Source organism: Carcharodon carcharias, chromosome 17 (genome assembly GCF_017639515.1).
Source record: "Carcharodon carcharias isolate sCarCar2 chromosome 17, sCarCar2.pri, whole genome shotgun sequence".
NCBI lineage: Eukaryota > Metazoa > Chordata > Chondrichthyes > Lamniformes > Lamnidae > Carcharodon > Carcharodon carcharias.
In genome coordinates, this window is record NC_054483.1 from 45,783,215 (window position 1) to 46,026,486 (window position 243,272).

Here is a 243,272-nt window from a genome sequence, read left to right on the forward strand (position 1 = left end):
TTCCGCCAGGGCCGCTCAGCTCCTGAGATCATTACAGCCTTTGTTCAACCATGGATGAAAGAGCTGAACTCCGGAGGTGAGGTGAGAGTGACTGCCCTTGACATCAAGTCAGTATTTGACCGTGTGTGGCATCAAGGAGCCCCAGCAATATTAGAGTCAATGGGAATCAGATGGAAAACTCTTCACTAATTTGAATCATACCCAGCACAAAGGAAGATGGTTGTGTTGCTGGATGTCAATCATCTCAGCTCCAGGGCATCACTTCAGGACTTCCTCAGGGTAGCGTACTTGATCCAGCCATCTTCAGCTGCTTCATCAATGACCTTCCTTCCATCATAAGGTCAGAGTGGGGATGTTCACTGACAATTGCACAATGTTCAGCACCATTCTCGACTCCTCAGATGCTGAAGCGTCCATGTCCAAATGCAGCAAGACCTAGACAATGTCCAGGCTTGGGCTGACAATTGGCAAATAACATTCACCCCACACAAGTGCAAGGCAATGACCATCTCCAGCAAGAGAGAATCTAACCATCGCCCCGTGACATTCAATGGCATTACCATCACTGAATCCCCCACTATCAACATCCTGGGGGTTACCATTGACCAGAAACTGAACTGGACTAGCAATATAAATACTGTGGCTATAAGAGCAGGTCAGAGGCTAGGAATCCTGCGGCGAGTAATTCACCTCCTGACTGCCTAAAGCCTGTCCACCATCATCAAGGCGCAAGTCCACTTGCCTGGATGGGTGCAGCTCCAACAACATTCAAGAAGTTTTACACCATCCAGGACAAAACAGCCCACTTGATTGGCACCCCAACCACACTCACTCCCTCCACCACCAACAGACAGTGGCAGCAGTGTGTACCATCTACAAGATGCGCTGCAAAAACTCACCAAAGCTCCTTAGGCAGCACCTTCCAAGCTCACGACCACTACCGTCTGGAAGGATAAGGGCAGCAAATACACAGGAACACAACCACCTGGAAGTTGCCCTCCAAGCCACTCATCATCCTGACTTGGAAATATATTGGCTGTTCCTGCATTGTCGGTGGGTCAAAATCCTGGAATGCCCTCCCTAACAGCACTGTGGGTGTACCTACACCACATGGATTGCAGCGGTTCAAGAAGTAGCTCACCACCACCTTCTCAAGGACAGTTAGAGATGGGCAATAAATGCTGACCAAGCCAGCGAAGCCCACATCCCATAAATGAATAATAATAAAAAATAATAAAACCAGAAAACACCGGAAATGCTCAGGAGGTCTGTCAAGAGAGAGGGGGAAAAAATAAGTTTAAAATTCAGGTCAATGATAGGGTTACCAACCCTCCAGGTTTGGCCTGGAATCTCCAGGAACTGAAGATCAATCTCTGCTATGTGCATCTCTGGAGAAAAATTTTTAAAAAACATTTCCTTTGAACTTTTCTCTTTACCAGTTATAATAATATTGAAAATGGGGGAAAAAGGCTGTTTGGCTGACAGTCAAGCATCATCCAATTGGATAATGAGTCTTTTTGCTTTCCAATTGGTGTAGGAAGGCAGTACATCACAAGGATGGATGTGTTGGCCAATGAATGGCTGGAGCATAGGGGCATAATCATGTGATGAAACTGCCAGGGATACATTTAATCACAGTTGGCAACCCTCGTCAACGACCTTTCATTAGAACTGGGCAAAGTTAGAAATGTTACAGGTTTTGAGCAAGTGAAAAGGGGAAGGTGAAAAAGGGGGATGGTCTCTGGGAGGCAGGAGTTTTTAAATGACAAAAGGGTTAGTGGTGCAAGACCAAAGGGAAAGGTAACAGAACAAGTAAGAAAGAAAAGATGTGTTGAGAGGAGGTGTGAATGGCCGAATGATGAACAGCTGCCTTCTGAAAGCGAAAAAAAGGAAACAAGAGAGCAAAGTCAAAACCAGCAAAGGGAAAGGAACAACATTGGGGCAGACGTTACAGTTTGTAATTGTTGAACTCAATGTTGAGCCAGGAACGGTATAAAATGCTTAATTGGAATGTAGAGAAGACCACATATACTATACGAAATTGAAAGAAGGATTTTAAATTGCTCTTTCACTTCGAAGGAGTGCTGAGGCTTTGGGGCAGTGAGGAGTGTGGAAAGGGGAGAGGGTGTTGATTGAAGAGTATACCAGGGTATGACGGAGGGAATAGTGCCTTCCCCATTCTGAAGTGGAGGGGAGATGAACGTGTCTGGTGATGGAATCATGCTGGAGGTGGTACAAATGGCAGAGGATGATCCATTGAATATGGAGGTTGCTGGGTGGAAGGTGAGGGCACATAATGTACACTGGGTGGGGGATTTCAACATCCATCACTAGAGTGGCTCGGTAGTACCACTACTGACTGAGCTGGCCAAATCCCATATGTACCAGACTGGGTCTGTGGTAGATAGTGAGAGGACCAGCAGGAAGGAAAAACCAACATGAACTCACCCTCACCATTCTACCTCTCACAGATGCATCTGTCCCTAACAGTTTTGATAGGAGTGACCACCGTACAGTCCTTGTGGAGACAAAGTTCCATCTTCACAATGAGGACACGCTCCATCATGTTGTGTGGCACAATCATTGTGCTAAATGGGATGGATCGAAAACAGCTCTAGCAACTCAAAACTGGGCATACATGAGGCACTATGGGCCATCAGCAGCATCAGAATTGTATTTTGTAACCTCATGGCCTGGCATATCCCCCACTCTACTATTACCATCAAACTAGGGAAACAACAGTGGTTCAATGAGGAGTGCAGGAGGGCATGCCAGGAGTAGCACCAGGCATACCTAAAAATGAGATAGCAACCTGGTGAAGCTATAGCGCAGGATTATAAGCATGTTTGACAGAAGAAATGGCATGCTATAGCCAGAGCTAAGTGACCCCACAACCAACAGATTAGATCAAAACTCTGCAGTCCTGCCACATCCAGTTGTGATCAGTGTTGGACAATTAAACAACTCACTGGAATGATCGTTAATGATGTGAGAGCTCACCAAGTCAGTGCAAAAGACAAGGCACAAGCATTTGCAATCATCTTCAACCCGAAGTGCCGAGTGGATGGTCCATCTTGGCCTTCTCCTGAGGTCCCCAGCATCATAGATGCCGGTCTTCAGCTAATCTGATTTGCTCCACGTGATATCAAGAAGACTGTATTCGGTGATGCTGCAAATGCATAGGACGCATCTCCCATTCATGTGTAGTTGCAGTGCCTGTGTAAATGATATAGCCCACATACCTTAATATATCACACAATAAATACTATGTTTAAACTCCAATAATAGCCTTTCTCCATTACATTTAATCAACAAATTAATTCATTCATGTGTGCTCTGCCTGAAGGCTGGTCCTTGGCTCATTGTCTGATGATGCTTCATCCTGGGTTGTTTACTTAGCCATTTTGTCAGTTTTTCCACTCACAGGGGCAAGGCTAGGATGCAGATCCCAAGTCCACCTCAGCTGGAACTGGAATTGAACCCATACGGTTGATATCATTCTAAACCACATGCAGACCATCTAACCAACTGAGCTAATCAGCCTCCCAATCACCAAATACTGCCTTTAAATAATATTTGGAATCGCATTGCTGAAAAGTAGCAGCTCAGATCCTAAACACAGGACCCCCAGGCCTGGGAGGTAGTGACAGTGAAATCTGCCACCCTCACCCCAGGTCCATCCACATTGAACCCAGAGCTGCTGATGCCAGAGCTCGCACTGACAATCTCCCTGCGGAACTGGTGGTCCAGTTCCAGCTGCGACTTCTGTTTTCAATGGGCCTGAAAAGCTCTGCCAGCAGTACTGAGCGGTCCAGTGGCATCAGCCCAGCCATTGGGAGGCATCAACAAGGCCCAGGTAATATGCAGTCAACCAATTGGGAAAACTGCATATGCACAGCTGGATGCAGGTAAGTATGCATGTGCATATTTGGCTCCAGGAGATACAGTGTATGTACAGTCTCCATCTGTGTGACTGGCTATAGCAGCTCTGGGTTCAATGTGGATGGACCTGGGGTGAGGGTGGCAAAGTTCACTGTCACTGCCTCCCAGAGCCGGGGGTCCTGTGGTTAGGATCTGAATTGCTACTTTTCAACATTGAGATTCAAAACATTATTTAAAGACAGTATTTGGTGACTTAGCTTTAAAAACGATATAATCCCATTGACCATCAGGAGGTTGAGCTATGTATTGGGGAGGGACATGCAGGAAAGTGAAGGCTTCAGACTAAATATTCAATGGCAACATAATATTTTCCTTCATTTTTATTTAACACGTAACCGTTCATAAATAGCATCAAAAATGCTGATTGCTAGGTAAGCGCAATAGTGGAAAAATGCTCAAGAAGTCACTTAAAACAATTTATAGCTACATTCTCGAGTTAAAGATGTTTTCCCTTCCCTGGACTCTTTTGGAGGAGCATCTGACTCAAAAGGTTTAAAGGTTGTGCACTAAATGAAGGCAAGTATGTGTCACCAGGTAAGTAAAGTCATGACACACAATCAAAACTGCACATGCAAGGAATTTGGATGACTTGCACATGTGAGAACTCAGCCTGGTGGCCAAAGGAGAACACTTTTGGATGATGTCACAGAGGTGAATGGTACTGCATATGCACAGCTAACTAGTGAAATTTGGCTGACACATGCATGCAGGAAGTTTCGCTTAAGCAAAATATGTTTCAGTTTGTTGGCGCAGAAGCCAATGAACTGAAACTTTGTTTAAGGATTGAACCATAGGTTGTGATGATGGTGGAGGGGTCATATTTGGATGGAAACTTGTAAAACACCTGCCCAGCAACAGTGAAGAGTGTTTTTTTGACTAGCTTGTGGTAAATACAATGCATGTACTTCACTCATTGCATGTGCCTAGTTTTGTTTTCTCACATGCATATTCTGAGCTAATATGGGGCTGCAGCACTTTACCATTCATTTTGTTTGATTGGGACTTTTATAATGAAAGCCAAGAAATGTCTAAAAAATGGCCTTGTAGAGAAAACTTCAACAGCAAATGGAATTATTAAAAAAAGATCCTGATCAAGTATTCAGGACTTTTCATTAGAATCACCCTCTGACCTGGACGATAGGCGAGCACTTCCCATGGCTTAAACAAAAACAAAATTTGCTGGAACTCAGCAGGTCTGACTCAGCAGGTCTGACAGCATCTGTGGAGAGAAAGACAGAGTTAACGCTTCAAGTCCGTATGACTCTTCTCCAGAACTAAAGAGAATTATAAATGTGGTGTAATATATTCTGTTTAAGGGGGGGACAGGTGAAGCTGGATAGAAGGCCAGTGATAGGTGGAGGCAAAGGAGAGATTGCAAAAGATGTCATAAACAAAAGGTTGAAGGGGTGTTGATGGTGGTGATCCTGGCTAAAGGAGGTGCTCATGGTGACATTAAGAGTAGAAAGCAGGATGTGCAAATGATAGATGGTCCTAGTGGGGATGGGGTGGGGTGGGGTGGGGTGGGGGAAGGGGACAGTATGGAAAAAAGATTGAAATAGGCTAAAAGGTAGGGATAAAACAATGAATGGAAATACATTTTAAAAATAATAATAGAAATGGGTGTGGAAAAAAATATATATAAAAATTAAAAATAAACTTCCCAGAGCTTGGCAGTCTTTACATACATCTTCCGTTTACCTGATTACTTCGGAATTCTGAAACTGAGGAAATACAGCTAAAGCAGCCATTTAGAATGCACTACAAAAAAAACTCTCATATGTTCCGTTTGGTTTCTGTCAGCACCACTTGACTCCTGGCCTTATTTCAGCCTTGATCGAGACATGGAGATAGGCTGGATTTCAAAGTGAAGGTGCCTGCCCCTGACAACTGAGAAACATTTAACCAGTGCAGCCGAAGGAGCCGAAACTGAATCCAGTGGCAACTGGGGGAAAAATCTCTCCTGTAACACTAAGTTGCTGGATGCAATCATTTTCGCCGCAGAACATCACAGCAGGAGTTCCTCAGGTCAGTGGCCGAGACTCAACTAACTTAGCTGCTTTCTCAATGACTTTCTCACTATAAAGTCAAAAGTGTGGCTGCTCACTGATGACCAGCCCATTGCTGGGCACAGCCCTATATCTCTGCAGGAGAAAGGGCAGCAGCAGAGAGGTGCAGCTCACAGGAGCTGCTGTGAATCAGGATTTGTGTCAGCTCTAAATTTGTAGCAAAGCCTACACTATTTTGAGATTGACACAATGCCTGTCAATCTGATAGTTGTGAGACTCTGGCCTATGATTTATGCATCTGCCGGTCAATGCTATTGAGTTTGGATAAATGGAGAAGACTTGAATTTATATATTGCCTTTCACTTGATGCCCCAAAGTGTTTTACAGCCAATTAAGTACTTTCTTGAAGTACAGCCACTGTTCTAATATAGGGAAATACAGCAGCAAATTTGTGCACAGCAATCTCCCACAAAAAGCAAAGACATAATGACCAGAATCTCTTTTCATGTGTTGAGGAATAATTATTGGCCAGGACACCAGGATAACTCTCCTGTTCTTCTTCGAAATAGTGCCATGGGATTTATACCATTTACTTTAGGGTAGACAGAGCCTCAGTTTAACATCTCATCTGTAGATAGCACCTCAGCCAGTACAGCACTCCCACAATGCTGCACTGGAGTTCAGGCTAGATTGTTGTGCTCAAGCCTGGACTGGGATTTGATTCCACAACCTTCTGACTGAGGCAGGAGTGCTAGCAACTGAGCCATGGCTGATATTCAAACACTATGTCCCTCTTGCTCTGTTTGACTTAGATTGGAAAGGTGTCACAACCTTGGGATCTATGTGGAACTAACTACTTCTGCTGTCCTGCACAGTGAAACATGCCAGCTACAGTGCTGAAGACTTATGCTCCAGTTAGCCTTGTGCCAAGCCAAGCTGTTACACTACAGCACCTTTCCCAGAGTGTTTGAGGGCAGATGGAGCTTTACTTAGTATGTTGCCCATTCTATACCTGCCCTGGAAGGGACAGTGTAGAGGGAGCAAAAAGGGTGCAGCTGACTAACTGAGTGAAGACCTGGAGTTTGGTGAGAGGGGAGTTTTAAGTGTTAATTTTGTTCTAAAATTTTGCTCTTAAAATCTAATTAGCAGGAATGGAAGGTACTGTGGAAGCAGACTAAGTTCTTTCTTTCCTGTAACTCTTTTGAGTACAAACACGTTTCCATCTGTTCCTATTCAGATGAAGTTACATTGTTTCATAGTTTGCCATTGTGAGATTTGAACTCTTGATACTCTTTCGAGTACAAACCTGTTTCCATCTGTTTCAGATGAAATCACGTTGTTCGCCATTGTGAGATTTGAACTCTTGATACTCTTTTGAGGATGTAACTCTTTCGAGTACAAACCCGTTTCCATCTGTTTCAGATGAAGTTACATTGTTTCATTGTTTTGCCATTGTGAGATTTGAACTCTTGATCTTGGGGTTACAAGCCCAGTACCATAACCACTTGGCTATTTAGGCCAAGCTAAAGGTACATTATTTCATAGTTTGCCATTGTGAGATTTGAACTCTTGATCTTGGGGTTATAAGCCCAGTACTATAACCACTTGGCTATTTAGGCCAAGCTTTCTTTCTTGTAATTCAGGCAGGGTAAATTCACTCTCAGCTGTAGGAGCTGAGTAATTAATTAGCTAACTGGTTAAATCTGGTTACTGTAGCCCCAGTTCAGTTGACTATAAATTCAGGGTTCTTTAGTGCAGCCTTGGCAAATGGAGTGAAGCCTTGGAGTTTGGTGAGAGGGGAGTTGGGATTTGTTCATTTCCTCTTTCTCACCCCATAGAAATTGGTTCTTGCTCCACTACAGGCAAAGGAGCTGGCTGTTTGGTGAGTATCTGGTAACTGGATAAGTTTTATTCTATCCCTAAAGTTTAAAATAGTACACAATTGTGGTACAGTTAATAAAACAAAAAAGAAAGCAACATAAATAAGTGATTAGGTAATTATTTAAAACACATCAAGGATGGCAGGACAAGTGATGTGTCGAGGCTGCAGCATGTGGGAGTCCCTGGATAACATTGTGATCCAGGGAAAACACGTCTGCAGTGTGTGTGGCTTGAGGAACTTTGGCTCAGAGTCATTGAGCTGGAGGCTGAGCTGCACTCTGCGACACACTGGGGAGGGGGAAAGTTATCTGGATGCTCTATACCAGGAGGCAGTCACACCACTTAGGATAGGGTCTTCTGATTTGGTCAGTGGCCAGGGACAGGAGGGTGTGACTGTAAGTGAGGCAGGTAAGGGGACCCAGAGGGCAGGAGTGTGGGCCTCTGCAATTGTCCAACAAGTTTGAGGTTCTCTTAACTTGTTTGGATGAGAGTGGGGGCTGCAGGGTGGATGAACAAACTGACTATGACACCGTGGTACAGGAAACCATCCAAGTGGGAGGATCAAAGGGAATGTAGTGGTAGTAGGGGACAGTATAGTGAGGGGGATTGACACTGTTCTCTGTAGCAAAAAGTGAGAGTCCAGACAGCTTTGTTGCCTGCCTGGGGCCAGGGTTCAGGGCATCTGATCAGGGCTGGAGAGGAACTTGCAGTGGCAGGGGGAGGATCTAGTGGTTGTGGTCCATGTAGGTACCAAAGACATAGGCAGAATGAGGAAGAAGGCTCTGCATAGTCAGTATGATGAGCTAGGTACCAAATTAAGCAGAACCTCAAAGGTAGTAATTTCTGAATTATTACTTGAGCCATGTGCAAATTGGCATAGGACAAACAAGATTAGAGAAATGAATGCTTGGCTGAAAGACTGGTGTGAGAGAAGTGGGTTCCTGTTTGTGGGGCACTGGCACCAGTATTGGGGAAAGTGGGATTTGTACCTTTGGGACGGCCTACACCTGAACCATCCTGGGGCTGGTGTCCTTGTGAGCCACTTAACTAGGGAAGTAGGGAGGGTTTTAAACTGAATAGCGGGGGAAAGGGATCAAATTTGGGAAGATACAGTAAACAAAATAGTAGAGGCAAGAGAGTTGAGTATTACTATGGGAAATGATAAACCAACTGTAACAGGAAGGGACAAAGTACAAATCTAATAGTAAATTAGCAGATAAGGCCAAACATTACAAAAATAATAAAAGGACAAAACTAAAAGCTCTATCTAAATGCATGTAGCTTTTGAAACAAAACAGATGAACTGAGTGCAAATAGCCATTACAGAGACATGGTCACAGGATGACATAGATTGGGACCTGAATATTGAAGGGTATGCAACATGTAGGAAGGACAGGAAGTTAGGAACAAATGGAGGGGTGGCTCTGTAAATTAACGATGGTATTAGCACATTAGAGGGATGACCTGATTTCAGGAAACCAAGATGTAGAAATGGTTTGCATTGAGATGAGGAACGATAAAGGCAAGAAGTCACTTGTGGGAGTGGTGTGCAGGCCCTCTAATTGTAACTTCATAGTAGGACAGAGTATAAGAGATAATGGGAGCTTGCCAGAAAGGTACAGCAATAATCACGGGGGAATCTTAATCTACATGTAGACTAGAGAAATCAGAAGGGCAAAGGTAGCGTAGATGAGGGGGAGAATTTTCTGGTTGGGAGCGGGCGTGGAGCCGATTGCTGCCCGCAATCTGCTGCGTGCCACCATTTTACATGGGCGGGCTAATTAAGGCCTGTGCATGCCTGGTAGTGCTCAGTGCTACCTGTGCAGGAAGAGGGAGAGTCGGGGTCTGCTCGCTTTGGCATGCAGCAATCTGAGGCAGCTCCATGCCCACAGAATTAAGTGCAGTTGTAAAGGTGGAAAAAATAAAAATATAAAATTATTCAGATATATCCCCTCATGTGATGGTGTCACAAGATGGGACATGTTTATGAATTTTCATAATTTTTATTTAATTTATAAACCCTTCATGAAACCTCATCCCACCTGGGATGAAGGCCGCCTGGGCTCTTCAGGTTGGACGGGCAGCCCTAACAATTACGTTAATTAGTTTATTAATGGCCTTAACAGGCCTTTGACAGTTTGGCGGATGGGATACACAGCCGACTCCAGTGCGCGCCAAACGAAAGATCGGAATGATGCGCGGTGACATCGGGACACACACCCGCGTCACTACGCATCATTTTACGCATTTCATGATTCTGCCCGAGGAGTTCATAGAATGCTTTCATGATAGTTTCTTAGGACAGCACGTTCTGGAGCCAGAGAGCAGGCTATACTAGACCTGGTTTTGAGCAATAAGAAAGGATTAATTGATAACCTCCTAGCAAAGGCACCCCTAGGTAGCAGCGATCATAATATGATTTAATTTTACATTAATTTTGAGGGAGAAACTAGTGCACCCAAGGCTAGTATTTTAAACTTAAGGGCAATTGAGGGCATGAAAGCAGAGCTAGCTAAAATGAATTGGCAAATGAAGTTGAGGAATATGGCAATAGAAGTTCAGTGGCAGACATTTAAAGGGATATTTCACTATACACAGAATATATACATTCCAATGGCGGGGGGGGGGGGGGTGGAATTCTAAGGGGAGGGCCCACCATCTGTGGTTAACTAATAAAATTAGACAGTATCACACAAAGAAAAAGCATATAATTACGCAAAGACAGGTGGCAGGTCAGAAGGTTGGAAAGAATATAAAGAGCAGCAGAAATGACAGATTAATAAGGAGGGAAAAATTAAGAGAAAGCTAGCTAGTAATATAAAGACGAATAGTAAGAGCTTCTATAGATATTTAAATAAGAGTCAACAAGTGAGTGTGGTTCCTATAGAGTGCGCGTCTGTTGCTTTGGTCTTCACTATAGAGGACACAAGTAAGATCCAGGGAATATTTGTAAATCAGGAGTTGGAAGGGAGGGAGGAATTCGGGAAAATTCCAATCACCAGGAAAGTGGTATTGAGCAAATTGTTGGAGCTGAGGGCTGACAAATCCCTGTGTCTTCACCGTAAGGTCTTGAAAGATGTGGCTGGTGAGATAGTTGATGCACTGGTTTTAATTTTCCAAAATTCCCTAGATTCTGGGAAGGCTCCATTAGATTGGAAAAAGCAAATATAACTCCTTTTCTCAAAGGGAGGGAAACAGAAAGCAGTAAACTATAGGCCAGTTAGCCTAACATCTGTCATAGGGAAAATTTTAGAAGCTATTATTAAAGATGTTTTAACAGGGCACTTAGAAAAATTCAAGGAAATCAGGCAGAGTTAACATGGTTTTGTAAAAGGGAAATCATATTTAACCGATTTATTGGAGTTCTTTGAAAGAGTCACGTGTTCTGGATAAAGGGGGACTGGTGGATGTACTGTACTTAATTTCCAGAAGGCATTTTATAAGGTGCCACATCAAACGTTATTGCAGAAAATAAAAACTCATGGTGTAGGGGGTAACATTGGCATGGATAGAAGATTGGCTAGCTAACAGGAAGCAGAGTTGACGTAAATGGGTCTCATTCTGGTTGGCGGGATGTAACGAGTGGTGTGCCACAGGGATCAATGCTGTGGCCTCAGCTTTACAATTTGTAAATGACTTGGATGAAGGGACCAAAGGAATGGTTGCTAAATTTGCTGATGACGCACATAAATTGTGAAGAGGACGTGAGGAGGCTATAAAGTGACATAGGTAGGTTGAGTGGGCAAAGATCTGGCAAGTGGAGTATAATGTGGGCAAACGTGAAATCATTCATTTTGCAGGAAGAATAAAAAAGATTATCTAAATGGTGAGAGATTGCAGAGCTCCGACATTCAGAGGGATCTGCTTGGCCTCGTGCATGAATCACAAAAGGTTAGTATGCAGGTAATTAGGAAAGCTAATTGAATATTATAATTTAAGGGGAATTGGTTATAAAAGTAGGGAGGTTATGCTTCAGGTGTACAGGGCATTGGTGAGACATCTGGAGTATCGTGTACAGTACTAGTATCCTTATTTAAAGAAAGATGTAAATGCATTAGCAGTTCAGAGAAGTCTACTAGACTAATACCAGGAATGGGTGGGTTGTCTTATGAGGAAAGACTGGACAGGTTAGGCCTGTATCCACTGGAATTTAGAAGAGTAAGAGGAGACTTAATTGAAACCTTTAAGATCCTGAGGGGTCTTGGCAGGGTGGGTGTGGAGAGGATGTTTCCTTTTGTGGAAGAATCTAGAACTAGGGGTCACTTTAAAAATAAGGATCCATAACCTCCTACCCCTTGCTTATTTCCTATTTCCAATTTGTGGATGATACATTTGCTATATTTGAATCTACATTTGCATGTACAATTTCCTTAGACACCTTGTGGGCTCCATCTTTGAAATCGAGCAGTCAAATGACCTCCCTTTCTTCGATGTGCTAGTTGAGAAATCTGTCAATGGGTTCCCTCCTACTGTCTTATCGTAAGCCTACCTCTTCACTGGTCAATATACGCATTGGGATTCACACAGTTCCAAAAGCTATAAGTTTGGCCTTATCGGCAACCTCAATTAGGGCCCGAGACACTTGCTCACCAGCAAACTTGATGCTGAAACAGGGTGCATCAAAGCCACCCTGTGGAATAATGGCTACCCTGGTCAGACTATTCCTCACTGTATATTGTGCAAACTCATGAATGGGCCTAAGGCTACTGCTTTCGGTCCTGATAAGTGCCCAATCTACCTGGATTATCCTGGAAGCGTAAAGTGTCTCACATTTGAGCAACAAGTGAAGCTAGCTGTTTCACACTGCTACTATGCAGTAGCCACATGAATGCGATCAGCCAAAGAGGTGCTGTTTGATACGATTCACTAGTCTTTGAGATGTATGGCCTACAAACCTGGCATCACATTGGCACTGAAATTCATATACCACATTACTGATTTGTGTGGTGAGCAGGGTGTCTTTTTGGTTTGACTGCAACATCTTATTAGTGGAAAACATTAACTCGTGTTTCACAAAATCACCATAATTGGTGGCCTCACTGTCACATTGATCCCAGGACAGTCTTGCTCTGCTTTTGGCCATTGCTTTCCTGGGACAAGTCCTCCACTGCCACCTTTACCAGGGAACACATGCAAGACTGGAAACTGAAGAGGATGCATTTGCTGAATATGATGTCATGGAAAAACAGCTAGAACTGTGCATGGGGGTGGGGGGAATGTTTGCTCCCTGCAATTTAGTTGGCACTAGATGCAACCTTCGTCAAAATCTAAAGCTTGCTCAATTATGGAATGAAGTGGTACATCCCATTTTCAACCAAAATGCAGAGAAATTAATGAAATCACCATTATAGTCCAACAGCTTTTGTTACATGCTATTATAGATTATATTTCTAAAATGCTTGGGAAAGAAAAAAGAGATTTGGGTTAATTTAACCAACTATGTTCCACACATTCAATTTCTGTTGTATCTTTGCAAACATTTTAGATAAATACAGTGGCTAACAACAAATGGCTTACAGACTTACCAAAATTATACATATTTTAATGTACTAACATTCTGCAACAGGTTCTTCTATATAATGAAAGAAACTGAATGGTATCAATAGAAAATGGTAAACTATCAACTGCAGAGGAAATGGCTGCACCTCAGAACCAAACTAATGGTGTCTCAGCGTAGCAAGGTAGCTCTTCAGAGGAAATTTCAATTAATGAATCTAAAGCCAAATAATTTATGAAGGAGATTTATTGCAATATATTATCCTTTCAAATACATCATAAAAGAGAAGCACAGAGAACAGAGACTGTGTTATATGGAACAAGAACAAGCTTTTGAAATTTAGTTTAAATTAGCAGAACACTTCCATTAATCACAGTATTCCAACAGTCCTTTTTAATCTCAAAAAGCATTTGCTTTGTAAAAGTTTGCAAATTCAAATCTTAGGATGTTAAATGCATAAAAAAATTCAAGACCTAAAACTTTTAAGTATGAAATTGTTTTTGTATCTGAAAACAAGTCACCTTCTAATAACCTCTCCTTATAAAAGTAGTTTGAATACACTAATCATTCGGTATGTACAAAGGACAGAGAAATAATTTGAACACCGTACTGCAAAATAACAGAGCAGATGTAGCCTATGTTCTATACATCAAACTTTGTTGACCATAAATCAGATCATGCTACAAAATTTCTTCAATGATATCGATGAGGATTGTTATGCAGGTAGTGATCCATGGCACTGTCAGTCCCAAGAATCAACATAAGAAACTTGAAGCACCACTATGCAAATGACTTCTCCCCCTGAGCGCGCCCCCCACCCCCCCCCGCCCCGCCCCCCCCCCACCCCCCCCTCAATATTCCAGGGTAAACCAGATTGGACTAGGCAGCAGCGGCCTCTGTTGTTTCTCAGCTGAAGAACAAAAAGAACATAACATACGGATCTAAACCTGCTACAGTGCTGCATTACCTTGAGATAACTGAGGTTAGCAAAGTTTTTCTCTCCCACATCAGTCAAAGCCAAGACTAGCACAATGGAAAGCATTTATAGTCTTATTTTACCAAACTTTTTAATTGTTGGAGGTTTTTAACCATGCTTCTCTTTTTAATTTCCCCCACCTCCCCCTTCCCCAATAAAAACTAGCTAGAGTTTTACACATTTGAAGAACAGTGAGCGGTATCTCTGGAAATCAGAGTACAAAATAAAAAGGCAATTTATGCCATATAAAAAAAAACATTGAGATAAACAATTCCAGATGTGTCAAAATGTCAGTGCCCCAGATATGGATGGGGCAAGGAGAGAAATTTGTCTCCAAGCCAAATTTTAGTTTAGTTCTTGTAGAGTGCAAAAATAAGTCAAAATTTTTAGCTCTTTCACTGAAGGGGATCATTACAAAACAAAACCCTTTACCAACTTCTAACATCCTCAGCTAGATTTTAATTCTTACAATTTTTTAGCAAAATGTAATACACCCATTTTAATGTTTAAACAAAGATTTCTTCTATATGCCAGACTGTACTTACACTATTTATTTGGCAGAATATAGAATCAGTCGACCAACACATTATAAAGGACCTATTTAATAAAACATTTGTGTAAAAAAAAATTGCATAATTCATATCTGGCAGGTTATTTAAGATTTCATTAAACTGCTCTGCTTATTATTTGCAATTAACAATAGGTCAAAAAATTTAAAGAAAATAATTTAGCCTTCCAATACAATGGGGAGTCAGAATGTAGGCACTTCAGCAGGAACTAGAGCTCAGTCTTACTTCAGTGTTCCATCTTCAATTCTGCAATGGTGTCCAAACACTTCAGTTATTAAAATTACACATTTTACATCTCATTTCCACAGGAAGAAAATGCAAGGAACGACATGAATCTGCTACGTACCAAACCTGGAACCAGGTCTGCGCAGAACTGGCACCAAGAGCAAACCCTACAAATCTCTATAAGGCTACATAGTGTAAAAATGTTCTTAAATCCACTCAACTTGAGTATGCCTCAAAAGTACTTACCAGCTTCTAATATACAGCTTAAACTCAATGAAAAATAGTAACCTTGGTGTATAAATTAGCTGCCAGCTCATCTCATAGAAAACATTATAACTACTGTTTCATGAGAGAAGATACAAACTGGAAAAACAAAATGTGATATGCTTCAACAAACCACCCACTGCTCTAAAATAAATTCTGCAACAGAGCTTCTTAAACTTCTGTTGCAGCTCTAGTCATTGAGATTTCCTGCTGTTCTTTGGTCTTTTTACCTGTTCCCTTTTATCCTTTTCAGCAATTAAATGGCTTTTGAACAAGCACACACAAAAATATGTACAGAACATTCATTTTAGCTTCTGAAGAACTGTATTAAATAGCTGTACATCTCAAAGCATTTAAATCAAAATGGAAAAAAAACTAAAACAAAGTGAAACATTTTGGCAGGGAAGAGACTCTCTGCCCCCCGCCATAAAAATAAAAGTTTACATTAAAGGCAATGCCAATGAACTCAGTATTAAATGGTTGTCCAAATATGCAAGATTCGTATTTGGTAGATGTACCATATTCAGTGAAAAGTAGCTAATAAAGGTCATCTAGTGTTTTCAGTGTATGATAGACTGAATAGGAAGTTTCAGACTGAAGTTCTGCATGATCATTACCAGCCATTGTATGTCCAGGACAGCTCACTGGCTATAAAAATTGTCCTAAAAGTGGTTAATGCTGGTGGATAGCGTAACATAACAGAATCATGCAATTGTGCCTCTTACTCCAAGGGATTAGTATCTTCACATTCACCTTGCATGGTGGGATTTTCAACTGATTCACTCAACACATCGCCATCTCCAAAATGCTCACTCTCAGTCCCAAAGTATGGAGTTCTACCATCCTCCTCTAGCTCATGATAAAATTCTTCAACATCACTCTCCTCTTCTCCGTCACCAACACTTCTGCTGCTACAGGACTCATTGTCACTGTTGCCAGAAGATGAAGCCTCATCTCCCTCAGAGTCTGAGTAGACTTCGGCACCGTGGAAAATGTAGCGATTGGGTGCCAAAAACAGATACTGGGAATCTGAAAATGGAGAAATTTACATGCATTAAGGCCATTTTAGTACAATAGTCAGTTAATCACCATCCAACACCTCTATCTGCAATGTAAAATCTTCAAAGTTTAGAACTGAATGTATGGGCTCCATAATTATATCTGGGTTCTGTAGTTGAATGAGTAACATAAACAACTGGATAACAGTGCACAATGCCCTTTATTACTTTCTTAAATCCCATTACACTGACCAAATGGCAGGAATTAGATATGAAGAAGCAAATGAAGAAACCTGCCCATTTCCTGTACCCAAAAACATTTTACAGATACACAATCCAGCTCATCATTCAAATAACCTTCATCTTTGAATCTGGGAGTTCCTTCAGTAAGTTTTCCCCTTTATTTCGATTTAAGGCTCACTGAATCAACAGGCCGTGTTTAAATATATGGTCTGTTTTACAGTGTCAGCTGTGGCTCAGCGAATAGGACTTGTATGTCACAAGACCAACACCACAAACTCAAGCAGACTGAAAACGCTTCAGTACTGAGGGAGTGGTACATTGCTGGAGGTGCCACCTTTTGGATTAGTTGATAAATTGAGGATCCATATACCAATCAGGAGATAAAAAAATCCGCTGACACTAGTTCGAAAAGTGATGGGGAGGTGGGGTTAGGGATTCCCTTCACTGTACTGGACCATGTTTATTCCTCAACCAGCCTCACTGAAGATTATCTGGTTATTATCATGGAACTGTTTGTGGGAACGTGCTGTGCACAAATTGGCCAGCTGTTTTGTCCTCCATCTCCCCCGCCTTGGCACAAACTAGCCGCCCCATGCCCCTGCGCAAACCGGCCGTCCCGTCCCCACCTCAGCACAAACTGGCTGGCCCAACCCACTCCCCACCTCAGTACAAGCTGGCTGTCCTGTCTCTCCTCGCCACCACCACCCCTCCTACACACCACTGCCTCGGCGCAAACTGGTCGAACTCAACCACCCCGTCCCCAGCACAAACGGGTCGTCCCATGCTCCATCCTCCCCATACCCACCTTGGCACAAACCAGCAAGCCCACCACCACCCACTCCCCCCCTCAATCTCAGTACAAACTGACCATCAATCCTGCACACCCCCGCCTTGGCAAAAACTGGCCGTCCAACCCCCCCGGCACAAGCCAGCCATCTCATGCACCTCGCAACCACCCCCCACCGCCTCCCCCCCACCCCCAACCTTGGCAAACTGGCTGGCCCACCTTGCTGCAGGTCAGTGAGTCCACAATGACACAAGCTACCACACCATAGATAAGTGCAACACAGAAGGAGGCCATGCAGCGCAGCAAGTGTGCACCAACTATTTCAGAGACAAATCTGGTTAGCCCCTCTCCATTGTTTTTTCCCCGTAATCATACAATTTTTGCTGCTTCAAGTATTTATTGAATTTTTTGAAAGCTATCGGATCTTCTAACATTAGCAAATTGTGAGATGTTACTACGTGAGAACAGATATTCCATGTGTGGATTTCTCAGTCGCTTTGTTTAGAGACACAAGAATGATGATGACTTTCCATGAGCATCAGATATCCATTTACCAAAAACCATGCAGCAAAAGGGACCACTCAGCTTTACAAAAAACCTCATTCCAGACAATGGCTGCAGGCTTGCTTTCTCCCTATTAGCAGAGAGTTTTTTAAATCTCCTACACCAGGCAGTTTGTAATCATGATTGTTCTTCCTATCTAACAGTCTCTTTGTAGCAGCGAAAGTTCTTCCCACCAGCTTCTTAGTGGTAGGTTGGTAAAGCTGGCATATAACTGGGCCACACACACCGGCCAGTAGTTATTACAATTGGCACCAGCTGGGTTAAGAGTGGGGCAGGAGAGGTAACAAGGATGAATTCCACCCCTGATTGCTATCCAGTGCTGGGAGTGAGGGACTGGATTTGGTTGTCATGGTTCAAACAGTCTACCAACGGTTAATGTCTATGCCCATGTATATACTATGAGGAACTTGGACAAGATACATAGGAACAAAGGGCTTAGGTGCAGGAGTAGGCCATTCAGCCCTTCGAACCTACTCTGTCATTCAACAAGATCATGGTTGATCTGGTTATTGCCTCAACTCCATTTTGCCTTATGCCCCCAGCCGCCACAAAACCCTTGTCTCCCTTGTCTATCAAAAATCTAATTCTGCCTGCAATAAATTCAGTGACCCAGCTTCCACTGCTTTCTGGGGAAGAGAATTCCACATACTAACGACCCTTCGTGAGAAAAAATTTCTCATCTCCATTTTAAACGGTAGACCACTTATTCTTAAACTGTATCCGCTGGTTCTAGTCTCTCCAGCAAACGGAAACATTCTCACAGTATCCACACTATCAATACCCTCAGGATCTTGTGTTTCAATAAGATTACCTCTCACCCTTATACATGCCAATGGGTATAGGCCCAACCTCCCAGAAGTGAGCCTTCCTGAACTGCTTCCAATGCAATTATAACTTTTTTTCAAATAGGGAGGCTAAAAGTGTACACAGTATTCCAGATGTGGTCTCACCAACACCCTGTACAGTTGTAGTAAAACTTCCCTAATTTTACATCCAATTCCCCTTGCAATGAATGCCAACATTCCACTGGCCTTCCTTTTAACTTGTTGTACCTATATTCTAGTGTTTTGTGATTCATGTACCAGAACACCCTCTGTACCTCTGAGTTCTGCAATCTCTCTCTAAGTAGTATGCTGCTTTTCTATTCTTCCTGCCAAAGTGGACAAGTTCACATTTTCCCACATTATACTCCATTTGCCAAATTTTTGCCCCCTCACTTTATGTGTCTATATTCCTTTGCAGGCTCTCTACCTCCTCTTGGCAACTTACTTTCCTATTTGTCTTGGTGTCATTGGCAAATTTAGCTATTATACATTCAGACCCTTAATCCAAATCATTATGTCCATTGTAAATAGTTGAGGCCCCAGAAATGATCCTTGTGGCACTCCACTTGTCAAGCTTGACCCATTTATCCCTACTCTGCTTACTGTTAGCCAACCAATCCTTTATCCATGCCAATATGTTGCCTCCTACACCATGTCATAATCTTTGATGTGGCGCCAGAAGGTAATCACCAGCAAGGGACAACAAAGAGGGAAACACTGGCATTTTATGCATTTGTTCATTGATCTCTATTGGTGGGTCGCTGGTCAACCTAGCCTTGGTCACTAGCCATTGTTGGTCGTTACATAGAATACATCAACACTCAAGAATGCACACAGATCTAAAAACAGGGCAATCGTCTACTAGCATGACTTACCAACCAATCGCTTGCTGATTTGCTCTTTTGGATATTTACTGCCCCAGCTTTTTTTTAGCGTTTCCTTAGCATGTTTTATATCACTTGGAACACAGTGTTCAGTATTTGGACAACTACCTTCAACAGGTTGGGTGACATGTAAATTGCTGGTACAATTTCCAGAACTTTCTGCCACAGGGGTCTTACTCTCCAGTTCCTTTTCATAAAAAATTCTTTCCATCTCCGATTCCTCTGGAATTTCTTTTGCACAACTGGTAGTGGATTCTGCAATGGGTTCATAACTTTTAACTGTAGAACCTTTTCTGGTTATCAGTTTGTGAGACTCCATTTCTTGTTCACACGAACTAGAATCTTCTGTTAAAACAGGAGGAGTGGGAGGGAGATCAAATGACAGACGTTTCGATTCTTTTTGCAATCGTGGGGGTTTTTCTGTGATTTCTGTCAGTTTTACTGGAATGCTGCAAAGTTCTTCAAACTCTCCACCCAAACGATGAAATAGTTCATTAATGACAACATCACAATCACCCAGCAGTTCCACATCAAAGTTAAGGTGATTCAGGGGCTCCCTATTAATCAGCACCTGAGGTACATGGTGTGGTATAGAGCCTGTATTAAAATCAATTAACAGAGTGAGGGTTATATTACAAGAAAAGTACACAATTACACAATGGCATTAGCTGGAAACTCTGACCAAAGGTGTGTAACTGAGTTCTGATGAAGGGGCCACAACTGAAGTTTCAATTTGCTTCTTCTTTCCACAAATGCTGACTGACTCTCTAGATGTTTCCAGTTTTTTCCATTTGCCTTCCAAAATTTCCTGCTTCTGCAGTTTTTTTTCTTTATACTTAAAAATGGGATTTCGAAATACATTTGTAATTTCAAACCATTAAATATAAATCAAAGCTGCGGGAGTATACAAACTATATTGTTGTTCCTGGAATTCCCTTCCTAACAGCACCGTAGGTGTACCCCACACCACATGGACTGCAGCAGTTCAAGAAGGCAGCTCACCACCACCTTCTCAAGGGCAATCAAGGATGGACATCAACCCCCTCCTACGGCACCACCCCATGCCCACGCAAAAGATGCAACACCTGCCCCTTCACTTCCTCTCTCCTCACCATCCAAGGACCCAAACACTCCTTTCAAGTGAAGCAGCATTTCACTTGCATTTCCCCCAACTTAGTCTACTGCATTCGTTGCTCCCAATGTGGTCTCCTCTACATTGGAGAGACCAAACGTAAACTGGGCGACCGCTTTGCAGAACACCTGCGGTCTGTCTGCAAGAATGACCCAAACCTCCCTGTCGCTTGCCATTTTAACACTCCACCCTGCTCTCTTGCCCACATGTCTGTCCTTGGCTTGCTGCATTGTTCCAGTGAAGCCCAACGTAAACTGGAGGAACAACACCTCATCTTCCAACTAGGGACTTTACAGCCTTCCGGACTGAATATTGAATTCAACAACTTTAGGTCGTGAGCTCCCTCCCCCATCCCCACCCCCTTTCTGTTTCCCCCTTCCTTTTTTTGCCAATAAATTATAAAGATTTTCCTTTTCCCACCTATTTCCATTGTATAAAAAAAAACCCACTAGAGCTATACCTTGAGTGCCCTACCATCCATTCTTAATTAGCACATTCGATTAGATAATATCACCAACTTTAACTTTAACACCTATGTGTTCTATTGTACTATTGTCATTGACATCTTTTGATGATCTGCTTCTATCACTGCTTGTTTGTCCCTACAACCACACCCCCACCTCTCTTTCTCTCTCTATCTCTCCGCCCCCCACACACACACACCTTAAACCAGCTTATATTTCAACTCTTTCTTGGACTCAAACTCAAGTTCTGTCGAAGGGTCATGAGGACTCGAAACGTCAACTCTTTTCTTCTCCGCCGATGCTGCCAGACCTGCTGAGTTTTTCCAGGTAATTCTGTTTTTGTTATGGACAACAAATGCTGACCTACCCAGTGATGCTCACATCCCATAAAATAAGAAAAGGCTTTATTTTGAAGTTAAAATAAGATGTAGCCCAGTTTTTTTTCTGATGGCCCCTTAATATGGCACAGAGCTGTGCATAGCCAGAAATCCTTACTCCGCAGTAAATGGGTTGGGCAGCTGCTGGAAATTAGTTTGTCTCGTTTCAACTGGGCTGGGTCAAAGTGCAGAAGGCCAATAATAAACGGAACTTTATACACTGGAAACTCTTGCTGACAGTGTGCGCTTGGGGAGGTTGCGACATGTTTCATCTTCAGCTGTGGTAATCCCCAGCGACCAATGGCCCAACATGCACTGCTCACACTTCCAAAAATAGCAACCATTGCTCATGGAACTGATCTACAAAATGAGTCATTGCATTCAGAAAAGCAAAGACTTTTAAATCACAACTCCACCAACTGCACATGCCAACTACAATCAAGAACACAGAGCAACTTCAGATGCAACTTGTGGTAATTACAAGTAGACATCAGGCAGTATTAATGTCAAAAACGAGAAGTAGGTGGATATCTTGCACAGGTATACTACCTCCCACTCTTTAACATTACGAACTGAGACAGATTTCCAATTAGCAATTCATGTAAACAATGTCAAGTTGCTTCTGCTGATTTCTGCTTTGGACATACTTTTGGATTTTCGCAATTTATGTGGATTCAGTATCCCAAACCTGCAAAATAAATTTCCCTTCACCCTGCATTAACAACATTCCTTAGTCTCAGTGTTCAGAACAGCACGAGTGTGACATTATCTCCATTTCCCACACTTCTCTGTGAGGCGCTTTTCCCTTCTGATATTAGAAATTAAGGGTACAAATCAGTGTGACTATACCTTTCTAGAAAGCTGGCTTGAGATTATCAAAACTCATTTCATGCAAACCCCTTATGGTCAAAGTTCAGAAGGCACTTTTATCCAATCAGTTTAGGTAGAAATCCCAATTTCCAGAGTCCAAAGACCAGTGCCTGGTCATCAGTACCAGCATCCTTAGACTAAGAATTTGACACAAGAAGTTGATAAAAACAGAACACACGACTTACTCCTGTTTCAAAAACTTATGCAAAGAGCTTCAGTTCACAGACTAAGTATGTAAAGGTTGCAAAAACGCATGTAATGTGGTACAAATTGAATGCACCATAGGAAGAACGTTAGTGAATGAGAATCTTAGATCGAAGATTAAGCTGTGGACTCTGTTTGGATGGATCTAAGAAACAATAAGGAGCAGCAAACTTTGGCAGTCGTTTACAGGCCACAAAACAGTAGCGGTAATGCAGGGCACAGTGTAAATCAGGTAATTAGAGATGCATGTAACAAGGATAATATTCACGAGGAACTTCAATCTTCGTAGAGACTGGATACACCTAGTTAGCATGAAAGGTCAAATTCCTAGAATGAATATGAGTTCGTTCCCTAGTATGTTGAAGAACCAACTAGAGAATGGGCTTTTTTAGATCTAGTATTGTGCATCAGAAAGGGCTAATTAATAAGCTTGCTGCAAAGGAGCCTCTCAGGACAGCAACCATAATTTTAGAATTTTACATTAACTTTCAAAATCAACAAGTTAAATCCGAAACTAAGGCCTCAAATTTAATGAAAGGAAACTATAAATGTACCAGGGGCAAACTGTCTGTGGTAGATTGGAAAACTACATTAAAAGGTATGACAGGAGATAGGTAATGACTAGCATTTAAAGAATGAATTAATACATGGGATACTTGCTTTTATTAGTCAAGGCATAGAATATAAGAGCAGGGAGGTTATGTTGGAGCTGTATAAAACGCTAGTTAGGCCACAACTGGAGTACTGTGTGCAGTTCTGGCTGTCGCACTATAGGAAGGATGTGATTGCACTGGAGAGGGTGCAGAGGAGACTCACCAGGATGTTGCCTGGGCTGGAGTGTTTCAGCTACGAAGAGAGGCTGGATAGGCTAGGGTTGTTTTCCTTAGAGCAGAGGAAGCTGAGGGGGACCTGATAGAGGTTTACAAAATTATGAGGGGCATAGATAGGGTAGATAGGAAGAAACTTTTCCCCTTAGTGGCGGTGCCAATAACCAGGGGGCATAGATTTAAGGTAAGGGGCAGGAGGTTTAGAGGGGATTTGAGGAAAAATGTTTCACCCAGAGGGTGGTTGGAATCTGGAACACACTGCCTGAGGGGGTGGTAGAGGCAGGAACCCTCACAACATTTAAGAAGTATTTAGATGAGCACTTGAAACACCACAGCATACAGGGCTACGGGCCAAGTGCTGGAAAATAGGATTAGAATAGATAGGTGCTTGATGGCTGGCATGGACACGATGGGCTGAAGGGCCTGTTTCTGTTCTGTATAATTTTATGACTCTATTGCATGGTTTTCAACAAATTTACATTCCTTGAGACACAAAAACTCAGCAGGGAACATGATCCAATCATGGCTAACAAGTTAAAGATTGTATTAGTTCAAAGGAAGAGGCTTATAAAGTTGCCAAAAAAGTAGTAAGCCTGAGGATTGGGGGCATTTCAGAATTCAGCAAAGGAGGACCAACAAACTGATAAATAAAAAAGAAAAGTAAACCAGCAAGAAACATAAAAATGGAAAAGATTATGTAAAAAGGAAAAGATTAGCAGAGACAAATGTGGGCCACCACAGACAGGAGAATTTATAATGGGGAATAAGGAAATGACAGAGAAAGTCAACAAATATTTTGTGTGTGTCTCCATGAAGTAAGATACAAAAAGCCATCCAGGAATACCAGAGAACCAAGGGACTGGGGAAAATGAGGAACTGAAAGAAACTATTTGTAAAACTGGAGAAATTAATAGGACTGAAAGTTAATAAAATCTCTGGACCCGATGATCTACATCCCAGAGTGTTGATTATCTTCTTTAGAATGATTCCTGTAGGTTGGAAGGTAACAAATGTAACCACACTATTTAAGGAGGGGGATAGAAAATGGGGAACTACGGGCCTGTTAGCCTGACATCAGTGGTCAGGAAAATGCTAGAATTTATTACAAAGGATGTGATAACTGGACACTTAGAAAATGATGGTAGGATTGGGCAAAATCAACATGGAGTTATGAAAGGGAAACCATGTTTGACAAAACTATTGAGATGTAGCTAGCAGAATAGATAAGGAGCAACCAGTGGATGAGGTGTGTTTGGATTTTCAGAAGGCTTTCGAACAGGCCCCAAACAGCTGGTTAGTAAGCAAAATTAGAGCACATGGGATTGGGGGTAACATACTGGCATGGATTGAGAACTGGTTAACGGACAGAAAACAGAGAGTAGGAATAAATGGGTCATTTTCAGGATAGCAGGCTGTGACTAGTGGGGTACTGCAAGGATCAGTGCTTGGGCCCCCGCTATTCACAATCTATATCAATGATTTGGATGTGGGAACCAAATGTAATATTTCCAAGTTTGATGATGACATAAAACTAGGTGGGAATGACAGTTGAGAGGAGGTGCAAAGGGGCTTCAAGGGGGATTTAAACAGGCTAAGTGAATGGGCAAGAATGTGGCAGATGGAATTATGTGGAAAAATATGAGGTTACCACTTTGGTAGGAAAAACAGAAATGCAGAGTATTTCTTAAATGGAGAGAGATTGAGAAGTGTTGCTGTCCAAAATGGCCTGAGTGTCCTTGTTCATAAGTCACTGAAAGCTAACATACAAGTGCAGCAAGCATGGTAGGTTGGCCTTTATTGCAAGAGGATTTGAGTATGGGAGTAAAGATTCTTGTTGCAATTGTATAGAACATTGGTGAGACCACACCTGGAGTATTGTGTACTGTTTTGGTCTACTTATTTAAGGAAGGATATACTTGCCATAGAGGAGGGTGCAACAAAGGTTAATCAGACTGATCCCTGGGATGGTGGAATTATCCTGTGAGGAGAGATTGAGGAGATTGGGCCTACATTCCCTAGAGATTAGAAGAATGAGAGGTGATCTCATTGATGGGCACAAAATTCTTATAGGGCTCGACAGGGTAGATGCAGGAAAGGTGTTTCCCCTGGCTGGGGGTGGGTCTAGAACCAGGGGACAGTGTCAAAATAAGGGGTAAGCTATTTAGGACTGAAGTGAGGAGGAGTTTTTTCACTCAGAGGGTGGTGAATTTTTGGCATTCTCTCCCCTAGAGGACTGTGGAGGCTCAGTCATTGAGTATGTTCAAGACAGGGGTTGATAGATTTCTAGATATTAAAGATATCAAGGGATATGGGGATAGTGCAGGAAAAGGTCATTGAGGTAGGAGATCAGCCATGCCCTAGCTGAATGGCAGAGCAGGCTCAAGGGGCTGAATGGTCTTCTCCTGCACCTTCCTATGTTCCTAACTCCAGCCTCAAGTGCAAGTTTAAAAATGCACCAAGAGCTAAACACCTACAGGAAACAATGGAGAGTCCAAGTCACCAGTGTATTGTAAATATAAAGGGTTGGTTCGGTGTCAAATCTAGACAGCCCATTCTTTAATGTATTACACTGTTGGAATTGTTTTGAATGTAGACTGTCACCTTCATGTATTTCAAATAAAAACAGAAAATAATGGAAACACTTAGCAAGTCAGGGAGCATCTGTGGATAAAGGAAAGAGAAGTAGTGTTTCAGCTCAATGACCTCTGGCTTTCAAGATTTCAAGCTTTACTTCCTTTTTCCACCTCTATCAACCATCTCTGTGATAGACCCTGAGCAGCACACGCAGTCTATCGGCATAATTAATGGATTTCTTACTTGGTATGAGAGCCACTGGCCGCACTTTTAAGGAAGATCCAATCACAATTAGGAGATCAACCTCATCTTTGTCATATTTCATACTCCTGTGAAATTGCTCTGGTAAGTTTTCTCCAAAGAACACTATATCTGGCTTCATAATGGCAAGAGGAACATCAGGAGGACATCTCGGGCACTGGGGCACTACCTGGTAAGGAACAGAATACACAAATTAATTCCACGCTACAAACCATTCTGCTCATATAGACACACACATTTCTCAACAAGCATATATTGGTTTACAATTGGTCCTGGTACAAAAAATTCAGACAATCTTAGTGGTACAGCATATTGGTATACTGTGCCAGGGAAGGTAGAATGTGGATAGTAGCAGCTGTCAAGTCTCCACATTCAAATAATTCCTTAGGCAGAGGAAAAACTGGGTTGACTTAACAACCAAAACACAGGTATGTATGCCTGCCACTGGTTAGCACAAGAGCTACATAGTGTGTGACTCGAAAACAGGTAGCCTGCTCAGGCTCCTGGGCAGGGAAAAACCTGGTGCCAATGCATCGCTTCTTCATCAGAGTGTGAAGGAAAGGCAGGCCTGATTACATAACCAAGAGACTGTTGATTTCAATAATTTCACTCCAAAGACCGAATAAAACAAATCTTCAACAAGAACAAACTCAGCTTCCTTCTTACCTGATTGAAAACATCTTTTCTAATTGCTTCACAATCGACCTTATATTTGCACATTAGACAAGAAGCCATCGCAAATGAGCCTAGAGAAAAATTTCAGAAAACAAAGCAACATTTTGTCTACAATTCAACATCAAAAATTTCTTACAAAAATATATTAGTAGATAGAATAGTGTGTGGATGCTTAGCCTGGAAACTATAGCAAATCCAAAGCTACAAATAGATCCAAGTTAATGGCTCCCTTAACACGATGTTAGAACAAAGGAGTCCAACATTTCACATACAGAATTTACATTATTACTCAGCAATATACAAGAAAATCTTTCTCCAAGTAACAATTTTAGATTTAAAATCACAAAAATCAATCATCTTAGTTTTGACCTTTCCTGGTCTCTGGCTCTCCTCCAGTGAGCTACAAACTCGATTGTGTTTATCTTGGTCGGAGAAGGGAACACCAGACAAGGTCAGCATTTCTTGTCCCACTCCCCAAAACCAAACAAAGAGGTTGGCCCCACACACGATCCTATCATCTGCCAGGCCAAGTGAGAAATGACAGAAATGATGGCATGACGCCAAAATGATACGGAATGCTAGGCTTCAAATTCAAGCCACTAAATGGAGCCGTGTAACTTTGTACTTGAAATGCAAGGTCACAGAGACCATGGGTTTAACAGGAGCTTGACACATTCGTCAACTTGAATTTTTCAGATAGACCTCTGAGCTGCTTTGACTATTATATTTAGCTCTCACGCAGGAAATACAAATTAAAGTGCCTTCTGCTTGTGAAAGTGTGCAATGGCTGGGGTGGGAGGAGGCAGGGGATGGTGGTGCAAGACTCATTCAGTAAATTTAGTACCTAGTTAAGAGATTATCCTCAACTAACCATGACACTCGACAATCCTGCGAATGCCAGCAACCTGCTCCAGGGTATCTATGTTCTGGGTGTAATTCCGCAGCAGCCTCTCTTGCTTATCCAGCAAGGCTATAAATTTGTGACAAAGAGATGGCTGGAACTGACCAGGATAAATCTCCTGTGTAATAAAAACACATGGAATTACCTTCAACTTTAAGAATTTGATATCAATATCTAACTGATCAAATTACAAATACTGTATGCACAATTTCATCAGTAGTAAATTTTTAATCTTGCAGACTTCTGAAAAGACTGATTCCACTGGGTATGCTAACTTAAAATGTGAAAGTGTTGAAGCAGTCAGTTCCCTCCTCTTTAAATTGATTTTCCACATTTCATTTCTACAGCAAATTTCCCTTCCATTTAATAAGGACAGAGCTTGCACTGGTTTGGTGAAAGATTAGAGTCAGAGACAGCACAGAAACAGGTCCTTCGGCCCATCATGTCCAAGCCGGCCATCAAGCACCTATATATTTTAATCCCATTTTCCAGCACTTGGCCCGTAGCCCTGTATGCAATGGCATTTCAAGTGCTCATCTAAATACTTCTTAAATGTTGTGAGGGTTCCTGCCTCTATCACCCCCTCAGGCAGTGTGTTCCAGATTCCAACCACCCTCTGGATGAAACATTTTTCCTCAAATCCCCTCTAAACCTCCTGGCCCTCACCTTAAATTTATGCCCCCTGGTTATTGACACCTCCACTGAGGGGAAAAGTTTCTTCCTATCTACCCTATCTATGCCCCTCATAATTCTGTAAACCTCTATCAGGCCCCCCTTAGCCTTCTCTGCTCTAAGGAAAACAACCCTAGCCTATCCAGTCTCTCTTCATAGCTGAAACACTCCAGCCCAGGCAACATCCCGTTGAGTTTCCTCTGCAACCTCTCTAGTGCGATCACATCCTTCCTATAGTGTGGCAACCAGAATGCCACACTATAGGAAATGCTCAAGTTGTGGCCTAACCAGCGTTATATACAGCTCCAACATAACCTCCCTGCTCTTATATTCTATGCCTCAGCTAATAAAGGCAAGTATCCTATATGCCTTATCATCTACCTATGCTGCTGCCTTCAAGGATCTATGGACATGCACACCAAGGTCCTTCTGATCCTCTGTACTTTCTAGAGTCCTACTGTTCATTGTGTATTCCCTTGCTGTATTAGTCCTCCCAAAATGCATCACATCACACTTCTCAGGATTAAATTCCATTTGCCACTGCTCTGCCCATCTATACAGTCCTGCAATCTAAGGCTTTCCTCCTCAATATTTACGACACCAATTTTCATGTCATCTGCAAACTTACTGATCATACCTCCTATATTCACGTCTAAAACATTAAAATATACTACAAACAGCAAGGGTCCCAGCACCGATCCCTGTCGTACACTACTTGTCACAGGCTTCAAATCACAAAAACAACCTTCAACCATCACCCTCTGCTTCCTGCCACTAAGCCAATTTTGGATCCAATTTGCCAAATTGTCTTGGATTCCATGGGCTCTTACCTTCTTCACTAGTCTCCCATGCAGGTCCTTTTCAAAAGCCTTACTGAAGTCCATGTAGACTACATCAACTGCACTACCCTCAGCTACACAATTAGTCATCACCTCGAAATATTCAACCAAATTTGTTAGACATGATCTCCCTCCGACAAAGTCATGCTGACTATCCCTGATTAATCCCTGCCTCTCCAAGTGGAGGTTAATCCTGTCCCTCAGAATTTTTTTCCAATAGTTTCCCTACCACTGATGTTAGGCTCACTGGCCTTACCAGGTAATTACCTGGTTTATCCCTACTAATAGCCAGTAAAGCAGCAATTAAACTACCACAAGATCATGGCAAGCCTTCTGGTTCCATATTACTAATGGGTAGCTCATGGAGAGCAGTGAAACGCTGACTGGATCACACCATTCTGCAACAAATCAAGCCAGTCAAAGTAGCTAACATGAGGCAGTTTGTATTTCTATAGTAGTCATTATATACAAAGCGTTGATGCAGAGTGCTTTATATAGCAGTGGACAGCAATTAAGGGTCTAAACAGGGGAAAGTGAAAACAGAAAGAGGGTCAGCAGATGGCTAAAGGATGACTGAAGTTCAGGGTCTTGAGGTTCTTTATAGGAAGAGAGAGAGAAGTCAAGGAACAGATGGCAAAGAATTCCAAAGCTCGGGAGAAAAGCAGCATCTCCGATGGCTGAACGAAGGCAGCAGGGATATGAGAAGTAGGCCTGTTATTGGATGTCCACAGTATACAGAGCTGGAAGAGATAATGGAAGAAACACAGAAACATAGAAAATAGGAGTAGGTCATTCGGCCCCTCGAACCTCCTCCGCCATTCAATATGATCATGGCTAATCCTCTATCTCAACACTGTATTCCCGTGTTCTCCCCATATCCCTAGACACCTTTGGAGTCCAGAAATCAATTTCCTTCTTAAACATATTCAGTGACTTGGCTCTGTGGTAGAGAATTCCACAGAAACTTCTTCATTCACCCTCTGAGTGAAGAGGATTCCCCTCATCTCAGTCCTTAATGGCCTCCCCCATACCCAGAGGAAACATCATTCCTGCATCCAGTTGTCCATCCCTGTCAGAATTTTGTACATTTGAATAAAGTCCCCTCTCATTCTTCTAAACTCCAGTGAATACAGGCCTAGACTGCCCTATCTCTGCTCAGACAACAATCCTGAAGTAGGGAGGTTCAAGAAAATGCAGGCATATGCAGGTGACAAAGAAAATGCAGGCAAATGCAGGTGACAATGAGTCAACCAGGGGTGAGAGTGGATGAAGACAAAAAGAGCTGAATTTTTTTTGACAAGGAATCATATACCTAACATAGTACAAAGCACTGCAGCATGAGGAGCTGGAAAATTATAGCACTTTTTATGATTGTTAGTGAAATAGGCCACTTCAAATGGGTGAAATTATCAAATTTAAAGTGAGTTGAAACATTACTTTCCCCTTTGTTTCCCTTCTGTTACCATCAAAACTGTGGACAAATGCATTGTATCTAAACACCAAAGTGACCTCAGTATTTCAGCATTCAATGCAGCTAATGCATGTAATATAGGATGAAGTCCATACTAACAACAGAACATGGCCTTGCTGGATTATGTACAAGCAAAGTGAAGCAAAGGACTATACAGAGAGGAGGTAGAAGTCGGAAAGACAGATCAAAGGTGTAACTCAGATCAAAAAGACAAATTTTTCATCCTTGATCAACTCCGGGAGACAGGAATCCAGTAGAGATGGAGACATGGATCTTAATGCAAATGGAAACTTGGGCCATGAGAGGCTAGAAAGGAGAGCATTGGGGATAATGGTGTTGCTTAGGATTTGGATGGAGAATGGAAAGAGTTGAAAGAGGCTGGCATTTTGTGGAAGTGAAACAGAATAGACATGTAAAGATGAAGGGAAAGCTGTGCTCAAGTTTCCGTGTTATACAATGCTCCACATCTCTGGGCGAAGCATGTGCTAACAGCCAAGATGGAGATTAATTCAAATCTGCAGGGGTGTAGGTTTTGGTTCTGGTTGTGCCAGCATAAAGCTGAAGGGAGCTTTAGTTCTTCTGTATCTTAATGCTAATAGGCAGCTGAAGATGGTGGCAAATGCTGTAGGGTTGATTGAGATGATGGAGAGGGAGAGCTGGGTGCTATCAACGTACATGAAGCTGACCCCATGCTCCTGGATAACATCACAAAGTAATGAGCAGGGATGACCATGCAGAATCAACAGAAGACTCCACTTAAGGAGGTGCAAATCAAATATCTTGGAGATAACTGGAAGAGATATGTATGAAGAGAATGCAGCAGACAATACCATCAATGCTAATAAAAAAGTCATGGAGGAACGAAGAGCCATTTATACGCACAAGCACCATTCTGTTCATGTTCATAAATGATCTACAGAGTAAAATTTATAAGTTTACACTTATAAATGGTATTGGGTGACAGCGTCGCTGTGTATTGGTCTCAGTCTGTCTTTCTGCTCCAACCTTGTTGCCTTGATCTCGCTTGCTCTTTCTGACCCTCTCTCCCTCTCTGCATCACACCTTTTAGATTAATGCCGATATTTTTTGCAGCAAGTTTTCTTTTATAATTTCTGAAGTGTAATGTTTACCTTTGCAAACTTAAAAAACGGTCTGGGGTCTTTTCTAAAGTATTCAATGTCAAACATGGCATGAGGATCTGGAAGGTCTGGAAAGTCTACTGCTAATCGAGCATAAATCCCATCTCTTGACCTGAAGTCCGGTATCCCACATGAAACAGAAACCTGGAAAGTGTATCAAACCCAAAAATATATTGATCAGCTTGAAGATAAAGTAAAGAGATGTTCAATTTATTTTGCTTCACTATCATTTCAACTGCAGGGATTCAATAATTTAATTAGATATTTTAAACCGTGTCAATTTATAAAGTTGACATTTTATAAATAAACAATAAACTTCAATTCTCATATCCTTGCCCATATTTTGGGTATTGGAAAGATAACACACCAGCTTCGCCAGTATAATATAATATTTAAATATGAATCTTACTAATAGGAACTGATGTCTTACAATGCTGAACTAAATTGGTGAACAATGCACTGGCATTAAAAAACTGAAGAGATACTGGCATATCCAAAGACACTGCAAAACAAAATACACACTTACCAAAAAATTAAAGGTTTTGCTTTGTCTCCAATCAGTTGCTCATTTCTTTCCACGTATGGTATCATTAATTCCACCAAGCAAAGCTGGGATTAATATACATTTCTTCCTTGTTGCTCTTGTCATGTAACCAAATGTTCCCGTTAAAAAGCACAATGCAGGGCAGTGTCTGGAACATTTTTCAGCAAGGGCTCAATCCAAACTTTAGGGAACCAAGGGTATCAATCTGCACGCATTGATTTTCCCATGGCAAACAAAGCTCTCCTAATTACAGACCTGGTTAGACTAACCACTAGAAACTAAGCTCAGACTGATCAGCATTGATTTCACAATAGCAGAGGGGGAAGGCATTCAGTTCTCCATTGCTTGGATTCAAACTCAGAATCCAGAGAAACCACCACATCCTCCCAATCTGGAAGTATAATACTCATACAATGGCAGAAAGGTCAGAAAGATTAGCTTTATAAAAATGATTACAAGTCCATACTTGTTAAAAAAACATTCTCAAACATTACCAGAATCTGATCTGTGAAAAACAAGTTTGATTTGATAATAAACCTACAGCTGTTCATTAGCATTTACAACAGTTAAAAGGATCATTAAATTGTGGTATTTAAATAATTATTCAACACTTTCCTTAACACTTACCCCAGCTCCAGTGAGGACCATGATTTTCTTGCTCTCTTTCAAGATCCTCACCACGTCCTCTAGGGTGTTAATATCTTTGCGCTTCTTCCGTTTTGGTGGCTCTGACAAAATGTTGAGCACAATCTGCCACAATGTCATGTCATCGAGGTCGGGTGGAGGACTGCTCCCTCGCAACAGATCCTTCAGGATAGACCGTGGGTCTGTACCCAGCATAAGATGTTGCTGGACAAAACTATAAGGACCTAGTTGGAAAGGGAAAAGTTAGGCATTTAAAAAGAAAAGCATTTGAAAGATAGTTTGAATATAGCATAAGCATTCTTAGCTCAACTGCTGACTACAAATTCTTACACGTGATCATTAACCCCAACTCCTTGCTGGAAGTACATACCTGTGAACATCATGTGAAAATGTAGCTCATCTGTTAGGCTTCCATAGTTGAATAGCCTGCCACTCTCTCTGTTAAAGCTTACCGGTGACTGGTGATCTGAGCAAGATACTGAAAGCTTGTGAAATAGAAAATTATGAAGAGGAAAAATAGAAAAGCAGAATATTTAGGTGGAGAGCGGCTGGGGAATGTTGGTATTCAGAGGGACCTGTGCCCCTGCATACAAATCACGAAGTCAACATGCAGGTATTGCAAATAATTAGGAAACTGAATGGTGTGTTTGCCTTTATTACAAAATGATCATGGAATCACAAAATGGTTACAGCACTGAAAGAGGCCATTTGTTCTGTAATATCCATGTTGGCTATCTGCAAGAGCAACTCACCTAGGCCCATGCCCTGTCTTTTCCTCATACCCTTGCAGATTTTTTCCTCTTCATAAATTATCCAATTCCCATTTCAAAGCCATTAGTGAACCTGCCCCCATTAAACTCCCAGGTAGTGCATTCCAAATCCTAAACACTCGCTGCGTAAGAAAAGTTTTCCTTTGTGTCACCATTACTTTTTTTGTCAATCACCTTAATTCAGCGCCCTCTGGTTCTCGTCCCTTCTGCCAATGGAAACAGTTTCTCTCTATCTACTCTGTCCAGACCCCTCAGATTTTGAAAATCTCCTATCAAATCTCCTCTCAACCTTCACTTATCCAAGTAGAACAGTCCCAACTTCTCCAATCTATCCACATAACTGAAGTTCCACACCTCTGGAACTGTTTCATGAATCTTTTCTGCACCCTCTCTAATGACTTCACATTCTTTCTGAAGTGCAATGCCCAGAACTGGAAACAATACTCAGATTGACACCAAACCAGTATTTTCCACAGGTTTATCATAATTTCTTTGCTTTTATATTTGTATGTCCTATTTTTAAAGTCCAGGATTCCATATGTTTTATTAACCGCTTTCTCAACCTGCCCTGCAACCTTCAATGATTTGTAACATAAACCCTCAGGTTCCTCTGCCCCTACATCCCATTTAGAATTGTACCCTTTACTTATATTGGTTTTTTGAATCACTTCACATTTTTACATTGGAGTATACAGTAACAAAAGTCTTACTACAATTGTATAGTGCCTTGGTGAGATCACAACTGTAGTTGCGTACACAGTTTTGGTTACCTAAGGAAGGATATTCTAGCCCGAGGGGGTCGCAACAAAAATTCACCAGACTTATTCCTGGGATGAAGGGATTGTCCCGTGAGGAGAGATTGAGTAAACTAGGCCAATATTGCCTAGAATTTAAAGGATTGAAAGGTGATCTCATTGAAACATATACAAAGGGCTTGACAGGGTCAGTTCTTGGGACAACATTTCCCCTCACTGGTGAATCTAGAGTTTGAAGTCTCAGTTTCATCATAAGGGGTTGACTATTTATGACTGAGATAAGGAGATATTTCTTCACTTAGACGGTTGTGAATCTTCAGAATTGTTAGGAAACAGAGATAGTTTAAATAAGTTATATTGGTATTTGTGGGTGTTAGGAATGAGTTTTAACTTTGATGTTTAGGTTTGATCTGTATTTCTGTATCTGTGTTAAGAAGGTCAAGTTGAGTTTTAATTTCACTTTAAAAGATACCTGCTTTTCTAATGAGAATTTTATGACTGTTGCAGCTTAGTAAAGCAAACAAAAGAGTAAAGAAACTGGGCTGTTGCCCAGTAACAGAGGTCCAGAGAGGCAGGACCCTCCCATAGACACACACAAGAAACTTGAAACAGCTAAAAACAAAAAACTGCGGATGCTAGAAATCCAAAACAAAAAGAGAATTACCTGGAAAAACTCAGCAGGTCTGGCAGCATCGGCGGAGAAGAAAAGAGTTGATGTTTCAAGTCCTCATGACCCTTCAACAGAACTGAGTGAATCTTAGGAAAGGGGTGAAATATAAGCTGGTTTAAGATGGTGGTGGGGGGGGATGGGGGGGTGGTGGTGTGGTTGTAGGGACAAGCAAGCAGTGATAGAAGCAGATAATCAAAAGATGTCACAGACAAAAGAACACAGAGGTGTTGAAGGTGGTGATATTATCTAAATGAATGTGCTAATTAAGAATGGATGGTAGGGCACTCAAGGTGCCTAAATAGCCAAGTGGTTATGGTACTGGGCTTATAACCCCAAGATCAAGAGTTCAAATCTCACCATGGCAAACTATGAAACGATGTAACTTCATCTGAATAGGAACAGATGGAAATGTGTTTGTACTCGAAAGAGTTACATCACCACTTTGCTGTGAGGCAAAAACAGCACAGATTTGTGCTTGGCCTAAATAGCCAAGTGGTTATGGTACTGGGCTTGTAACCCCAAGATCAAGAGTTCAAATCTCACAATGGCAAACTATGAAACAATGTAACTTCATCTGAATAGGAACAGATGGAAACGTGTTTGTACTCGAAAGAGTTACAGCTCTAGTGGGGTGGGGTGGAAAGGCTAGCAGGGCATAAAAGATTTAAAAATAATGGAAATAGGTGGGAAAAGAAAAATCTATATAAATTATTGGGGAAAAAAAAGGAAGGGGCAAGAAACAGAAAGGGGGTGGGGATGGAGTTCAAGACCTAAAGTTGTTGAATTCAATATTCAGTCCGGAAGGCTGTAAAGTGCCTAGTCGGAAGATGAGTTGCTGTTCCTCCAGTTTGCGTTGGGCTTCACTGGAACAATGCAGCAAGCCAAGGACAGAAATGTGGGCAAGAGAGCAGGGTGGAGTGTTAAAATGGCAAGCGACAGGGAGGTTTGGGTCATTCTTGCGGACAGACCGCAGGTGTTCTGCAAAGCGGTTGCCCAGTTTACGTTTGGTCTCTCCAATGTAGAGGAGACCGCATTGGGAGCAACGAATGCAGTAGACTAAGTTGGGGGAAATGCAAGTGAAATGCTGCTTCACTTGAAAGGAGTGTTTGGGCCCTTGGACGATGAGGAGAGAGGAAGTGAAGGGGCAGGTGTTGCATCTTTTGCGTGGGCATGGGGAGGTGCCATAGGTGGGGGTTGAGGAGTAGGGGGTGATGGAGGAATGGACCAGTGTGTCCTGGAGGGAACGATCCCTACGGAATGCCGCCAGGGGGGGGGGGGGGGGGGGGGGGGGGGGGGGGTAAAGGGAAGATGTGTTTGGTGGTGGCATCATGCTGGAGTTGGCGGAAATGGCGGAGGATGATCCTTTGAATGCGGAGGCTGGTGGGGTGATAAGTGAGGACAAGGGGGACCTTATCATGTTCCTGGGAGGGAGGAGAAGGTGTGAGGGTGGATGCGCGGGAGATGGGCTGGACACGGTTGAGGGCCCTGTCAACGACCATGGGTGGAAAACCTCGGTTAAGGAAGAAGGAGGACATGTCAGAGGAATTGTTTTTGAAGGTAGCATCATCGGAACAGATGCGACGGAGGCGAAGGAACTGAGAGAATAGGATGGAGTCCTTACAGGAAGCGGGATGTGAGGAGCTGTAGTTGAGGTAGCTGTGGGAGTCAGTAGGCTTGTAATGGATATTGGTGGACAGTCTATCACCAGAGATTGAGACAAAGAGGTCAAGGAAGGGAAGGGAAGTGTCAGAGATGGACCATGTGAAAATGATGGAGGGGTGGAGATTGGAAGCAAAATTAATAAATTTTTCCAAGTCCCGACAAGAACATGAAGCAGCACCGAAGTAATCATCGATGTACCGGAGAAAGGGCTGTGGAAGGGGGCCGGAGTAGGACTGGAACAAGGAATGTTCCACGTACCCCATACAGAGACAGGCATAGCTGGGGCCCATGCGGGTACCCATAGCCACACCTTTTATTTGGAGGTAGTGAGAGGAGTTGAAGAAGAAATGGTTCAGTGTGAGAACAAGTTCAGCCAGACGGAGAGTAGTGGTGGATGGGGATTATTTGGGCCTCTGTTTGAGGAAGAAGCTAAGGGCCCTCAGACCATCCTGGTGGGGGATGGAGGTGTAGAGGGATTGGACGTCCATGGTGAATAGGAAGCGGTTGGGGCCAGGGAACTGGAAATTGTTGATGTGACGTAAGGGTGTCAGAGGAATCACGGATGTAGGTGGGAAGGGACTGGACAAGGGGAGAGAGAAGGGAGTCAAGTTAACGAGAAATGAGTTCCGTGGGGCAGGAGCAAGCTGACACGATCGGTCTACCGGGACAGTTCTGTTTCTGGATTTTGGGTAGGAGGTCCGAGGTTGGGCGACTATCAGGTTGGAAGCTGTGGGAGGAAGATCTCCAGAGGAGATGAGGTCAGTGAGTCCTGGAAACAATGCCTTGTCCAGTCCCTTCCCACCTACATCCGTGATTCCTCTGACATCTTACGTCATATCAACAATTTCCAGTTCCCTGGCTCCAACCGCTTCCTATTCAGCATGGACGTCCAATCCATCTACACCTCCATCCACCACCAGGATGGTCTGAGGGCCCTTAGCTTCTTCCTCGAACAGAGGCCCGAACAATCCCAATCCACCACTACTCTCCTCCGTCTGGCTGAACTTGTACTCACACTGAACAATTTCTCCTTCAACTCCTCTCACTTCCTCCAAATAAAAGGTGTGGCTATGGGTACCCACATGGGCCCCAGCTATGCCTGTCTCTTTATGGGTTATGTGGAACATTCCTTGCTCCAGTCCTACTCCAGCCTCCTTCCACAACTCTTTCTCCGGTACATCGATCATTACTTCGGTGCTGCTTCATGCTCTTGTTGGGACTTGGAAAAATTTATTAATTTTGCTTCCAATCTCTACCCCTCCATCATTTTCACATGGTCCCTCTCTGACACTTCCCTTCCCTTCCTTGACCTCTCTGTCTCAATCTCTGGTGATAGACTGTCCACCAATATCCATCACAAGCCTACCGACTCCCACAGCTACCTCAACTACAGCTCCTCACACCCCGCTTCCTGTAAGGACTCCATCCCTTTCTCTCAGTTCCTTCGCCTCCATCGCATCTGTTCTGATGATGCTACCTTCAAAAACAGTTCCTCTGACATGTCCTCCTTCTTCCTTAACCGAGGTTTTCCACCCACGGTCGTTGACAGGGCCCTCAACCGTGTCCGGCCCATCTCCTGCGCATCCACCCTCACGCCTTCTCCTCCCTTCCAGAAACATGATAGGGTCCCCCTTGTTCTCACTTATCACCCCACCGGCCTCCGCATTCAAAGGATCATCCTCCGCCATTTCCGCCAACTCCAGCATGATGCCACCACCAAACACACCTTCCCTTCACCCCCTCGGCGGCATTCCGTAGGGATCGTCCCCTCCAGGATACCCTGGTCCACTCCTCCATCACCCCCTACTCCTTAACCCCCACCTATGGCACCTCCCCATGCCCACGCAAAAGATGCAACACCTGCCCCTTCACTTCCTCTCTCCTCATCGTCCAAGGGCCCAAACACTCCTTTCAAGTGAAGCAGCATTTCACTTGTATTTCCCCCAACTTAGTCTACTGCATTCGTTGCTCCCAATGTGGTCTCCTCTACATTGGAGAGACCAAACGTAAACTGGGCGACCGCTTTGCAGAACACCTGCGGTCTGTCCGCAAGAATGACCCAAACCTCCCTGTCGCTTGCCATTTTAACACTCCACCCTGCTCTCTTGCCCACATGTCTGTCCTTGGCTTGCTACATTGTTCCAGTGAAGCCCAACGCAAACTGGAGGAACAGCAACTCATCTTCCGAGTAGGCACTTTACAGCCTTCCGGACTGAATATTGAATTCAACAACTTTAGATCTTGAACTGCCTCCTCCATCCCCACCCCCTTTCTGTTTCTTCCCCCTTCCTTTTTTTTCCCAATAATTTATATAGATTTTTCTTTTCCCACCTATTTCCATTATTTTTAAATCTTTTATGACCTGCTAGCCTTTCCACCCCACCCCCACTAGAGCTGTACCTTGAGTGCCCTACCATCCATTCTTAATTAGCACATTCGTTTAGATAATATCACCACCTTCAACGCCTCTGTGTTCTTTGTTCTTTTGTCTGTGACATCTTTTGATTATCTGCTCCTATCACTGCTTGCTTGTCCCTACAACCACACCACCCCCCCTCCCCCACCCCCCACCTTAAACCAGCTTATATTTCACCCCTTTCCTAAGATTCACTCAATTCTGTTGAAGGGTCACGAGGACTCGAAACGTCAACACTTGAAACAGCAGTTTGACTTGGAAGCTGTTCAGTTGGTTTTGAAAGCAGCTGCCAGGAGAGACTGGAGCAAAAGGGACAGATTGACAGTCCCAAGCTAAAGAAAAGACCCCAAAATCCAGGGAAGCAGAACAGGAGAGAGTCCCAAGCAGACCTTCTAGTCAAAGGAAGAACAGGAACCTGGGAAAAGATCTTGTTAAGTGAAGTTAAGAGTGAGGGGCAGAGAAAGGCTCCAAGCTTAAAGAGATAAAAGCTTGCAAGAGGCCAGAAGATCCAAAGAGACAACTGAGGGTCTGTAGCTCTTTGTTATGGGCATGTGAAGCAGTGGTGTACTGTTGACAGCTGAGTCGGTGAAAGAGAGTACATGGAAGACAGCTTGAATGCATGTGGTGACCCAGGGGAGATGAAAAAAAGGAGGAGAGTTCAAAAACCTGGAAGTGAACCCTTGCAGAAGGCGTCTGAGAGAAAGTGCCAGTTTGGGAGAAGATTCCAAAATGAGTCCTTGGGGATCAGAGACCCTCGTGTGAAAGACAGAGTTCGGCGATACCAGTTGGCTCATGGTGTGACAAGCGCTGGGGGGAGTTGAGGAGAGTTCCGTAGCATCTCTGTGGGTAGCATCTATCACTTGGTTTCAGAGTGTGCTATGTCTAGTCACAGGGCGCCAAGTGGTTTACAAGGACTGTGTACTCACTGTAAACATTAGAGTATAAGATAACTTTTTTAACTTGTGTTATCCTTACAAATCTTATATATCTGTATACCTGTATAAATGTTGTATTCTTTTGTTAAAAGTTTATCAGCTGACTTCTGTGACTCCGGTTAGTAGCTACTTTCCACGTATCTAAACAAACAAATGAAAAGTTAGGATCTATCAAGCTGGGTTCCTCCCTGGGATCAGGCTTGTCCAGGGGTAATCTCAGCTAAGATCATAACAGAATTGTCTCCCCCCAGAGAGCAGTGGATGCCAGTTGTTGAGTATATTCAAAACAAGAGATCAATAGGTTTTTGGATACTGAAGGAATCAAGGGATACGGGATAGGCTGGTTGGTGGAGTTGAGGTAGGTCATCAGCCATCAGCCTAATAAACGACGTGTCAGGTTCGAAGCGTCAAATGGCCTACTCCAGCTCCTATTTCATATGTTCTTAACGCTATAAAAAAAATCGATGACTTCAAGAGGGGTGAGAATTGGCAACAAAACTAAGGTAGAGGACTAATTTTTCTCCATTATTGAATGATATCAACAACAAGCTGCATTTATATTGCGCCTTTAACATAGAACTATCATCTCAAGGCACTTCACAGGAGTACTGCCAGACAAAATTTGATAGGTGGCAATAGCTTGGTCAAAGAGGCAGCTTTTAAGGAGCGATTCAGACGAGGAGAAGAGAGAGGGTTTGAGAGGCAGAGGGGTTTACGGAGGGAATTTTTGAACTTAGGATCATGGCAACTGAAGACATGCCCGCCATTGGTGAAATTATTAGAATTGGGAACGTGCAAGAAGTCAACATTGGAGAAATAGAGAAAGCTTGGAGGATTGCAGAACTACAGGAGATTACAGAGATAGGAAGTGATGAGGATAAAGAGGGGTTTGAACATTAAGATGAGAGTTTTAAAATTGAAGTGCTGCTAGACCAGGAGCCAGTGTAGGTCAGCTAACACAGGGCTGACAGAGGTGGTCAGTGCCAATACTGTACACAAGAGGTTGGCCACCAGTGCAGAAAACAGATGAATGATCTCATCCATGCCGCCAGGGCTCAATGATATGCAGATGTATTACACTGAAGTTCCTGGCATCTGGCAGCAGGAAAGGTGACCACCATTGACAGGCAGAGCGGATGGTCATAAACTGGTTTCACGAATGTGAAACCGATTTTTGGCCTTCTCCGCATATTGTCCACTCACGCCCGCCATGATGCCTGACGCTAGCAGGCACAGAAAATTTCGCCGTTGGTGAGAGTTAGGATATGACCAGAAGAACTTTGAATGGGCTCAAGTTTCTGGAGGATGAGAGGTAGGAGGTTAACCAGGAAAGCTATAGAAGAGTCAAGTTTGGAGGTTCCAAATGCATGGATCAAGATTTCAGCAACAGATGGGCTGAGGCAGGGTGGAGAGCCGTGACAATACAGAGTTGGATGCAGGCAGTCTTGCTGAAAAGGAGGATATGGGGTCAGAAGCTCAATCAGGGTCATGTCAGACATCAAGGTTGCAAGGTCTTGCTCGGCCTTGGATAGTGGCCAGGGAAGGGGATGGGGTTGGCAGCAGTAATCAAAGACAATGGCTTCAGTCACCCCAAAACTTCACTTCAGGATATTTCAGCTCACCTAATACAGGATGACTGAAAGGCAGAAATCAGAGGAAGTGGATGGACCAGGAGTGGTAGTCTAGAGGTACAGCTGTGTGTTTCCCCGTACATGTAGAATCTGATATGTTTTCAGTTGATGTCATCTAGGGGCACCATGTAGATAAGAAATGAGAGCACACCAAGGACAGATCGTTGAAGGACTCCAGAGGTAATGGTACAGGGGAAGAAAGAGAAACCATTACAAAGATTTTCTTTTCTTTTTTTTATTCATTCACAGGACGTGGGCGTCACTGGCTAGGCCACCATTTATTGCCCATCCCTAGTTGCCCTTGAGAAGATGGTGGTGAGCTGCCTTCTTGAACTGCTGCAGTCCATGTGGTGTAGGTGCACCCACTGTGCTGTTAGGAAGGGAGTTCCAGGATTTTGACTCACAGACAGTGAAAGAATGGCGATATATTTCCAAGTCAGGATGGTGAGTGACTTGGAGGAGAACTTCCAGGCGGTGGTGTTCCTTGTCCTTCTAGAGGTAGTGGTCGAGGGTTTGGAAGGTGCTGACTAAGGAGCCTTGGTGAATTCCTGCAGTGCACCTTGTAGATGTGAAACATTGCTACTGTGCATCGATGGTGGAGGGATTGAATGTTTCTGGATGCAGTGCCAAATAAGTAGGCTGCTTTGTCCTGGAAGGTGTCAAGCTTGAATGTTGTGAGAGCTGCACTCGTCCAGGCAAGTGGGGAGTATTCCATCACACTCCTGACTTGTGCCTTGTAAATGATGGCCAGGCTTTGGGGAGTCAGGAGCCGAGTTACCCATCACAGGATACTTGGCCTCTGACCTACTCTTGTGGCCACAGTATTTATATGAGTAGTCCAGTTCAGTTTCTGGTCAATGGTAAATCATCACCCCCACCCCCCCCACCCCCCCCCCCGCATGTTAACAGTGGGGATTCATGATGGTGATGTCATTGAACGTCAAGGGGCGATGGTTAGATTCTGTCTTGTTGGAGATAGTCATTACCTGGCATTTGTGTGGCACGAATGTTACTTGCCGCTGGTTAGCCCAAGCCTGGATATTGTCCAAGTCTCGCTGCATTTGGACATGGATTGCTTCAGTATCTGAGGAATCATTAGCAGTGAGAGAACGAGAAGAGTAGCAGGGCCATTAACAGTGAGAGAATGCGAGAAGCAGCAAGGCCATTAACATTGAGAGAGCGAGGGGAGCAGTGTGGCCTTTAAGTGAGACAGTGCGAGAAACAACAGGCCATTAATAGTGAGAGAGTGCGAGAAGCAGCGTTGTCACTAACAGTGAGTGCGCGAGAAGCAGCGGGGCCATTAACAGTGAGGGAGTGCGAGAAGAATGAGAGATCATTAAAGAGCATGGGGAGAGAGGCAAGAGACCATTAAAGAGGGCGGAGAGCAGCTGATTGGTGAGGAGGACTTGTGAGTATGTCTAGTCTTTAAAGTAAAAGTAAGGTCTTTAGTTTGTGTTTAGATCTCTAGATTTTTTTCTTTTTTTCTCTTTTCTTAAAAATAGCTTAAGTATAAAATCTGTACTGACGTGTAAAAAATTACAATAAAGTGTAAAGAGCGGGGAATTCAAATATAAAGAGCAGGAATACTAGAGTACTTAAGTAATTAAATAAAACATGATCGTGATGGCAGGACGGGCAATGTGTTGCTGCTGCAGCATGTGAGAGCTGCTGGACACCAAGATGATACAGAGTGAACACACCTGTAGTAAGTGTTTGCAGCTCGAGGAACTTCGGACCCGAGTTGAGGAGCTAGAGTTCAAACTGCAGACATTGCGCCTGATCAGGCAGGGGGAAAGTTACCTGGACATTTTGCTCCAGGAGGCGTCACATCCCTCAGATTAAGTCATTCAAATTTGGTCTCTGATCAGGGACAGGAGGGTGCAGGTGAGGCAGGTATGGGGACCTGGGGGTAGTGTTCAAGGAAGCTCGGTCCCTGCAACTGTCTAACAGCTATGAGGTTCTTGCACGGTGTGTAGACAACAGCAGGGACTGCAGGGAGGATGAGCAAACTGACCACGGCACCATGGTACAGCGAGCCATTCAAATGGGGGGAGGGAATTGAAATGTAGTAATGGGTAGGGGACAATTAGGGGGATAGATACTGTTCTCTGCAGGCCATGAGCATGAGTTCCAAAGGCTGTGTTGCCTGCCCAGTGGCAGGGTTAAGGGCATCTCCTCAGGGCTGGAGAGGAACTTGGAGTGGGAGGGGAGGGATTCGGTTGTCGTCATCCACTATGGCACCAACAACATTGATAGGACTAGAAAGGAGGGTCTGCTGAAAGAATTTGAACAGTTAGGAGCTAAATTAAAAAGCAGAACCTCTAAGGTATTAATCTCAAAATTACTGACTGAGCCATGAGCAAACTGGCATAGGGTAAATAAAGTCAAGGAGTTCAATGCGTGGCTCAAAGATTGGTGTGGGAGGAATGGGTTTCAGTTCATGGGGCACTGGCATCAGTACTGGGGTAGAAGTGAGCTGTTCTAGTGGGATTGCTTCACTTGAACCGTGCTGGGAGCAGAGCCCTGGTGAACTGAATAACTAATGCTGTAGAGAGGGCTTTAAATGCAATAGCTTGCGGGGGGGGTGGTGTTCTGAATAGGGGATACATACGCTTACAAAGCAAAAGGATATAGCAGCTTAACAGGGCAGCTATTTAGGTATTGATTCCCAGAGTGTGGCAGGAAGGGACAGAGTGTACAAACATTAAAAAAAACTGCAAATAGGATCAAAGGGGGAAAAATTGGTAAAAAGGAAAAATTATTGACTCTTTCATTAAACATATGTAGTATTTGGAACACGATAAATGAATTAACAACACAAATAGAGGTTAATGGGTATGATCTTATAGCCATTAGGGAGACATGGTTACAAGGAGCTCAAAGCTGGGAACTAATTATTCAGGGTTATGTGGCTTTTTGAAAGGACAAGCAGAAAGGAAAGGGTGGTGGGGTAGCTTTGTTAGCACGATATGGAATAAGTATGATAGCAAGAAATGATCTTGAGTCAGAAGATATAGAATCCATGTGGGTGGAGGTAAGAAATAACAAGGGGGAGACGACACTGGCGCGAGTAGTCTTTAGGCCCCCTAACAATAGCTTTAATGTAGGACAGAGAATAAATCAGGAGATAATGAAAGCATGCAAAAAAGGCAGTATATTAATCATGGGTGACTTTAATCTTCAAGTAGATTGGGAAAATCAAATTGGCAGAGGTAGCCATGAGCAAGAATTCATACAGTATATTCAGGACAGTTTCCTAGAACAATATGTTATGGATCCAATCAGGGATCAGGCTATTTTGGATCTGGTAATGTGTTGTGAGGCAGGTTTAATAAATGATCTCAGAGTAAAAGATCCCCTAGGAAACAGTGACCGTAACATGATAGAATTTAGCATTCAGTTTGAGAGTGAGAAACTTGGGTCAGAAACTACTGTGCTAAACTTAAATAAGGGTAAACAGAAAGGAATGAGGGCAGAGTTGGCTGCAGTGGATTGGGAAAGGGGTTTATCAAAAAAGACGGTTGATGAACAATGGCAGATGTTTAGAAAATAGTTCATGACTCACAACAAAGATATATGCCAGTGAGGGAGAAGGATTCTAGGAAGGGAATAAACCAACCATGGTTAACCAAGGAAGTTAAGGATAGTATCAAATTGAAAGAAAAAACATAAAATGTGGCAAAGATTAGTGGTGAGCCAGAGGATTAGGAAAGTTTTAAAAACCAACAAAAGATGACCAAGGAAATAATAAAGAGGGAAAAAATAAACTTTGAGGGTAAACTAGCAAGTAATATAAAAACGGACAGCAAGAGCTTCTTTAAATATATAAAAAGGAAGAGAGAAGCCAAAGTGAACACAGGCCCCTTAGAGAATGAGGCTGGGGAAAAAATTATGGGGAATCAGGAAATAGCAGAGGAGTTGAATAAATACTTTGCATCAGTCTTCACGGTAGATGATGCTAATAGCATTCCAAAAATACTAAATAATCCAGGAGCAAAACGGGGGAGGAAATAAATACAATAACTATCACTAGAGAAAAAGTACTAGGAAAACTAATGGAGCTAAAGGCCAATAAGTCCTGGACATGATGGGTTGCTTCCTAGGATATAAAAGGAAGTAGCTACATAAATAGTGGATGCATTGGTAGTAATCTTGCAAGACACCTTAGGTTCTGGAAAAGTCTCAGAAGACTGGAAAATTGCCAATGCCTTATTCAAAAAGGGAGACAAAAACATGTAACTAAAGGCCAGTTACCTTAACATCTGTCTTTGGAAAAATTTTAGAGTTTAGTATAAAGAATGTAACAGCAGAGCATTTAGAAGTGCATAATATAATCAAGTAGAGTCAGCTTGGATTCATGAAGGGGAATCATGCCTGCCAAATTTAGAAAAATTCTTTCAGGAGGTGACAAGCAGGATAGATACAGGGGAACCAGTAGATGTAATACATTTGGATTTTCAAAAGGCATTTGATGAGGTACTGTACATAAGACTACTTAATAAGATAAAAGCCCATGGGTGTTAGGGGTAGTATATTAGCATGGATAAAGGATTGGCCAACTAATAAAAGGCAGAGGACTGGGATAAGGGGGGCATTTTCAGGATGGCAGCCTGTAACTAGTGGAGTGCCACAGGGATCAGTGCTGAGGCCACAATTATTTACAATTTATATTAATGACATAAATGAGGGAAGTGAATGTACTATCACCTAGTTTGTGGATGACACAGGTGGGAAGGCAAGTGGTGAGGATGGCACAGGGTCTACAGAGGGATATAGACAGGTTGTGAGTGGGCAAAAACTTGGAAATGGAATATAATGTGGGAAAATGACGGGTTTTGCATTTTGACAGGAAGAATCGAGGAGCTGAATTTTATTTACATGGAGAACGACTGCAGAAAGTTACAGCACAGAGGGATTTGGGAGCCCTCGTGCATGAATTCCAAAAAGCTAACATACAAGTTCAGCAGGTAATAGGAAAGGCAAATGGAATGTTGGCCTTTATTTCAAAGGGAATGGGGTATAAAAATAGGCAAGTCTTGCTAAAGCTAGTTCGACCACACTTAGAATACTGTGAAGATTTGGTCCTCTTACCTAAGGGAAGACATACTGTCTTTGGAAGAAGTCCAAAGAAGGTTCACTAGGTTGATCCCAGGTATGGAGGGACTTTCTTATGAGGAGAGGTTGAGTAGATTGGGCCTGTATTCATTGGAGTTTAGAAGAATGAGAGGCGACCTTATTGAAACATAAGATTCTTAGTTGGCTTGACGGGTAGATGCTGAGAGGTGGTTTTCCCTTGTGTGAGAGTCTAGGACCAGAGGGTATAATCTCAGAGTAAGAGGTTGCCCATTTAAGACAGAGATGAGCAGGAATTTCTCCTCTTGAAGGTAGTGAATCTGTGGAATTCTTTACTGCGGACTGCTGTAGAGGCTGGGTCTTTAAGTATATTCAAGGCTAAGATAGACAGATTTTTAATCAGTGAGGGAATCAAGGGCTATAGGGAAAAGTGGAGTTGATCAGATCAGCCACGGTCTCATTGAATGGTGGAGCAGACACGATGGGCCGAATGGCCTCCTTCTGCTCCAATGTCTTAGGTCTGATGGAGTTGCAAATGGTGCTGAATGTTGTGCAATCATCAGCAAACATCCCCACTTCCGACCTTATGATGGAATCATTGATGAAGCAGTTGAAGACGGTTGGGCCGAGAACACTACACTGAGGAACTCACGCAGTGATGTCCTGGAGCTGAGATGACTGACCTCCAACAACAACCATCTTTGTGCTAGGTATAACTCCAACCAGTATAGAGTTTTCCCAGATTCTCACTGACTCCAGTATTGCCAGGGCTTCTTGATGCCACACTTGGTAAACGTAGTCTTGATGTCAAGGGCAATCACTCTCACCTCACCTCGGGATTTCAGCTCTTTTGTCCATGTTTGAACCAAGGCTGTAATGAAGTCAGGAGCTGAGTGGCCCTGGCGGAATCCAAACTGGGCGTCGGTGAGCAGGTTATTGCTAAGCAAGTGCCACTTGATAGCACTGTTGATGACCCCTTCCATTACTAAACTAATGATGGAAAGTAGACTGATGGGGTGGCAACTGGCTGGGTTGGATTTGTCATGTTTTTTGTGTTCAAGAAATACCTGGGCAATTTTCCACATAGCCAGGTAGATGCCAGCGTTGTAGCTATACTGGAACAGCATTGCTAGGGGCGCGGCAAGTTCTGGAGCACAAGTCTTCAGCACCATTGTTGGTATATTGTCAGGGTCCATAGCCTTTGCACTGTCTAGTGCCTTCAGCCGTTTCTCGATATCACGTGGACAGAGTCGAATTGGCTGGAGACTGGCATCTGTGATGCGGGGGACCTCCAGAGGCAGAGATGGATTATCCACTTGGCACTTCTGGCTGAAGATTGTAGCAAATGCTTTAGCTTTATCTTTTGCTCTGATGTGCTGGACTCCCCCATCTTTGAGGATGGGGATAATTGTGGAGCTTCCTCCTCCAATGAGTTGTTTAATTGTCCACCACCATTTGTGAAGATGTGGAAGGGCTGCAGAGCTTAGTTCTGATCCGTTGATTGTGGGATCGCTTAGTTCTATCTATCACTTGCTACTTACGCTGTTGGGAATGCAAGTAGTCCTGTGTTATAGCTTCACCAGGTTGATGCCTCATTTTTATGTATGCCTGGTGCTGCTCCTGGCATGCCCTCCTGTACTCTTCACTGAACCAGGGTTGATCTCCTGGCTTGATGGTAAAGGTAAAGTGAGGGATATGCTGGGCAATGAGGTTACAGATTACGTTTGAGAACAATTCTGCTGCTGCTGATGGCCCACAGCGCCTCATGGATGCCCAGTCTTGAATTGCTAGATCTGTTTGAAATCTATCCCATTTAGCATGGTGGTAGTGCCACACAACGTGACGGAGGGTATCCTTAATGTGAAGGTGGGATTTCATCTCCACAACGACTGTTCACTCCTACCAATATTGTGATGGACAGATGCATCTGCGGCAGGCAGGTTGATGAAGACTGGATCAAGTATGTTTTTCCCTCTTGTTGGATCCCTCGCCACCTGCCACAGACCCTGTTGAGCAGCTATGTCCTTTAGGACTTGGCCAGTTTGGTCAGTGCTACCGAGCCATTCTTGGTGGTGGACATTGAAGTCCAGAATACATTCTGCACCTTTGCCACCCTCACTGCTTGTTCCAAGTGGTGTTCAATATGGCGGAGCACTGATTCATCAGCTGAGGGAGGGCGGTATGTGGTAATCATGAGGTTTGCTTGCCCATGTTTGCGCTGATATCATGAGACTTCATGGGATCGGGAGTTGATGTTGAGGACTCCTAGAGAAACTCCCTGCCAACTGTATACCACTGTGCTGCCATCTCTGCTGGGTCTGTCCTGCTGGGGGATGGTGATGGTGGTGTCTGGGACAACACCTTGTAAGGTATGATTCTGTGAGGATGACTATTTCAGATTGTTGCTTGACTTGTCTGTGAGACTAGTCTCCCAATTTTGGCACCAGATGTTAGCAAGGAGGACTTTGCAGGACCAACGGGGCTGGGATTGCCGATGTCGTTTCTGGTGCCTAGGTCGATGCCGGATGGTTCGTCCGGTTTTATTTCTTGTTTTAGACTTTGTAACTGTTTGATACAACTGAGTGGTTGGCTCTTAAATGCCCTCTGAAATGCCCTTGTAACACCTAAGAACATGAGTAATTTTTTATGCATTCACGGGATGTGGGCTTTATCTGCTGGGCCAGCATTTTTATTGCCCATCCCTAGTTGCCCTTGAGGTGGTGGTGGTGAGCTGCCTTCTTGAACCACTGCAGTCCATGTGGTGTAGGTACGCACACAGTGCTGTTAGGAAGGGAGTTCCTGGATTTTGACCCAGCGACAGTGAAGGAACGGCGATATATTTCCAAGTCAGGATGGTGAGTGACTTGGAGGGGGACTTCCAGGTGGTGGCCCTTGCCCTTCTAGGTGGTAGTGGTCGTGGCTTTGAAGGTGCTGTCTAAGGAGCCTAGGTGAATTTCTGAAACCGAATGGAATGCTAAGCCATTTCAGAGAGCATTTAAGAGTCAGTCACACTGCTGTGGTTCTGGAGTCACATGTAGGCCAGACCAGGCAAGGGCCTTCCCTAAAGGACATTCATGAACCACATGTGCTTTTACAACAATCGACAATAGTCATTAGACTTTTAATTCCAGATTTTAAAAAAAATTCAAATTCCACCATCTGCTGTGGCAGGATTTGACTCCAGGTCCCCAGAGCATTACCCTGGGTCTTTGGATTACTAGTCCAGCAACAATATCACTACGCCAGCGCCTCCCCCTGACTATGACTGGGTAGATAAGAATGGAACCAGGCAATGGCAGCCTCAGCTATGCTAGAAAACATCTGTACCAAAAGATCCATCAACAACTCCCCAGAGGCATGGAATTCACAGCATGAGCAACAGAATCGGCATACCAAAACTATATCCCACCACCTGTACAATTTCTCCAGCAAACACCAAAACTATATTCGCACAAAGGGCTTTAAATTCAGCCACAGTAATATGTGTTGAAGTTCACAATATAAAAACTACACATCTTAAAGAAACTACATAAATTGGACTTTTGAACAGGATTGAGACAGAATGGCCAACACACTTTGGCACAAAACAGTCAGGTATGGGTGTGTACCCACAATTCCCACCTAGCCACATCACTGTGGGTGGATTATCTAGAGGGACGGACAGTAAGGTGGGCCTCGCTCCACACCACCTAGTGGATGGTTTCATTGCAAAACTAGAGGAGGATAATTCTCCCAGCTGTGCTTGTGGAGGCTGAAAAAAATCTGAAAAGTATTATATAGAGGCTGTCTTAAAATGATTAGTCTATAATGGAAAGGAGACTGCGAAAGTCCAGCATATTCACCACTTGTACTCAGCAGAGCTGCTATTCATATACTTCAGGTTGTGTACAGAGGGAGCACCATTAAACCCATCATCTCTGAAATTAGTGCACTTAAAATGGTTAATGGCATGCCTGTATTTAACTGGAGGCATGGGGTGTAGTCGCGAGATATGCTCGCTGGTTAAGAAGGAACACGGAGTGCAGTCAGACATAGTCCTGCAGTTGACTCCAGAGCAGTTTTTAAAACATGCTGCTTTTTTTTAATGACGCTTGAAACATGAAGGATCATCAAACAGCTTCATTGCACTAAGCAGCATGTTATAAATCAGGGAGCTTCAGAAGAAAATTCTAGAGTGCATGGCCACGGATCCTGCAGTGGAGTCCACCGAGACTGCCTACATTCAAATCTACTGAGGAAGAATAATAGGCATAACAGCAAGGGAAAGAATCACACTGACTCCCGAGGAGTGTACTATTGCATGCCAGTGACATCATTCTAATATAGTGTGCAGGGAAAAAAAAAGAAACTTGTGTAAGAATTAATACCATTTGAGCTTCCGCCCCAACAAATGAAATAATCCATCAATTATGTATTAACCTGTACCTATCCGGGTACGTGGAGTCCAGTCACTTGAGCTAGCATGCGAGGTTTTGTCATCTTCATCACTTTCCCATGAACGAATTCCATTTGGAACAATTTCCTCTGAAGCAGCATTTACCACATGTCCCACAGGTAAGTTGGCTAAAATAAAAAAAAATACTGTAAAACAGCAATACTGCAGTTAATGGAAGTCAATATTTATGTGAGAAAACGGTCAACGGGACATTGGAATCTTATACGAAGGGCGGATTACATTAAATCATCCGGTGCCTACTTGTGGCTTAGATTTACTAAGCTTTACTACTCATTTCTGACAGTTTTTTTTAAGGGAAACATTGTGGGAGCTTTTCATCTGGTTCCCCACCCTCAACTGTCATTATTAGGATCTCCTACTGGAACCCCACATTTGGACAGGTGCATTCCTAAACATGGAAATAGATAATTCAATATGAATGCCCTGGAAAGGTTGGGCATCAGGTGCCCACGACTGTTAGTGCAGCTGAGAGGATGTTACAATCAGACAGGCAGCTGCTTCTCACCGTACGATCACAGAACAATTGAATCCTCCAAGCCCTGTGCTTATTTGAGAAAAACAAATTGCACAAAAACTGCAACGAACGTAACGTATGCCCAGCACAGGCATGTTTGGCCAACTGGTCATCTTCTGTGTTGAATGATTCGATGTAAAACATTGTGTGCTATATATAGTAAGTAACGCAGAAATTCCAAAGCCATCCTAAACTTCTGCCAAGGTGCGTGACCCATTGAGGCCGTAAACCCAAATGGGTGCCCAGCACATTAATTATAAATTACATTGATCCAATAAGTCCACTGAGGTGAATGCAGGAAGAAAAGCCACTACTAATCTAACAAGATTCACACTGGATAGGGAAGTCTGATCCTTTCTAGTGTAAGCATTTGCTGTAAGTCCCATACAGATAAATGAAAATTATTCTTTAGAAAAGTTTAATTGCTGACCCACAGTGGAAAAATTTAACACTAAAATACATCAGTCTGCATTAGTGATTGAATATTTTGATGACTGTTATGAGCTATCCCTACGTCTTAATGTTCATTCGAACATTTCAGTAACTCTGCTACTCAACTAAACAACTAAAAAGAAAATAAAGAGCTGTGTTTATCAAGTGCGCTTCATGATCTCAGGATGTCCCAAACTGTCTAACAATTAAGTACTTTTTGAAATGTTATAACGTAGGAAACATGGCAGCCAGTTTAAATAGAGCATATAGGTCCACAAAAAACTTGTGGTAATGTCCATAATTTATTTATTATCTTCCAGTGATGGGTAAGGGACAATGCAGGTACTGCTCAGGATTCTCTGCAGCTACAATCTGTGGGAAATCTGATGTCCATCTAACTGGATGGTTTAACATCTAATGACGGACATCAGCTTAGGCTCTCTGCTCAAGTCACTTGAGATAAACATGAACCCAGAGCCATCTGGTGAAGAATTTAGTCACATACTAGCAGATAACATGCATGACTGTGCTCGGCTTTAAAATGCAAACACTTCACTCCACTTTCAATATCTTTCTATAGCTTCAGTTGCTGTATTTCCTGCAAATAGAACAACCTGCTCCCCTAAAACTGGCTTCATTACACCCGCCCCACCTCTGTTCCTCTATTGATGGTAGAGTTTTCAGCTACTTAGATTCTACATCCTGGAACGTCCTCCACCTAGATTCCTCCCTCCCCATTTTAAAATTTGTTTTAAAATCTACATATTCAATCATGTGTTTCTCCATTTAACTGGAGATTTTAACCATTTAACTGCTTCAGCAACTTTGGATCCACTTGCTGTGCATCCTTGGATATTACGCATCATCACTTGGCAAACACCCAATTTGTTCCCCTGCGCCCTGCCCTTCCCCTTTCCCCATAGCTTGCTGTCTCCTCACTGACCCCATCTTGCACTTGCGATGCCATGGCATACAAGGCTTTGGGCCTAGTGCTGGAAAATGGGATTAGAATAGTAGGTACTTGTTTGACTGGCGCAGGCTCGATGGGCCTAAGGGCCTTTTTCTGTGCTGTAGACCTCTATGACTCTATCTTCGGCTCTCCCCCCTACCCCGCAGCTTCACCTCTCCACACACCCACCCCCCTCGAATCTTCTGCTCCCTTCTCCCCCGCAGCTTCCCCTCTTCCTACTTCCCCCTCCCCCAGCAGCTTCCCTTCCACACCCCAGCTTCCGCTACCCCACTCCCTCCAGCTTCTCCTCCTCCCACTTCCCCCTCCCCCAACTTCCCAACCCCTCACACCCCCTCCAGCTTCCCCTCTCCCCACATCCCAGCTTCTACTGCCCCACTACACCCAGCTTCCGTTCCCCCTCACCTTCCCCTCCCCGCAACCTCCCACCATCTTCCCCTCCCGCCCCCAGCTTCCCCTCCTCCACTTACCCCCACCTCTTCCCCTCTCCTGCTACCACCCACCTCACCCCCAATTCACTTCTTCCCTACCCCAAGTTACCCACTCCTGCCCATTAACCCCGCCCTCCTCCTCCCATACCCCTTCCCTGGTTCCCCAGGGCCACATCCCCACCTCCTCCACAATTGCCCCCTCTGACCCGTTCCCACATCCCACACTTACCCCTCCGTTCCCCATCTCAGTTCCACCCTCCCGTTTCACCTCCCCCATTACACCCCCACACTCCCAGTTTGCCCTTCCTGTTACACCCCATTCTGCCTCCCCCAATCCACATTACACCTCACCAACTGATCAATTCAACCCTCTCTGAATTCTCTCCCCCAACACGCCCACCCCGAGTTCTCATTCCTAAACCCAACCGTCTCACCAAGAGTTCTCCCGCCAACCAACCGCCCAATTCGACCCCCAGAGGTCTCACCCCCCAGCCCAAGATCCCTCCCTGCTCAATGCCCCCACCCCCCAAAAATTCTATCCTTCCCAAACCCAACTGGGTTCACTATCCCAGCAACCTCAGCTTGTGTTCTCTCCCCCCAACTCCCCACCCCATGTTCTCTCCACCCCAACGCTGAGTTCTCCCCCACTGTCGAAGTTCTCTCACCACCGACCCCCGCCCCAACTGAGTACCCTCACTCCCAAACTGCATCCCACCAACCGAGTTCTCTCGTCCCCAAACCAAACTCCCCCACTGAGATCTCTCCCCCCAACCGTCCCCTGCTGAGTTCTCTCCCCAACACGGCAACTCCCCTCACCCCACCATGCCCCAAGCCCAACAATCGCAGATCATTCGCCACAACCCTACCCCCAAACCCCCTACGTCTTTTCTCCTCATCCCACCGAACCCTGGGTCTCAGCTCACCCCACCCCCCAAATCCCAGACCACCCCCACCCATTGCCAGACCAGCTCAAACCCAAACCAGACCAACACCCCCTTCCCCACCTCTGCACCCCCAGATCCTCCCCCAAAATCCCACCCCCAGGCCATCCGCCACAATTCCAGCCCCCAGCTCCCCACCTACCCCCAGACTATACCCCACCTCTACCCTGGGATCACCCTTAACCCACACCCGGATCACACCCCACATGGACCATCCCCCACCACACCCACCCCCCAGGCCATCCCTCACACCAAATTCTCTCTCCATCAATCCTTGCCTCAAGTTCTCTCCTCCACAAACTCCCCTCACCTTCCACACCATGGGTCTCTTTGCCCCACCCCACCCAACCCAAGGTCTGTTTTCCCTACCCCCCTCCCATAGTTCTCTGCTCACCCCCCCAACCCCCAGATCATCCCCACCGATGGCCACACCATCCTCTTCCCCCTCCAGACCATACCCCACAGGCCACACCCTATCCAGCTTCCTTAGATGATCCTCCACCAAGCCCCACACACCGCACCCTCAGATCATCCCCCCACCCTACCCCCAAATCAACCCCGCCCAACTACTCTACCCCAGGCCATCCGCCACCCCCCCCACCCCACCCCCAGAACAACACCAGCCCCAAACTACCCCCAGACCACCCGCCACCCCCACCCTACCCCCAGACCATCCCCACCCGAGCCCAGACAATCCCCACTCCCCAACCTATCCCTAGACCATTCCCTACTCCCAACTTACCCCCAGGACATCCCACCTTGGCAGACTGCCCCCCCACCCGCCAAAGTCCTCTCCCCTTGAATCCCCCGCCCCATGTTCTCTGCCCCTAACCCCAAGTTCTCTCCCCTACAATGCCCTCCCCCTGCCTGAGTTCTCTCCCCCCCAACCCCGTGTTCTCTCTTCTCTCTCCCCTGCAAGCCCTGGGCCTATTCACCCCCACCCCGCCAAATCTTCTCCTCAACCCACCCAACCCTGGGTTTTAGCTTGGCCCCTCCACCCCATGTGTCTCTGCTCACCCCACCACCCACAGCTCACCATCCCCCAACCCCTCCAGACCACACCCCCTTCCAGACTATCCCCCACCGACCCCCAAATCATCACCCTTAACCCATCCCCCCCCAAGTTCTCCCTCACAACTAATCCCCACCCCAAGTTCTCTCTCCCCCTCCCCCACCCCCCGAACAACCACCCTACCTGGAGTTCTCTCTCCGCCACCCCCCCCAACCACCCCCACCCTGAGTTCACCCCCACCAATCTCTCTCCCCCGCCCGCCCCTCCCCCAAGTTCTCTCCCCTCCAACCTGCCCACCTGCCCGAGTTTTCTCCCCCCCCCCAACACCCCCACTCCATGCCGCCCACCCCCCCGAACCATTCCCCAACCCCCCAAACTCCCACAGGCCATCCCATGCCCCCCAGGTATATCCCACTCCCCAGCCACCCAGGCCATCCCCCCACCGCCCCCAAATAAATCCCCCACCCACGCATCTATCCCCAGGCCATCTCCCACCCACCTCTACACCATCCCCCACCTCCCTATAAACCCCCAGACATCCCCCCCCACCTCCCCATCTACCCTCAGACATTCCTCCAACTCCCCATCTACCCCCAGACTATCCCCCACCTCGCACCACCCCCAGTCCATCCCCAACCCGCCATCTACCCCAGACCTTCCAACACCCCTCCATATTCTGCCAAACCTTCCCCCAGGCCAGCCCCAACATCCCCACACCATCCCCCACTCTCCACTGATGCCCAGACCATCCCCAGCCCTCCACCTACCCCCAGACCTTCCCCCAACCCCCACACACCCCCAGACCTCTCACACACACCCCCAGGTTCTCTCGTCTACAACACCCTGCCCCGAGTTCTCTCCCCCCACTAAACCCCAGCAAGTTCTCTCTCCCACAATGCCCCACCTGCCGAGTTCTCTCTCCTCCCCAATCCCGATTTCTCTCTCCCTGCCTCCCCCCGTCAGCACCCAGCTCTCGCTGGCTCTCCCCACGCCAGCACCCAGCTCTCACTCGCTCTCCCCCTGCCAGCACCCAGCACCCAGCTCGCTCTCCCCCCGCCAGCACCCAGCTCGCGCTCGCTCTCCCCCGCCAGCACCCAGCTCGCCTCTCTCTCCCCGCACCCAGCTCGCCTCTCTCTCCCCGCACCCAGCTCTCGCTCTCTCTCCCCCGCCAACTCCGAGCTCTCGCTCTCTCTCCCCCCGCCAACTCCAAGCTCTCGCTCTCTCTCCCCCTGCCAACTCCAAGCTCTCGCTCTCTCCCCCGCCAACTCCGAGCTCTCGCTCTCTCCCCCCGCCAACTCCGAGCTCTCGCTCTCTCTCCCCCGCCAACTCCAAGCTCTCGCTCTCTCTCCCCCGCCAACTCCGAGCTCTCGCTCTCTCTCCCCCGCCAACTCCGAGCTCTCACTCTCTCTCCCCCGCCAACTCCAAGCTCTCGCTCTCTCCCCTGCCAACTCCGAGCTCGAGCTCTCTCCCCCCGCCAACTCCGAGCTCTCTCTCTCTCTCCCCCGCCAACTCCAAGCTCTCGCTCTCTCTCCCCCCGCCAACTCCGAGCTCTCGCTCTCTCTCCCCCCGCCAACTATGAGCTCTCACTCTCTCTCTCCCCGCCAACTCCGGGCTCTCGCACTCTCTCCCCCGCCAACTCTGAGCTCTCGCTCTCTCTTTCCCCCACCTAGCTTCGAGCTCTCGCTCTCACTCCCTACCCAACTCCAAGCTCCCCCCCACCCCAACTGCGAGCTCTCTCCCCCCACCCAGCTCCAAGCTCTCGTTCTCTCCCCACAGTTCCGAGCTCTCTCTCCTGCCCCAACTCCGAGCTCGCTCTAACCCCATAACCCCGAATTTTGTGTCTCCCCCTTACCCCCGGTTTCTTCTCCTCTCTACCCAATCTGGCTCTCAGCTCACCCCACGCCCCCTTGCATGGATATCTTCTCACATCCACATCCACTCCAGACCACCACCCCAAAACCATCCCCCTACCCTCCACCCCTAGATCATGCCCACCAACACTCCCCACAGTCCATGCCCACCAACACTCCCCCCAGGACCATGTCCTCCCACCCACCTGACCATGCCTCTCAGACAACTCCCCACACCCCCAGGCCATCCCCCCCACACCCCCAGGCCGATTCCCCCCACACCCCCTATCCGCAGGCCATCTCACCCACCCCTCCTGGCCAAACCCCGCACCCCCCTTCCCCCCCACCCACTCCCAGGCCATTCCCAACTCCCCCCCTACCCCCAGGCCATCACCCCCAACCCCAACCCCCACTACCCCCAGGCCATCCCCCCTCCCCACCAAGTCCACCCCCCGGGCCATCCCCCCCTACCCCACCAGGCCATCCCCCCACCCCCAGGCCATTCCCCCCACCACCCCTCCCCCACCCACAGGCCATCCCCCCACCACCCTATACCCAGACCACTCCCCTACCCCCAGGCCACCCCATCCCCCACCCCCAGGCTATCCCCCTACCCCCAGGCCAACCCCCCCACACCCCCTATCCCCCCCGGCCATCCCCCCTACACCCAGGCCATCCCTCTACCCTCCAGCCATCCCCCCTACCCTCCGGCCATCCCCCTCCAGCCCCCCTACCCAAGACCATCTCCCCTACCCCCTGGCCATCCCCCCCACCCCCCTACCCCCAGACCATCCCCCCTACCCCTAGACCACCCCCCTACCCCTAGATCATGCCCCCTACGCCCAGACCATCCCCCCTACCCCACTACCATCCCCCCTAACCCCAGACCATACCCCCTACTCCTCCTACCCCCAGACCATCCCCCCTCCCCCTAGACCATCCCTCCTACCCCCTCTACCGCAGACCATCCCCACTATCCCCAGATCATCCCCCCCACCCACCCCCAGATCATCCCCCCCACCCCACCCCCAGATCATCCCCCCTTCCCCCCACTACCACCAGACCACCCCCCTACCCCCAGACCATCCCCAGACCACCCCCCACTACCCCCAGACCATCCCCCTCTACCCACAGGCCCCCCACCTAACCTCCAACCAGCCCCCAAACCATTCCCACTCCAAATCCCCATCCCAAACCCCAATGACCACCATCCCCACGACCATCTCCCCATCTTCCTGACGGCCGCCCCTCGAACATCCCCCCCCAAACATCCCCTCAATGGCCATCCCGCTACGCCCCGACCACCCCCCGCATCAACTGCCTCTCCCCACGCCCCCCTCCCCGTACCTGCCCCCGGTGCCGCCCCGCTCTCCGGATTATAGCATCCCCCTGGCCCGCAGTCCTGGCGCTCGGCCCCAGCCGCTCGCCTCCTCCGCGCTTCCTCGGCCGGCTCCTCGGCCCTGGTGTGGGTGTCGGTCCGGCCTGCTCCAGCCTCCAGCCGGGCTTTCTTGCTGAGCTGCTCCCCGGCCTCGGCCTCAGCCTCCGCCGAATCCGCCATCTTGCAGCACCGGAAACTCACGCCACGTGACCCCGCAGGTCAAAGGGCGGAGCCCGGCCGCACATGCGCAGAGATATTATTAGGTATCAGCTCCATCAGGTGGACGTTCGGAGAGAGGATGGGAGGCCTGGTGGGGCACTGTGTAGGAGGCAGGGCTGGGGGGGCCTAGGTGGGCCGTGGGGCACTGGGCAGGGGATATGGCTAGGGGCCTGGTGGGGCACTGGGCAGGGGATATGGCTAGGGGCCTGGTGGGGCACTGGGCAGTGTTGGGGGCCTAGTGGGGCACAGGACTGGAGATCTGCTGGGCACTGGGCATGGTTGGGCGTCTGCTGGGGCACTGGGTGGGGGCATGGTTGAGGGCCTGCTGGGGCACTGGGTAGGATTGGGGGCCTGCTGGGGCACTGGGTAGGATTGGGGGCCTGGTGGGGATACTGGGAAGGGGGTAGGGCTGGGGATGAGACTGAGGGCTGGGGGCAGGAGGCCAGGTGTAGGACATGGACTGGGGCTAGGGGGCTGGGTCTGGGAGGAAAGCTGGCTGTCTCTACTTGGATATTAACACAGAAAATATCATAGAATCAGTAAAATTTACAGCACGGAGGAAGGCCATTCAGCCCATAACTGCCTGCTGAGTTTTTCCAGGTATTTTTGTTGTTGTTTTGGATTTCCAGCATCCGCAGTTTTTTGCTTTTATCTTAGTGTTTAATTGACTACCACTTCTCTTCAAGGAATGCCTACCTTGAAGAAGTATTGCTCTTCTCTCCGTCAGGATTTTCATATCTCTCTTTTGCCTTGTTCACCTTCGTTGCTTTCCATTTCTCTCCTCGTGTTTGACAAGGTGTTTACTAAAATCCGCTTTCTCAGCCATATTTCCTTCCTCAGTGACTGTCTCCGACTTACCCCACATGGATTTCAACTGAAGTTCCATCCCTCATGTTTCGAACCCACCCAGGATTACAGGTATCTCTGGGACATACAACGCTCCTTGGACTGCTGTTCACGTCGCATTCTGAGATCCACACTCAGTGCCATGTGCCGCCATATGAACACAGTCGACCTCTCCCTCCAGCAGCACCGCCGCACCCTTTTTCAAACCTGCGCGTGCCCCCAGTTTCATTTTATTCTTCGTCTCATCCGGTGCCTCAACAAGAAACTTTGTCTCTTTCTTTCAGGTGCAAAGGAATGCAAGCTCCAATAACTCATCGACACCAACATCTATCCAGGTCCCTCCAACCCTGCCTGTCCCTCTGACCCCATCCCGTCTTCCAATCGCAGCCCCGGCTGTGTATTCACCATACCCCCTCACCTTCCCCTCTCCAACGCTGAACGTTCAGTGCTCAGCAAAGGACTTAGCTATGTACCCTTCTGCCCTCATCTCAATGAATTTCGGGCTCAGCACGATGCTGAACTCTTCTTCCACTGCCTTCGTCTCGTGCTCACTTCTTTGGGCAGGAGTCCTCTCCCCGTTCAACACATCCTTTTACCCACCTCCAATATTCTCCCTCCACCTGGACCCCTCCCTCTGGATTCTTACCTTCTCTTGATCTTTTCATTGAGAACTGTCGGCGTGGCATTAGTCATCTCAATTTCTCTGCTCCTCTCACCCACTCTAACCTGCCTCTCTCTGAACTTGCTGCACTCTGTTCTCTCAGGTACAACCCTGACATTGTCATCAAACCCGCTAACAAGGGTGGTGCTATTGTTGTCTGGCCCACTGACCTCTACCTCGCAGAGGCTGAGCGTCAACTTGCAGACACTTCCTCATACCTCTCCCTGGACCATGACCCCACCACTGAACATCAAGCCATTATTTTCAGGACTGTTACTGACCTCATCTCTTCTGGAGATCTTCCTTCCACAGCTTCCAGCTTGATAGCCTCCCAACCTCGGACGGCCCACTTCTACCTCCTACCCAGGACTGTCCCGGCAGACCGATCGTGTTGGCCTGTTCCTGCCTCACAGAACGCATTTCTTGCTATCTTGACTCCATTCTCTCTCCCTGTGTCCAGTCCCTTGCCACCTACATCCGTGATTCCTTTTGACACACTACATCATATCAACAATTTCCAGTTCCCTCCAACCGCATCCTCTTCGCCATGGATGTCCAATCCCACTACAGCTCCATCTCCCACCAGGCCCGAAAAATCCCCATCCATCACTACTCTCCTCTGTCTGGCTGAACTTGTTCACACTTCCTCCAAGTAAAAGGTGTGGCTATGGGTACCCGCATGGGCCCCAGCTATGTCTGTCTCTTTATGGGGTATGTGGAACATTCCTTGTTCCAGTCCTACTCCGGCCCCTTCCCACAACTCTTTCTCCAGTACATCGATGATTACTTCGGTGCTGCTTCATGCTCTCATCTGGATTTGGAAAAATTTATTAATTTTGCTTCCAATTTCCACCCCTCCATCATTTTCACATGGTTCATCTCTGACACCTTCCTTCCCTTCCTTGACCTCTCAGTCTCAATTTCTGGTGATAGACTGGCCACCAATATCCATTACAAGTCTACCGACTCCCACAGCTACCTCGACTACAGCTCCTCACATCCCGCTTCCTGTAAGGACTCCATTCCATTCTCTCAGTTCCTTCACCTCTGTCGCATCTGTTCTGATGATGCCACTTTCAAAAACAGTTCCTCTGACATGTCCTACTTCTTCCTTAACCGAGGTTTTCCACCCACGGTCGTTGACAGGGCCCTCAACCACGTCCGGTCCATCTCCCGTGCATCCGCCCTCACACCTTCTCCCTCCAGAAACATGATAAGGTCCCCCTTGTCCTCACTTATCACCCCACCAGCCTCCTCATTCAAAGGATCATCCTCCGCCATTTCCGCCAACTCCAGCATGATGCCACCACCAAACACATCTTCCCTTCACCCCCCCGGCGGCATTCTGCAGGGATCGTTCCCTCTGGGACACCCTGGTCCACTTCTCCATCACCCCCTACACCTCAACCCCCTCCCACGGCACCTTCCCATGCAACCGCAGAAGGTGCAACAGCTGCCCCTTTACTTCCCCTCTCCTCACTGTCCAAGGGCCCAAACACTCCTTTCAAGTGAAGCAGCATTTCACTTACACTTCCCTCGATTTAGTCTACGGCATTCGTTGCTCCCAATGCGGTTTCCTCTACATTGGAGAGACCAAACGCAGACTGGGTGACCGCTTTGCAGAACACCTTCGGTCTGTCCACAAGCATCACTCAGACCTCCCTGTCACTTACCATTTTAACACTCCACCCTGTTCTCATGCCCACATGTCCGTCCTTGGCTTGCTGCATTGTTCCAGTGAAGCTCAAGGCAAACTGGAAGAACAGCACCTCATCTTCCGACTAGGCACTTTACAGCCTTCCAGGCTGAATATTGAGTTCAACAATTTTAGATCATGAACTCTCTCCTCCCTTTCCGATTTCCCCCCCCCCCTTTTTTCCAATAATTTATATAGATTTTTCTTTTCCAACCTACTTCCATTATTTTTAAATGTATTTTTATCCATTGTTTTATCTCTACCTTTTAGCCTTTTTTGAATCCTTCATCCCACCCCACCCCTACTAGGGCTATCTGTACCTTGCTTGTCCTGCTTTCTACCCTTATTTAGCACATTCCTTAGATAATATCACCACCTTCAACACCTCTTTGTCTTTTTGTCTGTGACATCTTTTGGTTATCTCCACCTATCACTGGCCCTCTATCCAGCTCTACTTGTCCCACCCCCCCTTAAACCAGCTTATATTTCACCTCTCTTCTATTTTTACGTAGTTCTGTTGAAGGGTCATTCAGACTCGAAACGTTAACTGTGCTCCTCTCCGCAGATGCTGCCAGACAGCTGAGTTTTTCCAGGTATTTTTGTTTTCATTCAGCCCATCAAGTCAGTATGGGCCAAAAGGTAGTGATTTAACCTAATCCCCCTTTTCAGCACTCACCTTGTAAGTTATGACACTTCAAGTGTATATCCAAGTATTTTTTAAACATTATGAGGGTTTCTGCCTTTTCAGGTTGTGAATCCACTGTATCTAGATCCCTCATAATTTCATACACTTCAATTAGGCCTTCCCTCATCCTCCCCTGTTCCAAAGAAAAAAACCCTCACCGATTCAGTCTTTCCTCATAACTCAAATTCTCCAGTCTAGGAAACATCCTCTGTACCCTCTAGTACAATCATGTCTTTGGTGACTGGAACTGCACAGTGCACACAGTACTCCATCTGTGAACTAACTCATGTTTTTTACAGCTCTAGAATAACTTCCCAGCTCTTCTTTGCCTCAGCTAATAAAAATATATCTTCTTGACCACCTGGACAAAATATTGTAGAAGTGGTGATGGTGGCATGGGTGGCAGAGGTAACGGGTGGGGTGAAAATTGAGAGGCAGGAAGTACTGGAGAGGCTGGCTATGCTTAGAGTGGATGAGTCACCTGGTACGGAAGGCTTGCATCCAGGTTGCTAAAGGAAGTTGGGGTGGAGATAACAGAGGGGCTTGCTGTAATCTTTCAATCTTCCTTAGATACAGGGAGGTACCAGAGGATTGGAGAGTGGTAAATGTCACACCCTTATTCCAGAAAAGCCGTAAGGACATTCCTAGTTACTTTAACATCCATGGCGGGTAAGGTTTTGGAAACAATAATCGGAGTAAAAAATCAACAGGCACTTGGGGAGGTTTGAGTTAAGTAAGGAGAGCCACCACAAATTTATAACAGGCAGATTGTTCTTAACTAATCTAATTGAATTTTTTGATGAAATAATAGCCTGATGAAGGGAATGAAGTGGATATTGTCTATATGGATTTTAAGAAAGTGATAAAGTGCCAAAGAAAAGGTTGGTTGAAATAGGAGGTCAGTGTCAGCTTGGATAAAAAATTGGGTTAAGGACAGAAAACAAAGAGTTGTGATGAATGGTTAGGAGGATGGTGGACAGGTTTACTTAGATGTTGGAATACAGAGTAAAATTTCAAAATTTGCTTATGTTACCAATCTTGGAGGAGTGGCAAACAGTGAGGATGAAACAAATCAAATCAATAGGCTAGTAGAACGGGCAGATGGTTTTTAATACTGTCCCGGGCAGAAGCCAGGAAGGAAAATATATATATATGTTATTTATATATATATATATATATATATATATATATATTACATATATATAATAAGTAAGTTTATAAAGAAACCAGGATGATATAGATATATATCTATATATATACATATATATATCATCCTGGTTTCTTTATAAACTTATTTTTTAAAAAATGGACAAATGACTGGGCTGATAAAATGGCTGCAGCTGATCACATGGAAGTTTCTGAGCAGTTTGAAAATGAACAAAGGCTAACACATCAAATCTCCTGGAATGTAACACGCCATGCATTGTATAAACATTCCAGCCAAGCCAACACAAAGGATAGTTTTTTAAAAATTATTCATTCATGGGATGTGGGCATCACTGGCTAGGCAAGCATTTATTGCCCATCCTGAATTGCCCTTGTTAAGAGGGCTTTTAAGAGTCAACCACATAGATGATATACCTGTACTAGCTAGCTATGGACAAAAGTAGAGTTATTTGTAACTCCTAATCTCCAATGCTGTGCAAATGGTCCCACTGTTACCTGTGCCTAAACACAATGGGTTTCAACCAAGGGCCTCGTTAGTTGAATAGCTCGACCTGAAACCACCCTGACACATGACTAAGACTTGAGCTGTTGAGTTCCTTTAATTAGACAGTTCTTGAATTTTATCTTCAGTTACGGTTTAACTTCTGAAGAGAACCGGACTCCAGGCTAGCAGCCTGTCTTTGACCTCCATCTCCTTGAGTCTGATCTCCAGAAGTTGCTCTGTATTTCGCTACAGAGTAAAAATACCCAGGATACTAGAATACTTTGCTGCATCTTTAGCAGACTCAACCTGCAACCAAGTTCCTAGGACCAAGACCTGGAATTCTGCCAGATAAAGCCACCTGAAAGATCCTCCTTTGGGCTTTGATTCTGGATTCTGTATTCACTTGAAACCATAATTCTTATTTTTATCGTGATCTTTGCCCTGAACCTCTCTCTGTCCGTTATCCCTCTTTTATTGTATGAATGCAAAAGGGGCAGATGTTGCGAAACCTCATGTTTTGTGTGTTTGTGTAAAATAAGCTACTCCTCTTATTTTACTTTATCTCAAGTTTGCTGTGGGGTTATTAATAGAAGATTGGATAACTCCAATTCTGAAGGGTTGAGGAAAATAGGCTACCACTTATAAAGGGGGAAATCAAAAATCAAAAACACCTTTCCACTTATGGATGAGCAGTGAGTGGAGAAATCAGGGCCGTTTGAATTAACCTCCCTCCTGTCCGTAACAATACAGAGAAGTGTGAGGTGACATTTTTTCAGAAGGAATAAAATGATGCAATATAGACCTAATGGTACAATTCTAAAGTGTACGCAGGAACAAAGGGACTTGGGGAGCTTTTGCATAGACCTTTGAAGGTGGCAGGTCAGATTGAGAGAGTTAGTAAATTACATGGAATTTTGGCCTTCATAACTAGAGGCATTGAGTACAAACGCAGTGAAGTTCTGCCGAATCTGTATGAAGCTCTGGTTAGGCTGCAACTAGAATCTTGCATCCAGTTCTGGCCACCACATTTTAGCAAAGATTTGAGAATCGTTGAGAGGGTGCTGAGGAGATTTACCATAATGGTTCCTGTGTACAAAGAGAAGCACATATATCTGCATATGAGCTCTCTGGTATATCTACAGCATGAACTATGTATACATGAATATGGGCACATATAACAACAGAGAATACTTGTACTTGTAAATGTGACCCAGAAATATCTACCTAGAGATCTACGTATATAGAGCACAAGTGTGGCTTTCTTATATTTGAAACGGTGCTGCTGGAATTTCTTCACTCCAGGTATCCACCTCTAAGTGGTACACATTGTGTAACTGTATTCTCAATTTTAAAATAGGAGGGGATCGATGATAAACCTATGCAGGTAAATGAATATATCTAAAATGTAGAGTCCATTGTCAAATTTTCATGAAATGAGAAATTCAATCCCCAATGCTCCGGTAAAGATCCCTGGAGGTTTCATCACATGACTTGCCCCCACACTCTAGCTATTAGTCGGCCAACACATCCATCCTTGTAACGCACTGCCCAATTACGCCAATTAGAAAGCAAAAAGACTCATTACCCAATTGGATGACACTGGCCTGTCAGCCAAACAGCCATTTTTACCCCCAATTTCAATATTTTTACATTTGGTAAAGAGACATGTTCAAAGAAAATGACAAAAAAAGTAATCTTTTTCAAAGTCCTGATGATTTTTCTCCAGTATTGCACACAGCTGTGACCTGGGGCAAGATATTGAGGTCGGCAAGTAGGGGGTGGGGCCCGCTAGCTGACACGTAACATGATGCAGGATGACCTCAGGTGGAACTCCCGACGTCATTTAAAGTTTCAGGTCAGCGGAGGCGCAGCTGAATCAGCTGTGCACCCACTGACCTGTTAATGGCCTATTGAGGCCATTTAAAAAGTAATTAAACTAGTTAAAGGACCTGCCCATCCAACCTTAAGGTTGGCGGGCAGGTCAGGAGCCCTAGCAGGCTTCAGAAAAAGCACGAAACCTCATCCACGGGCAGGATGAGGTTTCATGTAGGTTTTTAAAAATTTAATAAAAGTTTAATTAAAAGTGATGGACATGTCCCAACTCATGACACTGTCACATAAGGGGACTTGTCAGGGAAGTTTTATTTTTCTACATTTAACATTTTTAAATATGGCGCCGATCTCCCTGAGGCAGCACTTAGCCTCAGGGAGATGAGTGCAATCTTTCGTGCGCGTACGTGAAAGAACGCACTCTTAGCTTAGGGACCACACCCCCCCCCCCCCCCCCCCCCCCCCCCCCCCCCCCCCCACCCGCATAGGGCTTCCTGGCAGACATCATGCTGGGCGGACCTTAATTGGCCCGCCCACATAAAATGCCGGCGCACCCCCAATTGTGGGAGCCGATTGGAGGCACTCCCACTCCTGAGCTTCCCCCTCCCCCCCCCACAACAGAGGGAAAATTCTGCCCTTGGAGATTGGGAAATGAAGACCAGAGACTCCAGGCCAATCCTGGAGGCTTAGCAACCCTAGTCAGCAAACTTGTAAGTCACGGGGAATAAATTTCTTTTCGAGAGAAGGGAGAGGAGGCAGAGTTAGGGGAAAGGTTGACTTTCCTTTGGGGCTTGGGGGAGCACTCCCGTTTCTCCTGCCCCCCACCCTCCCCCACCAAGAGGAAGGTTTTGAACCTAATTTTTAGGCTTCTTCATCCTTCCTGACAGCCAATGATCTGTTTGTATCTGGCGTAAAAGGCACAGAACTGTTTAATAGGTGGATATCCATTTACCAAATCAGGCAGCAGAAGACATTCTGTGAATCACAACTGTTTTATTGTTAAACTATAGTTCAGTACAAATACCAGTTTCCACTCTCCCCTTCTGGATCCTTTCCCAGTCCAAAAGCAAAAACCCCCTTACTGGGAGTACAGGCTTCAATGGGCATCACCTGCTCTCAATTCACTCTGTCTTGGTTTACTCTTAAAGAAAGCTGCATTTCTAATATTATCAAGCACCTTCCCTACACATGCTCGGGTTAAAATCCAATAAGGATCCATAGAATGGTTACAGCACAAGAAGGAGGTCATTCAGCCCGTTATGTCTGTGCCGGTTCTCTGCAAGAGCAATTCGCCTAATGCCACTCCCCTGCCTTTTCCCTGTAGCCCTGCAAATAAAACCGTGTCTAGCAATCCAACTAAAATTTAAAGCACCCCTCAAATCTTCGAATAACGTAGCCATAAAACTGCAAATAGGTCAGTGTAGTTTAGACTTAAAGCCCAAATAATCTCCAGTTAACTCTCCAAGTGTCAACTATAACCACCCACCATCCTGTCCACAAGGGCACGCAGGCAATTGAATACTCCGTGACCATGATTTATACTTTTACAAAACAGAGATTTTAAAACTTAAGTCACAGCAGGCTTAAAGCAAATAGATCAAATCTGACTCCCCCTCATTGTTCCTGTCATTATTAGCCTTCACAACTGAACACATAGATTCAAAGTCAATATGCTCGGAAGAATAAACACCAAATTTATGAGGAAAATTGTGTTCAAGTCTAACTGAGCACTTAATTGTTGTGAAGTGAACTTTAGTTGATGCCAGTCTCCTGAACATACCAGACGCGGATATTAAACTTCTACCTATTTGGGTAGGACACAGAAAATACGAAGAACAAAGCAACAATTTTCCGGTGTGAAGTTGCATGCCAGCACTCCCAAGAAAGTGTGGTATAGTTATGTCATCTTGCCGTAGAAAGCTTCCGTTATTGGAAATGCTTACAGAATCAAATGACTGAAAGATAAACCTAGGTAATATTGCCCACCCAAGTAATCCTTTGCAGTTAAAATTACAACCATGACTAGCTCAAATTAACCGATATTTCTAATTTGCAAGTTTAGCATCATGTTACTGGACTCTTGACACACAAACCAGCTTTGCTGTGTTCCTCTTCACTCTTCCTTTGTTCTTGTATGACTTGGTACAGAAGACTTCAACCCTCAAAAGCAGATTCATTGCATCTCTCCCTCATCAGCCCGTTGCTCTGAACTTCTGCCAATGCACTCCTTGGGGAACTCTTCATCTGTACTGGCTACCTCATTGTCTGTTGCTTTAGTGATTTCCTCCTATCCAAACCTCTTCATCTTGAAGATCTTTTATCTTAACCTGCCCATCAAGATATCTGTGTTGTTTCATGTTCATTCTGGTTGACTTCCACACTAGTTATCTACAGGCCACAGTCCTTCACAATTTCAATATATTTCAATACTTTCTTTAAAATGAACACTGCACCGGGTCCAATGTCAGCAGGCTTTTATTCTGCATCTAATTATAAAGAAATAGCTTCCTATAGAAAGGAAAGGAGATTGCCTTATGTATTGACTTTGATGTACCTCAGGATATCCCAAAGTGCTTTAGAGCCAAATTTAACATGCAGTCACTGTTGTAATGTAGCTATATTCCAATTTACAGAAATTTATGAAGCCCCCCCCAGCTATTTTAAATGGTAGGTGTTAGGAAAGGGCCAAGGTCTGATTGAGTCACTAGCCTGCTCAGTTCTAAGTCCCCATCTTCTTGATTTCTACCAGATAGGAAGGGTTAACATTGGCACCATCATTTGTTGTGCTGTGTAATAGGTTGCAGTTAGAAAACTAACCCATCTCATCTGGCGTAATCCTAATATGCAGAACCCTCGCAGTGGCTTAGAAAGCTGGGACTGGCTCTCTGGTAAAACAGGTATCCCACAGAAATATACTCCATTGAATTTAAACAAAAGGCAATGGGTGTCTTCAGTTTAGTAACTTTTAACCTCATCTCATTGGGTAATAGTTATTTACAGAAATCTGACTTTCTTTTAGCAATATCAAATGGATAGCCAACTGTTTACAAGTCTGTATTGAAGGCAATGGATCTGGCCATTTACATTGTTAACATCTTAGGCCATTAATTTATCAATACAGTGATTTCCATTTAAATGTTAATTATTTCCACAGAATATTGGACAGAGTCCTCAAAGTACCAATAAAAATTGCAGAATACTATGCAATAAAACTGACCTTTACAGTCACTGTAAGTCCTGCCCCATGTGGCATTTTCACAGACGCTTTAAAAGGTGTTTCCCCAAAGTCACCCATGAGCAGTGTATGTTTGTGAGTGTGTGCATTTTCTTCCCTGTGGAATGAGAAATTCTAATTAAAATAACTCAGCAGCAAAGCCTTTTTACTAAAAAAAGGAAAGGTGACGTTTCTATTGTTCTGTAAGTTATTTAAGAAATAATATAATTACTAACACATATACACACAAAGATAAGTCATAAATGAAGATAAAATTATACTTACAAAAATTGGAACAATTTAGTCCTGATATTTTTGAAGTTGAGATGTTGCATGGTCTGAAGTTTTTCAGATTGTCTCTGCAGCTACAGTGGCTTCCACTGCCCAAATGCCAGAGATTGCTTTAACAGATGAGCTAAACTTTATATTCCAGATTTATTAGTTGAATTTAAATTCCACCAGCTGTCATGGTGGGATTTGAACCCATGTCCCTAGACCATTAGCCTGGGCCATGGGATTACTAGTCTATCAATATTGCCACCATGCCAGTATCTGCCATATGCTAATGAAAGCAATGTTGTTGGTGTGGTATATATGTATCTCCAAAAAGTGTTTGCTAAAATATTACACAACAGGCTTGTCAGCAAAGTTGAAGCCCATGGAATAAAAGAGACAGTGGCAGCACTGAAATTGACTGATTGACAGGAAACAAAGCAGTTGTAAATGTTTGTTTTTTTGGACTGGAGGAAAGTGGAGTTCCCCAAGTGTTGGTGTTAAGACCACTGCTTTTCTTGGTCTATATTAATGACCTAGACTTGGGGTCCTGGGCACAATTTCAAAATTTGCAGGTAACACAAAACTTGGAAGTATTGTGAACTGTGAGGAGGATAATGTTAAACTTCCAGAGGAATAGGCAGGCTGATGGGATGGGTGGGAATTTATTGCAGAGAAGTGTGAAGTGATGCATTTTGGTTGGAAGAATGAGGAGAGACAATATAAACTAAAGGATACAATTCTAAAGGAGGTTCAGGAGCAGTGGGACATGAGGGCATATCTGCACAAATTGGTGAAGGTGGCAGAGCAGGTTGTCAAAGTGGTTAAAAAGGCATATGGGATCCTGGGCTTTATAAACAGAGGCAAGAGCTTAAAAGCAAGGGGGCTATGATGAACCTGTATAAAGCACCTTTTATAATTGTGCAGCCTTGCATCTTGTTTGCACCATGGTGGTCAACTCTGTGTTAAGCATCACCTGGTGTCTGTCAGGAGCCCCACTCCGCCATAGCAGTCTGTGCCGCATTTGCTGCAGAAGAAGACATTGGGCTGCGAAGGAGCACAATTCGCGAGTTTCTGTATTCTCTGAGCTCTTCTCTAGACCAGCTGAGTTTTGTTTGCTGTTCACCTCTTCCAAAGCTCTTCCAAACAGTCAGCCTCCAGAGGTCGCAGCCGGCAGTGACTATCTCCCAGTTGTCAGTGCCGGTGTCTGCCATCTTCATATCTCGCTTGCAGATGTCCTTGCAGTGGAGAAATAGACACCTCAGAAGGTCATGACCCAGTGGCCAGGTCTTTGGCTATACAGCCGTCATCCATCTGATGAATGTGGCCAAGTCAGTGCAGAAGTAGCAATGTGACACAGCGCAGATGGGCTTAGCAATGGGTGTATGCTGATGGAATTAGCTTTCCCAGGGACGTTTGAGTTGGTGATCTTGTCCTGCCAAGAGATGCCAAGGATACGTCTGACACAGTGAAGATGGAAACTGTTCAGCTTTTTCTCCTGCCCAGCATGTGGTGTCCAGGTCTCACCACTGTAGAAGAGTGCACTGAGGACATAAACTTGGTAGACTCACAGTTTGGTGCTCTCAGTTAGGTTGCTGCTTTTCCACACTCTCTTACTCAGCTTGGACATAACAGCTGCAGCTTTTGTGATACGTGTGTTCATTTCAGCATCAAGTGACATATTGCTGGTGATTGTGGTAGATAGGTGAAGCTATTAACAACTTCCAGTGTCACATTGCCAATGCTGATAGATGGCAGTATAGCAACATCTTGGACCATGACATTTGTCTTCCTGTTGCTCATGGTCAAACTAAACTATTTAAAGGAGCCAAACGTAAACTGGGCGACCGCTTTGCAGAACACCTGCGGTCTGTCCGCAAGAATGACCCAAACCTCCCTGTCGCTTGCCATTTCAACACTCCACCCTGCTCTCTTGCCCACATGTCTGTCCTTGGCTTGCTGCATTGTTCCAGTGAAGCCCAACGCAAACTGGAGGAACAACACCTCATCTTCCGACTAGGGACTTTACAGCCTTCCGGACTGAATATTGAATTCAACAACTTTAGGTCGTAAGCTCCCTCCCCCATCCCCACCCCCTTTCTGTTTCCCCCTTCCCTTTTTTTCCCAATAAATTATAAAGATTTTCCTTTTCCCACCTATTTCCATTATATAAAAAAAAAACCCCACTAGAGCTATACCTTGAGTGCCCTACCATCCATTCTTAATTAGCACATTCGTTTAGATAATATCACCAACTTTAATTTTAACACCTATGTGTTCTATTGTACTATTGTCGTTGACATCTTTTGATGATCTGCTTCTATCACTGCTTGTTTGTCCCTACAACCACACCCCCCCCCCACCTCTTTGTCTCTCTATCTCTCCGCCCCCCACACACACACCTTAAACCAGCTTATATTTCAACTCTTTCTTGGACTCGAATGCAAGTTCTGTCGAAGGGTCATGAGGACTCGAAACGTTAACTCTTTTCTTCTCCGCCGATGCTGCCAGACCTGCTGAGTTTTTCCAGGTAATTCTGTTTTTGTTTTGGATTTCCAGCATCCGCAGTTTTTTTGTTTTTATTTAAAGGAGTGAGAGTGTCTGTTAATTTGCTGCTGAGGGTGTTCCTCAGTATGGAATGCTGGTGCGGAATGGTGAGCATACAGCAGCTTTCTAATGAGGACTTGGCGCAACTATCTCTTGGATCTCAAGTGAGCAAGGCTGAACAGCTTTATAAAGCACAGTTTGGCCTTAACTGGAGTATTGTGTTCAATTCTAGGCACCACACTTTAGGAAGGCTTTAGAGAGAGTGCAGAAAAGATTTAGAAATGGTTCCAGCGATGAGAAACGTCAGTTATTTGGATGGATTAGTGAAGCTGGGACAGCTCTTCTTAAAGAAGGGAATGTTGAGAGGAGGTTGGATAGAGGTATTCAAAATCATGAAGGGGTCGGACAGAGTAGATTAGGAGAAACAGTTCCCATTGGTGGAAAGGTCAAGAGCAAAGTGTGCAAGGTTTAAGGTGATTGGCAAAAGAACCAACAGTGACATGAGGAAAACCTTTTTTATGTAGCAAGTGGTTAGGGTTTGGAATGCACTGCCTGAGAGTGTGATGGAGGGGGATTCAATTGAAGCCTTCAAAAGGGAATTGGATAAGCATCTGGAGAGAAAAGATTTGCAGGTCAAGGGGGAAAGGCTGGGGAGTGGAACTAGCTAAATTGTTCTTAGGGAGAGCTGGTAAACGCTTGATGGGTTGAATTGTCTCCTGTGTTGTAACCAATTTATGATTCTATAAATACAGGGAATAGACAACATAAAGAGCATGTGCTGAAGTTAAATAGGAAAACAGATGTATATACATATACACAGATAGAGATAAATACATACCCAATCACCAGTAGAGACCCTGAAATTAATATAATTGCAGAATTTCAGACAAATGCTGTAATTCTTAGAAGAAATTTTAAAAGAAATGTCTTGTTCCTATACGATTCCCTCACATAGAGACTGCAAAGAGGGACACATGCAGCTTTCCCTATCTCTCCATATAGCCTCACATCTCCCTATCTCTGTAACCTCCTACTACCCCACAACCCTCTCAGATGTCTGAGCTCCTCCAATTAATTTGTGCGTCTTTCACACCTCCAATTTTCAACTTCTGCTGCTTAAAACCTATTTCTTTGACCAAGTTTCCTGATGTGAGTCATTGTCAAATTCTGTCTGATTAGTCAAATGCCTTGGGACACTTCATTCCTTTAACGGTGCTATATGAACACAAATTGGTGTTGTTTAGGAATTCAGCTCCTTGTCTTCTTGAAACTTGCTTCAGTTCTGAATTAGTCCAGATTCCTTCAGTTGGAGCTGCTATATAAAATTGCTGGACTGTAAACAGCATCTTGGAATTCAGAGAGAACAGTCTGCAGAGAGCAATGACGGAGGCCGCCTACTTGTGGCTCTTCAGAACTACAAGCCCAAAGACACTGACATTGTCTCTCAGTGTGTGGGTGTCACTGACAGACAGGAACACGGCGAATGGGCGATATACCCACTTGGGTCTGTTTATAAAAGGAGCCAGTTCAGCGACTGAGCGCTGGTTTATCGGGCTGGAGCGAAGAGCAGGCAGAGGCAGAGCAGTGCTGGGGCAGATTACTCCAGATGGACGGGATACTGAATCATACAGCCGAGGATTCCGAGGATTATTACCGGCTGCTGGGCTGCGACGAGCTGTCCACGGTGAGAAAGATCCGCGCTGACAGCTGCTTTCTCCACTCGGGTTACAGCATTAAACTGGGTCAGAGCCTAGCTTTGTACCACAGTGCTGACCAATTAGTATTTTAGTACTGACCAGTTAGTATTTTAGTACCGACCAGTTTGCATTTTAACTAACCAGTTTGAATTTTAGTGCTGACCAGTTAATATTTTAATACTGAGATAAAAACAAAAAAACTGCGGATGCTGGAAATCCAAAACAAAAACAAAAACAGAATTACCCGGAAAAACTCAGCAGGTCTGGCAGCATCGGCGGAGAAGAAAAGAGTTGACGTTTCGAGTCCTCATGACCCTTCGAAAGAACTTGAGTTCGAGTCCAAGAAAGAGTTGAAATATAAGCTGGTTTAAGGTGTGTGTGTGGGGGGCGGAGAGAGAGAGAGAGAGGTGGAGTGGGGGCGTGGTTGTAGGGACAAACAAACAGATCATCAAAAGATGTCAACAACAATAGTACAAAAGAACACATAGGTGTAAAAGTTAAAGTTGGTGATATTATCTAAACGAATGTGCTAATTAAGAATGGATGGTAGGGCACTCAAGGTATAGCTCTAGTGGGGGTGGGGAGAGCATAAAAGATGTAAAAAAAAAATTTTTTTTTTAAATAATGGAAATAGGTGGGAAAAGGAAAATCTATATAATTTATTGGAAAAAAAAAGAAAAGGAAGGGGGAAACAGAAAGGGGGTGGGGATGGGGGAGGGAGCTCAAGACCTAAAGTTGTTGAATTCAATATTCAGTCCGGATGGCTGTAAAGTGCCTAGTCGGAAGATGAGGTGTTGTTCCTCCAGTTTGCGTTGGGCTTCACTGGAACAATGCAGCAAGCCAAGGACAGACATGTGGGCAAGAGAGCAGGGTGGAGTGTTAAAATGGCAAGCAACAGGGAGGTTTGGGTCATTCTTGCGGACAGACCGCAGGTGTTCTGCAAAGCGGTCGCCCAGTTTACGTTTGGTCTCTCCAATGTAGAAGAGACCACATTGGGAGCAACGAATGCAGTAGACCAAGTTGGGGGAAATGCAAGTGAAATGCTGCTTCACTTGAAAGGAGTGTTTGGGTCCTTGACCAGCTTATATTTCAACTCTTTCTTGGACTCGAACTCAAGTTCTGTCGAAGGGTCATGAGGACTCGAAACATCAACTCTTTTCTTCTCCGCCGATGCTGCCAGACCTGCTGAGTTTTTCCAGGTAATTCTGTTTTTGTTATTATTTTAATACTGACAAGTTTGAATTTTAGTACTGACCAATTTGCATTTTAACTGACCAGTTTGAATTTTAGTGCTGACCAACTTGTATTTTAGTACTAACCACTTTGAATTTTAGTGCTAGCCAGTTTGAATTTTAGTGATGACCTGTTTGAATTTTAGTGCTGACCTGTTAGCATCTTAGTACTGACCACTTTGTATTTTAGTACTGACCACTTTGTATTTTAGTGCTGACCATTTTGAATTTTAGTACTGACCAGTTTGAAATTTAGTACTGACCAGTTTGAATTTTAGTACTGACCAGTTTGTATTTTAACTGACCAATTAGTATTTTATGACCAACATGTGAATAAGGAGCAGGAGTAGGCCATTCGGTCCCTTGAGCCTGCTCCATTATTTAATAAGATCATGGCTGATATAATAGTAACCTCAAATCTGCATCCCGTGTACTCCCTATAACCTATCACCCCCTTGCTTACCAAGAACCTATCCCCCTCTGCCTTAAAAATACCCAAAGACTCTGCTTCCACCGGCTTTTCAGGAAGAGAGTTCCAAAGACTCACGAACCTCTGGGAGAAGAAAATTTGCCTCATCTCCGTTTGAAATGGGTGACCCCTTATTTTTAAACAGTGACCCTGAGTTCTAGATTCTCACACAAGAGAAAACATCCTCTCCATATCCAACCTGTCAAGACCCTCAGGGTCTTATATGCTTCAACCAACAGCCATCCAGTTGGTATTTTAGTATTGGCCAGTTGGTACTTTAGTACTGGCCAGTTTCTACTTTAACTGACCAACTTATATGTTTGTATTGATCAGTTTTAATTTTAATACTGACCAGTTAGTATTTTGGTACTGATCAGTTTGCATTTTAACTGATCAGGTAGTATTTTAGTAAGGTTTAGAATTAATAATCTGGAAGCAGAACTGAAAACGCTGGACAACATGAGGGAGGGGGAGAAAAACCCAGACACTTTGTTTCAGAAGACAGTCATGCCTCTTAGAATAGGGTAATCTGTTTTGGTTAACAGTGAGGGATGGGAGGATGTGACCATGAGTGAGGCAGGTAAAGGGACCAAGTGGACAGTGGTGGAGGTGTCTCAGATTTTGCAATTGTCAAGCAGGTTGGAGGTGCTGCAAGGTGGATGAGCAGGCTGGCATCATGGTACAGGAAGCCGTTCAAGCAGGGGGAGCAAACAGGAATGTAGTGGGGACAGTATAGTGAGGGGGATTGACACTGTTCTCTGCAGCAAAGAGTGAGAAGGCTGTGTTGCCTGCCCGGTGCCAGGTTCGGAGAGTGGGAGGGGGAGGATCCATTTGTCGTGGTCCATATAGGTACCAATGGCATAGGCAGGACAAGGAAAGAGGTTCTGCATTGCTAGTGTGAGAAGCTAGGTACTAAATTAAGAAGCAGAACCTCAAAGGTAATAATCTCTGGATTATTACCTGAGCCACATGCAAATTGGCATAGGGTAAATAAAGTTAGAGAGATGAATGCTTGGCTCAAAGACTGGTGTGGGAGAAGTGGGTCCCAGTTCACGGGGCATTGGCACCAGTACTGAGGAAAGTGGGGACTGTACTGTTGGGACTGTCTACACCTGAACCGGGCTGGGACTAGTCTTCTGAGAATCGCATAATTGGGGAAGTAGAGAGGGTTTTAAACTCAACAAGGTGGGTGAGGGAACAGGCTTGGGTAGATGTAGCAAGTCAAGGGGTAGATTCAAGGAAGAAGAGCATTATAGTAATATGGAAAATGAGGATCATAGAATAGCAGGAAGGGACAGAGAGATAAAGCCTAAGAATACACCAATAATCAATACCAGACCAGGAATTTTCTGGGCCCATTGCCGTTGGGTGTCATGGTGAATGGGGGGGCGGTGAGAAGGCTAAAAATTGATTTCACACTGTCGTGAAACCAGTTTGTGATTGTCCGCTCCACTCATCAATGGGGGCTGCATTTCCTACTGCTGCATGTCGGGAACCTAATTTCATTATAAGCCCTGCTCACCAGAATCATCCTCCCATGCTGGATCATCCAGGCACATCACACAACTGATGTGTTTCATAACTATACATAAGCGACATACACCTGGTGAGCTGCACCTCGCTCGGGACTTCAAGGTTTGTTTGCCTACCTTGTCTTGGGCAGCACTCGCAGTCATCCCAGGCTTCGCAGGCAGCACTGCATCACTTTTAGGGGGCCTCATGGGCAGGTCTCTACCTACCAGATCAGCTGTAAGCCAGGGGTGGCTTTTCAATGGCTGCAGGGCTAGGGCTTGATTGGGGAAGGGGAGAAGTGACCTCAGGTGAGGGAAGAAGCTGCAGGGTGAGGGCTGTACTGTGTGTGGGGGCACATGTTGATCTGTGCAAGTGGCCTCAAGGTGGTGAAGGCTGAAGAGGCAGTCTCTGGGGGAGATGAGGCCAGTTGGAGATGTAAGGGTGTGGGTGAGAAAGTGAGTGGTGATTTCCCTTGAGCTGTCAGTGAATGAGATGCCAGTGGTGGTGTTGTGAGTGTGTGAGTTAAGAGTGATGAGATGGTTGCCTTACCCTGGTGGCACGGATGATGTCATTCATCCATTTTCTGTACTGGGTGGCTGACCCCCTGTGTGCAGCATTGGCACTGACCACCTCTCCCAAGCCTGAGTGATGAGTCTGTTGGGCATCCTGAGGCTAGTGTGGAGGTAGAGGACATCGTGGCGGGCCATTACAGTGTCCAGAAGGCATCCCAGGGATGTGTCACTGAATTGGGGGGATGGGGGTGGGTTCTGCACTCTTCTTGGCTTTTGTGGCCATATTTTCACTGGAGCAGTCCTGGGCTGCAAACATTGAGAAGTGTGCGCACGGCTGCAGTTTAAATATAGCGCCCAGAGTGAGGAAGCGGTGAGGTGATGTCATGAAGCTATTAATGTATGTAATATTATTGGAAAATATTTTGCTTTTAAAATACAGGTTTAGTCTGTGGATGTGTCTTAATTGGGTTAAAGCCAGCTAGCCTGGGTGCTTTGGTATGTACTAGTTTTGATATGGAAGAGAGATAGAGTGCATTTACATTTTTTGAATAGAGCATTCAAGAAGTGGGGTGAAAACTGATACCTATCTAGCAGATACCAAGCAATAGGTTTATATTACTAATAAAATTGGTACTATGAAAGGTCTTTTATTGTTAGAAGAGACTGGTGATACAATGAGAATTAACATTCAATGAGGGGTGGTAGGTATAAGTTCAGCAGTTTTGTGTGTGCAGGGCAGAGGCAATGTGAGATCAAAAGTAGCTGTAAGCCTCCAACTGTCTCCACAGGAACCAAAGTGAAAAGAACCTCATTTTGAATTTGTAAGGTGTTTGGTTAAGTCTATGGGTTGCTGTGGAGATTAGTTTGGGAATTTATTAAAAGTTATGATAGTAGTAATTTGTAGCCGTGTATATATATTTTAACCTGTGTAAATTAATAAAATGTTTCATTTAGTTTAATGTAAAACCTCGAGAGCTGGTGGTCTGGTTCCTGAATTTAGAGTCACATCTCAAACATAACACTTAAAATGATAGGTTATGACAGTTGTTTAAAGTTTCCCTCTGGGATTTTTAAATAACTCTGCTTTACCAATCATCAGTCATAACAGGGGGCAAATCAGAGGCTGTTTGTCAATGAGGCAGAGTGTTTCCTGTGGCTGCATAATTAATGAGGCGGGAATGGGATGATACAGTGCAAAAACCCACCATTGCACCCGGCAGGTGAAACGTCTTTTTTCCTACCCGCTACCGCAATTCGTGCAAATTTGGGATGATTCCTAGATGTTATAAAGATAACAAGAGAACAAAACTAAAGGTTCTGTATCTGAATGCGCATAGCATTCATAACAAAATAAACACATTTTTGGCACACGTTGGAATAAATAATTATGATCTGATAGCCATTACCGAGATGCGGCTGCAAGGTGACAAGGATTGGGCCCTGAATATTGAGGGGTATGTGATATTCAACAAGAATAGGAAGCTAGGGGGTAGTACTGTTAATAGAGGATGGCATTGGTGTAATAATTAAAGATGACCTTCGTTTAGGGGATCAGGATGTAGAACCAGTTTGGATGAAGATGAGGAATAGTAGGGGAAATAAGTCATTAATGGGAGTGGCTTACGGGCCCCCCTAACAGTAAACCCAATATAGGACAAAGTATACAAGAATAAATGTTGAATGCTTGTGATAATTGGATGGCAATAATCATAGGTGATTTTAATCTACAAATAAACTGGAAAAATCAGATTGGTAGTAGTATCCTGGATGAGGAGTTCATAGAATGCCTTTGACATATTTTCTTAGAACAGCACATTCTGGAACCAACCAGTGAGCAGGTTATATTAGACTTGGTATTGTGTAATGTGACAGAATTAATTAATGGCCTCAGAGTGAAGGAACCCCTAGGTGGCAGGAACCACAATATGATTGAATTTTACATCCAGATTGAAAGGGAGAAGAGTGGGTCTGAAACCAGCATTTTAACCTTAAATAAGGTCAACTATGCGGGCATAAAAGCTGAGCTAGCTGAAGTGAACTGGGAAACTAGTCTAGAGGATAGATCAATAGAGAAGCAGTGGCAGACATTTAAGAGGATATTTCAGAATACTCAGAATAAGTATGTTCCTTTATAAAGAAAAGTTCTAAGGGAAGGACCGACCACCTGTGATTAACTGAAGAAGTTAAGAAAAGCATAAAGCTTAAAGAAAAAACATATAACTGCACAAAGATGAGTGACAGGTCAGATGATTGGTCTGAATATAAAAAATGGCTGGTAATGACTGAAAGGTTAATCAGGAGAAAGAAATTAGAGTATGAGAGGAAGATAGCTAGAAATGTAAAAACGTATAGCAAGAGATTCTACAAGGAAAGGAGTAAGTAAAGTGGGTGTTGGTTCTCTAGACAGTGACAATGAGGAATTAGTAGTAGATAATAAGGAAATGGTGGATGAAATGAGCAAATATTTTGCTTCTGCCTTCACTATAGAGAATACAAAAACATTCCAGTAACAGCTGTAAATCAGGAGGTGGGCGGAAGAGGGGAACTTGGTGAAATTACAATTATTAGGGAAGTAGTACTGAGCAAACTATTGAAGCTGCGGGCTGACAGGTCTCCAGGTCCTGATGGACTTCATCCTGGGGTCTTAAAAGAGGTGGCTAATGAGGTAGTAGATGCATTGATGTTAATTTTCCAAAATTTGTTAGATTTTGGAAAGGTTTCATTAGACTGGAAAGTAGCAAATATCCCCCCCTCTATTCAAGAAGGGAGGGAGGCAGAAAACAGGAAACTATAGGCCAGTTAGCTTGACATCTGTCATGGGGAAGGTGTTGGAATCGATCATTAAGGAGGTTATAGCTGGGCACCTAGAGAAACTTAAGGTAATCGGGAAGAGTCAGCAGAATTTTAGTACAGACCCATTTGTATTTTAATGCTGACTTGTTTGTGTTTTGGTATTGACCCGTTTGAATTGTAGCACTCATTTGTTAGTAATTTAGTACCGACCAGTTTGTATTTTAGTATTGACCTATTTGAATTTTAGTACTCACTCATTCGAAATTTAGTACTGACCAGTTTGTGTTTTAGTACTGACCAGTTTGTGTTTTAGTACTGACCTGTTAGTAATTTAGTACTGACCTGTTAGTAATTTAGTACTGACCTGTTTGTATTTTAGTACTGACCCATTTGATTTTTAGTACTCATCCATTCATAATTTAGGACTGACCAGTTTGTACTTTACTATTGACCTATTTGAATTTTAGTACTTACCCATTCGTAATTTAGTACTGATCAGTTTGTGTTTTAGTACTGACCTGTTAGTAATTTAGTACTGACCAGTTTGTATTTTAACACTGACCCATTTGATTTTTAGTATTCACCTGTTCGTAATTTAGTACTGACTAGTTTGTACTTTAGGACTGACCTGTTTGAATTTTAGTACTGACCCGTTAGTAGTTTAGTACTGACCCATTTGAATTTTAGTACTGAGCAGTCCATATCCAAACTCCAGGGGCAGAATTTTATGGATGACATGTGGGTGGTGGACCCCACACACCAGCGCTTAAAACGGCACGCGCTGACATCAGGCGAATGTCCCAATGACAGCGCGCGGCATCGTGATATTGAGGTGGGTGAGCGCTATGAAGCGCGATGCGCACCCACCGTTAATTAAAGGCTTTGTTAAGGCCCTTAACTCGGCAATCGATGCCGATTTTGAGGCGCCCGTGCGATCTTCGGCTCGGCGCATGGGCACAACAGGCAGGCAGGTAAGTGACTTTTTAACAAACCTCATCCACGGGCGGTATATGTGCGCTCAGAGGGGTTGTTAATGTTTTATGTGAAGTATTTATTGCAGAAAGTGTTTTAAACTTGTCTGTGTGATCGGTAGCAGTTCTGATCGATTTCCAACAGCTTTCTCTGTACTTTGAAGCTTCAGACAGGAAGCTTCAGTCTGCAGACAGGAATCTTTATTGGGCCTGCAGCTTTCTGGAGGCCTCCATTTAGCCTGGGTATGGGTTCTGACATCTCTACTGGAGGCAGCTCCTCCTCCGAGGAAGGAAGGGATAGAATAAGGAGGAGGCCAAGAGTGGACAATCAGCCTCCAGGGGAGCCACCTTTGGGTGGACAGGCACAGGCACAAGAGGCGCAGGTCCAAGAGGTTGTCCAAGGTGGAAGGGGCTGAAGAAGATGCCATTATCCTGCTGCCAGGGTTTACAGGCAGCTAAGCAGCTACCTCAGTATGACTGAGGTACAATGCTGAAGGAGGCTCCGACTGTCAAGGGACACAGTCAACTATATCTGTCAGATGATTGGCCCTGAGATATCTCCAAACTGTGTGGGTGGACACCCCATGCCAGCAGGTCTGAAGCTCACAGTTGTCCTTCACTTCTATGCCCCTAGCTCCTTCCAGGGCTCGGTGGGTGATCTTTGCGGTCTCTCCCAATCAGCTGTCCACACTTGTGTCAAGCAGGTTACAGACGCTCTGTTCAGATGGGTATCCACCTTCATCCACTTCCGCTGTGACCAGGCAAGTCAGGCACAGCGAGCCAGAGGCTTCGAGGCCATTGCTGGCTTCCCCCATGTCCAGGGTGCAATAGACTACACACATGTGGCCATCAAGGCGCCAGCAGATGAGCCCGGTGCCTTCGTCAACAGGAAGGGCCTCCACTCCATGAACGTGCAGATAGTGTTTGATCAAGGATGCAGATTCTACGTGTCTGTGCAAGGTACCCAGGCAGCTCCCACAACAGCTGCATCCTCAGACACTCCCAGGTGCTGGGGCTCTTCAGTGCTGGATGGTTGGCTGGTGGGTGACAAGGGCTATCCCTGCAGAAGGTGGCTCATGACGCCTCTCCGCTATCCAAGAACAGAAGCTGAGGAGCACTACAATAGGAGCCACGGTTCCACAAGGGCTGTGGTGGAGAGAGCCATTGGCATTCTCAAGATGCGCTTCCGATGCCTGGACCGCTCATGGGGCGCATTCCAGTACCCCCCAGATCGCGTCTCTGTGATAGTGGTAGCATGCTGCGCTCTCCACAATCTGGTGCTGGAAAGGGGGGATGCAGTTGATGATGAAGACCTTGATGCACTGGATGAGGCTGCACATGATGAATCCAGCAGTGCCTCAGAGGATGAGGAAGCACAGGGTGGTGATGAGGGCAGCACGCCGACCCTCTACTACACAAAGGAGGCAGGGACATCCCGGACACTTTAGTCCAACGAACCTTCAGCTAGCTCCACACACTTGGATCAGCAGGAGCAGTATTGCCTGGCGCTTCCACTCGTGGCACTTAGGTGCTACATCTTCCACCTCATCAGCTGCAACAAGGGCTTAGCGTAGAAACATCAATGTCCACTCAAACACTCATGAAATGTCTGTGAAACATACAAATGCAGCACAAAGGAAACACACTCAGCCATGATCCGAAAACTGGACTTTATTCCCACCAAAAACATGAAAAAATGTAGTTCTGATGTTGACAAACAAAAATTCCCTAATCTAGGGCCAACACAAAATCACCAGTGACCAACCCGTGGAGTGCCTAACGTGCCTTATGCTTAGGTTTGCGGGTGCCTCGTCTTGGTGCCGCCCTATCACTCGGAGTGGCTTGTGAGACAGCCCGCTGACTCTGCTGTCCCGTTGGCCTCAATGACCTTGGCAGGCGTCCTCTGGCCCATGGAACCTGTGATGGCCCCACCTGTGAGGGAGTGGCCAGTTCCAGAACTGGCACCTCCCCAGTTGTCGCAGCCTCAACGGATGCAAAGGTCACTGGCAGAGAGGCGGAGGAGCTGCTGCCCTCATCCGGAGCGCCCTGAAAGGAGCTTACAGCGATGACGGGCAGCTGCTGCGCTAACGTGAGGTCCCTTTGGACCTCCCTGCTCACCATAGATGGATGGGCACCGAGCGGCAACACTTGGTGCCCAGAACATCTCCCACATTGCCACCTGTGGCCATTACCACTGTGAGGGCTTGCAGGTCAGAGCGTAACCCAATCAGAAGATTCTCAATCCGATTGAAGCCCCTCTCCATGAGAGTCACCAATCTCTCAGGGGAGGAAGTCTGAAGCTCTGTCCTGAGGTTCATGCCATCACTGACACTCTGCCTAGACTCCTCCACTAGAGAGACCAACTGAAGCACACTCTCATGCCATCCTGCCAGCTGCTCCCGTGCACCCTGCCGCTTTTCCTGAAGCTGCTGCATTGGTGACGTTTCCAGAGGCACATCATCATTGCCGGACTCAGCATGTGCCTGGTCCCCTGCAGTCCTCCGGCTGCTGGCGCCATCAGCACTCTCTGTCCGTGCCATCTCCTCCAGCGATTGTGAAGTGCCCTCTCCACTGTGCCCCGGGACACTAGCCGACATTATAATCCCCACCGATGTGGTAGTCGCTGCACTGGTGCCTGGCTTGCTGAAATGATGTGACGCAAGTGCCAAGTGACACCCCTCAGGTGTGGCGAGGGAGCTCTGGACGTGTTGGGGGCGGCCATGCAGTGGTGATGCTGAAATTAACAACAAGGACAGTACATCAGTTAGGCTGCCTTCCTCCTCCCCAACTCCATGGCCTGTTCCTCGAAGTGGGTGACGTGGTGCAGCACGGCCTGGCCACCACCAGTGTGCAAACGCTCTTGGTTGGTTTGTTCTGTTTTTGCCCGCAGAACAGAGAAAAGTATTTATTGGGGCTGATTGCTCATGTACTCTGCACGCGCAGGCCGCACCCCAACCACAGTGGCCCATCTAAGGCCTCCAGCTGTCCACTACTGGTGATCAGTCACCAGATGATAGTATGGCTGGTCCCAGCCCCCTCCCCCAACAGCCACCTTGGACACATTCACTTTCAATAACACGCAGGTCTTAGCGCCCATGGCAAGGAGGCGCAACTAGGTGAGATGCTAAGGCCAGCAGATGGCTCTTGGCCACGACACCTGAGCATGTGTCTAGCTGCCTCCCCTGTAGGTTGCCCCCAGACTACTCAAATGTTACAAGCACCAACATATGCTGCAGGGAGAACCCATCTTCTCCTCAACCACTAAGGTTGATGTAAGCATGGGTACTATCTGTTTGTCCACCCAGCGTGCGCCAAATGCCCAATGCAGTAATCACACTTAGACGTGGCGGTGGGGTGGGGGGGGTGGTGTGTGCGCGTGTGCGTGTGCGCTGGTGCCTCAAAGGCTAAGGCTACCTGCTGGGTCAAATGGCCAAGGCTGACATGGTACTCACCCTTCCAGAGCACAGCAAATCATTGAAGCACTTGCAGCACTGGGTCCCTGTGCGCCGGACAGCACCTTGGGTGCTCGCCACCTCCTGCCACGCCTGCCTGGTGATGTGGGGGGCCCTCCTCCTCCCATCCTCAGGAAGCAAGAGCTCCTGACATTCTGCAACCTCTTCGAGGAGGGCAGCAAGGCAGGCATCAGAGAAGCGAGGAGCATATTGGCTCCCCACTGGCCTACCCTGCAACCTGCCCTCCTCCTCTGCCCTGCCATCCTCTGGAACCTGCTGTACAGACCCCTTGCACTGGTCGCTGGCCATGGTGAACAGCCTAAAGGAGGCTGCCTGGCCTTTCTTTATACAGACTGCCGGTTATCCGTTGGAACACGCTCGCCAAAAATCCCACTGTCCACGGCAGTCTGAAACGTGCTGGGTGGGCCTTAATTGACCCGCCCACACAAAATGGCGGCATGGCCCGTTTCACCAGCAGAGATCGGCTACGTGCCCGCCACTGATTGGGTTGGGCCCACCCTGCCTGACAAGCATAAAATTTTGCCCCAGATGTCAGATGATCAGTTCTTGAGGTTTTACATTAAACTAAATGAAACATTTTATTAACTTACACAGGTTAGTATATATATATATATATATATATATATACACACATACACACATGGCTACAAATTATTACTATCATAAATTTTAATAAATTCCCAAACTAATCTCCATAAAGCAACAGCAACCCATCAACTTAACAGTCAAAGCATTTTCACCTTATGAATTCAAAATGAGGTTCTTTTCACTTTTGGTTCCTGTGGAGCCAGTTGGAGGCTTACAGCTGCCTTTTGATCTCACATTACCTCTGCTCTGCATACCCAAAATGGTTGTCTTGTTAAACTTACCACTGCCCATTGAATGTTAATTCTCATTGTATCAACAACCTCTGAACTAAACCTCTCTAACAATAAAACCCCTTTCATAGTACCAATTTTATTCGTAATATAAAGATATTGCTTGGCATCTGCTAGATAGGTGTCCGTTTTCACACTACTTCTTGAATGCTCTATTCAAAAAATGCAAATGCATGCTATGTCTCTTTCATAGCAAAATTAGTACACATTAAATCACCCAAGCTAGCTGGCTTTAATCCAATTAAGACACATCCACAGACTAAACCTCTATTTTAAAACAAAAATATGTTCCAAAATATTATACACATTAATAGATTCATGACAGTGTGCACATGCTCTTTCTGTCAGCTAAGAACAGAGCACTGTGTATTAATATATGTAGCTTCCAGTACATGCAAATGTGCCACACTACAAGCCCAATTGATAATCTTAAATTAGTTGTAGGTGTAATTCTAGCACACTTAGGTATTCTTGTGAAGTGTCCTGATGAGTGAAAGATGAAAAGCTTTGACATGTCTCTTTTTTTCGGCAACATCCTCCTGGAGTTTAGGTTTGCTTTCTGACCTCAGTAAACCCAGGCAGAGGGTGTCTGTTTTGCCAGGGCCCCAAGTAAATGTTGGGTTTGTGGCCCCTACATTTCACAAGACACTGGTTCTTAATTCTACTGACTTAATCTGATATTGTGATAACAAGTGATTGATCAGCAGTTTTCTGAACGAAATAAGTTGATTTTATTTTACATTTTGAAACTGGAAGAATTTATACAGGTTCAGTGTGTCAACACATGCATTCCTGCAAACACGACCTTTGGCAACGAATTCTCATTTACCCTTCCTCTATTAAATATAGCTGCTCCTTCAATATTCCATTACATTCAATGTCAGGAGTCAGTCTGTTTCCTTGTGTCATAATGCGTTATGCGAAGTTACAAGTGAGATTTGGTTTATGTATTATTTAAAGCAAAAACAACACACATTTACATTTATTTAGCACCTTTGGTGTAGTAAAATGTCCCAAGGCACTTTACATGAGCATATTCAGACAGAAATCGAGACTGAGTCAAAGAAGGAGACAAAAGGGCAGGTGACAAAGGTTTTGTCAAAGTGGTAGGTTTTAAGCAGCATCTTAAACGAGGAAAGAGTGGCAGGGAGGCGTAGAGGTTTAAAGGGGAGGTTTTCAGAGCTTAGGCCCTCAGCAGCTGGAAGCACAGCCGCCAGTGATTGGGTGAAGGAAATGGCAGCAATCTTAGAGCGTTTTAGGGTTGGAGGAAGTTACAAAGATAAGAAGGAGTGGAGTTATGGATGGGGTTATAACACAGGGATAAAAAATTTAAAATTGAGGTGTTGGTGGCCCAGGGGCCAATGATCAAGAATCACAGGATTTATTCTGACTCATTCATGGGATGTGGACACGCTGGCTGGGCCAGCATTTATTTCCCATCCCTAATTGCCTTGAGAAGGTGGTGGTGAGCTGCCTTCTTGAACAGCTGCAGTCCCTGTGGTGTAGGTGCACCCACAGTGATGTTAGGAGGGGAGTTCCAGGATTTTGACCCAGCAACAGTGAAGGAACGGCAATATATTTTGAGCCAGGATGGTGAGTGGCTTGGAAGGGAATTTCCAGGTGGTGGTGTTCCCATGTGTCTGCTCCTCTCGTCCTTCTAGGTGGCAGAAGTTGTGAGTTTGGAAGGTGATGACAAAGGAGCCTTGGTGAGTTGTTGCAGTGCATCTTGTAGGTGGTACACACTGCTGCCACTGCGCATTGGTGGTGAAGGGAGTGAATGTTTATTGTGTTAAGTGGGGTGCCACTCAAGTGGACTGCTTCGTCCCGGATGAGGTTGATCTTCTTGAGTGTTGTTGGAGCTGCATTCATCCAGGTAAGTTAATCGTAGAATTCCCAGCCTTTAACCAACTCTTGTAGCCAAAGAATTTATGGGGCTGATCCAGTTCAGTTTCTGGTCAATGGTAATTTTCAGAATGTTGATGGTCAGGGATTCAGTGATGGTAACACAGCTGAATGTCAAGGGAAGATGGTTATATTCATCTGGTTGGAGATGTTCATTGCTCAGAACTAGTGTGATGTGAATGCTATTTGCCACTTATCAGCCCAAGGCTGAATATTACCTTGCTGCATGTGTGCTTGGACTGCTTCATTATCTGAGGAATTACAGATGGAATTGACCATTATGCAATCATCAGCAAATATCCTTCTTGAATAGCTGCAGTCCCCGAAGTGTAGGTACAGCCATAGTGCAGTTCAGGAGGGAGTTCCAGGATTTTGACCCAGCGACAGTGAAGGAACGGCAATATATTTACAAGTCAGGATGGTGAGTTAAAAACAAAAAACTGCGGATGCTGGAAATCCGAAACAAAAACAAAAATACCTGGAAAAACTCAGCAGGTCTGGCAGCATCTACGGATAGGAGCACAGTTAACATTTCGAGTCCGAATGACCCTTCAACAGAACTAAGTAAAACTAAGTAAAAATAGAAGAAAGGTGAAATATAAGCTGGTTTAAGTGTGGTGGTGGTGGTTGGGGGGGTGGGGGGGGGGGGGGGGGGGGGGTGGGGGGTGCCGGTGGGGAGGTGGGACAAGAAGAGCTGGATAGAGGGCCAGTGATAGGTGGAGATAACCAAAAGATGTCACAGACAAAAGGACAAAGAAGTGTTGAAGGTGGTGATATTATCTCAAGGAATGTGCTAATTAAGGGTAGAAAGTAGGATGAGAAAGGTACAGATAGCCCTAGTGGGGATGGGGTGGGGGGAAGGGATCGAAATAGGCTAAAAGGTAGAGATAAAACAATGGATGGAAATACACTTAAAAATAATGGAAATAGGTGGGAAAAGAAAAATCTATATAAATTATTGGCAAAAAAACAAAAAGGAGGGGGAAAATTGGAAAGGGGGTGGGGATGGAGGAGAGAGCTCATGATCTAAAATTGTTGAACTCAATATTCAGTCTGGAAGGCTGTAAAGTGCCTAGTTGGAAGATGAGGTGCTGTTCTTCCAGTTTGCGTTGAGCTTCACTGGAACAATGCAGCAAGTCAAGAACGGACATGTGGGCATGAGAGCAGGGTGGAGTGTTGAAATGGCAAGCGACAGGGAGGTTTGGGTAATACTTGAGGGCAGACCGAAGGTGTTCTGCAAAGCGGTCACCCAGTCTGCGTTTGGTCTCTCCAATGTAGAAGAAACCGCATTGGGAGCAACGAATGCAGTAGACTAAGTTGAGGGAAGTGCAAGTGAAATGCTGCTTCACTTGAAAGGAGTGTTTGGGCCCTTGGATGGTGAGGAGAGGGGAAGTAAAGGGGCAGGTGTTGCACCTTCTGCGGTTGCATGGGAAGGTGCCATGGAAGGGGGCTGAGGTGTAGCGGGTGATGGAGGAGTGGACCAGGGTGTCCCGGAGGGAACGATCCCTGCGGAATGCCACCAGGGGGGTGAAGGGAAGATGTGTTTGGTGGTGCCATCATGCTGGAGTTGGCGGAAATGGCGGAGGATGATCCTTTGAATGCGGAGGCTGTTGGGGTGATAAGTGAAGACAAGGGGGACCCTATCATGTTTCTGGGAGGGAGAAGAAGGTGTGACGGCAGATGCACAGGAGATGGGCCGGACACGGTTGAGGGCCCTGTCAACGACTGTGGGTGGAAAACCTCTGTTAAAGAAGAAGTAGGACATGTCAGAGGAACTGTTTTTGAAAGTGGCATCATTAGAACAGATGCGATGGAGGCGAAGGAATTGAGAGAATGGGAAGCAGGGTATGAGGAGCTGTAGTCGAGGTAGCTGTGGGAGTCGGTAGCTTTTAATGGATATTGGTGGACAGTCTATCACCAGAAATTGAGACAGAGAGATCAAGGAAGGGAAGGAAAATGTCAGAGATGGACCATGTGAAAATGATGGAGGGGTGGAAATTGGAAGCAAAATTAATAAATTTTTCCAGATCCAGACGGGAGCATATTTAATATCCATTATTTTTAAGTATATTCCCATCCATTGTTTTATCTCTACCTTTTAGCCTATTTTGATCCCTTCACCCCACCCCACCCCACCCCCACTAGGGCTATCTGTAGCTTGCTCATCCTGCTTTCTACCCTTATTTAGCACATTCCTTTAGATAATATCACCACCTTCAACACCTCTTTGTCCTTTTGTCTGTGACATTTTGGTTATCTCCACCTTTCACTGGCCCTCTATCCAGCTCTTCTTGTCCCACCTCCCCACACCCCCCGCCCCCCAAAACCAGCTTATATTTCACCTCTTCTATTCTTACTTAGTTCTGTTGAAGGGTCATTTGGACTCAAAATGTTAACTGTGTTCCTCTCCGCAGATGCTGTCAGATCTGCTGAGTTTTTCCAGGTATTTTTGTTTTTGTTCAGGATGGTGAGTGACTTGGAGGGAAACTTCCAGGTGGTGGTGTTCCAATGTGTTTGCTACTCTTGTCCTTCTAGGTGGTAGAGGTCTTGGGTTTGGAAGGTGATGGCAAAGGAGCCTTGGTGAGCAAGGCGATCGAGAGATGAGTGCCCATTAAAGAGCGCAGACAGGGAGATGAGAGTTCATTAAAGAGCATGAGAGGGAGAGACGAGAGTTCATTAAAGAGCATGGAGAAAGAGAGAGACGAGAGTCCATTAAAGAGCGCGGAGAGAAAGAGACGAGAGTTTATTAAAGGGCGTGAGAGGGAAAGACGAGAATTCATCAAAGAGCATTAGAAAGATGAGAGACCTTTAAAGAGTGCGGAGAGAGAGAGGGAGAGAGACGAGAGTCCATTAAATAGTGTGGAGAGAGAGATGAGAGTTCATTAAAGAATGTGGAGAGAGAGAGACGAGAGTCCATTAAAGAGTGTGGAGAGGGAGAGATGAGAGTCCATTAAAGAGTATGGAGAGAGAGATGAGAGTTCATTAAAGAGTGCAGAGAGAGGGAGAGATGAGAATTCATTGAAGAGTGCAAGAGGGAGAGAAAGATGAGATTCCATTAAAGAGCATGGAGGGAGAGAGAGACAAGAGTCCATTAAAGAGCATGGAGAGAGAGAGAGATGAGAGTCCATTAAAGAGCGCAGAGAGAGAGAGGAGAGTCAATTAAAAAGTACGGAGAGAGAGAGATGGGAGTTCATTAAAGAGTGCAAGAGGGAGAGACGAGAGTCCGCTAAAGAGCCTAGAGAGAGAAAAATGAGAGCCTGTTAAAGAGCGCGGAGAGAGACAAGAGTCCATTAAAGAGCACAGAGAGAGATGAGAGTCCATTAAAGAGTGCAGAGAGAGGGAGAGAGGAGAATTCATTGAAGAGTGCGAGAGGGAGAGAGAGATGAGATTCCATTAAAGAGCATGGAGAGAGACAAGAGTCCATTAAAGAGCATGGAGAGAGAGAGACAAGAGTCCATTGAAGAGCTTGGAGAGAGAGAGATGAGAGTCCATCAAAGAGCACAGAGAGAGAGATGAGAGTCAATTAAAAAGTGCAGAGAGAGAGAGATGGGAGTTCACTAAAGAGTGCGAGAGGGAAAGACGAGAATTCATTAATGAGTGCGAGAGGGAGAGAGAGATGAGAGTCCATTAAAGAGCACGGAGAGAGGGAGAGACGAGAGTTCGTTAAAGAGCACAGAGAGACAGATATCGGTGAGACTTCATAAAGAGGCGCAAGAGGGAAAAGAGCGTGGAGACAGCTGATTGGTGATTGGATTTGTGAGTATATCTAGTCTTAAAGTAAAAGTAAGGTCTTTAGTTTGTATTTAGGTCTCTAGTTTTTTTCTCTTTTTCTTAATATAGCTTGTTAACTATGAGATCGATACTGGTATCAAAAAAAATAATTACAATAAAGTGTAAAGAGCGGGGATTATTAAAGTGTAAAGAGCAGGGATACATGAGTAATGAATTAATAAATTAAATTAAATATGATAGTGATGGCAGGATGGGTAATGTGTTGCTGCTGCAGCATGTGGAAGATGCCGGACACCAAGGTGATCCAGAGCGAACATATCTGTAGTAAGTGTTTGCAGCTCGAGGAACTTCAGATCCGAGTTAAGGAGCTGGAGTCCGAGCTGCAGACATTGTGTCCAAAAAGATTCTTGCAAGCTGTGTGGATGAGAGCAGGGACTGCAGAGAACTGACCACGGCACCATGGTATAGGGAGCCATTCAAGTGGGTGGAGGAAATAGGAACATAGTAGTGGTAGGCCAGTATAATTAGGGTGATAGATACTGTTCTCTGCAGCTGTAAGCGTGAAGCCCGAAGGCTGTGCTGACTGCCCGGTGCCAGGGTTGAGGACATCTCCTCAGGGCTGGAGAGGAACTTGGAGTGGGAGGGGAGGGATCCATCCATGTTGGTACCAATGGCATTGATAGGACTAGAAAGGAGGTTCTGCTGAAAGAATTTGAACAGCTAGGAGCTAAATTTAAAAAAGCTGAACCTCCAAAGTAATAATCTCAGGATTACTACCTGAGCCACGGGAAAACTGGCATAGGGTAAATAAATAAAGTCAAGTAGTTAAATGCGTGACTCAAAGATTGGTGTGGGAGGAATGGGTTTCAGTTCATGGGGCACTGGTACCAGTACAGGACTAGAAGGGAGCTGTTCCAGTGGGACATACTTCACTTGAACTGTGCTGGGGCTAGTGTCCTAGCAAACCAAATAACTAGGGCTGTAGAGAGATCTTTAAACTAAATAGAGTGAGGGAGGGTTCTGGAGAGGGTGTATTTTGGCTTACAAAGCAAAAGGATATGGCAGCATTGCAGGGCAACTATTTAGGTAATGACACCCAGAGTACGACATGAAGGGACAGAGTGTACAAACATTTAAAAAAGCAGCAAACAGGTTCAAAGGGAGAAAAAAATGGTAAAAAGGCAAAATTAATGACTCTTTACTTAGATGCGTGAGGTATTTGGAACAAAATAAATGAATTAACGGCACAAATAGAGGTTAATAGATATGATCTTATAGCCATTATGGAGACATGGTCACAAGGAGATCAAAGCTGGAAACTAAATATTCAGGGATATGTGACTTTTTGAAAGGACAGGCAGGAAGGAAAGGGTGGTGGGGTAGCTTTGTTAGTGCGGGATGGAATAAGTGCGATAACAGGAAAGGATCTTGGATAAAGAAGATATAGAATCCATATGGGTGTAGGTAAGAAATAACAAGGGAAGAAGACACTGGTGGGAGTAGTCTATAGGTCCCCTAAAAGTATCTATACTAATAGAGCAGAGAATAAATCAGGAGATAATGAGGGCATGTAAATACATTAATCATGGATGACTTTAATCTTCATGTAGATTGGGAAAATCAAATTGGCAGAGGTAGCCATGAGCAAGAATTCATAGAGTATATTCAGGACAGTTTCCTAGAACAATATGTTGTGGATCCAATCAGGGATCAGGCTATTTTGGATCTGGTAATGTGTTGTGAGGCAGATTTAATAAATGATCTCAGAGTAAAAGATCCCCTAGGAAACAGTGACCGTAACATGCTAGAATTTAGCATTCAGTTTGAGAGTGAGAAACTTGGGTCAGAAACTACTATGCTAAACTTAAATAAGGGTAATCACAAAGGAATGAGGGCAGAGTTGGCTGCAGTGGATTGGGAAAGGGGTTTATCAGAAAAGACGGTTGATGAACAATGGCAGATGTTTAGAAAATAGTTCATGACTCACAACAAAGATATATCCCAGTGAGGGAGAAGGATTCTAGGAAGAGAATAAACCAACCATGGTTAACCAAGGAAGTTAAGGAAAGTATCAAATTGAAAGGAAAAAACATAAAATGTGGCAAAGATTAGTGGTGAGCCAGAGGATTAGGAAAGTTTTAAAACCCAACAAAAGATGACCAAGGAAATAATAAAGAGGGAGAAAATAAACTTTGAGAGTAAACTAGCAAGTAATATAAAAATGGACAGCAAGAGCTTCTTTAAATATATAAAGAGGAAGAGAGAAGCCAAAGTGAACACAGGCCCCTTAGAGAATGAGGCTGGGGAAAAAATTATGGGGAATCAGGAAATGGCAGAGGAGTTGAATAAATACTTTGCATCAGTATTCATGGTAGAAGATACTAACAGTGTTCCAAAAATACTAAATAATCAAGGGGCCAAAGGGGAGAAATAAATACAATAACTGTCACTAGAGAAAAAGTACTAGGGAAACTAACGGGGCTAAAGTCCCCTGGACCTGATGGGTTGCTTCCTAGGATATTAAAGGAAGTAGCTATGGAGGTAGTGGATACACTGGTAGTAATCTTCCAAGAATCCTTAGATTCTGGAAAGGTCCAGAGGATTGGAAAATTGCAAATGTAATGCGTTTATTCAAAAAGAGAAGGAGACAAAAAACATGTAACTATAGGCCAGTTAGCTTAACATCCATCATTGGGAAAATGTTAGAGTCTATTATAAAGGATGTAATAACAGATCATTTAGAAGTGCATAATCTAATCAAGCAGAGTCAGCATGGCTTCATGAAGGGGAAATCATGCCTGACACATTTATTAGAATTCTTTGAGGAGGTAACAAGCAGGATAGATAAAAGGGAACCAGTAGATGTAATATATTTGGATTTCCTAAAGGCATTCAGTAAGGTACCTCACATAATGCTACTTAATAAGAAAAGAACCCATTGTGTTGGGGGTAGTATATTAGCGTGGATAGAGGATTGGCTAACTAATAGAAGGCAGAGAGTTGGGATAAGGGGGGCATTTTCAGGATGGCAACCTGTAACACAGATCAGTGCTGGGGCCACAATTATTTACAGTATATATTAATGACTTAGATGAGGGAAATGAATGTACTTTTGCCAAGTTTGCGGATGAAAAATAGGTGGGAAGGCAAGAGATGAGGATGACACAAAGAGTCTACAGAGGGATATAGACAGATTAAGTGAGTGGGCAAAAACTTGGCAAATGGAATATAATGTGGGAAAATGTAAGGTTATGCACTTTGGCAGGAAGAATAGAGGAGCTGAATATTATTTACATGGAGAAAGACTGCAGAAAGCTACAGCACAGAGGGATTTGAGGGTCCTCATGCATGAATCCCAAAAACTAACATACAAATTCAGCAGGTAATAGGGAAGGCAAATGGAATGTTGGCCTTTATTTCAAAGAGCAATGGAGCATAAAAATAGGGAAGCCTTGCTAAAACTATATGAGGCACTAGTTAGGCCACATCTAAAATACTGTGAACAATTTTGATCCCCTTATCTAAGCAAAGATATACTAGCATTGGAGGCAGTCCAGAGAAGGTTCACTTGGTTGATCCCGGGTATGGAGGAATTTTCTTAAGAGGAGAGGTTGAGTAGGTTGGGTCTGTACTCATTGGAGTTTAGAAAAATGAGAGGCGATCTTATTGAAACACAAGATTTTTAGGGGGCTTGACAGGGTAGATGCTGAGAGTTTGTTTCTCCTTGTGGGAGAGTCTAGGATCAGAGGGTATAATCTCAGAGTAAGGGTTCGCCCATTTAAGTCGGAGATGAGGAAGAATTTCTTCTTGTAGAAGGTAGTGAATCTGTAGAATACTTTACTGCAGAGGGCTGTAGAGGCTGGGTTGTGAAGTATATTCAAGGCTGAGATAGACAGATTTTTAATCAGTAAAGGAATCAAGGGCTTTGGGGAAAGTGGAGTTGAGGATTATCAGATCAGCCACAATCTCATTGAATGGCGGAGCAGTCTCAATTGGCTGAATGGCCAACTTCTGCTCCTTTGTCTTATGGTCTTCTCCCCAGTTCTGACCTTATGATAGAAGGAAGGTCATTGATGAAGCAACTGAAGATGGTTGAGCCTAGGACACTACCCTGTAGAACTCCTGCAGTCCTGGAACTGAGATGATTGGTTTCCAACAGCCACACCCCTTTTCATTTCTGCTGGGTATGACTCCAATCAGTGGAGTGTTTCCCCCTGATTCCCACTGAGTATCATTTTACAAGGGCTCCCAGATCACACATTCAATCAAATGGTGTGCCTTAATGTGAAGGGCAGTCACTGTCACTTCAGCTTTAGAATTCAGTTCTTTCTTCATTTCGGAACCAAAACTCTAATGAGGTAAGGAGCTGTGTGGCCCTGGTGGAACCAAATTGATTATCAGTGAGCAGGATATTGTTGAGTAGGTGCAGCTTTGTTGATGACACCTCCCATCATTTTGCTGATGATTGAGAGTAGACTGATAGCACAGTAATTGGCCAGGTTGGATTTGCCCTGCTTTTTGTGGACACGACATAGCTGGGCAATTTTCCACATTGTCAAGTGGATGCCAGTGTTTTAACAACTTGGGTAGGAGCATGACTCGTTCTGGAGCACAAGTCTTCAGTACTATTGCTAGAATGTTGTCTGGACCGACAGCACTTGCAATATCCAGTGCCTTCAGGCGTTTCTTGATTTCACAACGAGTGATTTGAATTGATTGAAGACTGGCATCTGTGATGGTGTGAACCTCAGGAGGATGCCGAGATTGATCAACCACTCAACACTTCTGGCTGAAGATTGTTGTGAATGCTTCAGCTTTGTCTTTTGCACTGATTTGCTGGCTTACCCCAATATTGAGTATGAGGATATTTGTGGAGCTTCCGATTAGATGTTTAATTGTCCATCACCATTCATGACTGGATGTGGCTCCCCAATCTTCTGGGTAATTCAAAAAATGCACAAGGCCTGAACATGTTCCTTTTGTTTGCTTTCTCCATGGCAATGCTTCGGCCAATCAGAGATAATTACAAACCAATCAGCACCCTTTTCTGCTATAGCATAAATTGTTGTGATTGTTTGAAATTTGGCATTCTTGTGTTTGTCCTGATAAGTGCTTGATGAAAAGCTTCAACAACATGTCTCTCTTTTCAGCTATATTCAAGCTCTCTATTACCAAGTGAGTTAAAGATACTTACTCAAGCTGTCAAAGGATTGGAAGCAGCTTTGGAAGGAGCATAGTTGTGTACACCAGCAAAGATTGGCTGGGATGAATGACATTTTCCCACTGTCCGGGGGGGAAGAGTGGGAGCGGGCGCTGGCGGTTGGGCCTCCAATCAGTGCCCCCGGTTGGGGGCGCGCAGCCATTTTAAGTGGGCAGGCCAATTGAGGCCTGCCCAGCGGGCTGTGAGCCAGGAAGCGCTATGCACTCCCTGTGCGGGCGGTGGTGGGTGAGGGTGGGGGGGATTCCCTCAGTCTGGAATGCATGCACGCGAAAGAGTGCACTCATTTCCCCGAGGCAAAGTGCTGCCTCAGGGAGATCATCTCCGATGTAAAACTTGAAATAAAGACGTTTGAAAAATTTCCCTGCCATGTCCCCTCATGTGACACTGTCATATGAGTTGGGACATGTCTATAACATTTATTGAAAACTTTCGTAAAAATTTAAAGACCCTCATGAAACCTCATCCCGCCCATGGATGAGGTTTCGTGCTTTTTCTGATCCCCGCCTGGGCTCTTGGCCTGCCTGCCAACCTTAAGTTGGACGGGCAGGTCAATCAATCACGTTAATTGGTGTTTTAATGGCCTTAATAGGCCATTGACAATTTGGTGCCGCGCAGCTGAATCGGCTGCATGCACGCTGAACGGACAATCTAAATGACCCGGGGTGACATCGGGACACACACGCCTGACGTATCCCCGCATCATCTTATGCATTGGCGAGCAGGCCTCGCGCCTGCTTGCCGACCGGAAAAACCTGCCCTCTGTGTTGTAGACTGTGTCATTCTATGTTGATAATAGTGCAGTAACCTAATCACTACATTTCTGTATCTTATGACGAAGAATGAGGGGGGATCTCATAGAAACCTATAAAATTCTAACAGGACTAGACAGGGTAGATGCAGGAAGGATGTTCCCGATGGTGGGGGAGTCCAGAACCAGGGGTTACAGTCTAAGGATATGGGGTAGACCATTTAGGACTGAGATGAGGAGAAATTTCTTCACCCAGAGAGTGGTGAACCTATGGAATTTGCTACCACAGAAAGTGGTTGAGGCCAAAATATTGTATGTTTTCAAGAAGGAGTTATTTATAGCTCTTGGGGCAAAAGAGATCAAAGGATATGGGGAGAAAGCGAGAGCAGGCTATTCAGTTGGATGATCACCCATCATCATAATGAATAGCGGAGCAGGCTTGAAGGGCCGAATGGCCTACTCCTCCTATTTTCTATCTCTCTATGAAATTGCATTGGCCTGATCATATTATCATCAATGTATATTTCAACAAAATGAAGTTCAGTGCACATGGTGCCATTTTCACTAAAATATGATCTTGCCATTGATTTTCATATTTTTAGCAATCCTTTGCTTCCTGATCTTTGTTGGGTTGAGGTTTTATAAATGACGGAGACCCCTGACACATCTCCCTGTGAATGTGGGTATCACAACCTATTCAACCCATTCTGACACTTTCTAGCAAGTAATACTGATTGGAACAGGATCAGGAACCCTAACTGATACTCCCTCATACTCCCATCTCCACCCAGGGAGCTTTGGCCAATTATTGGACACAGATTGGTAATCAAACCTAGAACATTTTGGTCTATATGGCTCAGTACCACAACCTGAATTGCAAGTATCCATTTCGCTAAGTACTCTTGGGTCCTGTTGTCCTTTGCTAATACTACTGTCTACTCCAGGGTCATTCTGGAATACAAAGCTAATTCCTGATTTCTTTATTCACTACCAACCATCTTCTTAAACCCTTTTGCCCTTCATAATCCATGTTCCTATCCAATAACGGGTGTGAAGAACTCATGGATTTTCCATTAAGTTTGAAACTACCCTATCAGCTGCCTCTGCCACATTGCGCTTTCCTCTTTCCCACTGGGCCAAGTTTCCTCCAAGGTTTGCCCTTGCCTAGCCCTGAACTTGCACATTTCTCTAGTTTCTCTCCTATCTTCATACATACTCTTTCTGAGTTCATTTTGTCCCTGACTCCCACTAAACTGCTGACAACCCAACTTCTTTTGGCCCCTATGCTAACCGACATTATACATCATTCTCTTTCCTCAGGTACTAACCTCCCCTTTTCCTTTCTGCCATGATCATCCTTCTCCTCAAAAGCCCTTCCTTGGCACCTCTTGCCTTCCAACCTCCCCTTCTCCTCCAAAGTCCTTGAACATGTTATTGCCTCCCAAATCCATGCCCATCTTTCATGCAATTTCATTTTTGAATCCTTCCAATCATGTTCCCGCCCCTGCCACAGGTCTGGAATGGCCCTTAGCAAGGTTACAAATGGCATTCCTTCTGATCGTGACCATGACACTCTATCCCTCCTTAACCTTCTCAATCTGTCTGCAGCCTTTGACACTGTTAACCACAGCTTCTTCCTCCAATACCTCTCCACCATTGTTCAGATGGGACTGCCCACAATGGTTCCATTCCTATCTACCAGTTACAACTAGATATTCTCCAAAATCACTTCCCTTTCCACCTCTGCTCTGTGACCTCTGATGTTCCCGCAGGAATTTATCTTTGGCCCACTTCTATTTCTGATCTACATGTTGGTCCTAGGCGACATCATCTAAAAGCACATCAGTTTCCACATGTATCCTGACTGACATACAGTTCTATTCTACTATTATGCCACTGTCTGAGGTTGAACCAGACTGTTTGTAACCTCAGCATTTTAACTGACCCTTCTAACCCATGACCTCTCCATCACTAAGAGCGCCTATTTCCACCTACACAATATCTCCCAACTTCACTCCTGCTGTGAAACCCTTATCAGTGTATCTGTTACTTTCAAATTCCAGATTACCTTCTGTTCCATTACTCTCTAGATGATTCCCCCAGCTAAAATTGTGATAATTCAAATCTCCAACACCAATGGATGAGATCAAAGCTCTACAGTCCTGTCATATCCAGATATTGAGTGATGGTGGACAACTAAATAACTAATGGGAGGAGGAGGCACCACAAACATCCTCATCTTCAAAGATGCGGAAGCCCAGCACATCAGTGCAAATGATAAGGCTGCAAACTTTGCAACCACCTTTAGCCAGAAGTACTGAGCTCATGATCAATCTTAAGTGCCAGTTGTCAGCCAACTGAAATCATCAGATGTGATATCAAGGCGAAAAGAGCTGAATTACTGGGACAAGGTGAGAATGACTGTCCTTGCAGCATTTAACTAAGTGTGAGATCAAGGAGACCTCAAGTGAAGTCAATGGGAATCAGGAGGAAAGCTCACTGCTGGTTGGAGTCATACCTAGCACAAAAGAAGATGGTTGTGGTTGTTGGAGGTCAGTCATCTCGGCTCCAGGATGTCACTGCAGGAGTTCCTCAGGATAATGTCCTAGGCCCAACCATCTTCAGCTGCTTCAACGACCTTCTCTCCATCATAAGGACAGAAGTGGGGATGTTCACTGATGATTGCACAATAGTTCAGTTCCATTTGTAACTTGTCAGATAATGAAACAGTCTGTGACCACATGCTGGACAACATTCAGGCTTGGGCTGATATGATTGGGACCCCATTCAACAACCTAAACATTCATTCCCTTGCACAATGGCAGCAGTGTGTACCATCTACAAGATGCACTGCAGCGTCTTACCAAGGCTCCTTTGACAGCACCTTCCAAACCCCATGACCTCTACCACCTAGAAGGATATGGGCAGCAGATACATGTGAACACCACAACCTGCAAGTTTCCCTCGAAGCCACCCATCATCCTGATTTGGAAATATATCACTGCTCCTTCACTGTCACCAGATCAAAAGCCTGGAACTCCTAACAGCACTGTGAGTGTAGCCACACCACATGGACTGCACTGGTTAAAGAAGGAGGCTCACCACCAACTTCTCCAGGGTAAACAGGGAACTGCAAAAAATGGATGCTTTGCCAGCAAAGCCTATATCAGAAGATTGATTTTTAAAAAATGTAATGTTACAGGATAATGTTCCTTATCCACTCTAATGGAATGTCCCCCCCCTATAGCGTGAAAACATTGTAAGCAATTGGCCAATGTCCCACAGAACAGTGCATGGTCACAGCTACGGGGTGATGTTACCGGACCCTGGGGACAGATTGATGAGGACAAGCTGAAGAAAGGTGATAATCTAAAGATCCAGCAGGAGCAGTGTCTGCAGAGATAAAAACAAAAAACTGCGGATGCTGGAAATCCAAAACAAAAACAGAATTACCTGGAAAAACTCAGCAGGTCTGGCAGCATTGGCGGAGAAGAAAAGAGTTGACGTTTGAGGACTCGAAATGTCAACTCATTTCTTCTCCACCGATGCTGCCAGACCTGCTGAGTTTTTCCAGGTAATTCTGTTTCTGTTTTGCAGTGTCTGCAGATTTGGCTGTGTGTGGCGCTCTCAGTATGGGTGCGCTTTGACTGGATCAGTGATCCCATGCAATTGCAGGTACTCCAAGACCCAAACTACAACCATGCTGTAACCTGAAGTTTATAGGCTATGTGTGATTTGTCATCTTTTTTTAAACTAGAGATCCCAATGATCTCATAGAGCAGAAGGCAGTCTACAGAAAGTATACACAGTATTTAGAAAACACACACAAGTTCAAATATTTAAAAGTGATTCCATCTCTATATCATGTTAATGAATCATTGCATTTAGTTTACAGGTCAGTGTTGTTACATTGCAAATTAAAAATCTTGTTAGGGGACTGATGCTGCATTTAATGAGCAGTTTCCAATAATTACTGCTGTATGTATGGAACGCCTAAGGCCAGTTGTTACCATGGTGAATGTATTACATTGAAACAAGCTATGAACTTCCTGAGTGCAAAATAAACTAACCAAAGCGAAATATTAAATACACAAAAGGAAACACTGTTTCATATTGTCAGATAGGTTTGCTAATTATCTTTCTGATATCATTGGTGACAAAGGTTTATCCTTATACTGCACATTGTTTAACCATTGAACTTTTATTTTGCCAGACTGAGCAGATCATTGCAGAGTTCAAAGCCAAGGCCCTGAGCTGCCATCCTGACAAAAATCCGCACAATCCGAAAGCAGGCAAGTGTGTATTCAAAATCAAATATAAGTCTTGTGAAGAGCTGATGTCCACTTCTGCCCTGACAATGCTGCAGCGAAATGGTTTGCCTGGCTGAAAATCTGCAAATTTTGATGTCATGTTTCACAACCTGAACCATAACAACATTCAGCTAAGTTGCAGCCAGTCCTCCTGCTCGCACTTTCCCCAAACCTCCAGTTCCTTGCAGTGCCAATGGATTCATTCATGTCCTTATGTAAAATGAATAGGCTCTAGCTTAGCCATGTCCCCTCGGTTTACACTCTGCTGCCACTTCTAACACCACACGAGGCAATTTCCTACCTCTGCTCCAATGACATCACTCCCACTGCTATCGAGAGGTGGCATCGGCCAATGTGTTGGGAAAAATCGAGCTGTCGGGGGGGCTAAGGGTCTCCGGGGAGATCTTGTGGAAGAGATGGAGAGCAGGAAAAGGTAGGGAGATGGGGTGGGGTGGTGGTGGTGGGAGACTGGGGAATGGGAAGAGGAGACAGGGAGACTGGAGAACGAAGAGAGGGGGAGAGGGAGATTGGGGAGAGGAGAAGAGATAGAGACTGGGGAATGGTGATGGGACAGATGGAGATTGGGGAATGATGAGGTGGGGGGAGATGGGGATTGGAGAGGGGAAGAAATGGAGATTGGGAGGGGAAGAGATGGAGATTGGGAGGGGAAGAGATGGAGATTGGGAGGGGAAGAGATGGAGATTGGGAGGGGAAGAGATGGAGATTGGGAGGGGAAGAGATGGAGATTGGGAGGGGAAGAGATGGAGATTGGGAGGGGAAGAGATGGAGATTGGGAGGGGAAGAGATGGAGATTGGGAGGGGAAGAGATGGAGATTGGGAGGGGAAGAGATGGAGATTGGAGGGGAAGAGATGGAGATTGGAGGGGAAGAAATGGAGATTGGGAGGGGAAGAGATGAAGATTGGGAGGGGAAGAGATGGAGATTGGGAGGGGAAGAGATGGAGATTGGAGGGGAAGAGATGGAGATTGGAGGGGAAGAAATGGAGATTGGGAGGGGAAGAGATGAAGATTGGGAGGGGAAGAGATGGAGATTGGGAGGGGAAGAGATGGAGATTGGAGGGGAAGAGATGGAGATTGGGAGGGGAAGAGATGGAGATTGGGAGGGGAAGAGATGGCGATTGGGAGGGGAAGAGATGGAGATTGGGAGGGGAAGAGATGGAGATTGGGAGGGGAAGAGATGGAGATTGGGAGGGGAAGAGATGGAGATTGGGAGGGGAAGAGATGGAGATTGGGAGGGAGAGAGATGGAGATTGGAAGGGGGAGAGATAGAGATTGGGGAATGGGGAGAGGAAGGAGAGATGGGGATTGGGGAATGGGGAGGGGACGGAGAGATGGGGAGAGGAGGGAGAAATGGAAATTGGGGAATGGAGAGAGGAGGGAGAGATAGAGATTGGGTAATGGGGAGAGGAGGGAGAAATGGAAATTGGGGAATGGAGAGAGGAGGGAGAGATAGAGATTGGGTAATGGGGAGGGGGAGAGATGGAGATTGGGGAACAGGAAGAGGAGGGAGAATTGGAGATTGGGGAATGGGGAGAGGAGGGAGAGATGGAGATTGGGGAATGGGGAGAGGAGGGAAAATGGGAGAATGGGGAATGGGGAAAGGAGGGAGAGATGGAGATTGCAGAAGGGGAAGAGGAGTGAGAGATGGAGATTGGTGAACAGGAAGAGATGGGAGAGATGAACTTTGGGGAAATGGGGAAAGTTGAAGATTGGGGAATAGGGAGAGGAGGGAGAGATGGGCTTTGGGGAATGGGGAGAGGAGGGAGAGTTGGAGATTGAGGAATGGGGAAAGGTGGGAGAGACGGAGATTGGGGAATGGGGAGAGGGGGAGAGATGGACATTTGGGAAGAGGGAGAGGAGGGAGAAATGGAGATTAGGGAGGGGGGAAAAGATGAAGATTGAGGAATAGGGAGAGGAGGGAGAGATGGCAGTTGGGGAATGGGGAGAGGTTGGAGAGATGGAGATTGGGGAATGGGGAGGGGGAGATGGAGTTTGGGGAATGGGGAGTGGGGGGAGTGATTGAGATTGGGGAATGGGGACTGGGGGGAGAGATGGAGATTGGGAAACAGGGAGAGGAGTGAGAAATGGAGATTGGGGAATGGGGAGAGGATGGTGAGATGGAGATTGGGGAATTGGGCGGGGCAGAGATGGAGAATAGGAAATGGTGAGTGTGGGGGGAGATCGAGATTGGGGAATGGGGGGAGATCAAGATTGGGGAATGGGGAGTGGGGGGAATTATGGAGATTGGGGAACAGGGAATGGAGGAAGAAATGGAGAATGGGGAATGGGGAAAGGAGGGAGAGATGGAGATTGGGGAAGGGGAAGAGGAAGGAGAGATTGAGATTGGTGAACAGGGAGAGGAGGGAGAGATGAAGTTTGGGGAGGGGATGAATAGGGAATGGGGTGAGGAGGGAGAGATGGAGATTGGGGAACAGGAAGAGGAAGGGGAGATGGAGATTGGGGAATGGGGAGAGGAGTGAGAGATGGAGATTGGGGAATGGGGAGAGGAGTGAGAGATGGAGATTGGAGAAAGGGGAGAAGAGGCAGAGATAGAGATCAGGGAACAGGGAGAGATGGAGATTAGGGAGAAGAGGGAAAGATGAAGATTGGGGAACGGGGAGAAGAGGGAGAGATGGATATTGGGTTATGGTGAGAGGAGGGAGGGATGGAGATTGGGGAATGGGGAGAGGAGGGAGAGATGAAGATTGGGGAATAGGGAGAGGAGGAAGAGATAGAGATTGTGGAATGGGAAGAGGAGGGAGAGATGGAGATTGGGGAATTGGGACTGGAGGGAGAGATGGAGATTGGGGAACAGGGAGAAGAGGGAGAAGTGGAAATTCAGGAATGGGGAGTGGAGGGATAGATAGAGATTGGAAGATGGGGAGAGGAGGGAGAAATGGAAACAGGAATGGGGAGAGGAGGAGAGATTCAGGTTTGGGGAATGGGGAGGGGGAGAGATGGAGTTTGGGGAATGGGGAGTGGAGGGAGAGATGGAGTTTGGGGAACAGTGGAGGAGGGAGAGATGGAGATTGGGGAATGGGGAGAGGTGGGAGAGACGGAGATTCGGGAACACGGAGTGGAGGGAGGGATGAAAATTAGGTAATGGGGAGAGGAGGGAGAGATGGTGATTAGGGAGGGGGAGGGAAAGATGAAGATAGAGGAATAGGGACATGAGGGAGAGATGGCGGTTGGGGAATGGGGAGAGGATGGAGAGATGGAGATTGGGGAATGCGGGGGGGTGGGGGAGAGATGGAGAATGGGGAATGGTGAGTGGGGGGATGTTGAGATTGGGGAATGGGGAATGGGGGAAGATTGAGATTGGGGAATGGGGAGTGGAGGAAGAAATAGAGAATGGGGAATGGGGAAAGGAGGGAGAGATGAAGATTGGGAAGGGGAAGAGGAAGGAGAGATGGAGATTGGGGAACAGGGAGAGGAGGGAGAGATGAAGATTGGGGAGGGGAGGAAATATGAAGATTGGGGAATGGGGTGTGGAGGGAGAGATGGAAATTGAGGAATGGGGAGAGGAGGCAGAGATGGAGAACGGGGAACAGGGAGAGGAGGGAGAGATGAAGATTAGGGAGAAGAGGGAAAGATGAAGATTGGGGAATGGGGAGAGGAGGTGGAGATGAAGATTGGGGAGGGGGGAAAGATGAAGTTTGGGGAACAAACTGAGGAGGGAGAGCTGGAGATTAGGGAGAAGAGGGAAAGATGAAGATTGGGGAATGAGGAGAGGAGGGTGAATGGAGATTGGGGAAGGGGAAGAGGAGGGAGAGATGGAGATTGGGGAACAGGGAGAGGAGGGAGAGATGAAGATTTGGGAGAGGAGGAAAGTTGAAGATTGGGGAATGGGGAGAGCAGGGAGTGATGGGGTTTGGGGAATGGGGAGGGGGAAACATGGAGGATTGGGTTATAGGGAGAGGATGGAGAAATGGAAATGGAGGAATGGGGAGAGGTGGGATAGATAGAGATTGGAGAATGGGGAGAGGAGGGAGAGATGAAGATTAGGGAGGGGGAAAAGATCAAGATTGAGGAATGGGGGGTGGAGGGAGAGATGGAGGTTGGGGAATGGGGAGAGGACGGAGAGATGGAAATTGGGAATGGGCAGGGATAGAGATGGAGAAAGGGGAACGTGGAGGGGAGAGATGGAGTTTGGGGAACAGGGCAGGGGAGAGATAGAGATTGGCGAATGGGGAGGGGAGGGAGAGATGGAGATTGGGGAGTTAGCAGATGGGGGGGAGATGGAGATTGGGGAACGGGTAGGGGGAGGGATGGAGAATGGGGAATGGGGCGTGGAGGGAAGAATGGAGATTGGGAACAGGGAGAGGAGGGAGAGATGGATATTGGGGAATGGGGAGAGGAGGGAGAGATGGACCTTGGAGAAGAGTGAGAGGAGGGAGAGATGAAGATTAGGGAGAAGAGAGAAAGATGAAGATTGGGGAATGGGGAGAGGAGGGAGAGATGGAGATTGGGGAACAGGGAGAGGAGGGAGAAATCGTAATTGAGGGATGGGGAGAGGGGGGAGGGATCGAGAATGAGGAATGGGGAAAGAAGGGAGAGAAACAGATTGGTGAATGAGGAGAGGAGGGAGAGATGGAGATTGGTGAATGGAGAGAGGAGGGGGTGATGGGTTTGGGGAACAGGGAGAGGAGGGAGAGATGGAGATTGGGGAACAGGGAGAAGAGGGAGAGATGAAGATTGGGGAGAGGAAAGATGAAGATTGGGGAATGGGGTGAGGAGGGAGAGATGGAGATTGGAGAACAGGAAGAGGAAGGAGAGATGGAGATTGGGGAATGGGGAGAAGATGGAGAGATGGAGATTGGAGAACAGGAAGAGGAAGGAGAGATGGAGATTGGGGAATGGGGAGAAGATGGAGAGATGAAGATTGAGGAATGGGGAGAGGAGGGAGAGATGGCATTTGGGGAATGGGGAGAGGAAGGAGAGATGGAGATTTGGGAATGGGGAGGGGGAGAGATGGAGAAAGGGGAATGGGGAGTGATCGAGATTGGGGAATGGGGGTAGAGATGGAGATTGTGGAACAGGGAGAGGAGGGAGAAATGGAGATTGGGGAATGGGGAGAGGATGGTGATGTGGAGATTGGGGAATGGGGCGCGGGAGAGATGGAGAATGGGGAACAGGAAGAGGAAGGGGAGATGGAGATTGGGGAATGGGGAGAGGAGTGAGATGGAGATTGGGGAACAGGAAGAAGAGGGGAGTTGGAGATTGGGGAATGGGGAGAAGAGGGAGAGATGAAGATTGGGGAATGGGGAGAAGACGGAGAGATGGAAAATTGGGAATGGGCAGAGGAGGGAGGGATGGAGATTGAGGAATGGGGAGAGGTGGGCGAGATGAAGGTTAGGGAGGCGCGTAAAGATTAAGATTGAGGAATGGGGAGAGATGGCGGTTGGAGAATGGGGAGAGGATGGAGAGATGGACATTTGGGAATGGGGTGGGGGAGAGATGGAGAATGGGGAATGGGGAGTGGGGGGAGTGCTCGAGATTGGGGAATGGGCATGGGGTATGCGGGGAGAGATGCAGAGTGTGGAACAGGGAGAGGAAGGAGAAATGCAGATTGGGGAATGGGGAGAGTATGGTGACGTGGAGATTGGGGAATGGGGTGGGGGAGAGATGGAGAATGAGGAACGGGGAGTGGGTGGGGAGATCGAGATTGGGCAGTCGGGTGGGGAGATCGATATTGTGGAATGGGGAGTGGGGTGAGTGATAGAGTTTGGGGAACAGGGAGTGGAGGGAAAGGGGAGAATGGAAAATGGGGAAAGGAGGGAGAGATGGAGATTGTAGCAGGGGAAGAGGAAGGAGAGATGGAGATTGGAGAACAGGGAGAGGAGGGAGAGATGGAGATTGGGGAGTGAGCAGATGGGGGGAGATGGAAATTGGGGAATGGGGATTGGAGGAAAAGATGGAGATTGGGGAACAGGGAGAGGAGGGAGAGATGGAGATTGGGGAATGGGGAGAAGAGGGAGAGATGGAGATTGGGGAATGCGGAGAGGAGCGAGAGATGGACATTGGGGAATGGGGAGAGGATGGAGAGATGGACATTGGGGAAGAGGGAGAAGAGAGAGAGATGGAGATTGGGGAACATGGAGAGGGGGGAGAAATGGAGATTAGGGAGGGTGGAAAAGATGAAGATTGAGGAATGGGGAGAGGAGGGACAGATGGCTGTTGGGGAATGTGGAGCGGATGGAGAGATGGAGATTGGGGAATGGGGAAGGGGAGAGATGGAGAATGGGGAATGGGGAGTTGGGGGAGTGATCGAGATTGGGGAATGGGGACTGGGGGAAGAGATGGAGATTTGGGAACTGTGAGAGGAGCGAGAAATGGGGATTTGGGAATGGGGAGAGGATGGAGACATGGAGATTGGGGAATTGGGTGGGGGAGAGATGGAGAATAGGAAATGGGGAGTGTATGGGGAGATCAATATTGGGGAATGGGGAATGGTGTGGAGATCGAGATTGGGGAATGGGGAGTGGAGGAAGAAATGGAGAATGGGGAATGGGGAATGGAGGAAGCGATGGAGATTGGGGAAGGGGAAGAGGAAGGAGAGATGGAGATTGGGGAACAGGGAGATGAGGGAGAGATGAAGATTGGGGAGGGGAGGAAAAATGAAGATTGGGGAATGGGGTGAGGAGGGAGAGATGGAGTCTGGGGAACAGAAAGAGGAAGGGGATATGGAGATTGGGGAATGGGGAGAGGAGTGAGAGATGGAGATTGGGGAATGGGGAGAGTGGTGGGAGATGGAGATTGGAGAATGGGGAGAGGAGCGAGAGATGGAGATTGGGGAATGGGGAAAAGAGGCAAAGATGGAGATCGGGGAACAGGGAGAGATGGAGATTAGGGAGAAGAGGGAAAGATGAAGATTGGGGAATGGGGAGAGGAGGGGGAGATGAAGATTGGGGAGGGGGGAAAGATGAAGTTTGGGGAACGGGGAGAAGATGGAGAGATGGAGAGATGGAGATTGGGGAATGGGGACAGGGGGAGGGATGGAGATTGGGGAATGGGGACGGGGGGAGGGATGGAGATTGGGGAACGGGGAGAGGAGGGAGAGATGAAGATTGGGGAACAGGGAGTGGAGGGAGAGATGGAGAATGGGGAACAGGGATAGGAGTGAGAGGTGGAAATTCAGGAATGGGGAGAGGAGGGATAGATTGAGATTGGGGAATGGGCAGAGGCAGGAGAAATGGAAATAGGAATGGGGAGAGGAGGGAGAGATGATGATTAGGGAATGGGCAGCGGAAGAGATGGAGATTGGGGAATGGGGTGACGAGGGAGAGATGGAGATTATGGAATGGGGAGAGGAGTGAGAGATGGAGATTGGGGAATGGGGAGAGGAGGGAGGGACGGAGATTGGGGAACACGGAGAGGATGGAGAGATGAAGATTAGGGAATGGGGAGAGGAGGGAGAGATGGAGAGGGAACGGGGAGTGGAGGGAGAGATGGAGGTTAGGGAGGGGGGAAAAGATGAAGATTGAGGAATAGGGAGAGGTTGGATAGATGGCAGTTGGGGAATGGGGAGAGGATTGAGAGACGGTGATTGGGGAATGGGGGGGAGGAGAGATGGGGAATGGGGAATTGGGAGTAAGGGGAGTGATCGAGATTGGGTAAGGTGGACTGGGCGGAGAGATGGAGATTGGGGAACAGGGAGAGGAGGGAGAAATGGAGATTGGGGAATGGGGAGAGGATAGAGAGAGGCAGATTGGGGAATGGGGTGGGGGAGAGATGGAGAATAGGAAATGGCGAGTGTGGAGGGAGATCGAGATTGGGGAATGGGTATTGGGGGGAGATCAAGATTGGGGAATGGGGAATGGTATGGAGATTGAGATTGGGGAATGGGGAGTGGGGGAAGAAATGGAGAATGGGGAATGGGGAAAGAAGGGAGCGATGGAGATTGGGGAAGGGGAAGAGGAAGGAGAGATGGAGATTGGGGAACAGGGAGACGAGGGAGAGATGAAGATTGGGGAGGGGAGGAAAGATGAAGATTGGGGAATGGGGTGAGGAGGGAGAGATGGAGTCTGGGGATCAGGAAGAGGAAGGGGATATGGAGATTGGGGAATGGGGAGAAGAGGCAGAGATGGAGATCGGGGAACAGGGAAAGATGGAGATTGGGGAATGGGGAGAGGAGGGAGAAATGGAGATTGGGGAATGGGGAGAGGATAGAGAGATGGAGATTGGGGAATGGGGCGGGGGAGAGATGGAAAATAGGAAATGGTGAGTGTGGAGGGAGATCGAGATTGGGGAATGGGTAATGAGGGGAGATCGAGATTGGGGAATGGGGAGTGGGTGCAATGATGGAGATAGGGGAACAGGGAGTGGAGGAAGAAATGGAGCATGGGGAATGGGGAGTGGTGGGGAGTGATCGAGATTGCGTAATGGGGACTGGGCGGAGAGATGGAGATTGGGGGACAGGGTGAGGAAGGGGAGATGGAAATTGGGGAATGGGGAGAGGAGTGAGAAATGGAGATTGGGGAATGGGGGGAGGAATGAGAGATGGAGATTGGGGAATGGGCAGAGTAGGGAGAGATGGAGATCGGGGAACAGGGAGAGATGGAGATTAGGGAGAAGAGGGAAAGATGAAGATTGGGGAACGGGGAGAAGTGGGAGAGATGGATATTGGGTAATCGTGAGAGGAGGAAGGGATGGAGATTGGGGAGAAGAGGGAGAGATGAAGATTGGGGAACAGGGAGAGGAAGGATAGGTAGAGATTGGAGAATCGGGAGAGGAGGGAGAGGTGGCGATTGGGGAATGTAGTGGGGGAGAAATGGAGATCAGGGAATCGGGAGAGGAGGAGAGATGCAGGTTTGGGGAACGGGTAGGGGGAGAGATGGAGATTGGGGAATGGGGAGTGGAGGGAGAGATGGAGTTTGGGGAACAGCGGAGGAGGGAGAGATGGAGATTGGGTAATGGGGAGAGGAGGGAGAGAAGCCGATTGGGGAATGGGGAGAGGAAGGAGAAATGGAAACAGGAATGGGGAGAGGAGGGAGAGATGGAGATCAGGGAATGGGGAGAGGATGAGAGATTCAGCTTTGGGGAACGGGGAGGGGGAGAGATGGAGATTGGGGAATGGGGAGTGGAGAGAGAGCTGGAGTTTGGGGAACAGCAGAGGATGGAGAGATGGAGATTGGGGAATTGGGAGAGGATAGAGAGATGGAGATTGGGGAATGGGGCGGGGGAGAGATGGAGAATAGGAAATGGGGAGTGTGGGAGGAGATCGAGATTGGAGAAAGGGGAATGGGGGGAGATTGAAATTGGGGAATGGGGAGTGGAGGAAGAAATGGAGAAGGGGGATTGGGGAAAGGAGGGAGAGATGAAGATTGGGAAGGGGAAGAGGAAGGAAAGATGGAGATTGGGGAATGAGGAGAGGATGGTGACGTGGAGATTGGGGAATGGGGCAGGGGAGAGATGGAGAATGGGGAACAGGAAGAGGAAGGGGAGATGGAGATTGGGGAATGGGGAGAGGCGGGAGAGATGAAGATTAGGGAGGGGGGTAAAGATGAAGATTGAGGAATGGGGAGAGATGGCAGTTGGAGAATGGGGAGAGGATGGAGAGATGGAGATTCGGGAATGGGGAGGGGGAGAGATGGAGAATGGGGAATGGGGAGTGGGGGGAGTGATTGAGATTGGGGAATGGGCATGGGGAGTGGGGGGAGAGATGGAGAGTGTGGAACAGGGAGAGGAGGGAGAGATGAAGATTGGGCAGAGGGGGAAAGTTGAAGATTGGGGAATGGGGAGAGGAGGGAGAGATGGAGATTGGGGAGTGAGCAGACGGGGGGAGATGGAAATTGGGGAATGGGGAGAGGAGGGAGAGATGGAGATTGGGGAATGGGGAGAGGAGGGAGAGATGGACATCGGGGAACAGTGATAGGAGGGAGAAGTGGAAATTCAGGAATGGGGAGAAGAGGGATAGATAGAGATTGGGGAATGGGGAGAGGAGGGAGAAATGGAAACAGGAATGGGGAGAGGAGGGAGAGATGATGATTAGGGAATGGGGAGGGGGAGAGATGGAGATTGCGGAATGGGGAGATGAGGGAGAGATGGAGATTGGGGAATGGGGAGAGGAGGGAGAGATGAAGATTGGGGAGAGGGGGAAAGTTGAAGATTGGGGAATGGGGAGAGGAGGGAGAGATGGGGTTTGGGGAACGGGGAGGGGGAGAGTTTCAGATTGGCGAATGAGGCGAGGAGGGAGAGATGGAGATTGGGGAGTGAGCAGACGGGGGGAGATGGAAATTGGGGAATGGGGAGTGGAGGAAAATTTGGAGATTGGTGAACAGGGAGAGGAGGGAGAGAAGGAGATTGGGGAATGGGGAGCGGAGGGAGAGATGGAGATTGGGGATGAGGGAGAGGAGGGAGAGATGAAGATTAGGGAATGGGGAGAGGAGAGAGAGATGGAGATTGACGAACAGGGAGAGAAGGGAAAGATGAAGATTGGGGAATGGGGAGAGGAGGGAGAGATGGAGATTGGGGAACAGATAGAGGAGGGAGAAATGGAGATTAGGGAGGGGGGAAAAGAGGATGGAGAGATGGAGATTGGGGAAAGGGGAGGGGGAGAGAATGGGGAATGGGGAGTGGGAGGAGTGATCGAGATTGGGGAATGGGGACGGGGGAAGAGATGGAGATTTGGGAACAGTGAGAGGAGGGAGAAATGGGGATTTGGGAAAGGGGAGAGGATGGAGACATGGAGATTGGGGAATTGGGTGGGGGAGAGATGGAGAATAGGAAATGGGGAGTGTGGGGGGAGATCAATATTGGGGAATGGGGAATGGGGTGGAGGTCGAGATTGGGGAATGGGGAGTGGAGGAAGAAATGGAGAATGGGGAATGGGGCAAGGAGGGAGCGATGGAGATTGGGGAAGAGGAAGGAGAGATGGAGATTGGGGACCAGGGAGACGAGGGAGAGATGAAGATTGGGGAGGGGAGGAAGGATGAAGATTGGGAATGTGGTGAGGAGGGAGAGATGGAGTCTGGGGAACAGGAAGAGGAAGGGGATATGGAGATTGGGGAATGGGGAGAGGAGTGAGAGATGGAGATTGGAGAATGGGGAGAGGAGTGAGAGATGGAGATTGGGGAATGGGGAGAGGAAGGAGAAATGCAGATTGGGGAATGGGGAGAGGAGTGAGAGATGGAGATTGGAGAATGGGGAGAGGAGTGAGAGATGGAGATTGGGGAATTGGGAGAGGATAGAGAGATGGAGATTGGGGAATGGGGCGGGGGAGAGATGGAGAATAGGAAATGGGGAGTGTGGGAGGAGATCGAGATTGGAGAAAGGGGAATGGGGGGAGATTGAAATTGGGGAATGGGGAGTGGAGGAAGAAATGGAGAAGGGGGATTGGGGAAAGGAGGGAGAGATGAAGATTGGGAAGGGGAAGAGGAAGGAAAGATGGAGATTGGGGAATGAGGAGAGGATGGTGACGTGGAGATTGGGGAATGGGGCAGGGGAGAGATGGAGAATGGGGAACAGGAAGAGGAAGGGGAGATGGAGATTGGGGAATGGGGAGAGGCGGGAGAGATGAAGATTAGGGAGGGGGGTAAAGATGAAGATTGAGGAATGGGGAGAGATGGCAGTTGGAGAATGGGGAGAGGATGGAGAGATGGAGATTCGGGAATGGGGAGGGGGAGAGATGGAGAATGGGGAATGGGGAGTGGGGGGAGTGATTGAGATTGGGGAATGGGCATGGGGAGTGGGGGGAGAGATGGAGAGTGTGGAACAGGGAGAGGAGGGAGAGATGAAGATTGGGCAGAGGGGGAAAGTTGAAGATTGGGGAATGGGGAGAGGAGGGAGAGATGGAGATTGGGGAGTGAGCAGATGGGGGGAGATGGAAATTGGGGAATGGGGAGAGGAGGGAGAGATGGAGATTGGGGAATGGGGAGAGGAGGGAGAGATGGACATTGGGGAACAGTGATAGGAGGGAGAAGTGGAAATTCAGGAATGGGGAGAAGAGGGATAGATAGAGATTGGGGAATGGGGAGAGGAGGGAGAAATGGAGATTGGGGAATGGGGAGAGGAGGGAGAGATGGAGATTGCGGAATGGGGAGAGGAGGGAGAGATGGAGATTGCGGAATGGGGAGAGGAGGGAGAGATGGAGATTGGGGAATGGGGAGAGGAGGGAGAGATGGACATTGGGGAACAGTGATAGGAGGGAGAAGTGGAAATTCAGGAATGGGGAGAAGAGGGATAGATAGAGATTGGGGAATGGGGAGAGGAGGGAGAAATGGAAACAGGAATGGGGAGAGGAGGGAGAGATGATGATTAGGGAATGGGGAGGGGGAGAGATGGAGATTGTGGAATGGGGAGACGAGGGAGAGATGGAGATTGGGGAATTGGGAGAGGAGGGAGGGACGGAGATTGGGGAACAGGGAGAGGAGGGAGAGATGAAGATTGGGGAGAGGGGGAAAGTTGAAGATTGGGGAATGGGGAGAGGAGGGAGAGATGGAGATTGGGGAGTGAGCAGATGGGGGGAGATGGAAATTGGGGAATGGGGAGTGGAGGAAAAGATGGAGATTGGGGAACAGGGAGAGGAGGGAGAGATGGAGATTGGGGAATGGGGAGAGGAGGGAGAGATGGAGATTGGAGAATGGGGAGAGGAGGGAGAGATGAAGATTAGGGAATGGGGGAGGTGTGAGAGATGGAGATTGGGGAACAGGGAGAGGTGTGAGAGATGGAGATTGGGGAATGGGTAGTGGAGATTAGCGAGGGGGGGAAAGATGGAGATTGAGGAATAGGGACATGAGGGAGAGATGGCGGTTGGGGAATGGGGTGAGGATGGAGAGATGGAGATTGGGGAATGGGGAGGGGGAGAGATGGGGAATGGGGAGTGGGGGGAGTGATTGAGATTGGGGAATGGGGACTGGGCGGAGAGATGGAGATTGGGGAACAGGGAGAGGAGGTAGAAATGGAGATTGGGGAATTGGGACAGAATAGAGAGATGGAGATTGGGGAATGGGGTGTGGAGGAAGAAATGGAGAATGGGGATTGGGGAAAGGAGGGAGAGAAGAAGATTGGGAAGGGGAAGAGGAAGGAGAGATGGAGATCGGGGAACAGGGAGAGGAGGGAGAGATGAAGCTTAGGGAGAAGAGGGAAAGATGAAGATTGGGGAATGGGTAGAGGAGGGGGAGATGAAGATTGGGGAGGGGGGAAAGATGAAGTTTGGGGAATAAACTGAGGAGGGAGAGCTGGAGATTAGGGAGAAGAGGGAAAGATGAAGATTGGGGAATGGGGAGTGGAGGGTGAGATGGAGAATGGGGAAGGGCAAGAGGATGGAGAGATGGAGATTGGGGAACAGGGAGAGGAGGGAGAGATGAAGATTTGGGAGAGGGGGAAAGTTGAAGATTGGGGAATGGGGAGAGCAGGGAGTGATGGGGTTTGGGGAATGGGGAGGGGGAAACATGTAAGATTGGGTTACAGGGAGAGGATGGAGAAATGGAAATGGAGGAATGGGGAGAGGTGGGATAGATAGAGATTGGAGAATGGGGAGAGGAGGGAGAGATGAAGATTAGGGAGGGGGAAAAGATCAAGATTGAGGAATGGGGAGAGGATGGAGAGATGGAGGTTGGGGAATGGGGAGAGGATGGAGAGATGGAATTTGGGAATGGGGAAGGGGAGAGATGGAGAAAGGGGAACGTGGAGGGGAGAGATGGAGTTTGGGGAACAGGGAAGGGGAGAGATGGAGATTGGCGAATGGGGAGGGGAGGGAAAGATGGAGATTGGGTAGTTAGCAGATGTGGGTGGGAGATGGAGATTGGGGAACGGCGAGGGGGAGAGATGGAGAATGGGGAATGGGGAGTGGAGGGAAAGATGGAGATTGGGAACAGGGAGAGAAGGGAGAGATGGATATTGGTTAATGGGGAGAGGAGGGAGAGATAGACATTGGAGAAGAGGGAGAGGAGGGGGAGATGAAGATTGGGGAACAGGGAGAGGAGGTAGAAACAGAAATTGAGGAATGGGGAGAGGAGGGAGAGATGGAGATTGGGGAAAAGGGTGAGGAGTGAGAAACCGAAAATGAGGTATGGGGAGAGGAGGGAGGGATGGAGATTGAGGAATGGGGAAAGAAGGGAGAGAAAGAGATTGGGGAATGTGGAGAGGAGGGAGAGATGGAGATTGGTGAATGGGGAGAGGAGGGGTGATGGGTTTGGGGAACAGGGAGAGGAGGGAGAGATGGAGATTGGGGAACAGGGAGAAGAGGGAGAGATGAAGATTGGGGAGGGGAGGAAAGATGAAGATTGGGGAATGGGGTGAGGAGGGAGAGATGGAGATTGGAGAACAGGAAGAGGAAGGAGAGATGGAGATTGGGGAATGGGGAGAAGATGGCGAGATGGAGAATGGGGAATGGGGAGAGGAGGGAGGGATGGAGATTGGGGAATGGGGAGAGCCGGGAGAAATGAAGATTAGGGAGGGGGCTAAAGATGAAGATTGAGGAATGGGGAGAGGAAGGAGAGATGGCGGTTGGGGAATGGGGAGAGGATGGAGAGATGGAGATTTGGGAATGGGGAGGGGGAGAGATGGAGAAAGGGGAATGGGGAGTGATTGAGATTGGGGAATGGGGAGTGGGAGTAGAGATGGAGATTGTGGAACAGGGAGAGGAGGGAGAAAGGGAGATTGGGGAATGGGGAGAGGATGGTGACGTGGAGATTGGGGAATGAGGCGGGGGAGAGATGCAGAATGGGGAACAGGAAGAGGGAGGGGAGATGGAGATTGGGGAATGGGGAGAGGCGTGAGAGATGGAGATTGGGGAACGGGGAGGGGGAGAGATGGAGAAAGGGGAATGGGGAGTGATTGAGATTGGGGAATGGAGAGTGGGGGTAGAGATGGAGATTGGGAACAGGGAGAGGTGGGAGAAAGGGAGATTGGGGAATGGGGAGAGGATGGTGACGTGGAGAGTGGGGAATGGGGCGGGGGAGAGATGCAGAATGGGGAACAGAAAGAGGGAGGGGAGATGGAGATTGGGGAATGGGGAGAGGGGTGAGAGATGGAGAATGGGGAATAGGGAGAGGAGGGAGGGATGGAGATTGGGGAATGGGGAGAGGGGGGAGAGATGAAGATTAGGGAGGGGGCTAAAGATGAAGATTGAGGAATGGGGAGAGGAAGGAGAGATGGCGGTTGGGGAATGGGGAGAGGATGGAGAGATGGAGATTTGGGACTGGGGAGGGGGAGAGATGGAGAAAGGGGAATGGGGAGTGATCAACATTGGGGAATGGGGAGTGGCTGTAGAGATGGAGATTGTGGAACAGGGAGAGGTGGGAGAAAGGGAGATTGGGAATGGGGAGAGGATGGTGATGTGGAGATTGGGGAATGAGGCGGGGGAGAGATGCAGAATGGGGAACAGGAAGAGGGAGGGGAGATGGAGATTGGGGAATGGGGAGAGGAGTGAGAGATGGAGATTGGGGAACGGGGAGAGGAGGGAGGGATGGCATTGGGGGATGGGAAGAAGGGGGAGAGTTGGAGATTGAGGAATGGGGAGAAGAGGGAGAAATGGAGATTGGGGAATGGGGAGAAGATTGGGAGATGGAGAATGGGGAATGGGGAGAAGATGGGGAGATGGAGAATGGGGAATGGGGAGAGGAGGGAGGGATGGCATTGGGGAACGGGGAGAGGAGGGAGGGATGGCATTGGGGGATGGTAAGAAGGGGGAGAGTTGGAGATTGAGGAATGGGAAAAAGAGGGAGAGATGGAGATTGGGGAATGGGGAGAAGATGGGGAGATGGGGAATGGGGAGAGGTGGGAGAGATGTAGATTAGGGAGGGGGCTAAAGATGAAGATTGAGGAATGGGGAGAGGAAGGAGAGATGACGGTTGGGGAATGGGGAGAGGATAGAGAGATGGAGATTTGGGAATGGGGAGGGGGAGAGATGGAGAAAGGGGAATGGAGAGTGATCGAGATTGGGGAATGGGGAGTGGGTGTAGAGATGGAGATTGTGGAACAGGGAGAGGAGGGAGAAAGTGAGATTGGGGAATGGGGCGAGGATGCTGACGTGGAGATTGGGGTAAGGGGTGGGGGAGAGATGCAGAATGGGGAACAGGAAGAGGAAGGGGAGATGGAGATTGGGGAATGGGGAGAGGAATGAGAGATGGAGTTTGGGGAATGGGGAGACGAGTGGGATGGAGATTGGGGGATGGGAAGAAGGGGGAGAGTTGGAGATTGGGGAATGGGGAGAAGAGGGAGAGATGGAGATTGGGGAATGGGGAGAAGACGGGGAGATGGAGAATGGGGAATGGGGAGAGGAGGGAGGGATGGAGATTGGGGAATGGGGAGAGGGGGGACAGATGAAGATTAGGGAGGGGTGTAAAGATGAAGATGGAGGAATGGGGAGAGATGGCGGTTGGAGAATGGGGAGAGGATGGAGAGATGGAGATTTGGGAATGGGGAGGGGGAGAGACGGAGAATGGGGAATGGGGAGTAGGGGGAGCGATCGAGATTGGGGAATGGACATGGGGAGTGGGGGGAAAGATGGAGATTGTGGAACAGGGAGAGGAAGGAGAAATGCAGATTGGGGAATGGGGAGAGGATGGTGACGTGGAGATTGGGGAATGTGGCGGGGGAGAGATGGGGAATGGGGAGTGGTTGGGGAGATCGACATTGGGGAGTGGGGTGGAGAGATCAAGATTGTGTAATGGGGAGTGGGGTGAGTGATAGAGTTTGGGGAACAGGGAGAGGAAGGAAAAGGGAGAATGGAAAATGGGGAAAGGAGGGAGAGATGGAGATTGGGGAACAGGGAGAGGAGGGAGAGATGAAGATTGGAGAGAGGGGGAAAGTTGAAGATTGAGGAATGGGGAGAGGAGGGAGAGATGGGGTTTGGGGAGTGAGCAGACGGGGGGAGATGGAAATTGGGGAATGGGGAGTGGAGGAAAAGAGGGAGATTGGGGAATGGGGAGAAGAGGGAGAGATGGAGATTGGGGAATGCGGAGAGGAGCGAGAGATGGATATTGGGGAATGGGGAGAGGATGGAGAGATGGACATTGGGGAAGAGGGAGAGGAAAGAGATCTGGAGATTGGGGAACATGGAGAGGGGGGAGAAATGGAGATTAGGGAGGGCGGAAAAGATGAAGATTGAGGAATGGGGAGAGGAGGGACAGATGGCTGTTGGGGAATGTGTAGCGGATGGAGAGATGGAGATTGGGGAATGGGGAGGGGGAGAGATGGAGAATGGGGAATGGGGAGTTGGGGGAGTGATCGAGATTGGGGAATGGGGACTGGGGAAAGAGATGGAGATTGGGGAACAGGGAGAGGAGGGAGAAATGGAGATTTGGGAATGGGGAGAGGATGGAGACAGGGAGATTGGGGAATTGGGTGGGGGAAAGTTGGAGAATAGGAAATGGGGAGTGTGGAGGGAGATCAATATTGGGGAATGAGGAATGGGGAGGAGATCGAGATTGGGGAATGTGGAGTGGAGGAAGAAATGGAGAATGGGGAGTGGGGAAAGGAGGGAGCGATGGAGATTGGGGAACAGGGAGACGAGGGAGAGATGAAGATTGGGGAGCAGAGGAGAGATGAAGATTGGGGAATGGGAAGAGGAGGGAGAGATGGAATCTGGGGAACAGGAAGAGGAAGGGCATATGGAGACTGGGGAATGGGGAGAGGAGTGAGAGATGGAGATTGGGGAATGGGGAGATGAGTGAGAGATGGAGATTGGAGACTGGGGAGAAGAGGCAGAGATGGAGATCGGGGAACAGGGAGAATGGGGAATGGGGAGTGGGGGGAGTGATCGAGATTGGGTAATGGGAACTGGGCGGAAAGATGGAGATTGGGGAACAGGGAGAGGAGGGAAAAATGGAGATTGAGGAATGGGGAGAGGATAGAGAGATGGAGATTGGGGAATGGGGCGGGGGAGAGATGGAGAATAGGAAATGGCGAGTGTGGAGGGAGATCGAGATTGGGGAATGGATAATGGGGGAAGATTGAGATTGGGGAATGGGGTATGGGTGCAATGATGGAGATTGGGGAACTGGTAGTGGAGGAAGAAATGGAGAATGGGGAATGGGGAGTGGGGGGAGTGATCGAGATTGGGTAATGGGGACTGGGCGGAGAGATGGAGCTTGTGGAACAGGGTGAGGAAGGGGAGATGGAGATTGGTGAATGGGGAGAGGAGTGAGAGATGGAGATTGGGGAATGGGGAGAGGCGTGAGAGATGGAGATTGGGGAATGGGGAGAGTAGGGAGAGATGGAGATTGGGGAATGGGGAGTGGATGAAAAGATGGAGATTGGGGAACAGGGAGAGGTGGGAGAGATGGAGATTGGGGAATGGGGAGAGGAGGGAGAATGGACATTGGGGAAGACGGAGAGGAAGGAGAGATAAAGACTAGGGATGAGGGACAGATGAAGATTGGGGAATGGGGAGAGGAGGGAGAGATAGAGATTGGGGAATGGGGAGTGAAGGGAGAGATGTAGGGTTGGGGATCAGGGAGGGGTAGAGATGGAGATTGGGGAATGGGGAGGGGGTGAGATGGGGTTTGAGGAACGGGGAGGGGGAGTGATGGAGTTTGGCGAATGGGGAGAGGAGGGAGAGATGGAGATTGGGGAGTGAGCAGACGGGTGGGGAGATGGAGCTTGGGAAATGGGAGAGGAGGGAGAGATGGATATTGGGCAATGGGGAGAGTAGGGAAAGATGGACATTGGGGAAGAGGGAGAGATGAAGATTAGGGAGAAGAGAAAAGATGAAGATTGGGGAAGGGGAGAGGAAGCAGAGATGGAGATTGGGGAACAGGGAGAGGAGGGACAAATAGAAATTGAGGAATGGGGAGAGGAGGGAAGGATGAAGATTGGGGAATGGGGAAAGAAGGGAGAGATAGAAATTGGAGAACGAGGAGAGGAGGGAGAGATGGCTATTGGGGAATGGGGAGAGGAGGGAGAGATGGGTATTGGGGAACAGGGAGAGGAGGGAGAGATGGAGATTGGGGAAAAGGGAGAGGAGAGAGAGATGAAGATTGGGGAGGGGAGGAAAGGTGAAGATCGTGGAATGGGGTGAAGAGTGAGCCGTGGAGATTGTGGAACGTGGAGAGGAGGGAGCGATGGAGATTGGGGAATGGGAAGCAGAGGGAGAGATGGAGATTGTGGAATGGGGAGAAGACGGAGAGATTAAGATTAGGGAGGGAGGTAAAGATGAAGATTGAGAAATGGGGAAAGGAGGGAGAAATGGCAGTTGGGGAATGGAGAGAGGATGGAGAGATGGAGATTAGGGAATGGGGAGGGGGAGAGTTGGAGAATGGGGAGAAGAGGGAGGGATGTAGATTGGGGAACGGGGAGAGGTGGGAGAGATGAAGATTTGGGAGGCGGGTAAAGATGAAGATTGAGGAATGGGGAGAGGAGGGAGAGATGGCGGTTGGGGAATGGGGAGAGGATGTAGAGATGGAGATTGGGGAATGGGGCAGGGTAGAGATGGAGAATGGGGAATGTGGAGTGGTGGGGGGGCGATCAAGATTGCGGAGTTGGGGGACTGATGGAAATTGGGGAAGAGGGAGAGGAGTCAGAAATGGAGAATGGGGAATGGGGATAGGAGGGAGAGATGGATATTGGGGAAGGGGAGGTAAGATGAAGATTTGGGAATGGGGAGAGGAAGGAGAGATGGAGATTGGGGAATGGGGAGTGAACGGAGAGATGTAGGATTGGGAATCAGGGTGGGGTAGAGATGGAGATTGGGGAATGTGGACTGGAGGGAGAGGTAGAGATTGGGGAATGGGGAAAGGATGGCGAGATGGAGATTGGGGAATGTGGAGGGGGAGGGTTGGAGAATGGGTAGAAGAGGGAGGGATGGAGATTGGGGAATGGGGGAGGCGGGAGAGATGAAGATTTGAGAGGCGGGTAAAGATGAAGATTGAGTAATGGGGAGAGGAGGGAGAAATAGCGGTTGGGGAATGGGGAGAGGATGGAGAGATGGAGATTAGGGAATGGGAGAGGGAGAGATGGAGAATGGGGAGAAGAGGGAGGGATGGAGATTGCGGAATGGGGAGAGGATGGAGAGATGGAGATTGGGGAGTGGGCAGACGGTGGGGGCAGATGGAGATTGGCGAATGGGGAGAGGAGGGAAAGATGGAGATTGGGCAATGGGAGTGGAGGGAGAAATAGAAATTGAGGAAAGGGGAGAGGAGTGAGGGATGGAGATTGAGGAATGGGGAAAGAAGGAAGAGATAAAGATTGGCGAATGGGGAGAGGTGGGAGAGATGGAGTTTGGGGAAGGGGAAGGGGGAAAGTTGGAGATTAGGGAAGGGGTAAAGATGAAGATTGAGGAATGGGAGAGGAGGGAGAGATGGCAGTTGGGAAATGGGGAAAGGATGGAGATTTGGGAATGGGGAGGGGGAGAGATGGGGAATGGGGAGTGGGCGGAGTGCTCTAGATTGGGGAATGGGGAGTGAGGGGAAGATGGAGATTGGGGAACAGGAAGAGGAAGGGGAGATGGAGATTGGGGAATGGGGAGAAGACGGAGAGATGGAGCCCGGGGATTGGGGAGAGGAGGGAGGGATGGAGATTGGGGAGCAAGTAGAGGAGGGAGAGATGAATATTAGGGAGGGTGTAAAGATGAAGATTGAGGAATGGGGAGAGGAGGGAGAGATGGTGTTTGGGGAATTGGGATAGGATGGAGAGATGGTGATTTGGGAATGGGGAGGGAGAGAGATGGAGAATGGGGAATGGGGAGTGGGCGGAGTGATCTAGATTGGGGAATGGGGAGTGAGGGGAAGATGGAGATTGGGGAACAGGGAAAAGAGGGAGAAATGGAGATTGGGGAAGGGAGAGAGGGAATGGGGTGTGGGGGGAGAGATGGAGATTGGGGAATGGAGAGAGGATGGAGAGATGAAGATTGGGGAATGTGGAGAGGATGGAGAGATGGAGATTGGGCAATGAGGCAAGGGAGAGATGGAGAATGGGGAGTGAGGGGAGTGCTGGTGATTGGAGAACAGGGAGAGGCGGGAGAAATGGATAATGGGGAGAGGATGGAGAAATAGAGTTTGGGGAACGGTGAGGGGGAAAGCTGGAGATTGGGGAATGGGGAGCAGAGAGATGGAGATTTGGGAATGGTGAGTGGAGGGAGAGTTGGAGATTTGGCAATGGTGACAGGAGGGAGATATGGAGATTGGGGAATGGGGAGAGGATGGCATGATGGAGAATGGGGAATGCTGAACGTGTGAGATGGAGAATGGGGAATGGCCAGTGGGGGAGTGATCGAGATTGGGGAATGTGGAATGGGGGGAGAGATGGATATTGTGGAATGGGGAGTGGGGGAGTGATGGTGATTGGGGAATGGGTAGTGGGGGGAGAGATGGAGATTGGGGTACAGGGAGAAGAGGGAAAATGGAGATTGGGGAATGGGGAGATGATGGAGAGATGGAGATTGGGGAATGGGGTGGGCGAGAGATGGAGAATGTGGAATGGGAAGTGGGGTGAGATCATGATTGGGGAGTGCGGGGAGTGATGGAGTTTGGGGAAGAGGGAGAGGCGAGTGAAATGGAGAATGCGGAATGGGGAAAGGAGGGAGAGATGGAGATTGGGGAAGGGGAAGAGGAGGGGGAGATGAATATTAGGGATGGGGGAAAGATGAAGATTGAGGAATGGTGAGAGGAGGGAGAGATGGAGATTGGGGAACGGGGAGAGGAGGGAGAGATAGCTATTGGGGAATGGGGAGAGGAGGGAGAGATGGGTATTGGGGAACAGGGAGAGGGGGGAGAGATGGAGATTGGGGAACAGGGAGAGGAAGGAGAGATGAAGATTGGGGTGGGGAGGAAAGATGAAGATCGTGGAATGGGGTGAGGAGTGAGCCATGCAGATTGGGGAATGGGGAGAGGAGGAAGTGATGGAGATTGGGGAATGGGAAGCAGAGGGAGAGATGATGATTGTGGAATGGGGAGAAGACGGAGAGTTTATGATTAGGGAGGGTGGTAAAGATGAAGATTGAGGAATGGGGAAAGGAGGGAGAATTGGCAGTTGGGGAATGGGGAGAGGATGGAGAGATGGAGATTAGGGAATGGGGAGGGGGAGAGTTGGAGAATGGGGAGAGGAGGGAGGGATGTAGATTGAGGAATGGGGAGAGGCGGGAGACATGGAGATTGGGGAATGGGGAGTGGAGGGAGAGATGGAGGATTGAGGAACATGGTGAGGGAGAGATGGAGATTGGGGAATGGGGAAAGGATGGGGAGTTGGAGATTGGGGAATGACGAGTGGGAGGAGAGATGGAGATTGGGGTACAGGGAGAGGTGGGAAAAATGGAGATTGGAGAATGGGGAGAGGATGGAGAGATGGAGATTGGGGAATGGGGCAGGGGAGAGATGGAGAATGGGGAGTGTGGGGGGGAGATCAAGATTGGGGAGTGGGGGGAGTGATGGAAATTGGGGAAGAGGGAAGGAGAGAGAAATGGAGAATGGGGAATGGGGACAGGAGGGAGAGATGGATATTGGGGAAGGGGAAGAGGAGGGAGAGATGAAGATTAGGGAAGGGGAGGAAGGATGAAGATTGAGGAATGGGGATAGGAGGGAGAGATGGAGATTGGGGAGAAGAGGGAGGGATGGAGATTGGGGAATGGGGAGAGGCAGGAGAGATGAAGATTTAGGAGGCGGGTAAAGATGAAGATTGAGGAATGGGGAGAGGAGGGAGAGATGGTGGTTGGGGAATGGGGAGAAGACGCAGAGATGTAGATTAGGGAGGGGGTTAAAGATGAAGATTGAGGAATGGGGAGAGGAGGGAGAGATGGAGAATGGGGAGGGGGAGAGATGGAGAACAGGGAGAGATGGAAAATGGGGAGAGGATGGAGGGATGGAGATTGGTCAATGGAGAGAGGCGGGAGAGATGAAGATTAGGGAGGCGGGTAAAGATGAAGATTGAGGAATGGTGAAAGAAGGGAGAGATGGAGATTGGGGAACAGGGAGAGGAGGGAGAGATGGCTATTGGGGAATGGGGAGAGGAGGGAGAGATGGGTGTGGGGGAAAAGGGAGAGGAGGGAGAGATGGAGATTGGGGAACAGGGAGAGGAGGGAGAGATGAAGATTGGGGAGAGGAGGAAAGATGAAGATCATGGAATGGGGTGAGGAGTGAGCCATAGAGATTGAGGAACGGGGAGAGGTGGAAGTGATGGAGATTGGGGAATGGGAAGCAGAGGGAGAGATGAAGATTGTGGAATGGGGAGAAGACGGAGAGATTAAGATTAGGGAGGGGGGTAAAGATGAAGATTGAGGAATGGGGAAAGGAGGGAGAAATGGCAGTTGGGGAATGGGGAGAGGATGGAGAGATGGAGATTAGGCAATGGGGAGGTGGAGAGTTGGAGAATGGGGAGAGGAGGGAGGGATGGAGATTGGGGAATGGGGAGAGGCGGGAGAGATGGAGATTGGGGAATGGGGAGTGGAGGGCGAGATGGAGGATTGAGGAACATGGTGAGGGAGAGATGGAGATTGGGGAATGGGGAAAGGATGGCGAGTTGGAGATTGGGGAATGGGGAATGACGAGTGGGAGGGGAGATGGAGATTGGGGTACAGGGAGAGGTGGGAAAAATGGAGATTGGGGAATGGGGAGAGGATGGAGAGATGGAGATTGGGGAATGGGGCAGGGGAGCGATGGAGAATGGGGAGTGTGGGGGGGAGATCAAGATTGGGGAGTGGGGGGAGTGATGGAAATTGGGGACGAGGGAAGGAGAGAGAAATGGAGAATTGGGAATGGGGACAGGAGGGAGAGATGGATATTGGGGAAGGGGAAGAGGAGGGAGAGATGAAGATTAGGGAAGGGGAGGAAAGATGAAGATTGAGGAATGGGGAATGGAGGGAGAGATGGAGATTGGGGAGAAGAGGGAGGGATGGAGATTGGGGAATGGGGAGAGGCGGGAGAGATGAAGATTTAGGAGGCAGGTAAAGATGAAGATTGAGGAATGGGGATAGGAGGGAGAGATGGTGGTTGGGGAATGGGGAGAAGATGGAGAGATGTAGATTAGGGAGGGGGTTAAAGATGAAGATTGAGGAATGGGGAGAGGAGGGAGAGATGGAGAATGGGGAGGGGGAGAGGAGGGAGAGATAGCTATTGGGGAATGGGGAGAGGAGGGAGAGATGGGTATTGGGGAACAGGGAGAGGGGGGAGAGATGGAGATTGGGGAACAGGGAGAGGAGGGAGAGATGAAGATTGGGGTGGGGAGGAAAGATGAAGATCATGGAATGGGGTGAGGAGTGAGCCATACAGATTGGGGAATGGGGAGAGGAGGAAATGATGGAGATTGGGGAATGGGAAGCAGAGGGAGAGATGAAGATTGTAGAATGGGGAGAAGACGGAGAGATTAAGATTAGGGAGGGAGGTAAAGATGAAGATTGAGGAATGGGGAAAGGAGGGAGAAATGGCAGTTGGGGAATGGGGAGAGGATGGAGAGATGGAGATTAGGGAATGGGGAGGGGGAGAGTTGGAGAATGGGGAGAGGAGAGAGGGATGTAGATTGAGGAATGAGGAGAGGCGGGAGAGATGGAGATTGGGGAATGGGGAGTGGAGGGAGAGATGGAGGATTGAGGAACATGGTGAGGGAGAGATGGAGATTGGGGAATGGGGAAAGGATGGGGAGTTGGAGATTGGGGAATGGGGAATGGGGAGTGGGGGAGTGATGGAGATTGGGGAATGACGAGTGGGAGGAGAGATGGAGATTGGGGTACAGGGAGAGGTGGGAAAAATGGAGATTGGGGAATGGGGAGAGGATGGAGAGATGGAAATTGGGGAATGGGGCAGGGGAGAGATGGAGAATGGGGAGTGTGGGGGGGAGATCAAGATTGGGGAGTGGGGGGAGTGATGGAAATTGGGGAAGAGGGAAGGAGAGAGAAATGGAGAATGCTGAATGGGGACAGGAGGGAGAGATGGATATTGGGGAAGGGGAAGAGGAGGGAGAGATGGATATTGGGGAAGGGGAAGAGGAGGGAGAGATGAAGATTAGGGAAGGGGAGGAAAGATGAAGATTGAGGAATGGGGAGAGGAGGGAGAGATGGAGATTGGAGAGAAGAGGGAGGGGTGGAGATTGGGGAATGGGGAGAGGTGGGAGATGAAGATTTAGGAGGCGGGTAAAGATGAAGATTGAGGAATGGGGAGAGGAGGGAGAGATGGTGGTTGGGGAATGGGGAGAAGACGCAGAGATGTAGATTAGGGAGGGGGTTAAAGATGAAGATTGAGGAATGGGGAGAGGAGGGAGAGATGGAGAATGGGGAGGGGGAGAGATGGAGAACAGGGAGAGATGGAAAATGGGGAGAGGATGGAGGGATGGAGATTGGTCAATGGAGAGAGGCGGGAGAGATGAAGATTAGGGAGGCGGGTAAAGATGAAGATTGAGGAATGGTGTGTGGAAGTAGAGATGGCAGTTGGGGAATGGGGAGAGGATGGTGAGATGGAGATTTGGGAATGGGGAGGGGGAGAGTTGGAGATTGGGGAATGGGGAGTGGGGGAGTGATCGAGATTGGGGAATGGGGAGTGGGGTGAGTGATGGAGACTGGGGAACAGTGAGAGGAGGGAAAAAGGGAGAATGGAGAACGGGGAAAGGAGGGAGAGATGGAGATTGGGGAAGGGGAAGAGGAGGGAGAGATGGAGATTGGGGAATTGGGGAATAGGGAGAGGAGGGAGGGATGAATATTGGGGAGGGGAGAAGTTGAAGAATGGGGAATGTGGAGAGGAGGGAAAGATGGGCATTGGGGAACGGGGAGGGGGAGAATTGGAGATTGGTGAATGGGGAGACGAGGGAGAGATGGAGATTGGGGAGTGAGCAGACTGGGGGAGATGGAGAATGGGGAACGAGGTGGGGGACAGATGGAGATTGGGGAATGGGGAGTGGAGGGAAAGATGGAGTTTGGGGAATGGGGAGTGGAAGGAAAGATGGAGATTGGGGAATGGGGAGAGGATGGAGAGCTGGAGATTGGGGAATGGGGAGAGGATGGGGTGATGGAGATTTGGGCATGTGGAGAGGATGTAGAATGGGAGATTGGGTAATGGGCCGAGGGACAGATGGAGAATGGGGAGTAGTGGGAGTAATGGGGAAAGGGGGAAAGTTGAAGATTGGGGACTTTGGAGAGGCGGGAGAGATGGAATTTGGGGAACGGTGAGGGGGAAAGCTGGAGATTGGGGAATGGGGAGATGATGGAGAGATGGAGATTGGGGAATGGGGTGGGGGAGAGATGGAGAATGGGGAATGGAGAGTGGGGGGAGATCATGATTGGGGAGCGATGGAGTTTGGGGAAGAGGGAGAGGCGAGTGAAATGGAGAATGCAGAATGGGGAAAGGAGAGAGAGATGGAGATTGGGGAAGGGGAAGAGGAGAGGGAGATGAATATTAGGGAGGGGGGAAAGATGAATATTGAGGAATAGTGAGAGGAGGGAGAGATGGAGATTGGGGAACGGGGAGAGGAGGGAGAGATAGCTATTGGGGAATGGGGAGAGGAGGGAGAGATGGGTATTGGGGAACAGGGAGAGGAGGGAGAGATGGAGATTGGGGAACAGGGAGAGGAGGGAGAGATGACGATTGGGGTGGGGAGGAAAGATGAAGATCGTGGAATGGGGTGAGGAGTGAGCCATAGAGATTGAGGAATGGGGAGAGGAGGAAGTGATGGAGATTGGGGAATGGGAAGCAGAGGGAGAGATGAAGATTGTGGAATGGGGAGAAGACGGAGAGATTAAGATTAGGGAGGGAGGTAAAGATGAAGATTGAGGAATGGGGAAAGGAGGGAGAAATGGCAGTTGGGGAATGGAGAGAGGATGGAGAGATGGAGATTAGGGAATGGGGAGGGGGAGAGTTGGAGAATGGGGAGAAGAGGGAGGGATGTAGATTGGGGAATGGGGAGAGGTGGGAGAAATGAAGATTTGGGAGGTGGGTAAAGATGAAGATTGAGGAATGGGGAGAGGAGGGAGAGATGGCGGTTGGGGAATGGGGAGAGGATGGTGAGATGGAGATTTGGGAATGGGGAGGGGGAGAGTTGGAGATTGGGGAATGGGGAGTGGGGGAGTGATCGAGATTGGGGAATGGGGAGTGGGGTGAGTGATGGAGACTGGGGAACAGTGAGAGGAGGGAAAAAGGGAGAATGGAGAACGGGGAAAGGAGGGAGAGATGGAGATTGGGGAAGGGGAAGAGGAGGGAGAGATGGAGATTGGGGAATTGGGGAATAGGGAGAGGAGGGAGGGATGAATATTGGGGAGGGGAGAAGTTGAAGAATGGGGAATGTGGAGAGGAGGGAAAGATGGGCATTGGGGAACGGGGAGGGGGAGAATTGGAGATTGGTGAATGGGGAGACGAGGGAGAGATGGAGATTGGGGAGTGAGCAGACTGGGGGAGATGGAGAATGGGGAACGAGGTGGGGGACAGATGGAGATTGGGGAATGGGGAGTGGAGGGAAAGATGGAGTTTGGGGAATGGGGAGTGGAAGGAAAGATGGAGATTGGGGAATGGGGAGAGGATGGAGAGCTGGAGATTGGGGAATGGGGAGAGGATGGGGTGATGGAGATTTGGGCATGTGGAGAGGATGTAGAATGGGAGATTGGGTAATGGGCCGAGGGACAGATGGAGAATGGGGAGTAGTGGGAGTAATGGGGAAAGGGGGAAAGTTGAAGATTGGGGACTTTGGAGAGGCGGGAGAGATGGAATTTGGGGAACGGTGAGGGGGAAAGCTGGAGATTGGGGAATGGGGAGATGATGGAGAGATGGAGATTGGGGAATGGGGTGGGGGAGAGATGGAGAATGGGGAATGGAGAGTGGGGGGAGATCATGATTGGGGAGCGATGGAGTTTGGGGAAGAGGGAGAGGCGAGTGAAATGGAGAATGCAGAATGGGGAAAGGAGAGAGAGATGGAGATTGGGGAAGGGGAAGAGGAGAGGGAGATGAATATTAGGGAGGGGGGAAAGATGAATATTGAGGAATAGTGAGAGGAGGGAGAGATGGAGATTGGGGAACGGGGAGAGGAGGGAGAGATAGCTATTGGGGAATGGGGAGAGGAGGGAGAGATGGGTATTGGGGAACAGGGAGAGGAGGGAGAGATGGAGATTGGGGAACAGGGAGAGGAGGGAGAGATGACGATTGGGGTGGGGAGGAAAGATGAAGATCGTGGAATGGGGTGAGGAGTGAGCCATAGAGATTGAGGAATGGGGAAAGGAGGAAGTGATGGAGATTGGGGAATGGGAAGCAGAGGGAGAGATGAAGATTGTGGAATGGGGAGAAGACGGAGAGATTAAGATTAGGGAGGGAGGTAAAGATGAAGATTGAGGAATGGGGAAAGGAGGGAGAAATGGCAGTTGGGGAATGGAGAGAGGATGGAGAGATGGAGATTAGGGAATGGGGAGGGGGAGAGTTGGAGAATGGGGAGAAGAGGGAGGGATGTAGATTGGGGAATGGGGAGAGGTGGGAGAAATGAAGATTTGGGAGGTGGGTAAAGATGAAGATTGAGGAATGGGGAGAGGAGGGAGAGATGGCGGTTGGGGAATGGGGAGAGGATGGAGAGATGGAGATTGGGGAATGGGGCAGGGTAGAGATGGAGAATGGGGAAAGGGGAGTGGTGGGGGGGCGATCAAGATTGCGGAGTGGGGGGACTGATGGAAGTTGGGGAAGAGGGAGAGGAGTCAGAAATGGAGAATGGGGAATGGGGATAGGAGGGAGAGATGGATTTTGGGGAAGGGGAGGTAAGATGAAGATTGAGGAATGGGAAGAGGAAGGAGAGATGGAGATTGGGGAATGGGGAGTGAACGGAGAGATGTAGGATTGGGAATCAGGGTGGGGTAGAGATGGAGATTGGGGAATGCGGACTGGAGGGAGAGGTAGAGATTGGGGAATGGGGAAAGGATGGCGAGATGGAGATTGGGGTATGCGGAGGGGGAGGGTTGGAGAATGGGTAGAAGAGGGAGGGATGGAGATTGGGGAATGGGGGAGGCGGGAGAGATGAAGATTTGAGAGGCGGGTAAAGATGAAGATTGAGAAATGGGGAGAGGAGGGAGAAATAGCGGTTGGGGAATGGGGAGAGGATGGAGAGATGGAGATTAGGGAATGGGAGAGGGAGAGCTGGAGAATGGGGAGAAGAGGGAGGGATGGAGATTGCGGAATGGGGAGAGGATGGAGAGATGGAGATTGGGGAATGGAGAGAGGTTGGAGTGATGGAGATTTGGGAATGTGGAGAGGATGTAGAGGGGGAGATTGGGTAATGGGGCGAGGGACAGATGGAGAATGGGGAGTAGTGGGAGTGATGGAGATTGGGGAACAGGGAGAGGAGGGTGAAATGGAGAATGGGGAATGGGGAAAGGAGGGAGAGATGGAGATTGGGGAAGCGGAAGTGGAAGGTGAGATGGAGATTGGGGAACAGGGAAAGGAGGGAGAGATGAAGATTGGGGAAGGGGGGTAGTTGAAGATTGGGGAAAGGGGGAAAGTTGAAGATTGGGGAATGGGGAGTGGAGAGAGAGAGATGGAGATTGGGGAACAGGAAGAGGAAGGGGAGATGGAGATTGGGGAATGGGGAGAAGACGGAGAGATGGAGCCCGGGGATTGGGGAGAGGAGGGAGGGATGGAGATTGGGGAGCAAGTAGAGGAGGGAGAGATGAATATTAGGGAGGGTGTAAAGATGAAGATTGAGGAATGGGGAGAGGAGGGAGAGATGGTGTTTGGGGAATTGGGATAGGATGGAGAGATGGTGATTTGGGAATGGGGAGGGAGAGAGATGGAGAATGGGGAATGGGGAGTGGGCGGAGTGATCTAGATTGGGGAATGGGGAGTGAGGGGAAGATGGAGATTGGGGAACAGGGAAAAGAGGGAGAAATGGAGATTGGGGAAGGGAGAGAGGGAATGGGGTGTGGGGGGAGAGATGGAGATTGGGGAATGGAGAGAGGATGGAGAGATGAAGATTGGGGAATGTGGAGAGGATGGAGAGATGGAGATTGGGCAATGAGGCAAGGGAGAGATGGAGAATGGGGAGTGAGGGGAGTGCTGGTGATTGGAGAACAGGGAGAGGCGGGAGAAATGGATAATGGGGAGAGGATGGAGAAATAGAGTTTGGGGAACGGTGAGGGGGAAAGCTGGAGATTGGGGAATGGGGAGCAGAGAGATGGAGATTTGGGAATGGTGAGTGGAGGGAGAGTTGGAGATTTGGCAATGGTGACAGGAGGGAGATATGGAGATTGGGGAATGGGGAGAGGATGGCATGATGGAGAATGGGGAATGCTGAACGTGTGAGATGGAGAATGGGGAATGGCCAGTGGGGGAGTGATCGAGATTGGGGAATGTGGAATGGGGGGAGAGATGGATATTGTGGAATGGGGAGTGGGGGAGTGATGGTGATTGGGGAATGGGTAGTGGGGGGAGAGATGGAGATTGGGGTACAGGGAGAAGAGGGAAAATGGAGATTGGGGAATGGGGAGATGATGGAGAGATGGAGATTGGGGAATGGGGTGGGCGAGAGATGGAGAATGTGGAATGGGAAGTGGGGTGAGATCATGATTGGGGAGTGCGGGGAGTGATGGAGTTTGGGGAAGAGGGAGAGGCGAGTGAAATGGAGAATGCGGAATGGGGAAAGGAGGGAGAGATGGAGATTGGGGAAGGGGAAGAGGAGGGGGAGATGAATATTAGGGATGGGGGAAAGATGAAGATTGAGGAATGGTGAGAGGAGGGAGAGATGGAGATTGGGGAACGGGGAGAGGAGGGAGAGATAGCTATTGGGGAATGGGGAGAGGAGGGAGAGATGGGTATTGGGGAACAGGGAGAGGGGGGAGAGATGGAGATTGGGGAACAGGGAGAGGAAGGAGAGATGAAGATTGGGGTGGGGAGGAAAGATGAAGATCGTGGAATGGGGTGAGGAGTGAGCCATGCAGATTGGGGAATGGGGAGAGGAGGAAGTGATGGAGATTGGGGAATGGGAAGCAGAGGGAGAGATGATGATTGTGGAATGGGGAGAAGACGGAGAGTTTATGATTAGGGAGGGTGGTAAAGATGAAGATTGAGGAATGGGGAAAGGAGGGAGAATTGGCAGTTGGGGAATGGGGAGAGGATGGAGAGATGGAGATTAGGGAATGGGGAGGGGGAGAGTTGGAGAATGGGGAGAGGAGGGAGGGATGTAGATTGAGGAATGGGGAGAGGCGGGAGACATGGAGATTGGGGAATGGGGAGTGGAGGGAGAGATGGAGGATTGAGGAACATGGTGAGGGAGAGATGGAGATTGGGGAATGGGGAAAGGATGGGGAGTTGGAGATTGGGGAATGACGAGTGGGAGGAGAGATGGAGATTGGGGTACAGGGAGAGGTGGGAAAAATGGAGATTGGAGAATGGGGAGAGGATGGAGAGATGGAGATTGGGGAATGGGGCAGGGGAGAGATGGAGAATGGGGAGTGTGGGGGGGAGATCAAGATTGGGGAGTGGGGGGAGTGATGGAAATTGGGGAAGAGGGAAGGAGAGAGAAATGGAGAATGGGGAATGGGGACAGGAGGGAGAGATGGATATTGGGGAAGGGGAAGAGGAGGGAGAGATGAAGATTAGGGAAGGGGAGGAAGGATGAAGATTGAGGAATGGGGATAGGAGGGAGAGATGGAGATTGGGGAGAAGAGGGAGGGATGGAGATTGGGGAATGGGGAGAGGCAGGAGAGATGAAGATTTAGGAGGCGGGTAAAGATGAAGATTGAGGAATGGGGAGAGGAGGGAGAGATGGTGGTTGGGGAATGGGGAGAAGACGCAGAGATGTAGATTAGGGAGGGGGTTAAAGATGAAGATTGAGGAATGGGGAGAGGAGGGAGAGATGGAGAATGGGGAGGGGGAGAGATGGAGAACAGGGAGAGATGGAAAATGGGGAGAGGATGGAGGGATGGAGATTGGTCAATGGAGAGAGGCGGGAGAGATAAAGATTAGGGAGGCGGGTAAAGATGAAGATTGAGGAATGGTGAAAGAAGGGAGAGATGGAGATTGGGGAACAGGGAGAGGAGGGAGAGATGGCTATTGGGGAATGGGGAGAGGAGGGAGAGATGGGTGTGGGGGAAAAGGGAGAGGAGGGAGAGATGGAGATTGGGGAACAGGGAGAGGAGGGAGAGATGAAGATTGGGGAGAGGAGGAAAGATGAAGATCATGGAATGGGGTGAGGAGTGAGCCATAGAGATTGAGGAACGGGGAGAGGTGGAAGTGATGGAGATTGGGGAATGGGAAGCAGAGGGAGAGATGAAGATTGTGGAATGGGGAGAAGACGGAGAGATTAAGATTAGGGAGGGGGGTAAAGATGAAGATTGAGGAATGGGGAAAGGAGGGAGAAATGGCAGTTGGGGAATGGGGAGAGGATGGAGAGATGGAGATTAGGCAATGGGGAGGTGGAGAGTTGGAGAATGGGGAGAGGAGGGAGGGATGGAGATTGGGGAATGGGGAGAGGCGGGAGAGATGGAGATTGGGGAATGGGGAGTGGAGGGCGAGATGGAGGATTGAGGAACATGGTGAGGGAGAGATGGAGATTGGGGAATGGGGAAAGGATGGCGAGTTGGAGATTGGGGAATGGGGAATGACGAGTGGGAGGGGAGATGGAGATTGGGGTACAGGGAGAGGTGGGAAAAATGGAGATTGGAGAATGGGGAGAGGATGGAGAGATGGAGATTGGGGAATGGGGCAGGGGAGAGATGGAGAATGGGGAGTGTGGGGGGGAGATCAAGATTGGGGAGTGGGGGGAGTGATGGAAATTGGGGAAGAGGGAAGGAGAGAGAAATGGAGAATGGGGAATGGGGACAGGAGGGAGAGATGGATATTGGGGAAGGGGAAGAGGAGGGAGAGATGAAGATTAGGGAAGGGGAGGAAGGATGAAGATTGAGGAATGGGGATAGGAGGGAGAGATGGAGATTGGGGAGAAGAGGGAGGGATGGAGATTGGGGAATGGGGAGAGGCAGGAGAGATGAAGATTTAGGAGGCGGGTAAAGATGAAGATTGAGGAATGGGGAGAGGAGGGAGAGATGGTGGTTGGGGAATGGGGAGAAGACGCAGAGATGTAGATTAGGGAGGGGGTTAAAGATGAAGATTGAGGAATGGGGAGAGGAGGGAGAGATGGAGAATGGGGAGGGGGAGAGATGGAGAACAGGGAGAGATGGAAAATGGGGAGAGGATGGAGGGATGGAGATTGGTCAATGGAGAGAGGCGGGAGAGATAAAGATTAGGGAGGCGGGTAAAGATGAAGATTGAGGAATGGTGAAAGAAGGGAGAGATGGAGATTGGGGAACAGGGAGAGGAGGGAGAGATGGCTATTGGGGAATGGGGAGAGGAGGGAGAGATGGGTGTGGGGGAAAAGGGAGAGGAGGGAGAGATGGAGATTGGGGAACAGGGAGAGGAGGGAGAGATGAAGATTGGGGAGAGGAGGAAAGATGAAGATCATGGAATGGGGTGAGGAGTGAGCCATAGAGATTGAGGAACGGGGAGAGGTGGAAGTGATGGAGATTGGGGAATGGGAAGCAGAGGGAGAGATGAAGATTGTGGAATGGGGAGAAGACGGAGAGATTAAGATTAGGGAGGGGGGTAAAGATGAAGATTGAGGAATGGGGAAAGGAGGGAGAAATGGCAGTTGGGGAATGGGGAGAGGATGGAGAGATGGAGATTAGGCAATGGGGAGGTGGAGAGTTGGAGAATGGGGAGAGGAGGGAGGGATGGAGATTGGGGAATGGGGAGAGGCGGGAGAGATGGAGATTGGGGAATGGGGAGTGGAGGGCGAGATGGAGGATTGAGGAACATGGTGAGGGAGAGATGGAGATTGGGGAATGGGGAAAGGATGGCGAGTTGGAGATTGGGGAATGGGGAATGACGAGTGGGAGGGGAGATGGAGATTGGGGTACAGGGAGAGGTGGGAAAAATGGAGATTGGGGAATGGGGAGAGGATGGAGAGATGGAGATTGGGGAATGGGGCAGGGGAGCGATGGAGAATGGGGAGTGTGGGGGGGAGATCAAGATTGGGGAGTGGGGGGAGTGATGGAAATTGGGGACGAGGGAAGGAGAGAGAAATGGAGAATTGGGAATGGGGACAGGAGGGAGAGATGGATATTGGGGAAGGGGAAGAGGAGGGAGAGATGAAGATTAGGGAAGGGGAGGAAAGATGAAGATTGAGGAATGGGGAATGGAGGGAGAGATGGAGATTGGGGAGAAGAGGGAGGGATGGAGATTGGGGAATGGGGAGAGGCGGGAGAGATGAAGATTTAGGAGGCAGGTAAAGATGAAGATTGAGGAATGGGGATAGGAGGGAGAGATGGTGATTGGGGAATGGGGAGAAGATGGAGAGATGTAGATTAGGGAGGGGGTTAAAGATGAAGATTGAGGAATGGGGAGAGGAGGGAGAGATGGAGAATGGGGAGGGGGAGAGGAGGGAGAGATAGCTATTGGGGAATGGGGAGAGGAGGGAGAGATGGGTATTGGGGAACAGGGAGAGGGGGGAGAGATGGAGATTGGGGAACAGGGAGAGGAAGGAGAGATGAAGATTGGGGTGGGGAGGAAAGATGAAGATCGTGGAATGGGGTGAGGAGTGAGCCATGCAGATTGGGGAATGGGGAGAGGAGGAAGTGATGGAGATTGGGGAATGGGAAGCAGAGGGAGAGATGATGATTGTGGAATGGGGAGAAGACGGAGAGTTTATGATTAGGGAGGTGGTAAAGATGAAGATTGAGGAATGGGGAAAGGAGGGAGAATTGGCAGTTGGGGAATGGGGAGAGGATGGGGAGATGGAGATTAGGGAATGGGGAGGGGGAGAGTTGGAGAATGGGGAGAGGAGGGAGGGATGTAGATTGAGGAATGGGGAGAGGCGGGAGACATGGAGATTGGGGAATGGGGAGTGGAGGGAGAGATGGAGGATTGAGGAACATGGTGAGGGAGAGATGGAGATTGGGGAATGGGGAAAGGATGGGGAGTTGGAGATTGGGGAATGACGAGTGGGAGGAGAGATGGAGATTGGGGTACAGGGAGAGGTGGGAAAATGGAGATTGGGGAATGGGGAGAGGATGGAGAGATGGAGATTGGGGAATGGGGCAGGGGAGAGATGGAGAATGGGGAGTGTGGGGGGGAGATCAAGATTGGGGAGTGGGGGGAGTGATGGAAATTGGGGAAGAGGGAAGGAGAGAGAAATGGAGAATGGGGAATGGGGACAGGAGGGAGAGATGGATATTGGGGAAGGGGAAGAGGAGGGAGAGATGAAGATTAGGGAAGGGGAGGAAAGATGAAGATTGAGGAATGGGGATAGGAGGGAGAGATGGAGATTGGGGAGAAGAGGGAGGGATGGAGATTGGGGAATGGGGAGAGGCGGGAGAGATGAAGATTTAGGAGGCGGGTAAAGATGAAGATTGAGGAATGGGGAGAGGAGGGAGAGATGGTGGTTGGGGAATGGGGAGAAGACGCAGAGATGTAGATTAGGGAGGGGGTTAAAGATGAAGATTGAGGAATGGGGAGAGGAGGGAGAGATGGAGAATGGGGAGGGGGAGAGATGGAGAACAGGGAGAGATGGAAAATGGGGAGAGGATGGAGGGATGGAGATTGGTCAATGGAGAGAGGCGGGAGAGATGAAGATTAGGGAGGCGGGTAAAGATGAAGATTGAGGAATGGTGTGTGGAAGTAGAGATGGCAGTTGGGGAATGGGGAGAGGATGGTGAGATGGAGATTTGGGAATGGGGAGGGGGAGAGTTGGAGATTGGGGAATGGGGAGTGGGGGAGTGATCGAGATTGGGGAATGGGGAGTGGGGTGAGTGATGAAGACTGGGGAACAGTGAGAGGAGGGAAAAAGGGAGAATGGGGAACGGGGAAATGAGGGAGAGATGGTGGTTGGGGAATGGGGAGAAGATGGAGAGATGTAGATTAGGGAGGGGGTTAAAGATGAAGATTGAGGAATGGGGAGAGGGGGAGAGATGGAGAATGGGGAAGGGGAGAGATGGAGAACAGGGAGAGATGGACAATGGGGAGAAGATGGAGGGATGGAGATTGGTCAATGGGGAGAGGCGGGAGAGATGAAGTTTAGGGAGGCGGGTAAAGATGAAGATTGAGGAATGGCGTGTGGAAGTAGAGATGGCCGTTGGGGAATGGGGAGAGGATGGAGAGATGCAGATTTGTGCATGGGGAGGGGGAGAGTTGGAGATTGGGGAATGGGGAGTGGGGTGAGTGATGGAGACTGGGGAACAGTGAGAGGAGGGAAAAAGGGAGAATGGGGAATGGGGAAAGGAGAGAGAGATGGAGATTGGGGACGGGGAAGAGGAGGGAGAGATGGAGATTGGGGAACGGGGAGGGGGAAAGATTGATTTTGGGGAACGGGGAGGGGGAGAAATGGAGATTGGTGAATGGGGAGACGAGCGAGAGATGGAGATTGGGGAGCGAGCAGACAGGGGGAGGTGGAGATTGGGGAACAAGGAGGGGGACAGATGGAGATTGGGGAATGGGGAGTGGAGGGAAAGATGGAGATTGGGGAATGGGGATTGGAGTGAATGATGGAGATTGGGGAATGGGGAGAGGAGGGAGAGATGGAGATTGGGGAATGGGAGAAATGGAGATTGGGGAACGAGGAGTGGTGGGAGAAATAGAAATTGAGGAATGGGGAGAGGAGGGAGGGATGGGGATTGAGGAATGGGGAGAGGAGGGAGGGATGGAGATTGAGGAATTGGGAAAGAAGGGAGTGATAGAGATTGGGGAATGGGGAAGGGGAGAGATGGAGAATGGGGAATGGGGATAGGAGGGAGTGATGGATATTGGGGAAGGGTAAGAGGAGGGAGAGTCGACGATTAGGGAAGGGGAGGAAAGATGAAGATTGGGGAATGGGGAGAGGAGGCAGAGATGGAGATTGGGGAATGGGGAGTGGAGGGAAATATGTAGGATTGGGGATCAGGGACGGGGAGAGATGGAGATTGTGGAATGGGGAGTGGAGGGAGAGGTGGAGATTGGGGAATGGGGAAAGGATGGCAAGATGGAGATTGGGTACGTGGAGGGGGAGAGATGGAGAAAGGGGAATGGGGAGGGGCTGAGATGTGGTTTGAGGAACGGGGATGGGGAGTGATGGAGGTTGGTGAATGGGGACAGGAGGGAGAGATGGATATTGGGCAAACGGGAGAGGAGGGAGAGATGGACATTGGGGGATGGGGAGAGGAGGCAGAGATGGAATTTGGGGAACGGTGAGGAGGAAAGCTGCAGATTGGGGAATGGGGAGCAGAGAGATGGAGATTGGGGAATGCAAAAGGTGAGAGATGAGAATGGGGAATGGGGAGTGGGGGAGTGATCGAGATTGGGGAATGGGTAGTTGGCGGCGAGATTGAGATTGGGGTGCAGGGAATGGAGGGGAAAATGTAGATTGGGGAATGAGGAGAGGATGGAGACATGGAGATTGGGGAATGGGTAGAGATGGAAATTGGGGAACTGGGAGAGGACGGAGAGATGGACATTGGGGAAGAGGGAGAGCAGGGTGAGTTGAAGATTAGGTAGAAGAGGGAAATATGAAGATGGGGTATTGGGCAGAGGAGAGAGAGCTGAAGATTGAGGAATGGGGAGAGGAGGGAGAAATTGCGGTTGGGGAATGGGGAGAGGATGGAGAGATAGAGATTAGGGAATGGGAGAGGGAGAGATGGAGAATGGGGAGAAGAGGGAGGGATGGAGATTGGGGAATGGGGAGAGGAGGGAAGGATGGAGATTGAGGAATGGGGAAAGGAGGGAGAGATGGAGATTGGGGAATGGGGAGAGGATGAAGAGATGGAGATTGGGGAGTGAGCAGACGGTGGGGGGAGATGGAGATTGGCGAATGGGGAGAGGAGGGAGAGATTAAGATTGGGTAATGGGGAGTGGAGGGAAAGATGGAGATTGGGCAATGGGAGTGGAGGGAAAGATGGAGATTGGGGAATGGGGAGTGGAGGGAGAAATAGAAATTGAGGAAAGGGGAGAGGAGGGAGGGATGGAGATTGAGGAATGGGGAAAGAAGGAAAAGATAAAGATTGGCGAATGGGGAGAGGAGGGAGAGATGGAGTTTGGGGAACGAGGAGGGGGAAAGTTGGAGATTAGAAAGGGGGTAAAGTTGAAGATTGAGGAATGGGAGAGGAGGGAGAGATGGCAGTTGGGAAATGGGGAGAGGATGGAGAGATGGAGATTTGGGAATGGGGAGGGGGAGAGATGGAGAATGGGGAATGGGGCAGGGGAGAGATGTAGAATGGGGAGTGTGGGGGGGAGATCAAGATTGGGGAGTGGGGGGAGTGATGGAAATTGGGGAAGTGGGAAGGAGAGAGAAATGGAGAATGGGGAATGGGGACAGGAGGGAGAGATGGATATTGGGGAAGGGGAAGAGGAGGGAGAGATAAAGATTAGGGAAGGGGAGGAAAGATGAAGATTGAGGAATGGGGAGAGGAGGGAGAGATGGAGATTGGGGAGAAGAGGGAGGGATGGAGATTGGGGAATGGGGAGAGGCGGGAGAGATGAAGATTTAGGAGGCGGGTAAAGATGAAGATTGAGGAATGGGGAGAGGAGGGAGAGATGGTGGTTGGGGAATGGGGAGAAGACGCAGAGATGTAGATTAGGGAGGGGGTTAAAGATGAAGATTGAGGAATGGGGAGAGGAGGGAGAGATGGAGAATGGGGCGGGGGAGAGATGGAGAATAGGGAGAGATGGAAAATGGGGAGAGGAGGGAGGGATGGAGATTGGTCAATGGGGAGAGGCGGGAGAGATGAAGATTAGGGAGGCGGGTAAAGATGAAGATTGAGGAATGGGGTGTGGAAGTAGAGATGGCAGTTGGGGAATGGGGAGAGGATGGAGAGATGGAGATTTGGGCATGGGGAGGGGGAGAGTTGGAGATTGGGGAATGGGGAGTGGGGGAGTGATCGAGATTGGGGAATGGGGAGGAAAGATGAAGATTGAGGAATGGGGAGAGGAGGGAGAGATGGAGATTGTGGAATGGGGAGTGGAAGGAAAGATGTAGGATTGGGGATCAGGGAGGGGGAGAGATGGAGATTATGGAATGGGGAGTGGAGGGAGAGGTGGAGATTGGGGAATGGAGAAAGGATGACAAGATGGAGATTGGGAACGTGGAGGGGGAGAGATGGAGCAAGGGGAATGGGGAGGGGCTGAGATGGGGTTTGAGGAACGGGGAGGGGGAGTGATGGAGTTTGGTGAATGGGGAGAGGAGGGAGAGATGGAGATTGGGAACAGGGAGAGGAGGGAGAGATGGATATTGGGCAAACGGGAGAGGAGGGAGAGATGGAGATTGGGGAACAGGGAGAGGAGGGAGAGATGAAGCTTGGGGAGGGGAGGAACGATGAAGATCGTGGAATGAGGTGAGGAGTGAGCCATAGAGATTGGGGAACGGGGAGAGGAGGAAGTGATGGAGATTGGGGAATGGGAAGCAGAGGGAGAGATGAAGATTGTGGAATGGGGAGAAGCTGGAGAGATTAAGATTAGGGAGGGGGGTAAAGATGAAGATTGAGGAATGGGGAAAGGAGGGAGAAATGGCAGTTGGGGAATGGGGAGAGGATGGAGAGATGGAGATTAGGGAATGGGGAGGGGGAGAGTTGGAGAATGGGGAGAAGAGGGAGGGATGGAGATTGGGGAATGGGGATAGGCGGGAGAGATGGAGATTGGAGACTGGGGAGTGGAGGGCGAGATGGAGGATTGAGGAACATGGTGAGGGAGAGATGGAGATTAGGGAATGGGGAAAGGATGGCGAGTTGGAGATTGGGGAATGAGGAGGGGGAGAGTTGGAGAATGGGGAGAAGAGGGAGGGATGTAGATTGGGGAATGTGGCAGGGTAGAGATGGAGAATTGGGAATGGGGAGTTGGGGGGGGGGTGGTCGATCAAGATTGCCGGGTGGGGGGAGAGACTGAAATTGAGGAAGAGGGAGAGGAGAGAGAAATGGGGAATGGGGATAGGAGGGAGAGATGGATCTTGGGGAAGGGGAAGAGGAGGGAGAGATGAAGATTAAGGAAGGGGAGGAAAGATGAAGATTGAGGAATTGGGAGAGGAGGGAGAGATGGAGATTGGGGAGAAGAGGGAGGGATGGAGATTGGCGTATGGGGAATGGAGGGAGAAATAGAAATTGAGGAAAGGGGAGAGGAGGGAGGGATGGAGATTGAGGAATGGGGAAAGAAGGAAGAGATAAAATTGGCAAAACGGGAGAGGAGGGAGAGATGGAGTTTGGGGAACGGGGATGGGGAAAGTTGGAGATTAGGGAGGGGGTAAAGATGAAGATTGAGGAATGGGAGAGGAGGGAGAGATGGCGGTTGGGAAATGGGGAGAGGATGGAGAGATGGAGATTTGGGAATGGGGAGGGGGAGAGTTAGAGAATGGGGAGAGGAGGGAGGGATGGAGATTGGGGAATGGGGATAGGCGGGAGAGATGGAGATTGGGGACTGGGGAGTGGAGGGCGAGATGGAGGATTGAGGAACATGGTGAGGGAGAGATGGAGATTAGGGAAGGGGGAAAGGATGGCGAGTTGGAGATTGGGGAATGGGGAGAAGAGGGAGGGAAGTAGATTGGGGAATGTGGCAGGGTAGAGATGGAGAATTGGGAATGGGGAGTGGGGGGGGCGCGGTATATCAAGATTGCCGGGTGGGGGGAGAGACTGAAATTGAGGAAGAGGGAGAGGAGAGAGAAATGGGGAATGGGGATAGGAGGGATAGATGGATATTGGGGAAGGGGAAGAGGAGGGAGAGATGAAGATTAAGGAAGGGGAGGAAACATGAAGATTGAGGAATGGGGAGAGGAGGGAGAGATGGAGATTGGGGAGAAGTGGGAGGGATGGAGATTGGCGTATGGGGAATGGAGGGAGAAATAGAAATTGAGGAAAGGGGAGAGGAGGGAGGGATGGAGATTGAGGAATGGGGAAAGAAGGAAGAGATAAAATTGGCAAATGGGGAGAGGATGGAGAGATGGAGATTTGGGAATGGGGAGGGGGAGAGATGGAGAATGGGGAATGGGGTGTGGGTGGAGTGCTTTAGATTGGGGAATGGGGAGTGAGGGGAAGATGGAGATTGGGGAACAGGGAGAAGAGGGAGAAATGGAGCTTGGGGAATGGAGAGGGGATGGGGTAATGGAGATTTGGGAATGTGGAGAGGATGTAGAATGGGAGATTGGGTAATGGGGCGAGGGACAGATGGAGGATGGGGTGTAGTGGAGGGTGAAATGGAGAATGGGGAATGGGGAAAGGAGGGAGAGATGGAGATTGGGGAAGCGGAAGTGGAAGGTGAGATGGACATTGGGGAACAGGGAAAGGAGGGAGAGATGAAGATTGGGGAAAGGGGGAAAGTTGAAGATTGGGGTAAGGGGGAAAGTTGAAGATTGGGGAATGGGGAGAGGAGGGAGAGATGGAATTTGGGGAATGGTGAGGGGGAAAGCTGGAGATTGGGGAATGGGGAGCAGAGAGATGGAGATTGGGGAATGCAAAAGGTGAGAGATGGAGAATGGGGAATGGGGAGTGGGGGAGTGATCGAGATTGGGCAATGGGGAGTGGGGGAGTGATCGAGATTGGGGAATGGGTAGTGGGGGGCGAGATGGAGATTGGGGTGCAGGGAATGGAGGGGAAAATGGAGATTGGGGAATGGGGAGAGGATGGAGACACGGAGATTGGGGAATGGGGAGAGGAGGGAGAGATGGAAATTGGGGAACTGGGAGAGGACGGAGAGATGGACATTGGGGAAGAGGGAGAGCAGGGAGAGATGAAGATTAGGTAGAAGAGGGAAATATGATGATTGGGGATTGGGCAGAGGAGAGAGAGATGGAGATTGAGGAATGGGGAAAGAAGGGAGAGATAGAGATTGGGGAATGGGGAGTGGAGGGAGAGATGGAGATTGGGGAACAGGAAGAGGAAGGGGAGATGGAGATTGGGGAATGGGGAGAAGACGGAGAGATGGAGCCTGGGGAATGGGGAGAGGATGGAGGGATGGAGATTGGGGAGCAAGTAGAGGAGGGAGAGATGAAGATTAGGGAGGGGGTAAAGATGAAGATTGAGGAATGGGGAGAGGAGGGAGAGATGGCGGTTGGGGAATTGGGATAGGATGGAGAGATGGTGATTTGGGAATGGGGAGGGAGAGAGATGCAGAATTGGGAATGGGGAGTGCGCGGAGTGATCTAGATTGGGGAATGGGGAGTGAGGGGAAGATGGAGATTGGGGAACAGGGAAAAGAGGGAGTAATGGAGATTGGGGAATGGAGGGAGGGAATGGGGTGTGGGGGGAGAGGTGGAGTTTGGGGAATGGAGAGAGGATGGAGAAATGGAGATTGGGGAATGTGGAGAGGATGGAGAGATGGAGATTGGGCAATGAGGCAAGGGAGAGATGGAGAATGGGGAGTGGGGGGAGTGATGGTGATTGGGGAACAGGGAGAGGCGGGAGAAATGGATAATGGGGAGAGGATGGAGAAATGGAGCTTGGGGAATGGGGAGGGGGAAAGTTGTAGTTTGGGGAATGGGGAACAGAGAGACGGAGATTGGGGAATGGTGAGTGGAGGGAGAGGTGGAGATTTGGCAATGGTGACAGGAGGGAGATATGGAGATTGGGGAATGGGGAGAGGATGGCGTAATGGAGATTGGGGAATGCGGAATGTGAGAGATGGAGAATGGGGAATGGCCAGTGGGGGAGTGATCGAGATTGGGGAATGTGGAGTGGGGGGAGAGATGGAGATTGGGGTACAGGGAGAGGAGGGAAAAATGGAGATTGGGGAATGGGGAGATGATGGAGAGATGGAGATTGGGGAATGGGGTGGGGAAGAGATGGAGAATGGGGAATGGGGAGTGGGGGGAGATCATGATTGGGGAGTGCGGGGAGTGATGGAGTTTGGGGAAGAGGGAGAGGCGAGTGTAATGGAGAATGCGGAATGGGGAAAGGAGGGAGAGATGGAGATTGGGGAACAGGAAGAGGAAGGGGAGATGGAGATTGGGGAATGGGGAGAAGACGGAGAGATGGAGCCTGGGGAATGGGGAGAGCAGGGAGGGATGGAGATTGGGGAGCAAGTAGAGGAGGGAGAGATGAAGATTAGGGAGGGGGTAAAGATGAAGATTGAGGAATGGGGAGAGGAGGGAGAGATGGCGGTTGGGGAATGGGGAGGGAGAGAGATGGAGAATGGGGAATGGGGAGTGGGCGGAGTGATCTAGATTGGGGAATGGGGAGTGAGGGGAAGATGGAGATTGGGGAACAGGGAAAAGAGGGAGTAATGGAGATTGGGGAACAGGGAGAGGAGGGTGAAATGGAGAATGGGGAATGGGGAAAGGAGGGAGTGATGGAGATTGCGGAAGGGGAAGAGGAGGGGGGGATGAATATTAGGGAGGGGGGAATGATGAAGATTGAGGAATGGTGAGAGGAGGGAGAGATGGAGATTGGGGAACGGGGAGAGGAGGGAGAGATAGCTATTGGGGAATGGGGAGAGGAGGGAGAGATGGCTATTGGGGAATGGGGAGAGGAGGGAGAGATTGGCATTGGGGAAAGGGGAGAGGAGGGAGAGATGGTGATTCGGGAACAGGGAGAGGAGGGAGAGATGAAGATTGGGGAGGGGAGGAAAGATGAAGATCGTGGAATGGGTTGAGGAGTGAGCCATAGAGATTGGGGAACGGGGAGAGGAGGAAGTGATGGAGATTGGGGAATGGGAAGCAGAGGGAGAGATGAAGATTGTGGAATGGGGAGAAGACGGAAAGATTAAGATTAGGGAGGTGGGTAAAGATGAAGATTGAGGAATGGGGAAAGGAGGGAGAAATGGCAGTTGGGGAATGGGGCAGGATGGACAGATGGAGATTAGGGAATGGGGAGGGGGAGAGTTGGAGAATGGGGAGAGGAGGGAGGGATGGAGATTGGGGAATGGGGAGTGGAGGGCGAGATGGAGGATTGAGGAACATGGTGAGGGAGAGATGGAGATTGGGGAATGGGGAAAGGAAGGTGAGTTGGACATTGGGGAATGGGGAATGGGGAGTGGAGGAGTGATAGAGATTGGGGAATGACGACTGGGAGGAGAGATGGAGATTGGGGTACAGGGAGAGGTGGGAAAAATGAAGATTGAGGAATGGGGAGAGGATGGAGAGATGGAGATTGGGGAATGGGGCAGGGGAGAGATGGAGAATGGGGAGTGTGGGGGGGAGATCAAGATTGGGGAGTGGGGGGAGTGATGGAAATTGGGGAAGAAGGAAGGAGAGAGAAATGGAGAATGGGGACAGGAGGGAGAGATGGATATTGGGGAAGGGGAAGAGGAGGGAGAGATGAAGATTAGGGAAGGGGAGTAAAGATAAAGATTGAGGAATGGGGAGAGGAGGGAGAGATGGAGATTGGGGAGAAGAGGGAGGGATGGAGATTGGGGAATGGGGAGAGGCGGGAGAGATGACGATTTAGAAGGTGAGTAAAGATGAAGATTGAGGAATGGGGAGAGGAGGGAGAGATGGAGAATGGGGAGGGGGAGAGATGGAGAACAGAGAGAGATGGAGAATGGGGAGAGGAGGGAGGGATGGAAATTAGTCAATGGGGAGAGGCGGGAGAGATGAAGATTAGGGAGGCGGGTAAAGATGAAGATTGAGGAATGGGGTGTGGAAGTAGCGATGGCAGTTGGGGAATGGGGAGAGGATGGAGAGATGGAGATTTGGGAATGGGGAGGGGGAGAGTTGGAGATTGGGGAATGGGGAGTGGGTTGAGTGATGGAGACTGGGGAACAGTGAGAGGAGGGAAAAAGGGAGAATGGGGAATGGGGAAAGGAGGGAGAGATGGAGATTGGGGAAGGGGAAGAGGAGGGAGAGATGGAGATTGGGGAATAGGGAGTGGAGGGAGGGATGAAGATTGGGGAGGGGGTTAAAGTTGAAGAATTGGGAATATGGAGAGAAGGGAGAGATGGGCATTAGGGAATGGGGAGGGGGAAAGATGGATTTTGGGGAACGGGGAGGGGGAGAAATGGAGATTGGCGAATGGGGAGACGAGGGAGAGATGGAGGTTGGGGAGCGAGCAGACGGGGGGAGATGGAGATGGGGGAAGGAGGAGGGGGACAGATGGAGATTGGGGAATGGGGAGTGGAGGGAAAGATGGAGATTGGGGAATGGGGAGACAAGGGAAAGATGGAGATTGGGGAATGGGGAGAGGAGGGAGAGATGGAGATTGGGGAACGGGGAGTGGTGGGAAAAATAGAAATTGAGGAATGGGGAGAGGAAGGAGGGATGGAGATTGAGGAATGGGGAGGGGAGGGAGGGATGGAGATTGAGGAATGGGGAAAGAAGGGAGTGATAGAGATTGGGGAATGGGGAAGGGGAGAGATGGAGAATGGGGAATTGGGATAGGAGGGAGAGATGGATATTGGGGAAGGGGAAGAGGAGGGAGAGATGAAGATTTAGGAGGCGGGTAAAGATGAAGATTGAGGAATGGTGAGAGGAGGGAGAGATGGAGATTGGGGAATGGGGAGTGGAGGGAAAGATGTAGGATTGGAGATCAGGGAGGGGGAGAGATGGGGATTGTGGAATGGGGAGTGGAAGGAGAGGTGGAGATTGGGGAATGGGGAAAGGATGGCAAGATGGAGATTGGGAACGTGGAGGGGGAGAGATGGAGAAAGGGGAATGGGGAGGGGCTGAGATGTGGTTTGAGGAACGGGGAGGGGGAGTGATGGAGTTTGGTGAATGGGGAGAGGAGGGAGAGATGGATATTGGGCAAACTGGAGAGGAGGGAGAGATGGACATTGGGGAAGAGGGAGAGGAGGGAGAGATGAAGATTAGGGAGAAGAGAAAAGATGAAGATTGGGGAATGGGGAGAGGAGGCAGAGATGGAAATTGGGAAATGGGGAGTGGAGGGAAAGATGTAGGATTGGGGATCAGGGAGGGGGAGAGATAGAAATTGTGGAATGGGGAGTGGAGGGAGAGGTCGAGATTGGGGAATGGGGAAAGGATGGCAAGATGGAGATTGGGAACGTGGAGGGGGAGAGATGGAGAAAGGGGAATGGGGAGGGGCGGAGATGGGGTTTGAGGAACGGGGAGGGGGAGTGATGGAGTTTGGTGAATGGGGAGAGGAGGGAGAGATGGAGATTGGGAACAGGGAGAGGAGGGAGAGATGGATATTGGGCAAACGGGAGAGGAGGGAGAGATGGACATTGGGGAAGAGGGAGAGGAGGGAGAGATGGAGATTGGGGAACAGGGAGAGGAGGGATAAACAGAAAATGAGGAATGGGGAGAGGAGGGAGGGATGGAGATTGAGGAATGGGGAAAGAAGGGAGAGATGGAGATTGGGGAACGGGGAGAGGAGGGAGAGATGGCTATTGGGGAATGGGGAGAGGAAGGGAGAGATGGCAATTGGGGAACAGGGAGAGGAGGGAGAGATGAAGATTGGGGAGGGGAGGAACGATGAAGATCGTGGAATGGGGTGAGGAGTGAGCCATAGGGATTGGGGAACGGGGAGAGGAGGAAGTGATGGAGATTGGGGAATGGGAAGCAGAGTGAGAGATGAAGATTGTGGAATGGGGAGAAGATGGAAAGATTAAGATTAGGGAGGGGCGTAAAGATGAACATTGAGGAATGGGGAAAGGAGCGAGAAATGGCAGTTGGGGAATGGGGAGAGGATGGAGAGATGGAGATTAGAGAATAGGGAGGGGGAGAGTTGGAGAATGGGGAGAAGAGGGAGGGATGTAGATTGGGGATGGGGAGTGGGGGGGCAGGTCGATCAAGATTGCCTGGTGGGGGGAGAGACTGAAATTGGGGAAGAGGGAGAGGAGAGAGAAATGGGGAATGGGGATAGGAGGGAGAGATGGATATTGGGGAAGGGGAAGAGGAGGGAGAGATGAAGATTAGGGAAGGGAAGGAAAGATGAAGATTGAGGAATGGGGAGAGGAGGGAGAGATGGAGATTGGGGAATGGGGAGTGAAGCTAGAGATGTAGGATTGGGGATCAGGGAGGGGTAGAGATGGAAAATGGGGAATGGGGAGTTGGGGGAGAGGTGGAGATTGGGGAATGGTGAGTGGAGGGAAAGATGGAGATTGGGAACAGGGAGAGGAGGGAAAGATGGATATTGGGCAATGGGGAGAACAGATAGAGATGGATATTGGGGAAGAGGGAGAGGAGGGAGAGATGAAGATTAGGGAGAAGAGGGAAAGATGAAGATTGGGGAATGGGGAGAGGTGGGAGAGATGGAGATTGGGGAACAGGGAGAGGAGGGATAAATAGAAATTGAGGAATGGGGAGAGGAGGGAGGGATGGAGATTGAGGCATGGGGAGAGGAGGGAGGGATGGAGATTGAGGAATGGGGAAAGAAGGGAGAGATAGAGATTGGGGAACGGGGAGAGGAGGGAGAGATGGCTATTGGGGAATGGGGAGAGGATGGAGAGACGGAGATTTGGGAATGGGGAGGGGGAGAGGTGGAGAATGGGGAGAGGAGGGAGGGATGGAGATTGGGGAATGGGGAGAGGTGGGAGAGATGAAGATTAGGGAGGCGGGTAAAGATGAAGATTGAGGAATGGGGTGAGGAAGCAGATATGTCAGTTGGGGAATGGGGAGAGGATGGATGGATGGAGATTTGGGACTGGGGAGGGGGAGAGATGGAGAATGGGGAATTGGGAGTGGGGGGAGAGATCGAGATTGGGGAGTGGGGGGAGAGAAGAAGATTTGCGAACAGGGAGAGGAGGGAGAAATGGAGATTGGGTAATGGGGAGAGGATGGAGAGGTGAAGATTGGGGAATGTGGCAGGGGAGAGATGGAGAATTGGGAATGGGGACTGGCTGGCGAGATCGAGATTGGGGAGTGGGGTGAGCGATGGAGAGTGGTGAACAGTGAGAGGAGGGAAAAAGGGAGAATGGGGAATGGGGAAAGGAGGGAGAGATGCAGATTGGGGAACAGGGAGAGGAGGGAAGGATGAAGATTGGGGAGGGGGGAAAGTTGAAGAATGGGAATGTGGAGAGGAGGGTGAGATGGGGATTGGGGAACGGGGAGGAGGAAAGATTGAGTTTGGGGAACGGGGAGGGGACGGGTTGGAGATTGGCGAATGGGGAGAGAAGGGAGAGATGGAAATTGGGGAGTGAGCAGATGGGGGGTAGATGGAGATTGGGGAATGAGGAGGTGGTGATATGGAAATTGGGGAATGGGGAGTGGAAGGAAAGAGGGAGATTGGGGAATGGGGAGAGGAGGCAGAGATGGAGATTGGGGAATGGGGAGAGGAGGGAGAGATGGAGATTGGAGAACAGGGAGTGGAGGGAGAAATAGAAATTTAGGAATGCGGAGAGGAGCGAGGGATGGAAATTGAGGAAAGGGGAGAGGAGGGAGGGATGAAGATTGAGGAATGGGGAAAGAAGGGAGAGATAGAGTTTGGGGAATGCGGAAGGAGAGAGATGGAGAATTGGGAATGGGGAGTGGGGGAGTGATCGAGATAGGGGAATGAGGAGTGGGGGGATAGATGGAGATTGGGGTACAGGGAGAGGAGGGAAAAATGGAGATTGGGGAATGGGGAGAGGATGGGGAGATGGAGATTGGGGAGTGGGGGGATAGATGGAGATTGGGGAATGGGGCTGGGAGGGAGAGATGGAAATTGGGCAAGGGGATGAGGAGGGAGAGATGAAGGTTAGGGAGGGGGAGGAAAGATGAAGATTGAGGAATGGGGAGAGGTGGGAGAGATGGAGATTGGGGAATGGGGAGTGGAAGGAGAGATGGAGATTGGGGAACAGGGAGAGGAGGGAGAAATGGAAATGGAGGAATGGGGAGAGATGGGATAGATAGAGATTGCAGAATGGGGAGAGGAGAGAGAGATGAAGATTAGGGAGGGGGAAAAGATCAAGACTGAGGAATGGGGAGAGGAGGGAGAGATGGAGATTGGGGAATGGGGAGAGGGAGAAAGGGGAACGGGGAGGGGGTGAGATGCTGATTGGTGAATGGGAAGAAGAGGGAGAGATGGAGATTGGGGAGTGAGCAGATGGAGGGGGGGGGACGGAGATGGAGATTGGGGAATGGGAAGAAGCTGGAGAATTGGGGAATGGGGAAAAGACGGAGAGATGTAAATTGGGGAACAGGGAGAAGAGGGAGATATGAAGATTGGGGAGAGTGGGAAAATTGAAGATTGGGGAATGGGGAGTGGAGGGAGAGATGGAGATTGAGGAATGGGGAATGAAGGGAGAGATAGAGATTGGGGAATGGGGAGAGGAGGGAGAGATGGGTATTGGGGAATGTGGAGAGGAGGGAGAGATGGGTATTGGGGAATGGTGAGAGGAGGGAGAGATGGAGATTGGGGAACGGGACGGGGGAGAGATGGAGATTGGGGAATGGGGAGTGGAGGGAGAGATGGAGGATTGGGGAACAGGGAGAGAAGGGAGAAATGGAAATGGAGGAATGGGGAGAGGTGGGATAGATAGAGATTGGAGAATGGGGAGTGGAGGGAGAGATGAAGATTAGGGAGGGGGAAAAGATCAAGATTGAGGAATGGGGAGAGGAGGGAGAGATGGAGGTTGGGGAATGGGGAGAAGATGGAAAGATGGAGATTGGGAATGGGGAGGGGGAGAGATGGAGAAAGGGGAACAGGGAAGGGGAGAGATGGAGTTTGGGGAATGTGGAGGGGGCGACATGGTGATTGGCGAATGGGAAGAGGAGGGAGAGATGGAGTTTGGGGAGTGAGCAGACGGAGCGGGGGGGGGGGAGATGGATATTGGGGAATGGGGAGTGGAGGGAAAGATGGAGATTGGGAACAGGGACAGGAGGGAGAGATGGAGATTAGGGAATGGAGAGAGGAGGGAGAGGTGAAGATTAGGGAGAAGAGGAAAAGATGAAGATTGGGGAATGGGGAGAGGAGGGAGAGATGGACATTGAGGAATGGGGAAAGAAGGAAGAGATAGAGATTGGGGAATGGGGAGAGGAGGGAGAGATGGGGATTGGGGAACAGGGAGAGGAGGGAGAGATGAAGATTGCGGAATGGGGAGAGGAGGGTGAGATGAAGATTGCGGAATGGGGAGAGGAGTGAGAGATGGAGTTTGTGGAATGAGGAGGGGAGTGAGAGATGGAGATTTGGGAATGGGGAGAGAAGGGGGGATGGAGATTGGGGAATCGGAAGAAGCGGGAGAGTTGGGGAATGGGGAGAAGACGGAGAGATGTAAATTGGGGAACAGGGAGAAGAGGGAGATATGAAGATTGGGGAGAGTGGGAAAGTTGAAGTTTGGGGAATAGGGAGTGGAGGGAGAGATGGAGATTGAGGAATGGGGAAAGAAGGGAGAGATAGAGATTGGGGAATGAGGAGAGGAGGGAGAGATGGGTATTGGGGAATGTGGAGAGGAGGGAGAGATGGGTATGGGGAATGTGGAGAGGAGGGAGAGATGGAGATTGGGGAACGGTGAGTGGAGGGAGAGATGGAGATTGGGGAACAGGGAGAGGAGGGAGAGATGAAGATTGGGGAGGGGAGGAAAGATGAAGATCGTGGAATGGGGTGGGGAGGGAGAGATGGAGAATGGTGAATGGGTAGTGCGTGGAGTGATGGAGATTGGGGAACAGGGAGAGGAGGGAGAAATGGAGAATGGGGAATGGGGAGAGGATGGAGAGATGGAGATTGGGGAATGGGAAGAGGATGGAGAGATGGAGATTGGCGAATCGTGAGTGTGGGGAGTGATGGAGATTGGGGAACAGGCAGAGGAGGGAGAAATGGAGAATGGGGAATGGGAAAAGGAGGGAGAGATGGAGATTGGTGAAGCGGAAGTGGAGGGAGAGATGCAGATTGGGGAACAGGGAGAGGAGGGAGAGATGAAGATTGTGGATAGGGGGAAAGTTGCGGATTGGGGAATGGGGAGAGGAGGGAGAGATAGAGATTGGGGAGTGAGGAGACGGCGGAGAGATGGTGATTGGAGAATGGGTAGAGGAGGGAGAGATGGAGTTTTCGGAACGGGGCGGGGGGGGGCGTTGGAGATTGGGGTATTTGGAAAATGAAGGGGCATAAGTGACTCAGGGAGAAATGAAGTCTAGGAAATTGGAAGAGGAGGGAGAGTGAGATTGAGAATAAGTGTTTAGATGGAGAAATGGAGACTGGAAAATGGGTTAGTTCAGGGAATCAATATTTTCTGCAGGACCAGGAGAAGCAGCATCAATGCGGTGAGTGGGAGTTGGTGGAAAAGTGCAAAACAATAGTCTTAGAAAAAGGCATTGATTTATACTTGTGCCAAAGACTAAGTTGTAAAGGAGAAGCTCTTCAGACACTTGCATAAAAAGACAAATGATAGACTGTCATGAATGCATGTATGAAAATTAATCCACGTCATTGCTGCTTGAGTCATGGAGATTACACAATAGTTCTAATAGTTCTGGGCACAATAGTTCTAATTAAATATGCTTAAGTAGGATGGAAAAATAGTGCAGAGAACAGCATCCTATCAGAACAAGACACTGTGATGGCATGTTTATTATGCAAATATCTATCCGGCTCAGCGATGGAAATAATGCTTTCTGTTGCCGTGGGTAACATGCAGATATTCATTTCTTCCTGCCACTGATTTAACTTTGGAACCTGGATGATTTTATTCCAGTTCCATCTTCAGACTCATCCTTCAAAACAAAACAAAATTATGGGCAGGAGTTTTAGGTTGTGTGCGGGCACAATCGGTCGGTCTGGGAGCGGCCGGGGAACAGGCCACTGCCCATGATCGGAATCTGGACCGTGATTTCACGCTGACTGGCCAATTAACAGCCAGCCAGTGTGAAACGGGTGCTGAAATGCTCAGCGCTGCTGGGGTTGGGGTGGGAGGAGGGTGGGTGCTGTCATAAGTGCGGGCACGAGGGAGCGCAGAATGAAATCTCCCTGAAGGCAGAGAGCTGCCTCAGGGAGCTGAAGAATTTAAAAGCAATAAATAAAGATTTTATAATCTGGAAAATATGTCCACACATCAGAATCAGTCACCTGAACATATACATCATGAAAATTCTGTCCATACATTTTTATTTTTTTTAAATTTAATAACGGAAACCTCATCCCCTACTTGGATGAGGTTTCATCAAAAATGTAAAATCCGCCTGGCAGATTCACCCATCGAAAAATCTGGGACAATTGGAACTTTAATGAGCTCAATTGCCCTCTTAATTGTTGGCGGGTGTGTTCTGACGTTTGCATGTGCCCACCGACTGAAGTATCGCGCAAGTGCGGGATGACGTTGCTTTTAAATTCTTCAGCTCCCTGAGGCAGCTCTCTGCCTTCAGGGAGATTTCATTCCACGCTCCCTTGAGCTCGCACTTATGATCAACATTATTACGTGCCATTTTAGGCTCGAGCAGGTCAGGCATGTGCCCGCACGCTGAGCTAAAAATTCTGCCCGTGCATCTATTTGAATTATAAAATGTACTTGATTTATGCAAGCAGCACCAAGTTAACCCAATCATAGATAATATAAGAGCATTGTGAGTGGGAAATAAATAAAGAGCTGTCTTATTGTCTTATGAATTTAGCTGAACAGAATCTTGTGATTTTTATTACTACACAGAAATATTATTACTCTGCACATGGCTTATTAAACAGTATATACAGCTAGATTCACCAAATGTTCAGTTGAGTAAGCTATGGTAATTTTACTTTTCAATTAGCGGCAGGAAAATTCCACCCTGATAGTGTGGAGCAGCTGAATGAGACCTAGGTTGGCACTTTGTTGAAGTATTGAGAGGATTCTGTTCTTTAGCTGATCTGAGGTAAAAACAGAAAATGCTGGAAAAATTCAGCAGCACTGGCAGTGTCTGTGAAGAGAGATACAGAGTTATCGTTTCAAGTCCGTATGACTCTTCTTCAGAGCTGGTCATATGGACTTGAAACATTAACTCTGGCTGAGATTTTTCACTCTCACCTGTGGGAGATGGCATGATGGCAGGTGGGAGATGGAAAAATCATGAACAGAAAAATATCTGTTTTATTTTGGCAGGAAAACAGGTTCCTTTCGTCTGGTCCTGACTTCAATGGCGGAGCGCGTTTCCCGACGAGCAATGTTGAGAAGGCTATTTGAATATTAATACTCATTATAAAGCTTGCTTGCCAGTATCATCCCCCTACACTGGATCAAGGGGTAACGTCGGCATCTAATTAGACTGATGTGTTTCACACTAGTACACAATCGACATGCATCTAGTGACCAGCACTTCGCTTGCGACTTTGAGGTTTATTTGCCTACCTTTCATCGCACAGCGCTTGCAGCACCTTGACTTAACACCAGACTTCGCAGGCAGCACCACATTGCTCTCGGGGCAGGGGGATCATAGGCAATGCTCTACTTAACAGATCAGTGGTGAAACAGCGGTGTTGCAGAAGGTGCCGGAGGGCAAGGCATCCACTGGGGATGAGGTAAAAGTAGACAGAGGTTGTGGAAAGGGCTGGAGGGCAAGGCCTTCAGGAAGGGTCAGAAACATGACGTGGGGGGTTTTGGAAGAGAGGTGTTCCCTGGGCCAGAATGGGGATGAGTCTGTTTTAGAAGGACATAAGCATGTTGGGGCCAGAATGGGAGGATCACGGTGTGAACAAGTGCTTCAGTTTACATGGCTGACCTTGCAAAGACTGCCCCTGTCTCAGTCCAGGGAGGGTGAGTGCTTGTCAGTCCAGGGTCAATAGTGTCCAGAATGTTGTGCACAGGGAGTGGTCATAACACCACTCGCCATGGTCCGGGTAATGAGGGGTGGTGGTTTCTGGCATTAGTCTGAGCTGTAGGTGGCACACTCCCAGTCAGGGGAGGCAGCTGCAGCCTATAGGTGGGGAAAAAGTAGTGTAGGGGCATTGGAGAGTTCTGGGGAGGGGTGTGCTATATGTCTCACTGGTCAGGAGGCCTCAAGATGGGGAGGTGTGAGGTCCACCCAGGGCATGGGCACATCCACCTCTTTCATTCAGTGGGTGACACAAGGATTTTCAACACAAGCAGAAAAGGTTCAACAATTGGAGGGGGAGGATTGAAAGTTGTTGGATGTAGGGAAACCTGGAAATTGAGCTCCTCCAGGCTGATGAGAGGGATTTACACAGTCACACAAGGATGGTTCAAGCTGAAACAAAAACAGAATTACCTGGAAAAACTCAGCAGGTCTGGCAGCATCGGCGGAGAAGAAAAGAGTTGACGTTTCGAGTCCTCATGACCCTTCGACAGAACTTGCGTTCGAGTCCAAGACTCGAACGCAAGTTCTGTCGAAGGGTCATGAGGACTCGAAACGTCAACTCTTTTCTTCTCCGCCGATGCTGCCAGACCTGCTGAGTTTTTCCAGGTAATTCTGTTTTTGTTTTGGATTTCCAGCATCCGCAGTTTTTTTGTTTTTATCTCGATGGTTCAAGCTGGTTTGGCACCCCAATATATAAACAGGAAAGGTTTTCACTTCATCAATGTCCAGCTGGTTTGCTACCACAAGAAACAAATCCTGCAGATTTGTGCCAGATACCCAGGATGCTGCCTGACTCCTACATCTTGAGTAAGACGCAGATCCTGGACATATTCAAGGGACCACACAGGATCCAGGGTTGCCTCCTCGGTGACAAAGGAACCCTCAAAGGATGTGGCTGATAATGCCTGTGCGCCGGCCACAAAATTCAGCTGAGAGAATGTACAACAAAGCTCATACCGTTACCTAAACATTGGTGGAGCAGATTATTGGCATGTTAAAGATGCGATTCTGATGCCTGGATAGATCTGGGGGAACACTCCAGTACACAGCCCTGAGAGTCTTGCGGATCATCGTGGCTTGCTGTGCGCTGCACAACCTGGCTCTGCAAAGTGGGGAGGATTTTCCAGATGCCAACATGGAGGAGCTGCACGTCTCCTCTGATAAGGAGGACATGGAAAGGGATGAGGGCGATGTGGTTGCGGAAGCTGAGGCTGCAGGAGAAGATGCCATTGCACGGACCAAATGAGGCAGGTGTGCACATGGGGCCCTCATAGCCACCAGGTTTCACAAGGAGGATGACTAGGAGTGAGTCCCCTCTTTGACAAGTGCCCTCCATCGTAGGCCCAAACTAACATCAGCGTGGCTCTCCCTCTCATTTCGACCACTCTCTTCAGGCTCATATTGTCCTGATGCTTTGAAGGATGATGAGGCCTCGGGAACATGTGTCCTTGTTGAGATAACGTCCTAACTGGAGGACATCCTGTCATCAGATGTCAGAAGGTGCTACCTCTTTAAGTGTTTCTCCAGCACCCACTGGCTACAGTAGCCTAGCTGAGGCAGAAGCTGTTCTACAATCCTCAGTGCGCACGTAGCTGTATGGTCTCAGTCTGACAAAGCTCCTCAAGGAGAGCCATCTCGAGCAATGAGACAATGATTTATGACTCACCTCAATGGTGATACTGAGAGGTGACATTTGCGCCAAAGCAGCAGAGGACGATATGCAGATCCTCATGCATTTTGACATGACTCAGTCCTGTGTGTCACCTTCTTCTCCATCACGTTAACATCCGTTACTCTGCGAGCCTAAATGTAGCCTGACCTTTTCATTCGGATTGACCAACTGAGGATAACCATGTTCACACACTTGTTGGATACACCCTGGAATGCCCCCTCTTGAATACAGACAGTCTCCCCTTTTGGCCAGTCCTGGCCTTTGTGACCTCAATACAGCAACAACACGATGGAGACCTCAAGGTGAGGCTTGGTTCACATTAAAGAGAACACTTTACTCTCATTACATCCTGGCTCCCAGGCCACTGCTGCTCTCAATATTGTCTTCCCATCAAGGTCACATGAGCGCATTGAGAGCACGCTCAAGCCTCCAATGACCACAACACATCATCATTTAGAGTGATCATCGGTGAGCTCAGTGACTCTTCAGGATGCTACGCACAACATCTGACACAAAGCTGCTTCCTTACATTGTGATGAGAGCTTTGTGGGTGCAGAGAGGGGACGCGATGGCATAATGGTATTGTCACTGAACTAATATCCAGAGACCCAGGGTACTGCTTTGGGACCTGGGTTCAAATCACGCCACGGTGGAATTCAAATTCAATTAAAAGTCTAATGGTGGCCGTGAAACCATTCTTGTTGTAAAAACCCATCTGGTTCACTAGTGCCCTTCAGGGAAGGGAATCTGTTATCCTTGTCTGGATTTACTCTACATGTGACTCTAGACTCACAGCAATGTGGTTGACTCTTAAATGCCCTATGAAATGGCTTAGCAAGCCACTCAGTTGTAACAAACTGCTACAAAGACATAAAAAAGGAATGAAACTGAATGGACCACCTGGCATTGACCTAGGCACCAGAAACGACAAAGGCATTCGCAGCCCTGATGACCCTGCAAAGTCCTCCTTAGTAACATCTGGGGGCTAGTGCTAAAATTGGGAGAGCTGCCTCACAGACTAGTCAAGCAACAGCCTGACATAGTCATCCTCATGGAATCATACCTTACAGATAATATCTCAAACACCACCATCACCATCCCTGGGTATGTCCTGTCCCACCGGCAGGACAGACCCAGCAGAGGGTCTAGTGGTACACAGTTGGGAAGGAGTTGCCCTGGGAGTCCACAACATCTGGACCCCATGAAGTCTCATGGCATCAGGTCAGACTTGGGTAAGGAAACCTCCTGCTGATTACCACGTACTGCCCTCCCTCCACTGATGAATCAGTGTTCCTCCATGTTGAACACCACTTGGAGGAAGCACTGAGGGTGACAAGGGCACAGAATGTACTCTAGGTGGGGAACTTCAATGTCCATCACTGAGTGTGGCTCAGTAGCACCACTACTCACCGAGCTGGCCGATTCTTAAAGGACATGGCTACTAGACTGGGTCTACGGCAGGTGGTGAGGGAACCAACAAGAGGGAAAAACATACTTGACCTCATCCTCACCAACCTGCCTGCTGAAGATGCATCTGTCCATGACAGTATTGGTAGAAGTGACCACCGCACAGTCCTTGTGGAGGCAAAGTCCTGTCATCACATCAAGGGTACCCTCCATCGTGTTGTGTGGCACTACCACCATGCTAAATGGGATAGATTTCCAACAGATCTAACAACTCAAGACTAGGCATCCATGAGGTACTATGGGCCATCAGCAGCAGCAGAATTGTACTCGAACATAATCTGTAACCTCATGGCCTGGAATTGGACTAGCCACATAAATACTGTGGCTACAAGAGCAGGTCAGAGGCTAGGAATTGTGCGGTGAGTGACTTAACTCCTGACCCCCCAAACCCTGTCCACCATCTACAAGGCCCAGGTCAAGTGTGATGGGATACTCCCACTTGCCTGGATGAGTGCAGCTCCTACAACACTGAAGAAGCTGGACACCATCCAGGACAAAGCAGGAATTCACCAAGGCTTCTTAGACAGCACCTTCCAAACCCATGACCACTACCACCTAGAAGGACAAGGGCAGCAGATAGATGGGAATGCCACCACCTGGAAGTTCCCCTCCAAGTCACTCACCATCCTGACTTGGAAATATATCACTGTTCCCTCACTGTCGCTGGGTCAAAATCCTGGAACTCCCCTCCTAACAACTCTGTGGGTGTACCTACACCATATGGACTGCAGCAGTTCAAGAAGGCAGCTTACCACTACCTTCTCAAGGACAACTAGGGATGGGCAATAAATGCTGGCCCGGCTAGTGAAGCCCACGTCCTATGAATGTATAAAAAAAATGCAGACAACGTCAAGGTGAGAGAAGCTCAAGGTTGTAGCATCGAGCGCCAGGACAGTAATGTGAGGGGCAGGGCTCTGGCACATTGAGCTGGGGAGGTGGTTACACTTATGGATGAGCTTATCAGATGTACACTCGGAGAATGGGCAATGCTGAAGGCAGACAAGAGCACATGCAGGCTGTGCTTTTCCACTCACACAAAAACAGAATTACCTGGAAAAACTCAGCAGGTCTGGCAGCATCGGCGGAGAAGAAAAGAGTTGACGTTTCGAGTCCTCATGACCCTTCGACAGAACTTGAGTTCGAGTCCAGGAAAGAGCTGAAATATAAGCTGGTTTAAGGTGTGTGTGTGGGGGGCGGAGAGATAGAGAGACAGAGAGGTGGAGGGGGTTGGTGTGGTTGTAGCGACAAACAAGCAGTGATAGAAGCAGATCATCAAAAGATGTCAACAACAATAGTACAATAGAACACATAGGTGTTAAAGTTAAAGTTGGTGATATTATCTAAACGAATGTGCTAATTAAGAATGGATGGTAGGGCACTCAAGGTATAGCTCTAGTGGGTTTTTTTTTTATTTTATATAATGGAAATAGGTGGGAAAAGGAAAATCTTTATAATTTATTGGGAAAAAAAAAAGGGGGAAACAGAAAGGGGGTGGGGATGGGGGAGGGGACTCACGACCTAAAGTTGTTGAATTCAATATTCAGTCCGGAAGGCTGTAAAGTCCCTAGTCGGAAGATGAGGTGTTGTTCCTCCAGTTTGCGTTGGGCTTCACTGGAACAATGCAGCAAGCCAAGGACAGACATGTGGGCAAGAGAGCAGGGTGGAGTGTTAAAATGGCAAGCGACAGGGAGGTTTGGGTCATTCTTGCGGACAGACCGCAGGTGTTCTGCAAAGCGGTCGCCCAGTTTACGTTTGGTCTCTCCAATGTAGAGGAGACCACATTGGGAGCAACGAATGCAGTAGACTAAGTTGGGGGAAATGCAAGTGAAATGCTGCTTCACTTGAAAGGAGTGTTTGGGTCCTTGGACGGTGAGGAGAGAGGAAGTGAAGGGGCAGGTGTTGCATCTTTTGCGTGGGCAAGGGGTTGTGCCATAGGAGGGGGTTGAGGAGTAGGGGGTGATGGAGGAGTGGACCAGGGTGTCCCGGAGGGAGCGATCCCTACGGAATGCCGATAAGGGGGGTGAAGGGAAGATGTGTTTGGTAGTGGCATCATGCTGGAGTTGGCGGTTGACACCCTGGTCCACTCCTCCATCACCCCCTACTCCTCAACCCCCTCCTATGGCACAACCCCTTGCCCACGCAAAAGATGCAACACCTGCCCCTTCACTTCCTCTCTCCTCACCGTCCAAGGACCCAAACACTCCTTTCAAGTGAAGCAGCATTTCACTTGCATTTCCCCCAACTTAGTCTACTGCATTCGTTGCTCCCAATGTGGTCTCCTCTACATTGGAGAGACCAAACGTAAACTGGGCGACCGCTTTGCAGAACACCTGCGGTCTGTCCGCAAGAATGACCCAAACCTCCCTGTCGCTTGCCATTTTAACACTCCACCCTGCTCTCTTGCCCACATGTCTGTCCTTGGCTTGCTGCATTGTTCCAGTGAAGCCCAACGCAAACTGGAGGAACAACACCTCATCTTCCGACTAGGGACTTTACAGCCTTCCGGACTGAATATTGAATTCAACAACTTTAGGTCGTGAGTCCCCTCCCCCATCCCCACCCCCTTTCTGTTTCCCCCTTTTTTTTTTCCCAATAAATTATAAAGATTTTCCTTTTCCCACCTATTTCCATTATATAAAATAAAAAAAACCCCACTAGAGCTATACCTTGAGTGCCCTACCATCCATTCTTAATTAGCACATTCGTTTAGATAATATCACCAACTTTAACTTTAACACCTATGTGTTCTATTGTACTATTGTTGTTGACATCTTTTGATGATCTGCTTCTATCACTGCTTGTTTGTCGCTACAACCACACCAACCCCCTCCACCTCTCTGTCTCTCTATCTCTCCGCCCCCCACACACACACCTTAAACCAGCTTATATTTCAGCTCTTTCCTGGACTCGAACTCAAGTTCTGTCGAAGGGTCATGAGGACTCGAAACGTCAACTCTTTTCTTCTCCGCCGATGCTGCCAGACCTGCTGAGTTTTTCCAGGTAATTCTGTTTTTGTTTTGGATTTCCAGCATCCGCAGTTTTTTTGTTTTTATCTCTGTGCTTTTCCACTCGTTGTTTGAAAACCCTGCCAAATGACAGAGGGAACATAGAGTTCCAGTATGTACGACTCCTCTCAACGCGTTTCAACATCTTTCCTTGCATACCAAATCTTCACCTTTCAATATTGCTGAAGAGACAGCTGAGCACATCAGTCTCAATCTTACAGAGCCAAAATCTAACATTACATGACCCAGCAAAGTGAGAGAATGAGCTTCCTTCCATGAGAACACTTTACACTAAGGATGAAGCATAACTGATGCTGGAAACGATCTGAGATGGGGCACACTGTGGGTCAGTTGGGAGCATACAGCATTGACCAGAGGCACATGAGAGCAGCACCTGTGATGTGGGGGGAGGGACCATGGTATCACACCTGATTGACAACAACACAGCTGATCATAAAGAAGAGGCAAACACAAGTGGAGATGTGAAATGGGTGCAATTCAATTTACATCTGTGAATACTATATACATGTGTTTAACACCGATGCCACCATTGTGGTCCTAATATTGTTTTATCTTTCTAACCCTACCGCTACGTCTGGGTGCTTCCCCAACATCCACAGCAGGGGTGGTTGAAGCCTGCTGACTGCTACACCCTGTTGTCTGTGATGGCAGGCGTCCTCTGGAGGGCCAAGACCTGGAGGGCCTCGGCCTGCTTTGGTGACCTGCTGTGGGCCAGCTATAACCTCCTCGGCCTGTGGAGCTGGAGGTGATGGGGTCACTGGAAGAGGGGATTGGGATCGGCTGGACACAAATTGTGTGTCCCTTCCCAGATTGTTTCTGGCATCATTTATGCCTCATCCTCAAAGTAAAGTGTGCTAGTGGAAGGAGTCACCTGGGTGGATGACCCTGGGTGTCCAGCTGCTGGCCCTTGTCTCTACAGGTACCTGAGGGCCCTGGGCTGACTCCCTGGGGAGAAGAGTAAGCTGGAGTGAGATCAAGCTGCCTCGCTCCCCTCTCGCATAGCCACTGATGGATGCCACCAATGCCTACAGCAATGAAATGCAGCTCCTGGTGCAGCGTAAGATCTATGTTCTGGACCAAGGTCTGTATGGCAGCTGCCATCCGACCAGTGTTGACTTCGGTGCATTGGCATGCCAGCACTTTCAAATCAGACCGAACGTGGACGGACTCCTCCATCATCCATTGCAATCTGAGGAATGAAGCTGATATCTTTTTCTGATGTACCTGTGATTGTCTCTGCAGCTCCACCAACCTAGATAGGACCAAGGCCGGAGGCTCGTCATCTGACTCGGATTCAGCAGAATCCTGGCCTCCAGCTGTTCTCCAAGTGCCGGCGAGCTCGGATCCCTGCCTCTGCCTGCTGTGGATCAGGTGGTGTGCTGTGCTCATCAGATTGTGACCCCGAGGCTGCTGTATAACTAAATCCAACCAAGGTGTGGCTCTCTGCGCTGGTGGAGAGTATGGCTGAATGATGTGACAGGTCTTTAATTGTGCTGTCCTTGGGCTCCTTATGTGAGGTGTCGTCAGGGCTGGAGCTGAGGGCCTGTCTGGCTGAGGGCCTCAGGCACTTGGCAGAGGTGCCTATGAAAGAAAGTAGAGATGATAAGTGCATGGCAGGCAACTCGAAAAATGATCGACGAACTGACAACGTAGTTGTCTTGAGGGATGAGCTGGTGCACTGGATGATTGTCACCGACCTCTCCATCGCTCCAAGAATGGTCCTCTCCGGCCAGCAAGATGGCCCTTGTACTCGATGAGGACCTTTGGTATTGGGCACTCCACCTCCAATCTGGTACCTCACCTTCTGGTTATGTGTGTGCTTGTCCTGCATATGGAGAGATGGAGAGAATGCATGCCAGGGCAGATGATAAGGATGCCTGCCATTTGTGGGCGCTGAGTGCAGCTATGGATGGGATGAGGATGCGGGCTCCCGAGGACATGAGGCCAGATGGAGATGTGAGGGTGTGTATAAGAGATTGAGTGGTAATGTCCCTTGATCTGACAGTGTGTGTGATGCCAGTTAATGTGTGATGGGCTGCTGAGTGTGTGAGTTGAGAGTGATGAAGTGGTTGACTTACCCTTGCGGAATGGATGAGATCATTCATCCTCTTCCTCCACTGGATGGCTGACCTCCTTAATGCAGCGTTGGCACTGACTCTGCTACTGTCTGCCAAGCTGGAGTGGTGATGTTAGTGGACCTCCTCCGGCCACAGTGGAGTGCAGTAAGCCTCCACGGCACCCAATAGGTGGCCTGGGGCGGCGTCACTAAACATGGGGGCTGCTGTCTTCTTGCCTTTCAGGGCCTTATCTCCTGTGGAGCAGCCCTGCGCTGCATGCAGTGAGACAGCTCTTTAAATATGGCACCTGGTGAGCTCACGGTGGGGCAGGTGAATCAGAGGCTGCCCACTCACGATTCAATGTTTCTCCCATGTGCGCATAACTAATAAGCCAGGTAGTGGACAATATGGTGTTAAAACCCTCCATTGCAGCCGGCAGGAAAATCGCCCACCACCACACTTAGAGCGCTGATGAGAAAATCCTGTCCTCTGTTTCTCTCTCCACAGATGCTGCCCGACCTGCTGAGTTTTTCCAGTGTTTCCTGTTTTTATTTCAAATTTCCAGCATCCACAGTACTTTGCTTCTAGTTAAGTTAAACTGAGGCTATGTCTGCCTGTCCAGGTGGGTGTGAAAAGTCACGTGGCACTATCTTAAAGGTGAGTTCTCGCAGAATCCTTACCAATATTGACCCTCATCACCATGAAAAAATTGACAGGTCATTTATCTTACTGCTGTCTAAATGCCCTGCTGCACACAAAGTTCCTCCTCTATAACAACTGTGGTACACTTCAAAAACACTTCATTGGCTTATAAAGCTCTTTGGCATGTCCTGAGGGCATGGAAGGTGCTATATAAATACAAATCTTTCTTTTCTTTATGCCATTATAATGCTGTATGTCTGTCCATTACTGGGTGAGGAGGGGAGGAAGATGAACATTTAGAAAATTGTAATACAATGAGTCAACATGGTTTTGTAAAAGGGAGATTGTGTTTGACAAATTTATTAGGGCTGAATTTTTAGCTCGTTGGGTGAGCGTCCCAACGCCATTGCGCACTCGTGCGATATTTTGGTTGGTGGGTGTACGCTGGAGTTGGCAGCCGACCGCCAACAATTAAAAGGCCTATTAAGGCCATTCAAAAGGTAATTAAAATAAATTTTTTGCTGCCTCCCCAATCTTATAGTTGGCAGGCAGGCGAAAAGGCCAAGCGGCCTTTGTATATTTTTGGAAACCTCATCCACGGATGGGATGAGGTTTCCAACAGCAAATAAAAATAAAATAAAAATTTAAAAATTTAATTGATAGCATGTCCCTGCTCATGTGACAGAGGGGACATGTTTTATAATATTTTTAACATCTTTACACAGGGAGCACAGAGCGATGCCGCTCGCGTTTCACACTGGACTGCCCTTAATTGTCTTCCCGACTGCCCCCGCTGAGCCCGCCCAACAAGGGCAAAATTCTGCCCTTAAAGTTCTTTAAGAATGTAACCAGCAAGGTGGATAAAGAGGAACCGGTAGATGTAGTGCATTTGGACTTTCAAAAGGCTTCGATAAGGTGCCACATAAAGATTACTACACAAGATAAGAGCCCATGGTGTTGGGTGTGTTATATCAGCAGGAAACAGAGTTGGGGTAAATAGGTCAGTTTCAAATTTGGCATTCTACTGGAGAGCCACAGGGATCAGTGCTGGGGCTTCTGTGACTTTAGGGAGGAAAGAGAGGGTGGAGATGGGGCAGTAGTTTGCAAGCTTGGAGGAGTTGAGGTAAGAACAGAAAATGCTGGAAAAACCCACCAGGTCTGGCAGCATCTGTGGAGAGAGAAACAGAGTTAATGTTTCGAGTCCATTTGACTCTTCTTCAGAGCTACCAGACCTTCTTAGTTTTTCTAGCATTCTCTGTTTTTATTTCAGATTTCCAGCATCCGCAGTATTTTGCGGAATGGATGATGATGCCAAATTTAAAGGGCAGGGTCTCAGTAGCTGAGGAAAGTGAATTGTTAACAAGATTGAGTACAATGGAGACCAGGGGCAGGATTTTCCCACTGATGAGCGGGGGAGGCCGGGGTGGGGGGGGGGGGGGGGGGGGGGGGGGGGGGGGGTCTGCTCGCCGATGCATAAAATAATGCGTGGTGACATTGGGCAGAACTCCTGACATCACTGCATCCCATTTAAATTTTCAGGTAGGCGGGAACTCAGCAGAATCAATTGTGCGCCCGCCGACCTGTCAATGGCCAATTGAGGCCATTCACAGGGTCATTTAAGTAATTAATGGACCTGCCCATCCTACCTTAAGGTTGGCGGATGGGCCAGGAGCCCTGGCGGGAATTAGAAAAAACATGAAATCCCATCCACGAGTGGAATGAGGTTTCATGTAAGTTTTAAAAGATTTAATTAAAGTTTTTAAAAAATTATGGACATGTCCCAACTCATGTGACAGTGTCACATGAGGAGACATGTTAGGGAATTGGTTTTTTTCTATTTTTTACTATTTTTGACAGTGGAGGCAATCTCTCTGAGGTAGCACTTAGCCTCAGGGAGATGAGTGCCTCTTTCGTGCACATGTACGAAAGAGCACACCCTCAGGTTTAGGGACCGCCCCCCCCCCCCACCCCCCGCAACCCGCACAGGGAGTGCATAGCACTTCTGTACAGATGTCACGCTGGATAGGCCTTAATTGGCCCACCCACATAAAATGGCGGCACGCCCCCAATCAGGGGTGCCGATCGGAGGGGTGCAGAACTTCAACTTCGCCCTCAACAGAGGGAAAATCCTGCCTCAGGAGGGGAAGTTGGGTGGTCAAGCATTTAGTGGAAATAGGTTCGAGAGGGGAGAAGGTGGTCTCATAGCTAAAATAAGCTCATGAGGGAAGATGGGAGAGAAATGAGAGAAAGATGAAAGTTTATGGCTAGTGCAGAGGATAACCTTAGATGAAGTTTGGCCCAGTGGCGAGAGGAATGGAGTGAAGTGGCAGAGGCAACTGATTGGATAGTCTTGATCTTCATGACAAAAAAAGTCCATGAGCTTCTCATACTTATAGTTGGGGGTGAAGGTAGAGGAGGCAGAGAAGGATACACTCTGCCTCTGTTTCTGAGTAAGCTTTCTGATATAACTGTTTTATTTGCGAATCCTTTTTCTGTAACTCCACCAACTGCCTTGAGTTAAACATCTCAGCTGAATTGCCCTTTGTTCTTTGCTCCTGAACTGTGTCAGCTAATTGGATTTTAACACTTCTCCCTGCCTTTGAACTTCCTGTTCTTCTTGTTCCAACCTATGATGCTGTGATCTTGTTATCGCACAATCTGGAAATAATCCAGGATACTCTCTCTGCAACACGTCTATTGAAAACACTTCTACAGGCTGCTCAACTACCATAGGCATCAACCACACCTATGACCCAGCTATATCATTACCCAAAATAAACTGAACTTCTGCAATGGGCAATTTTTCCACTACTGCAACAATTACTTGGCCTGTTTTCCACTTACCCCTTAAATTTACCTTCCACAATAGAATAGGGTCAGCATCTCTATGAACCCCACTTATTATCACCTGTTCCTGCAATACTCACTCTGAGCAATAAATGTCACTATCCCACAATGTTAAGGATTGATTAGCCCCTGTGTCTCTAAAAATGTTAACATCTTTATCTACTCCACCTTGTACACATGGAAAGACTTTCCCTTCAAACACAAAAGCTTTAAACATTTTTGCAACCTGCTCTTCAGAATCCCTGGGTAAATTGTGAACACATTCCCACTTCTTTACCTATCACTGATTCTTCCTATTTTACCTCTACACAAAGCACTGGTTTTTCCTGTGCCTGAACCTCAGAAGCCACAGTACTTTCACTTCCAGTACTTTTCTATACCCCAATGATTCCAATAAACTTTTCCTGCAATTTTCAACACACTGACTTGGTGTCCTCAGGACTTGGTGTGTCTAACTTAATTACAATGAAAACACCTCAACTTTCGAATGTTACTTCTACCCTCAGCACCTTCCTTTTTATTCTGAGAAAAAAACTTGCAAATTTTCACCTACTCCTTCTCTTCCCTGGCTTCCCACCTTCCCACTTTCTAATCCTTTCTGATTTAAAAGGGTGACAGAAGAAAGGTTTAGCTCTAAGAACTAACTTATAATCATCAGCTTTCTCACCTACTTGTCTTACCATTTGAACCCTCTGTTCCTCCACATGAGTTCTCACTATTGAAGGAATTGAATCTTTAAATATTTCCAAAATAATTACTTCTTGAAGAGCTGCATTTGTCGTCTCTTTCTTTAATGCTCATTTCCACCGGTCAAAATTACTTTGTTTTACTCTCTCAAATTCAATATAAGTTTGCCCAGGCTGTTTTCTCATATTCTTAAATTTCTGCCTATATTCCTCAGGAACCAACTCATATGCACTGAGAATAACCTTTTTTTTATACCATATCATAGTTCATCGACATTTCTGCTCACAATGAAGCATAAACCTCTTGTGCTCTACCCACCAACCTGGATTGTAACAACAATGTCCAGTTTTCCTGTGACTATTTCATCTATTTAGCTATCTTCTCAAATGAAATAAAGAATGCTTTAATATCTCTTTCCCAAACCTTTGGAAGAGCTGGTACGAATATAAACATCTGCCCACTGGATTTCAGGTTAAAGGTTTTTTCATCATCAGAACTTTCCTCAGAATCTGAGATCTCTTTATTAACTTCCAACCTTTTAAACGGGTATCCCCTTTCTCATTCCTTCTCTCTTTCCCTTGCCTCTCTTTCTTTATCCTTCTCTCTTACCTAGAATTCCAGTCTCAGCTTCCTTTCTTTCTCCTGCCTTTCCACTTGGCCCGTTTGAAATGCTCTTTCCCTTTCCTTTTCTTTTTGCTTTCCCTCTAATTCAAGTTTTTTCAGTTCCTTTGCTTCAAGAAGTTCAAGCTTCTTCATTTGTAACTGAAGTCTCACTTCCTCCAGCTAGTGTCAGGTATCATTTCCCAATTTAAATGCTGCGCTATCACTTCAACTATGTCTGCTTTCTTTACCCTTATTGGTAACTTCAACTGCAACTTATCTGCCAAATCTGTTAACCTACCCTTAGATATCTTTTGTAACCCAATCAGAGTTATTTCTTCTACTTCCAAAAAAGTTTTAGCCAAAGTTACAGCAATTTTTGTAGTCTCAACACTTTAACAATTCCTCACACCAACTCCTGAATTCAAGTGCTCCTCATACTCATAACCTTAAGATTCACCACCTCCAAACCAATCAAGGAATTTCAAATATATCCCACAAAGAGCCCCCAATATTGTTATGGCAGGTGGATGGTAAATGCCAAACTGCCCAAATCCCAGAGGGAAACTTGTAGCAGCTGCTACAACTATTTATAATTTGTACTTCTTTTGAGATGCGGGCTTTGAATTCAGTAGAAAGAAGATCACTGAGGTTTAGAGGACTTTTACAAAACTAAATTAAACATTTATTAAGAAAAGGAATAATGCTAAGAACATACAAATTACTACTATAATAACTTCTAGCTCCCCTAATTAATCTAATTCCCAGTCACACCTCCATTAATGCAAGAGTGAAAACACATATTTTAAAAGGCCCAGGCAAAGTAATATGATACCCTAAACAGTCAAATTCAAAGTGAGTTTTCTTAACTTCAGTTCTTGCAGACTGAATTTTTGGCACAGAGGCTGGAGGCTTTTTACACTTGTTAGATTAATTCCTTCCCTTGCACATAGCCTTCTCTGCTTTATACATATTTTCCCCTTTGAATGCAAATTCCTTTTGATTCACTATGTCTTTGGATTCACCTCTCTAATAATAAAAATCTATCATAATACCAATTTTATCAGTAAGCTTTGGGAAAAACAACCACTGTTTGGCTTAGCCTCTGTCAGCCAGGTATAACACCTTACCACCTCTTTGAAATTCAGTGTTTGGGTCTATCTAAAAAATGCAAATTTTCCCCTTTACACCATTCTAGAACTTCAACTGGGTTTACCAATTTAACATTTTAAACATATCTTCTCTTCTGACACATCAAAGCCTTTAGACCAGCTGCCTCCAATTCAATTACATCTCCCCAACACACATCCATCCACACAGAGAGACTAATCCAAACCCCACTATTAACCTAACTTTACAATAGATCACAATAATATTATGAAAATTACTATATTTTCATGTCAGTAGGCCATACGTCCCAAAGACATCTCGATTGTATCAAACAGCATAACCTTTCGCTGGTCGTAATGGGCAGGGTACAGACCACCCCCAACCGGCCCGTGCTTGCAAAACTCAAAACACAGGGCGAAATCATCCCAGATTCGCATTAAGTGAAGTAGTGGGTAGAAAAAAGGACATTTTACCTGCTGGGTGCAATGGCGGGTTTTTGCGCTGTATTGTCCCATTCCCGCCTTATTAACTATGCATTTTCGGGAAACACTCTGGTTCGTTGGCGGGGCATCCTCTGATTTGCCTGCCCCGCGTTACCTCAGGCTGTCAGTAAACCGAGCAGTATATTTAAAGGCAGCTCCTGCACAGAGCTAATACCCTTCAAGGGATAGGAAGCTGCTGTAAACTGATGGTTGCCAAAGGGAGGAAACATGCTCCCCCAGATTTAGCGACGCTTCCCTTGAGCACCTACTGGACGCAGTGGAGGCTCACCGCAATGTCGTCTACCCCCAATCTGGGTGAAGACTAACAAGCAAGGTTACCAATCCAGCATGGGATTGCACAACATGGCAGCAGTGGTCAGTGGTCAGCCCCAACTTCGTGCAAAAGATGATAGCCACCTAATGCTGAAAGAAGTGAATGATCTCATCCGTTCCGCCAGGGTAAGTCACTCGTCTCACCATGTCTCATAGACTCACAAACCCATCACACATCCATAGGGATCTTTCACTGCCAGCTCAAGGAGCATCACTATTCATTGTCTCACACAGACCTTTATCTGCCCTGCGGATTGTGTCCTCATCCTGTCCATGACACCACTCACCACCCACACATGACAGGCATCTTTATTAGCTAGCCTGGCAGGCTTGCACTCTCTCCATTTGTATTCATGCTGGACAAGCTGGCACACAACAAAAGGGAAAGATTGCAGACTGGTGGAGGAATGCCTGAAACCAAGGTCCCCACAGACTTTGAAAACAGCCATCTAGCTGGCCGGCGAGGATCTGGACCTTTCCTGTGCTGACAGTGAGGTCGGAGGTGCTCGACCAAGTGACGATCCATCAGTGCAACATCCATCAGACAGCCATGCTGTGAGTGCGTTCCCCTGTTCCGCAGTCCCCTGCCATGCACTAATTATCTCTCCTTGCTTTCGGAGGCACATCTGGAAAACAGCCGAGGGGGTCCACGAGCCAGGTCCTTGGCTGCAGCCTCAAAGAAAACTCAGAAGAAGAATCTGGTGACGACCTTAATTAAAACCTGTCACAGTGCAAACCCACACCCTGCACCAGCACAGAAACACACACGTCGGTGGGACCTAACTTTAGAGTAGCCTTGGAATCACAATCTGGTGAGCACATCGCACTGTCTGATCCACAGCAGGCGGAGGCAGGGACTTCCCAGGTCTCCGGCACTCAGAGGACTTCTGGAGGCTAAACATTTGCTGAGTCCGAGTCAGATGAGGAGCCTCTGGACTCGGTCATACCTCAGTTGCTGGAGCTGCAAAGGCAAGCTCGGGAACATCAGGAAGGGATGTCCACTGTACTCCTCAGATTGCAAGGCATGATGGAGGAGACTGCCACCTTCAATCTGAGGTGATAGTGCCAGCATGCCAATGCATTGAGGTCAACATGGTAGGATGTCGGCTGCACTGCTATGTTGGCTGAACTTCATGGCTGATGCCATAGTTGGCCTCCAGCAATGTCAATGCAAGAGGGGTGCAGGGCAGCTCGACCTCACTCTGGCTTCCCCCTCTCCACAAGGAGTCAGCCAGGGGCCGTCAGGCACCCATAGAGGGAAGGATCAATAGGTGCACACCCTGGACCATCCACCCAGGTGACTCTGGGAGTGTACGCCCCATCCTAATGCCCTCTTCCTGTGACCCCAGCAGTTCCAGCTTCACAGGCCAAGGTGGGTGCCACTGCCACACAGCAGGACCCTGAAAGCAGGCTGGGGCCCCCCAGGTCTTCACCCTCCAGAGGAAGCTCGTCAATGTCTTCACAGATAGGGCGTCACAGTCAGCAGGTTGCCTCCACCTCCACTGTGGATGTCAGGGGAGCACCAAGATGTATTGGCAGTGTTAGGAATGTTAGGAAGATGTAACTCTTTCGAGTACAAACCCGTTTCCATCTGTTTCAGATGAGGTTACATTGTTTCATAGTTTGCCATTGTGAAATTTGAACTCTTGATAATCTTTTAAATGAAAACCAAATCAACAAAATTGGGATAAATCAGGCACAGCCCCTAATTCAGGTCAGTGTAAAACCAAGGACAAAAATTTAAAGGAACCTTACAAACTTTAAATCAAAATGTGATTAAAGGGGTCAGTAAAACACCCCAGTCCCTGCGGTGCCCACCGAGCACGGAAGGCCTCGAGAGTGCCAGCAGACACCACGTGCTCCCTCTCCAGGGACATCCGGCAGCGAACGTAGCCGCGGAAGAGGGACAAACAATCGGGCGGGGCTCCCCTGTCGATTGCCCGCTGCCTGGACCTGTTAATGGCCAACTTGGCCAGGCCCAGGAGCAGGTTCACGAGGAGGTCCTCCTCCTTCCCGACCCCCTTCCGTACCGGGAGCCCATAGATCAGGAGCGTGGGGCTGAAGTGCAAACAAAACATCAATAAAAGGTTTTTCAAATAACTAAAAAGGGAGTGCAGCCTACAATACCCTATGTATACATGGTCCACGGACTCCACAAGACCGCAAAAAGGGCACGTCTCCTGAGAGTCCGTGAACCTATGCATCTTCTTATTATACGGGACTGCTGCATGCAAGATGTAACTCTTTCAAGTACAAACACATTTCCATCTGTTTTTTCAGATGAAGTTACATTGTTTCATAGTTTTGCCATTGTGAGACTTGAACTCTTGATCTTAGAGTTCCAAACCCAGTACCATAACCACTTGGCTATTTAGGCAAAGCGTTAGGAAGATGTAACTCTTTTGAGTACAAACCCGTTTCCATCTGTTTCAGATGAATTTACATTGTTTCACAGTTTGCCATTGTGAGATCTGAACTCTTGATAATCTTTTAAATGAAAACCAAATCAACAAAATTGGGATAAATCAGGCACAGCCCCTAATTCAGGTCAGCAGTAAAACCAAGGACAAAGTTTAAAGGAACCTTACAAACTATAAATCAAAATGTGATTAAAGGGGTCAACAAAACATCCCTGTCCCCGCGGTGCCCACCGAGCACGGAAGGCCTCGAGCGTGTCAGCAGACACTGCGTGCTCCCTCTCCAGGGACATCCGGCAGCGAACGTAGCCGTGGAAGAGGGACAAACAATCGGGCGGGACTCCCCTGTCGATCGCCCGCTGCCTGGACCTGTTAATGGCCAACTTGGCCAGGCCCAGGAGCAGGTTCACGAGGAGGTCCTCCTCCTTCCCGACCCCCTTCCGCACCGGGTGCCCATAGATCAGGAGCGTGGGGCTGAAGTGCAAACAACACATCAATAAAAGGTTTTTCAAATAACTAAAAAGGGAGTGCAGTCTACAACACCCTAGGTATACATGGTCCACGGACTCCACAAGACCGCAAAAAGGGCACGTGTCCTGAGAGTCCGTGAACCTATGCATCCTCTTATTATAGGGGACTGCTGCATGCAACACCCTCCAACCCAGGTCCCCAATAGAAAGGGGGAGGACACCTCCGTAGAGGGCCTCCCATCGGGGGCCCCTGCCTCCGGATGGCAACAAGGCACGCCAAGGCGTGTCCGGTCGACGGACAAGGGCGAGAAAATGGAAGGTGTGCAGCAGCAGTCCGTACAAAAAGCCCCTCTTTGCCGTGCCAAAAGGCACGGAGGGCATGTCCCCGAGGCGGCTCATATTGCGGGGCACCAGCACCCGAGGGAGGGTTCGGGGCTTGGGGGCCAATGTGGAATTCTGTCCGAACAGGGGAACGTTCAGACGGAAGACCACTGCGCACCTGGGCCAGCTCAAGACCCAAAATAACATCGGGTCCGAGCACGACCGTTCTCAGGTCTTGGATGGCATCGGCTGCGACCTGGACACTCACAGATGCGCGTCGCGCCAACTCCTGTGGGAGCATCCAGCCCAGTCCTCCGCCACCCAGCACGTCCCTGATCCTGGTCACCCCAGCGGCCACAGCCCTCCTCTCCGCCAACCACTGAAAAGGACGGAGGGGCGGATTCCTGAGCAGCGGCTCTCTGACGATAGCCGCTACTCCTGACGGGGGAGAGCTGCGTCGCGAGGCGACCACTTTCCAGACTTTGATCAGGTCCTGGTAAAAGACGGGCAACGCCTGCAAGGAGCCACCAAGGCCCAGCTGTTCTATAAACAGGAGCTGCATGTCATAATTCAGGCCGTGCACCTGACAGAAGAAATACGTCATCAAGGCACACCATCTAGGAGGAGGCTCGACGTAGAGGTATCGCTGCAGAGTCTGAAGGCGGAAAGTCGCCACCTGTGTGCGTAGGCACTCTAACGCCTGACCACCCTCCCTAAGCGGGAGACTCAGAACCTCGGCAGCGACCCAGTGCAATCTTTTGTCCCAGAAGAAGTCGACTAACAATCTCTGGATTCTTGTGACAAAGTCCGGGGGAGGGGTCAAAGTGACCAGCCAATACCACAACATGGTGGCGATCAGCTGGTTTATGACCAGAACTCAACTTCAGTAAGATAGCACTCGGAGCAGTCCTGTCCAGCGCCGCAGGCGAGCGGTGACTTTCGTCTCCAGTTCCTGCCAGTTTGCCGGCCAGGATTCCTCAGCGGGGCAGAGATGGACCCCCAGGTAGAGGAGGCTGGTCCTGCTCCAGGTGAAAGGCCTGAGCTCCTTGGGTAGGGGATCCATCTGCCACTGACCGACCAGGAGTCCAGAACATTTACCCCAGTTGATCCTGGCAGAAGAAGCGGCAGAGTAGACCTCCTGGCACTCGCGCATCCTTCGCAGGTCAGCCGGGTCACTAAACATAAGGAGCACGTCATCGGCGTAAGCCGAAAGGACCACCCCGATGCCCGGCCCGCGCAGAACCAATCCCGACAACCTCCTCCGCAAGAGGCGCAGGAAAGGCTCCACGCAAATAGAATACAACTGGCCAGACAGGGGGCAGCCCTGACGTACCCCTCTCCCAAAGTGAAGGGGCGCCGTCAGGGACCCGTTAACCTTCACTAGACACTCCGCGGCGGTGTACAGAAGTCGGATCCGGGCGACAAAATGCGTCCCGAACCCGAAAGCTCGCAGAGTTCCGAGTAAGTATTCGTGATCCACCCTGTCGAACGCCTTCTCCTGATCGAGAGACAGGAAGGCGCTCGACAGTCCAGCCCTCTGGGAATGGTGGATGATGTCCCGGACCAGATGGATGTTATCATAAATGGTTTGGTCCGGGACGGTGTAGGACTGGTCAGGGTGGATCATGTGGTCCAGCACAGTGCCGAGCCGAGAAGACATGGCTCGGGCGAAGATTTTGTAGTCCGTGCTGAGGAGGGAGACCGGGCGCCAGTTTTTAAGAAGGCGGAGATCCCCCTTCTTCGGCAGCAGGGCAATCACGGCCCTGCGCCACGAAAGGGGCATCTCCCCGGTAGCAATGCTCTCCCCCAGGACCCCCGCGAAGTCGCTCCCCAAGACGTCCCAGAACGCCCTTAAGAACTCCACGGTCAGCCCGTCTAGTCCCGGGGTTTTGCCCCTAGAAAGACCGTTGAGTGCGCCGGTCAGCTCCCCCAGACTTATAGGGGAGTCGAGCTTTCCGGCGCACTCCGGGCCGACCTGTGGCAGGTCCTCCCACAAAACTCTGCAAGCTTCCTCACTGGACGGATTCGGAGAGAACAGGGCAGTGTAGTAATCTCGGGCAATGGCCCTGATGCCCTCCGGATCCGAGACAAGGGATCCGTCGTCGGCCAGCAGCGTAAAGAGCTGCTTACGGACCCCGTGCCTTTTTTCCAGCAAGTAGAAGAAGGGGAGCCGTGGTCCATCTCCTTGAGGAACTGGATCCGCGACCTCACGAACGTGCCCCGAGACCCGACCTGTTGCAGGTCCCGCAGCGCGCCCTTCTTCTCATCGTACACCGACCGCAGGGCCGGGTCCGCGTCGGGCTGACGGAGACGTGCCTCCAGGTCCAGCACCTCTTTCTCCAACTCCTCGACCCTGGATTTGCGTCTCTTTGTCGACCCCTTCGCGTACTCTTGACAGAAAACTCGGATGTGAGTCTTGCCCACTTCCCACCATAGCCTCAAGGAGGGGAAGCCTCCCCGCTTCCTTCTCCAGCCGGCCCAGAAGCGACGGAATGAGTCCAGGAACCGCTGGTCTTCCAACAACAGGTTATTAAAATGCCAGTACGCGGACCCCGTCCGAGCGCAGAACGAAGTGAGCTCCGCCCACACCAGACGGTGGTCCGTGCACAGAACCTGCTGTATAGAAGCAGCTGGAACGCAGGACACGTAGGCCTTCGAAACGTAAAGGCGTTCGAGTCTGGACGCTCCGACTCCAGGTGACACAAAGGTGAACACGCTAGAGTCAGGATGGAGATTTCGCCAGACGTCCACTAAGTCGAAGGACCTGACCAGGTCCCGCAACGTACTCACACCTTGCGTGCAATGCGGGGTACCGTGACGGTCCCGGACCCCGAGGGTGCAATTGAAATCCTCCCCGAGGACGATGCACTCGCCAGCGTCGATGGAGCCGAGATGAGTGGACACTTCTTCAAAGAAGCTCACTTGCTGCTGCGTGCCCAGGGGAGTGTACACAATCACAAAATGAAGCACCGCCCCCCCCAGACGCACAGTCAGGTGCAGCAACCGGCCTGGCACCGGCTCCTTGACCCCCAAGATCTCCGGCTGAAAATGCGGGGCCAACAAGATAGCCACCCTGCCAGAATTGGAGGCTAGGTGACTCATGTAGACCCCCCCTCGCCACTTCAGGAGCCATGTGGCTTCGTCTCCCGGAACGGTATGGGTTTCTTGCAGGAAGCACAATGCATACTTCCCGTCCCTGAGGACCGAGAAGTTCTGGAACCTGCGCTGTGCGCCTTTGCTGCCGCGGATGTTGAGGCTGGCTATAGTCGTCTTCATTGTCAAAGGTACATCAAACCTTCACCTTAAGTAATTAAAAAGAAGAAGAGGACTTTTTAGTCCTTCCTCTCCTTCAGGAGCCCAGCGAGAAACGTTTGGACCCTCCGCCGCGCGTTCCTATCCAACTCGGGAGACTTGAGAGCCTCGCGAGTGGCCCAGAACACCAGCGGAAACGAATGCCACCGGTCCAAGGCCAACTGAACCCTGTCTCGGCGACCGCGGTGCCCCGACAAAAAGTCCCGGCGTTCCCTTGGGGGGATGAGGGGGGAGTCAGTGGAGGGCACCAGGGGATCCACCGCCTCGCTTGAGAGCGACTCCGCATAATCCCCAACGCTCACCACCGACACCCCGTCCTCCTCCGGGTCGTCGCCTCTTGATCTTGGTGTTCCAAACCCAGTACCGTAGCCACTTGGCTATTTAGGCCAAGCGTTAGGAAGATGTAACTATTTTGAGTACAAACCCATTTCCATCTGTTTCAGATGAAGTTACATTGTTTCATAGTTTACTATTGTGAGATTTGAACTCTTGATCTTGGGGTTACAAACCCAGTACCATAACCACTTGGCTATTCAGGCCAAGCCTATAACATTATTTCATAGTTTGCCATTGTGAGATTTGAACTCTTGAGCTTGGGGTTACAAACCCAGTACCATAACCACTTGGCTATTTAGGCCAAGCTAAATTCCAGTGTTGTAACTCTTTCGAGTACAAACCCATTTCCATCTGTTTCAGATGAAGTTACATTGTTTCATAGTTTGCCATTGTGAGATTTGAACTCTTGATCTTGGGTTTACAAACCCAGTACCATAACCACTTGGCTATTTAGGCTAAGCATTAGGAAGATGTTGTTGCACAGCCTGGGCATGGGTGTTAATCACTTGTACATAATGGTCTCTATTGTAAATAAACTCCCAAGAATGTCTCCCTGCCTATGGCTCCTTGTTCTGATGAGCAGTGTTCGTGTCACTTAGATGCGAAACCTTGGTTCCTGCACAAGATAAAGGCTGATGTCATTGCTGCCAGAGTGTCCTGGACCGGTGGCACAGAGTTCCCTCATTCTCCCTGTGAGCTCCCAGCACCTTGGAGGTGCAGCTGACCCCCCATCTCATCAGCATCTGTGTCCGGTAACAGTGTGGTCTTGAAGGGTTCAGCTCACGAAGGATGCCCATAGGGTCAGGAGAAGTTACAGTTTCCCCACTACATCTCCATGGTATGACCCTGTTCACAGAGCGCCAGTGAGCTGCCATCAGCCTGACACGAGTGAGACATTCACATAAGCTGTGTGAGGATATATGGAGTGTCGCCACTGCATGTCGTCATCATCCTCCTGGAATGTAGGGACCATGGGCATCCACTGCATCTCCGTGACAGGAGCTTATCACAGAGGGTATGCGCACTGCCATCAGCCAGACATGAGTCAAACATTCACAGATGCAATGTGAGGATCTATGTTGTCCCCTCACTGCATGGTATCATCATCCTCCACAAATCTAGCAGCTATAAGGGCCTCCTAAGCGTGCCTGCCTCAACTGGCCAGTACGATGGCCACATCGCTGTCATCCTTGCCTTAGAGGGCTTCCTCACCCTCATCCTAATCGATGTCCTCCTCATCAGAGGAAATGTGCAGCTCCTCCATCTCCTCCTCAGCCAGCTCCTCTCCCCATTGCAATGCCAGGTTGTGAAGGGGGCAGCAGGTGGCAAAGGTGCGTGTCACCCTCTGCGGACTGTATGTGAGGCTCCACCAGACTGGTCCAGGCACCGGAACCTCATTTTCAGCATCCCGATTGTCTGCTCCGCCAAAGTGTGAGTTGTAGCATGAGCCTCATTATAGCATCGCTCTGCTGCAGTCTGAGGCCGCCGCACGGGTGTCATCAGCCACGACCTCTGCGGGTAGCCCTTGTTCCCAAGGTGCCAACCCTTCAGCTTCTGAGAACCCTGGAAGACGTCAGGGATCTGTGACCACTGAGGATGTAGGAGTCTTGGACAATTCCTGGGAACCGTGTGTAGACCTGCAGGATGCATTTGTGGTGGTCACACACCAGCTGCACATTCAGCAAGTGGAAGCCCTTGTGGTTGATGTAGTTGACCGTGTGTTGCCACAGAGATCTGAGCAGTCGATGTCACCCAGAGATCTGCGCAAACCCCCGTACTCTTGCTTCTTGGCTTTCCTGATCTCAGGTGAAATGCACAAAGTTGTGTGTCTTCGCACAGACGGTGTCCGTGACCTCATGGGTGTATTTGTGGGTGGAGGCTTGTGATATCCCACAGAAGTCACCTGTGGCGCTCTGAAAGGAGCCACTGGCATAACAGTTGAACACTGCGGTCACTTTCACAGCCACTGGCATTGGATGCCCTCTAAGTCCCCGTGGCGCCAAGTCCTGCAGTAGGTGGCAGATGTGACCAGACAGTTTGCTGGACATGTGCAGTCTTCAATGACACTGGTTCCTGGTCATCTGCAGGAATGACAAGTATCGTCTGTGGACCCTGGGTCCAGCTAGACACTGACCAGTGACAGCTCGGTGTGCTACTTCAGAGGCTTCCACAAGCGCCCCAGCTGCCCCTTCTTCTTGAGGCTGCTGCTCCTCCATCTGCCCAGCAAGGTGCCTCCATTGCTCTCTTCTCCTTTGTCTCCGCTCTCCGTAAGCCATGAGGCATACAGTTAGATCACTAAGCTCCATGCACCTGTTGTATTCCTCCTGCAGGATGAAAAGAGAGAGAGCGAGATGCATCGGTTAGCATGAGTGCATTAAAACCCTCTCCTGAGGGCCTCTTAATGCATCCCGGAGAGTGCTGGCCACCACTTGGATGGCCAGAGTTTAGTGCGCTGCATGGCTGCCGGAAACCCCAACCACCTCTGCCCCACTCCACCTGACTGATCGGCAGCAGCTTTGCCCATTGGACTGCATGCTGTGCTCTCAGCTCAGGTCAAGCATTCTCCTAACCCGCACTGCAAGGCTGCACTGTTAGCTTGAACCATGGGGGAGACTGGTCCAAACCAGGATGATGACATTGCAAGAGGCTGTGAGTACCTCCAGCAGTGACTGCTCCATGGCCAGCTTCAGCAAGGAGATTGTACAACTTGCCCACTCGTCCAATTGTTATGCAGTCCACTAAAATGCTCATTAGTTTGCAGTCTGTGCCCGAGGGTTGAAAAGCTCTGGAGCACTTGGTGGCACTTTCATGCCTCTGCGTTGCCTGAGTGGGCAGAGAAGCTAGAAGTTCAACTCCAATCATATCAATGTGGTTGCACCTGAACTGTCTCAGCTGCAGAGGAATGGTCACTTTTTACAAGGTTTCCCTAATGTGTGGCTGCTTCCTTCCACCCCACCCCTGCATGTGCTTGTGCACGACCATCAGACCAGGCTGCCTAGCCCACCCAACACACTTCAGACGCAGTGCAGCCCTTGCCCCCCCCCAACTCGCCCCAACCGCAGTGTAGCCCTTGCCCCCCCCAACTCGCCCCAACCGCAGTGTAGCCCTTGCCCCTCCCAACTCACCCCAACCGCAGTGTAGCCCTTGCCCCCCCTCAACTCGCCCCAACCGCAGTGCAGCCCTTGACCTGACCCTGCACTGTCAGTCAAGGAAGAATTGACTTGCCTGTGCCCTCCTGAATACATGGCACCCGAACCTTGAAGTCGAATGGGTGACCCTCTCGCGAATGCTGTGCAACATTACTGTGCTCTCATCACTAAGTTCCCCTTGAAGTGCAGATCGCCAGGTACATGCTTTATAAATGCGGTTGTGAAACACTTCGGCTTGCAATTACGACAATGTGCCTGGAGGTCCTAGCGTTGGGGGTGATTCCAGCCAGCAGGACTTATAATGATATGCATATGTATTAAAACAACGTTCCTGAAGTATGGCGGGAAACATGGCCCACCATTGACGGGTGGAACAGATGATCACAAGCTATTTTTATGGAAGTTGTGAAACCAATTTTTGGCCTGCCTGACATATTGTCCACTCACACCCGTGCCAATGGAGAGGGAAAATTTCGGCCACAGTGTTCAACATTAGACGTGATTCTGCGATTGGTCAACATTTGCTAAATAATCCTCAGTGCGCTAATAATTACGCTGACAACTAATTTGAGATTGTCAGTTGGCACATTTGCATGTACTGGAAGCTACATATATTAATACACAGGGCCCTGTTCTCTGCAAACAGACAGAACATGTACTTACGTTGTGCCTGTTTCAGCTAAACAAAATAAATGACAGCCATTCGCTGACTCATTCCTCAGGGCAATGCCTTGACCAAACAGGGTCAAGCTGCCTGGTTTAAATTTTAAACAATGCTTGGCAGTTAACTGTCAGCCACCATTAACTGGCGCATTCTCCATGGAAACGCCTCACACACACACACACACACACACACACACACTATTCCTACCTTACAATAAATCCCATTAACATTATGAAAATTATTATATTTTCCTGACATAGGGACATGAGTAGATTTGGCCTATACTCATTGGTGTTTAAAAAAATGAGAGGTGTCCTTATTGAAACATATAAGACTCTGTGGAGGCTTGACAGTGTGGATGCTGAGAAGATGTTTTCCCTCATGGAAGCATCTAGAACTAGGGAGCATAGTTTAAAAATAAGGGATCTCCCATTTAATACGGAGATGAGAAAGAATTTCTACACTTAGAGTATCGTTAGTCTTTGGCACTCTATTCCACAGAGAGGAAGCTGAGCAGTTAGATATATTAAAGGCTGATCTAGACAGATTTTTGATTGACAGGGGAGTGAAGGGTTATGGGGACAGACAGACAGGAAAGTGGAGTTAAGGCCACAATCAGATGAGCCATGATCTCATTGAATGGTGGAGCAAATTCGATGGGCTGAATGACCTACTCCTGCTCCTATTCTTACGATCTTATGACCGTCAGTATGCTTCATGCCCTTTTCCTTGAGTCACTCTCACAAACACAGCTGACTGACTCTCTTTCCTAAGCCATCTGCGCACTTTGAAGTGATAATTTCATGATCCACGCTCCCTGAAATTTCCTGAGGTAGGTTACCTGTGAAATGGATTGTACAACCACTCTATAACTTGTGCTAAAATTGCACTCTCAGGAATCATGTTTGTAAATCTGTTTGCTCCCAGTTTGTTGACCAGAAATGATGATGAAACAGTTTGTTTTAATATACATGGAAATATCAGTCACTCAATAACCCTTAGGAAAACTAATCATCATTCTTGGATCTGAGAATAGCTTCTTTTATTCATGGAAGTTGACATTTGCCAGTAACAACAAAGTACTGTTAGAATATGTGTACACCTGATAAGAGCTGGAATTCTGCGGAGGAGGTTTACCTTATCAACATGCATTAAATAAAATATTTGTCTCTCTGTTAGGCAGAGCAGATCTATGCAACAATGTCAATTTTGAAACTGAGTGGAGGGAGAGGAGAGGCAGAACATCATACGTATGAATAAAGTCAGTCAGATGAAAGCTAGCAAGTGTTGATTTCTTAAGCTTACCCGAAGGTATATTGGCAATATATTAAAATTCCTGTGTCCAGATTTGTAATGGAAATTGTCTATGTAAACATGTCATGCTGTAATTATACATTGCTACCAGTGAAGGCACTGCATTACCTCAGTTTTGCATCTCACAGCTCTCCAACCTTCACTCCAGCTCCAGAGGTGCGAATTTCTGGTCCTGCCCACTGTGCGAATTGGTGTGGGCGGAACAGAAAATTTGACAGACCAGTAAAAAATCCGTTGACTTAGGGCAGGAATTTCTTGTCCCACGGCAGGCGGGATTGGAAAATCCTGCCCTAGTTCTTTGCTTCTCAAATGCCCTAAACTTGGCTATTCAACTATAAACACTAACATAAAATCAAATTCATGTTTGAAAATAAGGACAGAATGTATGGTGCTAAAATGGAGGCTGTATGATTCCTGCATGTCTTGATCCAATTATCTCCACCTGCAGCTATGTTTGCCTCACCTGAAGATTGGTCTTCACACCCTGAGCACAGCCTCTCCTGAGTGCCAAGGTGCTGAAATGTATTGAGGAATGAATAGGAAGTAAGGGAAAACATGGCTGGGAGGGCCTTGCTCCAAGAACACTCTGCCAAGTTGTGATGATTGCAACATTAAACGAATGTTGTTGAAGCAAACACAGACCTGATACCCAGTAGCAGAAAGAGTGTAACTTCTGGGAATGGCAGTACAGGACTGTACAAATGTTTATCTCCTACGATAAGCATCATGAGGGAAGGTAATTGGGCCAATGGAGGAGATTGTGGAGAGAAACCCAAGCAGGGTGAGAGCACTGAGGTGGCTACACATCACATCGGGACCTTTATCTGAGGTAAAGGTGAAGTTACCTAGGTATCACTGTGGAGCAGTGCCTCACACAATTGTTTAAATGGTTAAGCACTAAGGCAGGCCATTCGGTCCATCAGGTCTGCGGGTCTAGCAAGGATGCAGTGAAAAAACTCAACCGCCTCCTAAAGAGTGACCCACAGCCCAAATCAAATGTCAGCACAGCTCTGCCATTAGAGTGAAAGTCAAGCCTATATTTTTTATGCCATGTGTATATTCCAGGCACTCATCAGTGAGATGTTACCACACGGACAGTGCTGCATTAAGGTTATGCATTTCCAAATGGAATAGTGAAGGAGCTTTAGTGTCTGCCCAGCATTACCTGGAGATTCATTACTGTATAAATTCCCAAATATACAGGGTGTAATTGACTCCACACTTTGGCATCCAGATGCCAAGTATTGACGCAAGTGCATAGGTCAGTCAGAATGGCTCCATTCTTTAGAATATTCAAATGATAAGCAACCTCAAATTAAAAATAGGCTTATGCCAGTGTGACAAAATGTGGAGTTTAGGTTTAGCTTAACATTTGAACCTTCAAATCCTGCCATGTTATATAAGGGGACCAAAAAGATCGGCCAAAGGCGAATTCCCACCACTTGTAGCTGGAAGTTGGTGTGAATCTGGTTCTGCAAAGATTCTGCTCCAAATCTTTGTGATTGCTGTTTTTTAGTTGGTTGGCGGTGGAGAATCTGATGCCAGTGTCCACGCCCGTACCCCCTCTGCCCAACCCCACTGCAATTCCCGAGCTCGCTGGGAATCTCTGCTCTAAGGTGATGAGTCCGTGGAACAGTTGCCAGCTGAGAGCTGACACAAGGACCACCTGGACCTGTTGAAGGGCCGCAAACCATATCCGAACTAAGGAGGAGATTGATGAACTTTTGTTAGAGGCAGAATGACTTCCCCCAGGGGTGAAGATATGTTAGGATCTGAGAGCACCTTAGAGGGAGGCCGGTTCTCTTTCCCCAAAAGGCTGTGGACGCTAGATTCAATTGAAATTTTCAACACTGAGATTGTTAGATTTTTGTTTGTTTTGAGGGAAATTAAGTAAAGGCATCTAAATAGAGTTGAGATAAAGATCAGCCATGATTTAACTGAACATTGGAACAGCGTCAAGAGGCTGAATAATCTGTTCCTCTTCGTTTCTTTCTCAGATATCGCACTAATACTCTAATGTCCCGAGGCTGCAGCTTGAATATTGTGTTTAGGTTTTGATCACAAAAGTGTATCGGAATCATTCAAGCCTGGGAGCCAAGAGGCTGCTCTGTGGCACCAAGAAAACTGAAAATGAGAGCCTGATTTTAACTCACTCACAACCCATTCTCTTACTGAGTTGGAATCAGGCTCTTGGAGGCTTCTTAGCTTTGAATAGGTAAAAGGTATAGATAAATAAAGCACGGTATGTCAGGATACTCACCCCTTGTTTAGTCAAGACATTAACACGGGGCCAAGGGTCAAGACTGGTGAAAGGAAAGTTCTGGCTTTCTCTGCAAAGGGTCATCCACACTTTGATTAGTGTTCTAGACAGGCTGGAGTGGAAAAGGCAAAAACCTTACACTCATTCAAGAGGCAAATTATATGCTGGATGGATGGGTCATGATGGACCAAATGGCCTCCCTCCACTGGATCTATCTTGCAATCTTGTAACGGCTGATGGGGGCGGGGTTAAGCTTAGATGCCCTCAGTCCTCTTCCTGCTTAGGCAGTCCCTTGGGATCGAGAATGACTTGCTTCCACTTCAGTTTGATGGGTTCTGACATGGCTGATAAGTCCAATGCATGATTGGCAGACTCTGTAAGGCAGGTGGTGCTTGAAGGGTTGGGTAGATGAGATGTTTGGAGGTTTTTGCGCCCCCTCTGATGTCTCGACTTTGCCTCTGCATGTTCCCGACAAAGTCTCTTGATGTGTTTGGTGTTTTCCCGAATAAGCCTTCTCCATTTTGGTTGGTCACAAGCCAGGGTCTCCAATGAGCCAGCGGGAATATTTGCACTATTCAGGGATGCTTTGAGGATATCACTAAAATGTTTGCACTGCCCTCCTGAAAGTTTCCAGCTGTGACCTAGTTCTGAGTAGAACAGTTACTTTGGGAGTCTGGTGTCTGGCACAAGAACCACATGTCCTACCCATTGGGTCTGGTTTTGTGTGATTAGCATCTCAATGTTGGGCAAGTTGGCTTAGGAGAGGACTCTACTGTTGGAATGCCTTTCTTGCCACCAGATTCGGAGGATCTTATGAAGGAACCTCTGGTGGCACTTCTCCAGTGCTTTGACGTGCCTGTTATAGATTGTCCAAGGCCTGAATTTTACAGTCACCCCGCTGGTGAGTGTGGAGGTGGGGGAGTGAGCGTGAAGTATCATGGATGGACTTCCCACTAGGTTCCTGCCCACCATGACTTCTCAGCAATTTTACACTGGGACAGGTGAGGCCTCGGACAGGCTGCCCACCCTCGCCTCAATTGAAGCCCTTAAATGGCCAATTATTGGCCTTAAGGACTGGTGGCCACAGGACCTCCCTCACAACCAGCTCCTCTTCTGCCCCCCCGGGCCTCTCCCCTGATACTCCTATCCTCCACTGTCCAGCCCCCGCCAGGCCTCCTCTATCCTCCCCGCCCTGAGACTCTCAAAATTTACCTTTTCCTGGAATCCCGGGACCATGGCTCTGGGGACTGCATGCAGTCCCAGTCCTGTTCACTGCAGCTTCTGGCACTGCAGGGACTAAAGAGCTGCCAGCCAATCAGATTGGCTGGCAGCTCCCTAAGTTAGGGCTTCCTCCTGCGGGAGGGGCGGAAGTCCTGCCTGCAGCCAATTAATACTCGTTTGAGCATGTGGGCCAGGCGGTATTGGTGGCAATGTGTTCCCCACCGACTCTTCAGTTGGTGGGACAAGGGAACCCCACCATCCTAAAAATCCTGGATCAAGTCTCTGAAGCATATAGAAGCAATGGGATCACTGCTGCTGGTAAACCGTATCCTTGGTCTAGGGTTTGAGATGCTGGTCCTCAAATACGGCCCAGTAAACCGCACTGACTTGCTGTTTGCCAGAATTAGTGGAAATTATGCTTCTGCTTCCTAGACAGGCCCTCAGGCTTGAGGATGACCTGCTTCCACACTAGAAATGAGTTCTCAGGTGACTGAAGAGTCCAATGCATGACCAACAGTCTTTGTCAAAGGTGGGGCAGATGGTGGTAGGGGGAACAGGTGGGTAGGTGGCCATGTGCTCCTTTTGCTGTTGATGCTTGGCTTCAGCTAGCCTTGGCGATGAGACTCGAGGTGTTCAGCTCCCTTCTGGATGCTTTCCCTGCACTTCGGGTGGTCTTGGGCCAGGGATTCCCAGATGTCGTTGGGGATGTTGCACCTTTTCAAGGAGGTTTTGAGGGTGTCCTTGAAGTGTTTCCTCTGTCCTCCTGTGGCTTGCTTGCTGCGACGAAGCTCTGAGTAGAGAGCTTGTTTCGGGAGTCTCGTGTCGGGCATGTGGACAATGTGGCCCACTCAGCAGAGCTGATCGAGAGTGGTCAATCTTCGATGCTGGGGATGTTGGCCTGAGCGAGAACACTGTCACTTGATGGATTTGCAGGATTTTGCGGAGGCAGCCTGGTGGTGCTTCTCCAGAGTTTTGAGGTGCCCTCTGTACATAGTCCACGTCTCTGAGCCATATAGGAAGGCAGATATCACTACAGCTCTGTAGACCATGAGTTTGTTGCCGGGTTTAAGGTCCTGATCTTCAAATATTTTCCTCCTCAGGCAGCCGAAGGCTGCGCTGACACACTGAAGGTGGTGTTGAACCTTGTTGTCGATGTCTGCCCTTGTTGATAGTAGGCTCCCAAGTTATGGAAAGTGGTCCATTAATTCACACCCAGTCCTTTCAACAAGTTTTATGACCATGTGAAGAGAGGTAAAATTGACTCCCCTATTTTACCACTCCAGGTCTGACCATCAGTTTATTTTTAATGAATTTAGAGAGGATGTGCTTTGCCAAAATGGCAGTTACGCTTTAAGATTATAAAGAATTAGCCAGACAGATTTTCTGAGTTTAAACAAAGAGCAAGATAAGTTTATTGAAACTACTTCCTGAATTAAAAAAAACAGGTGAATTAAAGCTACCATTCACACACATGAAGAAAAGAGTTGACGTTTCGAGTCCTCATGACCCTTCGACAGAACTTGAGTTCGAGTCCAAGAAAGAGTTGAAATATAAGCTGGTTTAAGGTGTGTGTGTGGGGGGCGGAGAGATAGAGAGAGAGAGAGGTGGGGGGGGTGGTGTGGTTGTAGGGACAAACAAGCAGTGATAGAAGCAGATCATCAAAAGATGTCAACGACAATAGTACAATAGAACACATAGGTGTTAAAGTTAAAGTTGGTGATATTATCTAAACGAATGTGCTAATTAAGAATGGATGGTAGGGCACTCAAGGTATAGCTCTAGTGGGGGTTTTTTTATATATAATGGAAATAGGTGGGAAAAGGAAAATCTTTATAATTTATTGGAAAAAAAAGGAATGGGGAAACAGAAAGGGGGTGGGGATGGGGGAGGGAGCTCATTTCAACTCTTTCTTGGACTCGAACTCAAGTTCTGTCGAAGGGTCATGAGGACTCGAAACGTCAACTCTTTTCTTCTCCGCCGATGCTGCCAGACCTGCTGAGTTTTTCCAGGTAATTCTGTTTTTGTTTTGGATTTCCAGCATCCGCAGTTTTTTTGTTTTTATTCACACACATTATCTGGGCCCACACACACACTAGTACAGATGGTAGGATAGCGAAGGGTTTTTTACAGCTTGTGAAGAAGATAAAACAAAGGAGTATACAGTTTGGCTGATCTCAATGCATTGATTCCATGTTGTGGCTGTTTTGTTCAGTTAGCTTCCTGGGTGTAGATTTCTATGTTTTATTCCCAAAAGATCTCGGTTTGCAGTAGAGTTTTCATCTCAGGATGATTACTTTGCAAATCCCGGCCCAATACTTTCAAGAGAGAGAGAGAAAAAGAGAGAGAAACAGCTCCTGTGCAGCCTTTCATTACAGCATTCCCATCTCTCAACTGACCTCTCTGGCTTGGTAAATAGTTCTTAAAGTCTGCTGGCTGTATATTCCAGAGGAATTTAATTACTTCATGCATGCTGTAGTCATTGTTTTTTTTTAGAACAGGTAATTGCACTTTGATGTCTCATCTCAAAAACCTTTGAAGAGTTTAGGATAGTGTGAAAGGCAATTTTTCATCCCATTTGGGTGGAACACACCTTGTATATTGTTGCTGGCTGGCCGTTCTCTATTGTCTGTTTTTTTAGAATCCAGCCAGAAAAAGAAGAATTAGAAAGTGTATCTTTTTAAAAAAAAGCATATCCTTGTTACACTACTTACAGCTATAGTTTTCAAAGTGATCCTGGTGCTCATTTCAATTAACAGGGAAATGGCTTATTTGTTTCATCAGCGAGCAAAGAATGCGTGCTTTGTACAGATTTGTGTTACATACTCTGCCAGGTTCATTGTGTGAGCTTTGTTTCCTCTTGTAGTGGAACAATTTCAGAAGCTGCAGCAAGCGAAGGAGACCTTAACCAATGAAGTGCGGCGTTCCCGCTATGACCACTGGTGTCGCAGTAGGATTGCAATTCCATTTCAACAGTGGGAGGCTCTGAGTGACACTGTCAAAATGGTAAGTAGTTTCTAGGGCTAAACACTGATGTTTCATTTGAAATACAATCATACATGTCGGCCTAGAAATTGAATTGCATTGTGCTGGTTTAATAGGTTCATTATGGGCAGCTAAGCAGTCAAGATGCCATGTGTTCAGCTCATTCCAAGCTGGAAGTATGCCATAAAGGCATGTCCTTAGACACCCAATAACTAGGTTGTTAACTTTTACATTGAACAAATAAGCAGAATGCCTCTTATCCCCTTTATTTATGTGGGCATCACCAGCAGGGCCAACATTTGTTACTCATCCCTAATTGCCCTTAAACTGAGTGGCTTGCTAGGCCATTTCAGAGGGCAGTTAAGAGTCAGCCACATTACTTCAGATCTGGAGTCATACATAGGCCAGGCAAGGGTGGCAAATTTCCTCCCTCAAGGGCATTAGTAAACCAGATGGGTTTTTACAACAATTGATGATATGAATTTCATGGTTACCATTACTGAGACTAGCCTTATATTCCAGTTTTAAATTCCATTAACTTCCATGGTGAGATTGGAACCCATGTCCCCGGTGCATTAACCTGGTCTCCGGATTACCGGTCTAGTGACATTACCACTACACCATCATCACCCTTATAGATAGTATTATGGCTAATACCTCTCCACAATTAGCACAAAGGCTAGTGATGCAAGTGGACAAATATACTTTTCTTAAACGAACCTCTGAAAAATTATCTCATCATGTTGGTCACTGGTAGGAAGAAAGTACGGCAAATTATGTTTCCTTTGGAACTACCTATGTTTTCTGTGGTGTACTGTTGTGTTGAATTTCAGTCACAAAACTAATTTTTCCTAGGAGCTGTTGAGAATAATGTTATCATATTTTTTGCAACCAGGGCTTCTAGTTCTGAAATTTGGTCAGAGATTCCTTTTAGAAGGACCTGTCATTTAAAAAATGACATTGTATTCATGTTGGGTGTCTGTTTGATCCTGTCAGTGCTCGAGCTCTTTATAAGCACCTTCAGATCCTTGTGAGTGGCAGGGGCTTTAAGTCTGCTTGATGTTTGGATTTTATATTCATCCCCAGCCCAGCACATTCTGATCAATAGCCAAGAGAAAACCCAGGTGATTTCTGTTTCTTTGAAGCTGTTTATCAAATAGCTTCTGTCATCTTGTGGAGAGTGGATTCATATTTTCAAAAGCCGTAATGCCAACAGAATGTATGTGTGCACACAGGAGCATATTACAGCATATTCAGTAGGTGCTCAGTACAATGTGAAAGTACATATCTGTATCAGTATGCACTATGGGCGATGTGGCAATAAGCTGTTGAAAATGCCAAAACACTTCAAAGAAAAGTTGACGGGATTTAAGATTGCTTTCAGCATCTATTACTCCTTAGTAGATGTTGTGTTTGTTGCAATGGAACAGCTGTAAGAAAGGATAGTGAGCACTGCAGGAGAGAGTTATATTTTTCAATTTGTTTCGTCAAAACCCAGATCTCTTCCATCCTAATTTACCATCAATATACCATTGTCCATTTTCCTGTAGAACTTAAACTGTAAATTCAAGCGGCATAATTGATGGAAGATTATCAATAAAAAAAAACGAAGGGAATATTAGAAGGAAGGCACCCACACAGATTTATTGGAAGGTGAAATGGCTTTTGAGGGAGAGACTGTAAAATTGATTCGAAAGGAATTGGATAAGAATTTGAAACCGCCACTTGACAGTATCTGCTGTGATGACCTTTTTAATTCTTTCAGGCACAGTGACACCACTGTATATCCAATGAAGCTTAGTGTGGGTCAGGACAAATCAAATCTCCCTGACATATGAGAACTATTCAGTATGTCCACAGAACTAGTCGTATTTTTAATTGAACACTAAACTGTTTCAAGGTTAGATATATTATTTCTTGATTTCATTAATGGGTATATGAGTATGTGCATGCATGTGTGTGAACACACATGCCTTGTTGTATGTTGGCTCACAATTTCACCTCTACATATTGGAGCTGGAACTCCCATTCACTCGCCTTCAGTATGTAGACCAATTAGAGCATTTGCATGGAGAGGACAAGCAGGACCGGTCCAGTCGGTTAACTCCTAGACTCTGGACTGCCTCAGGGCATCCTGGTTGCACTGATCTATGTGAAATATTGACAATATCTATGTATATGCGTCTTCAACTTTCCCAGACAAAGCCCAAGACAAATTGCTATCTTTGTGCAGCAATAATAACTGGTAAGAAATGTGGAAAGAACTTGCATTTATGTAGCATCGCTCACAATGCCCAAGTCACCAACTGAAACAGTTCCTTGCTTCCATCTCTTGCTCCTTCCTTCTTTTGGGATGGATTTTCTTTGGGTATCCGACACATTCTATTAATCCATATTTCCCATGGTTCTTCTACGAAAATTATGTAGATCAAGCAAAATTCACCCCACCCTTCAGGTTCTCCACAGAACTTTACTTTTCCCCATATACATCCACTCCACCTGTTCCCTTCTGACCCAATCCTTTCCCATTATTATCTGGGTATTGCAAACCCAATCTGCTCACCCAGGTTAGAAAGAGAGTGGAGGAAGAAAGATGTGCTCTGTTTGGTGAGGCAGAGACCAAGCTATAGGTATGAGGCCTTTAAGTACACATCTGAGCAAGAAGGCTTCATGTTTCATTACTTCTCTCTCTCTGAGAACTCGCTTATCCTTTATACGATTTAATCTGCATTTCACCATTTACCATGTAAATAAACACTCCCACTCCATTTGTTTCTATAATTGGCCCTACATAAGAACATAAGAAATAGGAACAGGAGTAGACCATTCGGCCCCTCGAGCCTGCTCCGCCATTTAATAAGATCATGGCTGATCTACTTGTGTTTCGATTTCCACATTCCCATCTAACCCTGATAACCTTTGATTCCCTTGCCTAACAAGAATCTATCTACGTCTGCCTTAAAAATATTCAATGACCCCGCCTCCACCACCTTCTATGCTCCAGTGGAAACAAGCCCAGCCTGTCCAACCTTTCCTCATAAGACAGCCCACTCATTCCAGGCATCAATCTAGTAAACCTCCTCTGAACCGCCTCCAAAGTATTTACATCCTTCCTTAGATAAGGAGACCAAAACTGCACACCTTATTCGAGATGCGATCTCACCAATGCCCTGTATAACTGAAGCATAACATCCTTACTTTTATGTTCAATCCCTCTTGTAATAAAGGATAGCATTCCATTAGCCTTCGGCATACTAATTTTTTGTGACTCGTACTAGAACATCTAGATCCCTCTGTACCTCAGAATTATGCAGCCGTTCTCCATTTAAGTAATACTCTGCTTTTGTGTTCTTCGTGCCAAAGTATACAATTTCACATTTTCCCACATTAAACTTCATTTGCCAGATCTTTGCCCACTCACTCAACCTATCTATATCCATCTGCAACCTTCTCATGTCCTCTTCACAACATACTTTCCTACCTATCTTTGTGTCATCTGAAAATTTAGTTACCATGCCTTCACTCCCTTCATCTAAGTTATTGATGTAAATTGTAAAAAGTTGAGGCCCCAGTACAGACCCCCGGGGGACGCCACTTTTACATCCTGCCATTCAGAAAAAGGCCTATTTATGCATACTCCCTGCTTTCTGCCAGACAGGCACTCCTCTATCCAGGCCAGCATCTTACCCTCTACACTATTCACTTCCTTTTTCTGTAATAATTTTTGACGTGGCACCTTATCAAATGCCTTCTATATTGGGTGGGTGCTTTATCAGTTGGGTTCTATAATGGGCGGGTTCTGTATCGAGTGGGTTCTATATCACAAGGGTTCTGTATTGAGCGGGTTCTATATTGAGCGGGTTCTGTATTGAGCAGGTTGTGTATTAAGCGGGTTCTGTGTTGATCGGGTTCTGCGCCGATCGGGTTCTGCATCGATCAGGTTCTATATCGCGTGGTTTCTGTATCGACCGCTTTCTGTATCTAGTGGTTTCTGTATCGAGCGGTTTCTGTATCCGGCGGGTTCTGTATCCAGCGGATTCTGTATCAAGTGGGTTCTATATCAGGCGAGTTCTATATCGGGCAAGTTCTATATCAAACGTGTTCTATATCGAGCGGGTTCTGTGTTGGGCGGCTTCTTTATTGGACGGGTTCCGTATTGGGCAGGTTCCATATCAAGCAGGTTCTGTATCCGGTGGGTTCTATATTGAACGGGTTCTGTTTGGGGTGGCTTCAGTATCAGGGGGGTTCTGTATCGGGTGGGTTCCATATTGAGCGGGTTCTGTTTATTGGGCTGGTTCTGTGTCGGGCGGGTTCTGTATCGGACGGGTTCTGTATCAGGCGGGTTCTGTATTGGGCGGGTTCTGTATCGGGCGGGTTCTGTATTGAGTGGGTTCTATATCAAGCAGGTTCTGTATCGGTTGGGTCCTATATTGAGCGGGTTCTATAGTGGGTGGATTTTAGAACAACAGTTTATTTAATGGGCATGCTCTATATTAGGCCAGTTACAGAGAGAATGTTTTCTAAATTGGTCAGATTCTAGAGCCCAAGGCAATTTAGCAATTTGGGCAGTCTTTATGAGAGGCAAGTTCCAGAACAGGCAGCTTCTAGAGCGGCAAGCTCTTCAAGTCCTGGTCTCCAGAAAGGGCTGGTTTTAGAGTGAGCTGCTTCAAGATTGGACGAGTTCTAGAACAGATGGGTTGTAGCACAGGCAAGGCAGATAGACTGTGGAAGCGACAGGTTCTGTAAGTGACAGTTTCTAGTATGGGTGATTTGAGAATGGATAGATTGTGCTGTAAGTCAGGTTAATGCCAAGAGGTGAAAATGAAAATGACCCTCGATAAATTTGTCTGCAGATTCATATGCGTTAAAATCTCCAGATTAATCTCTGACTATGGCAGCATACTAGGAACAATTTATCCCCATTGAATTGTGGCTACCTTGCTGTAACATGAGAAATTTGAACCTGCAATGTTTGGTGTGAAATTGAAATTTGGGTTGGGAGATCCACAAGCACTTTGGTTCTTTGTGAGATAATACCTGAGCGTACTACTCTGCCCGCTGGCAGTGAGCACTGGAGAATCAGGGAATAACCTTTAATTTTTTAATGTGCTGACAGGTGTCAAGGGTCACCTTTGACAGATAAATTTTGAATGTTTAACCGCTTGGAGCTAACAAAGCAAAGATTCAAATGCAGGATGTTTTATTATTGAAGAGGATCTAACATTTAGTCTTAAAATTTGCCCCTTAAGAAGTGTTTTGTCATTGTTATGTAAAGTTGGGCTTGATTAACAAATGGAATATTACACAGGGCAGGCCAACCTCTACATCCAAATCTGTCAATGGAATTTGTGTGAAATGCCACACCAGGTGTGCCAATTCATGACATCACGAGGTCAGTTCAGTGCCACACTTGAAATATTGCGCTGCTGTGCCAATTATCAGAGTTAAATTCCGCAAATGGTTTTGTTAAGGGGAGATCATGTCTGACCAATTTGATTGAATTTTTCGAAGAGGTGACCAGGTATGTAGATGAGGGCAATGCACTTGACGTAATCTACTTGGACTTCAGCAAGGCTTTTATTAAGGTCCCGCATGGGAGACTGATAACGAAGGTAAGAGCCCATGGGATCCAAGGCAATTTGGCAAATTGGATCCAAAATTGACTGAGTGGCAGGAAGCACAGGGTGATGGTTGAGGGGTGTTTTTGCGACTGGATGCCTGTGTCCAGTGGGGTTCCATGGGGATCAGTGTTGGGTCCCTTGTTGTTTGTTGTATATATATAAACGATTTAGACTTGAATGTAGCAGGGTTGATCAATAAGTTCGCAGATGACACGAAAATTGGTGGGATGGTAACTAGTGAGGAGGATAGCCTTAGATTACAGGAGGATAAAGACGGGCTGGCCAGATAGGCTGATCAGTGGCAAATAGAATTTAATCCGGCTAAGCATGAGGTAATGCACTTGGGCAGGACAAACAAGGCACAGGAATACATGATGAATGGTAGGACCCTGGGACGTACTGAGAATCAGTGGGACCTTGGTGTGCATGTCCATCTGTCCCTTAAGGTAGCGGGACAGGTAGATAAGGTGGTTAAGAAGGCATACGGATACTTGCCTTTATTAGCCGAGGCATAGAATACAAGAGCAGGGAGGTTATGCTGGAACTGTATAAAACGCTGGTTAGGCCACAGCTAGAGTATTGCATACATTTCTGGAATCTGTATTATTGGAAGGATGTGACTGCACTCGAGAGAGTGCAGAGGAAATTTACCAGGATGTTGCCTGGGCTGGAGAGTTTTATTTATAAGGAGAAATAGACTGGGATTATTTTCCCTGGGGCAGTGAAGATTGAGGGGGGGGCATGTTTGAGGTATATAAAATTATGAGGGGCATAGATAGAGTAGACAGGAAGTAACTTTTCCCCTTGGTGGAGGGATCAATAACCAGGGGCAATAGATTTAAGGTAAGGGGCAGGAGGTTTAAAGGGGATGTGAGGAAGAATTTTTTCAGCAGAAGGTGGTGGGAATCTGGAACTCACTGCCTGAAAGGGTGGTTGAGCCAGAAAACCTCATAACATTTAAGAAGTATTTGGATGTGCACTTGCAATACATGGCATGCAAGGGTATGGGCCTAGTGCTGGAAAGTGGGATTAGAATAGTTAGGCACTTGTTTGACCAGTGCAGACTCGATGGGCCAAAGGGCCTTTTTCAGTGCTGTAGACCTCTTATGACTATGACTATGACTAAATCATATAAGGAACAACTCTCCCTAGTTTCAAAAGCCTCATATCAGGAAAGAGAAATGTAAAAGATGTGAACTGAACAGAAATTGTTGAAGAATTATGACTTTGTGAATTCTTGTGTCTGTAAGTCCATGCACTGGGCAGTAAGAAGTAAGAAAGAGCCAATGCTGGAGGCACCTACTCTACATTCAGGAGGCTCTACCAAGACAGGGGAACAAAGACTGTCAACAGAGGAGGAATGGAGTGAGGTGTGTACTGGTGACACGGAGCAAGCGGATTTAAATGATGATCAGAATTTTTCAGAGAGTCCCATCTCTCCACGTGAGTATAGAAAACTGATTTTTAAAAAAATTCTTTCATGGGATGTGGGCATCACTGTTAAGGCCAGCATTTGCTGCTCATGAACCGAGTGGCTGGACACACCATTTCAGAGGGCAGCCAAGAGCCAACCACATTGGGTTTGGAGCCTGGAGTCACATGTAGACCAGACCAGATAAGGACAGCAGATTTCCTTCCCTAAAGGACATTAGTGAAGCAGATGGGTTTTTACAACAATTGATGATAGTTGCATGGCCATCATTACTGAGACTAGCTTTATATTCCAGATTTAATTAATTGTATTTAAATTCCACCAGCTGCCAGGCCCATGTCCTCAGAGCATTAGCCTGGGCCTCTGGATTACGAGTCCAGTGACATTACCACTGTGCCACCATCTCCACTTTTAAAAAGTTAAACAAGATGAAAATGCTGTGTAAGTGCAGAAAACAGCAACTAAACAGTAGCTGGAGATGTAGAAGTGAAGAGACCAGTTGATGTAACTATTTCAAACATTCAGCATGTTCCTGAGATGTGTGAATGCACTGCAGCACTGAAGCATTCAGCTTCTACAAACCAGGTCAACAGTTAACAGTATAAGCAGAAAGAAACGTAATTAACTTCAATTTGCCTGAAATCAGTGAAGCTTTTATAGCAGTTATTAGAGAGAATTCAGTAACGAAGATAATTACACATTAACAAAGGGTTAAGAAACATTTAACAAGCTTAGTGACTTTTCTGAATTAGACAGCCCGCTCAGAATATAGTAATTGAAAATGGTTATGGTTAATTGGCCTTATGTAAGTATGGGTGGTATAAGTGATGGGGCCAGTCCTATGTGTTTAGTGTGAGATATGTATTTGAATCTGGGTGCAAGAATAGGCTTTGAGCAAAGTAATTTTGTGTTCAACGAGTTTTGAAGGTCCACTTTTTATTTCGTCCTCACTGTGGCCAGATTTATTGCACTTGGAAAGACAGCCATAAGTGTAAGCATCTATAACATGTTAAAGTATTGTATATAACTTCCTGTAGGCATCTCATTTCATCCCCTCATGCTTTGCAGACACCTCAATTATTACATCCTCTGACTCACCACGAGCAATGCCACAGGAAAGCCACTTTCTAACTTGTTTGAATTCTGATTTTCTGCAGGAATTTCCAATGTGAGCAACTGTCATTACCATTTTCGTTGGTCAGCAGACTCTCCTTCAGAATTGCTACGGAAATTCAGAAACTATGAAATCTGACACAGGTTCAAACGCTGAGATGTTATGTAGTTTCTCAATCTTTCTGTTAAAATGTCTTTCACCCAGATAAGTGCTTTCCTTGTTAATTGATGCTTCAGGGAGTCGTCTTATTGTGATATGTTGTGCATGTCCACATACTGTCTTGGTAAAAACACTTACAATTTGTAACCTAAGATTAGAGATGGCAGGTGTTGTTGCAATTTCCTCTTGTGTATGTTATTAAACATTAATTGTAAGACCCTCTACCTGATCTAGCCTTTACTCTGGGCATCAATGGCACACAACTACTTGGATATTATTGCACTAAATTTGATACACCTTTATTAAACCACTAAACAATAATACATACTCATGATAACACTGGTTGCTTAGTTTCCCTGCAAGCTAGTCCTCTCAGTGGTCAATCCACCGACGAGCCCTCCATGTGTGACTTCTGGATGACTGACAAGGTCACCCTAACCACAACAGCAATGATGACTTTGTGTGCCCTATCTTTATGCTGTTCTTGGCTCTGACCTTGTGCCCAATTTTAGCCCAATTAATTGGTTTTCAGTTACGTCACTGTCCTTTTTCATGCCTTCTCTAGATGTCTCCTGTTTAGGACCCTTTCAGGAACCAAGGCTGACAATTGAATAAACATCGCCATTTAGCTTCACCAGTTATCTCTTGTACTGCTATCAATCCCTAAGGGCTGGTAGAGAAAGACAAGTTTATTAGCTCTAGCAAGCGAAAAGGAGTTACAGTCCGAAGCAAGCGCTTCTGCACATTTTAAAATCTGTTTTGCAGAACTTGTTGATTCTAGCAAGGTTTAGCCTTGGCCGAATTACTCATCATGCATTCCTCCATATCCATACAATGCAGCTGTTAGGATGTCTTCAACCTCAAGCTTTTTCTTTCATATCAATTCTCCATGTTATCACCATGAGACAAACTCTACATACAGAGCCGCGCCATACCTGGTTTACAGTCAATAATATAAAATAAATTAAGATTTAGTTACATGGTTAGAAAGTAATTAATACATTACAAAGGTAAATAATACATTGGCTTACAGCATTCACCCTTAAAGTGTATAATTTTGCCTGAGTACATTGTTACACTTTTCAGACTAAGCACTTAATTCAGTAACTTCTTTGCGTAACTTTTTTATCATTAGTCTCATTTTCCTCTTTCTAAGTCAGCGACAAGATTCACATACTAAGTATATTACAGCTACAAGCTCTACCACTGTGAGAACATGCAATATTATCCTTATCCAGGTACATATTACAATATTAGTCGCAACATCCCAACAAGGTGTTTCCAGGAAATCTTTAATTTTTTTGTGAGGTCTGATGATTAACTTGTTGGATTTGATAATATGCTTTCTGGAACTTGTCAATCCCCTCATGTAACCTAGTCAAATGCTCAAGTAGAGGGGGCATGTCAAACCAAAACTTCCCCACATACTATCAAAGTCTCCTTTAAATCATCCTTAAGATTTTCCCCTTTTACAATCTCTGTACAGGATGGACTTGTACCAAACCTGAGTTGGTATGCAGTGATGTTATTTTCATATTTGACCACTGCTTCTAGATGATCACTAGTGACCTAAGAGGGCACTTCCCTTGCATGTATGACCTGCTCCTCTCAACCAGGAGCCATACATAATGCACACCTTATCCTGCGCTGTCTCGCCTGAGACAGTCCTATCCTCCTGGATGAGTTTATCAACAATCCTGGTGTGATTGTTCCACTACCCTTTAATGTGAACAGTAATAATTTGGTCCTCTTTTAATTCAGAGTCCTGGTTGGTATGGCCTCTTGTCAAAATATCCTGCATTTTGTCTTTGAGGTTTTGTATCTCCACCTCCAGAGGGGCTAAATCCAAACTATTCACTAATGATGTACCTGTTTTAGATACCAGGGGAGCATCAGTGACTCGATCTCCTTTTGCTTGATTTAATCCCAGTCCCCACAGACTTGTATTACTGTTTCCAATCCACCATCCCTGACTTTGTGTCGATGGCTTGGTCCATGGAACACATGTTCCAGCAGTCACCCATACAGACCCCTTGTATTTTTATCACACCAATCAGTAATTCTAACCCATTCAGTTCACCATCACTTACTAGGAAAATATTATATCATGATGTGCATCATGACTTGTACCAAACCTGAGTTGGCATGCAGTGATGTTATTTTCGTATTTGACCACTGCTTCTAGATGATCAATAGTGACCTAAGAGGGCACTTCCCTTGTATGTATGACCTGCTCCTCTCAACCAGAAGCCATACATAATGCACACCTCATTCTGCGCTGTCTCATCCAGGAGGATAGGACTGTCTCAGGTGAGACAGCGCAGGATAAGTTGTGCATTATGTATGGCTCCTGGTTGAGAGGAGCAGGTCATACATGCAAGGGAAGTGCCCTCTTAGGTCACTAGTGATCATCTAGAAGCAGTGGTCAAATATGAAAATAACATCACTGCATACCAACTCAGGTTTGGTACAAGTCATGATGCACATCATGATATATTTTCCTAGTAAGTACTAACACTAAACCATTCTTTGAAATCTTCAGTTTTCACAGGGCAAGATCTTATTTCCTCATCGCTTGTCTCATTCGTGTCCTTGACCACTCTTCTTTTCTCTAGTCCATGAGTGGGGTGATCTGCACAAAATCTTTTACAATATTCTCTTAGATTTCGGTTTCCTCTTTCCATACCTCCAGATGACTAGTGATGGTGAAAAATATAGAATTTATGTCAAATTCCATTATCCATTGTAGCTTGGATGTGATCCCTGAATACTATCAACTTAGACTGATAATCCTTTTGGTTGCTCTGTGGAGTCTTCTGATTGTGATATGTTGTGCACTTCCATGCACTGTCTTGGTAAAAACAACCGCTACCATTCCTGAGAGAGATGGGACCTATGGCTGGAAATGATAACAGTGTTGTTAGAATTTCCTCTTGTGTATGTTATTAAATATTAATGGTAATCAGATTGCAACCCAGTATTTGAATATTATTGTAAATATAAATAGTGCTGTATGTGATCTGAACTCTTCGAGGTCTTGGAGTATCATTTTAAACAGCAAATAAAAATATGATGCTACACCTTCTTAGTTTATTTAAAGGATGTCATTATCCTTCAGTGAGGCTATTAACCTGTATTCAATGTTATAATATTCCCCTTTCAATAGTATGGAAGTGAGTTCTACACAATTCTTGATAATAGGCAATACTTGGCAGATTAAGCAAGTGAACATAAAATCATAAAAATTACAATACTTGGGGAGGTCTTTCAAACCCATTATCCCTGTGCACTGAACTCTTCATTTGGAGCTATTTACCCTCATTTACCCTCCTTTTACATGCCCCCTTTGAAACTCTTCCTTTCTAAATGATGCAACGGTCTCTGCCTCTACATTCTTTGTGTGATGAAAGATTCTATTTTCTGTTCACATTCACTTAGCCCTTAGTTTGTTTTGCTTATTACTGATTCAGCAACCAGTGGAAACACATTTTCATTTTTTAATCCTATCAAAACTTTAGAGAATTTTGAAAAATTCAATTTTCCCCCCATGGCTCCAGGGTGTAATGCCTCTTTGACTCTAACATGGAATGTGCATTTATATAGCATTCTATCCCACCCCTCAGATGTTGCAAAATGCTTCAAAGCCCAAAAACTGTAGTCACTGTTTTTATGTTGGAAAATGTGGCAGACTATTCATACATAACAAGGAACTGTTTAGGCTGGTGTTGGTTACAGAACATGTCTGTTAAGGACATCGTCATAGTCTTCTGTATGTTAACAGCAAATCTTTATTAACTACTTGCAACTATATACAGTAAACAGGACTGGCAAGGAACTGTCTTCATCTCCAGGTCTTAATACATCTCTGGCTAACACCACACTGACCCCAGGTATAGTCATATGCCTTCTTACATCACTGTGGACAGCACTGTACTCAGTCCCACATTAACCTTGTATGTACCACACCCTTCTACTACAGAAACCACATCCAGCAAATATGATGACTGGCCAATTCACTCCATCGTGGTTGTTGTCCCAGCCAGATGGTCTGAGTTTCAGCATTGTTCAAAACTGTATTCTTGCTGTGGCTATTGTTAATTCTGAACTGAAGTATCACACAGAGGAGCTACTGTATCTGACAAACTCAAATTAAATTTTGAATATCTCACTTCCTCAATAAGGAGTGACTGACTTGAAAAAAGAACTAAAGTGTTCATTTTGGAAACTGTAAAAGAACTCCTCTACCCCAAGAACATCGCCAGCTCCTGTAATTCCACCGTCTGTAAACTTGAACTCATCCAAAACTCTGCTGTCCTTATCCTAACTCGCACTAGTCCCATTCTCTCATTATCTATATGCTTGCTGACCCACATCATTTCCTGAGCCATCAACATCTTAATTTTAAAGTTTGCACATTTGTGCTCAAATCCTTCCATGGCTTCAACCCTCCCTATTCACTGTAATTTCCTCCAGCATTACAACTTTTTGGGATCTCCATGTTGCTCTAACTCGGCCTCTTGTGCATGCTCTGCTTTATTCGTCCCACCACTGGTGTCCATGCCTTCAGCCAACCAAGCCCTAAGCTTTAAAATTCCCCCCTAAACCTCCTCACCTCTCTTTCTTTAAGGCGCTACTTTAAACTGATCTCTTTGACAACACCACCCCACTCCCCAGCCCCCTGAGTTCGAATGTCTCAGTCTTTGTCTCCATATCAATTATTTTCTCTCATATCTCCTTGGGCTTGGTGTCAAACCTTGTTTGATATTGCTTCTGTGAAGCCCCTTGTAATGTTTTGCTATGTTAAAGGCACTATATAAGTGCAAGGTTTTTGTGGGTTGGGTATACAATGTTATAGACTTGTTTTCATCCAGCCCATGGCTCCTGTAGCCCCTCCCCTGTACTCAAAGAGTTTCCAATAGTTCGTGGCACTACACACAGCATTACTGAAGCATATGCTGCAAACTCTCATCATTTCTTTGATTTACTGTTAAATCCAGTGGAAGACTGAATTTCAAATGAGGCTGTTATTGCTTTGATATTTCTGTTCAGGGACTGCTGACAACAGAGTGTTTAATTTCCTGCATTTTATGAAAATACTGTTAGAAGCTGCAACTATTTTTGTCAAAACACAAAAATGATCCCCAGTATTGTTGAGATTGGCAAGTGATAATGATCCACCAGAACCTGACGTTGAGTTTTAATTTAAAAATTCCACATTTTGTGTCTGATTTGCATTAACAATCAGTCACAGAGCAATGCGTGCGTTTTTTTGTGGTATATTAAAGCGCATTCAGTGCATTGCGATCTTTTATCAAAGACTTCTTTGTCGGTCAAATGCAAAAGGGATAAGGGGGAAAAGCTGCATAATTCTAATAGAAGAACAGGAGATTTGTGCCCAGAATCCTGACCAATATTTATAACACAACAAATATCACTAAAACAGATTATGAGTCATTATCACACTGTTGGTTTTGGGGGCTTGCTGTGTACAATTTGGCTTTCATCTTCTCTTCATTAACAGCACCAGCACTTCAAAAGTATTTAATTGGCTATAAAACACTTTGGGACATCTGGAAGTCATGAAAGGCGCTATATAAATGTAAGTCTTTCTTTTTTTAGCTAGTGTGAGAATAATTCATTCTCACCTTTGCTTAGTTATCCTCGAGTTGTGCCACAGTGCCATGACAGGACATTTCAGTGTGAAAAAAACCTCTTGAAAGATTAAAAAAAGAACAAGCAGCCATAATCAGAGAATAGGATGATATTTCATTTAATGACTGGAAAACCGGGAGTGTTGTAAAGTCAGGTGGAATGACCTCCAGCCTTCAACTGATGTTCATGACAAGTGGGAGAGCCACACTTTACAAAACATACCCGCAGCGTCTCTCTTCAATTCAAAGGGATATAGGCACATTAATGAACAAATTGGCTCATTTTCACAAGCTGCACAGCACTTCCTGCATTATCACAGAATCATACAGAGCAGAAAGATGTCAATCAGACCATTGTGCTTGTGCTGGCGCTATGAAAGGGCAATTTCGTTATATCCATTTCAGGCTCTTCCCCCCTTTGCAGCTATCCATCCAATTTTCTTTCGGAAGTCACGTTTGGATCTGCTTCCACCGCCCTTGCAGGCAGTCCAGATCATAACAACTCGCTGCATAAAAAAACATTCCCATCTCCTCTCTGGCTCTTTCGCCAACTGCCTTAAATTGTGACTCTTCTTTAGTGGAAACTGTTTCCCCTTATTTATTCTGTCAAACCCCAACCTCATTTTGAACACCTCTATTAAATCTCCTCTTAACCTTCCCTGCCCAAAGGAGTTCAATAACAATGTTTTGAAAATGTACAGACAAATTGGGCAAGTATCTGCCGCTCCCAATGAGGAGGATCAAACCCTGATATTTCTATTGTCAGAGCAGCAATCTTACATCTAACTGCCCTCTGCCTGTTGCAGGGATATTGTGGTTGGGTTTATACCTTTTGCTTAATTCTACGCTCACAAACCAAGTTAATAAGCAGCGCAACACTGTACATTTTAAAAATCTCCTCTTGTGGAAATAAAGGTTCTTTGGGTTTGTTTGCCAATCACCTTAGAGCCCTAAATCTCAGCATTATTCTCAGCATCTTCTCCAAGGTATCCACATCCTCTTGGAAGTAGAGCGGCCAATACTGCATACCAAAAATTCCAAATGTTGACTCACTGGGCAAAATTTTCCACTCATCGGGCAGGCGCATGCCCGAAGTGAACGAGCAGAAAATGACGCGCGATGTTGTCAGGTGAGCGTCCTGACATCATCGTGCACTCATGTGATATTTCGGTTGGCGGGCACGCATGGGAGTCGGCAGCACGCCCGCCGACAACTAACAGGTCTATTAAGGTCAATAAAGTAATAATAAAGTTGAACTTTTCACTGGCCATCCAACCTTACGGTTGGCAGGCAAGTGGCCTTTGGATCTTTTAGGAAATCTCATCCATGGACGGGATGAGGTTTCCAACAGTAAATAAAAATTAAATAAAAATATTTAAATTTCATTCATAACATGTCCCTGCTCATGTGACAGAGCCACATTAGGGGACATGTTTTTAACATTTTAAAAATCTTTCTTTTTATTTTTGAAAATCTTCATCTCCCTGAGTTGAAAAGGTTTGGCTCATCATCGTAAGATCAGAGATGTAGCAGCTGTAAGTATCTAAATAAGTTAATTGTAAATCCCATTTTATTTGGATGTTGGAAACCTAGAAATACATTCCCAGAAGGAAAAAACAGTTCAGACCCATATTCTTATTTCCCAGTTTTTACTGGTGTTCCATTTTGAGGCATACAAGACCAGTTTGGGCCAGTGTTCTTATTTCCCGGTTTTTACTGGTGTTCCATTTTAAAGTATACATGATCAGTTCAGACCAGTATTCTTATTTCCAGTTTTTACTGTTTTTTTTCAACTGTCACATGGCACCTGCCTAGTGAGACAGGTATTAAAACTGGCAGAAACAGGGGACCCACAGTTTCTCACTTTGCAAAATATGCATCCTTTTTCAGAAAGCTGTTGCTTGTTCAGGCCCATTAAAGAAAGCAATTAAAACAACCAGAGTGACTGCTTGCAAGACGCCTCAGTCCTTTCGTTCATGTGGTCCCCACCTGGGGGCGTCTGAAGCCAATTTTAGACTCGGTTGTGCATGCTCCAAGACTCTATAAAGACAACTAGAAAGGAAACTGCAAGTGGGGTCTACAGGAGCACAGTAACTTGCTAAGCCTGGAACTCACAGAAGGAAAAACCATTAAAATGTGGAAATGACTGGCACTGGTCTGAACTGGAATTCCATTTTAACATATACAAGACCAGTTTGGAGCAGTACCAGTCATTTCCTACATTTTACTGATTTTTCCTTCTGGGCTGCGGCTGCTTGCCCTGTGTGGTGACTGTGCAATTCCAAGCATGTCTTGTTTGTGTCTTAATCTCACATCTAGTGGAATCCATAATTAAAAATGGTGGTGTTTTAAAGCCACTGATCAAACTGGGGGAAATTATGCCAATTCTCCCCCCACACAGCTGTGTCAAATTCTCTTCTCACAGAATTAGGTTTAAGTATTTCCAATTCTTTGCACCTCCATTTTAAACTGATCTGTAAGCTAGCTGCTGTTGTTTTGAGAATCAGACCTGTGATGATCTTCCTGGTAATCTGATTTTTGAAATGTTCTGATTAACAAGTCAGTTAGATACAATGGTGTTGTGCATCTTTAAGAGAGCTGCAGCCGCTGAAAGGGTCTCAGACAGAACCTTGTGTCATTCTCTTTGACCTTTGAGAATTAAACACTAGGTTTTCATAAAATCATAATTCTTCATAGTTGTTGTTTCTAAACTAAGCCATAAAGTTAAATGTTATGAAATAGGAAAACATCATCAAACTCATAGAACATATTCATTATTTCCATTCGGCAGGAAACAACACATACTAACGTCACGTCAAAAGCCATGACTAACTCTCCCAGCTACTAGATAAACACTAATCAATAATCTAAACAAGCTTCTTTTCTGAACCAAATACCTTTCTCCATAATATTTGCTTTAGACCATTGACACATAAATAAGCAACGTCAGAGCTGGCTTTTACTATTAAGTATGTTAAAATAACATCATGTTGACTTGAACATTAAGACTGATAACAGTTGTAAAATCCCATTCAAATAGATGGCATCTGCTGAAGTTTTAGCCTAATATCTATTACGTAATCTATTGCGAGTGTATAAATTTCAATGGAAATTTATTACAAATACCTTCTATACCTGTTGTTCCTGCGTTTAATGTTGGAATGGGTATACTCAGTGTTAACAGTATCATGTTGGAATGTGACCACACTACTCCGTCCCTCAGGCTTGCTCCTCCATTCTATTAGATGATAGCTGATCATCTCTATTTACCTGCCTTTGCTCCACATCCCTTCCAATTGTCCCAGTATCCAAAGCCTTTTGGGAGAGAGGGTTCTGGATTTCTACGGTCCTTTGTGGGAAAAAGTGCTTCCAGACTTCTCGCCTAAATAGCTGACTTTTAATTTTAAAGCTATATCCTCTTGCTCTGGATCTGCATCAGAGGAAATAATTCCTCTGTGTCGTTATGACCGATGCAGTTGGTAAAGCTGAGTTATTTAAAAATCCCAGAGGGAAACTTTAAACAGCTGTCATAATCTATAATTTTAAGTGTTATGTTTGAGATGTGACTCTAAATTCAGGAATCAGACCACCGGTTCAAGGTTTTACTTTAAACTAAATGAAACATTTTATTAACTTACACAGGTTAAAATATATATACACATGGCTACAAATTACTATTATCGTAACTTTTAACAAATTCCCAAACTAATCTCCATTCAGGCAACAGCATAGACTTAACCAAACACCTGTCAAAGCATAAAAACAAAAAAACTGCGGATGCTGGAAATCCAAAACAAAAACAGAATTACCTGGAAAAACTCAGCAGGTCTGGCAGCATCGGCGGAGAAGAAAAGAGTTGACGTTTCGAGTCCACAAGTTCTGTCGAAGGGTCATGAGGACTCGAAACGTCAACTCTTTTCTTCTCCGCCGATGCTGCCAGACCTGCTGAGTTTTTCCAGGTAATTCTGTACCTGTCAAAGCATGTTTACCTTACGAATTCAAAATAAGATTCTTTTCACTTTGGTCCCTGTGGAGACAATTGGAGGCTTATAGCTGCTTTGATATCACATTGTCTCTGCTCTGCACACCCGAAAACTGCTGAAGTTATATCTACTACCACTGACTGAATGCTAATTCTCATTGTATCAACAACCTCTGAACTAAACCTCTGTAACAATACAACCCCTTTCATAGTATCAATTTTATTAGTAATATAAACATATTGCTTGGTATCTGCTAAGTAGGTGTCATTTTTCACCCCACTTCTTGAATGTCCTATTCAAAAAATGAAAATGCATGCTATCTCTCTTACATATTAAAACTAGTATACTTCAAAGCACTCAGACCAGCTGGCTTTAAGCCAATTAAGACACACCCATTTTAAAAGAAAAATATTTTCCAATAATATGAAATACATTAATAGCTTCGTGACAGTGTCAACCCTAATAAGTCATTTTATAATTTTAAATGTCATGATTAGGTCGCCTTCCAAACTCAAGGGAATACAAGCCCTATTTATGCATTGTACCTTCATAACATTGTTATAAAGCCATGCTTTATATTGAAAAATACTTTATTGATTTATTTGGCCGAAACCACTGGTTGAGTTTTAAAAGTCTGAACAACAGTATTTCAGTGACTTAAGACAGAAGCTTTTAAATTGGCTGAACATTTGCATTACTGTACCTCACAAACTCCAAAGCCATTAACACGGAGTCAGGCTGCTGAGAAGAACTCATTAGAGCCAATCGCCTTAGAGGAATGTGAATGACCAATCTCTTGACCATTCACAAAACATCCTGACAGCGCCTGTGTATTGACCTGGATGCAGAATAAGCCATTAGACGCAGTCACTTTGGACAATGGACCCTTGCTGAGAAGGGGACTTTTCTAGCCATAAACTAATCATGTCTAAACCATGGATCTGGAATCAACTTGCTATGACCATGTTTGAGTAACTGGTCAATTTGTGAGAATAGACCATGTAATGAACCAACTAACCCTTTTTGTGTTAAGAAATTGTTTTCATCCAGGTCACAGAACAGGAGAAGGAAAGGCACAGCAGAAGAAGGTCCCTGAATGGGCTCTTTCTGTCTCTCACTCTCCTTCTTTCCATCCATCTTGCAAGCTCGAGCCCTGCCTGTTGTTTGACCAGTTATATGCCGTGGGCAGCGTGGAAAAAACCAACCCAACAGTTGCTGACTCCAGGAAACCAAACAGAAATCTTCTTTCAATATCTTTAAATTGTCCTGTTGCAGAATTCAAAAAGACAATTAAGCCTGTTCTGAAACCATCCAAGGCATCGATCTACTGAATCTGTATACTATTGACTGTTTTATTGGAATTAAACCACTTAATCTATCCTCTTACTTTGTAACTTAAATGTGTGTTTGTATATGTGAACTCTCAAATGCATGTGTGTGAGATTTTTATTATTTTTATTTCGATTAGATGTTAAGTGCAATAAATACAATTCTCTTTTCTTTAAAAAAGCTTACAAGGAAGCCTGTCTATGTCTTTTACAGTCACAGCACTTAACCAGTTAAACACTTACTGAATTGGCAAATGTATTCTTTAAAAAAATCTTTTGTGGTTAAACTAGGAGTGGGAAAAGAGGGAAGCCATTCTATCTGGCCATAACAATTTATCTGTTTAAGCCCTGGTTTAATTCTGGTGAATCTGCACTGCACTTCTTCCAAGGCAATATACCTTTCTGGAGGTGTGGTGTACAAAACTGAACATGGTGCTCTAGTTGAGGTCTAATCGAGGCTCTATACAACTGAAGTGTCACTTCCACTTGTATCCCAGCCTCCTGGAGATAAAGGCTTACATTCCATTGGGCTTTTTGATTACTTTTTATACTTGTCCAACAAATGTAATTAATTTGTGTACATGGACACCTAAATAAATCTGTTCCACCGCAGTGCCTCTTCCCATTCAGAAAATATTCCAATTTGACTTTCTTGAATCGAAATGGATGACCTCACACTTTCTGACATTAAACTCCACTTGTCATAATTATGCACACTTGCACAGCCTGTCGATATCAATTTGTAACTTCCTGCTCATATCTATACAACTTACTCTGCCTCCTAACTTGGTGCCACCTGCAACTCTCTATTCCTTCATTCAAGTCATTGGTATTTACTGGGCAAGATGATCCTGGAGATTCCCTTTTCCCTACTCTTTGCTTTCAACCTCTCAACCAATTACTAACTCATGTCAAAGGTCACCTCCAATTCCTTGCGTTTTCATGTTTGCTAAAACTGCCTTGCATGGAACCTTATCAAAAGCATTCTGGAAGTCCATTCGGCAATATTCATAGTCATTCTCCTATACACTAGGTTAGTGACCTCCTCAAAAGTTTCAACTCCATTAGTCTGATATATCTGAAATATAGACCGGGACTTTCCAGGCCTGCCTGCTGCCGGGATCTTCCAATCTCGCCGAAAGTCAATGGATTTTCGACTGGCCTGCCAAATCCTCTGCAGTAGGTCCTGCCATGACGGTAGGTCATAGCCATAGCCTGATATATCACTAACCAGTACATCTATGTCCCAGTACGCAGTCACTCTGTGCCTGATAGATGTGATAGATTCCAGTAACTATCCCACAACTGATTTTAAACTGATGGCCCTGTGGCTACTTCTTAAATAATGAAGCGATATTTTCGATTTTCCAATCCAATGGTATAATTCCAGAGTCCAGAGTGCTTTGGAAAATTATGATTAATGCATTTTCAGTTTCTTTACTTTTTTCTTTTAGTACCTTTGGATGACAGCCATCATGTTCTGGAGGTTTATTCATCTTGATCCATTATTTTCTCCATCTGCATTTTTTTCTTCCATTTGAGTTATTTTTAGTTTCCTTTTCACAGATGGGGTTCTGTTCTCTTCCTCCAATTGGAAGGCAAATACAAAATATTAATTTAACAAGTTTGCCATTTCCTATTGTTCATTACAATCTCACCTACATCACTTAATGGTCACATTTCCCTTTGCTACCCTCTTTCCCTTAATATATTTATGAAAACTTTTGCTGTTATCTTTAATTTCTAAGATATGTTTCATAGTCCCTTCTTGCATATCTAATTTTGTTGTTTTATAGTTTCCCCATTCAGCTGGATTTCTATTTCTCCTGATGTTTGTGCAAGCTTACTTTATAAACTTTGTGTTTTTTTTCTGACCATGGTTGTATAATCACTCAAAATGAACCTTTGCCTTTTAAGGCTATGCATGGCATAGCAGAGTACCAAATATTTATTTGAATATGTGCCATTAGATGTACCCATTAACAGCTCAGCCCAACTTAGTGTGGTCAATTCATTCCCCATCCCTGAACTCTTTCCTTTCCACTGCTGTAATCGCCTTTTATCATTACTGCTACTGTCTCCTTTCCCAGTTTTCCATACTAAATATTTAGCTCCCAACCACACCCAGCTTGTAGCCAGATCTTTGTAAAGGCTGCTATATCATATTAAAAAGAAACATTCTTGGGATATAGGCATTGCTAAAAAGGCTGGCATTAGCTATCAAACCCTAGTTGCCCATGAGAAGGTGGCAATGTACCATCTTCTTGAAGCACTGCAATCCATCTGGTTTTGGAACACCCACAGTTCTGTTAGGGAGGGTGTTTCAGGATTTTGACTCACCAAAAATGAAGGAACGATGACATAGCCCCAAGTCAGAATTGTGTGCCTCTTGGCTAGTAGGTGGTGATATTCTTCATCTGCTGTAATTGTCCTTCTGGATGTTGGAAGTCGCAGGTTTGGGAGATGCCGTCAAAGAAGCTTGGGGAGTTGTTGCAGTGCATCTTGTTGATGGCACAAAAGAGCAGTCCCTGTGTGCTGATGGTGGAGGGACTGGATGTTTAAGAACATAAGGAATATAAGCAGAAGAAGGCCACGTAGCCCTTTGAGCCTTCTCCACTATTTGATAAGATCCTGGGCATCCGAACTCAACATTTCTGTTCCCCATAAAGCTTGACTTCCCTATTGTTCCAGAATCTGTCTATCTCAGTCTTGAATATATTCAATGACTTGGTCTCCACAGCCCCCTGGGGAAGAGAATTCCAAAGATTAATGACCCCCTGAGAGAACCTTTGCCTTTTAGGGGCATCTCTGCCTTAAATGGGAGACCCCTTATTTTGAAACCACACCGCACCCCCGCCCCCCATTAATTGATCCCCACGAGGGGAAACATCTTCCCAACATCTACCCTGTCAAGCTCCCTTAGAATATTATGTTTCAAAAAGATCATCTGCCATTTTTCTAAAGCTCAATGAGCACAGGCCCGATCTGCTCAACTTTTCCTCATAAGACAACCCCTTTATCCCAGGAACATGAAGTGAATCTTCTCTGAACTGTCTCCAATGCAAATACGTCCCTCCTTAAATACTAGCCCAGAAGGCAAAAAACAGTAAAAACTGGGAAATAAGAATACTGGTCTGAACTGGTCTTGTATAAATTAAAACACCAAATTAGAACACCAGTAAAAACTGGGAAATACGGGTGCTGGTCTGAACTGTTTTTTCCCTTCTGGGAGTGTTCTTCTTGCATATTCTGTAGTTAATCTGACAGGAGCTCCCATAAGATAATTGTTTAACACCAATCTTGGTATTTCATTATTGACTCTTCCTATCAAACCTCCATTTTCTGTTAGTGAAGATCCTAGCAAAAGGCAAGCACAAGTGAAGTGAAAGTTACAATACTGCCATCCTGTGTGTGTATATGAACAATTCATCCAAAATGCCTGGCTGAATTAAAAAGGGGCCTTTAGTCAGGGCTCTGATTATATTATTTTGGCAAGATTGGGCAAAACTCAATTCCATGGGGACTATTAGCCAGAAGGAAGCAATCTAAGTTACAGTATTGAGCTGCTATGCATCAAAAAAGTCCACATCACAGTGCCTGCTCTTTACAGAAAACTGGAAACAAACCTACTACAAATGTCCTATGCATGGAAAAACTCAAGTGCAAACCGAAAATCGAAACAGATATAAACTAAAAATATAAATTAAATAAATAAAAATAAATCCAATTATCTGATCAAATATAAATTAGTATGGCGCTCAGTTCTGCTTTGAGGTGTTTAATTTCTTTGTTGCCTGTATGTTAAATGGTTAAATTAATTTAATGAAAAAATTGTGCAGGCAGGAATTCATTGGAAACATGTTAACCATCAAATCCCTATGGATAGAAATTTCGCAATCTTTCTGGGGCAAAGTTGGGGTGTGTAATGTTACAGGAGCTTGGATGACACAGTCTGATGGTGGTGGTTGAGGGAGGTGGGTGGTGGTGAGGGGCGTGGGTGGTAGCGTTGCATGCTGTCCTCCCACACAAAGTCCCACGTGTGTGCAAAATTTTGTCATTTAAGCCGGAGTTGCACCTCACTTAAATTCAAGGGTTTTGAATGGGTGTAAACATTGTATGAAACAGTAGCTTTTACTAACATGATTGGAAAATGCTGTCCTCAGCAGTGTAGGAACAGAGGAGTAGGAGTAGGCTATTTGGCCCTTTGAGCCTGCTCCACCATTCAATAAGATCATGGCTGATCTGGTTGTGGTCTTAGCTCCACTAAGAGATTATTAGCTAAGACAGTATTCTGCAAGTTGCCTCTTAGGAGTTTCAGACATGGCAACATATTCCTTCCCATTTCAATCTGGAGGCTTTCATTAGGGTTAGGACAAATGTGCCCATGGAAGGTAGTAATCTCCTTTGGAATAGCAGTACCCACTTCTGCACCATTACTGCTGGTGTCCGCCAAGGACCTATCCTTGACCCCATCCTACATCTCATCTACATTCTGTTCCTTGGTGACATCATACAAAGGCACAGCCAAATTTTCATATGTAAACTGATGGCACCCAACTGTACCTCACCACCCCTTCTCTTGACTCCTGCTAAATTATCAGAATGTTTATCCAATATCCAGTGCTGGATGAGCAGAAACATCCTCCAATAATTACAGTTTAATATCCTTTTACAGGATGTGGCGTCACTGGCTAGGCCAGCATTTATTGCTTATCCCTAATTGCCCTTGAGAAGGTGTTGGTGAGTTGCCTTCTTGAACCGCTGCAGTCCATGTAGTGTGGGTACACCCACAGTGCTGTTAGGGAGGGAGTTCTTGGATTTTGACCTAGCGACAGTGAAGGGATGGCAATAAAGTTCTAAGACAGGATGGTGAGTGACTTGGAGGGGAATTTGCAGGTGGTGGTGTTCCCATGGATCAGCTGCCCTTGTCCTAGTGCAGACCAAAGCCATTGTCTTCAGCCCCTTATAAAAATTCTGTTCTCTGCCCCTTGACTCCATCCCTAATTCTGGCAACTGTTGAGACTAAGCCAGTTTGCCAGTGTCACATGTGACACCGCAATGATCTTCCAGCCACATATTCTTGCCATCATTAAAGATCACCCATTTCCACCTCTGTAACATTGCTGGTCTCTGCCCTGTCTCAGCTCATCCACTGCTGAAACCCTCACTCATATCTTTGCTATCTGTAGAGTTGACTATTGTAATGTGTTCCTGGCTGGCCTTTCAAACTTTACCCTCCATAAACTTGAGGTCATCCAAATTTCTGCTGCCCATGTATTAACTCGCACCAAGTCCTGTTCCCCTCACTGACTGACATATAAGGAAAGCAAATGGACAGTTAGTTAAGCACCATGTACTAAATATCAATGTTAAAGCTTAATCACTTTCAATTCATGCCATTTTACTATTGATGAAAGAGACTAAGTGGGGGTGTACATTCATATTTGGGAATTGGAGGAGATTGCAGGGCTGATTGGGAGGGTTCTCTTTGCATTAATTTTATGCTGCAGCTGTAATGGGGCAAAATGTAAGGAGGATATCTGTTGGTTATCGATGAAGCAGTTGATGGTCATGAATCAATGTCTTCGTCAACTGTCCCCATGTTTGTAATAGTTTCTCGCCTTTGGCCTCCAAATATGTCGTCTTGAAAAAGCAAAGTGCCGCTGTAGCACAAACAGCATCCTCAGTGAGCAGAAGAGGACTACAGCATTCTGCAACCATTTCCATATGGGTAGCTTAGCCATGAAACCTGGAAAGCAAGAGTTTTTAAAGGAACAATTTGTCCCTGAAGTTCCCCGGAACAGAAACAGAAAATGTGAGCATTCAGGTGGGTGATATTTCAGTCACACTGGGGAAACCTCTAAAAGGCACAGTCAGGTCCTGAAAAATCATACAGGATATTCAGGGCTGCTACTCGGACCAAAGCAAGGCCAAAGCATTGATATATAAGCTTAAATAATGCTTTTTTTCCTAGTAATATTTGGATAGTAACACAAGAAAAATGCCCCCATCATCTTTTATTTAGAAGGTGTTATTAAGATTCTGTTTATCATTAAATATCATGGCTTGTAATAGTTATTTTACAAATTTGGATGGAAAATCTTGTGGAATGCACACTGGAATCCACAAAATTGAACAAGAATTAAATAGTAGGAATGAAAAAAGTGGACAAACATCCACTTTCCTATGAACCATTGGGGAACAAGATCTTGCCTCTCTTTTTCTCTGGTGGCTTCAGAAAGTCTTTAATGATTTTAACTCTGACTTTTGAGATAACCTGCTGCTACAGGTAGTAATGAATATGTTTGAGTGCTACTTGCACCTAGCTAATCAATTTAAATTGGGAAAGGCAAAGATTTTTCATATATGTAGAAATAGAAGAAATCAATTATCAGCATGTAATTGAATTGAGGAGTCACAGCATTACATATGAAGGGGAACTGACAAAGATTTGTAAAGGGCAGCATAACTTTTGGAACATAAGATCATTTTCTGAGTGAAAGGCTGACTCCAACATACTAATAATATGCTAATTATACAACTCAAAGGAAATTGATTGTGGCATCAAAATTGACGGCAGCAGCCTGCACCCATACAGGAGTGATGATAAACCACAGTGCACTTATGTCTCACAGAAAGTCACAATATTATCTAAAAGAGCTTATAACTGAGGCTGTAAATCAAAAGATCAACTTTGTGATCAATGCAATTCAGCCATTGAAGTCAGACATTTTAACAATATTTGAAAATTAAATTCTACATCTACCATACAAACCAACAAAGGCCCCAGGGATTAATCATGTTGAAATATAGTATCATCCAGAGAAAACAAGCCGATATGTCAGGATTGATTAACAAGATATTGGTATTCTACTGTGTGTGAATTCTTTTCAGTTGGTTTCATGCCCCGTGTCAGTAACTCTATCATTACCAATTAGGCTGCAAACAGTAGGTTAATACAGTATTAAAACATTAGAGCTTCCAAGGACAGAATGAACATATTAAAGGATTTGTGACTGTGAGGTATCATTGGTAAATTGGTTTGGTACTGTACTTCTAATTCCCATGTATTTCCAATTCAGGTTTTCTCTACCTCTGTAACAGGTTTGTATCAGGCATATGTCTGCCACAATTTAGACCAGTGCTTCCAAAACTTGTATCCTACTGTGACCTCATTTAAATCCTTCACACTTGTTGCGACCCCCAGAAATTGGGGGTTGGGGGTGGGGGGGGAACGGTGGTGGGGGAGTGGGGGGTGGGGGAGGTGGCTGAGAGTTGTTGCCAACGGAATTCAAAGTGCAGGAATAGGCACAAAAAAACCCAAGACACCGACCATTTTGCAGGCTCTGTCAGTGGCAGAGATCAGGTCTCACAACTCACTTCAAAATGCCATGCCCACCGGTCAAAAGAATCGCACACGTTTAAAGGGGCCTCGCAGCTGATCCTAAGACCATCAAATCTTAGTCTCTACTCCCCAGCTGCCATTTCTGCCTCAGAGCTCATGCCCCCAATTGCTCATCCCTTGGCCTGAGTGGAGGTAATGACCCAGAGTTTGGGAAGCCCTGGTTTAAATGTCACACATTGTACTATCTGCAAACCAAGTTAAAAATTAAAATCAGTCATTTCATAATGAGTTCTTCTCACAGAGCCAGAAATATACAAGCTGCTATAATTAACAATTAAATGATTTACGGAGTTTACAAGCAGCTACCACACAGCAACCATGGCCCATTTACCCATTTAGATTATTTCCTGTTCCAATCCCAGCTGAGGTTACCCCTGGACAAGCCTGATCCCAGAGTGGAACCCAGCTTATTTATTTGTTTGTTTAGATGTGTGGAGAGTGGCTACTGAACAGAGTCACAGGAGTCAGCTGATGAACTTTTAACAAAGGAATAAAACATTTACTTAACAAGAAAAGATGAACTATATTACAATACTCCTTCACCCACAACTATATCTTGACAGATGTATACAGATTTGTAAGGATAAGACAAGTTACAAAAGCTATCTTATACTCTAATGTTCACAGTAAGTATACAGTCCATATAAACCAATAAGCCTGTGGTCAGACACACCACACTCTGAAACCAAGTGACAAATGCCACCTCAACCAGATGCTATGGATCTTTCATCAACTCCCCCCAGATACTTGTCACACCATGAGCCAACCGGTCTCACTGCACTCCATCTTTCACATAGGGTTTCCAATCTCCATTCTTCAAGACGTCACCTTGGAATCTTCTCCCAAACCAGCACTTTCTCTCAGATGCCTTCTGCAAGGGTTCACCTCCAGGGTTTTGAACTCTCCTTCCGATGTTCTTCTTCCCTGGGTCACCACATGCATTCAAGCTTTCTTCCACACACTCTCTCTCACAGACTCAGCTGTCAACAGTATCACTGCTTCACATGCCCTTAGCAACGAGTTACAGACCATCAGCAATCTCTTCGGACCTTCTTGCCTCTTTCAAGCTGTTCTCACTACAGCTTTTGTCTCTTAAAATCTGAAGCATGGAGCCTTTCCCTCTGCCCCTTACTCTTAACTTCACTTAACAGGGCCTGTTCCCAGGTCCCTGTCCTTCCTTTGACTACAAGGTCTTCTTTGGAATTTTCCTTCTTCCACTCCCCTGGATTTTTGGGGTTTTTCTTTAGTTTGGGACTGGCTATCTGTCCCCTTTGTTCCAGTCTCTCCTGGCAGCAGCTTTCAGAACCATCGGCACTCAAACAGCTTCCAAAACAATGATAAAAACAGAATTACCTGGAAAAACTCAGCAGGTCTGGCAGCATCGGCGGAGAAGAAAAGAGTTGACGTTTCGAGTCCTCATGACCCTTCGACAGAACTTCTGTCGAAGGGTCATGAGGACTCGAAACGTCAACTCTTTTCTTCTCCGCCAATGCTGCCAGACCTGCTGAGTTTTTCCAGGTAATTCTGTTTTTGTTTTGGATTTCCAGCATCCGCAGTTTTTTTGTTTTTATCCAAAACAATGATGTTCGTCTTCTCTGTGTGATTCTATGGGAGGGACCTACCTCTCTGGGCCCCTGTTGCTAGGCAACAGACCAACCCTTCTACCCTTGTATATTTACCTTTACTTTATAGGAGTTGTAAAATCCTCATTAGAAATGCAAGCACCTTTTTAAAGTGAAATCAAAACTGTATTTGACCTTTCTTAACACACAGATACAGAAATACAAATAAAATTTAAACTTTAAAGCTAAAACTCATTCCTAACACCCACAAATATCAGTATATCTTGATTAAACTATCCCTATTTCCTAACACACCTCACATAGAGGACATGAATAATGCTTTAAAGGATCAGTTTAAACATAGTTCCAATCCAATCAACCCTATTCCCTGCTCTATTCCCATAGCCTTGCAAATTCATTTCGCTCAAATGCCCATCCAATGTCGTTTTGAAATCATTGATCCTCTCCGCTTCCACCTCCCTTGTAGGCAGCGAGTTCCAGGTCATTACCACTCACTGGTCTGAACTATACCCCCATTGGGGGGGAAGTTGATGGATGGGTGCGGCGCCATTTTATGTGGGCAGGCCAATTAAGGCCCACCCAGCGTGACATCCGCAGGGAAGGGCTATGCGCTCCCTTTGTGGGCAGGAGGGAATGCCTAAACCCGAGAGTGCGCTCTTTCGCGCATGTGCATGAAAGAGTGCACTCATCTCCCTGAGGCTAAGTGCAGCCTCAGGGAGATCGTCTCTATGTGCAAAAATATTAAAAATAGAAAAAAAGAAATTCCCTTACATGTCCCCTCATGTGACAATGTCACATGAGTTGGGACATGTTCATAATTTCCAACAAGACTTTATTAAAAATTTTAAAACCCTATACGAAACCTCATCCCGCCTGTGAATGAAATTTTATGTTTTCTCTACTTCCCGCCGGGGCTCCTGGCCTGCATGCAAACCTTAAGATTGGACGGGTAGATCCACTAGTTACTTTAATTGATTTGTTAATGGCCTCAATTGGCCATTGACAGGTCGGTGGGCCTGCAGCTGATTTTGCAGTGCGCCCCCCCCTTCCCGAAAATTTAAATGGGGTGGGGTGATGTCAGGAGTTCCGCCCGACGTCATCCCACATCATTTTGTGCGTCCGCGAGTGGGCCCTGCCCCCATTTGCCGATGGTAAAATCCTGCCCACTGTGTGAAAAAGTTCTTCATAATTCCCAAAACCTTAAATCTGTGTTTAGATTTTGCTAATGGGAATAGCTTTTCTTTGTCTAGCTTAATCCAAGTCTGTCATAATTTTGTACACCTCTATTAAATATCCCCTCAATCTCCTTTGCTCCAAAGGAGGAGAATCCTAGATTCTGGAAACTAACCTTGTAGCTAAAATCCCAGATTCCCTGCAACCATTCTAATAAATTTCCTCTGCACATCTCAGACATCCTCACATCTACCTATTAATCATACTAATTGGTCCAAATACCTTATTCGCTAAATGTAAATTTAAAAAAAGTTTCATTTGCCAGAAAGGTTAAAAACTGCCAGTCATAGCCAGCAATCACCGTTAAGATAACCAAGCAAATCACTCAAATGATGTTTTGCAATGTTGATTGGTCATGTTTCCAGAGCTAACACTCGGTACCTCAAAACAAATTATAATAGAACAAGTGTACAAAAAAGTTCAATAACTCATGGCGAAATATTTCAATGGATTATAAAATTGACCATATTCTGTTCCAAATCCATCCAATATATTTTGCCTCAGAGGCCCACCATCTCGCAGGAACTCACATTTGATTTTTCTTCCTTTCCAAGAGCTCATATTGTAGAGCTGAGCCTTTCCTTTCATGATCTTTGAACTTGACTTTGGCAGAATGGGCACAGAAATGAGCACACTTTTAGGTTCAACTGCAGCCATAGAGAAAAATTCTTAAATCCCTAAAGAAAATGGCCTCAATAGCCAACTGTAGGAACGTATTCTACTATGTTTTGCATGAATAAAATCTTCTAACAGTCCCCTTCATGCTTCTATCAATAAATGTAAATCTATTCCTCCTTGTTACTGATACATCAACCAATCTAAATAAGCTCTGTTTATCCTCTCAAATCCTTGATTAATCTTTGAAAATTTTTGCTAAATCCCCCCCTTAGCCTTTTCTCCAACTGTGAATACAGCCTTAATTATTTGTTTCTCATCATAGTTATATCCCCACATCCCAGTAAAAGCAGATTGCATTTATATAGCACCTTTCACAACCTCAGGATGTTCATAAGTGTTTTAGATCCAGTGTTATACTTTATATGATCACTGTTGTAAAGTAGGGATTGTTGTTGTTGATTTGTGCATAGTCAAGTCCCGCAAACAGCAGTGAGATAAATAACCAGATTATTTGTATTTGACAGTGTTGGTTGAGAGATAGATGTTGGCCAGGTCAATGTGGACAATTCTTTTCTTCAAATAATGCTGTGGAATCTGAGAGGGCAAATGGGGCCTTGGCCCTGAAAGACAGCACCTCAGGCAGTGCAGCCTTCCCTCAGTAAAACACTGAAATGTCATTCAACAACAAAAACAAAAATTGCTGGAAAAACTCAGCAGATTTGACAGCATCTGTGGAGAGGGAGACAGAGTTAACATTTCGAGCCCATATGACTCTTCATCAGAACTAAAGAGGAATAAAAATGTGGTGAAATATAAGCTGTTTAAGGGGGGTGGGACAGGTGGACCTGGATAGAGGGCCAGGTGGAGGCAAAGAAGAGATTGCTAAAGATGTCATAAACAGAAGGTCAAAGGGGTGTTGATGGTGGTGATATTAGCTAAAAGATGTGCTATGGTATGTTAACAGTAGAAAGCAGGATGAGCAAGTGACAGATGGCCCTAGTGGGGGTGCAGTGGGGGGGAAGGGATTGAAATGGGCTAAAAGGAGATAAAACAATGGATGGAAATACATTTTAAAAATAATAATAGAAATAGTAATGAGTCATACGGACTCAAAACATTAACTCTGTCTTCCTCTTCACAGATGCTGTCAGACCTGCTGAGTTTTTCCAGCAATTTTTGTTTTTGTTTCAGATTTCCAGCATCCACGGTATTTTGCTTTTATCTTACTGAAATCTCATTCCTGACTTTGTGCTCAAGTTTCTGAAGTGGGGTTGGAACCCATTGCTATCAAATCTATGAGTTAGAGTGCTAACACTTCGTGACTATATCTCATGTATCAACAATGTATTCATTCCATGGCTTCAATATTATTCCTGCAGTGCACACAGTACATCCATAGTTTTCAAAGGCTCACCCTTGCTACCTTATTTATGAATCGCAGAATCTCAATGACACTTTCTGGAGCTTTTTCCATCTAACCTCCTCCTTTTAAAGATCTGTGTATCTGCAACATCAGATGCCTCTCTATCACTCCACTCCATTGGGAATTTTACCACTTAAACACATGTTCCAAAAGCGAAGAAAAGCTGGAAAAACTCAGAAAAACAGAACTGTTGAAGGTTCACGAGGACTCGAAATGTCAACTGTGCTCTTCTCCGCCGATGCTGCCAGACCTGCTGAGTTTTTCCAGCTATTTCTGTTTCTGTTTTTGTTTTGGATTTCCAGCATCTGCAGTTTTTTGCTTTTATTAGCGAAGAAAAGCTCTTGTCGCAGGTACAAGAATTATAAAGAGTAAACATGGACTTCTCGGGAGAGACCAGCTACTGAAGAATACATTCACTTGTAGAAAATAGTAAACGTTAATACATGATTGAGTAAGCCCATACATTCTGATGCTTCATAATGTCTCTTTGATAGCATCTGCAAAAAGTCCTATTAAAAAAAAAGCTTTACCCTGATGTATTTCCGATGAAAATTTTAATAATAATGAACAGGACGTGTTGGGCAACTGTCAATCCCAGCATGATTCTGCTTTAATTTACTCCCCAATAGTTTCAGCTTGCATATCAAACTGAATTTAGGATGTTTGAATAGTTACAACTGATAACAGGAGTTATAAAACAGCAGTTGGTTCTCACTACGCCTCTGTCCGTGGGCAGGAACTGCTCCACTTTTCTTTTTAATGTTTCAGGCAAAATCACACCTCTCTTTGGTGTATTACTGCTACCTACTGCATCGGAGGAAGAAGTGCAATGCAATAAAAAACCCCTAAATTCTATGTGCTAATCCTGTGAAATATAAAAAAATCCCAATACCAAATCTAACTGCTAAAATACTAGCCACCGTATCACACTGTATACCTTTCTGTTGTAGACTGCATAGTTTCCCTTTCAGCTGCAAATTTAGTACAGTGTAATAAAACATTGCAGGAATCCTTCCCCACACTCCTGACACAAACCATCAACATGTTTCCCTATTAAATACAGAGACTTATTTAACCCACAGTGCTCAATCCTAATCCTGCTCATAATCACCTCAGCCCTTCTAAAACTCCCAGTGAATTTACTAGATAACTTCACATTGTTTTGAATCTTACACAAATGTCTTCCTTTCTCAGCCATATCCCATTTTCATTGCCATAATGCATATAGTTATCCTTAATAACAGATTTAATTTCCATCTTCCATAATGAAATCTCAACATCTGGAATCAAGTGATTTATAGAACTTTTAGCCAACAAATCTGCTGCCTCATTCCCTATCACACCTTTATGTGCCAGCATCCATAAAAAACCCACCACAATACCCAACTGTTGTAAGTTATACAATAAATGAAAAATTTCAAAAATAAAAACAAGATTGGTTAGGGACCATGAATCTGAACAAATTATGATTCTCAATGGCTTTACCTCTACTACCCATTCTAAAGCCAATATAATTGCCATCAACTCAGCTGAAAATACTGATAAACTATCAGATAACCTTTTCACAATCTTAACATTGAATTCAGGAATAAAAACTGCTGAACCTGTCTTTCCCTTTCAAGGATCCTTAAAATCATCAGTATAAAGTTAAAAACAAAAAACTGTGGATGCTGGAAATCCAAAACAAAAACAGAATTACCTGGAAAAACTCAGCAGGTCTGGCAGCATTGGCGGAGAAGAGCAAAGTTGACATTTCGAGTCCTCATGACCCTTCAACAAAACTGAGTAAAATTAGGAGAGGGGTGAAATATAAGCTGGTGGTGGTGGTGGTGGGGGGGGGGTGGGGGGCGGCGGTGGTGGGGAGGTGGAGAGAAGTGGGGTGTGGCGTTGGTTGCAGGACAAGCAAGCAGTGAGAGGAGCAGATAATCAAAAGATGTCACAGACAAAAGAACAAAGAGGTGTTGAAGGTGGTGATATTATCTAAGAGAATGTGCTAATTAAGAATGGTTGGCAGGACACAAGGTACAGCTCTCATGGGGGTGGGGTAAAATGAGACTGACAGGGCATAAGTATAACGTTAAATATAAGCAAACCAAACCTTATCTATATATTATTTTACAAAAGTAGACAAATTAAAGTGGTCCCCTTAGGGTTGGGGTACAATCAGAGGAGAATAAAGACTAAAATACTAAGATTAAATAATAAAGACTATTTGACTGACGGTCAGGAATCATCCAATTGGCTAATGAGGAGCCGTTCTGTTTTTTGATCGGTGTGGCAAGGGGGTGGTGCAATGATGGACATTTCAAACGACCAATGCCAGGAGTTTGCAGGCGGGGCTGGTTGGAACCAGAAATCCATTCAACCAGAGTTAATAACCCTAATATTACATAAATGTTTACTCAGTTATTAGGCCGTTCAGATAACTTTGGCAAACATAAATTAGGCAGCAGTCACCAATCTGTACAACATGGAGAAAATGTAAATGCTATGCGACTCGTTATCACAGGAAGTCTGAGCAAAACCATGAGCGGTGCGCTCTGCAATAATTGATAAAATGCAATATCTGGAGTTGTACAAAGTTCAGCTCAGTGACTCTCCCAATGTTATTCCGGCTTGCGTGACCGGGGCTGAAGTGGACAGGGTACATGCTCCATGAAACAGGAGTGGACATTCGGGAACGGGGTGGATCCCGGGAAGGATTGGGTTGTGATTGAAGCTCTGAGTTTACGGAGACACATCCCAGGCTGCACAACATTGCTGCGGCAACATGGGACTTGGGGGCAGGAAGGGGGTTCATATGTCCCTGTGCAGTTCGAATATTCAATGGGAAAATTTGAACTGGGTTCAGAAAAACATCGATCCGCAGCGAGCAGGGTTCGAACCTGCGCGGGGAGACCCCATTGGATTTCAAGTCCAACGCCTTAACCACTCGGCCATCGCTGCTGTGCAAGTTCTAGAATAGAACAGCTAATTCACTACACAGAATAGCAGAGTGCTGTCGGTTGCTCTATTTTAGTATGCCAGTTTCTAGCTTCAGCTGCAACCTCCCTCTCCCTCAGTGCTGGGCTCTATGATGGTAACTAGGGAGCTCAGGTGAGTGTGCGAGCCCTACAGCCGCCCTGTGTGAATAGACTGACTATACCACACCTTCACCCAGTCACCCTGAATAAACTGCACAGAAGGGGCTGGTGTGACGCTGTCTACTAGCTTATAATTGATCTACTATTAGCAGAGCACAAAAAGGCAAGACATTTGGATTTTTATGCTAAACGTGGCCCTCAGAAGTGCTACTGTCAATCATTCTGTCATCTTCAATTGGTCAGTACTGCTAGCCAGAAGTTGCACAAACATTAAGATAAAAGCAAAACTGCGGAGGCTGGAAATCTGAAACAAAACAGATAATGCTGGAAAAACTCAAGAGGTCTGACAGCATCTGTGTAGAGAAAGACAGAGTTAACGTTTCAAGTCTGTATGACTCTTCAGAGCTGCACAAACATTGCGGCTCTAATGTAGAGAAACACTGCAAATAATTTCAGTTTAGAGTTCCGTGTAGCATTGGGATTGCACTGCCTCTGAGAGTTCTGGGGGCAGGTTCAATCAGACCACTCAAAAAGCGATTAGCCTGTTATCTGCAAAGGAAGAACGTGCAGGGTTATGGGGAGAAGACGGGGGAATGGCACTAATTGGAAAGCTTGTGCTGACATGATATGGCTTCCTTGTGTGCTGTAACAATTCTGTGATTCTGTGAAATAAGAGCAATGCCCAGCCTTAGTGAGAGCGATAGAAGACTGAAAGAGCCAAGTAGGTGCTTTTAAAAGGATTTTAAAGATGATTAAAAGTTGGAGGAGTTTCTGGAAAGGAGGTTCTGAAAGCTAGGACTGGATAGCTGAGGGATCTGTCACATGTGGTGGCAGCAGTGGAGAGTGCCTGTCGGTTAGGAGTGGGGGTGTATGCACAGCTAATTAGAGCCAGAGGACAGGGAAGATATCACAGAATCACAGAATCACACAGTGCAGAAGAGGCCCTTCGGCCCATCGAGTCTGCACCGACACGTGAGAAACACCTGACCTACTTACCTAATCCCATTTACCAGCACTTGGCCCATAGCCTTGAATGTTATGATGTGCCAAGTGCTCATCCAGGTACTTTTTAAAGAATGTGAGGCAACCCGCCTCCACCACCCTCCCAGGCAGCGCATTCCAGACTGTCATCACCCTCTGGGTAAAAAAGTTTTTCCTCACATCCCCCCTAAACCTTCTGCCCCTCACCTTGAACTTATGTTATATACGGATGAGAACATTTAGAGGGCAGGTGATTATATAAAGATTTGTGAATGAGTGTAAGGATTTTACATTTTGTGATCTTTAGGGTGACAGGGAGCCAGTGTAGGTCAGGAGTGGTGGATGAGTGAGGTTTCGTGTGCCTGGCTGGAGTGGGGGCATCCTTTCAAAAGCTGGATTTGGCTGGCTATGAGCTTTGCTCTATCACACTAGCACTGGCAGAGTCTTATTTGTCCTCTTTATCTATTCATTTATTTAAAATTTACTGTCTGGTAAGGCCAACATTTATTTCTCTGAAGAAGGGTCATACGGACTTGAAACGTTAACTCTGTTTCTCTCTCCACAGATGCTGTCTGTGACATCTTTTGATGATTTGCTTCTATCACTGCTTGTTTGTCCCTACAACCACACCACCCCCCTCCACTTCTCTCCCCCCACCCAACCCACCGCCACCTCCCCCCCCCCCCGCCCCACCTTAAACCAGCTTATATTTCACCCATTCCTTGGATTCACCTAGTTCTTTTGAAGGGTCATGAGGACTCAAAACGTCAACTCTTTCTTTCTCCGCCGATGCTGCCAGACCTGCTGAGTTTTTCCAGGTAAGGATGGCAGATTTCCTTCCTGAGATATTAATGAAGCAGATGGGTTTTCATTCCAAACTGGTGATTACATGGTTAACGTTATTGAAACTAACTTTTTATTCCAGATTTATTTAATTTATTAATAAAATTGAAATCCTCCAGTTGCTGAGGTAGGATTTGAATTTGTGTCTTTGCATCATCCATTCAGGCAATTGGTTACTAGGCGAGATGTGATGCCTTTGTACCTCCCCTCAAAAATTGTTGAAATTGCTCAGTTTAAATTTTTATATAATTTGAAATTTTTTGAATTAAACAAACTTTGAAATAATGTAGACTGTGTACAAAAAAACCATGGCAAAATATAAAGGCTCATTCGATAGAAGCGTAACAAGCAACATGTTACAATATGGTGTTGAAAGTAGTAACTTACATCCTCTTTCCTGTCTAAATGAATTCAGCTAAAGATTAAAGCACTGATTTTTTTTCTTTGTTAGTCTACCTGAGCTCCAATGCACCTGTTGGAGCAGAGGCATGCAATTTATCTGCCCTTGCAATTTGCATATTCTCGGCAGACTCTCAGTGTAAGCTCAGCCCTTCGCTGGGCCTTGCTACAGAAAACAGCTGAGCTCCTAACTCCAACCATTGGACCTCTCTGTTTGTTACAGCCCATAGGCCCTGAGACCTTTACATCATCAAGGCTCCATGTAAAATATACTAAACTGTCACCTCATTCTTGAGCAGCCATCCAGGCCTTTGCAGACCCTGCAGTCTGCAGGAGTCCTAGAGCAGGCCTGTGAATTAGGTGGCTTCAGTCATCCCCTTACACCTGATGGGTATAGGATGAGGAAATTGAGGCAGAAACTTGGATATCTCTTTTATATTTATTACAGGCAGGAGAGAGACAGGCAAACTGTACTTATTAAGCAGAAGGTGTTTTGAATTATTTTTAAAGTCTGTGGTGGGAGTTTTTCCCAAACCCTCGGTTATGAGATCCAATTTACCAATAACCCGCAGCAATCTCGCGTTATGATTAACTCAGAAGGCTAGTTTATTTCACATTCAAAACCTAGGGGAGGAGTGTTCATAACTTCCTACTCCATTACACACACATGGTAAAGGGGGGATAGAAAAAGTAGTTTTACAACTATGGTTAATAACAGAATAAGAGCCACAGAAATGAATATTAGTTCTTGTGATTTCTGGAGTCCGAGAAGTCAAAGCCCAGAGCGTGTTTCCTTCATGGCTGAGTTCAATCCTGATGAGTTTCTGGTTAGAGATGACCACAAGGAAATCTTTGAAACAAATGGTGTAGCAATACAATGGGCTCTCTGTGCTTAGACTGCTTGGCAGGCGTTGGTCAAAGATTTTTTAAAATCGAGCAGGTTCATGGAGTTGAGAGATGGTAATTGCCTATTTGCTCAGCCAGACTGCTGGAGTCCTTTCCAGTTGATGTTAAGATAGCAGTCGGCCTGTGAGGCCAAAGATATAATGTTAGAATTATCCAAAAGGCCAGAGGCTTTGGTCATGTGACATGGCTCATTAATGGTTAGTTGCAGCTTAACAATCAGTTTTTGGGCCTCTGGCCAGAATTCCAATGTTCCCCCAGTGGTCCCCTTTTGAAATGGACCTGGAGAGTCCCAGGTGTGAGATGAGTCTGTTAACTGCAACTTTCAATCTCTCAGGTTGGGGACCCTGCACTACCTCTGCTTTCATTGGTTACAAGGGGTCTATACCCTGAGGTCTGAGGTTCCACAGGTTGAGAGAAGAATTCTTTTGTTCTTGTAACTTCTGGGTTTAGCTCCCAGAGCAAAGGGCCAGCCCTGTTTTCATGTGACTTGCAGCAGTCATCGTTTCTGGTTCAGGATATAGTCCATTTTTTACATAGCAAAAGAATAAAATTTTGTTTTTTTTTTCATGTCATATAGACCTAACACATTGTAATGCTGGGCCTACCTTTGTTACTGGCACAAGCCCATTGACTTTCTCTGGGGGGCCTCTATAAATCCTGGGCAAGGGTGTGGGGGCAGAGACCTGGAATAAGCATTAAAATAAAAGCAAAATACTGCGGATGCTAGAAATCTGAAATAAAAACAGAAAATGGTGTAAAAACTCAGCAGGTCCAACAGAGATGTTCAGAGCTCTGAAGGAGAGTCATACGGACTTGAAATGTTAACTGTTTCTTTCTCCACAGGTGCTGCCAGACCTGCTAAGTTTTTCCAGCATTATCTGTTTTCATTATGACATACACATTAACTTTGTTTCTCTCTCTACAGATGCTGCCAGATGTGTTGAGCATTTTCAGCAATTTCTGTCTTTATTTCAAATTTCCAGCATATAGTATTTTGCTTTTGTATTTTTAAACAGTTGAATATGAGTGCCATTATACATCCAGACAAGTTGAAGCTGTGATGTGTTTTTCTTATTAGCTTGATGTAGTATTTCTCTTCCTCTGGCTGTTTACAAATTCTCTCCTTTTATTGAAAGAGTCAATCATGCATCATTTTGACATCAAAAGGACTTTATTGCAATTTACAGCAAAGATATTAGCTCCATTTAAATGTCAAGCAGATATCAGAATTGCAAATGCTTTGTATTACAAAACAGACATGAGTACTACAAAATCTGTGGTTTTGTTACCATGCTGCATACTTGATGATCTGATTAGCTCAGTTGGCTAGGTAGCTATTGTTTGACATAAAATTGAGGCCAACTGCATGGGGCTCAGTCCCTGATCCAACTAAGGTAGACTCAGGATTTTGCTGTGATTCATTGAATAATTATGCTGCCTCCTGCCAGGGAACTGAAGAAGATTTGAGTCGGTGAATTTTTCTTATGCAAGTATATCTGAAAATTATAAATGTAGCAGATCTAACTTCTACATACCTGTAACATAGATTTAATTTGCCTTAAGGGGGAAGGACATGCATTTATATAGCGCCTTCCACAACCTCAGGGCATCTCAAAACATTTTACAGCCAATTAAGCAATGTTGATGTGTGGTCACTGTTGCAATATAGGAAATGCGGCAGTCAACTTGTGCACAGCAAGATCCCACAAACAGGAATGGGATAATGACCAAACAATCTGCTTTTGTGATGTTGATTGAGGGATAAATATTAATCAGTATATCAGAGAAGGCAGATGGGCCCTTGATTAATTATTTTAACTCACAAACAACTCCCATTCAGCTGTTAATCACTCCATCATTGCTGGCCATACCTTCAGCTACCTAAGACCTAAGGGTCAATGTCTTATCAATTACACTGTTAAGATTTGTCAATGTCAATTACATTGTTATGGCTAAGAGAAACAGGTGATGGTTATTATTTGTCTTTGAGCACATATAAATAGGGAAACCATTTTGATTTAATTTGTTAAGTTTCGTTTTGAAGTTTGGTTTTTATTACAGTGCCCTACCAGGGACTGTCATCCTTTTATTAGTATATTCTAATGATCATTTGTTTTAATTTAAAAGAGAACATAAATAGGGGACAGCTGGGACACTGGGTTGAGTGAGTCTAAACTGTGAGATTGAGCCAGTCAATAAACTCTCAATAAAGAAAATCTCTGTGTCTTGGTTTCAGTTTCCCCTGCTAGCTAGGATCCTGTTAACACTAAGCTCTGGAATTCACTCCCTAAAACTTGTCTTCTCTCTACCTTTCCTTACTCCTTTAAGATGCCCCTTAAAACTTACCTCTTTGATCTGTCCTAATGTATTTTTCTGTGGCTTGGTGTCGAATGTTATTTTATAGTGTTTCTATGAAACGCCTTGGGACATTATGACATTAAAGATGCTTTATAAATTCAAGTTGTTGTTGTCACATCTGAAAGATGGCATCTCCAACAGTGCAGGACTCACTCAGCAGTGCATTGAAGTATCAACTTGGATTATGTGCTCAAGTCTCTGAAATGGGTCTTGAAACTTGTAAGTACACTTAATAGGGCAGGGTTGCCAGATATTGAGTCTCTACTGGGAACATATACTGGGAAATTAACATCCATTGAGAATGTACAATTATAGGGTTTGTACTTAGGTGGGTGAGATTCCATGCCTAAAGCACATGTTCAGGAAATCATCCTTTAATAGGTGCAATTCCATGTCTCATCACTTTTAAAATGCAGTTATTTTGGGGCATGATTTATTTTGAGTAGTTTCATGAAACCTTTTTTATATTTACAGCCATAATTAAAATGATAATGTTTTCTTGTGGTCTTCCTCGTATTTACAATTGATATTTCACTGGCAAATATTGTAAGGGTGGTAATTATTTGCATCAATGTTGTCAAGGGAGTCGTTATATTGGTATATAATTCAAAAAGAAATATAACTATATTGTTATATGCATGTATACATATATATCCAGAATGCCACATCACTCACTATTGCGCTACAGTCAGTGTACTGAACAATAATGTACCAGTTCACCAGCCACCTGGAGAGCCGCAAGAAATACACTCGATAAAATGCTCCAGAATTTATGTCTAAAAATGTGATTATTTCAAACTTCTGGGAGCCACAAGACGTAACAGTGGTAGTTGAAGTGGAAGAGGTTTCAATTTCAAGAAGGTAATATAAACATTCTAACGAACAGCATAACTGAGGGATATAATCTAACATTATTTCATAGTGTTATAATCTAGAATATTTCAACAGAATAGCCCCAGGGCCTTCGCTTCTCCAGCACAAAGAGTCATAACTTCTCCAGCCTGCTCTCCAAAATCAGCTGGCTAATCTCAGCTATCTTTCGATGACCGCTACTGGACCCTCTTCAATACCTGGCTATCTGTCTTGTACAGTGACCAGAATTGTACACAGTAATCTACGTAGGGCAAGACCAGTACCTTGTATAAACTCAGAATCACTCCCTAAGATTTCTGCTTTTTCATCCAATTTGCTCACTTTGAGCTCCCATACACTGTGCTGACAGCATGAGTGATCGATGCACTAAATTCCTCTCTGTGTCACATCCTGCATAATGACACCAGTAATATTGCCAAGGTTTGATGTCCTTTACCATTTGGATCACTTTAGATTTGTCCACATTAAATGATATTGGCAACTCGCTATTTCAGCTCCTCAATAATTTACCGTAGTTTTGACCCAAAACTGAGGATCCCATCAGAATTACAAGGTGGCACATTCAAAATTTTTGTAATTAAAATAGAATCTAAGCCCAGCTTGGGCATGAAAGACACAGAAAGCAGTTTAAAATGGAATAAATTGCATTGAGCATTAATGATCTAGGATTGTGTGATTCCTAAAGGATCTGAAGTCTCCGAAGGAAGAGAAAACTGCAAGCTCTTAGCTTCTGCTCTTTGGGGCTGTGGAGTGGGTTTATGGGATGTATGGTGAGATGTTTGCAGGAGGGAATTAAAATAAAATTATATCATGTTGGTGGAAGTACATTGTGAGAGATACTTGAATTGTTAAACTAGGATGAGTTGTCAAATCAATATCCCATCTTCCTGTTCAGTTAGATGTTAAAGATTCCACAGCACTATGCAATGACGAGTAGGGAGTTATCCTAATGTTACATCCAGCATCCATCCCTGCTATCAACAGAACCAAAAACAGACTAAACTGTCAGTTATTTTTATGTTTGGGATCTTGCTGTGCACAAAATGGATCCTGGATTCACCTACACAGCAACCAGTGATTGCACTGCAAGATAATTAATTGGATGTGAACCATTTTGGTAACATCCTGGGAGATATGATATATAATATTCAAGTGTCTGTGTGGGTCCTCCTGGTAGTGAAGACTTGCAACCTCCTAGTCAGGTGCTGAATTGAGAATGTATTCAGCTGCCTTTGACTGAACTTCACTTTTCACAGTTTTATGATTTTCTGTATACCATCTTCTGAGCTGATTGCTGATAGAGACACTCTGCATATATATTTATTGAGGTCAGAAATTTAGATTCCAGCTCACTGTGATTAACTGTGTGGCATTTTTGCACAAATTGGTGGCATAATTTTCAGTGAGAGTAAATTTGTGTTTTAGATGATTGGGTGGAGATTTCCATCTGGAACTTCTACTCAAAGCATGAATGGCTGCCTCATTGACTGAACTTGAAGAAAGGCACTCCCTTGGAATCGAGGATGATTTGCTTCCACTCCAGGTTCGTTGGGTTCAGGGATGGCTGATAAGTCTGATGCACAATCTGCTGACTCTGCAGCATACAGGGGAGGTGGGGCTTGAAGGATTGGGTGGGTGGGCTGGTTGGAGATTTGTGCACTTCCTCCGATGCTTAGACTTCGCCTCTGAATTTTCACAACCAAGTTTCTCGATGTGTTTGATGTCTTCCTGAATCAGTCTTCTCCATTTTGGTCAGTCACAAACCAGGGACCCCCATGAGTCCGTGGGGATGTTTGATCTCTTCAGGGATGCTTTGAGGATATCCCTTAAGCATTTTTCTGTCCACCTGGGAGAGGAGTGACCGACTTCTGGTAGAACAGTTAGATTTATCTATTTATCATTTTTCTAAGTGTTATTTTGTTTCTGTGTTTAGACTTGTGATCAAATCTAAGTTTCCAGAAAAGTGCTGTGATGAATAGAATGAGAAGCACACTAACATTCCTTGTTAAATAAATTTTATTGTAAGCTTTATTTTGGTGAGGAATATAACCTATGATCAGCAGCAGGGGGCAGTTTAAGCTAAAAGATAATTGTTCCACTACTGCAGTGTAAAACTAAACTGTGTATATGCCAAACTAGGGGGGGAATTGTCCGGTCCCATTGGCGGCAGGTGTCATGGCAGGCAAGAGTGGACAATATGGTGAGAAGGCCAAAAATCGGTTTCATGCTGTCGTGAAACCAGTTTGCGATCATCCGCTCCGCCCTTCAATGGCGGGCCACGTTTCCCACCGCCTCATGTGGGGAATTTAATTTCTATAGTTTAGTACTTTACTATAAACCCTGCTCATGGGAATCATCCCCCTTGTTAAATTCACGTTGGCGTGACTTCAGAATGGTGTTCTTCACAACTGCCTTTAAATGGCGCACATCTGGCGAGCTGAACTTCAAGGGAAGCTGGAGGTGAGCGCACACAACCTTGCGGCGTGCTCATGAGCATTGTCCGTAGGACATCAAGGAGGAGACACTGCACATTCGCAGGGGGTACAGACAAGTTGCTTTTTCCAACTAGCTTTCAATGCGGTGCCGGGGCAAGGGCTCCAGTGTGGGTCAAACTGGGGCTGAGGGTAGAATGGGGGGCAAAGCACCACAGATTGAAGGAAGTACTCAAGCATATGCAGGGAAGTGAGGGAGGGGTGGTGATGGGAGGGGATGTGTTGAGGGAAGCAGCTGTGCACTTGGAAAAGCTTGTCAAAAGTGAGCATTCTCCCACAGCTGAGACCGTTCAGCAGCAGCTCCATTGACGTGCTTGGAGTCGGGTCTCTGAAGCTTTTCTGTCCACTCAAGCAATGCAAAAGCATGAAAGTTCCACCAAATGCTCCAGAACTTTTCACCCCTCAGGTGCAGACTGCAAATTAATGAGTGTTTCAGGGGGCAGCAGAGCAATTGGACGACTGGGCAAGTTGTACAAGCCCCTTGTGAAAGGTGGCCATGGAGCAATCACTGGTGGAGGCGCTCACAGCCCCTTGCAATGTCTTTATTAAGGTTTGGACCAGTATCCATCATGGTTCAAGCTAACAGTGCAGCCTTGCAGTGCGGGATAGGAGAATGTCTGATATGAGCTGAGAATACAGCATGCAGTCCAATGGGCAAAGCTGCCACCAATCGGTCAGGTGGAGTGGAGGTGGGTGGAGTTTCGGACAGCCAACGAGCACACTACACACTGGCCATCCAAGTGGTGGCCAGCACTCTCCAGCCTGCGTGAAGGGACCTTCAGACTTAATCAAGAGAGATTTTTAAGGCACCTATGCTAACCCACGCATCTCTCTCTTTGACCCTGCAGGAGGAGAACATCAGGATCACGGAGACTGGTAATTTAGTGGTATGTCTCATAGCTCACAGGGAGCAGAGAAGGAGAATAGAGCAGCAGAGGTGTCTGCCTTGGCAAAGGGAGGAGGGGCACCTCCCTCAAGATGAAGGGGTGGGAGGGCCTGCCGCACATGCAGCTGAAGATCCACAGAGAGCCGTCACTCATAGGCTGCTTGCTAGACCCAGGGTCTATAGACCACGCCTGTCATTCCTGCAGATGACTGAGAACCAGTGTCGCTGAAGACTGCACATGTCTACGGAATTGGTCAGTCACATATGCTCCTGCTGCAGGATTTGGCACCATGGTGTAGAGTAATTGATGTTTAATGATTGGTTTTAGTTTAGAATACACACAGTCAAAGTAGATTAATCAATTAACATTATAGTATATTCTGTTTAAACTGTAACCAATGGAGCACTTTAGTATCTTAGCATCATGTGACTCTGCTTAGCTTCACTTGATAGAGAAATGCACCATGGGCACTGGCCTGCGAGAGATGGCTCTCTGTGGATCTTCAGCTGTGTGCACAGCAGGCCCTGCTGCCCCTTCATCTTGAGGGAGGGTGCTCCTCCCTTTGCCAAGGCAGACACTTCCACCGCCCATTTCTACGGGCTCTGTAAGCCATGAGGCACATCAGTTGTACTTATTTCCATTTCACAGATCCACATTGCGACAACTTACCACCTTCAAGGTTGAGTGGGTGAGCTATGTCCTTTCACATCGTTAAGTCCTTATCAAAATCTGGTGTTACCAGTACATAAAAGTTAGAAGGGATTTATTGTGTGGAGAGGAGGAAAGAATAACAACAGCTGTGTTCTACATCAAGTTAGTTTTAATTTGTAGTGTTTTAGAAGAAAAGCAATTACATTTGGCTCAATGTATTCTTTGTATTAGAGTTAACTTTTGTAACAGTGCGTGATTAGTTTTGAACTATATAATCCTTTTAGGCTTTTGTCATTCAAGACTATGTATTAACTGAATGTATAAGGAGACTTTACTACCCTACATTTTAAACACTGATTATTGCTGTGCACTTATATTTTATGCACACTCTGTATAACTTGTAAGTACTACCTACTTTGTAATCTTTTGTTCTAGGCCTACATAGTTTTCAGGTTATATGCAACTTTTCCACTCTATCCTTTGTTTTAAAAGTAATTCATTCCAAGTACCAACAACCACCAAGAGAAAACCAACACCGACGGCCTCTAAAAAGAAACAGTCACTGATAAATGTTCTGATTTAATGAGGAACCTGCACCAATTAAGTAAAATTTGAGACATTGAGCTCAAGGTATCATTCATGAGGGCATGTTAGCATACCCCCCCCACCCCCGCCATCCTAAACAAATGGGCAAGGAAGATATCATTAAACATTCTTTTATCTTAGCAAGAAGTCATAAAAGTAACAGAAACAAACTATAATGAGGAGGATGGTCCTAGAAGTAATTGGCATTTTAAAGAACCAGTCAGGAGATAGTGAGTAATGACATTAATCAATGACCATCACCCTTGAGGACCAATCACAGATTGATCATGCACCCCTTCAGCCAATTAGACAAGAGCCTCCCTCGCCTTGTATAGGCCAATTAGAATGCAATAAAATCATTGATCATGCTGTAGTTTGTGGCTTGAAAAGAGTTAATAAGCAGCAGCTTTCAGTGAACAAGGCATGCTGAATTCAAAACGGAAGATTGCCTGTCAGCTGAAAACAGAAGACCAGAGAACTCCAGAGAGGGAGTGAGAGAGAAAACTTGTGTTGCCTCGCACCCTCGACTGAATCGGGAAGCAAGACCTGTGTTGAGCCAGTAAAGTCGCTGCCTAATTTGCTAAGTATAACTTTTGTTACTTAATAAATGTTCCCTGAGTTACATCATTAAATTGTCTCCTAGACCCTAAATGGTTAAAATTTCAAAAGAACAAAATAATATTGAGAAAGTGGATTCGGGTTAAATACCCCCCCAAAAAACTTACAATGGGGACATGGAGGGCATCCACTGTCAGTGGCCGTGAAACTGACCACGATGCTCAATTTTTACACAAGTGGCTCCTTCCAGGGTTCCATAGGTGATGTGTGTGGGATCTTGCAAGCCTCCATGCATAAGTGTATCCAGGAGGTCATGGGCGCTATCTTCGCGAAGACACACAACTTTTTGCATTTTGATTGGCATTAGGAAAACCAGGAAGCCGGAGCGCTGGGATTTGTGCCGATCTCTGGATTTCCACAGGTGCAGGGTGCCATCGACTGCACTCACTTGGTACTTAGATCTCCATGGACACAACTATGTCAACCACAAGGGCTTCCACTTGCTCAATATTTAGCTGGTCTGCGACCATCACAAACATATCCCACGGGCCTGCGCACGATCTTGCCAGGGAGTATCCATGACTCCTAGCAGGTCTCAGATCCCAGAGTCCAGAGAAGCTGCAGTGATGGCTCCTCGAGGTAAGGGCTACCCGCAGATGATGTGGCTGATGATGGCCTTGTGGTGTCCTCAGACAGCAACATGGTGTCAGGATAACGAGGCTCATGCTGCAACCTGGACTTTGCTGGAGCAAACAACAAGCATTTTGAAAATGAGGTTCCAGTGCCTGGACAGGTCCAGTAGAGCACTGCAATGCAGCCCCCAGAGGGCATCACATATCATCATAGCTTGCTGCGCACTCCACAGCCTGGTGCTGCAATGGCGGGGGAGGACCCGGCTGTGGAGGAGATGGAGGAGCTGCATTTCTCCTCCAATGAGGAGGATATCGAAGAAGATGACAATGAAGTGGTCCCCCAAACAAGGTTTCATATCTGAGTAACACGAACACTGCTTTCGGGGGCCTCCTGTGTGGCAGTGGCACCCTCCTGGGACTGTGGAGCTGGAGCTGCTGAGGTCAGAGGAAGAGGGGATTCTGATGGGCCGGACACTCCAGAAGTCACCGTGGTGGATGGCCCCGGGGTGTCGAGCTGCTGATCCTCCTCCCTATTGGAGCCTGACAGCCCCTGGCTGGCTCCTTGAAGAGAAGGGGAAACTGGAGTGAGATCGAGCTGTCCTGCATCCCTCTCTTGTTGACACTGTTGGAGGCCAACTATGGTATCAGTGATGGAGTTCAGCCCATGCAGCAGTTCAGGACCAATGTCCTGGACCAAGGTTTCCATGGCAGCCACCATCCTACTAGTGTTGACCTCGGTGCATTGCAATGCCGGTGCTATCACCTTGGAATGAAGGTGGACAGATTCCTCCATCGTGCCTTGCAATCTGAGGAGTGCAGCAGACATCCCTTCCTGATGTTCCCGAGTTTGCCTTTGCAGCTTCAGCGACTGTGACATGAGTGAGTCCAGAGGCTCCTCATTTGACTCAGACTCAGCAACGTTCTGGCCTCCAGCAGTCCTCCGAGTGCCAGAAACCTGGGAAGTCCCTACCACCACCTGCTTTGGATCGGACAGTGCGATGTGCTCACCAGACTGTGATTCCAAGGCTACTCTAAAGCTAGGTCCCACTGACGGGATGTGTGTCCCTGTGCTGGTGGAGGGTGTGGGTGAGTGCTGTGACAGGTCTTCAATTAGGGTGTCATCAGATTCTTCTTCTGAGGTGTCTTCGGCAAATGAGCCAAGGGCCTGTTTCGTGGACCCCCTCGGCTGCTTCCCAGATGTGCCTGCGAAAGCAAGAAGAGATAATTAGTGCATGGCAGGGGACTGCAGAACAGGGGAACTCACTCACAGCCTGGCTTTCTGATGGCTGTTGCACTGCTGGATTCTGACTTAGTTGAGCACCACCAACCTCACTGTTAGCACAGGAATGGTCCAGATCCTAGCTGGCCAGCTGGATGATTCTGTTCTTAAAGTCAGTTAGGACCTTGATGTCAGGCATCCCTCCATCATTTTTGTACTTCATTTATGGGACGTGGGCTTCGCTGGCTGGGCCAGCATTTATTGCGATCCCAAATTGCCGTTGAGAAGGTGGTGATGAGCTGCCTTCTTGAACCACTGCAGTCCATGTGGTGTAGGTGCACTCACAATGCTGTGAGGGAGGGAGTTCCAGGATTTTGACCCAGTGACAGTGAATGAATGGCGATATATTTCCCAAGTCAGGATGGTGAGTGGTTTGGAGGGAACTTCCAGGCGGTGGTGTTCCCATGTGTCTGCTACCCTTGTCGTTCTAGATAATAGCGATTGTGGGTTTGGAAGGTGCTGCCTAAGGAATCTTGATGAGTTTCTGCAGTGCATCTTGTAGATGGTGCATACTGCTGTCACTATGCATCAGTGGTGAAGGGAGTGAATGTTTGTGGAATGGGTGCCAATCAAGCGGGCTGCTTTGTCCTGAATGGTGTCAAGTTTCTTGAGTGTTGTGGGAGCTGCACACATCCAAGCAAGTGGAGAGTATTCCATCACACTCCTGACTTGTGCTTTGTAGATGGTGGACAGGCTTTGGGGAATCAGGAGGTGAGTTACTTGTTGCAGGATTCCTAGCCTCTGACCTGCTCTTGTAGCCATTGATGGGAATGCTGTTGAATGTCATGGGGTGATGGTTAGATTTTCTTCTGTTGGAGATAGTCATTGCCTGGCGTTTGTGTGGCATGAATGTCACTTGCCACTTGTCGGTCCAAGCCTGGATATTGTCCAGGTCTTGCTGCATTTGGACATGAGCTGCTTCAATATCTGAGGAGTCATGAATGGTGCTGAGCATTGTGCAATCATCAGTGACCATCCAACTTCTGACCTCTTGATGGAAGGAAGGTTATTGATGAAGCAGCTGAAGATGGTTGGGCCGAGGACACTACCCTGAGGAACTCCTGTGCTGATGTCCTGGAACTGAGATGATTGATCTTCAACAACCACATCTTTCTTTATGTTAGGTATGAATCCAACCAGCGGCAAGTTTTCCCCCGATTCCCATTGACCCAATTTTGCTAGGGCTCCTTGATGCCACACTCGGTCAAATGCGGCCTTGATGTTAAGGGTAGTCACCAGTCTGTGACCTCTTTCTCTTGTGTGCCAGCTTGTTCTGCATGAATACAGATGGAGAGAGCGTAAGCAGGATGCCTGCCAGGCCAGATAAGCAGGATGCCTGGCATGTGTGGGTGGTGAGTGGTGCCATAGATAGGATGAGGACACAACCCACAGGGCAGATGAAGGTGTGTGTGAGAGAGTGAATGTTGATGTCCCTTGAACTGGCAGTGAGTGAGATCCCAGTGGATGTGTGACAAAAGCAAAATACTGTGGATGCAGGAAATCTGAAATAAAAACAGAAAATGCTGGATAAACTCAGTCGGTCTGGCAGCATCTATGGTGAGCGATTTCCACAGATTCATCTCCAAAGATCCATCTACACAGTTGCTGCCAGACCTGCTAAATTTTTCTAGCATCTTCTGTTTTTATCCCTGTGGATGGTGATGGGTTTGTGAGTGTGTGAGTTGAGAGTGATGAGAAGAGTGACTTACCTGGTGGAATGGAGGAGATCATTCTTTTGGTGCTGGGTGGCTGTCCTCTTTTGCAGGGTGCTGGTGCTGACCACTGCTGACCACCACCACCCATGTGAGATTTGTCACCTTACTTGTTGGTCTTCGCCCAGTGGTGGGGGTAGAGGACTTCATGGCAGGCCTCCACTGCGTCCAGTAGGCACCCAAGGGAGGCATGCTAAATTTGGAGACAAAATGTTTCCTCCCTTTGGCACCATGACTTTACAGCATTTTCCGATCCCTTAGAGAGTGCTAGCTCTGTGCAGGGGCACCCTTTAAATATGGTGCCAGGATTACTGATGGCCTGAGGTGACAGCAGGGTAGGCGAATCAGAGGGTGCCCCACCAGCGACCCGGAGTGTTTCCCGTGAATGCATTATTAATGAGGCAGGACTGGCCGGGAAGGGGACGGTATGAAGCATAAACCTGCCATTGCAGTCAATGGTAAAACAATCTTTCTCATGCCCGCTACCACACTTAGGGGGGAAACATCCTAGATTTGCACTAAGAAACTTGGAAAAGCTGGTAAAGGGCAAACAGCTCAGAAAACATGCAATTAAAAGCAGCCCTGTGTAAAAGTCGGTGCCCAAGCTCACTGTATCTGTTTGAATAAATAACAATTCCCTTTCAATTAAACATAAGTATAAACAGGAAATGTTGGAAATATTCAGCAAGCCTGGCGGCATCCGTGGAGAGGGAAACAGAGTTGTCAAGTGGAATTTAATGGCGGCAGCCAAACTGGTGGTAACCCTGCCTTGGCCATTTCTGGAAGCCACATTGGAAAAAAGTGCCAATTGGCAGCCCTCTGGTTGCTGCCAGGTTTCCTGGTCAGCCATACTGCAGAAGGCAACGCCAAACCACTGCCGTACTTTGCCAAGCACAATCAGACTAATCCAATGGCAGTCCATGGTTGCCAATGCCCTCTTAGGGCTTGGCACCTGAAGGAAGAGGAGGATCCTCACTGCATTCCAGTGGATCACCTGGACAGCTCTTTTTCAAACTTCATAATTCATCATAGAAATTCAGAGTATGGTATCAGAAAAATTAGCCACAAAATTACTTCCACAAATCCCTAATTGTGCACTGTATTTTACTGTTCTCTGAATTTAGTTGGTAGAATATGGCATATTTGAACAGTAACTACATTAAAAAAAAAGCTGTAATGAGCTTTGGGTTGCGAGAAGTGTTGTAAAAATGCAAAATTTTATTTTTAATAATGGAGTTAGGCTGCACCTCACCCATCTCTTTATGATTTGGGGAAAAAGGGGTTCACAACAGAAGGGAAAGGTGAGGAGCTGATGATGGCTTCACCGTCCCACTTCCTCTTCAATTAAAAGCTCTTAACTAGCTTGAGGGATGACTGCAGATCATGGGCCTATCGCCCATTTCTTAAGTACATTAAGTAGGATGTAGTAAAATGCAAGCAGTATCTGACAGGTTGCTGCACAAAATGCATTGTTTAGCACCAACTGAATTTATTCCAAGCAGCTTAATCATGCCGATTTATGTATCCATCATATCCCATGCATTAAGGTGGAAACGTATTGAACATAAACATTATCGGTTTAATCTGTGCAGTTTCTTTAAATAGGGCTTCTGACAACACTTTCTGAACAAGATCATCAATTTTTATACTTCTGTCAGGAAACTAATTAAGCAGATTATTTGTTTCTACACATCACTGATGCACAGAGCAATAATGCTCATTTGAAAATTAAAAGCTTGGTTTTTGTTTTAAAAGTACTTTCATGTAGGATTACAATGCAGAGGTGTCAGCTGTGAATCAGTGCACAGCACCCAGCAGGTTGTGTGTCCAAGGCCCACTCCAAAGACTTGAGCATGAGTTCTAGGCTGATACTCCTGTGCATTGCTGTGGAGTGCTGCGTCGTTGGGGGTGCTGTCTTGTGGATGAGATGTTAAACAAAGAGCTGGGCTTCCCCCTTAGGTGGATGAGGTACCCACCCCCATGCCCCCCTCCCCCTTGCTGCCACTATTTGAAGAATGATGTCAGCAAAACAGGTAATCCAGTTATTATCACATTGCTTTTGTGGGAGCTTGCTGTGCCCGAGTTGGCTGCCATATTTCTTACATTATAACAGTGACTACAATTCAAAACTACTTCATTGCCTGTGAAGTGCTTTGAAATGTCCTGGGGTTGTGAGCCTGTGCATTTATTTATTTATCTGTTTATTCATTCTCTTATGGAACATGGGAGTCACTGGCAAGGCCTGCATTTGTTGCCCATCCCTAACTGTCCTTGTACTGAGTGGTTTGCAAGACCATTCAGAGGGCAGTTAAGAGTTAACCGCATTGCTGTGGGTCTGGAGTCACATGTAGGCCAGACCAGGTAAGGACAGCAGATTATCTGCCCTGAAGGACATTAGTGAACCAGATGGGTTTTTACAACAATCAATGATAGTTTCATGGTGACTATTACTGAGATTAGCTTTTCAGTTCCAGACTTTATGAGTTAAATTCCACCAGCTGCTGTAGTGGGATTGAAACAGTTTCCTCAGAACATTAAATGGGACCTTTGGATGACTAGTCCAGTGACACTACTGCTATAGCACCATCTCCCCCTGTCTATATGGAATCTTTCCTTTTCATTCCTAACACGGAAACTATCTGGGTAAACAACTTCTTTGTAAAAGGCTGTTAGATGAAGAAGTTAGATAAAAACAGAAAATGCTGGAAATACATAGCAGGTCTGGCAGTATCTGTGGAGAGAGAAACAGAGTTAATGCTTCAGGTTGATGACAATTTCCAGTGTTCTTTATTTTTTTTCCAGATGTACAGCTTTCAATGGCCTGGCATTTTCTTGCAGCTGATCTGTCTCTGACCACTGCTAATATCTGGAGGGGAGTTGGAGACCTGATCTGATGCCTAAGTGGGATTTAGGCCACATATATGATGAAGTTATGGGAGCAGCCCTGAGAAAATTCCATCTGTTTCAGATGTTGTGCCGAATGTAAAATGTGACTGGTGTGATTTATTATCGGGATTATCAGCACTCTTTACACATGCCAGTCATGCACTTGGAAATTGGTAAGTACTTTTCCCGAGGAATATGGAGGTAGGAGGTGAGTAATTATGTACATGTCAGCAGGAAATTACATAAAGTATAAACAGATTAAGTGAGTAGTTAAAACAGTAGCAGATAGAGTGCAACGTGGGCAAATGTGAGACCATCCATTTTGGATCCAGGACAGACCTATCTGAATATGTTTTTAATGGTGACAGGTGAGGAACTGTGGAGAAACAAAAGTGTTCATATAGAGAAATCATTAAAAGCTGGCGGACAGATTTTGCAAAAAAAAAAACTAATGAAAGGCTAATGGAACGTTGGCCTTTACCTCGAGAAAGTTGGAATACAAAAGTGAGGAAATGATGGTTGAAATGTGTAGAACCTTGTTCCTATTTGCTGTGGAGTAATGTGTAGTTCTCAATTAGCATGTTACCTCAGGAAGGATATATTGGCCTTTTGGATGCAGTGTAGATTCACCAGAATGATGCTGGGGATTAAAGGGTTTAATTATGAAGATTGCATAAACGTGGTTTGTACTGAATTGAGTTTCGAGAGTTGAAGGGTGAAATGATGGGTGGGTACAGGGAAACGATTTCTTTGAGTTGGGGAACCCAGAACAAAGGGGCACAACCTTAAAATTAGAGCGAAGCCTGCTGGAGTGAAATCAGGAGGCACCGTTACACATGAAGGAAATCAGGTCCTCACTCCCTAAAAGACTGAGGATGCTTGGGGGGAATTTAAATTTTCAAGACTGAGCAATGAACTTTTGTTATAAGTAAAGATATCAAGGGATGTGGAGTAGGAATAAGTGAATGGAGCAAGGCACACATCATCTGTGATCTAATTGAATGGTGGAACAGGCACGTAGGTCTGAATGATCTACTTCTGTTCCTATCTTCCTATGCTTGTCCCTTCTTCTGTTGTTACTTGGTAACTGCCTAAAGGGGCAGTTCTTGATTTAAAAACTTGTTTAAAATTTGTGTTCCAAATTCCTGGTCTACACTATATATTTCTTCTGTTTCAGAATTCTTATAAGTATACCTGATGTCCTCTACAATTGGAAGTATCCAGCTATATGATAGGCCTGGGGACTCAAATTGTGAGACATTTTATTGTTTACGCAGGATATATCAGCTCATACACTCCTATCTTTTGTTAGGCAACTGAAAAACACTCCAGTAAGATGAGACCCATGAAGTGCAATAGGGAAGGTAGTCCCATTTTCAAAGCAGGATTTACCTATTGAATATCAGTCATACGAACATACCAGTTAGGAGCAGGAGTAGGCCATTCAGCCCCTCGAGTCTGCTCCACTATTCAGTAAGATCTGATTGTGGCCTCAACTCCACATTCCGCCTGCTCCCAAAGACATAAATTAAACATACTTTGCCTATTCACACAGGCTAACCTTACAACAAAGACACTACAAC

At 46.6% G+C, this 243,272-nt stretch overlaps 2 protein-coding genes and 1 non-coding gene across 8 annotated transcripts; 1 reads left to right on the top strand and 2 right to left on the bottom strand.

Moving 5' to 3' along the window:
* Positions 1-14,181: 14,181 nt before the first annotated feature.
* sirt1 (sirtuin 1) lies at positions 14,182-59,342 on the bottom strand. Of its 6 annotated transcripts, none has more exons than XM_041210206.1 (9): positions 59,198-59,342; positions 51,587-51,730; positions 33,238-33,479; positions 32,058-32,210; positions 27,916-28,063; positions 27,036-27,115; positions 26,352-26,538; positions 19,652-20,257; positions 14,182-16,389 (listed from the first exon to the last, which is right to left on the bottom strand). In XM_041210206.1, exons 3-9 carry the CDS (start codon positions 33,448-33,450, stop codon positions 16,082-16,084), a joined length of 1,695 nt encoding a protein of 564 aa, XP_041066140.1. In that variant the 5' UTR covers positions 33,451-33,479; positions 51,587-51,730; positions 59,198-59,342; the 3' UTR covers positions 14,182-16,081. The 6 variants fall into 6 exon arrangements, with proteins under 6 accessions (XP_041066140.1, XP_041066136.1, XP_041066137.1 ...); XM_041210202.1 differs by having other exon boundaries at positions 51,593-51,730; positions 59,118-59,342; XM_041210203.1 differs by having other exon boundaries at positions 19,769-20,257; positions 59,118-59,342.
* A 14,888-nt stretch (positions 59,343-74,230) lies between these two features.
* dnajc12 (DnaJ (Hsp40) homolog, subfamily C, member 12) lies at positions 74,231-197,557 on the top strand. The gene is made up of 5 exons (XM_041209079.1): positions 74,231-74,454; positions 102,124-102,202; positions 188,896-189,035; positions 195,886-196,078; positions 197,225-197,557. Exons 1-5 carry the CDS (start codon positions 74,377-74,379, stop codon positions 197,317-197,319), a joined length of 585 nt encoding a protein of 194 aa, XP_041065013.1. The 5' UTR covers positions 74,231-74,376; the 3' UTR covers positions 197,320-197,557.
* A 25,871-nt stretch (positions 197,558-223,428) lies between these two features.
* On the bottom strand, positions 223,429-223,510 carry trnas-uga. Its single transcript has one exon. It is a non-coding gene; the product is annotated as a tRNA-Ser (tRNA).
* Positions 223,511-243,272: the final 19,762 nt, after the last annotated feature.

Excerpts from the sequence above, each read along its gene's own strand:
- sirt1 (XM_041210200.1), bottom strand. The coding sequence starts at position 59,328 with ATGGCGGATTCGGCGGAGGCTGAGGCCGAGGCCGGGGAGCAGCTCAGC. Across the intron at positions 51,731-59,117 it reads CGGGGCGGCACCGGGGGCAG|CCAACTTACCTGTGGGACAT; the intron begins GTACGGGGAGGG and ends TTTTTATTTTAG. Across the intron at positions 28,064-32,057 it reads CGTTTTTTAAGTTTGCAAAG|GAGATTTATCCTGGTCAGTT; the intron begins GTAAACATTACA and ends TTTATTACACAG.
- dnajc12 (XM_041209079.1), top strand. The coding sequence starts at position 74,377 with ATGGACGGGATACTGAATCATACAGCCGAGGATTCCGAGGATTATTAC. Across the intron at positions 74,455-102,123 it reads GCTGCGACGAGCTGTCCACG|ACTGAGCAGATCATTGCAGA; the intron begins GTGAGAAAGATC and ends TTATTTTGCCAG. Across the intron at positions 189,036-195,885 it reads TGAGTGACACTGTCAAAATG|TCCATGCACTGGGCAGTAAG; the intron begins GTAAGTAGTTTC and ends TGTGTCTGTAAG.